This window comes from Falco peregrinus, chromosome Z (assembly GCF_023634155.1).
Source record: "Falco peregrinus isolate bFalPer1 chromosome Z, bFalPer1.pri, whole genome shotgun sequence".
NCBI lineage: Eukaryota > Metazoa > Chordata > Aves > Falconiformes > Falconidae > Falco > Falco peregrinus.
In genome coordinates, this window is record NC_073739.1 from 27,441,432 (window position 1) to 27,729,683 (window position 288,252).

General features: G+C 43.3%; 1 protein-coding gene across 5 annotated transcripts; it reads right to left on the reverse strand.

Annotated features, from left to right (window-relative positions):
* Nucleotides 1–53,173: 53,173 nt before the first annotated feature.
* Nucleotides 53,174–205,852, reverse strand: PAM (peptidylglycine alpha-amidating monooxygenase). 5 transcript variants are annotated; one of them, XM_055790791.1, is made up of 26 exons: nucleotides 205,713–205,852; nucleotides 136,173–136,694; nucleotides 134,978–135,098; nucleotides 124,416–124,473; nucleotides 117,686–117,773; nucleotides 110,239–110,324; nucleotides 108,446–108,529; nucleotides 98,023–98,071; nucleotides 97,475–97,542; nucleotides 95,814–95,894; nucleotides 95,622–95,698; nucleotides 95,190–95,293; nucleotides 90,485–90,672; nucleotides 89,746–89,817; nucleotides 77,089–77,394; nucleotides 71,684–71,813; nucleotides 66,200–66,316; nucleotides 65,622–65,694; nucleotides 64,836–65,043; nucleotides 63,965–64,165; nucleotides 61,121–61,239; nucleotides 60,036–60,135; nucleotides 58,610–58,663; nucleotides 56,098–56,301; nucleotides 54,524–54,580; nucleotides 53,174–53,989 (listed from the first exon to the last, which is right to left on the reverse strand). In XM_055790791.1, the coding sequence occupies exons 2-26, from the start codon at nucleotides 136,262–136,264 to the stop codon at nucleotides 53,814–53,816; spliced, it is 2,913 nt and encodes a 970-aa protein (XP_055646766.1). In that variant the 5' UTR covers nucleotides 136,265–136,694; nucleotides 205,713–205,852; the 3' UTR covers nucleotides 53,174–53,813. The 5 variants fall into 5 exon arrangements, with proteins under 5 accessions (XP_055646766.1, XP_055646765.1, XP_055646767.1 ...); XM_055790790.1 differs by having other exon boundaries at nucleotides 64,830–65,043; nucleotides 205,713–205,851; XM_055790792.1 differs by lacking the exon at nucleotides 58,610–58,663 and having other exon boundaries at nucleotides 64,830–65,043.
* Nucleotides 205,853–288,252: the final 82,400 nt, after the last annotated feature.

The window sequence follows — 288,252 nt, forward strand, 5'->3', positions numbered from 1 at the left end:
GTGCCTGTGCCTGTCCCTGTCCCTGTCCCTGTGCCTTTGCCTGTGCCTGTGCCTGTGCCTGTGCCTGTGCCTGTCCCTGTCCCTGTCCCTGTGCCTGTCCCTGTCCCTGTCCCTGTCCCTGTCCCTGTGCCTGTCCCTGTGCCTGTGCCTGTCCCTGTGCCTGTCCCTGTGCCTGTGCCTGTCCCTGTGCCTGTGCCTGTCCCTGTCCGTGTCCCTGTCCCTGTCCCTGTGCCTGTCCCTGTGCCTGTGCCTGTCCCTGTCCCTGTGCCTGTCCCTGTGCCTGTCCCTGTCCCTGTCCCTGTCCCTGTGCCTGTCCCTGTGCCTGTGCCTGTCCCTGTGCCTGTGCCTGTCCCTGTCCCTGTGCCTGTCCCTGTTCCTGTCCCTGTGCCTGTCCCTGTGCCTGTGCCTGTGCCTGTGCCTGTGCCTGTCCCTGTCCCTGTGCCTGTCCCTGTGCCTGTGCCTGTGCCTGTCCCTGCCCTGTGCCTGTGCCTGTGCCTGTGCCTGTGCCTGTGCCTGTGCCTGTCCCTGTCCCTGTGCCTGTCCCTGTGCCTGTGCCTGTGCCTGTCCCTGTGCCTGTCCCTGTCCCTGTCCCTGTCCCTGTGCCTGTGCCTGTCCCTGTCCCTGTACCTGTGCCTGTGCCTGTCCCTGTGCCTGTGCCTGTCCCTGTGCCTGTCCCTGTCCCTGTGCCTGTGCCTGTGCCTGTGCCTGTGCCTGTCCCTGTGCCTGTCCCTGTGCCTGTCCCTGTCCCGGTCCCTGTGCCTGTCCCTGTGCCTGTCTCTGTCCGTGTCCCTGTCCGTGTCCCTGTGCCTGTGCCTGTGCCTGTGCCTGTGCCTGTGCCTGTCCCTGTGCCTGTCCCTGTCCCTGTGCCTGTCCCTGTGCCTCTGCCTGTGCCTGTGCCTGTCCCTGTCCCTGTCCCTGTCCCTGTGCCTGTGCCTGTCCCTGTCCCTGTGCCTGTCCCTGTCCCTGTCCCTGTGCCTGTCCCTGTGCTTGTGCCTGTGCCTGTGCCTGTCCCTGTCCCTGTCCCTGTGCCTGTCCCTGTCCCTGTCCCTGTCCCTGTCCCTGTGCCTGTCTCTGTGCCTGTGCCTGTCCCTGTGCCTGTCCCTGTGCCTGTGCCTGTCCCTGTGCCTGTGCCTGTCCCTGTCCGTGTCCCTGTCCCTGTCCCTGTGCCTGTCCTTGTGCCTGTGCCTGTCCCTGTCCCTGTGCCTGTCCCTGTCCCTGTCCCTGTCCCTGTGCCTGTGCCTGTGCCTGTGCCTGTGCCTGTCCCTGTCCCTGTCCCTGTCCCTGTGCCTGTGCCTGTGCCTGTGCCTGTCCCTGTGCCTGTCCCTGTCCCTTTGCCTGTGCCTGTCCCTGTCCCTGTGCCTGTCCCTGTTCCTGTCCCTGTGCCTGTCCCTGTGCCTGTGCCTGTGCCTGTGCCTGTGCCTGTCCCTGTCCCTGTGCCTGTCCCTGTGCCTGTGCCTGTGCCTGTCCCTGCCCTGTGCCTGTGCCTGTGCCTGTCCCTGTGCCTGTGCCTGTCCCTGTCCCTGTCCCTGTCCCTGTCCCTGTGCCTGTGCCTGTCCCTGTGCCTGTGCCTGTGCCTGTCCCTGTCCCTGTGCCTGTCCCTGTCCCTGTCCCTGTCCCTGTGCCTGTCCCTGTGCCTATGCCTGTGCCTGTCCCTGTCCCTGTGCCTGTGCCTGTCCCTGTCCCTGTGCCTGTGCCTGTGCCTGTCCCTGTGCCTGTGCCTGTCCCTGTCCCTGTCCCTGTCCCTGTCCCTGTGCCTGTGCCTGTCCCTGTCCCTGTGCCTGTGCCTGTCCCTGTCCCTGTCCCTGTGCCTGTGCCTGTGACTGTCCCTGTGCCTGTCCCTGTGCCTGTGCCTGTCCCTGTCCCTGTCCCTGTCCCTGTGCCTGTCCCTGTCCCTGTCCCTGTGCCTGTCCCTGTCCCTGTCTCTTTCCCTGTCCCTCTGCCTGTGCCTGTCCCTGTCCCTGTCCCTGTCCCTGTGCCTGTGCCTGTCCCTGTGCCTGTGCCTGTCCCTGTCCCTTTCCCTGTCCCTGTGCCTGTCCCTGTGCCTGTGCCTGTCCCTGTCCCTGTGCCTGTCCCTGTGCTTGTGCCTGTGCCTGTGCCTGTGCCTGTCCCTGTCCCTGTCCCTGTCCCTGTCCCTGTGCCTGTCCCTGTCCCTGTGCCTGTGCCTGTGCCTGTCCCTGTCCCTGTCCCTGTGCCTGTGCCTGTCCCTGTCCCTGTGCCTGTGCCTGTCCCTGTGCCTGTCCCTGTCCCTGTCCCTGTCCCTGTCCCTGTGCCTGTGTCTGTCCCTGTCCCTGTGCCTGTGCCTGTGCCTGTCCCTGTGCCTGTACCTGTGCCTGTGCCTGTGCCTGTGCCTGTCCCTGTGCCTGTCCCTGTCCCTGTGCCTGTGCCTTTGCCTGTGCCTGTGCCTGTGCCTGTGCCTGTGCCTGTCCCTGTCCCTGTCCCTGTGCCTGTCCCTGTCCCTGTCCCTGTCCCTGTCCCTGTGCCTGTCCCTGTGCCTGTGCCTGTCCCTGTGCCTGTCCCTGTGCCTGTGCCTGTCCCTGTGCCTGTCCCTGTCCCTGTCCGTGTCCCTGTCCCTGTCCCTGTGCCTGTCCCTGTGCCTGTGCCTGTCCCTGTCCCTGTGCCTGTCCCTGTGCCTGTCCCTGTCCCTGTCCCTGTCCCTGTGCCTGTGCCTGTGCCTGTGCCTGTCCCTGTGCCTGTGCCTGTCCCTGTGCCTGTGCCTGTCCCTGTCCCTGTGCCTGTCCCTGTTCCTGTCCCTGTGCCTGTCCCTGTGCCTGTGCCTGTGCCTGTGCCTGTGCCTGTCCCTGTCCCTGTGCCTGTCCCTGTGCCTGTGCCTGTCCCTGTCCCTGTCCCTGTGCCTGTCCCTGTGCTTGTGCCTGTGCCTGTGCCTGTCCCTGTCCCTGTCCCTGTGCCTGTCCCTGTCCCTGTCCCTGTCCCTGTCCCTGTGCCTGTCTCTGTGCCTGTGCCTGTCCCTGTGCCTGTCCCTGTGCCTGTGCCTGTCCCTGTGCCTGTGCCTGTCCCTGTCCGTGTCCCTGTCCCTGTCCCTGTGCCTGTCCTTGTGCCTGTGCCTGTCCCTGTCCCTGTGCCTGTCCCTGTCCCTGTCCCTGTCCCTGTGCCTGTGCCTGTGCCTGTGCCTGTGCCTGTCCCTGTCCCTGTCCCTGTCCCTGTGCCTGTGCCTGTGCCTGTGCCTGTCCCTGTGCCTGTCCCTGTCCCTTTGCCTGTGCCTGTCCCTGTCCCTGTGCCTGTCCCTGTTCCTGTCCCTGTGCCTGTCCCTGTGCCTGTGCCTGTGCCTGTGCCTGTGCCTGTCCCTGTCCCTGTGCCTGTCCCTGTGCCTGTGCCTGTGCCTGTCCCTGCCCTGTGCCTGTGCCTGTGCCTGTCCCTGTGCCTGTGCCTGTCCCTGTCCCTGTCCCTGTCCCTGTCCCTGTGCCTGTGCCTGTCCCTGTGCCTGTGCCTGTGCCTGTCCCTGTCCCTGTGCCTGTCCCTGTCCCTGTCCCTGTCCCTGTGCCTGTCCCTGTGCCTATGCCTGTGCCTGTCCCTGTCCCTGTGCCTGTGCCTGTCCCTGTCCCTGTGCCTGTGCCTGTGCCTGTCCCTGTGCCTGTGCCTGTCCCTGTCCCTGTCCCTGTCCCTGTCCCTGTGCCTGTGCCTGTCCCTGTCCCTGTGCCTGTGCCTGTCCCTGTCCCTGTCCCTGTGCCTGTGCCTGTGACTGTCCCTGTGCCTGTCCCTGTGCCTGTGCCTGTCCCTGTCCCTGTCCCTGTCCCTGTGCCTGTCCCTGTCCCTGTCCCTGTGCCTGTCCCTGTCCCTGTCTCTTTCCCTGTCCCTCTGCCTGTGCCTGTCCCTGTCCCTGTCCCTGTCCCTGTGCCTGTGCCTGTCCCTGTGCCTGTGCCTGTCCCTGTCCCTTTCCCTGTCCCTGTCCCTGTCCCTGTGCCTGTGCCTGTGCTTGTGCCTGTGCCTGTGCCTGTGCCTGTCCCTGTCCCTGTCCCTGTCCCTGTCCCTGTGCCTGTCCCTGTCCCTGTGCCTGTGCCTGTGCCTGTCCCTGTCCCTGTCCCTGTGCCTGTGCCTGTCCCTGTCCCTGTGCCTGTGCCTGTCCCTGTGCCTGTCCCTGTCCCTGTCCCTGTCCCTGTCCCTGTGCCTGTGTCTGTCCCTGTCCCTGTGCCTGTGCCTGTGCCTGTCCCTGTGCCTGTCCCTGTCCCTGTGCCTGTGCCTTTGCCTGTGCCTGTGCCTGTGCCTGTGCCTGTGCCTGTCCCTGTCCCTGTCCCTGTGCCTGTCCCTGTCCCTGTCCCTGTCCCTGTCCCTGTGCCTGTCCCTGTGCCTGTGCCTGTCCCTGTGCCTGTCCCTGTGCCTGTGCCTGTCCCTGTGCCTGTCCCTGTCCCTGTCCGTGTCCCTGTCCCTGTCCCTGTGCCTGTCCCTGTGCCTGTGCCTGTCCCTGTCCCTGTGCCTGTCCCTGTGCCTGTCCCTGTCCCTGTCCCTGTCCCTGTGCCTGTGCCTGTGCCTGTGCCTGTCCCTGTGCCTGTGCCTGTCCCTGTGCCTGTGCCTGTCCCTGTCCCTGTGCCTGTCCCTGTTCCTGTCCCTGTGCCTGTCCCTGTGCCTGTGCCTGTGCCTGTGCCTGTCCCTGTCCCTGTGCCTGTCCCTGTGCCTGTGCCTGTGCCTGTCCCTGCCCTGTGCCTGTGCCTGTGCCTGTGCCTGTGCCTGTGCCTGTCCCTGTCCCTGTGCCTGTCCCTGTGCCTGTGCCTGTGCCTGTCCCTGTCCCTGTCCCTGTGCCTGTGCCTGTCCCTGTGCCTGTGCCTGTGCCTGTCCCTGTCCCTGTGCCTGTCCCTGTCCCTGTCCCTGTGCCTGTCCCTGTCCCTGTCCCTGTCCCTGTCCCTGTGCCTGTCCCTGTGCCTGTGCCTGTCCCTGTGCCTGTCCCTGTGCCTGTGCCTGTCCCTGTGCCTGTGCCTGTCCCTGTCCGTGTCCCTGTCCCTGTCCCTGTGCCTGTCCCTGTCCCTGTGCCTGTCCCTGTCCCTGTCCCTGTCCCTGTGCCTGTGCCTGTGCCTGTGCCTGTCCCTGTGCCTGTCCCTGTCCCTGTGCCTGTGCCTGTCCCTGTCCCTGTGCCTGTCCCTGTTCCTGTCCCTGTGCCTGTCCCTGTGCCTGTGCCTGTGCCTGTGCCTGTGCCTGTCCCTGTCCCTGTGCCTGTCCCTGTGCCTGTGCCTGTGCCTGTCCCTGCCCTGTGCCTGTGCCTGTGCCTGTGCCTGTGCCTGTGCCTGTCCCTGTCCCTGTCCCTGTGCCTGTCCCTGTCCCTGTGCCTGTGCCTGTCCCTGTCCCTGTCCCTGTGCCTGTGCCTGTCCCTGTGCCTGTGCCTGTGCCTGTCCCTGTCCCTGTGCCTGTCCCTGTCCCTGTCCCTGTCCCTGTGCCTGTCCTTGTGCCTATGCCTGTGCCTGTCCCTGTCCCTGTGCCTGTGCCTGTCCCTGTCCCTGTCCCTGTGCCTGTGCCTGTCCCTGTGCCTGTGCCTGTCCCTGTCCCTGTGCCTGTGCCTGTGCCTGTCCCTGTGCCTGTGCCTGTGCCTGTGCCTGTGTCTGTCCCTGTGCCTGTGCCTGTCCCTGTCCCTGTCCCTGTCCCTGTCCCTGTCCCTGTCCCTGTGCCTGTGCCTGTCCCTGTGCCTGTGCCTGTCCCTGTCCCTGTCCCTGTCCCTGTCCCTGTCCGTGTCCCTGTCCCTGTCCCTGTGCCTGTCCCTGTCCCTGTCCCTGTCCCTGTCCCTGTCCCTGTGCCTGTGCCTGTGCCTGTCCCTGTCCCTGTCCCTGTGCCTGTCCCTGTGCCTGTGCCTGTCCCTGTCCCTGTACCTGTGCCTGTGCCTGTCCCTGTGCCTGTCCCTGTCCCTGTGCCTGTGCCTGTGCCTGTGCCTGTCCCTGTGCCTGTCCCTGTCCCTGTCCCTGTGCCTGTCCCTGTGCCTGTCTCTGTCCGTGTCCCTGTCCGTGTCCCTGTCCCTGTCCCTGTGCCTGTGCCTGTGCCTGTGCCTGTGCCTGTCCCTGTCCCTGTGCCTGTCCCTGTGCCTGTGCCTGTCCCTGTCCCTGTCCCTGTACCTGTCCCTGTGCCTGTCCCTGTCCCTGTCCCTGTCCCTATCCCTGTCCCTGTGCCTGTCCCTGTGCCTGTGCCTGTGCCTGTGCCTGTCCCTGTGCCTGTCCCTGTCCCTGTCCCTGTCCCTGTGCCTGTGCCTGTGCCTGTCCCTGTGCCTGTCCCTGTGCCTGTCCCTGTCCCTGTCCCTGTCCCTGTCCGTGTCCCTGTCCCTGTCCCTGTGCCTGTCCCTGTCCCTGTCCCTGTCCCTGTCCCTGTGCCTGTGCCTGTGCCTGTCCCTGTCCCTGTCCCTGTGCCTGTCCCTGTGCCTGTGCCTGTCCCTGTCCCTGTACCTGTGCCTGTGCCTGTCCCTGTGCCTGTCCCTGTCCCTGTCCCTGTGCCTGTCTCTGTCCGTGTCCCTGTCCGTGTCCCTGTCCCTGTCCCTGTCCCTGTGCCTGTCCCTGTGCCTGTCCCTGTCCCTGTCCCTGTCCCTGTGCCTGTGCCTGTCCCTGTGCCTGTGCCTGTCGCTGTCCCTGTCCCTCTGCCTGTCCCTGTGCCTGTGCCTGTGCCTGTGCCTGTGCCTGTGCCTGTCCCTGTCCCTGTCCCTGTGCCTGTCCCTGTCCCTGTCCCTGTCCCTGTGCCTGTGCCTGTGCCTGTGCCTGTGCCTGTCCCTGTCCCTGTGCCTGTCCCTGTGCCTGTCCCTGTCCCTGTCCCTGTGCCTGTGCCTGTGCCTGTGCCTGTCCCTGTCCCTGTCCCTGTGCCTGTCCCTGTCCCTGTACCTGTCCCTGTCCCTGTGCCTGTGCCTGTCCCTGTGCCTGTCCCTGTCCATGTCCCTGTGCCTGTGCTTGTGCCTGTCCCTGTCCCTGTCCCTGTCCCTGTCCCTGTCCCTGTCCCTGTCCCTGTGCCTGTGCCTGTCCCTGTGCCTGTCCCTGTCCCTGTCCCTGTGCCTGTCCCTGTCCCTGTGCCTGTCCCTGTGCCTGTGCCTGTGCCTGTCCCTGTCCCTGTGCCTGTGCCTGTCCCTGTCCCTGTCCCTGTGCCTGTCCCTGTCCCTGTGCCTGTGCCTGTCCCTGTCCCTGTCCCTGTGCCTGTCCCTGTGCCTGTCCCTGTCCCTGTCCCTGTGCCTGTGCCTGTCCCTGTGCCTGTGCCTGTCCCTGTCCCTGTGCCTGTCCCTGTCCCTGTCCCTGTGCCTGTCCCTGTGCCTGTCCCTGTCCATGTCCCTGTCCCTGTGCTTGTGCCTGTCCCTGTCCCTGTCTCTGTCCCTGTCCCTGTCCCTGTCCCTGTGCCTGTGCCTGTGCCTGTCCCTGTCCCTGTGCCTGTGCCTGTGCCTGTGCCTGTCCCTGTGCCTGTCCCTGTCCCTGTGCCTGTGCCTGTGCCTGTGCCTGTCCCTGTCCCTGTCCCTGTGCCTGTCCCTGTCCCTGTCCCTGTCCCTGTGCCTGTGCCTGTGCCTGTGCCTGTCCCTGTCCCTGTCCCTGTGCCTGTGCCTGTCCCTGTGCCTGTGCCTGTGCCTGTGCCTGTCCGTGTCCCTGTCCCTGTCCCTGTGCCTGTGCCTGTCCCTGTGCCTGTGCCTGTGCCTGTCCCTGTCCCTGTCCCTGTCCCTGTGCCTGTCCCTGTCCGTGTCATTGTCCCTGTCCCTGTGCCTGTCCCTGTCCCTGTCCCTGTCCCTGTCCCTGTGCCTGTGCCTGTGCCTGTGCCTGTCCCTGTCCCTGTGCCTGTGCCTGTGCCTGTGCCTGTCCCTGTCCCTGTCCCTGTGCCTGTCCCTGTGCCTGTCTCTGTCCGTGTCCCTGTCCGTGTCCCTGTCCCTGTCCCTGTGCCTGTGCCTGTGCCTGTGCCTGTGCCTGTCCCTGTCCCTGTGCCTGTCCCTGTGCCTGTCCCTGTCCCTGTCCCTGTCCCTGTACCTGTCCCTGTGCCTGTCCCTGTCCCTGTCCCTGTCCCTATCCCTGTCCCTGTGCCTGTCCCTGTGCCTGTGCCTGTGCCTGTGCCTGTCCCTGTGCCTGTCCCTGTCCCTGTCCCTGTCCCTGTGCCTGTGCCTGTGCCTGTCCCTGTGCCTGTCCCTGTCCCTGTCCCTGTCCCTGTCCCTGTCCCTGTGCCTGTGCCTGTCCCTGTCCCTGTGCCTGTCCCTGTGCCTGTCCCTGTCCCTGTGCCTGTGCCTGTGCCTGTGCCTGTCCCTGTGCCTGTCCCTGTCCCTGTCCCTGTCCCTGTCCGTGTCCCTGTCCCTGTCCCTGTGCCTGTCCCTGTCCCTGTCCCTGTCCCTGTCCCTGTGCCTGTGCCTGTGCCTGTCCCTGTCCCTGTCCCTGTGCCTGTCCCTGTGCCTGTGCCTGTCCCTGTCCCTGTACCTGTGCCTGTGCCTGTCCCTGTGCCTGTCCCTGTCCCTGTCCCTGTGCCTGTCCCTGTGCCTGTCTCTGTCCGTGTCCCTGTCCGTGTCCCTGTCCCTGTCCCTGTCCCTGTGCCTGTCCCTGTGCCTGTCCCTGTCCCTGTCCCTGTCCCTGTCCCTGTGCCTGTGCCTGTCCCTGTGCCTGTGCCTGTCGCTGTCCCTGTCCCTGTCCCTGTCCCTGTGCCTGTGCCTGTGCCTGTGCCTGTGCCTGTGCCTGTCCCTGTCCCTGTCCCTGTGCCTGTCCCTGTCCCTGTCCCTGTCCCTGTGCCTGTGCCTGTGCCTGTGCCTGTGCCTGTCCCTGTCCCTGTGCCTGTCCCTGTGCCTGTCCCTGTCCCTGTCCCTGTGCCTGTGCCTGTGCCTGTGCCTGTCCCTGTCCCTGTCCCTGTGCCTGTCCCTGTCCCTGTACCTGTCCCTGTCCCTGTGCCTGTGCCTGTCCCTGTGCCTGTCCCTGTCCATGTCCCTGTGCCTGTGCTTGTGCCTGTCCCTGTCCCTGTCTCTGTCCCTGTCCCTGTCCCTGTCCCTGTCCCTGTCCCTGTGCCTGTGCCTGTCCCTGTGCCTGTCCCTGTCCCTGTCCCTGTGCCTGTCCCTGTCCCTGTGCCTGTCCCTGTGCCTGTGCCTGTGCCTGTCCCTGTCCCTGTCCCTGTGCCTGTCCCTGTCCCTGTGCCTGTGCCTGTCCCTGTCCCTGTCCCTGTCCCTGTCCCTGTGCCTGTCCCTGTCCCTGTCCCTGTGCCTGTGCCTGTCCCTGTGCCTGTCCCTGTCCCTGTCCCTGTGCCTGTCCCTGTCCCTGTCCCTGTGCCTGTCCCTGTGCCTGTCCCTGTCCATGTCCCTGTCCCTGTGCTTGTGCCTGTCCCTGTCCCTGTCTCTGTCCCTGTCCCTGTCCCTGTCCCTGTGCCTGTGCCTGTCCCTGTGCCTGTGCCTGTCCCTGTGCCTGTCCCTGTCCCTGTGCCTGTGCCTGTGCCTGTCCCTGTCCCTGTGCCTGTGCCTGTGCCTGTGCCTGTCCCTGTGCCTGTCCCTGTCCCTGTGCCTGTGCCTGTCCCTGTGCCTGTCCCTGTCCCTGACCCTGTGCCTGTCCCTGTCCCTGTCCCTGTCCCTGTGCCTGTGCCTGTGCCTGTGCCTGTCCCTGTCCCTGTCCCTGTGCCTGTGCCTGTCCCTGTGCCTGTGCCTGTGCCTGTGCCTGTGCCTGTCCCTGTCCGTGTCCCTGTCCCTGTGCCTGTCCCTGTGCCTGTGCCTGTGCCTGTCCCTGTCCCTGTCCCTGTCCCTGTGCCTGTCCCTGTCCGTGTCATTGTCCCTGTCCCTGTGCCTGTCCCTGTCCCTGTCCCTGTCCCTGTCCCTGTGCCTGTGCCTGTGCCTGTGCCTGTCCCTGTCCCTGTGCCTGTGCCTGTGCCTGTGCCTGTGCCTGTGCCTGTCCCTGTCCCTGTACCTGTGCCTGTCCCTGTGCCGGTGCCTGTCCCTGTCCCTGTGCCTGTGCCTGTCCCTGTGCCTGTCCCTGTGCCTGTCCCGGTCCCTGTCCCTGTGCCTGTCCCTGTGCCTGTCTCTGTCCGTGTCCCTGTCCGTGTCCCTGTCCCTGTGCCTGTGCCTGTGCCTGTGCCTGTGCCTGTCCCTGTGCCTGTCCCTGTCCCTGTGCCTGTGCCTGTGCCTGTGCCTGTGCCTGTGCCTGTGCCTGTGCCTGTGCCTGTCCCTGTCCCTGTCCCTGTGCCTGTGCCTGTCCCTGTCCCTGTCCCTGTCCCTGTGCCTGTCCCTGTGCCTGTGCCTGTCCCTGTGCCTGTGCCTGTGCCTGTCCCAGTCCCTGTGCCTGTGCCTGTCCCTGTCCCTGTCCGTGTCCCTGTGCCTGTCCCTGTCCCTGTGCCTGTCCCTGTGCCTGTGCCTGTCCCTGTCCCTGTGCCTGTCCCTGTCCCTGTCCCTGTCCCTGTGCCTGTGCCTGTGCCTGTGCCTGTCCCTGTCCCTGTCCCTGTGCCTGTGCCTGTCCCTGTGCCTGTGCCTGTGCCTGTGCCTGTCCCTGTCCCTGTCCCTGTGCCTGTCCCTGTCCCAGTCCCTGTGCCTGTGCCTGTCCCTGTCCCTGTCCGTGTCCCTGTGCCTGTGCCTGTCCCTGTGCCTGTCCCTGTCCCTGTCCCTGTGCCTGTCCCTGTGCCTGTCCCTGTCCCTGTGCCTGTCCCTGTGCCTGTCCCTGTGCCTGTGCCTGTCCCTGTGCCTGTGCCTGTGCCTGTCCCTGTGCCTGTCCCTGTGCCTGTGCCTGTCCCTGTGCCTGTGCCTGTCCCTGTGCCTGTCCCTGTCCGTGTCCCTGTCCCTGTCCCTGTCCCTGTCCCTGTCCCTGTGCCTGTCCCTGTCCCTGTGCCTGTCCCTGTCCCTGTCCCTGTGCCTGTGCCTGTGCCTGTGCCTGTCCCTGTGCCTGTCCCTGTCCCTGTGCCTGTCCCTGTCCCTGTCCCTGTGCCTGTGCCTGTCCCTGTCCGTGTCCCTGTCCCTGTCCCTGTCCCTGTGCCTGTCCCTGTCCCTGTCCCTGTCCCTGTGCCTGTGCCTGTGCCTGTGCCTGTGCCTGTCCCTGTGCCTGTCCCTGTGCCTGTGCCTGTCCCTGTCCCTGTCCCTGTGCCTGTCCCTGTCCCTGTCCCTGTCCCTGTGCCTGTGCCTGTGCCTGTCCCTGTGCCTGTCCCTGTCCCTGTCCCTGTCCCTGTCCCTGTCCCTGTCCCTGTGCCTGTGCCTGTCCCTGTGCCTGTCCCTGTCCCTGTCCCTGTCCCTGTCCCTGTCCCTGTGCCTGTGCCTGTCCCTGTGCCTGTGCCTGTGCCTGTGCCTGTGCCTGTGCCTGTGCCTGTCCGTGTCCCTGTCCCTGTCCCTGTGCCTGTGCCTGTCCCTGTCCCTGTCCCTGTGCCTGTCCCTGTCCCTGTGCCTGTCCCTGTGCCTGTCCCTGTCCCTGTGCCTGTGCCTGTCCCTGTGCCTGTCCCTGTCCCTGTTCCTGTCCCTGTCCCTGTCCCTGTGCCTGTCCCTGTGCCTGTGCCTGTCCCTGTCCCTGTGCCTGTGCCTGTCCCTGTGCCTGTCCCTGTCCCTGTGCCTGTGCCTGTGCCTGCGCCTGTCCCTGTCCCTGTCCCTGTCCCTGTGCCTGTGCCTGTCCCTGTGCCTGTGCCTGTGCCTGTGCCTGTCCCTGTCCCTGTCCCTGTGCCTGTCCCTGTGCCTGTCCCTGTCCCTGTCCCTGTCCCTGTGCCTGTGCCTGTGCCTGTGCCTGTCCCTGTCCCTGTCCCTGTCCCTGTCCCTGTGCCTGTCCCTGTCCCTGTCCCTGTGCCTGTCCCTGTCCCTGTCCCTGTCCCTGTGCCTGTGCCTGTGCCTGTCCCTGTGCCTGTCCCTGTGCCTGTGCCTGTGCCTGTGCCTGTCCCTGTCCCTGTCCCTGTCCCTGTCCCTGTGCCTGTGCCTGTGCCTGTGCCTGTCCCTGTCCCTGTCCCTGTCCCTGTGCCTGTCCCTGTCCCTGTCCCTGTGCCTGTGCCTGTCCCTGTGCCTGTCCCTGTCCCTGTTCCTGTCCCTGTCCCTGTCCCTGTGCCTGTCCCTGTGCCTGTGCCTGTCCCTGTCCCTGTCCCTGTGCCTGTGCCTGCGCCTGTCCCTGTCCCTGTCCCTGTCCCTGTGCCTGTGCCTGTCCCTGTGCCTGTGCCTGTGCCTGTCCCTGTCCCTGTGCCTGTCCCTGTGCCTGTCCCTGTCCCTGTCCCTGTGCCTGTGCCTGTCCCTGTCCCTGTGCCTGTCCCTGTCCCTGTCCCTGTCCCTGTCCCTGTGCCTGTCCCTGTGCATGTCCCTGTCCCTGTCCCTGTCCCTGTGCCTGTGCCTGTCCCTGTCCCTGTCCCTGTCCCTGTCCCTGTCCCTGTGTCTGTCCCTGTGCCTGTGCCTGTCCCTGTGCCTGTGCCTGTCGCTGTACCTGTCCCTCTGCCTGTCCCTGTGCCTGTGCCTGTGCCTGTGCCTGTGCCTGTGCCTGTGCCTGTGCCTGTGCCTGTCCCTGTCCCTGTCCCTGAGCCTGTCCCTGTCCCTGTCCCTGTCCCTGTGCCTGTGCCTGTGCCTGTGCCTGTGCCTGTCCCTGTGCCTGTGCCTGTGCCTGTGCCTGTCCCTGTCCCTGTCCCTGTCCCTGTCCCTGTCCCTGTCCCTGTGCCTGTGCCTGTGCCTGTGCCTGTCCCTGTCCGTGTCCCTGTCCCTGTGCCTGTCCCTGTCCCTGTCCCTGTGCCTGTGCCTGTCCCTGTGCCTGTGCCTGTCCCTGTTCCTGTCCCTGTCCCTGTCCCTGTGCCTGTCCCTGTGCCTGTGCCTGTCCCTGTCCCTGTGCCTGTGCCTGTCCCTGTGCCTGTCCCTGTCCCTGTGCCTGTGCCTGTGCCTGTCCCTGTCCCTGTCCCTGTCCCTGTGCCTGTCCCTGTCCCTGTGCCTGTCCCTGTGCCTGTGCCTGTGCCTGTGCCTGTGCCTGTGCCTGTCCCTGTCCCTGTGCCTGTCCCTGTCCCTGTCCCTGTCCCTGTGCCTGTGCCTGTGCCTGTCCCTGTCCCTGTCCCTGTGCCTGTGCCTGTGCCTGTGCCTGTGCCTGTGCCTGTGCCTGTGCCTGTCCCTGTGCCTGTCCCTGTGCCTGTGCCTGTGCCTGTGCCTGTGCCTGTACCTGTGCCTGTGCCTGTCCCTGTGCCTGTGCCTGTCCCTGTGCCTGTCCCTGTCCCTGTGCCTGTGCCTGTGCCTGTGCCTGTGCCTGTCCCTGTGCCTGTCCCTGTGCCTGTCCCTGTCCCGGTCCCTGTGCCTGTCCCTGTGCCTGTCTCTGTCCGTGTCCCTGTCCGTGTCCCTGTGCCTGTGCCTGTGCCTGTGCCTGTGCCTGTGCCTGTCCCTGTGCCTGTCCCTGTCCCTGTGCCTGTCCCTGTGCCTCTGCCTGTGCCTGTGCCTGTCCCTGTCCCTGTCCCTGTCCCTGTGCCTGTGCCTGTCCCTGTCCCTGTGCCTGTCCCTGTCCCTGTCCCTGTGCCTGTCCCTGTGCTTGTGCCTGTGCCTGTGCCTGTCCCTGTCCCTGTCCCTGTGCCTGTCCCTGTCCCTGTCCCTGTCCCTGTCCCTGTGCCTGTCTCTGTGCCTGTGCCTGTCCCTGTGCCTGTCCCTGTGCCTGTGCCTGTCCCTGTGCCTGTGCCTGTCCCTGTCCGTGTCCCTGTCCCTGTCCCTGTGCCTGTCCTTGTGCCTGTGCCTGTCCCTGTCCCTGTGCCTGTCCCTGTCCCTGTCCCTGTCCCTGTGCCTGTGCCTGTGCCTGTGCCTGTGCCTGTCCCTGTCCCTGTGCCTGTCCCTGTGCCTGTGCCTGTGCCTGTGCCTGTCCCTGTGCCTGTCCCTGTCCCTGTGCCTGTGCCTGTCCCTGTCCCTGTGCCTGTCCCTGTTCCTGTCCCTGTGCCTGTCCCTGTGCCTGTGCCTGTGCCTGTGCCTGTGCCTGTCCCTGTCCCTGTGCCTGTCCCTGTGCCTGTGCCTGTGCCTGTCCCTGCCCTGTGCCTGTGCCTGTGCCTGTGCCTGTGCCTGTGCCTGTCCCTGTCCCTGTCCCTGTGCCTTTGCCTGTGCCTGTGCCTGTGCCTGTGCCTGTGCCTGTCCCTGTCCCTGTCCCTGTGCCTGTCCCTGTCCCTGTCCCTGTCCCTGTCCCTGTGCCTGTCCCTGTGCCTGTGCCTGTCCCTGTGCCTGTCCCTGTGCCTGTGCCTGTCCCTGTGCCTGTGCCTGTCCCTGTCCGTGTCCCTGTCCCTGTCCCTGTGCCTGTCCCTGTGCCTGTGCCTGTCCCTGTCCCTGTGCCTGTCCCTGTGCCTGTCCCTGTCCCTGTCCCTGTCCCTGTGCCTGTCCCTGTGCCTGTGCCTGTCCCTGTGCCTGTGCCTGTCCCTGTCCCTGTGCCTGTCCCTGTTCCTGTCCCTGTGCCTGTCCCTGTGCCTGTGCCTGTGCCTGTGCCTGTGCCTGTCCCTGTCCCTGTGCCTGTCCCTGTGCCTGTGCCTGTGCCTGTCCCTGCCCTGTGCCTGTGCCTGTGCCTGTGCCTGTGCCTGTGCCTGTGCCTGTCCCTGTCCCTGTGCCTGTCCCTGTGCCTGTGCCTGTGCCTGTCCCTGTGCCTGTCCCTGTCCCTGTCCCTGTCCCTGTGCCTGTGCCTGTCCCTGTCCCTGTACCTGTGCCTGTGCCTGTCCCTGTGCCTGTGCCTGTCCCTGTGCCTGTCCCTGTCCCTGTGCCTGTGCCTGTGCCTGTGCCTGTGCCTGTCCCTGTGCCTGTCCCTGTGCCTGTCCCTGTCCCGGTCCCTGTGCCTGTCCCTGTGCCTGTCTCTGTCCGTGTCCCTGTCCGTGTCCCTGTGCCTGTGCCTGTGCCTGTGCCTGTGCCTGTGCCTGTCCCTGTGCCTGTCCCTGTCCCTGTGCCTGTCCCTGTGCCTCTGCCTGTGCCTGTGCCTGTCCCTGTCCCTGTCCCTGTCCCTGTGCCTGTGCCTGTCCCTGTCCCTGTGCCTGTCCCTGTCCCTGTCCCTGTGCCTGTCCCTGTGCTTGTGCCTGTGCCTGTGCCTGTCCCTGTCCCTGTCCCTGTGCCTGTCCCTGTCCCTGTCCCTGTCCCTGTCCCTGTGCCTGTCTCTGTGCCTGTGCCTGTCCCTGTGCCTGTCCCTGTGCCTGTGCCTGTCCCTGTGCCTGTGCCTGTCCCTGTCCGTGTCCCTGTCCCTGTCCCTGTGCCTGTCCTTGTGCCTGTGCCTGTCCCTGTCCCTGTGCCTGTCCCTGTCCCTGTCCCTGTCCCTGTGCCTGTGCCTGTGCCTGTGCCTGTGCCTGTCCCTGTCCCTGTCCCTGTCCCTGTGCCTGTGCCTGTGCCTGTGCCTGTCCCTGTGCCTGTCCCTGTCCCTTTGCCTGTGCCTGTCCCTGTCCCTGTGCCTGTCCCTGTTCCTGTCCCTGTGCCTGTCCCTGTGCCTGTGCCTGTGCCTGTGCCTGTGCCTGTCCCTGTCCCTGTGCCTGTCCCTGTGCCTGTGCCTGTGCCTGTCCCTGCCCTGTGCCTGTGCCTGTGCCTGTCCCTGTGCCTGTGCCTGTCCCTGTCCCTGTCCCTGTCCCTGTCCCTGTGCCTGTGCCTGTCCCTGTGCCTGTGCCTGTGCCTGTCCCTGTCCCTGTGCCTGTCCCTGTCCCTGTCCCTGTCCCTGTGCCTGTCCCTGTGCCTATGCCTGTGCCTGTCCCTGTCCCTGTGCCTGTGCCTGTCCCTGTCCCTGTGCCTGTGCCTGTGCCTGTCCCTGTGCCTGTGCCTGTCCCTGTCCCTGTCCCTGTCCCTGTCCCTGTGCCTGTGCCTGTCCCTGTCCCTGTGCCTGTGCCTGTCCCTGTCCCTGTCCCTGTGCCTGTGCCTGTGACTGTCCCTGTGCCTGTCCCTGTGCCTGTGCCTGTCCCTGTCCCTGTCCCTGTCCCTGTGCCTGTCCCTGTCCCTGTCCCTGTGCCTGTCCCTGTCCCTGTCTCTTTCCCTGTCCCTCTGCCTGTGCCTGTCCCTGTCCCTGTCCCTGTCCCTGTGCCTGTGCCTGTCCCTGTGCCTGTGCCTGTCCCTGTCCCTTTCCCTGTCCCTGTGCCTGTCCCTGTGCCTGTGCCTGTCCCTGTCCCTGTGCCTGTCCCTGTGCTTGTGCCTGTGCCTGTGCCTGTGCCTGTCCCTGTCCCTGTCCCTGTCCCTGTCCCTGTGCCTGTCCCTGTCCCTGTGCCTGTGCCTGTGCCTGTCCCTGTCCCTGTCCCTGTGCCTGTGCCTGTCCCTGTCCCTGTGCCTGTGCCTGTCCCTGTGCCTGTCCCTGTCCCTGTCCCTGTCCCTGTCCCTGTGCCTGTGTCTGTCCCTGTCCCTGTGCCTGTGCCTGTGCCTGTCCCTGTGCCTGTACCTGTGCCTGTGCCTGTGCCTGTGCCTGTCCCTGTGCCTGTCCCTGTCCCTGTGCCTGTGCCTTTGCCTGTGCCTGTGCCTGTGCCTGTGCCTGTGCCTGTCCCTGTCCCTGTCCCTGTGCCTGTCCCTGTCCCTGTCCCTGTCCCTGTCCCTGTGCCTGTCCCTGTGCCTGTGCCTGTCCCTGTGCCTGTCCCTGTGCCTGTGCCTGTCCCTGTGCCTGTCCCTGTCCCTGTCCGTGTCCCTGTCCCTGTCCCTGTGCCTGTCCCTGTGCCTGTGCCTGTCCCTGTCCCTGTGCCTGTCCCTGTGCCTGTCCCTGTCCCTGTCCCTGTCCCTGTGCCTGTGCCTGTGCCTGTGCCTGTCCCTGTGCCTGTGCCTGTCCCTGTGCCTGTGCCTGTCCCTGTCCCTGTGCCTGTCCCTGTTCCTGTCCCTGTGCCTGTCCCTGTGCCTGTGCCTGTGCCTGTGCCTGTGCCTGTCCCTGTCCCTGTGCCTGTCCCTGTGCCTGTGCCTGTCCCTGTCCCTGTCCCTGTGCCTGTCCCTGTGCTTGTGCCTGTGCCTGTGCCTGTCCCTGTCCCTGTCCCTGTGCCTGTCCCTGTCCCTGTCCCTGTCCCTGTCCCTGTGCCTGTCTCTGTGCCTGTGCCTGTCCCTGTGCCTGTCCCTGTGCCTGTGCCTGTCCCTGTGCCTGTGCCTGTCCCTGTCCGTGTCCCTGTCCCTGTCCCTGTGCCTGTCCTTGTGCCTGTGCCTGTCCCTGTCCCTGTGCCTGTCCCTGTCCCTGTCCCTGTCCCTGTGCCTGTGCCTGTGCCTGTGCCTGTGCCTGTCCCTGTCCCTGTCCCTGTCCCTGTGCCTGTGCCTGTGCCTGTGCCTGTCCCTGTGCCTGTCCCTGTCCCTTTGCCTGTGCCTGTCCCTGTCCCTGTGCCTGTCCCTGTTCCTGTCCCTGTGCCTGTCCCTGTGCCTGTGCCTGTGCCTGTGCCTGTGCCTGTCCCTGTCCCTGTGCCTGTCCCTGTGCCTGTGCCTGTGCCTGTCCCTGCCCTGTGCCTGTGCCTGTGCCTGTCCCTGTGCCTGTGCCTGTCCCTGTCCCTGTCCCTGTCCCTGTCCCTGTGCCTGTGCCTGTCCCTGTGCCTGTGCCTGTGCCTGTCCCTGTCCCTGTGCCTGTCCCTGTCCCTGTCCCTGTCCCTGTGCCTGTCCCTGTGCCTATGCCTGTGCCTGTCCCTGTCCCTGTGCCTGTGCCTGTCCCTGTCCCTGTGCCTGTGCCTGTGCCTGTCCCTGTGCCTGTGCCTGTCCCTGTCCCTGTCCCTGTCCCTGTCCCTGTGCCTGTGCCTGTCCCTGTCCCTGTGCCTGTGCCTGTCCCTGTCCCTGTCCCTGTGCCTGTGCCTGTGACTGTCCCTGTGCCTGTCCCTGTGCCTGTGCCTGTCCCTGTCCCTGTCCCTGTCCCTGTGCCTGTCCCTGTCCCTGTCCCTGTGCCTGTCCCTGTCCCTGTCTCTTTCCCTGTCCCTCTGCCTGTGCCTGTCCCTGTCCCTGTCCCTGTCCCTGTGCCTGTGCCTGTCCCTGTGCCTGTGCCTGTCCCTGTCCCTTTCCCTGTCCCTGTCCCTGTCCCTGTGCCTGTGCCTGTGCTTGTGCCTGTGCCTGTGCCTGTGCCTGTCCCTGTCCCTGTCCCTGTCCCTGTCCCTGTGCCTGTCCCTGTCCCTGTGCCTGTGCCTGTGCCTGTCCCTGTCCCTGTCCCTGTGCCTGTGCCTGTCCCTGTCCCTGTGCCTGTGCCTGTCCCTGTGCCTGTCCCTGTCCCTGTCCCTGTCCCTGTCCCTGTGCCTGTGTCTGTCCCTGTCCCTGTGCCTGTGCCTGTGCCTGTCCCTGTGCCTGTCCCTGTCCCTGTGCCTGTGCCTTTGCCTGTGCCTGTGCCTGTGCCTGTGCCTGTGCCTGTCCCTGTCCCTGTCCCTGTGCCTGTCCCTGTCCCTGTCCCTGTCCCTGTCCCTGTGCCTGTCCCTGTGCCTGTGCCTGTCCCTGTGCCTGTCCCTGTGCCTGTGCCTGTCCCTGTGCCTGTCCCTGTCCCTGTCCGTGTCCCTGTCCCTGTCCCTGTGCCTGTCCCTGTGCCTGTGCCTGTCCCTGTCCCTGTGCCTGTCCCTGTGCCTGTCCCTGTCCCTGTCCCTGTCCCTGTGCCTGTGCCTGTGCCTGTGCCTGTCCCTGTGCCTGTGCCTGTCCCTGTGCCTGTGCCTGTCCCTGTCCCTGTGCCTGTCCCTGTTCCTGTCCCTGTGCCTGTCCCTGTGCCTGTGCCTGTGCCTGTGCCTGTCCCTGTCCCTGTGCCTGTCCCTGTGCCTGTGCCTGTGCCTGTCCCTGCCCTGTGCCTGTGCCTGTGCCTGTGCCTGTCCCTGTGCCTGTGCCTGTGCCTGTGCCTGTGCCTGTCCCTGTGCCTGTCCCTGTCCCTGTCCCTGTCCCTGTGCCTGTGCCTGTCCCTGTGCCTGTGCCTGTGCCTGTCCCTGTCCCTGTGCCTGTCCCTGTCCCTGTCCCTGTGCCTGTCCCTGTCCCTGTCCCTGTCCCTGTCCCTGTGCCTGTCCCTGTGCCTGTGCCTGTCCCTGTGCCTGTCCCTGTGCCTGTGCCTGTCCCTGTGCCTGTGCCTGTCCCTGTCCGTGTCCCTGTCCCTGTCCCTGTGCCTGTCCCTGTCCCTGTGCCTGTCCCTGTCCCTGTCCCTGTCCCTGTGCCTGTGCCTGTGCCTGTGCCTGTCCCTGTGCCTGTCCCTGTCCCTGTGCCTGTGCCTGTCCCTGTCCCTGTGCCTGTCCCTGTTCCTGTCCCTGTGCCTGTCCCTGTGCCTGTGCCTGTGCCTGTGCCTGTGCCTGTCCCTGTCCCTGTGCCTGTCCCTGTGCCTGTGCCTGTGCCTGTCCCTGCCCTGTGCCTGTGCCTGTGCCTGTGCCTGTGCCTGTGCCTGTCCCTGTCCCTGTCCCTGTGCCTGTCCCTGTGCCTGTGCCTGTGCCTGTCCCTGTCCCTGTCCCTGTGCCTGTGCCTGTCCCTGTGCCTGTGCCTGTGCCTGTCCCTGTCCCTGTGCTTGTCCCTGTCCCTGTCCCTGTCCCTGTGCCTGTCCTTGTGCCTATGCCTGTGCCTGTCCCTGTCCCTGTGCCTGTGCCTGTCCCTGTCCCTGTCCCTGTGCCTGTGCCTGTCCCTGTGCCTGTGCCTGTCCCTGTCCCTGTGCCTGTGCCTGTGCCTGTCCCTGTGCCTGTGCCTGTGCCTGTGCCTGTGTCTGTCCCTGTGCCTGTGCCTGTCCCTGTCCCTGTCCCTGTCCCTGTCCCTGTGCCTGTGCCTGTCCCTGTCCCTGTGCCTGTGCCTGTCCCTGTCCCTGTCCCTGTGCCTGTGCCTGTGACTGTCCCTGTGCCTGTCCCTGTGCCTGTGCCTGTCCCTGTCCCTGTCCCTGTCCCTGTGCCTGTCCCTGTCCCTGTCCCTGTCCCTGTCCCTGTGCCTGTGCCTGTCCCTGTGCCTGTGCCTGTCCCTGTCCCTGTCCCTGTCCCTGTGCCTGTCCCTGTGCCTGTGCCTGTCCCTGTCCCTGTGCCTGTCCCTGTCCCTGTGCCTGTGCCTGTGCTTGTGCCTGTGCCTGTGCCTGTGCCTGTGCCTGTCCCTGTCCCTGTCCCTGTCCCTGTGCCTGTCCCTGTCCCTGTGCCTGTGCCTGTGCCTGTCCCTGTCCCTGTCCCTGTGCCTGTGCCTGTCCCTGTGCCTGTCCCTGTCCCTGTCCCTGTGCCTGTCCCTGTGCCTGTGTCTGTCCCTGTCCCTGTGCCTGTGCCTGTCCCTGTGCCTGTCCCTGTCCCTGTCCCTGTCCCTGTCCCTGTGCCTGTCCCTGTGCCTGTGCCTGTCCCTGTGCCTGTCCCTGTCCCTGTGCCTGTGCCTGTCCCTGTCCCTGTCCGTGTCCCTGTCCCTGTGCCTGTCCCTGTCCCTGTGCCTGTGCCTGTCCCTGTCCCTGTCCCTGTGCCTGTCCCTGTCCCTGTGCCTGTGCCTGTGCCTGTGCCTGTCCCTGTCCGTGTCCCTGTCCCTGTGCCTGTCCCTGTGCCTGTCCCTGTGCCTGTGCCTGTCCCTGTCCCTGTGCCTGTGTCTGTGCCTGTCCCTGTGCCTGTCCCTGTCCCTGTGCCTGTGCCTGTGCCTGTGCCTGTGCCTGTCCCTGTCCCTGTCCCTGTGCATGTGCCTGTGCCTGTCCCTGTGCCTGTGCCTGTGCCTCTGCCTGTGCCTGTGTCTGTCCCTGTCCCTGTCCCTGTGCCTGTGCCTGTCCCTGTCCCTGTGCCTGTCCCTGTCCCTGTCCCTGTCCCTGTCCCTGTGCCTGTGCCTGTCCCTGTCCCTGTCCCTGTCCCTGTCCCTGTCCCTGTGTCTGTCCCTGTGCCTGTGCCTGTCCCTGTGCCTGTGCCTGTCGCTGTACCTGTCCCTGTGCCTGTCCCTGTGCCTGTGCCTGTGCCTGTCCCTGTGCCTGTGCCTGTCCCTGTCCCTGTCCCTGTGCCTGTCCCTGTGCCTGTGCCTGTCCCTGTCCCTGTACCTGTGCCTGTGCCTGTCCCTGTGCCTGTCCCTGTCCCTGTGCCTGTGCCTGTGCCTGTGCCTGTGCCTGTCCCTGTGCCTGTCCCTGTCCCTGTCCCTGTCCCTGTCCCTGTGCCTGTCCCTGTGCCTGTCTCTGTCCCTGTGCCTGTCCCTGTCCCTGTGCCTGTGCCTGTGCCTGTCCCTGTGCCTGTCCCTGTCCCTGTGCCTGTGCCTGTGCCTGTGCCTGTGCCTGTCCCTGTGCCTGTCCCTGTCCCTGTCCCTGTGCCTGTGCCTGTGCCTGTCCCTGTGCCTGTGCCTGTCCCTGTGCCTGTCCCTGTCCCTGTGCCTGTGCCTGTCCCTGTCCCTGTGCCTGTCCCTGTGCCTGTGCCTGTCCCTGTGCCTGTCCCTGTGCCTGTCCCTGTCCCTGTGCCTGTCCCTGTCCCTGTCCCTGTCCCTGTGCCTGTCCCTGTGCCTGTGCCTGTCGCTGTCCCTGTCCCTGTGCCTGTCCCTGTGCCTGTGCCTGTCGCTGTCCCTGTCCCTCTGCCTGTCCCTCTGCCTGTCCCTGTGCCTGTGCCTGTCCCTGTCCCTGTCCCTGTCCCTGTCCCTGTCCCTGTGCCTGTGCCTGTCCCTGTGCCTGTCCCTGTCCCGGTCCCTGTGCCTGTCCCTGTGCCTGTCTCTGTCCGTGTCCCTGTCCGTGTCCCTGTCCCTGTGCCTGTGCCTGTGCCTGTGCCTGTCCCTGTCCCTGTGCCTGTGCCTGTGCCTGTCCCTGTGCCTGTGCCTGTCCCTGTGCCTGTGCCTGTCCCTGTCCCTGTCCCTGTGCCTGTGCCTGTCCCTGTGCCTGTGCCTGTGCCTGTGCCTGTCCCTGTCCCTGTCCCTGTGCCTGTCCCTGTCCCTGTGCCTGTGCCTGTGCCTGTGCCTGTCCCTGTCCCTGTACCTGTGCCTGTGCCTATCCCTGTGCCTGTCCCTGTCCCTGTGCCTGTGCCTGTGCCTGTACCTGTGCCTGTCCCTCTCCCTGTCCCTGTCCCTGTGCCTGTCCCTGTGCCTGTGCCTGTCCCTGTCCCTGTACCTGTGCCTGTGCCTATCCCTGTGCCTGTCCCTGTCCCTGTGCCTGTGCCTGTGCCTGTGCCTGTGCCTGTCCCTGTCCCTGTCCCTGTGCCTGTCCCTGTCCCTGTGCCTGTCCCTGTGCCTGTGCCTGTCCCTGTCCCTGTACCTGTGCCTGTGCCTATCCCTGTGCCTGTCCCTGTCCCTGTGCCTGTGCCTGTGCCTGTACCTGTGCCTGTCCCTGTCCCTGTGCCTGTGCCTGTGCCTGTCCCTGTGCCTGTCCCTGTGCCTGTGCCTGTGCCTGTGCCTGTGCCTGTCCCTGTCCCTGTCCCTGTGCATGTGCCTGTGCCTGTGCCTGTGCCTGTGCCTCTGCCTCTGCCTGTGCCTGTGCCTGTCCCTGTCCCTGTCCCTGTGCCTGTGCCTGTCCCTGTCGCTGTGCCTGTCGCTGTGCCTGTCCCTGTCCCTGTCCCTGTCCGTGTCCCTGTCCCTGTGCCTGTCCCTGTGCCTGTCCCTGTGCCTGTGCCTGTCCCTGTCCCTGTGCCTGTGTCTGTGCCTGTCCCTGTGCCTGTCCCTGTCCCTGTCCCTCTGCCTGTGCCTGTGCCTGTGCCTGTGCCTGTCCCTGTCCCTGTCCCTGTGCATGTGCCTGTGCCTGTCCCTGTGCCTGTGCCTGTGCCTCTGCCTGTGCCTGTGCCTGTCCCTGTCCCTGTCCCTGTGCCTGTGCCTGTCCCTGTCCCTGTGCCTGTCCCTGTCCCTGTCCCTGTCCCTGTCCCTGTGCCTGTCCCTGTGCATGTCCCTGTCCCTGTCCCTGTCCCTGTGCCTGTGCCTGTCCCTGTCCCTGTCCCTGTCCCTGTCCCTGTGTCTGTCCCTGTGCCTGTGCCTGTCCCTGTGCCTGTGCCTGTCGCTGTACCTGTCCCTCTGCCTGTCCCTGTGCCTGTCCCTGTGCCTGTCCCTGTGCCTGTGCCTGTCCCTGTCCCTGTCCCTGTGCCTGTCCCTGTGCCTGTGCCTGTCCCTGTCCCTGTACCTGTGCCTGTGCCTGTCCCTGTGCCTGTCCCTGTCCCTGTGCCTGTGCCTGTGCCTGTGCCTGTGCCTGTCCCTGTGCCTGTCCCTGTCCCTGTGCCTGTGCCTGTGCCTGTGCCTGTGCCTGTCCCTGTCCCTGTCCCTGTGCCTGTCCCTGTCCCTGTGCCTGTCCCTGTGCCTGTGCCTGTCCCTGTCCCTGTACCTGTGCCTATCCCTGTGCCTGTCCCTGTCCCTGTGCCTGTGCCTGTGCCTGTACCTGTGCCTGTCCCTCTCCCTGTCCCTGTCCCTGTGCCTGTCCCTGTGCCTGTGCCTGTCCCTGTCCCTGTACCTGTGCCTGTGCCTATCCCTGTGCCTGTCCCTGTCCCTGACCCTGTGCCTGTCCCTGTCCCTGTCCCTGTCCCTGTCCCTGTGCCTGTGCCTGTGCCTGTCCCTGTGCCTGTCCCTGTGCCTGTCCCTGTGCCTGTGCCTGTGCCTGTGCCTGTGCCTGTCCCTGTCCCTGTCCGTGTGCATGTGCCTGTGCCTGTGCCTGTGCCTGTGCCTCTGCCTCTGCCTGTGCCTGTGCCTGTCCCTGTCCCTGTCCCTGTGCCTGTGCCTGTCCCTGTCGCTGTGCCTGTCGCTGTGCCTGTCCCTGTCCCTGTCCCTGTCCGTGTCCCTGTCCCTGTGCCTGTCCCTGTGCCTGTCCCTGTGCCTGTGCCTGTCCCTGTCCCTGTGCCTGTGTCTGTGCCTGTCCCTGTGCCTGTCCCTGTCCCTGTCCCTCTGCCTGTGCCTGTGCCTGTGCCTGTGCCTGTCCCTGTCCCTGTCCCTGTGCATGTGCCTGTGCCTGTCCCTGTGCCTGTGCCTGTGCCTCTGCCTGTCCCTGTGCCTGTCCCTGTGCCTGTGCCTGTGCCTGTGCCTGTCCGTGTCCCTGTGCCTGTCCCTGTCCCTGTCCCTGTCCCTGTCCCTGTGCCTGTCCCTGTGCATGTCCCTGTCCCTGTCCCTGTCCCTGTGCCTGTGCCTGTCCCTGTCCCTGTCCCTGTCCCTGTCCCTGTGTCTGTCCCTGTGCCTGTGCCTGTCCCTGTGCCTGTGCCTGTCGCTGTACCTGTCCCTCTGCCTGTCCCTGTGCCTGTCCCTGTGCCTGTCCCTGTGCCTGTGCCTGTCCCTGTCCCTGTCCCTGTGCCTGTCCCTGTGCCTGTGCCTGTCCCTGTCCCTGTACCTGTGCCTGTGCCTGTCCCTGTGCCTGTCCCTGTCCCTGTGCCTGTGCCTGTGCCTGTGCCTGTGCCTGTCCCTGTGCCTGTCCCTGTCCCTGTCCCTGTCCCTGTCCCTGTGCCTGTCCCTGTGCCTGTCTCTGTCCTTGTGCCTGTCCCTGTCCCTGTGCCTGTGCCTGTGCCTGTGCCTGTGCCTGTGCCTGTCCCTGTGCCTGTCCCTGTGCCTGTCCCTGTCCCTGTCCCTGTGCCTGTGCCTGTGCCTGTCCCTGTGCCTGTGCCTGTCCCTGTGCCTGTCCCTGTCCCTGTGCCTGTGCCTGTCCCTGTCCCTGTCCCTGTGCCTGTGCCTGTGCCTGTCCCTGTGCCTGTCCCTGTGCCTGTCCCTGTCCCTGTGCCTGTCCCTGTCCCTGTCCCTGTCCCTGTGCCTGTCCCTGTGCCTGTGCCTGTCGCTGTCCCTGTCCCTGTGCCTGTCCCTGTGCCTGTGCCTGTCGCTGTCCCTGTCCCTCTGCCTGTCCCTCTGCCTGTCCCTGTGCCTGTGCCTGTCCCTGTCCCTGTCCCTGTCCCTGTCCCTGACCCTGTGCCTGTGCCTGTCCCTGTGCCTGTCCCTGTCCCGGTCCCTGTGCCTGTCCCTGTGCCTGTCTCTGTCCGTGTCCCTGTCCGTGTCCCTGTCCCTGTGCCTGTGCCTGTGCCTGTGCCTGTGCCTGTCCCTGTCCCTGTGCCTGTGCCTGTGCCTGTCCCTGTGCCTGTGCCTGTCCCTGTGCCTGTGCCTGTCCCTGTCCCTGTCCCTGTGCCTGTGCCTGTCCCTGTGCCTGTGCCTGTGCCTGTGCCTGTGCCTGTCCCTGTCCCTGTCCCTGTCCCTGTCCCTGTGCCTGTCCCTGTGCCTGTGCCTGTGCCTGTGCCTGTCCCTGTCCCTGTCCCTGTGCCTGTCCCTGTCCCTGTGCCTGTCCCTGTGCCTGTGCCTGTCCCTGTCCCTGTACCTGTGCCTGTGCCTATCCCTGTGCCTGTCCCTGTCCCTGTGCCTGTGCCTGTGCCTGTACCTGTGCCTGTCCCTCTCCCTGTCCCTGTCCCTGTGCCTGTCCCTGTGCCTGTGCCTGTCCCTGTCCCTGTACCTGTGCCTGTGCCTATCCCTGTGCCTGTCCCTGTCCCTGTGCCTGTGCCTGTGCCTGTGCCTGTGCCTGTCCCTGTCCCTGTCCCTGTGCCTGTCCCTGTCCCTGTGCCTGTCCCTGTGCCTGTGCCTGTCCCTGTCCCTGTCCCTGTGCCTGTGCCTATCCCTGTGCCTGTCCCTGTCCCTGTGCCTGTGCCTGTGCCTGTACCTGTGCCTGTCCCTCTCCCTGTCCCTGTCCCTGTGCCTGTCCCTGTGCCTGTGCCTGTCCCTGTCCCTGTACCTGTGCCTGTCCCTGTCCCTATCCCTGTGCCTGTCCCTGTCCCTGACCCTGTGCCTGTCCCTGTCCCTGTCCCTGTCCCTGTCCCAGTCCCTGTGCCTGTGCCTGTCCCTGTGCCTGTCCCTGTCCCTGTCCCTGTGCGTGTGCCTGTGCCTGTGCCTGTGCCTGTCCCTGTGCCTGTCTCTGTCCGTGTCCCTGTCCGTGTCCCTGTCCCTGTGCCTGTGCCTGTGCCTGTGCCTGTGCCTGTCCCTGTCCCTGTCCCTGTCCCAGTCCCTGTGCCTGTCCCTGTGCCTGTGCCTGTGCCTGTGCCTGTGCCTGTCCCTGTCCCTGTCCCTGTGCCTGTCCCTGTGCCTGTGCCTATCCCTGTGCCTGTCCCTGTCCCTGTGCCTGTGCCTGTGCCTGTGCCTGTGCCTGTGCCTGTCCCTGTCCCTGTCCCTGTGCCTGTCCCTGTCCCTGTGCCTGTCCCTGTGCCTGTGCCTATCCCTGTGCCTGTCCCTGTCCCTGACCCTGTGCCTGTCCCTGTCCCTGTCCCTGTGCCTGTGCCTGTCCCTGTGCCTGTGCCTGTGCCTGTCCCTGTCCCTGTCCCTGTGCCTGTGCCTGTCCCTGTGCCTGTGCCTGTGCCTGTGCCTGTGCCTGTCCCTGTCCCTGTGCCTGTCCCTGTTCCTGTCCCTGTGCCTGTCCCTGTGCCTGTGCCTGTGCCTGTGCCTGTCCCTGTCCCTGTCCCTGTGCCTGTCCCTGTGCCTGTGCCTGTGCCTGTCCCTGCCCTGTGCCTGTGCCTGTCCCTGTGCCTGTGCCTGTCCCTGTCCCTGTCCCTGTGCCTGTCCCTGTGCCTGTGCCTGTGCCTGTCCCTGTCCCTGTCCCTGTGCCTGTGCCTGTCCCTGTGCCTGTGCCTGTGCCTGTGCCTGTGCCTGTCCCTGTGCCTGTCCCTGTGCCTGTCCCTGTCCGTGTGCCTGTCCCTGTCCCTGTCCCTGTCCCTGTGCCTGTCGCTGTGCCTGTCCCTGTCCCTGTCCCTGTCCGTGTCCCTGTCCCTGTGCCTGTCCCTGTGCCTGTCCCTGTGCCTGTGCCTGTCCCTGTCCCTGTGCCTGTGTCTGTGCCTGTCCCTGTGCCTGTCCCTGTCCCTGTCCCTCTGCCTGTCCCTGTGCCTGTGCCTGTGCCTGTCCCTGTCCCTGTGCCTGTCCCTGTCCCTGTCCCTGTCCCTGTCCCTGTGCCTGTCCCTGTGCCTGTGCCTGTGCCTGTCCCTGTTGCTGTGCCTGTGCCTGTCCCTGTCCCTGTCCCTGTGCCTGTGCCTGTCCCTGTCCCTGTGCCTGTCCCTGTCCCTGTCCCTGTGCCTGTGCCTGTCCCTGTGCCTGTGTTTGTGCCTGTGCCTGTGCCTGTCCCTGTCCCTGTCCCTGTCCCTGTGCCTGTGCCTGTCCCTGTCCCTGTGCCTGTCCCTGTCCCGGTCCCTGTGCCTGTGCCTGTGCCTGTCCCTGTCCCTGTCCCTGTCCCTGTCCCTGTCCCTGTGCCTGTCCCTGTGCCTGTGCCTGTGCCTGTGCCTGTGCCTGTCCCTGTCCCTGTCCCTGTCCCTGTGCCTGTCCCTGTGCCTGTCCCTGTGCCTGTGCCTGTGCCTGTGCCTGTCCCTGTCCCTGTCCCTGTGCCTGTGCCTGTCCCTGTGCCTGTGCCTGTGCCTGTGCCTGTGCCTGTCCCTGTCCCTGTCCCTGTCCCTGTCCCTGTGCCTGTCCCTGTGCCTGTGCCTGTGCCTGTGCCTGTCCCTGTCCCTGTCCCTGTGCCTGTCCCTGACCCTGTGCCTGTCCCTGTCCCTGTCCCTGTGCCTGTCGCTGTCCCTGTGCCTGTCCCTGTGCCTGTGCCTGTCCCTGTGCCTGTGCCTGTGCCTGTGCCTGTGCCTGTGCCTGTCCCTGTCCCTGTGCCTGTCCCTGTGCCTGTGCCTGTCCCTGTGCCTGTGCCTGTCCCTGTCCCTGTGCCTGTCCCTGTGCCTGTCCCTGTCCCTGTCCCTGTGCCTGTGCCTGTGCCTGTCCCTGTGCCTGTCCCTGTGCCTGTGCCTGTCCCTGTGCCTGTCCCTGTCCCTGTCCGTGTCCCTGTCCCTGTCCCTGTGCCTGTCCCTGTGCCTGTGCCTGTGCCTGTGCCTGTCCCTGTCCCTGTGCCTGTCCCTGTGCCTGTGCCTGTGCCTGTCCCTGCCCTGTGCCTGTGCCTGTGCCTGTGCCTGTGCCTGTGCCTGTCCCTGTCCCTGTCCCTGTGCCTGTCCCTGTGCCTGTGCCTGTGCCTGTGCCTGTGCCTGTCCCTGTGCCTGTGCCTGTGCCTGTGCCTGTCCCTGTGCCTGTCCCTGTCCCTGTGCCTGTCCCTGTCCCGGTCCCTGTGCCTGTGCCTGTCCCTGTCCGTGTCCCTGTCCCTGTCCCTGTCCCTGTGCCTGTCCCTGTCCCTGTCCCTGTGCCTGTGCCTGTCCCTGTCCCTGTCCCTGTGCCTGTGCCTGTCCCTGTGCCTGTGCCTGTGCCTGTGCCTGTGCCTGTCACTGTCCCTGTCCCTGTGCCTGTCCCTGTGCCTGTGCCTGTGCCTGTCCCTGTCCCTGTCCCTGTGCCTGTCCCTGTCCCTGTCCCTGTGCCTGTGCCTGTCCCTGTCCCTCTGCCTGTGCCTGTGCCTGTGCCTGTCCCTGTCCCTGTGCCTCTCCCTGTCCCTGTCCCTCTGCCTGTCCCTGTGCCTGTGCCTGTGCCTGTCCCTGTCCCTGTCCCTGTCCCTGTCCCTGTGCCTGTGCCTGTGCCTGTGCCTGTCCCTGTCCCTGTCCCTGTGCCTGTGCCTGTCCCTGTGCCTGTGCCTGTGCCTGTGCCTGTCCGTGTCCCTGTCCCTGTCCCTGTCCCTGTGCCTGTCCCTGTGCCTGTCCCTGTCCCTGTGCCTGTCCCTGTGCCTGTGCCTGTGCCTGTGCCTGTGCCTGTCCGTGTCCCTGTGCCCGTCCCTGTCCCTGTGCCTGTGCCTGTCCCTGTGCCTGTCTCTGTCCCTGTCCCTGTGCCTGTCCCTGTCCCTGTGCCTGTCCCTGTGCCTGTCCCTGTGCCTGTGCCTGTCCCTGTGCCTCTGCCTGTCCCTGTGCCTGTCCCTGTCCCTGTCCCTGTCCCTGTGCCTGTCCCTGTGCCTGTCCCTGTCCCTGTCCCTGTGCCTGTCCCTGTCCCTGTCCCTGTCCCTGTGCCTGTGCCTGTCCCTGTCCCTGTGCCTGTGCCTGTCCCTGTCCCTGTCCCTGTGCCTGTGCCTGTGACTGTCCGTGTGCCTGTCCCTGTGCCTGTGCCTGTCCCTGTCCCTGTCCCTGTCCCTGTGCCTGTCCCTGTCCCTGTCCCTGTGCCTGTCCCTGTCCCTGTCTCTGTCCCTGTCCCTGTGCCTGTCCCTGTCCCTGTCCCTGTCCCTGTCCCTGTGCCTGTGCCTGTCCCTGTCCCTGTCCCTGTCCCTGTGCCTGTCCCTGTGCCTGTGCCTGTCCCTGTCCCTGTGCCTGTCCCTGTGCCTGTGCCTGTCCCTGTCCCTGTGCCTGTCCCTGTCCCTGTGCCTGTGCCTGTGCTTGTGCCTGTGCCTGTGCCTGTGCCTGTCCCTGTCCCTGTCCCTGTCCCTGTGCCTGTCCCTGTCCCTGTGCCTGTGCCTGTCCCTGTCCCTGTCCCTGTGCCTGTGTCTGTCCCTGTCCCTGTGCCTGTGCCTGTGCCTGTGCCTGTGCCTGTCCCTGTGCCTGTGCCTGTGCCTGTCCCTGTCCCTGTCCCTGTGCCTGTGCCTGTCCCTGTGCCTGTGCCTGTGCCTGTGCCTGTGCCTGTGCCTGTCCCTGTCCCTGTGCCTGTGCCTGTCCCTCTCCCTGTCCCTGTCCCTGTGCCTGTCCCTGTGCGTGTGCCTGTCCCTGTCCCTGTACCTGTGCCTGTGCCTATCCCTGTGCCTGTCCCTGTCCCTGACCCTGTGCCTGGCCCTGTCCCTGTCCCTGTCCCTGTGCCTGTCCCTGTGCCTGTGCCTGTCCCTGTCCCTGTCCCTGTGCCTGTGCCTGTCCCTGTGCCTGTGCCTGTCCCTGTGCCTGTCCCTGTCCCTGTCCCTGTGCCTGTGCCTGTCCCTGTGCCTGTCCCTGTGCCTGTCCCTGTGCCTGTCCCTGTCCCTGTGCCTGTCCCTGTGCCTGTGCCTGTGCCTGTCCCTGTCCCTGTCCCTGTCCCTGTCCCTGTGCCTGTCCCTGTCCCTGTCCCTGTCCCTGTCCCTGTGCCTGTCCCTGTCCCTGTCCCTGTGCCTGTCCCTGTCCCTGTGCCTGTCCCTGTGCCTGTGCCTGTGCCTGTCCCTGTCCCTGTCCCTGTGCCTGTGCCTGTGCCTGTCCCTGTGCCTGTGCCTGTGCCTGTGCCTGTCCCTGTCCCTGTCCCTGTGCCTGTGCCTGTCCCTGTGCCTGTGCCTGTGCCTGTGCCTGTGCCTGTCCCTGTCCCTGTCCCTGTCCCTGTGCCTGTCCCTGTGCCTGTGCCTGTGCCTGTCCCTGACCCTGTCCCTGTGCCTGTCCCTGTCCCTGTGTCTGTCCCTGTGCCTGTGCCTGTCCCTGTGCCTGTGCCTGTGCCTGTCCCTGTCCCTGTCCCTGTCCCTGTGCCTGTCCCTGTGCCTGTCCCTGTCCCTGTGCCTGTGCCTGTCCCTGTCCCTGTGCCTGTCCCTGTGCCTGTCCCTGTCCCTGTCCCTGTGCCTGTGCCTGTGCCTGTGCCTGTCCCTGTGCCTGTCCCTGTCCCTGTGCCTGTGCCTGTCCCTGTCCCTGTGCCTGTCCCTGTTCCTGTCCCTGTGCCTGTGCCTGTGCCTGTGCCTGTGCCTGTGCCTGTCCCTGTCCCTGTGCCTGTCCCTGTGCCTGTGCCTGTGCCTGTCCCTGCCCTGTGCCTGTGCCTGTGCCTGTGCCTGTGCCTGTGCCTGTCCCTGTCCCTGTCCCTGTTCCTGTGCCTGTGCCTGTCCCTGTCCCTGTCCCTGTGCCTGTGCCTGTCCCTGTGCCTGTGCCTGTCCCTGTCCCTGTCCCTGTCCCTGTGCCTGTCCCTGTGCCTGTGCCTGTGCCTGTCCCTGTCCCTGTGCCTGTCCCTGTGCCTGTCCCTGTCCCTGTCCCTGTGCCTGTGCCTGTCCCTGTCCCTGTCCCTGTGCCTGTGCCTGTCCCTGTGCCTGTGCCTGTGCCTGTGCCTGTGCCTGTCACTGTCCCTGTCCCTGTCCCTGTGCCTGTCCCTGTGCCTGTGCCTGTGCCTGTGCCTGTGCCTGTCCCTGTCCCTGTCCCTGTCCCTGTCCCTGTCCCTGTGCCTGTGCCTGTCCCTGTCCCTCTGCCTGTGCCTGTGCCTGTGCCTGTCCCTGTCCCTGTGCCTGTCCCTGTCCCTGTGCCTGTGCCTGTCGCTGTCCCTGTCCCTCTGCCTGTCCCTGTGCCTGTGCCTGTGCCTGTCCCTGTCCCTGTCCCTGTCCCTGTCCCTGTGCCTGTGCCTGTGCCTGTCCCTGTCCCTGTCCCTGTGCCTGTCCCTGTGCCTGTGCCTGTGCCTGTCCGTGTCCCTGTCCCTGTGCCTGTCCCTGTGCCTGTCCCTGTGCCTGTCCCTGTGCCTGTCCCTGTCCCTGTCCCTGTGCCTGTCCCTGTGCCTGTGCCTGTGCCTGTGCCTGTGCCTGTCCGTGTCCCTGTGCCCGTCCCTGTCCCTGTGCCTGTGCCTGTCCCTGTGCCTGTCTCTGTCCCTGTCCCTGTCCCTGTCCCTGTGCCTGTCCCTGTCCCTGTCCCTGTCCCTGTGCCCGTGCCTGTCCCTGTCCCTGTGCCTGTGCCTGTCCCTGTCCCTGTCCCTGTGCCTGTGCCTGTGACTGTCCCTGTGCCTGTCCCTGTGCCTGTGCCTGTCCCTGTCCCTGTCCCTGTCCCTGTGCCTGTCCCTGTCCCTGTCTCTGTCCCTGTCCCTGTCCCTGTCCCTGTCCCTGTCCCTGTCCCTGTGCCTGTGCCTGTCCCTGTGCCTGTGCCTGTCCCTGTCCCTGTCCCTGTTCCTGTGCCTGTCCCTGTGCCTGTGCCTGTCCCTGTCCCTGTGCCTGTGCCTGTGCCTGTCCCTGTCCCTGTCCCTGTGCCTGTGCCTGTGCCTTTGTCTGTGCCTGTGCCTGTCCCTGTGCCTGTGCCTGTGCCTGTCCCTGTCCCTGTCCCTGTGCCTGTGTCTGTCCCTGTCCCTGTGCCTGTGCCTGTGCCTGTCCCTGTGCCTGTGCCTGTGCCTGTGCCTGTGCCTGTCACTGTCCCTGTCCCTGTCCCTGTGCCTGTCCCTGTCCCTGTCCCTGTGCCTGTGCCTGTCCCTGTCCCTCTGCCTGTGCCTGTGCCTGTGCCTGTCCCTGTCCCTGTGCCTGTCCCTGTCCCTGTCCCTCTGCCTGTCCCTGTGCCTGTGCCTGTGCCTGTCCCTGTCCCTGTCCCTGTCCCTGTCCCTGTGCCTGTGCCTGTGCCTGTGCCTGTCCCTGTCCCTGTCCCTGTGCCTGTGCCTGTCCCTGTGCCTGTGCCTGTGCCTGTGCCTGTCCGTGTCCCTGTCCCTGTGCCTGTCCCTGTGCCTGTCCCTGTGCCTGTCCCTGTGCCTGTCCCTGTCCCTGTGCCTGTCCCTGTGACTGTGCCTGTGCCTGTGCCTGTGCCTGTCCGTGTCCCTGTTCCCGTCCCTGTCCCTGTGCCTGTGCCTGTCCCTGTGCCTGTCTCTGTCCCTGTCCCTGTGCCTGTCCCTGTCCCTGTGCCTGTCCCTGAGCCTGTCCCTGTGCCTGTGCCTGTCCCTGTGCCTCTGCCTGTCCCTGTGCCTGTCCCTGTCCCTTTCCCTGTCCCTGTGCCTGTCCCTGTGCCTGTCCCTGTCCCTGTCCCTGTGCCTGTCCCTGTCCCTGTCCCTGTCCCTGTGCCTGTGCCTGTCCCTGTCCCTGTGCCTGTGCCTGTCCCTGTCCCTGTCCCTGTCCCTGTCCCTGTGCCTGTCCCTGTCCCTGTCTCTGTCCCTGTCCCTGTGCCTGTCCCTGTCCCTGTCCCTGTCCCTGTCCCTGTGCCTGTGCCTGTCCCTGTCCCTGTCCCTGTCCCTGTGCCTGTCCCTGTGCCTGTGCCTGTCCCTGTCCCTGTGCCTGTCCCTGTCCCTGTGCCTGTGCCTGTGCTTGTGCCTGTGCCTGTGCCTGTGCCTGTCCCTGTCCCTGTCCCTGTCCCTGTGCCTGTCCCTGTCCCTGTGCCTGTGCCTGTCCCTGTCCCTGTGCCTGTCCCTGTCCCTGTCCCTGTCCCTGTCCCTGTGCCTGTGTCTGTCCCTGTCCCTGTGCCTGTGCCTGTGCCTGTCCCTGTGCCTGTCCCTGTGCCTGTGCCTGTGCCTGTCCCTGTCCCTGTCCCTGTGCCTGTGCCTGTCCCTGTGCCTGTGCCTGTGCCTGTGCCTGTGCCTGTCCCTGTCCCTGTCCCTGTGCCTGTGCCTGTGCCTGTCCCTGTCCCTGTCCCTGTGCCTGTCCCTGTGCGTGTGCCTGTCCCTGTCCCTGTACCTGTGCCTGTGCCTATCCCTGTGCCTGTCCCTGTCCCTGACCCTGTGCCTGGCCCTGTCCCTGTCCCTGTCCCTGTGCCTGTCCCTGTGCGTGTGCCTGTCCCTGTCCCTGTCCCTGTGCCTGTGCCTGTCCCTGTGCCTGTGCCTGTCCCTGTGCCTGTCCCTGTCCCTGTCCCTGTGCCTGTGCCTGTCCCTGTGCCTGTCCCTGTGCCTGTCCCTGTGCCTGTCCCTGTCCCTGTGCCTGTCCCTGTGCCTGTGCCTGTGCCTGTCCCTGTCCCTGTCCCTGTCCCTGTCCCTGTGCCTGTCCCTGTGCCTGTGCCTGTGCCTGTGCCTGTGCCTGTCCCTGTCCCTGTCCCTGTGCCTGTCCCTGTCCCTGTGCCTGTCCCTGTGCCTGTGCCTGTGCCTGTGCCTGTCCCTGTCCCTGTCCCTGTGCCTGTGCCTGTGCCTGTCCCTGTGCCTGTGCCTGTGCCTGTGCCTGTCCCTGTCCCTGTCCCTGTGCCTGTGCCTGTCCCTGTGCCTGTGCCTGTGCCTGTGCCTGTGCCTGTCCCTGTCCCTGTCCCTGTGCCTGTGCCTGTGCCTGTGCCTGTGCCTGTGCCTGTCCCTGTGCCTGTCCCTGTCCCTGTGCCTGTGCCTGTGCCTGTCCCTGTGCCTGTGCCTGTGCCTGTCCCTGTCCCTGTCCCTGTCCCTGTGCCTGTCCCTGTGCCTGTCCCTGTCCCTGTGCCTGTGCCTGTCCCTGTCCCTGTGCCTGTCCCTGTGCCTGTCCCTGTGCCTGTGCCTGTGCCTGTGCCTGTCCCTGTGCCTGTCCCTGTCCCTGTGCCTGTGCCTGTCCCTGTCCCTGTGCCTGTCCCTGTTCCTGTCCCTGTGCCTGTGCCTGTGCCTGTGCCTGTGCCTGTGCCTGTCCCTGTCCCTGTGCCTGTCCCTGTGCCTGTGCCTGTGCCTGTCCCTGCCCTGTGCCTGTGCCTGTGCCTGTGCCTGTGCCTGTGCCTGTCCCTGTCCCTGTCCCTGTTCCTGTGCCTGTGCCTGTCCCTGTCCCTGTCCCTGTGCCTGTGCCTGTCCCTGTGCCTGTGCCTGTCCCTGTCCCTGTCCCTGTCCCTGTGCCTGTGCCTGTGCCTGTGCCTGTGCCTGTCCCTGTCCCTGTGCCTGTCCCTGTGCCTGTCCCTGTCCCTGTCCCTGTGCCTGTGCCTGTCCCTGTCCCTGTCCCTGTGCCTGTGCCTGTCCCTGTGCCTGTGCCTGTGCCTGTGCCTGTGCCTGTCACTGTCCCTGTCCCTGTCCCTGTGCCTGTCCCTGTGCCTGTGCCTGTGCCTGTGCCTGTGCCTGTCCCTGTCCCTGTCCCTGTCCCTGTCCCTGTCCCTGTGCCTGTGCCTGTCCCTGTCCCTCTGCCTGTGCCTGTGCCTGTGCCTGTCCCTGTCCCTGTGCCTGTCCCTGTCCCTGTGCCTGTGCCTGTCGCTGTCCCTGTCCCTCTGCCTGTCCCTGTGCCTGTGCCTGTGCCTGTCCCTGTCCCTGTCCCTGTCCCTGTCCCTGTGCCTGTGCCTGTGCCTGTCCCTGTCCCTGTCCCTGTGCCTGTCCCTGTGCCTGTGCCTGTGCCTGTGCCTGTCCGTGTCCCTGTCCCTGTGCCTGTCCCTGTGCCTGTCCCTGTGCCTGTCCCTGTGCCTGTCCCTGTCCCTGTCCCTGTGCCTGTCCCTGTGCCTGTGCCTGTGCCTGTGCCTGTGCCTGTCCGTGTCCCTGTGCCCGTCCCTGTCCCTGTGCCTGTGCCTGTCCCTGTGCCTGTCTCTGTCCCTGTCCCTGTCCCTGTCCCTGTGCCTGTCCCTGTCCCTGTCCCTGTCCCTGTCCCTGTACCTGTCCCTGTCCCTGTGCCTGTGCCTGTCCCTGTCCCTGTCCCTGTGCCTGTGCCTGTGACTGTCCCTGTGCCTGTCCCTGTGCCTGTGCCTGTCCCTGTCCCTGTCCCTGTCCCTGTGCCTGTCCCTGTCCCTGTCTCTGTCCCTGTCCCTGTCCCTGTCCCTGTCCCTGTGCCTGTGCCTGTCCCTGTGCCTGTGCCTGTCCCTGTCCCTGTCCCTGTTCCTGTGCCTGTCCCTGTGCCTGTGCCTGTCCCTGTCCCTGTGCCTGTCCCTGTGCCTGTGCCTGTCCCTGTCCCTGTGCCTGTGCCTGTGCCTGTCCCTGTCCCTGTCCCTGTGCCTGTGCCTGTGCCTTTGTCTGTGCCTGTGCCTGTCCCTGTGCCTGTGCCTGTGCCTGTCCCTGTCCCTGTCCCTGTGCCTGTGTCTGTCCCTGTCCCTGTGCCTGTGCCTGTGCCTGTCCCTGTGCCTTTGTCTGTGCCTGTGCCTGTGCCTGTCCCTGTCCCTGTCCCTGTGCCTGTGCCTGTGCCTGTGCCTGTCCCTGTCCCTGTGCCTGTGCCTTTGCCTGTCCCTGTCCCTGTCCGTGTCCCTGTCCCTGTGCCTGTCCGTGTCCCTGTCCCTGTCCCTGTCCCTGTCCCTGTGCCTGTGCCTGTGCCTGTCCCTGTCCGTGTCCCTGTCCCTGTGCCTGTCCCTGTGCCTGTCCCTGTCCCTGTGCCTGTCCCTGTCCCTGTGCCTGTGCCTGTGCCTGTCCCTGTCCCTGTGCCTGTGCCTGTGCCTGTGCCTGTGCCTGTCCCTGTCCCTGTCCCTGTGCATGTGCCTGTGCCTGTCCCTGTGCCTGTGCCTGTGCCTCTGCCTGTGCCTGTGCCTGTGCCTGTCCCTGTCCCTGTGCCTGTGCCTGTCCCTGTCCCTGTGCCTGTCCCTGTCCCTGTCCCTGTCCCTGTCCCTGTGCCTGTGCCTGTCCCTGTCCCTGTCCCTGTCCCTGTCCCTGTGTCTGTCCCTGTGCCTGTGCCTGTCCCTGTGCCTGTCCCTGTCGCTGTACCTGTCCCTCTGCCTGTCCCTGTGCCTGTGCCTGTGCCTGTGCCTGTGCCTGTGCCTGTGCCTGTCCCTGTCCCTGTCCCTGTGCCTGTCCCTGTGCCTGTGCCTGTCCCTGTCCCTGTACCTGTGCCTGTGCCTGTCCCTGTGCCTGTCCCTGTCCCTGTGCCTGTGCCTGTGCCTGTGCCTGTCCCTGTGCCTGTCCCTGTCCCTGTCCCTGTCCCTGTCCCTGTGCCTGTGCCTGTGCCTGTGCCTGTCCCTGTCCGTGTCCCTGTCCCTGTGCCTGTGCCTGTCCCTGTCCCTGTGCCTGTCCCTGTGCCTGTGCCTGTGCCTGTCCCTGTGCCTGTGCCTGTCCCTGTGCCTGTCCCTGTGCCTGTGCCTGTGCCTGTGCCTGTGCCTGTGCCTGTCCCTGTCCCTGTGCCTGTCCCTGTCCCTGTCCCTGTGCCTGTGCCTGTGCCTGTCCGTGTCCCTGTCCCTGTCCCTGTGCCTGTGCCTGTCCCTGTGCCTGTGCCTGTCGCTGTACCTGTCCCTCTGCCTGTCCCTCTGCCTGTGCCTGTGCCTGTCCCTGTCCCTGTGCCTGTCCCTGTCCCTGTGCCTGTCCCTGTCCCTGTCCCTGTGCCTGTGCCTGTGCCTGTCCGTGTCCCTGTCCCTGTCCCTGTGCCTGTGCCTGTCCCTGTGCCTGTGCCTGTCGCTGTACCTGTCCCTCTGCCTGTCCCTCTGCCTGTGCCTGTGCCTGTCCCTGTGCCTGTCCCTGTCCCTGTCCCTGTGCCTGTCCCTGTGCCTGTCCCTGTCCCTGTGCCTGTCCCTGTCCGTGTCCCTGTCCCTGTGCCTGTGCCTGTCCCTGTGCCTGTCCCTGTCCCTGTGCCTGTCCCTGTCCGTGTCCCTGTCCCTGTGCCTGTGCCTGTGCCTGTGCCTGTCCCTGTGCCTGTCCCTGTGCCTGTCCCTGTCCCTGTGCCTGTGCCTGTCCCTGTCCCTGTACCTGTGCCTGTCCCTGTGCCTGTCCCTTTCCCTGTCCCTGCCCTGTGCCTGTGCCTGTGCCTGTCCCTGTCCCTGTGCCTGTCCCCGTCCCTGTCCCTGTGCGTGTGCCTGTCCCTGTGCCTGTCTCTGTCCCTGTGCCTGTCCCTGTCCCTGTGCCTGTGCCTGTCCCTGTGCCTGTCCCTGTGCCTGTCCCTGTGCCTGTGCCTGTCCCTGTGCCTGTCCCTGTCCCTGTCCCTGTCCCTGTCCCTGTGCCTGTCCCTGTGCCTGTGCCTGTGCCTGTCCCTGTCCCTGTGCCTGTCCCTGTCCCTGTCCCTGTCCCTGTCCCTGTGCCTGTCCCTGTGCCTGTGCCTGTGCCTGTGCCTGTCCCTGTCCCTGTCCCTGTGCCTGTCCCTGTCCCTGTGCCTGTGCCTGTCCCTGTGCCTGTCCCTGTCCCTGTGCCTGTCCCTGTCCCTGTCCCTGTGCCTGTGCCTGTCCCTGTGCCTGTGCCTGTCCCTGTCCCTGTCCCTGTCCCTGTGCCTGTGCCTGTCCCTGTCCCTGTGCCTGTCCCTGTCCCTGTGCCTGTCCCTGTCCCTGTCCCTGTGCCTGTGCCTGTGCCTGTCCCTGTGCCTGTGCCTGTCCCTGTGCCTGTCCCTGTCCCTGTCCCTGTGCCTGTGCCTGTCCTTGTGCCTGTGCCTGTGCCTGTGCCTGTCCCTGTGCCTGTCCCTGTGCCTGTCCCTGTCCCTGTGCCTGTGCCTGTCCCTGTCCCTGTGCCTGTGCCTGTCCCTGTGCCTGTCCCTTTCCCTGTCCCTGCCCTGTGCCTGTGCCTGTGCCTGTGCCTGTCCCTGTCCCTGTGCCTGTCCCCGTCCCTGTCCCTGTGCCTGTGCCTGTCCCTGTGCCTGTCTCTGTCCCTGTGCCTGTCCCTGTCCCTGTGCCTGTGCCTGTCCCTGTGCCTGTCCCTGTGCCTGTCCCTGTGCCTGTGCCTGTGCCTGTGCCTGTCCGTGTCCCTGTGCCCGTCCCTGTCCCTGTGCCTGTGCCTGTCCCTGTGCCTGTCTCTGTCCCTGTCCCTGTCCCTGTCCCTGTGCCTGTCCCTGTCCCTGTCCCTGTCCCTGTGCCCGTGCCTGTCCCTGTCCCTGTGCCTGTGCCTGTCCCTGTCCCTGTCCCTGTGCCTGTGCCTGTGACTGTCCCTGTGCCTGTCCCTGTGCCTGTGCCTGTCCCTGTCCCTGTCTCTGTCCCTGTGCCTGTCCCTGTCCCTGTGCCTGTCCCTGTTCCTGTCCCTGTGCCTGTGCCTGTGCCTGTGCCTGTGCCTGTGCCTGTCCCTGTCCCTGTGCCTGTCCCTGTGCCTGTGCCTGTGCCTGTCCCTGCCCTGTGCCTGTGCCTGTGCCTGTGCCTGTGCCTGTGCCTGTCCCTGTCCCTGTCCCTGTTCCTGTGCCTGTGCCTGTCCCTGTCCCTGTCCCTGTGCCTGTGCCTGTCCCTGTGCCTGTGCCTGTCCCTGTCCCTGTCCCTGTCCCTGTGCCTGTGCCTGTGCCTGTGCCTGTGCCTGTCCCTGTCCCTGTGCCTGTCCCTGTGCCTGTCCCTGTCCCTGTCCCTGTGCCTGTGCCTGTGCCTGTCCCTGTGCCTGTGCCTGTCCCTGTCCCTGTCCCTGTGCCTGTGCCTGTCCCTGTGCCTGTGCCTGTGCCTGTGCCTGTGCCTGTCACTGTCCCTGTCCCTGTCCCTGTGCCTGTCCCTGTGCCTGTGCCTGTGCCTGTGCCTGTGCCTGTCCCTGTCCCTGTCCCTGTCCCTGTCCCTGTCCCTGTGCCTGTGCCTGTCCCTGTCCCTCTGCCTGTGCCTGTGCCTGTGCCTGTCCCTGTCCCTGTGCCTGTCCCTGTCCCTGTGCCTGTGCCTGTCGCTGTCCCTGTCCCTCTGCCTGTCCCTGTGCCTGTGCCTGTGCCTGTCCCTGTCCCTGTCCCTGTCCCTGTCCCTGTGCCTGTGCCTGTGCCTGTCCCTGTCCCTGTCCCTGTGCCTGTCCCTGTGCCTGTGCCTGTGCCTGTGCCTGTCCGTGTCCCTGTCCCTGTGCCTGTCCCTGTGCCTGTCCCTGTGCCTGTCCCTGTGCCTGTCCCTGTCACTGTCCCTGTGCCTGTCCCTGTGCCTGTGCCTGTGCCTGTGCCTGTGCCTGTCCGTGTCCCTGTGCCCGTCCCTGTCCCTGTGCCTGTGCCTGTCCCTGTGCCTGTCTCTGTCCCTGTCCCTGTCCCTGTCCCTGTGCCTGTCCCTGTCCCTGTCCCTGTCCCTGTCCCTGTACCTGTCCCTGTCCCTGTGCCTGTGCCTGTCCCTGTCCCTGTCCCTGTGCCTGTGCCTGTGACTGTCCCTGTGCCTGTCCCTGTGCCTGTGCCTGTCCCTGTCCCTGTCCCTGTCCCTGTGCCTGTCCCTGTCCCTGTCTCTGTCCCTGTCCCTGTCCCTGTCCCTGTCCCTGTGCCTGTGCCTGTCCCTGTGCCTGTGCCTGTCCCTGTCCCTGTCCCTGTTCCTGTGCCTGTCCCTGTGCCTGTGCCTGTCCCTGTCCCTGTGCCTGTCCCTGTGCCTGTGCCTGTCCCTGTCCCTGTGCCTGTGCCTGTGCCTGTCCCTGTCCCTGTCCCTGTGCCTGTGCCTGTGCCTTTGTCTGTGCCTGTGCCTGTCCCTGTGCCTGTGCCTGTGCCTGTCCCTGTCCCTGTCCCTGTGCCTGTGTCTGTCCCTGTCCCTGTGCCTGTGCCTGTGCCTGTCCCTGTGCCTTTGTCTGTGCCTGTGCCTGTGCCTGTCCCTGTCCCTGTCCCTGTGCCTGTGCCTGTGCCTGTGCCTGTCCCTGTCCCTGTGCCTGTGCCTTTGCCTGTCCCTGTCCCTGTCCGTGTCCCTGTCCCTGTGCCTGTCCGTGTCCCTGTCCCTGTCCCTGTCCCTGTCCCTGTGCCTGTGCCTGTGCCTGTCCCTGTCCGTGTCCCTGTCCCTGTGCCTGTCCCTGTGCCTGTCCCTGTCCCTGTGCCTGTCCCTGTCCCTGTGCCTGTGCCTGTGCCTGTCCCTGTCCCTGTGCCTGTGCCTGTGCCTGTGCCTGTGCCTGTCCCTGTCCCTGTCCCTGTGCATGTGCCTGTGCCTGTCCCTGTGCCTGTGCCTGTGCCTCTGCCTGTGCCTGTGCCTGTGCCTGTCCCTGTCCCTGTGCCTGTGCCTGTCCCTGTCCCTGTGCCTGTCCCTGTCCCTGTCCCTGTCCCTGTCCCTGTGCCTGTGCCTGTCCCTGTCCCTGTCCCTGTCCCTGTCCCTGTGTCTGTCCCTGTGCCTGTGCCTGTCCCTGTGCCTGTCCCTGTCGCTGTACCTGTCCCTCTGCCTGTCCCTGTGCCTGTGCCTGTGCCTGTGCCTGTGCCTGTGCCTGTGCCTGTCCCTGTCCCTGTCCCTGTGCCTGTCCCTGTGCCTGTGCCTGTCCCTGTCCCTGTACCTGTGCCTGTGCCTGTCCCTGTGCCTGTCCCTGTCCCTGTGCCTGTGCCTGTGCCTGTGCCTGTCCCTGTGCCTGTCCCTGTCCCTGTCCCTGTCCCTGTCCCTGTGCCTGTGCCTGTGCCTGTGCCTGTCCCTGTCCGTGTCCCTGTCCCTGTGCCTGTGCCTGTCCCTGTCCCTGTGCCTGTCCCTGTGCCTGTGCCTGTGCCTGTCCCTGTGCCTGTGCCTGTCCCTGTGCCTGTCCCTGTGCCTGTGCCTGTGCCTGTGCCTGTGCCTGTGCCTGTCCCTGTCCCTGTGCCTGTCCCTGTCCCTGTCCCTGTGCCTGTGCCTGTGCCTGTCCGTGTCCCTGTCCCTGTCCCTGTGCCTGTGCCTGTCCCTGTGCCTGTGCCTGTCGCTGTACCTGTCCCTCTGCCTGTCCCTCTGCCTGTGCCTGTGCCTGTCCCTGTCCCTGTGCCTGTCCCTGTCCCTGTGCCTGTCCCTGTCCCTGTCCCTGTGCCTGTGCCTGTGCCTGTCCGTGTCCCTGTCCCTGTCCCTGTGCCTGTGCCTGTCCCTGTGCCTGTGCCTGTCGCTGTACCTGTCCCTCTGCCTGTCCCTCTGCCTGTGCCTGTGCCTGTCCCTGTGCCTGTCCCTGTCCCTGTCCCTGTGCCTGTCCCTGTGCCTGTCCCTGTCCCTGTGCCTGTCCCTGTCCGTGTCCCTGTCCCTGTGCCTGTGCCTGTCCCTGTGCCTGTCCCTGTCCCTGTGCCTGTCCCTGTCCGTGTCCCTGTCCCTGTGCCTGTGCCTGTGCCTGTGCCTGTCCCTGTGCCTGTCCCTGTGCCTGTCCCTGTCCCTGTGCCTGTGCCTGTCCCTGTCCCTGTACCTGTGCCTGTCCCTGTGCCTGTCCCTTTCCCTGTCCCTGCCCTGTGCCTGTGCCTGTGCCTGTCCCTGTCCCTGTGCCTGTCCCCGTCCCTGTCCCTGTGCGTGTGCCTGTCCCTGTGCCTGTCTCTGTCCCTGTGCCTGTCCCTGTCCCTGTGCCTGTGCCTGTCCCTGTGCCTGTCCCTGTGCCTGTCCCTGTGCCTGTGCCTGTCCCTGTGCCTGTCCCTGTCCCTGTCCCTGTCCCTGTCCCTGTGCCTGTCCCTGTGCCTGTGCCTGTGCCTGTCCCTGTGCCTGTCCCTGTCCCTGTCCCTGTCCCTGTCCCTGTGCCTGTCCCTGTGCCTGTGCCTGTGCCTGTGCCTGTCCCTGTCCCTGTCCCTGTGCCTGTCCCTGTCCCTGTGCCTGTGCCTGTCCCTGTGCCTGTCCCTGTCCCTGTGCCTGTCCCTGTCCCTGTCCCTGTGCCTGTGCCTGTCCCTGTGCCTGTGCCTGTCCCTGTCCCTGTCCCTGTCCCTGTGCCTGTGCCTGTCCCTGTCCCTGTGCCTGTCCCTGTCCCTGTGCCTGTCCCTGTCCCTGTCCCTGTGCCTGTGCCTGTGCCTGTCCCTGTGCCTGTGCCTGTCCCTGTGCCTGTCCCTGTCCCTGTCCCTGTGCCTGTGCCTGTCCTTGTGCCTGTGCCTGTGCCTGTGCCTGTCCCTGTGCCTGTCCCTGTGCCTGTCCCTGTCCCTGTGCCTGTGCCTGTCCCTGTCCCTGTGCCTGTGCCTGTCCCTGTGCCTGTCCCTTTCCCTGTCCCTGCCCTGTGCCTGTGCCTGTGCCTGTGCCTGTCCCTGTCCCTGTGCCTGTCCCCGTCCCTGTCCCTGTGCCTGTGCCTGTCCCTGTGCCTGTCTCTGTCCCTGTGCCTGTCCCTGTCCCTGTGCCTGTGCCTGTCCCTGTGCCTGTCCCTGTGCCTGTCCCTGTGCCTGTGCCTGTGCCTGTGCCTGTCCGTGTCCCTGTGCCCGTCCCTGTCCCTGTGCCTGTGCCTGTCCCTGTGCCTGTCTCTGTCCCTGTCCCTGTCCCTGTCCCTGTGCCTGTCCCTGTCCCTGTCCCTGTCCCTGTGCCCGTGCCTGTCCCTGTCCCTGTGCCTGTGCCTGTCCCTGTCCCTGTCCCTGTGCCTGTGCCTGTGACTGTCCCTGTGCCTGTCCCTGTGCCTGTGCCTGTCCCTGTCCCTGTCCCTGTCCCTGTGCCTGTCCCTGTCCCTGTCCCTGTGCCTGTCCCTGTGCCTGTGCCTGTGCCTGTCCCTGCCCTGTGCCTGTGCCTGTCCCTGTGCCTGTGCCTGTGCCTGTCCCTGTGCCTGTCCCTGTCCCTGTCCCTGTGCCTGTGCCTGTCCTTGTGCCTGTGCCTGTGCCTGTGCCTGTCCCTGTGCCTGTCCCTGTGCCTGTGCCTGTCCCTGTCCCTGTCCCTGTGCCTGTCCCTGTCCCTGTGCCTGTGCCTGTGCCTTTCCGTGTCCCTGTCCGTGTCCCTGTCCCTGTGCCTGTCCGTGTCCCTGTCCCTGTCCCTGTCCCTGTCCCTGTGCCTGTGCCTGTGCCTGTGCCTGTCCCTGTCCGTGTCCCTGTCCCTGTGCCTGTCCCTGTGCCTGTCCCTGTCCCTGTGCCTGTCCCTGTCCCTGTGCCTGTGCCTGTGCCTGTCCCTGTCCCTGTGCCTGTCCCTGTCCCTGTGCCTGTGCCTGTCCCTGTGCCTGTGCCTGAGCCTGTCCCTGTCCCTGTCCCTGTGCATGTGCCTGTGCCTGTCCCTGTGCCTGTGCCTGTGCCTGTGCCTGTGCCTGTGCCTGTCCCTGTCCCTGTGCCTGTGCCTGTCCCTGTCCCTGTCCCTGTGCCTGTGCCTGTCCCTGTCCCTGTGCCTGTCCCTGTCCCTGTCCCTGTCCCTGTCCCTGTGCCTGTCCCTGTGCCTGTGCCTGTCCCTGTCCCTGTCCCTGTGCCTGTGCCTGTCCCTGTCCCTGTCCCTGTCCCTGTGTCTGTCCCTGTGCCTGTGCCTGTCCCTGTGCCTGTGCCTGTCGCTGTACCTGTCCCTCTGCCTGTCCCTGTGCCTGTGCCTGTCCCTGTCCGTGTCCCTGTCCATGTCCCTGTGCCTGTCCCTGTCCCTGTCCCTGTGCCTGTCCCTGTCCCTGTCCCTGTCCCTGTCCCTGTGCCTGTCTCTGTGCATGTGCCTGTGCCTCTGCCTGTGCCTGTCCCTGTCCCTGTCCCTGTGCCTGTCTCTGTGCCTGTCCCTGTCCCTGTGCCTGTGCCTGTCCCTGTCCCTGTCCCTGTGCCTGTCCCTTTCCCTGTCCCTGCCCTGTGCCTGTGCCTGTGCCTGTGCCTGTCCCTGTGCCTGTCCCTGTGCCTGTCCCTGTCCCTGTGCCTGTGCCTGTCCCTGTCCCTGTGCCTGTGCCTGTCCCTGTGCCTGTGCCTGTCCCTGTCCCTGTGCCTGTCCCTGTCCCTGTCCCTGTCCCTGTGCCTGTGCCTGTGCCTGTGCCTGTGCCTGACCCTGTCCCTGTCCCTGTCCCTGTGCCTGTCCCTGTCCCTGTGCCTGTGCCTGTGCCTGTCCCTGTCCCTGTGCCTGTGCCTGTGCCTGTCCCTGTGCCTTTGTCTGTGCCTGTGCCTGTGCCTGTCCCTGTCCCTGTCCCTGTGCCTGTGCCTGTGCCTGTGCCTGTCCCTGTCCCTGTGCCTGTGCCTTTGCCTGTCCCTGTCCCTGTCCGTGTCCCTGTCCCTGTGCCTGTCCGTGTCCCTGTCCCTGTCCCTGTCCCTGTCCCTGTGCCTGTGCCTGTGCCTGTCCCTGTCCGTGTCCCTGTCCCTGTGCCTGTCCCTGTGCCTGTCCCTGTCCCTGTGCCTGTCCCTGTCCCTGTGCCTGTGCCTGTGCCTGTCCCTGTCCCTGTGCCTGTGCCTGTGCCTGTGCCTGTGCCTGTCCCTGTCCCTGTCCCTGTGCATGTGCCTGTGCCTGTCCCTGTGCCTGTGCCTGTGCCTCTGCCTGTGCCTGTGCCTGTGCCTGTCCCTGTCCCTGTGCCTGTGCCTGTCCCTGTCCCTGTGCCTGTCCCTGTCCCTGTCCCTGTCCCTGTCCCTGTGCCTGTGCCTGTCCCTGTCCCTGTCCCTGTCCCTGTCCCTGTGTCTGTCCCTGTGCCTGTGCCTGTCCCTGTGCCTGTCCCTGTCGCTGTACCTGTCCCTCTGCCTGTCCCTGTGCCTGTGCCTGTGCCTGTGCCTGTGCCTGTGCCTGTGCCTGTCCCTGTCCCTGTCCCTGTGCCTGTCCCTGTGCCTGTGCCTGTCCCTGTCCCTGTACCTGTGCCTGTGCCTGTCCCTGTGCCTGTCCCTGTCCCTGTGCCTGTGCCTGTGCCTGTGCCTGTCCCTGTGCCTGTCCCTGTCCCTGTCCCTGTCCCTGTCCCTGTGCCTGTGCCTGTGCCTGTGCCTGTCCCTGTCCGTGTCCCTGTCCCTGTGCCTGTGCCTGTCCCTGTCCCTGTGCCTGTCCCTGTGCCTGTGCCTGTGCCTGTCCCTGTGCCTGTGCCTGTCCCTGTGCCTGTCCCTGTGCCTGTGCCTGTGCCTGTGCCTGTGCCTGTGCCTGTCCCTGTCCCTGTGCCTGTCCCTGTCCCTGTCCCTGTGCCTGTGCCTGTGCCTGTCCGTGTCCCTGTCCCTGTCCCTGTGCCTGTGCCTGTCCCTGTGCCTGTGCCTGTCGCTGTACCTGTCCCTCTGCCTGTCCCTCTGCCTGTGCCTGTGCCTGTCCCTGTCCCTGTGCCTGTCCCTGTCCCTGTGCCTGTCCCTGTCCCTGTCCCTGTGCCTGTGCCTGTGCCTGTCCGTGTCCCTGTCCCTGTCCCTGTGCCTGTGCCTGTCCCTGTGCCTGTGCCTGTCGCTGTACCTGTCCCTCTGCCTGTCCCTCTGCCTGTGCCTGTGCCTGTCCCTGTGCCTGTCCCTGTCCCTGTCCCTGTGCCTGTCCCTGTGCCTGTCCCTGTCCCTGTGCCTGTCCCTGTCCGTGTCCCTGTCCCTGTGCCTGTGCCTGTCCCTGTGCCTGTCCCTGTCCCTGTGCCTGTCCCTGTCCGTGTCCCTGTCCCTGTGCCTGTGCCTGTGCCTGTGCCTGTCCCTGTGCCTGTCCCTGTGCCTGTCCCTGTCCCTGTGCCTGTGCCTGTCCCTGTCCCTGTACCTGTGCCTGTCCCTGTGCCTGTCCCTTTCCCTGTCCCTGCCCTGTGCCTGTGCCTGTGCCTGTCCCTGTCCCTGTGCCTGTCCCCGTCCCTGTCCCTGTGCGTGTGCCTGTCCCTGTGCCTGTCTCTGTCCCTGTGCCTGTCCCTGTCCCTGTGCCTGTGCCTGTCCCTGTGCCTGTCCCTGTGCCTGTCCCTGTGCCTGTGCCTGTCCCTGTGCCTGTCCCTGTCCCTGTCCCTGTCCCTGTCCCTGTGCCTGTCCCTGTGCCTGTGCCTGTGCCTGTCCCTGTGCCTGTCCCTGTCCCTGTCCCTGTCCCTGTCCCTGTGCCTGTCCCTGTGCCTGTGCCTGTGCCTGTGCCTGTCCCTGTCCCTGTCCCTGTGCCTGTCCCTGTCCCTGTGCCTGTGCCTGTCCCTGTGCCTGTCCCTGTCCCTGTGCCTGTCCCTGTCCCTGTCCCTGTGCCTGTGCCTGTCCCTGTGCCTGTGCCTGTCCCTGTCCCTGTCCCTGTCCCTGTGCCTGTGCCTGTCCCTGTCCCTGTGCCTGTCCCTGTCCCTGTGCCTGTCCCTGTCCCTGTCCCTGTGCCTGTGCCTGTGCCTGTCCCTGTGCCTGTGCCTGTCCCTGTGCCTGTCCCTGTCCCTGTCCCTGTGCCTGTGCCTGTCCTTGTGCCTGTGCCTGTGCCTGTGCCTGTCCCTGTGCCTGTCCCTGTGCCTGTCCCTGTCCCTGTGCCTGTGCCTGTCCCTGTCCCTGTGCCTGTGCCTGTCCCTGTGCCTGTCCCTTTCCCTGTCCCTGCCCTGTGCCTGTGCCTGTGCCTGTGCCTGTCCCTGTCCCTGTGCCTGTCCCCGTCCCTGTCCCTGTGCCTGTGCCTGTCCCTGTGCCTGTCTCTGTCCCTGTGCCTGTCCCTGTCCCTGTGCCTGTGCCTGTCCCTGTGCCTGTCCCTGTGCCTGTCCCTGTGCCTGTGCCTGTGCCTGTGCCTGTCCGTGTCCCTGTGCCCGTCCCTGTCCCTGTGCCTGTGCCTGTCCCTGTGCCTGTCTCTGTCCCTGTCCCTGTCCCTGTCCCTGTGCCTGTCCCTGTCCCTGTCCCTGTCCCTGTGCCCGTGCCTGTCCCTGTCCCTGTGCCTGTGCCTGTCCCTGTCCCTGTCCCTGTGCCTGTGCCTGTGACTGTCCCTGTGCCTGTCCCTGTGCCTGTGCCTGTCCCTGTCCCTGTCCCTGTCCCTGTGCCTGTCCCTGTCCCTGTCCCTGTGCCTGTCCCTGTGCCTGTGCCTGTGCCTGTCCCTGCCCTGTGCCTGTGCCTGTCCCTGTGCCTGTGCCTGTGCCTGTCCCTGTGCCTGTCCCTGTCCCTGTCCCTGTGCCTGTGCCTGTCCTTGTGCCTGTGCCTGTGCCTGTGCCTGTCCCTGTGCCTGTCCCTGTGCCTGTGCCTGTCCCTGTCCCTGTCCCTGTGCCTGTCCCTGTCCCTGTGCCTGTGCCTGTGCCTTTCCGTGTCCCTGTCCGTGTCCCTGTCCCTGTGCCTGTCCGTGTCCCTGTCCCTGTCCCTGTCCCTGTCCCTGTGCCTGTGCCTGTGCCTGTGCCTGTCCCTGTCCGTGTCCCTGTCCCTGTGCCTGTCCCTGTGCCTGTCCCTGTCCCTGTGCCTGTCCCTGTCCCTGTGCCTGTGCCTGTGCCTGTCCCTGTCCCTGTGCCTGTCCCTGTCCCTGTGCCTGTGCCTGTCCCTGTGCCTGTGCCTGAGCCTGTCCCTGTCCCTGTCCCTGTGCATGTGCCTGTGCCTGTCCCTGTGCCTGTGCCTGTGCCTGTGCCTGTGCCTGTGCCTGTCCCTGTCCCTGTGCCTGTGCCTGTCCCTGTCCCTGTCCCTGTGCCTGTGCCTGTCCCTGTCCCTGTGCCTGTCCCTGTCCCTGTCCCTGTCCCTGTCCCTGTGCCTGTCCCTGTGCCTGTGCCTGTCCCTGTCCCTGTCCCTGTGCCTGTGCCTGTCCCTGTCCCTGTCCCTGTCCCTGTGTCTGTCCCTGTGCCTGTGCCTGTCCCTGTGCCTGTGCCTGTCGCTGTACCTGTCCCTCTGCCTGTCCCTGTGCCTGTGCCTGTCCCTGTCCGTGTCCCTGTCCATGTCCCTGTGCCTGTCCCTGTCCCTGTCCCTGTGCCTGTCCCTGTCCCTGTCCCTGTCCCTGTCCCTGTGCCTGTCTCTGTGCATGTGCCTGTGCCTCTGCCTGTGCCTGTCCCTGTCCCTGTCCCTGTGCCTGTCTCTGTGCCTGTCCCTGTCCCTGTGCCTGTGCCTGTCCCTGTCCCTGTCCCTGTGCCTGTCCCTTTCCCTGTCCCTGCCCTGTGCCTGTGCCTGTGCCTGTGCCTGTCCCTGTGCCTGTCCCTGTGCCTGTCCCTGTCCCTGTGCCTGTGCCTGTCCCTGTCCCTGTGCCTGTGCCTGTCCCTGTGCCTGTGCCTGTCCCTGTCCCTGTGCCTGTCCCTGTCCCTGTCCCTGTCCCTGTGCCTGTGCCTGTGCCTGTGCCTGTGCCTGACCCTGTCCCTGTCCCTGTCCCTGTGCCTGTCCCTGTCCCTGTGCCTGTGCCTGTGCCTGTCCCTGTCCCTGTGCCTGTGCCTGTGCCTGTCCCTGTGCCTGTGCCTGTGCCTGTGCCTGTGCCTGTGCCTGTCCCTGTCCCTGTCCCTGTGCCTGTGCCTGTGCCTGTGCCTGTCCCTGTCCCTCTCCCTGTCCCTGTGCCTGTGCCTGTCCCTCTCCCTGTCCCTGTCCCTGTCCCTGTCCCTGTGCCTGTGCCTGTGCCTGTGCCTGTCCCTGTCCCTGTCCCTGTGCATGTGCCTGTCCCTGTCCCTGTGCCTGTGCCTGTGCCTCTGCCTGTGCCTGTGCCTGTCCCTGTCCCTGTGCCTGTGCCTGTCCCTGTCCCTGTCCCTGTCCCTGTGCCTGTGCCTGTGCCTGTGCCTGTGCCTGTGCCTGTCCCTGTCCGTGTCCCTGTCCATGTCCCTGTGCCTGTCCCTGTCCCTGTCCCTGTGCCTGTCCCTTTCCGTGTCCCTGTCCCTGTCCCTGTGCCTGTCCCTGTGCCTGTCCCTGTGCCTCTGCCTGTGCCTGTCCCTGTCCCTGTCCCTGTGCCTGTGCCTGTGCCTGTCCCTGTCCCTGTGCCTGTCCCTGTCCCTGTCCCTGTGCCTGTGCCTGTCCCTGTCCCTGTCCCTGTGCCTGTCCCTGTGCCTGTGCCTGTGCCTGTCCCTGTCCCTGTCCCTGTGCCTGTCCCTGTGTCTGTCCCTGTGTCTGTCCCTGTGTCTGTCCCTGTCCCTGTGCCTGTGCCTGTGCCTGTGCCTGTCCCTGTGCCTGCCCCTGTCCCTGTGCCTGTGCCTGTCCCTGTGCCTGTCCCCGCCGCGGTGGCAGCCTGTCCCCTGTCCCCGCCGCAGCCCGTCCCCGCTGCAGCCTGTCCCCACACCGTGCGTGTGAAAACTGCTGCACAACCGATTGCTCCTCTGAGTCTTCTTTCCTGCATGCTCAGCAAATCTATCATCTGGTTACAGCGAAAACTGTATTTTTTAAGGAGATGGTAATTATGGAAGCATAAATAAATATCTGAGAACAATGTGACCTGCACTGCGTGAAGGCTGCATGACTGACCTTTCATGGAAGTTAGTTAGAGTGGAAGAATAATCTGGTTGTGCAGTGCATTAGGTAAACTGGGAAACGGTCAATAAAATTTTGGGGCTCCCCAAAAACTGGGCACCTTTTGGTACCTGTTAAACCATGGTTGCTGTAAGCAGGATTTCACATACAAAATGCTTGGAAAAAGGCCACCCCTCCAGTTCCTTATGTGTAGCACAGTGTGTGACCTAAAATCTAGCTCAATGACACATAGCAGAATTGTGGGATTCAGTCCTTTTTAATGCAAGTAATCTCTCGAGCTGCAGTTTTAGGATGTGCGGTGACTGAAGAAAGCAGTAACAAACATGGTGGGGAGGGTATGGCAGCACTGAGGAACAGTGCAATGGCCAGGGCAGGGTTCAGCTCTTAAGACCTACATGGCAAGTAGCACCAACTTCAGCCTGTTACAGCTGCATATGTAGGTTGCTTCATCCCCATTCTGACAAAATTCTTAAAATCTAATTAAAAAAAAAAAAAAAGAGTAGAAGATTTAGGTTGCCTATATGTTTCAGTTTGAAAACATAGTTTGTAATTAATAATTTCCCTAGTTTGTTGACCTGTTACCACTGACTATTTGTTAGGAACAGATTGCTCCACTGCATCTTTAAAATGGTACTTTTGGTACAGTTCCCCAGGAAAAAAAAAAATGCCTCTGCATCATCTGCATATTTTTTTAAAAGCTGTACAATAAAATCAGACAGAGCTTCACTTGCAGGTTGTTGTGCTTTACGTGCAACTAATTAATAAGAACCACTAGCAGAAAGGAGCTAAAGAAAGGAGCAGTTCAGCAAATGTGCCTTCATGACCTGCAAAATTTAGAAAATTTAGAAGTCGCTTCCAAGTTGACTCCCATGCAGCTCTCCCTGGGACCTCTCCAAATATGCTGTAACAAAGCCAGCTGGATGTTCCTTTAGGTTTTCCAGCCACCATGTCGAGAAAACAGCAAGAAGTCTGCAGGATTTGCTTGGATAAATAGCTGCCACTGGAGATTTTAAACCCACCTCTACACTTAGTCCCCTCTTTTCTTCTGCCATTAATGTTTAGCTATGCGGATGAATTTAAATTTTTCACAGGTATTGGAGTTCGATGAGCAGTTATAGTGTAGATTTTGCTAACCAATTCTGATAAAATGGAGAAAAAATACTTTCACATTTAAGAATTAAAAGAACAGGTAAAGGCAAACCAAGGTGCTAAAACTTGAGGCTTTACTAGCATCTGGTTTACACAGAAAATACCATGGCCTGATTGCAGCTCTAAATTTTAATTGACCTGGACATTTGGTTCTAGGTTTTTTTTTTATTAGTACATTACATGAATCCACACAAACTGCACTACATTGTAACACAGTCTTTCACATTTAAATATATGTCCTAACATGCAATTAAATCATAAAATTGCTTTTGAATTGCTCAGCAGTGACCTGCTCTCAACTTGTATTGCTAATGCATACACAGTCTTTCAAACAACTTCCCACGTGTATTTCAATGGCAAGATAAAAATCATGTACCATGACCCACACAATCCTAAGCCTCTGCAGCATGACAGACATTACTGACCTAAAAGTTCTGATAAAATACAAATAAATGCTCTGGCAATAAAGAAGCTGTTGCAATTTACTTCATTGATCTATAAATCTTCATTAACAACTACAGTGCACTACTAATTAGCAAACTCTACTTAATCAAGGTGCTTCCCAAGGAATCAATTTACACCTAATGATACTTGTGGCAAGGACAGCTGCTTAATTGGGATGGTAATTTCATTTAACTGGGACACCTTCCAGTGACTTGGCTGACAACCTGCATGTTACAGTTCAGTGCATCCTCCTCATGGCAGCTTGCAGTTGCCCTGTTCTGCCCTCACAGCTGGTTCACAGCGAGCTACTGAAAATCTGATGCTGCTTGCCAGTGGAGAGTGGCCACCTTGCCATCACTGAAGGACTGCCAGTATGTCAGACTATTCAAAACAGGGAGATGCTTGATACTGTACTACCACAGGGAAATGTGATTAGCTACTTCATCAGCCTAATTTTAATGAAAATATTCAGTCTCTACAACAGCTGGGATTCTTCCATCTTAAAAAGGCTTAAGAAAAGATTAATCAGCAAGTCATGATAGTTAGTGTCATGTCTTTGAAGTCTTAAAATGTGCAATTCCATGTTGTTTATTAAAAAGCAGTCTTAACTCAGACAATTGCTGAAACTATTAACAACATAGAGTCCAAATCCACTAGCTGAGATTGAATAACCAGTATTCAATATTTAATATATACCTAGTAATATTAGCACATAGAACCTGCTAGGATGGAGGTCTGCTGGCTTATTAAACGTGAGAGTTATGATTACAGAAAGCATATGTCTTCTTTTCTTTTTACATGAATTTTCTATAACATCTCTGGTACATTGTTTTCATAAGATGCAGTGTTAATAAGAACTAAAGAACATTCCGTGCCTTCAGGCAGGTTCAGATTTTCTGCCAGTGCACCTGTATGAAATTAAAGCATGCAACTTGAGGTGCTGAAGTTTGCTTGCTGCTGTCAAGTAGTTTGTTGCCTGTCAACGCAGGCATCAAAGAATCACAGAATGATTTGAGTTGGAAGTGACTCTGCTCATCTAGTTCCACCCTCCCTGCATGGGCAGGGACACCTTCCACTAGACCAGGTTGCTCAAAGCCCCATCCAGCCTGGCCTCCGACACTTCCAAGGATGGGGCATCCACAGCTGCTCTGGGAAACCTGTTCGAGTCTCACCAACCATAGAGTAAACAAATTCTTCCTAATATCCATTCTAAATGTACCCGCTTCTAGTTTAAAACCATTGTCCCTTGTCCTATCCCTACAGGCCTTGGTAAAAGGTTTGTCTCTTACAAGCCTGCTTTAAGTACTGAAAGGCCGAAATAAGCTCTTCTCGGAACCTTCTCTTCTCCAGGCTGAATAACCCCAACTCTCAGCCTCTCTCCAAAGGAGGGGTGTTCCATCCCTCTGATCATTTTTGTGGCCCTCTTCTGGATCCACAAGAGGTCAATGTCCTTCTTGTGCTGGAGACCCCAGAGCTGTGTGCAAGTGGGACTTCAAGAGAGCAGAGCAGAGGGGAAGAATCTCTTCCCTCAACATACTTCTCCTTATGCAGCCCAGGATTTTTGGTAGAGACCCACCTCTGAATTCCAGAGAGCAGAGAGTATTGCAAATGTTGAATTAATCCGTTTTAGCTGGTACTTGCAATTACTTTTAAAACTTTAAAAAACTTAAAAAAACCCCAACAATTACAGTTCAGCTACTCCCCCTTAACAAAGCATCTTTTTAACGGGAGATAAGGATCAAATAAAGGAAAGGAGCAAGCAGGCAGCTGCATATTATCTGCATCGACCTAACACCATGGAGGCAGAGAACACCCCACATCAGATGGACATAAATGAGCTATCTAAATGTTAGAAAATATACCTTTACTGATCACTTTTGAGAAAAGCCTGTGAACTTTCAGAACTGATGCCACATAATCACCTGTGATAGTGGTGCCCCCACACCTTTCTTAACCGGTCTCCTTAAAAACTTCCTGTAAACTACCTGTTATCTTTGCAGACAGCTTTAGAAGATCCTTCCCAACTACCTTATTTATTTTTAATCATATACAGGGAGATCAAGGCCACAGCTAAAAATAACAGGCAGAAACAGACTGTTTCCTTGTAACATTAGGAAAACAGAAATTAGCAGGAGAGGAAGCAACTTAAGAGGATGCACCAAATACATACAACATGAAACTGAGCCTTGTACTCAGTATTTTAGAAAGCTATCCTGGAGATTTCTCTATACTGGAGAAAAAATGACCTGTCAAGGATTTTAAGTTTTGGTTGCTGAAAAAGGAGATTTATAAAATCTTGCTGAGGGAGGAAATCTTGTCTTCTTCTCCACTATCACCCTTACTCCTGCAAAAAACATCTGGCAAAACCTGTGCCACAAGGAGCCTATTTTTCAAGCTCAGCACCAGCAATAGCTATTACAACACTGCAATGATGATAAAGAAAGCTGTTTCATGAAACCCTGTGGCAATTACAGCTGTGTACACTCTACTTATAATACATGTTTTAAAAGGAGATTAATCACGCTCTGATCCTCAAACTAGACTCATAAATTATGATGACGTCACACAATGATTCACACTTCAGATGACTCATACAGCCAGGATCATCACCTAGCAGGTCTTCTACAGGTCTCATGTTCAAAGAGTAAACACATTATGGGATTGAGGACTCCTGTTGTATGTATGAAAAAGGAAGTGTGGAGAAACAAGAAAATCAGTACTACAAATCAGAATTAGATGCCTACCCTGACTAATTTGCATAGTTAATTTGAGACACAGGTTTCCTCTTAGCTGTGACCATGTTTTATTAAATAGCCTGCAATTTTATTATACAAGTAAAATTCCTCTTCAAATGTTTAAGCTTGACTTTGTACATGTATGTAAATTATTAGTCTTTAAAAAAAAAAGCTTCTGACATAGCAAAATATTTTTCCATCTTCCATACAAAACAGTACTTTCTCTCTGCTGGTAGAAGACATCAAGTTTTTTACTGTATTAAGTGGTCTGTGTAACACTTACAAAAGTTATATACAAAAAACTTAAAAGTATGCAAAAATTCCAAAGTACACTCTGACAGCTAATGCTCTGCGAATACTTTATTACACAAATTACATTCAGCTTCTGAAAATAGTGTTCTAACAGTGACAGCATCTAAAAATAAGACATCCCAGAAACACAGCAAGTTAGGAAGAAGAAAAAAAATTAAATAGAGACTTTTTTATTTCCTTCAATGCAATATAATGTTAGTGATTTTAAAAAAATAGAAGAAGATTTAGCAGCTTCATTTTCTTGTGGCACTGTTTTTTCTCTGTACTGCAACAGGTTAAGGACATTGAAGAGGAAAGGCACACAACAGAAACTGGCAACTGAATAGCTATGGGAAAAATACTTTGATGAAGCAGATAGTAAGACTTATTTACAGGATCCCCAAATTGTGATGAGAAACTACTACTGCTTTAAATCAGTGCTGCAATTATAAGACTGTATGCTTTATTAAGGTGTTCACATAAAAAACAATGGCACTGAAATGGAACTTCCATACACTCCTCCATTTAAAAAACAGAACTCAAAACAAACAAAAGTCAAAGGAACCAGTGTACAGCCCCACACAGACTAGTACAGTTTACTATTAAATACACAAAATCTTCAACGTGCTTAAGGGAAAAGGAATCTGACATTCTGGGTTGAATTGTATAATGGAGAACTCAAAGGCTGGTTTCAGGATGATGAAGGTGCTGGTGGAGGTGCTGAACACTCTTCCTCTGAATCTGTGCCATCATCTTCATCTTTTTCTTGATCACTTCCTTCAGTGCTCAGTCGGTCAAAGCCTTTTCGGCTGTAGCCTTTGTGACTTGCAAAGAAGTTTCCAAGGTTAAGGCCACCGCCGCCTTTCCCTGTGGAAAGGCAAGGCTTGTCATACAGTTTGCTTTACTGTACGGGGGGAATAAAAATCTATCTGCTCATTCAGTGGTACAGTGGAGCTTATTTTGAGTTTCCTTCCAGAAACTGTTCTTAAACATCAGCACATAAGCCACAAAAGCTAAGTTTATAGGAAAGAAGGCAAGTCATCTTTGAAGCTGAAGTCCCAAACTACTTTTTTCAGCACCCACTGTTTCATTAAGTCTTTAGAAAGGCTATCTGTGTGCCTACCCATTTGCCCTTTGTCTCAAAGTGCTTCACTGCATTCACCAGATCCACAGATAACACATTATTACTGCTTTCCCACTGGTAGTGACACATCCTTTTCAGCAGGCAGATAATAATGGATGAAAAGTATCATAAAAGATATTTCCACAAAAAACCTGAGGTATGCCCCCAATCCTTCTTCTGAGAAAGTTCCATCAAATCTGTTACTCAACTAGAAGTGAATACAGAAAAAAGCCTCCAGTTACTGCATTCTTAAAAAACCTCCAGCGACTCAGACTTACCTCTAAGTCTGCCTAAAATTCTCCCTGAACTTGAATCAAGTTTGTGTTCCCCATCAGCTGAAAAATAAGGTAATTTCAGAAATAAGCTAAAAAAATCACATTCCATAATTAAATAATGATCTGTATTTTCTGATACAAAGTACATTCAACAAATTGATCATCAGCTCTAAGAAACAAAACTGGTACTTTTCAGCTTCTTGATTAAAGTGAAATTATACTTCCTAATAAAATTATCATACCATAGATGTTCAGTTCATGACAATTCAGCCATTAAGAAGATTTGAATGTAAGTTATTTCTGAGATTTTCATTCCCTCAACTGTTCACTGATGTTACTGTGAAGAGTTTACAGGAAGGACAAGAACTTCATAATTTATAATGTGCAGAACTTCATTCTAGCACACTGCAAAATATAGCTTGACATTTGAAATGGTATAGATTCCCTTCAGACAAGACTGGCTTTCGGATGAACTTTCCCCCCAGCCCTCACAAACTATATCCTCCTCCCTGGCATCTCTTTCTGTCCTTTGTCCTAAGACAAATTAAATGCCACGACTAAACTGTCTTTTCCTATATACTAGTCAGTTCCCATAAATCCATGCAAGAAGTTTACTTTGCTCTTTGACACAGTAAATTCAAGCGCTGCTTGAATCCAAATGGAACGCACGGATACTATTGTGGAGCATATCCATTAGAAGCAGTACTGCTGTAGTCTACAGTATTAGCACATGTGATGTGCTAAACACGTTTGAACACAAAGAGTCGGGAAGCTGCACACTGAAATCTTCAAATAAAATACATCCAACTAAGTTGCACAGCAATATTAGATCACTGAGTTACCTCCTCTGTCCTAGTATGTCCTAGTCAGTGGCAGAATGTGTTATTCATCTGTTCCATGTAAATTTTCTTCTTTTCATGAGAATATTTTGATGAAAAATATTTATGCAATACAAAATAACAAACTCCTACTGCATGCTACCAGTTTCTCAAAAGTAATGTTATTATATAATAGGAATTAAGAAAAAATATACATAGCATTGTTAAGCACCAATTAAAGCTCTCACAGCAATGGATGGAGGTGCATTATGGAAACATATCTGAGTCACAAAATGCACGAGGTAGTAGTGAAAAGTAACATATAATCTCTTGTAAATGTTATTTGCATTTTGCTTATACCTTCGTAATACCCATAGAGTCTATTGTTCGCAACAATCTAAAGATCCCAAGCTGAAAATCAAACTATGCCCAGAGTATGAAAACTTGTGTATTCTAAAAACTAACATGAATGTATTCTAGTTGTTTCTGAGATACAAATTTTCAGCTTGACACCAATTGAAGTTTTAGATACATGTTCACTTTTCAAAGGCAGCGGCTTTGAGATGCAGTATCAAAAACATTGGGGGATGCAGTTGCTGTGTGCATGCTGATTTGCAGTTTTCATGCAGTGTCACAGTAACTGTTCAGAAAGCTAAAGGGATGGTAAACCTCTCCCTTCATATTCTCATCCCTCACTGTTCAGTGACATTTTGAACTGGAATAATAAAAGCCTGTTCTCTTAGAGTTACTCTCAGTTACCTCCATAGACAGTTGTCTTCCTCCACCGAATAAATACTAAAATTGCCAGCAGGACAACAACAGGGATAATTAGAAGAGTTGTAATAAGAACAAAGGGCACTCCAGTGCTGGCCTGTTGCACCGAATGTTGTTTTTCCTGCTTCTTTACAGGGTCTGTCGATTCCGGTTTGCTTTTCAATCTGGCTTCTACAATTGCTTCTGACTCTTTAAAAAGAAGACAATTTCAGTATGCAATCCATATGCATCAAGCAACACAGAACATGGCATTAAAGAACAAGTTAGAATATGTGAAGCGTTGAGTAGCAAGGAAACAAAAGACAAGCATTTATGGAGAGACATTTTTAGCTCTTGCTGATGCTACCCCAAATGTAAGGCAGAGAGAGTCTGAACGGTATCACTGACTAACAAAGATGCCCTCCCCTTTCCTAGAATGGAGAAAGAAGAGGTGTCAGGCAGTTTTGTCTTGAAAAGTATCTGTAATTTAAAATATAGGAAAATCCTCAAAAGATCTATTTTTGAAACAGGTGTGTGATGTGGTATCAAACAAATATATACTTTTGATAATAACACTTCCAGAAGAATATAGAAATCCAGCATGTGCTGTATTATCATAAACAAAAAGGAAAGCATTTAAAGTTCCTTTTAATAAACTTGTGACAAAGGGTTAAATTTTCAGAACTGCTACATCCTGTGAAGGAACTCTGGCTCTGTAAATCTGGAGAGCTTTTGAAAACTGCATCCAATCATTCCTGACTAATTTGTTACCTCTCCACCTACATGGAGAAAAATAATTTCAGTAAAATTCTCCATGCTGTTCTCTGTGTGGAGAAAGGATCACATGCTTTGTGCTAACTTTTAATGAGTAAAACCATATATATATATAGTCTGACTTAACTGCATGTCTTAAGAAGTAACTGCATCAGAACTACTCTGGATCAACTCTGTTTTGATTCTGTGTCAAACTTAATATGATGTTCTGTTCTGAAAGAACAGCAAATGCTGCAGTTTACACTTAACACTAATACGATGATAACAATGATATCATTGTTATCACTAATACAATGATAAAAATGATACAATGATAACATGCTGTCTGTTCAAGTAGTAGTTATAGCCAAGAGCAATTTTCCTCCACCGTCTTGCCCACCTCTGGGCAAAGCTATAGTTCTCCACATGCTTTCCCTGGCTTCACAGCAGTGTAAGTGATAGTAACAGCTCGTTACCAGGAGGCTGAGGAAGTACAGGCCACTCCTGTCTGTTTATTAAGCAGAAGATGACACAAAGTCCATTGGTTATCTGTTTTCTTCAGGTGGAGTTGAAAGATGTTAATTTCTGCTTACCTACCCTAAGCAGTTTACAGATTGTTACTTAAAAACTGTTTCTTACCCTGCTGATACTATTGCATTTTTCTCTAACATTAGAAGTGTGAGCTAGCATTCTATCTTCCTAAAGAAAATCAAAATGCATTAATATATCCCTAGATTTGTTGCACTGCGGATGCTGTAATGTCACCTCCTCCCTTTTGAGTGCTTCAGAATAAAAGATAAAATAAAAGGGTAACAGTTTCAGCAATAAGGATTTCATTGTTTTATAATGTCAGTCTCCTTTATTCTACTTTATTCTGTATGCCTGGAACTGGCAGTTGGGATCTTTTGGTATTTTCCTTTGTCTGCATATCCATGCCTAAAGCAAACCACACAACCTCTGAATTCAACCAAAGAAAAACAGTTAAGAACATCTGAACATTTTATAAAGGCGTCTTGGTAACGTGGTACTGTTTTTCGGTAAAGGCAACTAACTTTTCCTTTTCAACCTACTTAACTGAATACAAATGGTTAAAATTACTTTTAATCTTCCCAAATTGCTATTTTACCCCTTTAATCTCTCTACATACATTTATCTCCTTATATTAAGTTTCTACATGTTTTCATTTTCTGGTTTTTTTTTTCATTTTCATGCAATAAATTGAAAAAAAAAAAAGCTGTAGAATTAGGGAAATAAATCTAAATAGAAAAAAAGTAATTGTTGCCATATGGTGTGACTGGCAAGGCTATGTACTGAAAGACTATACAGAAAGACAAACCAATTGCCGTTTGAAACACCCCTTTTTTGGTGGTTGAGGGTTGTGGAGCAGGGGGAAGGGTGCTGGGGAGTAACAATCACAGTTGTATTTCAGAGCTATTTCTGCATCCCACAGAGATACCAATCTGGACCATACCAGATAGTGGTACGGAATTAATCCACTAGTTACGTTTTTATCTTAGTGTCTGTGAAGCAGCTGTCATCAGTGCTAATGAAATGTTTAGATTGGCTGCAAAATAGTGTCTACTAAGTAACAGGGTTATAAGCTGCTTTCTAGTGCTTCCTATGCTGGCTCATTCTCTCTCTATGAAATGATGGTGAAAAACAAAACAATCAAATTAGTTAGCATTTTTCCTTCCAACTTTGCAGAAGCAGTCCTAGTCCATGTGAAAATACTGGTTCCTTCATTTCCATTACAAATCGGACTAACCTTTTATTTCCTGTACCTCAATACCAGCCTTTTTAACTGACCGATGTTCCATTTCTGTAAAACAAAATGACCCTTCAGGACAACTGACATTTCAGAAAGACATCTGGTGACATTTTCCTGTTAGCTTTCTCAAGTGTACAGTACAATCCTACAGTAAACAATCCCGTCAGCACCTGAACTTCAACAAGGAGAGTCAATACAAACCATTACAAGCTTACAAGGCCATGGCAAAAAGAAAACTTGATTCATGAAGGGTGTTTGCAATAATTAACTCATGCCGCAGAGATTTTACGGGCATATGTAAAGGCTCAGGGAGTCCCACAAAAAAACCCCTGTTAATTATAATCAAAATCACAACGGATTAAAGGCTGGCTAAATCAGGGCTCCTTAGCTACTGCAGTTTTATACTGCAGCAAAAGCTAAAGAGAAAATTATATGCAAGGGCTTTCCTTAACTAATCTGTAAGTGATCAATAATTCCATTTCCCCCCCCTCATATTTCTTTGAATAAAAGCCTAGGAGTGTTCTTGTTCATGTTACTATATGCAGAAAAATCCATATCCAGTGAGAAGTAAAATTTATCTAGTCCAGTCTCCTGTTAGAGCACCTAATACCAGATGCCCCAAAGGAAAATTCATGAATTATAAACAGACAAATACGGAATAACTAGTTTAGTCAGAAGTTAATTTATAACAGCAGACTCTAACTGGGATGACTAACACGCTGAAGCCTGAGGCTTCATCTGTCTCATACATTTTTTATCCAACATAATGTAACAGTGGATTATATTTTTATTCATGTAAAATATTTAATCTCTTTCTGAATTCTTCTAAATTGATGTCTGAATAATCAGGTCCCTCTCCCTGAAGCCAAGATGCCTGCCTTGGGGGTTACTAGATTAAAATGAGGAAGTGTTTCCACTTCATGGAAATGGGACTTCAAATTATACTAGATTCATTTTCTAATGATAAATATTCCCAATGAAATTAATATAAATTTTAAATTGACTTGTCTTTTTACTTCAGCCCCTGGGGGTTTCCTGTATGATAACCTCAAAAGAAGCAGTTGATTTCTCAGCAAATGATACATTAGAATTAACTAAGATGCTAAAGAGTCATACGTTAGTTTAAGCAGGTACTGACATGACAAGGGATAGATCTACCATGAGGCAAATGCATTTTGATTCCTCCTGTGACAAACGAACTCATGCTTTCAGGACTTTTGTTTGACAAAGCATGTAGCCATGCTAAAGAATGGCCTTTTAATGAAAACTGAGCAGCAGCACACAACTTCTGCAGGCAGAGCTTTTAGTGTATTTAAATCATTGTCATTAAGCTACCAGGTTGCTGGCCAGTGCTACCAGATAAGTGGTACTGATCGAGGATACAAAATGTGAACTTGTGACGTTGAGAACAAAAATAACATACTTTCTGTGGACACAAACTTCCACACTGCTCTTGCAAGTACATCTCCAATGTATACTGTTTTATCTTCAGAGGCGACAACATCATGTGGCATCTCAAAGCTCTGTGAAGATAAGCAGGTACAGGTTACTCTAAAGTCTTGGCACATCCACGAGGCCTCCTTAACCTTGAACTTGAGATTGGTCATATTCAGTCCTTAGAGTGGAAAATGCAGCAGGTGCTGGTGTGAATGCCTAACATGAGTGAAGGGAGAGAAATTCCATTTCTATTGGATGTTTGCCTTCTCCAGGGGTAACAAGGAGACTATTTGACGTATTCATGCTAAACAGGTTTTGCATTTATAACACTTAAATTCCTATTCTTGCATTCAGTTTTATCCAGTGAAATATAAACTAAAATTATCATGAATCTTGGTTTGAGGCCCACATATTTATTTTTCCTGAGTTTATATGCAACACAGCTATTTGCTATACTCAGAAAAAAGTAACCCTTAATATAATTTTAAACTGGACTGCAAATAACAGAGTATATGTGTTACCCAGGAACAGGAATCTTAACATTCATTCTTTAGTCTAATACAATCTATGGAAACTTTTTTTTAAACAAACATAATTTTTATGTACAATACGGTATGAAAAACATTTAGCCTTAACTTCCACACTACTCTTCTGTAAGGAAGGGATGCAACTATATAGTTGAGTATTATTTCTGCTTAGAGATATACTCTATTTTTTGACAAATTTATAACATACAGATATATGAATATTTCAAGTCATTCACTCTTTTACATTAGCTTCTAAGAACTGTCTGTCGGCAAAAAAGTAAGCTTATTCTGACTGAAGGTATTATTGGTAGGAATCATCTTGAAGCTAGTATAATTTTCAAATGTGTTCCACATGTAGAAACTGGGACCCAAAACTGTAGTGTCTTTATTAAGTTAATATTGTAAATAATTCCTTTTGAATACCTTACACTATAAAACATCTTATTTCCTGTAACAGTCTGACAAAAATTGGAGAAGTAGGATGTTACCAACATTCTCATATATATCTAATTATATGCACCAGGCACTCTGTGCAATACTCTACCTTTCTAAGCGGAATAAAAGTAGAAATTATTTCTCCAGTGGAGAAGTTCATCACAAATCCTTGCACTGGTTCTGTCTCTCCAGGATAAGGCATTCCATTAACTGCAAAGAGGAGACCACCTGCAACAACATTAAATATGCTTTAAGAACCTACACATAGCAAACTGCAGTGAAGATGAACTGTAAAGGTTTAGATGAAAAAGGCTGTCTGAAAGAAACAGATGGAGAGAAATGTAACTCAATAGGAACCTAAATCACAACAGGATAGGATAGTTAAGTAATGTAAAACAGGTGAATGTTTGGCATTTAAGAGATGCACACTTTGTCCAAATGAGAACAAGCAAGGCAGTATTTTACAGATTGGTTAAATGCGAAAACAAAAAGCACTAAGAAAAATAAGCTGAAGAATGCTTTGCTAAGGATGCCTTGATCTAATAATGAAAAGTTCTTTAAATGCATCAACAGCAGAAAGTCAGCTAGGGAATCAGTGGGACCACAAGAGGAAAAGGTGCGAAAGGGGGACTCGGAGATCTTCAGTTTTTGTCAGTTTTTTCTGTTGGCTATGTTGCAGATATTCTGACACTCAATTTTTTTCATAGCAAAGAGGTCAGAGGAGCCAGCTCAGCTGGAAGGAGGTACTCTAAACGTGGTAGACAAGTTGGAGGTTAATAATTCACCAGGTTTGGAAGACATTCACCCAAGTTCAGAAGGAATTCAAATGTGAAATTACAGACCTCACGCCAAGCTGAGTAACCTAGCACTGTAAACAGCCACTCCTCCATAAGACTTGCAGGCTGTCAAAGTAATGCCCACCTACAAGAAGGGCTCAAAAGAGTCCTGGGGAACTACAGGTCAACAATTCTGGCTTCCATCCCCAGTGAGATGGTAGAATCCATAATGAAGAGAAATGCATGGGAAGTGTGGCCTGTTGGAAACAAGTTGGTATGGCTTCTTTAAGGTGAAATTGTGCCCTCTCCTCCTGAACAAGGAGAAAAAGCACACAGGTAAAGGAGATTCTGTAGACATGCCTGGATTTTCAGAAAATATTTGACAAGGTTGCGCATCATAGTTTATTAAAGAATGTGAGTTGTCATAGGGCTGAATGAAAGATCCATTAGTGAACAGGAAGCAAAAAGCAGCACTTAAGGGCAGAGCTTATAATTTTTCAGGATAGAGAAGTCTGGGTAGTGCAATGAACTCCTGAACCCTGCAGAGATCACAGCCAGAAACAATTTCATTCAACAGTCTTCATCAGTGACCTGAAAAATGGAGCCAACAGTGAAATCTCCCTGTCTGAGGAAGGCACCGAGTTCTATAGAGTAGTCAAAAGCTTGATGATACTGAGAAAGTCCAGAAAGACTTTTTATAAGAATGAGTTTCAGACAGATGGCAGAACTGCTTCAGCAAAGACAAATATAGATCGATGTTTCTGCAAAAAAATAATCTAGATCATGCCAAAGTGATGTTTAGCTTGGAAGTGGCAGCTACAACTCAGGAGAGACATCTCCAAGCCATTACTGGAAGGTCTCTGAAATCTTTGGCTCCATGTACAGTGACAGCCAAAAGTTCAACAGAATGTTGGGCATCATCAGGAAAAGGATTAGGAATGGAGGGGATAGTTCTGCCACTAGCATGCCCACATCTTGAGTACTGAGTGCTTTTTTACTCTGCATCTCAAGAGGGTCCTAACACAGTTAAAGACGCTAGAGAAGAAAGGCAAGAACTACAACAATCAAGGGGCTGAAGCAATTTAATGGCTTATGGGGAGAGACTAAGGGGGCTGGGGTTCTCCTTGGGGAGGAGAAGGCTAAGAAGGAGCAGATATGGGGAATGTGGAACTATTATTCACCAATTCCCAAAATACTAGGACGAAGAAACACTCGATGAAAGTATGTCACTTTTTTAAATTAAAAAAATAAAGTGGGTAATGTATTTCTGGACCCTGTACCTGCAGGAGGTTAAGGAGACAGACAGTACAAGCCAGTTCAAAATGGGATTAGGAAAACTTATGGTCAACTGGTCTATAGAAAGATACTACAAAGAAGTCAGAAGCTACCTCCTAACACCCTTAAATAAAGTGCATGCGGATGCACACAGAGCAGGAGAGGAACAGACCAGAAAATGCAGCCAGGCTTACACAGTCTCCTTAGAGTGCCTCTTGCTGCCGCTGTCAGAGACAGAGCTATAGGTGTCAAGTAACTCATCCAGTACAGCATTTCTTATGTTCTTGTCAGATGCAAGAGAGAGAACCTTGGTATTAAATCTGGTATAAAATACTGAGTCAGGAGCCTGACATGCCAAAATTCCTTGTCCAGTTCTTGACATTTACATTACCTTTAGTATCAGCACTAAAAATCTAACCCCAGAACTCAATACAGTAATTGTTAACCAGACTGTGATAGTAAAAACCACAACTTTTTCAAAATGTTTGCTTTCAGATTTTTTGTTTTATAAACCCCAAAACTTCTATTTTTTTTCTTGATAGTTTGGAACCTCTTTATTTTGCTCTCTTCAATGGAGCTTGAAATGAGTACTTTAAAATGCTATTAACTAATTACTGACACTGCAGTCACTAGGAAGTAAACAAATTATCCACTTGTTGACATCACATTTAGGGAGTCTAATCAGTCGTTTCTCAGAAAAGAGACTACATGCAAGCTTCTCTCATCCCACAATTAGGGAAACAGGATAGTTCTAAAATTTTCCATTACATCAGCTCTACTTTGCAAGATAATAAATATCTAGCTTAAGATAACACAATAGCATTCTTGAAATAACACTGTTTACTGTGACATACTGGCACAAAACAACTACTTGAAATCTGAAGAACAGGAAAAAAGATTACCTGGAACGTATGAAACTGCAAACAACTCTCTTCCAAATGATTTGTGCTTGATCTCTCTTAGGAACTCCCCAGTCTCTAACCTGAAGCACTGAATTCGACCATTTTCCCTGTCTGCAACACACAGCTGATTGAAGTCAGGGATCAGGGCTAAGCTGTGAGGGATATGAAACTGTCCAGGTCTGGCTCTGCCTGAAGAAGTCTCTGCAATACAAAATATCCCGGTTTGTGTTAAAGTACACACTGAAACTATCAAGTTTTATTTAGAAACAGCAGTATGTCACATAACACAATGTAACACTGGCAAAAGAATAAAGTCAGCTTGCTTGCTTCTCCTAGCAGTTTTACTTGTTTAGGTAGGTAAACTGTGGTAGTCTTCTGCATTGACTTTGTAAATCCTGAACTTATGAATTCGGTATTTCCCTATAATATTTGGCATAGTTTAATGCCTGATACATAAATCTGAGTCAGGCAGAAATCTAATTATTCATAAAACTTAAAATAGATGGGATCATGGCATAAATCTTGCGAAAATGGTAAAGGTTTACACAATTTGATCAAATGTTTAAGAAAAAAACCCAAGATTTTTGTGAAAGTCAGAACATTTTCTGGATGACAGGACACGCCAACACTTGTACTGAAAGCATGCTAAAAAATTCCCATTTTTTATTTTTAGTGAACAGAAAACTACTACAAGTAGCTGTATGAACAGAAGAGAGAAAATTGGAATCCAGTGACAAAGTTGAACTTCAGCTAGGGCCTGGAAGGTATTTCAGTAATAGAAATTTATAAATAAAAGTAATAGTAACATCAGCAATCTCATGGTTCATGATAACAGCAGTATGGGTAAAGTACCAAGAGCTCTGACCTGTACCTTCTCCCCACTGCATCACGTACAATCCATTTGGAGAGAACTGAATGATTCGACTGTTACAGTAGCCATCAGAAACATAAATGCTGCCAGTGATCGGATCCACAGCCACATCAGTTGGTTGACAGAAATGATTTCTGTCACTGCCTGGTTGCAAAGCTACTCCTAAGATCAGTAATGGTTCTTTGTCATCTGCTCCCAGTTTGAAAACCTTTTTTGTCAGTCAACGGGAAAAGAGAAGACGTTTCAGTTATGGAAGGTAAAATATAAAAGGGATGACTGCCTATTGAAAAATACCTATTATTAAAATAGACTTATATGGTGTATAAAACAAATTTATGTACCAAACATAATCTTAATATATTGACTATGACATCTATTATTGGGTTTTTTATAATGTTGATTCTAGGAAATGTCTGCCTAAAATATAAATTTCCTGTGATTACAGCAAATGAATTGGTTTCACATTCTGGACTTAAGTATATAGGAGAATTGAGAAGCAAAGATGTAACAGAAAAAACTGTTCTTTTCAAAAGAATAATTGTTTTAAAACAGATACTTTTATTTCTGAATACTATGTCCACGTAGCAAATTGTTAAACACAACTACATTCCATGATGGCCAACAGGGGTCAATTTCTGTTCTTAATGTTTATCTATGTTTACTTACTCTGTTCTTAATGTTTATCTTAACAGGCCTAGATAAATGATTTATGTCAAATCTCTAGGAAAATAAAAACATTTTTTAGCAAAATATTAAGGTCCTGGTCTTAAAACTTCAAAAACATACCTGATGGAGAGCTACATCAGTGACCCAGTAGTTACCATTTTTATCTATACTCAGACCATGTGGTAAATAAAATCTGCAAGCATAAATGTAGAAGAATCAAGTTAAAAATTTCTTTTTGGAAGAATGATGGAGATGTGAAGTTTCACTTTCTATCTACAGATCAACAAATGCTGTAGATATTAACTACCTGCTGTATTTAATGAAAAAAGTAGCTTTACAGGACAGAATTTTCTTAACAGGTGTGTCTCAGCTCAGAAACCCAGTTGATCTCTGGTATCTCACTCAGGCTAATATTTGGTATCTTTAAGGACAATACACAACACTCATGAGCTCGGCATTTCTGTTGATCTAGCTGGTAGATTAAATTGTACTAATTGCTAGAAAGCAGAGACGATAAAGATGGCAAACTACCTTTAATAGTTGTTGATTTTGTATTTATTCTTTATGTATTAATTTAAATAAACTCAGAAGCTACAATCACACAATGTAATATAAAACACGTGAAAATGGGTTTGGGTTTTTTTTGAGGAAAATATACAGAAATGTTAGTTCAAATAATAAAAGCAAAAATAACTTACAGACTTTTGCCCATGGAATGAAGCAGTTTTGCATTACTTGGATTCAGGACAAGAATTGTGTTCTGTTCAATTGGTCCAAGTCCTCTTTGCTGATAAACAAATTTGCTATCAAAAGAGCTACACAAAAATAATGGAGTAGAAAGCAACCATTAGAACGCTCACCTGATGAACAACACACATGCAACTTTTAGCTGAGTTTTGTAGTTTAACGCCAGTGTGGGGTTATCAGCTTTTCTTTTTCTTTAAATAAGCCTTATTACATTACTATATGACTGCAGGAGTTACAGTGTTGGATGTCTGTATCTCCTACTGAGGTTAAGACTTCCAAACTAAAAGAACACCAAATGAACACAGCAACAATTAATATAATCCTAAAGCAAGCAAGCAAGTAAAATACTCTTCTTTTTTTTTTTTTTGTTTGTTTTCTTTGCCATGGCAAATCAGAAATGGAAAATCAAACAACGAAGCCCAAGTAAAAATACACCTAATCACCAGGGCATAACTGCCTGTAAAAAGTTATACTTTGTACTGTCTAAGGCAGTGTGTGTGTGTGTGTGTTTGAGTGTCTTTCATTTTTGATTTTTTCAAACACAACTCAATGTTTTGCTAGAGCTTACTATTGTAAGGTTCAGGTCTTATGGTTCTTATCCTTTTCAGAGTGTGCTTGCAGGAGACTATAGGATACGATGTGTATTTCTCCTATCCCCACAACTCTACAGTCAATTTTCAGGGTACATGTAATATATTAATCAAGAACATTTTAAAATGTCATTATTTCAGACATTAAGAACATTCCAGAAGACAATTACTAGGCATAAAATTATCATATGCTTAACAAAGCATAAAATATAGTTGTCTGTACCTGTAAAGAGAAGTTGGCCATATTACTCAAACCTGTTGAAATATACGTTCAGCATTTAGTGAACGTAATTAGTGTAAAATTTTTTGAACAAATTTAGAAAATGGTATTTGACTGTGGATGAAAAAAGCGTGAACATAAGACATACTCCCCCACTCCCACCTTGTATTTTTAAATCCATTTGTTAATCCTAAGAGAAACACAGCTATGATTGATGCTACTTTGTAAACAAGAATATACTCTGTAGACACAGAGAAGGCTATGAATAAAGCTATTAAAACTTCATATTGCACAGCCCTAGCAGCATGACCTCTTCATAACATTAAACATTTATATGTCTAGAATTTTCAATGTGGAAAAGCAGTACTGGCTTCATATATAGCCAGAAAAATCTGTGTGACAGGATGTGTTTAAGTTTCTGCATAGGCTATAATTAAAAAATATTTAGATACTACTGCTGTGTATGGTAACTACCTGTGACTATTTATTTGATTTGTCATATAATCAGTAAATAGTTTTCACTACAAATAGTTAAGCACAAGGTGATAGTTACTAAAACTCTATACTGACCCCTTCTAAAACTGTGCTGTGGTGCTATAGGGAGACAGGGTAAACAGTACCGACAGAGAATGGCCCGCTGATGTGTATCTTCTTGTTTAGCCATGGTTCAGCAGGTGTGGTTTTATTCTTTACCATTACTGGCAGCAATCTTCTGTGACAAGTTCTCTTGGCTTTAAACAGTTTTATTTAAAAAGGAGTCTAATACTTCTAGAGGACTTCCTCTAGGTATGGATGACCACAACTGAAGAACCCACACTGGACAGACTGAGCTGATGTTACTAACGTTGTTACTGATCAGCACAGCTGAACATACAACAGAATAGGTATTGTACAAAAAAATCCACAGAAAACAAGGTTGTATCTCTGGAGATCTCACTAACTAGAAAGAAACCTTAAAACATGACTGGCTTTCCTTATGATTTTGGTTCTTAGTAACAGCGCTGTCCAGACTTTGAAGTATTCCCTGCTAGCAACTACCTGGTTCTTCTGGGAACGGAGTGCTTTCAGCGTAAATAAGAGATTATATGGTATTTTATGCAAAGAAAGCCTAGTGAACTTTGAAATGAGTTTATGGCACTGATCTTCCATGCATCTTCTCCCTGTCAAATTTCCTTTTCTAGGAATAAGACTGGCATGCTACAGAATCAGTCACTCTTCCCTTCCCAGTGTTTGAGACCAATTTCCCAGGCAGCCAATGTTCCTTTGTTTCAACTGATAAATGAAGACACAAACAATGCTGACTATTGCTAGCTTAAAAGAAGCAAGACCAAAATCAAGCAGCCAAAATAAATTAATATCTTACTATTATATGTCATATTGCTTTGCAGCATGGTTTTGTAATAAGTTCTGCAGTTTGATATCAAAGGACAACCAAAATATGCTGCATGTCATTATTGCTAATTTCAAACCCCGGTGTGATTCCACAGCTATTTTTCTACTTCTCAGCTGGCCACTTTACACTAATACAAAGAATTTATTTCTAAAGGTAACATCCTTCTGGTGGGCTACATATTAAATTTAGACAGACCACCTGATCTCATAACCCCTGAAGGCATAACCCTGAGTTCTATTCTCGATCAATATCCACCACAACTGTGGTACCGTGCTCAGCCTGAATTAACCTGCCTAGCTTGTTAAGAATGCAGTAACAAGAATACAGTTTATATTCTTTATTATGTCTTTTATAAATTGCATGAATAGTATACATTTTACATCACAAAATGTAAACTGTCAACTGATTCATTCCTTAGCCAGCTGAATAGTTCCAGTTTTTTTCATTCTGAACAGCACATGCTGCATATAGCAAAGACAGTTCTGAAACCGAGGAGACAAGCCTGACTTATTTAAAAGGAATTTTTTCTCTAGTGTTTTTAAATCATGCACAGAAGGAATGCTACAGCCACTGAAAAGCTGCTACTTTATTACAGGGCTTGCATAACTGCTGTTGTGTTCTAAAGCAGACTGAAGCTGCCAGATAAAACAGCACAGACCATTCACCCAGCTGTATTTAGCTGCCTGGGGATCCAGCTTCTACTTCTTATATTATTAATGCATTGGAAACATTTGTCCGTGGCCTAACAACACATATTGTATTTATTTAGTTTGTTTCTATACTGTGCTGTTGAAGCAATGAAACAAGAGAAAATAAATTCTGGGTGTCCAGGCTTGACTGATTCATCACGTTTATGATTTGGTAAGAAATATTATACTCAATATACAATATATTGTGTATTTGCAGCTAATGATAAACATCAACTTACAAGTTTGATAATTTCTTATCCCTTCCCCATACAACAGTCATGATAAACTCCTTTCAAATACTCATTTTTTATTCCTTTTTACTGAAAAATGAGAACACATACACTTCTTTCTCTTCAGCACAACTCATGAAAGGGTCCCCAAGGCTATTTTGTATGCTCATGAGGTACCCAAAGATAAAAAAGGAAGGCTGACTGGCTGAGCACACTTTTGTGTGATGCTTCTCTGTGCCACGAGGCATGGAACAACAGCTTAACCACAGGTATGTTTTCCAAATATATTGTTTTAAAGTTGCAATAGTCTATAACCATTTTAGCCTATCCTATTTAAGGGTTCCTACCAATACCAGCTTTCCTATACATTGATTAACCATGCTCCACAAGAAGAAGAAAAAAAATCACAAAACTTGTGAACAAAACCCCTCTGAAATGAATAAGGATTTAATATGTGGTTATCTTTACGGAAGGCCCATAACCAGGTTCAGTTAACAGCAGCTCATCTTACATCTTGGTTACGTATCTCGGACGGAAATGTTCTGATAATATTTACAAGGCCAGGCAGTTTTACTCTGGTCCAACTTCAATTCCCGATGACGGCAGATAGGGCAATATCCTCACACAGGACTGATATCTGCAGATTAGCACTACTAATACTAAACATAACATAAAGCATTTTTCTGGGAAGTCTGATAAGCACAGGCTAGAAACACTCAGAATATGAACTGCTGTCAAGGACAGGGCTGAGTTAGGTGAACCTGCAGTGTTACCCAGCACAGATGGTAAGTATGTGGATTTCCAGACCCCAGACAACAGCTCCAACCTTTTGGACCCACACAATAAGAAAGCTGAAGTTCAGTATCTCTCTGAACATGGTTGAGTCATTATGCTTGCTTGCTATTTTAGGGAACGTTAATTTTTTTTTGTTTTCTTTTGTTTAAAATCTGTAGGCTCTCCAAATACTTCTTGGCCTCAAACTCCAGTTTTGTGCCCTGGGTTGTGTATATACCTCAGTTGTCAGACACTCAGAAATATACATCAGGAGTAAGAAATGAATACAACTGCCAGCCTATTTCTGAATATTTTTTTCAATTGTTTCTTCAATGACACAAAGAATAGCACTTATGTTTATGCGTAGGATGAAAAAACCCAAATCAACATCAGCTTTTACTTGAAGCTCGAGTAATGCAAATCGCAGCATGCATCATCCTTTCAAATTTTATAGCCTGTACTATGTACACTTGAGCTGGAGAGATCACTGATACAATGCATGCGGTATAAATGATTGCCTTATCTGCTGGATTATGTTATTTCACTAAAAACCCAAAGAACTTACTTTCCTTCATAAAACGGTATTATAAGAATAATTTGTTATTACAAGTTTGAGAAAGCTGCCCCCCGTAATTTTCAGAAGCTATGTTGTCTTAAAATGAATCTACCTGGAGTTGGGAAAAAAATACTGTTTAGTTATACACATGGAAAACCGATGCTTAGAAGTGAAAAAAAAAGCACATTTAAAAAGGGTACTACATCATATTCTGTTACAGGCTAATACTATTTCCTCCCAGTGTTCTGTTACAATTTCATGGATCTTTTTCCCGAAGTGTCCTTTTAAACAGCCATACTATTTTAAAGCTCAAGGACATAAGGACACCGTATAAATAAAGGCACTATACTTTATTTGGAATGTTCTGTTCTTAAAATAATGTAACTTTGAGTATATTACTTTACAAACACTAGAAAAATGGCCATTATAAAGTTTGGACTTTTTTTTTGTTTGTTTTGAGTGACACTAAGTGTAGTAAATTTTACCAAATGAGTAGAACAAAGCCTGTTTTGAGGGAATACCTTGTAACAATCCAACTTTGTTCAGTGGACATAAAACCAAAAAAGAATGAAGATACACTAGAGCTATATTTGCATGTCTTAAATCAAACTGCTAATAGTAATACGCCACACTAAAACATGATTCTCCCAAGCTAATCAGTCTTGCTAAAAACATGGAGAAGCAGGGATAACTAATTTCAGTGACTATTATACTAACATGGTCATGAAGTTTAAGGACCTAATGTACTATGTCCTTTTTCTCTGGAGACACATTCTGACCATCTGAAGACCCAGTAACCCCATCGTCTTGAACTGTCAGTCACCACTTCCATTCTGCATCTCCCAAAGGCACTTTCAGCCAAAGAACTGAGTTTTAAATGGAAAAGGAACTGCAATCTGTCTTGTCTTTTCTTGAGAAGACACGCAAACAGCACACAACAATTTGACCTTCCAAACATGGCACTGGGCAGAGTATCTACTTACTTTTCATCCCAGACATGATCACCTCTGTGGAAGATCACTAGGTTATGTTCAGGGTCCAGAGCCAGCCCAGAAACCTGGCCTAGTTTGAGGTCTAACCCAGGCCACTCCACAGCCTCTTCTATGTGGAAATCTGAACAAAGAAACAAATAAACAAAAGACAGACATTCATGTAGCATATTTATAAAAAAACCCATGGTTAACTGGCATTTGGTACTGTTGGGAATTATATGGACATTTTCTTACATGCAGTATTTCCATTAATGCATTGCAATTAATTCCAAGCACAGTTTTATTACAGTAAAGCATGCACAAGCACTGGCATCCTGCTACATCTAGGATGACAGAAACTTCAAAATTGCCTTTGACTCCATTCTTTACTCCATTTTATAAGGATACAGGTACTCTAGAAGTTTTAGGAGCTCTCTGAATACTTTCTACATTAAAAGATTACAGAAATATACAACTACTATCCAAAATCAGCAGGCAAATTTAAATATTAACCTGTCAGTATTTTATTAAAAAATGCGTAAGTAAGACTATGAATCACTAAACCAACTACATATCAGAAGTGGTTGATTCATGACTTTTCTTCAAAAAAGCTTTTAACACTAAGAAAAAAAGACACAGGGAAGGAAGAAAAAAGCAATGAGAAGCAAATAAAACTAATTCTGTGACGTTTGCCTATGACGTTTCTTACTCCCAACATATGCGTTAGTTCTGGATAGTGTTCGTGTCCGTATCTTAATCCAAATATTATCAGCATGAATGGGAAATAGATGTCTAAATCTGATGAAAGAGATGAAGAAGGGTAGAATATCTGTCATTGTTTATGCTGTAATACACTGTTTTAAAGAATAAATACTGGATAGTTTTTTAATAACACAAGTCTGATTTTCACACTAAATCAACAGCACAGGACTTAGCAAGTGAAACATGGCTAAGAAGTGAGATGCTTCTTGTGTTTGTCTTAAATCATAAAACTCCTCAAGGGAGACAAATTTAATTTCAACTTACAGATTAAAATTAAAAATATAAAAAGATGTTTACTTCAATCTTCTTTGTTTTATGTACTAACAGACTTGCACTGATTAAAGGCACAACAGTACACAGTTTGGAAAAGTTGCAGAGTGTTGGCTACTAGGATTAATTCCTCACAAACTGCTTAAATGCTATTTGGAAGAGGTTAGTCTGGGCTGCTCTGGCAGTACTAAAAGACAACTGAACAATATTCCCCAAAATAAAAAAGTAATGGCAAGGCAAATGTCAGTAACTCTGATAAAAGAAAAAAACCCGCAACCAAATCCTAAAATGCCTTCTGCATATTAGAAAAGCCATCACTCCTTCCTTTCAGAAATTAATTTGTTTGGCATAACTCAGGTATTTCTAATATGTAGACTTTGTATGTAGGTAAGTATAGACAAACTGAAGGTGAATAGAAAGCAATTTCTTTGCAGTTACGTGAAACTGGAGCTGTTTCACTAGTATTCAATGTGTTTGACAGCATCATGCTCTACTTCACAACTTTCAGTTCACCCAAAGCCTGCATGTTTTGCTGTTGATCCTGAACACTGGTCACTGCGCTACCATCTAGGCAGGTGAAACACAGATCCCCATTCACAGAGTGCCAGAGCATCAATGCTCTGAAACAAGGCAGATCACAGAGCTTAAGACACAGCACCCAAGAAGTCTGAGAGGGTTCAGCTGGAAGTGATCTTCTAATGAAAGGAAAAATGAAATGGAAAACAATGTCCGAAATCTTCAGGTCACCTGTGCAATCTAGCTGATCTGATCTAGCTGATCTGATAAGCATATCCCCCATTCCCCGCCCCCCCCCCCCCCCCCCCCCCCGGATTTCACTTGGAAGAGATATAGTCTGAGAGTAACAGCAAGGATGGGGTGGAGAGAAAACCATTCTCTACAATCTACACAGGGGGAAGGAAAACCCAGTGCTGAAAACCTTCCACAGATTAGGAGGTATTTTACCTTTGTAGTTCTAGATAACATTGCTAGAGTAGGTGACAGGGAAACTCTTCAGGCTAACACAAACCTAAGACAGACCTAAGACAATCAGCAACTGCAGTGAATCCAAGACAGTAATCAGAAACTTCTGAAGCAAGAAATTCTTTGCAGTGCAAATTCTGGTCACAGCAGGTGCAGTACCAGATTATTTTCATGGACGTTCAGATTTTGAAAGGCATAAAAGGACAGAAATCCAGTGTCTATTTCCTCACTTGCTCATCCCATGTCAGTGTAAGTTAACTTGCAGAAAGCTTGTGTATGTTCAATGTTACAGTGTCTCTTAGCCTCTGACCCTTTTCCAACAATGCTAGAAAAATCAGAAGGCTAAACACAGAAAGCCTAAATTTTGGCCTCTGTAAAATTCAGTCTCTCAAAAGGCATGTACTATACAAGATGTTTATGCTTACACTTAAAGAACGAAAAGATTTCTGATAGATCAAAACAATAAAATGAATGTACAGTGAAATACACTCTAAACACATGAACTCCAACTTCCACAGAACCCTTAGATAAACTCACACTTTTCCAGAGGTGATTTATTATTGTTATCTTTTCTTTTCCTTTTGCAAGTCCCATACTGAAAGTCTTTTGACACAGATTCATCTTAAGGCAACTACCTTTTTTTTACTCAAACCATACTTAATAAATTTAGATTTCATTTATCTAAGACTTAGTATTATTTTCCTACAAAACTAAGTGGTCCATGGAAAAGTTACACACGAAACCAAAGAAAATTACTTTTCCCCATTAAAATATTTTAAAACTACTTTTAAATTATATAATCACCAGTTTTGTTGTAAATGAGATTTCTAAACTAAATACCAGATTTACCATGCAGTATAGAGTAGCTCTTTTCATCAATGAAACCATAAAGAATTACACAGATTTTGAACATGCAAATCAGCTTCTGATCTCTCTACAAGTAAAAGAATAAATCCTTATTTATCGGCAAAACTGCAATTTACTGTCCAGAAACCCCTGGAAGCTCCTGCTTTTAACATTACAAATTCTAGTCATGTTGCATTTACTCCCTGCCATCAGAGGGATGTAGTCATTTAAATCTTGACAGATATAAGTAAGCACAGCATAAGAGTTTTAAACATTGGAAAATTAGACTGTTTGCCTTTATTAGGAGGTATAATTGTACTGGTTGCAGTGACGTTGAACAACCAGACTAATTAGTGACCAGTCTCAGGGAAGTAAGGTAACAGCAGTAAGAGTAATAGCATAAAGTTATTTATAACAATGTTACTTCACATATCGGTCACTTGCTATTTCAGGCCGGTTACATGTTTAAAATTGGAATATTTGCAAGACAAAATACTAATCTATTTTAACTCCAGTAACTTCTAAACAGTTAAATGAAAGTTAATTTAATTTATTAATTAATTTATTTAAGAACAGTTTCTTAATACAGTTATATTAAATTAATTAAATTAATATAATTCATTTTATTAATCTATTAAATTAATATAAAGTTATATTATAGAGATAAATTAATATAATTTTTTATAAAATTAAATTTAATAAAAATAATTAAAAATAAATTTTAAAAATAATAAATTATTTAATAACAGTTAATTTAAAAGCAACCAGAGTCTTGTCATAAGAAACACTGAATTTTTTTAAAAGTAATACAGCAAATAATTTTATGAAGGGTGCAATTTTTTTTATTAAATCAAGATAAGTTAAAACAGTTTTTCTTCCTCTCCTTCCTCTGAAGAGGAAAATCCTGTTATGGAAAGTTTTTTTCTTCTAATACATAAATACTTCCCAAAACGGAAACTAAACATGTGCTTAAGGATTTTATTGCTATAAACGTGTTCTTTTGCCGAAAGATGGCGCTAATAGCTTCTGCAGTTCAGAACTTCTGTAGTTAAGACTTATCTCAAGCACAAAAAAATATAAAAATAAAATCAATTCTAATTAAGATAATTTCCGTTTTCCTTTTTGCTGTAACTCAAAATTGCATCATTTGAAAGTCCGTTTATTAATTAGTCCTCCACCAACAACTTCCCCCAGAATGAATATACAGCTACTAAAGTAGCCGAGCAAATGCTTTCTGTAGTTAGAATTCATGCCATATGGCGTGCCAGCTAAGCCATTTATTCAGTTCACTGACACTCCCTCTTCTGGATCAGTTAAAACAGAAAGGAAATTTCTTTTTTTCCCTTACACACCACATGCTATTAGTCTGAACAGTACAAACTGCTTTTCCAGAAATGCTACAGACATCACTCTTCCAAGCATTTAATTCCAGTGTCACTTATGGAAGTATTTATGATTTATTTACAGTTATGTCAGGCACACAGTAACATACCACCTGGTTTTTGCCCCTAATTGACCAACTAGACAGGCTCTCATTTAACTGACTGGCATAACCTAACATTGGAAAGTCCTCATCTTTGGTTTTCTGTTAAATACAAACCTAGAATTACACTGAATTTGAATACTGTAACAGAAACTTACATAAGCAGAGACAATACATGTTAACATTTTGAACTGAAATAAAAATCAAATGGATAATGAACGATGTATACTTGTGTACAACAATACTCAGAAACATCAAGCTGGCTGGCTGCAACATAAAAGCAAGCATGTGCTGCTACAGCTTATGCATACAGATGACTTTCATGCATACATACCAGTTTCTTTTATGAGATACTCGTCACATGCTGCATTATCTAGCTTTCCACATTAGCAAGTAAGACTAAGCACAATAAATATCACAGAGACTAAAATGCAAGTAAAACAAACACGATACTTTCATGGTTTCTGCTGTCATAGAAACCTGAAGGGAATGAATTATAATCTTTGCATAATAAAACAGCCTCTTCAATAACGTTTGGATATCCAAGCCCAATTTGAAATAAATATGTGGAAAATTTTACTTCTCAAAAATTTTTCAGGATTAAATACCACTCTTTCTGAATGAGAGAGAAAATGTGCAATAGAATTACTGCAATGAATTTTATAAAATTCTGTATCTGACAAACCAAGGTAATCAGAAAACTCATAAAATGTGTTGATAAGTTATTTGTATTAAGAAAATTCTTCACTTCCCATGACTACCATACCCTGCCTTAACCTTGTTTTAGCATAATTGATATCGAATCATTAAGTAAAAGTCTTCAGAGTAGAAAAAATGCTTTGTGTTCCGAAAAGTACCGGTATTGTACCATTGGTATACGTTCTTTCTTCACACATGGAGAGGGAAAAAACCCCGCTGAAACACTTCTAAAATAAGAGGGAAAACATTTCCATAATTAGGAAAACCGTCACATAAAATACTCCTACACATCAATTGATATTCCCTTCAGATTTTGCTAATGTGGATCACAGCTCTTACATTGCATTTCATTGTATAAAATTAACCCCTAACCCACCTCCTGTATGTTCTTTTTCCCAGCTTCCCTCACCATGTTTAGACTGTTGTAAAGAGAAATGTCTGTTCTCTGGTGGCCTCAAGGTAGACTCTAGTCTGTGAAATTTGTGAATTCTGTCTCTGACAAGAATAGTATTGTCCCTCTCATCATGATTTGTGATCTCTCTGGCAAGATCCTTCTTTTGGACTACATTAGCAATCTCAGCTACAAGATCTGATTCTGCCTTTTCTGTAGGGTTATGCTTATGCACATGTACAACATCTTCCCTTTCTCCTAGCAGCTTGGAAAGGAGTGAATAGAAATCACCTGTACAGAAAAGAGAAAAGATAAGAGGAAAGGAGGGAAAAAACAATTATAACAAATTGTGTAGTTTTAGAAACTTGTCATAAGTTAGAAAGTTCAGCAAAGTATACTGTAACAAAGTTATATAAACAGTCATTGTCAAAAGTAGTGTAAGAGGGAACTGTTTCAGCCTCAGGAATTGAATGAACCAACTCTCTGGTACAAAAAGATAATGTCCAATCTTTATCAACTTCAATTTACATAACAATGTCCACTTTTACCTGACACTCTAGCATCAAAAAATCATCACCTCTGCATAGATGTTCTTGGAAACAAGGAGAAAAATGAAAAAAGTGTGCAAGTTTCAGTAAAAGAATATTTATGATTGAATTACATGGATTTGCCAGACTGCTGCCGACTTAATTTTATTTTTACAGAACAAAGTAAAAATTCTATAGTTTTATAAATTTGTTCACTTACAGAGACAATAGACAGTCATGTTCATTTCAAAATATATTTCTTTGAAATCTGTCATTGTGTAAGAAGCTTAGGCTGTAAGAAAACAAGACTTTCACATTTGCAAACACGGTCCATACAGCATACTGTAGAAAGAAGACACACTAGTAAAACAGAGGGATCCATTAATTTTCACTTATTCTCTCTGGGTCCTGTCCTTCCTCTTCCTCCAAACAGTAACTCCCCTTAGTCCCAAGATCACCTGGCAATGCAAGGAACAGTAGTATATTTTCTCCAGCTACTTGCTAGCAACACAGTTATCACTATAGCTTTCTTAGATACCAAGAAGCATTTCAGTAAATTCCAGAACAATAGCTCATAGTAAACAATCGAAAATTAGGTATGCAAATTCCAGAACCACAACTCTCTTCACAAAATATTCAAACCATTTAACAGGTTTTGATGAAGTCAATGTTAAATTCCTTGGATTATATACAGTGACGGCATGATGACAAGTACATCCCTCTCCTGGAATTCTCTGCTAACCAGCATGTAACCAACTTGTTAGAATTTGTTAACAAAATATCTTGGCTACCTGAAACTACTTTCAGTTCTATTAAATAAAACTGCACATTTGACTGGAAAGAGACATCCAATATGCTTTAAGATTTTATGCAAGTAGGTATACTTCTATTTCATTTTAAGTACAAATCACTCATAATTAAAAAAAAAAATAATAATTTATTACAGGCTACACAAGACATTTTTTAGAAAAGCAAAACAATAACTAATGACGCTTTCAGGAAATAAACCCATCCAGAAGCAGAAACCATCATTTGCAGCCTGGGACAGAGGAAATTAAGTGTTTTGGAAATCACCCAAGAGGATCTGTCATTTTTATAAACAGTCCTAGTTCAATGATTTTGAGCAGGATTCCATTCCTTGCCCTTGGAAATGAAACATCCCAGATGAAATCTCCATTATAAAGTAATCACTGAAGTAAAAGGGCCAATTTCAATGAAACAAACAAAGCAAATTAGATCAGAGAGAAAACTGTTAAACTATATAACTGTATATTATTTGCTTCAAATACAATTTTGAAGCTAGAATGCTTCATAGTCCTAACACTGCCATTCAACTAGTTCAACTATTGACTCAGAATGAATCCAAATATTCCAAAAGTATGATATAATAGAAGTTTTGGATACAAACCATATTTATTCTGAGAAAGGTTTATGATCATGTTAATCAGGTTCAGTAGTCTATACTTAAAGCATCCAGGAACTGGTGCCAATGTAGGAACACGTCTGAAATTTCCTTTGTTTAGGAAACACATGGTATTAAAATACACTCTATTGGCCTTTATTATATTTTTGCACCATTTAAAAAATTGGTTTAAAAAAACAATTTTAAAATTAAACTAATTCATACGTACTAATGTTTTGGGTTTATCCATGGCCAGAGACCCGCAGATGAGCAAAGCTTGCTGATTTCACTACATGCAATCACGTCCAACAGAGAGGTCTCAATGGTAAAAGGTGTTCTGCCTAATGTAACTGGAAAGTCTCCCTAACCCAACAAGCCTGGTGCACTTTCAAACTACAGACTTTTTTAAAGCAAGTTTAATGGCCCTTGCCCAGTTCACTCTTTTCTAGTTTTGTATCATCAGTCTGATCAATTTACTTGTAATTCTTGGTCACAAAAAGAATAACAACATGCTACAGTTCGTAAAAAGGTTTCAGATCCCTAACTGGCAACTCATATGCTCATTGTATTTGAACAAAGAACTTTGCTGACTTCCTGCTTCAGGCAAAGACATTGCATTCTACCTCTGCTGAACAATGGTTGCCACAGAATAATTAACTCACCCTATAAAAAAGATATTGTGTGTTGATTTAGAAAACAAACAAAAAAGTGCTTCCATTTACCTGTCCTGAAATTTGCTTCTCTTACTACAAAATAATCTGCTACGAGATAGGACTCAGTGGAGGACAAGAAGAAAAGAGAGCAGAAGAATTCAACTTAAAAACAACCAAAGCCCAGGGAACAATTTTCAGGAGAAGGTGCTTTCACAGAAAATTCCAGTGGTCTTTATGGGAACTATTAACCAGTGACTCACCTCCAAGGAAGCTGATCAGTTTTGGTTCTCTCCTAGCACTGAGCCTATGATCTTAAGATACAGAAGGAACTTTCAAACAGTGGAGTAGAGAGTAAGGTGGTTATAGTATATAAACGTGTATCAGTGGCTATAGATGAAAAATTTTCCAAATTGAACCTCTCCTATTCGTGCTTTTGTTGGGCAGGGTTGCTGTAATAACAACAGTTAAGAACATTTAGGAACTGTCTGAATGTATGAAGAAGGGTGTGCCTCAGAGTGAAAGTGGCCTGTAGCTGCTCTGAAACTGTGATCTTTACCTTAGGAAAGTGTGTTTGAGAAAATGAATATGAATTCTCTACACCTTAAAGCCCAGCACCTCCATACATGCCCAGCACCTCCACCCATACACAAACAGAAGGCTGAAGTCTTCTATCAATTTCTTGGCACCTTGACACAACTGTAAGTAGAAAGCAGAAAAGATGTGTGCAGATGTGAAAGGGATGAATTGAAGCTTCCTAATTATTCAATATATGCAACTGCTCCCTAAACTCTGCACATTGAATGGAGGTCCCATACTATTTGGGGACAACTTTTTTCAGCTTTGTTTGTGAACCCCAGGCAGATTCCAATAAATCTGTAAGCAGCATATTTTTAAGAAGTAGTTCAGAATTTACTACAGATAACTAGCGAAGTCCAGACTCAAGTTGTTTCTGATTAACAGTTGTGCTCTGCAAACATGAAAGCACAATCTCATGTTGCTGCTTTACAGCTGTCTTGTACTAGCTCGCACAGCTGAAGACTGTAGTTTGCTTGAAGATGCTCAATGGAAAAGGAACACCAGCAAGAGACACAATGTTACTTTTCGGTCTTGTTTGAAATGAGACAGCCTGGCCTTTTGAACGCCTGGGTATGACCAGAATAAAGCATGAGTGAATGAATGACTTGCTCTTGTTGAAATACCTGAAGCCTAGCAGTGCAGTCTCAGGGATGCTGACTGATTATGTTATTTTCACAGAGGATACTTACACACACTTCTTATGTGTAAGCTATCAGGACACTTCCCTCTGTGTAATACAGTAAAAGATGATTGGCAACAAATACCTACAGTTTATTCTATTTTGGAAGAAGTGACAGCTCTCAAGACCAACATCCCCAGAATGAAAAGATGCACAACCATATTCCAGTAAGTTTAAACTTAATTAATCCTGCAGTTCTACACTACAAAATTCTTTTACAGACCAGTGTTTTGGAAAACAGTCATATCAACAAATAAAATAATAACATTGGTGAATTCACTGCATACTGTGAGCTGAACATCACCTGATCTCAATAGAAGACCAGATTAGTCTAAGGTCAATAAAACACTTCTGTTCGTTGATGACCAGCATCTGGGTTGAATCCCAGTGGTGCTGAACTATACATGTCTGAACACCGTCCCTAGTTCCCAGTGCTAGAGCATGAGGTCCTGGCTCTCAGCCGCCATCCATGGTCCCGATGCAGCACACCACTATGTTGCTACACGCGCCGACTTCCAGCCCAGGCAAACTACCCAGCCATGGTGCTGCACGACTGAGCTATGAGACACATGGGAACTTCAGCCCTAGTAAGTCTGTCCAGAGAGCTTGAACATATAGCTGTTAAGAAACGTACGTGAAAACTCATTGTACTGCATTTTAGAAAAAATGCAAGAACACCCTCGTGGTGTCTGAGAATTCTCATCTCCAGAATTTGTATTTGTGTCATAATGCCTGTACAGTTTCACTGAGATAGTTCAGATAGGCTTCCCAATCTGTCACTGGTGTTCCAAACTTCTGTCAGGAATCACACTGAACAGGATTTCTAACACAAAGCCACTACTGCAGCCTTCTAAAAAATAATGTCTTACCAGGAAATAATCAGAACTGAGGGATTAAGAGTAAAAATCTATGAAGCATTCCTCTGTGCTGACAGAGGACTGGTGTTGCAAAGTTTATCTGTGTGTTGCTGCAGCTCCGTTGGTGTGAATGCTTGTATTGGAAGTTTCCTCTTCTTGAGCTTATCTGATCTGACATGGAGCCAGTATGCTGGTCCTTCCAAACTCATGTCTCAGCCTTATCTATCTCATGACCGTAGTAAGAGACAAGTTTTCATAGCTGACTTTGGGTTTCCTAATTATCTCTGAATAAAATGGAGTGTATTCTGAGACTCGTGTTTCTCTCTTACTAGGAAGTACTTCTGTTTAGTATGTTCAGCTGACAAAAATAGTCAGTGCTTTGCCTTTCCTTAAGTGCTGAAATCAGGCTTTAAATGATATAGACCCCAGCCATCACTTCACCTGTTCTTAAATCTCAGGTAATGTTTATGTACTATATCAAGTCATATAACAGAATGTGTATTTCAGCTGAAGAACTATCTTACTGATGAAGATACGGAAATCTGGCTGAAAGTATCACCTTCAAGACTGTACTGTCATGAATAAATGCCTTCTAAATAAGCATCTATCAAAACGAAAAGTTTAGTTTGCTTTCTTTGGCTCCTATATAAAGCTACTAAGCTTATTCTAACAGGCATACATAAGATAACACTGATGGTAGAAAAAGGGAGAAAGGCGAGTAAAGACATTGCAGAAGTGAACAAAATCTAATGTCTATTTATTTGGAGTGACATTGTACAGTTTGATGTAACAGGCCAAAAAAACTTTCAATATAGCTTCTAGTCTGCTATTATTTTTCATGCAAGTCCTACCATACCGATCTAATCTGTTGCTTCAATGAAAGCATTGGAAAGATTCCTGAGAACTAAGAAATATTAAGTAAGGCTGTTTTCTTTTTGAAGGGATTTGAGGAGCTGGAGGAAGGAGCCACAGATATGAGGAAACGAATGGAGTTAAGCTGCTCTAGAGATTCTTGGTCACCATCACTGTGCCATAAGTAATGTGCACTTATAGCATAGCCAAACTGACATGTTTGAAGAACAGGAACAGCTCTCGAGGCATTTCTGATCAGCTTACAGAGCTAAAACAAGATGCAAGAAAAGGTTAAAAGAAAATAAAATCATTAGCTGGTTTGGGTTTTTTTTGTGTTTGCAGGTCCCTAAGAAGGGGACATTTTACTACTATTGCAATGTAAACGCACTTTGTTTGTAATTAATTCTTTTTTTTTTTCTTCAACTGTCAAAATGTTTTAATCTACAAATGTTTTGAGAGTCCAAGAGTACTTTATATAATCACTAGGTTAAAGGAGGTTGTAACTGGGAAGGACAGTGTTAAAAGTAAGAGAAAATACGAAAGAAGATGAAACAATCTTCACCGAGAATTACATTTTGTTAGTCTCAGAACCTGAGACTCAAAACGCAAGCTGGTCATAGCTTGCTAATTGCCCTATTCTTTCCTTTCCTTTCTGATCAGTACTAAGTTCCTGACAATCACCAATCATTTTACTACAATAAAATTCTTAGCAGCTACTGCTAAATAAATACAGGTTTTACTACATAGGACTTTCCTGTGCTCATTCAGGTATATAACACACATTTGTAATTCAGGCACACAGTGTGCCCGTTCCACCTCGAATTTCTATTTCATGTAGTACATACTTGTGAATACATTTCTTCTCACAAAATGATAAATACGAGACCATGTTTATTAAAGAGCAGTTCTTTTAAGCATCATCATGCACTAGTTTAAAAAAAAGACACGAACTTTTTAAGAAATGAAAACATTTTTCCCATAATAATAAAAATAAAAATAAAAATATTTTTTGTGAGTTTCATACTTGTGCTATGACTTCATAATTTCTCTGACCTCTTCCTGTACTAACACAATGTCCACTTTCCATTTCTTCAGACATGCTAATGATATCAAAAGCAGTTTTTGCAGTTGTTGATTGATAAGTACTCTTTCACATTACAGAAAATAACTAGGGGAAATCCCTTTGAAATTTTAAGAATCAGAGAACATAAACCAGGTGTCAAACAGTAAAGATTAAAATATTAAGTTTAAAATGGCTTCTTTCCATGTTCTTATATTCTTTTCTTGCTTAGGTATACAACCTATAACAACTGCAATTTTTTTCTTAGATCTGATGCTCCTTTCTCACTCTGCTGAAGATGCTTCTGTAAAGATTATGAATCACCTTATTCTAACCCAATCAAAGGCTTACCTTTCATTTACGACTTCAAGTAACATCGTTCCTGTGTTGAAACACCAAGCAAATCCTCTGCAATTTTGAATCTTCCTAATTATACTTCTTAAATTGTAAACATTGCTCTTAACACCTTTTACCCTTCAGTAGCACTTTCTTCCAAGGTTTAATTCAGTCACTTTTCTCTCACTTTTGTACTCTTAAGTTTAATGGAGGTTATACCATCTCTGAGCACCAAACATGCCTCCAAGCCTGAAAACATCTGAGGATTTTCTCACGTCTGGCCTTAAACTAAAAAGGCCACGTAACACTTCATTCTAGACATTGCACATCAATACCGGAAAGTCAATTTGTCTTCTGTTTCAAGCCTCATCCTTTCTCCTCAACCTAAGAATTTTAACCACCTACCAAACTGACCTCCTCTTTTCTTACAACCACACACAAACTAGCAAAGGTAAACTATGAAAAATTTGTTTTAGAAAGGAAGGTAACTCATGCCTTCATTTGCTAGCATAAAAATACATCAAGTCTTACTGTCTGACTGCTGCCATAGGTTTGCCATGTAATATTACCACAGAAAGAGACTACTTCGTTACCTAAAAAATCAAGGACCTGCTTGCATGATGATTCTCCTTTCCTCTTCCTTTCAACACCTGTCCCACAAGAAATTGTAGGCCTCCCTTCACATTTCCCCTTTCCTTCTTTTTCTTTAAAGAGGGAAACAAAAGAGAGATAAAGCAGAAAGAGAAGGAGTTACACCCCCTTCTTAAGTCAATCAGAAATGTATATCCCAGATACAAAAGCCTGTTCAGTACATTTGCACAGAAATGCACAAGCAACAAAATATACAACACTGAACAGACATTTCAGTTTCTCAACTCACAGATTCAGCTACAACCTATCAAAATATTTCCAGCAGTGTATCAAACATGTTGTGCAAAAGTATTAATCTGTGTGGGTGCGTGTGTGTGCACACTTACGTGCAAATATAGCATATAACAACTGAAAAGAATTAAAAGATGGGTTAGGCATCCAACAGGTAATAAATAGCAGAATTATGTATGATCTCAATTCATCCCCCATTTGGTATGAAATCTAATGTTAATTTTTTTTTAAAAAACCCCTCCTCAATGGGTCATCACTATATATTTATATTTAACCTCATCCAAAGAATTCCCCTCCAAGCACTCCTGAACAAGTGTTCTAACTGGACGGAAAGACTTCTCTTAATTTCTATTCTGTCATCTCTGTTTATGAAACACAATAAAACACTTCAAAACCACAGCCTGTCATTTAGCATCCATTTGATTTGGATGCCCACCTAGAAACATCCCAAAATGTGATTTTACAGGCTACTTAGCACTGTATTTCACATCTTACATCTAAGCCACACTTCCAGTCAGTTTCAGTAGGAGCTGTGTATATGGAAGACAGCTTCAGTTCTTTGTTTTGTCAGTTCTCAAAGATTAGGAAAACAGATCAGGAAATCAAACTTCACAAAGGTACCCAGCAACATAGAACAATTCAGCAAGACTGCTCAGTGTCTAGAGTAAAACACATTTTCAACTGGAGAGCCTCAGATATCCTTAGATGATGAAGTCATATTCTTCTCTTTATGTTGTTTTCTATTTAACTCACTATATGCATTCTAATCTCTAAAACAATGAGGCTGAAGTCCAGTGAGGTGTTTTCCTGTGCAACCTATCTCACCACCAGGACAGCAATTCTATGATTGCAGACCTAAAGCCCAGCTTTATAAAAGCTAACTTCTAAATGCTGGATTCAAGCTGTAATACTATTTCAATGTAGGAGGTTTAATGGGATTTCAGTAAAGACACTCAGCTGTGAAAAAGGGACCTCATATGAGTCTAGCTGGGACATGCAAGAAGAGAGAGCTTTAATTCACTTGGATTGAGCTTCACTATTCAAGCTCCTGGAATAATTTGTGCTCATCATTACCATGAAATAACGGGGGATGAGAGAATACTGGCAGTACAGCTGATCAATACTGAAAGCAAAAAGGCTCTCACTTCAGATTCTGTCATCAGAGGTAAAAACGCATTACTGTTTTTGTACTAATTTCTGAATTCCCTAAGCAGTAGTTTAGGGAATATGGTTTGTGGTTTTTGTTGTTTGGTTTTTTTTTACTTAAACATTAACACCAGAAGTAAATTGAAAATCTCATGTCTTTTCTCTCCCGTTTATGTGTAAGGAATGTATACACGTGTATACACGTGCTCTTTTAAAACAAAAAAAATCAAATCTAATTTTGGTTTATATGCTGCAAGTGAATTTTCAGTTCAAGCCAGCCTTGAATACTTCTTTTTTAAACCATTTAAACATACTTATATTGACTTTACTAGGAAAAAAATTGCTCCTTCTGCTTCAAAATAAAAATTATGATTATATCTAATGCACAAAAAATGAGATATCAAATTACGAGCCACACATCAACAAATTAAATACTTCATACCTGATTAACCATCGCCTGTATATTCCTTCCTTGTTATTAAGAAACTACTGCTGCTGTATTTATACAGCTTTCAGGTACAGCAGCAGCTGACTTTCTCAATAGTAAAGACTGCTTCACCACTTGCATACCGTAACAAACTTAAACTATATTATATTACAGCACAGACTACAGCCAGGAAAGTGTTGGACAAACAGAATCAAACACATTTAGGCCTTTTTTCCACAAGGAAAGAAGAGACATCTAGCAGACATGGTGAATGCTATGAACAGATACTATTTTTTTCATTACTGTATTTACTGAATAAAACTTAATCAAACTTCTCTTGATGAACAAAAAATAAACATAAATATTTTTTATTTTTGCTAGGGACTTTGTGCTTCAGTAGGAAGAGGAAATTCTCCAATATGCACAAATGTCTAAATCAACTGCATTTCCTACAATAATTAACTTCCTATGAACAGTTTATCTTCACCAAACAGTGACAGTGCTGTTTCAGAAACAATCTAATGAGGTCAGTTTCATTAAGGTAAGTTCAGTTTTATTTTAACGCTACAGGGATTTAGCTTTGTCACCATGTTCACTTTGTGATGTTTACTACTTATTTCAATATATTTACATTGTTTATTAATGTCCTTCTGACAAGTGAGTTGATGAAATTGAAAATTTAATGTAAAAGCAATGGTAAGTCCTTCAGGTGCTGATATAATGAACTGCCTGTGTGTAGTAGGAACTGCACCTTCTAAATCTATGCCCAGGCAATCGTGATACACACATTATTAGCAGGCAGATACTATCACGTGGCAAGTTTCTTTGTTTTCCCCCTTTGAGGCAAATGCTTAGATATAACACTACTCACACCAGAATTTGACTCTGACCATGCCTCCACACCCAGATTTGTAAATATCTCAGGGATAATATAACAATTTAACAATCATTTCAGTTTTAGTGAAGAAGAAGAAGAAAAAACTGTGTTTACTTCAGTTACTTGAAAATAAGGAGGGGAAAATTAAATTACCACAACATAATGAGTCATTGAGAAAAAACTATTCAAGATAAAAGACAGAATTATAGAAAAATTGTTGAAGTACTATCTTCAGAGCAAATCAAAGGCTGAATTTACTGAGCAACAGCTCAGCAGCAACAAAAACTAATCAAACCCTGCGTTTTGGTGCATCTGTGTTTTGTAGATAAACTTAATCATATAAAGTATGTCATGCCAGACCATAAAGGGAAAAAATACATTGTAACTTTTACATCAGTGAAAGTATGTATTTGTTTGGTGCAGTTTGGGAGTCCACTGCCCCCTACCTCCAAACAGTAGCATCTTGCTGTAGTTAAGCCCTTATTCAAATTTGGCTGATCCTGGCTAACTCACTAAAGTTACTGGAGGAGATGGACAAATTGGCAACACATGTACGTAAAACTACTTTGCCCCACAAAACTGGACTCCCAGTCTGTAGTAGTTTTTATAGGCACATTTTAACAGATCATCTTCAGCTGGTGGCTTTCCCAATGCATCTTAATAGGTGTTCATGTGCTTGTAGGACCAAAAACCCACTTCCTAGAACAGCCACCCAACTTGCCCTCTTTGGAGACAAATATAAAATCAAACCTGATCCAATTTTTCCTTTTGCCTTTTTTGCTTACACGTACATAATTCAACTGAAGTTTGAGCTGTATCAGTGTAAAATTGAAGCTAATTTCCTGTAAATGATAGGAGAATTTATCTTAAACTAACAAGTAAGAACATGAAACAAAATTCTCTCATGGCAGCTACTGTGTTTTGATATTTCACATCATGAACCAAACTAATTTCAAATGGACAAACCTGTGCAGTGTGTTTCCATAGAAACATGTTAGATAAGGATGTACGCTAAATAGTGGTCTCAACAAATGAGACTGCATTGCAGAAATGTAGCTTTGAAATACATTTCAAATACAAGTGGAAAAGATTTTTAAAACAGGACCTTTTTTCAACATTTTGTTTCAAACATTAACAAATTCAATAAAACACACAGATAAGATCTTCAACCAAATGCTAATGCACTTCTTAGTAACATAAGGGTGAGGCAGCTTGTCAGCATAAATCTTGATATAAATTTGTAAGCAGCTAGCTCATTCTGCTCTGGAATAGGTTTAAAAAACCTAGAATTGTATTTCTTTGTAAAAAAAAAATCCATCTTGATTTGACTAAATTAAGTTTCAGATACGGAACTGTAAATATTGTCTCCAGTAGTTTAAGGTGCTTCCAGTTAAGACACTCTTACACTCTAGAAGCTAGTTTTTATGTAACTGTAACTTAATTATTTGAGTTAACTCTGCAAAATGGAAGAGTATATAGAAAATCTAACCCCTTTGGGAGATGTTAGCAAAACCTTTAAGCACTGGCCTCATCTTTGCACTCATTAAAGACAAAAGGAAATTTGCTTCTAATTTATTTAGTCCTTGAACCTCACATTGCTCAATGAAGACAATATGAAAATGTAGCTGATGAGGTCTTCTTAGTGTGAAGAAAAGTCTTGAGGCTGAACCAATGTTTATCTAATAGCATATGATCCCCAGGAACTTTAAAAGTACAGTCTTCTTTTAATATATCTCTGAAGCATAAATAACATTCAGCGTATTTCTAGAAGCTTTATAATCGTCAGGGATTTTTTCCTGCAACTAAGTATTGCACACATTTTTGCAAGAGTTCTTATGCAAATATGCACGTATACACAAATATAGTGAAAAATAATTCAGTACTAAATACTAGCTGCACTCAACCCACTGCATGTACAACCAGTGTTGAAGCACAAAAACATATTATTCCCTAATACCTACATAACAATACAAACTGAGAAATACACCAGGACCTAACAGCAGATAGTTACATATAGACTACAGAATAGTTACATGCTATAGGACTATTTCTTTGTGTTGATTCTTTAGGATTGCACTTAAGAGATAAATTACAACCTTTAGCAAATTAAACCAAGAACAGGAAAAACTAATGAGATTAAAATGCACTAATAAATTTTACCTACAAGGCTAGAGAACAGTGGGAGGCTTATTTTTTTACTACTATTTGTTATACAGTATTCAATCGTATTAGCTGTACATTGCAAATTGTATCAATTAAAGATTAACAGATTAAAAGTTTTGTAACTTGTTAACAATCAGGATATAATTTATCGGTATTTTGCATTAGTGAGTCCTTTACTTAGCATAGAAATACGACAAATACATACCCTGACCCAAAATCTCTTCCTCTTCTTTTTTGGCCTGCTGCAGCAAAGAACTTTTATCAGTATCCTTGGTTTCTGAAAAATGGATTTAGGATATGATGTTAACCTCTGCATGTGAACGGAACTGAGTATCTTCCTACTCAAGAAACAAAATATTCTGAAATGAACATTTGGTATTTTTATCTATCTATAGTAGTTGTACCGAACACTGCAGCAGTAAAACAAAGGGAATAAAAAAATTAAGATTTGTACTTTACTACACAGACATATCAGTCAGATTACTTCTGGATAATACTGCTCCTGCAACTTATATGCCTATTAGTGTTCAACAGAAAAATCTAATTCCTTCCATAACAAGGCAGTAGGATCCAGAAAACTACGGAAATGTTATGATTCAACTTTGTAGGAAATAGACAGAAGATAAAGCAAATATTAAGAAACTGTTAATATAAGGTACTTAAATTTGGCTTAGAAATGAGGTCAATTTTTTGGGTACACAGCTCATGTAGCTATAAAAATGAGTTGAAAATTGAATGATGACAATAGGAAGAAATGGACAGAAGACTATGGCAGACATTTCCACCTAAAACAAAAGTGGGATCTCATGATGTTCTATAATTAGTGGTTTGAATTTTGTTCAGAATTGCATTTCCTTTTTCTGAAAAGTTAGCATTTCAAAGCAACACAGACAATCAGTGAGCACAAAAAGACTTGAATAAAATGGATTACAGGTTTTTTTCACCTTCATGATGTCCATGCGTCATCTTTAACATATCAGACTTGACTGGAATAGGAATATTTGCCTCCTGCGGTATATTTCTGAACATCTCAGGGTTTGCATTCTGTGTGCAGGTCATATATGAGACAGCATGCTTGGCTTCCATATAGTACATAATGTAGAAGTTACACATTTCATCATTGGCTGTTCCCCTACACCACACAGAAAAGATGCAGCAATTAGGAAAAAATGAACTGAATATAGCTGTTATTCAATTTGAATATAGCTGTTATTCAATTTATCTAACTTGTTCTACAGAATATTAACAATTTGCAATTAAATGTTTAGAAGTCCCACACTAAACATTAAATAGCTTCGTTGCAGTCAACATCAAAAGTTTCTTTCAGTTTATACCAAAGAACACCAGTTTGCATAAACTCCCCAGGGAAATGCCTAACAATTTGGTTTTGATTCTACAGAAAATTGCATCAATTACTTAAACTGCTTTTCCTTCTCATCTCCCCAGTATATTCCTCACAGTACCCAGTGTGTCATCAACTATGCACATGTTCTGATGAAATATGACAGAACTGCATCATTCATTACATCACCATTTGTATACTTCTCTGTCAACGTGGGGAAACATGATTTAAAATAATTGCAAAGAACGACTATGTTTCACTTCAGCAGCTATCTTTTATGACAGTTTTCCCTCCACCATGTTCAAGTGCACCATTTACTGGGCAATCACACTAGTTCTAATGCAGCAAAACTTAATTTCATTACACATTAAGACACCATAAATATCTCTTAAAAGAGAAGGTAACACTGCCATCTCAAGAATAACTTTATCACAAGCTTCTATAAAGAAACACGAGTGCAAGAGGAAAAACACCAGCAAAATTACGTTCTTTGATAAATGTTGTGCATGTATTTGAAACAGAAAAGGTTCTTCTGTACTGCTACATAATCCTGTTTCCAATAGAAAAAATAGCTGGTACAAGTAATATTTTTTTCTGAAAAATATTACTTTATGAGGCAGACAATAAAGAGCCTGTTTGCAGCTGTGATCTGTTTCTGGTTTTCTCCTCTGCCATATAGGTTGATATCTTTTATTTACAGCTACAATCCTGACAATGAAAGAAGCTAGGACTTATAAAGAAAGGTGCACAATATAAAGGATTTTATGTTAAGATTTTTTAATTAGCTTTCACAATTAACCAGTGAGCCCGCACTCATAAAAAGATATGGGGGTGGCCTATTAGCGGCTTGCAAAAGACATCAGTGCTGACTTTTCCAGCAGCATCCTGCTGCATTCATTTATTCACCATAGCAACAATAAAGACACCCGCCAGAGGGAAGACAGGAGGAACATGGGAGAAGAGACTGTTTCAAAAGGGGAACTGGTATTTTTCCATGCATTGAAAATTTAGCATCCCTTGGAGACCACAAGAATCAGACTCTGACTTGGCAAGCTCTGCTTAAGCTTTTAGAAAACATTAACTTCACTGTTGGACTCCCAGTATTTGTCACTGTAATTGCCTCCTCTTTAAAACCCCAGTAGAGAAGGGGATGTGGAACACACATGAACTCTGGTTCATCTGATAAATTACTATGTCTAAACATTTCAAAGTTGATAATTTAAAATATTTACAGTTTGAAAAAAGAAGAAAAATACTTTGTCAACAGTTCTAGTAAAATCACAGAAACCCCAGAATCCTTTTCCTAGATATCTGAACTCCTGAGAAACCCTGTTTTGTGAATGAGTTTAATGAGTGGCAATGCTGATGCACAAGTTAAAAAGAAATAAAATACAAAAATTTCTGCTAACCACCTTCACACTACTGCCACAGATATCTAGAACCACATCTAGATCTTAGTATATTAACAATACACAGTGAAGCATAATGAAATGGGAGGATTTAGCACCAAAAAGCAAGATAATGCAGTTAAAGAATCTCAAATACTGAATGGGAACATTTTGCTACAGTCACATAAACCTTCTCTTGAATGATCTAATAACTGCTAAACATATTCTGAAACGGAAAGATACAGGTTGCACTTTTTTCTGTCTGTGAAGAGTTTTTAACAATATGTTACATTGCAACTGGAAAAACAAGCAGCCACCATGACCAATGCCACTTTCCTTTACAAGGATATGATCTTCACACTGAATGGGCTCCAGTTTTTTCATATCCCTCAGACTGGTAAGCTATATACTACCTGACACTATATCAACTCTAATGTTTATTCTGAAACATCATTATCTGTTATAAAACTGCAGTAGCTGCTTGCATGGAGTACTTATCAGTCTGCAGCAAAAAGAAGAAAACTTGCTTTATAAATAAAGAATAGTTGATGTCCTTATTTGACAAAGCGTACTTCAACCCTTTAATCTGCATAAGTTTGAGCTTAAGGAGAAATCTAGCTAACTGAAATGGATGATTTATGAAACTTTTGAAGAGATGTCTCCTGCCTTACCTCTTTACACCAGAGACATGAAGTCTGTGGTCCTGTAATTACCCTGAACTTGTACATAGTCAATTGCACAAGCAAAATCAGGTTTCACTTCTGCCAGTCTCTACAAATTTAAAAGGCATGCCTCAATACCTAATTTAATTTCTCAGACTAGGAGAGGAAGCAGGATGAAAAAGGTTACTGTGAACCATGAGGGTCATGAGATCAAGTAAGATAATGAAAAGCAGTTAGGAGTAACTAAAGAAATGCATTAAAAAACCAAGAACAAATGTCTATAAAGAAACCAAACAGCACCCTAAGGAAGGTATAAATACAACACAAGAATATCTGTCCTCCGTCTCCAAGTCTGACACTAAGTAACAGACTTGGCCAAAAACACCACCTCACTCACATGAAAAGGACCAGTTGACTAGTGCAGAAATTACTACACAGTCAGGAATGGACAATATTGGGAATATGTCATGTTTTAACCACATTAGCACATATTATGTATGGTTAAGATTAACCGATCAGCTTTGAAAAGGCAAATGGACAACATGAACTCCGACTTTGTTTTAGCCCTGCTTTCTATATAAAAGATAAATCACATATGGAATTTAAGATGGTGATTTTTTTTAGATAGTTTAAGAAAAAGCAAAAACACAGGCAGAAAACTAAATACAGGGACTGGGAAAGTGAACGTGCAGACTTGACTTGATGCTTTTTGGATTTGTATTATTTCACGGTTTTCCTTTCATGTTTGCATTTCCCATTTTTTCAGTGTTTATATTTGGAACTCAAAAGTGTTTTTTTTTAAATATTTCCTTTGAATCGAGTCATTCTTAATGGGAGCAAGACAACTGCAACATCAGGATAACAATTACAAGATCTAAACAACTTTCACTTTACTTATTTTAGCTGTGTATCTTTCCATATACCCAGCATTGTTGTGAACACATTCCTTTTCATCCATTCATTTATCACGGTGATCATTATTTTTCAGTAATATGTACTTCCATATTATGCATCAGTTTTTGTGAAAAAGTTTAATTATTTTCTTAAAATGCTTATGTGCTGTTTCTCAAAATCCATAGGTAGAAATTATGTAATGAAAATGTGAAGGTCTGCTTCTTTCTTTAATTTCTGTTCCTATTACTTCCCCATTGAAAGCACACCAGTACATTGAAAGAAAAGACCATAACTGTCCTAGGACTGTTTCTTAAACTGTAAGGATTATTCAACAAACAGGAATTACTTTGGGGAAAGTTATGGTAATGTGGCAGAAACTTTCAGAACTTGCGAAAAAAAGATCTACAATTAAATTAACGTTTTGGATATAATTTTGCTAGTGTTCCAACCTTTGTAAAAACCTCTTCCCAAATAATTAATTTTGTTTCAGCTGCTACTAATCAGCAGCTTAACTACTCACAGAAATGTGATAAATTTGTGCCGAATCCTTAACCTTCTACTCAGATGCAATCTTAAGAGTGCTCAGTGCACTAAAAAATTCACCCCTTGGGGTGCTGCAGAAGACACATCCAGAATGACAAGATTTCTGCAGGAATCTTCATAGCTCTACATATGCAGTAAATTACAGTTCAAAGAACTGGAGCCAGTTAAGAGAATATTAATACCGCATCTATTTTTAGTTATATTTGTCAACTTGACCTTATAAAGCTCTGTCTGTCATCTCTGGCTGAATAGGACCACTAACAAACACAGTTCAGATTTTCCCATTTATCATTAATAGTCATTTATCTTTTTATTGTTTTTTATAAAAAACTGTATATTTTTACATTGGAAAAAAAGGTAACTGGTATATTATTCCAAGTTTTTAAGGTTAGATTTTACGATGGGTCAAAATTTATCAAAATTTTATAAGCTGTCATAAATTTTCTTTCTGGAATAATGAATAATTGTGAAGCTTTATTATTTTGTTTTAAACAGTCAATAACTTCAACTTCTTCAAAAAACCTCATTATTTAGAATTGATATTCTGAATCCTCCTCTATGCGCAGAACAGCCCAATATCTGACTGTCTGGCAGCACAGCTTCACCTGAGAAATATTCTGAACACTTCATCCAAGTGATTATTCACATAAGTAAAGGCAATGAACATTGTGTAGAGTTAAATCTTTAGCAGACTAGACAGACAAAGAGACCGCTCTGGCAGGATCTGTTTGTTAGAATTACCTTGGAGAATACATTTCTACACATAACCAATACCTTGGGAAAAAGCGGTTAGGAAAGGGAGCAAATAGAGAAAATTTACCCGATATGTGTCTCTGTAGTTCTGCCTTCACCACTGAACACACATCTAGCTGCTAGGATATCATCATAGCTGATATCTACAGGACGTTCTACTGGATAGAATGCCTGAAAGAGAGGATGATTCAACATTATCGGTGAAAGAGTCTCGTATCATTTACATCAATATACATACACATGAAAATGAAAAGTGCTACACATCTGAAAAGTAATTTCAGAACTGTTTTTGCATCATAATGTAATCATGATTATAATGATTACATTACAATCATAATGTGATCATGATTATACTTCACAGTATTCACCTCCAGTACCACAACATGTACTGGTGGAAAACACATGATGTAAATCTGTGGGTACGTGACTGCCAGTTCAGCTTCTCAAATTTAAATAAAAATAATTAAAATTTACAGTTAGAATTAAAAAACCAACCAACCTGTGGTAGTTGTGGACTCTGTCTACCAATCAATGTCCATTGACCATTTCTCACTCTGTATCCACTCACTACTTTACCTATAACATACCAATATGTATGTGAACATGAGATATACCTCTAAAAAAATACGCTGTAGTGTCAACAGTTTTCTGTTAAGTATTTGATATTCCTATGTTGAAATAAAACTCTTACCTAGTCTGTGTGTATGAACTCTGTAGGCAAAAAGGTGCATTGGAAACCTTTTGTAATGGCAGGCAATGTCTGCATCAACCACTGTTAAAATATGATGGCAATAAACAAAGAAAACCACATTATTTATCTAACAGACAAAAGTTACACCCACTGTACTTCATCAGTATGGTTTACAAAAGGTATGCCTACATCAACAATTTCCAAAGGTACTGGATAAAATCTCACATTTCTGCAGTGTCTATATCAAGACATACGTAAAGAAAAACTAATAAAATACAGTAAAAATCACTTGAAAATTACTTTCTCTGATGATGCAAATATAAAACGGGGCTGAAACTTAGTATTTTTTTCCAGTGTATAATACTGCTATTTAATGAAGTAAAGTAATACATCTGCTTACAGACTTTGATGAGAGACACATATAGCTATGGTAAATAGTCTACTTGGGAGAAAAAAAATTGATACAATTCTAAACTGATACAATTTATAAAGAAGGCTTGATTTTAAGATCTCACAGTTCTAGGCCCAGTCTTAGAGATTTAGGGTTTGGTGCAGACTTTGGCAGAGAAGTGCTGTACAGATCATGTCTGCAGGCCAGTACTTGTGTTAGGTGCAGCAAGAGTGGTGAAGGAAGAGCCTACAGAGAAACACCTCTGCCAATGCCTCTCCAGGAAGTTATCTGGGGATTGGCTGCATCTTTCCTATTACAACAAACTTCACGCTTTACTTAAGAACTGAAAATCTGATTGAACCTAAGAAGGCAGCTACCAGCAGGCACAGAACTTGTTTTATTCACGTTTCCCTCATCCCTCCAGTGAAAGGTGAAAAAGTAAATTTGGGGATGGTGGTATTTGTTTGACAAAAAAAAAAAAAAAAAGACTTCAACTTGCTGTATTCACCAAACAGCTGGAGACAGCTGAGCATTTGACCACCTCACCCCACTCAGGCAGCTAACTGTAATGGGACAAATGGTGTTCGTGGATACCTGACTTAAAATTCTAGTATAGCATAGGGAAATGTAAAGCCAGTGTTCAACTTCCTTAAAACGGAACATTCCACGCTAACTTGAAGAAATTATATTGGGACTACTGAAGCTGAATTTCAGATAAAATCCACTGAGCAGAATTCTGAATAGAAACCTACTGTTTGGAGTAGAAATTTCGTTTAACCATGTTTTTTCAGCATTTTGACCTTTTAACCAACTGGGTAGGAACGAATAAAATTTTTAAAGAGCACATCCTCACTGGTAGGAATGCATTTATTAAAACTGAATTCTTAGTAATTCAAAAATTGCATGAATGACAAATGTAGATGAAGAAGAATAAAAATAAAATAATTGGGTTTTTTTGGGGGAAGGAGAGAATAAGAAAATAGGTAGGGTTTTTTTTGGTAAAATATTAAGAAGAAAATAAATTGAAGAAATACTCTCAAGAATCCTAGAAACTTCAATATTACACAGTTAATTACTTTTTTGTACAACATTGATTGCTTTTGCGAATGCAGTCACCAGGAAATGTGATAGAATTTTAAACTTACAACATTTTTTCATGATTCTCCATCTATTACTCAGCAAGTCTTTGCTACATTTTCTTCCTCAATACCGGTAGTATCAAAATCAGATACTTTAAATTATATAATCACTTTGTAGAATTACAACTCACCTTTTTCGCCTGGTGGTATTACAGTGTTCACAGACATCATAAGATACATTCCAGCAATCAAAGGTTGCCTGCAATTCAAAACCCAAGCTGTGCTAAACAAGTCCTTAGTAAAACCAGACTGCAGGTGACATGATATACAATACCATTCAACACCACTAATTTCTAAGTGTTGGATTATGTCTGAAACTGGTCTACTGACAAAGAAGCTGTTACACAGCACTTCCCTTTCTCTCCATTTTTTTTGTTAGAGCTATGATTTTTAAAGCATCTTCTGCCAAGTATGTGAAATAGGACAAAATGATCATCTACATAATTGCTGTCCTTGTCCCAGATTTCTAAATATTAAGCTTTTAAAGTGGATTAACGCAGCACTGATAGCACTGTTCCATGAAGTTTTTGCCAACAGATGACACAAAGCTTCAAAATTCTTAATATTGTGTAGCATGTGTTATTTTTATTTCACGTTTTCAAAGGAATCTAAAGGAGAGGTTTCCATTCCTTCTGTTTTGATAAAAAAATCATAGTAAGTATTTTAAATGATAACTTACTTCTGATGTGTCAGATGTAAAGTTACACCAGAGCAGTCCTTGTGTTTATCTGTAGGAATCATGAAACAGTTTAATCATTAGCAACTGAGCCCATGTGATATTATTCCATACTAATAAAGTTCTTCTGTGGTATAAAAAAATACCAGAAGACAAAATAAGTTTTAATCTTACTGTTTGCAGTAAAACTTACATGTTATGGAAACATTACTCAAATTTGCATGAAGCTGAATATCAAGTAATGCATTTGTAGCAAAATCCAAATATAGAGCAAAACTCTGGTGCATGAAAAACTACCTGCTTCTTTGGCACTAGAATTTGCAAACCTTTATGAACTATTTTTTTACATTTTTACAGCAGCAGCAGAAGTTGGTTTGCTTCAAATAAATTTGTACTTTGACATAAATTAGAAAAATGGAAGATTTGTGCAAAAGCAATTATTTTAGCCATTAATAATAAAACAGCCAGAAATCCTTGTCATAAAGTCAACAGGTGAACTTGAGATACCAATACAGACAGTGGTTCTGCTTAATATCGGGTATCCTAGAAGGACAGTAAACACAGTTAATTCATTTGTTAATGTGCTGTATCAGTACCACTAAATAGGTTTGACATTTTCATTTAGAATACCATTGTCTGAACAGTTACTCAACTTTAGTGGATGATCTGGGAGTTTAATCTTGGCTCCTTTTCAAGGAAGTTTCCTTTTCTTATGTTTATACCAAAAATAGCTATAGTTAGAAGATGGATGTAACTCCAAAGCAAGTAAACAGAAAATCCTGAATAAAACACCCTCTAACAGTATATGCTTCAGGTAAGAAATAGACCAGATGATCTGCTGACAAGTGGTAACTTGGGAGAGATTTTCCTCCCATCAGTAGCTAGTTTCCAAACTGAAAAAAAAGTGCATTTCAACAGAAGAAAGGATAATGACTAGAGCTGGACAAAACAGGGAGACTTTGCATATTAAAAAGTATCAATCTAGCAAATGTTAGCTATTTTTATCACACCACATTTCATTACTAAGGAATAATATTCAGTTTGGGTTTTATCACCATTGATACTAGAACTTACTTTCAGTATGCTCACAAAGTAGAATATCACTTATTTTTTACAAAATGTATAAATCAGTACATAGATTATGCAAGTGAGTGATAAAGTTGCTAATGCAATTTCACTAGTTTCATATAATGCTCATCACCATGGCATCTGAGTATTCTCCAGCTTTGTGTGTCCCAACAAACACTTCTGTATTTGAAAATATGAATCAGGAAATCACAGTTGTACCTTTACAAGTAATAAAAAAGGAAAGCCTTCACTGTATATGCAAAATAAAAACGAGAACAGTAGCTCTTCCATCAAGACTACCCACTACTGTTCTTGCATTGAATGTTTGGAAAGCAGGGCTCATGAGAATTTTTGAAACAAAGTGTGATGAGTCAGAAGGAAAGCAGCTGTAAATTCAATTGGTAATCCAGAAACAAAAGCACACCAACTCAATGCAGATGTAATTTCTGACTGTTTGTGTCAAGCTACGTATAGTATTGCCTCAATACAGAGTTCAGTAACTATAATCTGCATAAAGGATTGAATATGTGTTTGGCAGAGTACTGACAAAGTTCACTTGCAATTACAGTAGAATAATTTTCAGACTACATACATATGCACAAAACTACAAAGCTAGTCAGCCAGATATTGCTGTTGTATCACCTGCATCTTCTCTGTTCTCCAAAACAGCCAAATAAACAATATATTGTAGAAAACAGAGATTTTCAGTATAACAACATACATTCTTATGCAAACATGCATGTTTGTACAGAAAATAGTAGACACTGAAAAATTAATCTAAAATTTAGGATAAAAATGTAAAGTACAGTATAGTCTTTAAATGGTTTTTTTAAATTTACTTCTTAAATTTGGGGGGAAAAAATCTTTCCATAAATACCTTTAACACATGGTTGCAGTGGTTGGCAGAGAGAGGTAAAGAAAGAGGAGAAAAGGTTGAATGAGAGAGAAGGGACCAGGACCAAATAAAAGACTAAGTTAAAGCAGATAAGGGGAAAAGTCAAGATATGGTCAGCACTGGCAAAAGAAGGACAGAAAAACTGAAGTTATGCCATACCAGAATAAGCACTAATTTTCAATCACAGATAACAAATGTTGCTTCCAAATGGCCACCTCATCAATCCAAGAGCATCAGAAAGACTTAAGCTATTAGGAGAAAAGCAAGGGAATGATAAGACGACATTCAAGAAAAGGAGAAATTAAATTCTTTGACCATGGTTTCAGAAAAAGTTCAAGATATGTATATACTGTTCATCTACTCTGCTGTAAGGAGCTTCACTTACAGTCTCAATACCTCTATGTTTGCTATAAAGGCCTTTGTGAAATCTCTTTGTCCTACCTTCCTCATTTCAAATTAAATTTTTTGACTACATTTTTGTCTATTCAAGTAACACAGCTGATGCTACAGAACTCAGCTTTTGCAAGTTTAACATTGCTAGAAAGTTGCACTACACCAATTTCAATGGAAGCTGGGAAATGACTGCTTCCTCTCAAAATGTTTTACTTTATTACCTGAAGTAATAAAATTAAAAATGCAATTGGTAGCTTTGTGTGTCTCAGTTTTGCAATCTGCAGTTGAAAACCTCACCATCCTGTCCTTTAAATACTGCCAAAAACCTGTATCAAAACAATAAACCCAAACCTGTCATATGCCAGAGGAGTCACGTTTGAAAAATAATAACCCCTACTACATCATAGTGTCTCTTTTAAAAATAGCATGATGGGAGAAGGGAAACAATTTACTTCAGTTTGTCAATATTAAAATTTTTTCACACTACTTAAATTTTCACAGTATTGAAAAAAAATTTCATTCAGTATTTTCATCTAAACTGAGCAATTTCAAAATGAACTGAAGAGAGCGGAAAAGTTACTACTGATACCGTACCAGGCAATCATATTAATCAGTATCAGGAGAAACATAAATTAACTTCTGGCACAAGAAGCTGATTTACAGTGCTGTGTCAAGTGTAAAACAATGGACGGACACATTGGTATAGTCTTTTAAGGAATTCCTACAGCATGTTATGATATGTTCTGTGGTTATATTTAGCCATGCCCGAGTTAAACATTTTTCTAACTACAGAGGCATGCTGGAGATGCTGTTCCCTTGCCTCTCCTCCCCCACAGCTCACCTCCTTGAAACACTCAAAGCTGCTGAACCCTTCACCCAAGAACGCTGACTGTAGTGAGGCCATGCTGACTCCCAGTGCAAACTCTTCTCAAGCTTTGATGTGTGACCTAAGCAAAAATATCCTTAAACAATGAACAAACCAAACAAAATCCTGAATTCACCTTTCCAGCCCATCAGTCCAGCTTATATAACTACTTAGATTTCTTTGTTTCAGCTGTTCAGTAAATATGTAGTACTGTGGGACAAAGTAACTACTAGTTTCTATTTGTCACATGCCAAAGACTGGAAAATACATTTTTAGATACCTCAGAAATAGGTTCAAATGAAAGCCAATTGTCCATGCAGTTTTCAACTCAAATGAAACTAGAAGCTGTACTTACGACTGGGCTCTGTGTGGTGTGCAATTATAACACAATCAAATTAAATATTCCTTGGTTTTATTTACCCATGTCAAACACTGGTGCCTGTTAAAGCCTAAAACTGGCTTCAAATTCCAAATTGTGGTGGGTTTGCCCACTGGCAAGGTTTTGATAGCCAGGAGCTACAGGGGTGGCTTCTGTGAGATGCCAGAAGCTTCCCCCATGTCTGATGGAGCCACCAGTGCCAGCTGGCTCCAAGATGAAACTGCTGCTGGCCAAGGGTGAGCCCATCAGCAATGGTGGTAGCACCTCTGGGATAATGTATTTAAGAAGGGGGAAAAAAAAAATAAATCTGTGCCAGTGGAAGAGAGTGAGACCATGTGAGCGGAGCAGCCCTGCAGCCCCCCAGGCCAGCACTGCAGGAGGGGTGAGGGGGCTCCGGGTGCCAGAGCAGAGATTCCTCTGCAGCCTGTGGTGAAGCCCACGGTGAGGCAGGCCGCGCCCCTCAGCCCATGGAGGTCCATAGTGGGGCAGATATCCACCTGCAGCCCACGGAGGACCCCACACCAGGGCAGGTGGATGCACTTAAAGGAGGCTGTGACCCCATGGAATGCCAGTGCTGGAGCAGGCTCCTGGCAGGACTTGTGACCCCGCAGGGGACCCACACTGGAGCAGTCCATTCCTGAAGGGCTGCACCCTATGGAAGGGACACACTCTGGAGCACTGTGTGAAGAACTGCAGCCTGAGGGAAGGACTCATGCTGGAGATGTGTGTGGAGAACTGTCTCCCATGGGAGGGACCCCACGCTGGAGCAGGGGAAGAGCGTGAGGAAGAAATGGCAGACACCAAGTGTGATGAACTGACTGTAACTCCCATTCCTGGTTCCCCTCTGCTGCTAAGGGGGAGGATGTACAGAAATCAGGAATTAAGACAGGAGTTAAGGAAGAAGGGAAGGGTGGGGGGAAGGTGTTTTTCTGATGTGAATGGTAATAAATTAAACTAATTTCCCCAAATCAAGTCTGGTTTGTCCGTGACAGTAATTGCTGAGTGATGTCTGTGTCCTTACCTCGACCCACAAGCCTTTCCTTGTATTTCATCTCCTCTGTCCAGCTCAGGAAGGGAGCTGGTGGGCACCTGGCATTAAGCCAGAGTCAAACCACCACATAAATACATCATTTCTAAAAACTGGACATGACAACTTTGTAATGTTGTCATTCCAAGCTTAACTGCCAAAAAATGCTTAAATTGGTTAAAAAGAATCACCTATGCTACTGCTGTTAACCATGTTTTCTAAGAGAAATATCTCAAATACCAGAAATACAGTTTGTCAAGCAAAGCATTCATAACTGAGAAGTCAAATTACCCTAAACAGAAATTCTCCCTTTTTGAAGGCTGATTTTGATAAAACTTCCAATGCAAGTCTGACAGGCTTCCTGCTAGTCTGTCTACCCAGATACAGTCCTGAATTCTTTAGTTACATGTATGATAATCTGCCACAGAAGCTGAGACTTCCACGGGTTCCTAGATACTTAAAAATTTGTGGTTCTTTAGTCAGAGTTAGAAAAATAAAAGTCTTCAAAACATGTTTTCTTTGCACTCTGAGTACACGGATTATAAATTATAGAGCACATTGTTCAAACTATTTATTCAGCTTCTTCATTGCTCTATTTCTAATATTTAATAGTAACAGTATAGTACTCATACATGGCTACTAGAATACTCAAAACTTTTCACTGCAACAGAGCAGTACTTTTTATGCAGCTTCAAACCCTTTGTTATTGCAAAATCAGCCCTTTGATTTCTACCAGAAACTCCACATTTAGTCTCAGAATTGGCTTTACTTTATTAAAGATAAGAAGTAATCTCAAAGCTAGAGCACAACCTCTGAGCATGGCAATTCCAAGGCTAATACCCACTGGGAAGTAACTTTGTACAAGTTATATTTAAAAAGACAAAGACATGCAGCACAAAACCGAACTTGAAGTCTTGGTAAAGAAAGAGACAAATCCGGTATGTTGTACTCAATACTGATACCTAATACTTGACACATAAAGAACACTAGCAGAGTTCCTTTTTATTCATGAGAGTCAAGGTGTTCTATCTTGCTGATCTGTTCACTCATCCAAAATTAATACAACAAAATCCTTTTTACAAGTTTAGTAACATGCAGAAAGAAACTCTACTTTATCGAGTCTGTGAGAAACAAAATGCAAGCTCAGACTCCCACAGTGCCATTTTCATAATTTATTTTCCAAATAGAAAAGTGATTGTTGATCCTGGTTCAGTATAAACTTTTATCAAACAAATACCTTGTAAAGGTCACAGATGACTGATTTGCTGGAAGGACATCATATCATAGGTATGAATATTTGGGAATACGTAAAATTAATTTTATACAAGACACCAATGTTAGGCTATCTGGTTATCAAATTGAAGCACACTGAATCCAGTGTTCAAAATAAGACTAGAACTCAAATGACACCACACAGTTCACATGCCTGTGAAGAAAACAGTTACTTTCAAGACATCTACCAGCTTGGTGGCCAAAATTAATTATTCTCCCCAATCAAAAAAGCCCCAAACCAAATCCAACATTAAGAACCCCACATCCCCCTCACAAAAACAGGTATGTGATATTATATGTAATGTGAGTAACATAATTCTTGTAGGGAATGATAGCTGGAAGAAATAAATTATTCTCAGTGAAGAACTGGGTTAGGAGAAGCAGCTGAGAATGCAAATATTATGCATGCCTCGTGCTAGCAAAGAGATGGAACAAGAAAGGGAATAAGAAAAGAGCCGAAGTTGAACAAAAGTTTGCTCCAAACATAGTGAGAAAAATTATTAATTGCTTCAAACAATGCAATAGTTACACACATAGAAAATGATAGAATGTGATTATCTCTCATAAAGAACAAGTTAAAAGAGATCATTATACATAACTTTTAATTACTTTGGTTCTTGGGGATAACTTCTAAATTCTCACATGTGCTGGAAAGGACTAAGATAGCAGCATGGTGGGTTAGAAACATTAGTCTTTATTATAGGGAGGGCAGGCAAAAAGAAATTCTGTGGATTGGAAAAAAGCCCACATTTTTAAAAATCAGATCTGAAGGCACTTATATGGAAGAATAAATCAAGAACAGTTTAACAACTGCATTGCATATCCCTACAGCCCAAACTGATAGTTGACTGCGTGCCTTTATAGATCTAAAGATGGCTAGATTGACTTTTATTTCAATCTGAACCCTAAACATGTATGCATATATAAAAAAGATAAGGCAAATTTCTGAGAACTTTTTGTTATATAACTGTATATATAGTATATATATATACTATCAAGTATAATTCCAAACCAAAACAACCTTTGCTTTTTACAATATAAAAAGTAAATGAAGTCAAACAGAGCAATTACTATTTTTCTAAGATGGCTCTTTGCACATACCTCCAATTTTTTGGTAGAAATTATTTTTGGTTTTCCAGCTAATTTTTTAATTATGTGTATTTTAGACAAGATACAATACACTTTATTTTGATATTTGAGCATAAAGCGCGTATCTAAATATGACCACTTAGCTCTGGGTTATAGCTAAGGAGGGATGGAAAGCAGAATTAATGACTCGTTAGTGAAATGAAGAAATGCTCTTTTTACAAGGAGTTGAAAATGAGACTAGATAAATTATACCTATGACATTTTTCTTCCAAAACTGATAGGAAGTAGAATTGAGTGCTAATACATAATTACTACCCCAAGTCAAATATTTTACATTTCCAACAACTTGTAACACAGAAAATTAAAATCTTAACAGCGCTTCTGAATCTTTGATATGCTACTGAAAGCCTAACAAGTTAACTGAGTATATTTCATCATTCGTCCTCTGTTCTGAACTGTGACTGGATGCGTTTACATGCAAACTGTAATGACTGTATTCTTATACTGTTGACAAGCCACGGTTATCAACAGACATCTCAATTCATAAGGAAAAGCTCCCTTTAAGTCATTCCTGAAGTTTAAAAATACCTGTAAAATTAGTTGAAGGTTATGCATTGAATATCCGTGAACACCACAATCAAGGTTTAGGACATTTGAGTTTTTCTCTACTGGAATTTTCACAGGAAGACTACATTAAAAACACTTTTTTCTCACATAAATGGCAGGAAAGGTATCAGTTCACACTTCTTAAACTTTCCTAATTCTGCAGTCTTACATCTTTAACATTGATTATTCTGAGTCCTGCACAGATATTTTAGACAAAAAATAAAGAAGTCTGCAGTGGGGGTGTGTGTTGGTGTAAACTTAACTTTTAATTTCAGGTGCTAATTTATTTCACTATAGTTTCTCAGATTTCTTGAGTAGAAGCTTTGACTGCCAAGTTAATTTACTAATAAAAATTTCCATACACATCCTCAAATAATGTGCAGTGGCGATTACTGATCTCATTGGTTTCTTCTTTTTTTTTAAGTAACTACATACACATAAATTATATGTAAGAGTGAAAATGAATGGTAACTCTCACTGTCCCCAAGCAATAATGAAGAGCTGGCTCTGAACTAACACACTCTCTTTTGAGGTTTGTAACTTTAATTATTCGTGATTTTAGCAGCAAAGAATCTCATGGGCTGTACACAATGCTGGCACACTCAGTTTATTCCTTCCTCCTCCTGCTCCTCCTCCTAAGTCACCGTTATTGTCATTATGCTACATTGTATCTTCATGTCACATAGAAACCCAACCTTCACCTTCAGACAGTGCTGCTGAAAATTCCAGATGAGTATTGCCCAAAACTTGCCAGGTGTACAGAAGAGAGGCTGCAGGGCGCTGGGAAGCTGTCAGCTACGGGGTAACTCCTCTGTTCAAAACCAAGTACAACTTGTGGATCATTTACCAGATTCAGAGGCCACAGGCACAGCTCAAAACACTGGTGTACTGCATATTCCTCCCTTAATTTTTTGCTATTATTCAGCTTACTTCCCCTTCCTCCTTCCAAGTCCAGCATTTTATCACTTAGCCCATGAGGATCTTCACATCTTTGTTTAAATCCTATGCAGTGATGTGTCGTGGCCAAGATCCAAGAGAATGATGACCCACAGATTTTTTGTTCTTGAAGGCCAGAGAGGCCTTCACCCAAAAATTCCACACAGGACATGATTCTCAGAGCAAAAATAAGAATTCATGCACTTTAAACATGTCAGAACAAGGCATTTCAGGTTTAAAAAACAAACTACAACATGGAATATAAATAAATAAAAAAAATAATTAACCTTGTGCCATAAAATCTCAGATCACCAATATCTCGATGTACATTAATGAGATCCAAATTTCACTAATCCAAGCTTAGAATGTCTGGTCTAGATGAGCAGATGGTGAGGTGGACTGAAAACAGGACGAAATGCCTAGGCCCAGAGAGTGGTGATCAGAGATCTGAAGTCTAGTTGGAAGATGGTAACTAGCAGTGTATCCCAGGGGTCAACACCGGGTCCAGTCCTGTTCAACTTATTCTGTTAATGAGCCGGATGATGGGGCAGAGTGTACCCTCAGCATGTTTGCTGATGACACGAGACAGGACATAGTGGCTAATGGGACAGAGGGCCTTGCTGCCACCCAGAGAGACCTTGACAGGCTGGAGAAATGGGCTGACAGCAACCTCCTGAAGTTCAACAAGGAGGAGAAAGTGCAAAGTCCTGCACCTGAGAAGGAACAACTGCAGCCACCAGTATGTGCTGGAGGAAAGCAGCTGGAAAGCAGCTTGGCAGAAAAGGCCTTGGGGGTCCTTGTAGACACCAAACTGAACATGAGCCATCAATGTGCCCTTGCTGCAAAGAAGGCTAATGGTATCCTTGGCTGCATTAGCCAAAGTATTGCCAGCAGGTCAGGAGGAGAGATGATCCTTCCCCTCTACTCAGCCCTGGTGAGACCACACCTCAAGTCCTGTGTCCAGTGCTGGGCTTCCCAGTACGAGAGAGACATGGACATACTGGCGAGGGTCCAAGGAATAGCCATGAAGGGACTGCAGCACCTCTCCTCTGAGGAAAGGCTGAGAGAGCTGGGATTGTTGAAGCTGGAAAAGAAATGGATCAGGGGGTGGATCTCACCCATGTACAAAAATACCTGAAGGGAGGGTGCAAACAGGACATAGCCAGGCTTTTTTCAGTGGTGCCCAGTGACAGGGCCAGAGGCAAGGGACACAAACTGTAACACAGGAGGCTCCCTCTGAAGACTGGGAAACACTTTTTCACTGTGAAGGTCACTGAGCACTGGCACAGGTTGCCTGGAGAGGTTGTGGAGTCACCAACCTTGGAAATACCCAAAAGCCATCTGGACATGGTCCTGGGAAACCCGTTGTAGCTACCCCTACTTGAGCAGCAGGGGATGGACCAGAGAACCTCCAGAGGCTATTCTGTGAAACACTCACTGACAACAACAGGCATATTGCCATGCTTGAAATGAGTGCTTCACCTTTAAAAAAAGAAAAAGAAAGAAGAAAAGACGGTCCCCACCTGTTAAGTAAGGTGACAGGTTAAGGGTGTTCACAGGTATTTGTTTTAGCTTTCTTCGAGAAAACACTGAATTATACAGGGAAAACAAAGTTTCTCCCTACACTTAAAATTACTAATCTGCCTCTTCATTACTTTAAGTCATTTGTTCTGTATTTTTTTAAGAAAAAAAGATCTGTTCACCTTTCAAAAATTTACAGAGATAAAGCAAGTTTATAAAGAAGTCAAGCTAATATACAAACTTTATTACAAATATGTTGACTGACCTTTACCTTTGTGAGTGACACCAACAGCAAAATTATTTTCTGCAGGTAATGCAAGTATTTTTGATGCTGTAATTGATACAACTTGCAGAAAAAAATTTCAAAATACATACCTCTAAATGCACTAATATCCCCATAGTGTACCTGGAGCACAAAAAATCTGCCACCTGTTTCCCCTCCAACTCTGAATCCAACACCTAGGAGAAGGAAAATGCATTGTTTTCAGAAAAAGTAAAATGTAATATGGCTCAGCATTGCTGACCGTATCTGAAAATACAAATCACTATAATGGCTTGGAGTAAAGGGGTAGGAAATTTCACTGAAACACTAGTGAAGAAAGCAATGTTCTGAAAAATGGGGAAACAACCATCACAACACTTGTTCCCAAATAGACTAAAAAGCTAGGACCATAACCTAGTTATTAATGAACAGATATCTGCTTTAAGAAGAGGATTCTCTCAGTCCAGGAATATGAATGCAGATTTGATATATAGATATGTATAACTAAATTAAAAAAATAATAATCAAGTTTTGCTACCCTTGTAGGATTTGGTAGAACTTTCATTTCTCATAAAACCTGCGAATGATAGAAGCTGATTAACACTGAAGTACTAAATCCATACTGAGAATGAAAAGATAAAAAGATCTGCAGTAAAATATTTTGAGATGTAAATTAATATTGTATGTGGAAAAAATCTTGTGGAAATTATGAAGCTCTGTTACTTGTTGACAGAAGTAAGCACAGGTACAATAAAAAATGGAGGAATTTTAAATAATTTGAAATAATAACAATGCAAAATATCACCATCACCAAAAAGATTTCTCTAAACCAATTCTACAATGAACACTCTTCAAAATAAGCAGAGAAAGCAATTTCTTCCTATTTCGTCAGTGAATCACACTAACCATGGCAAAGCCTACTTATAAAGAGAACTGCAGCCTCTCTGCACAAATGTAGTGTCATTATGAACCTTCTCCACAAATCTTGTATTTATGGACAACCTAGAGACAGGAAAATTACTACTAGCTGGGGCTTAACAGCCAAGCAAATACCAGGCTTCCATAGAATCCTCCAAGCAACCTTTTTTTAACTTGACATTCCGATAGCCAAATCAAATAACATTCCTGATGATTAAGTGTGTAAATGGATTATTAAAAATAAGCCTCTTCATGATACTGTGCACTGCTCCTGGTTATGAAAAAAGGCAGTAAAAGATAAAGTAAAAAATTTTTAGATTTCAAGGTATTTTCAGACTGCGCCTATATAGATGGCAGATATTTCTAGGACCCTTAGTGGTTATTAGAAAACCATCTCTCCTTGTCTTCCAGACACAGGCCAAGTAGCTTAAATTTTTTTGATTTAATTCAGCAAGGTCACTTATCATACAAGAAAATGGGCATATAAACACGTTGCCCTATTGAATCAAAGCATTAACAAATTAAAAGCACACTAAATCGTCAAGTATACTTAAGACACAGAAAAAATTCACTGTTTAGATTGAACTTGCCTGTGCTTTCCCAAACACACAAAAATATTTTAATGCAGTTTACGTGCTACTAGAAGATACAAACAATGCGCTTCCAATAGTGTACAGTAGGAAAGGTAAGATTAATGCTATATAAGAATGAAGCATTATATTATGACTGTAATGTCTCAAGTCTTTTTTCCCCCATTACTGAAACCCATAATGTTAGAGCAAACAGGATAACACCACCACCCCCCCAGTATATAGCTAGCATAATATATTCACAGTTTTTGAGGTTGATGTTTATTTATAAAGTTCCCATCTACTAGACACACAAAAAAATACCATAGGAGGTTCCTATATCGGTCAGGTTCTTACTTCCACATCTTCTTCTCTCCCTTGCCCCTGTACACAAGAACTTCATGTTAAAGGCACAATACCTTTGGGTAGCCTAGTGGGTGGAGCATTTCTTGCCCAAGCATACAGAATGTTAGATTTGTCTTTGCATGTTCCTTCATCGCAGTCCCTAAAAATATGAGGAAAAAAACAAAAGGGAATACAATTTCTTAATTTTGAAATCAGAGAAGGGCAGGTGAATTATATTTTAAACCACTAATTTTAAGATCTATGAAGTTGGAGGTATGTTACTTAAAGACAGTTCTTCTAACGTAGACTACTTTCCCAGATATCATTAGATCCTCCATGTTCTTTTTTTCCTCCCTCTGCCTTAAGATCGGGTTAGACAAACACAATGAAAACCATAGACACTTCTGGTAGTCCCTGCCAGCCTAGAAGCTGGTGATGAAAATAATAAAGGAACCTTCTGTGAGCATGAACTATATGAAAACTTCTAGCACTATTTGCTGAAGTGCCACAAGATGACAATGGCTGCCAAATTTACACAGAGGGCCAAGGGCTCTTGCACACAGCAGACCCCCCCCTCTACATGACAACAGAGCTTTAACTCAAAATTGCTATATCAAATTCATTTCAAAATCATTGACAAAGAAAAGGTGATAGGAAGCTGTATGTGACCCAACAGGTAAGAGGCCCTCATGCTCCTCCCTGTACTTAATGCAAGCTCACTGCTTTAATTTTTATTTCACTGCACAACAAATTGTTCATAGACAGAAAAATCACACACCAGAAAAAAAAAGAAAGAAAGAAAGAAAGAAAGAAAGAAAGAAAGAAAGAAAGAAAGAAAGAAAGAAAGAAAGAAAGAAAAAAGAAGTGTTTGCCAAGTTACAGATCACAAACAGTTCACAAATACAGTAGTAGAGCTCTCCAGTTGCCCGTAGGCTCTGCAGCTAACACGCTGGCAACACTAAGGGTGGAGTGTAAAAGACTCCCAAAGACTAATAAGCTGTAGATACCTTGGATCTGCAAGAACTGACAAACTCAAGGCACAGACACTACCAAATCTGCCAAAGGCCAGCCAGACACAGTTGTATAGACTGCACAATGTGCCTGGACCGTGCCAGTGAGGGTGATCACTGCTATATATAGGTGATATACATGCATAAACAAACAAGGGACGCTGAGAGGCTTTACAAACACCTACCTAGAAGCCACTTTCCCTTCTTGATCCTCTATTAGAGAAAAGGATTATTTACACAACGTATTTGTACCTTCTTGTACTGGGTTTGTGTGGCACAGTTTTGGTAGTGTGGGAGTGGCTTCTATGAGAAGCTGTTAGAAGCTTCCCCCATGTCCGATGGAGCCAATGCCAGCCACCTCCAAGACGAACCTGCTGCTGGCCAAGGCCGAGCCCATCAGCGATGGTGGTGGTGCCTCTGGGCTAACGTATTTAAGAAGGGGAAAAAAACCCCTGTGCAACAAATTGTAGTGGGATAAGGGAGTGAGAATATTTGAGAGAAATAACCCTGCAGACACCCTGGAGCACAGGAGAGGCAGGAGGTGCTCCAGGCACTGGAGCAGATTCCCTGGCATCCCATAGTGAAGACCACAGCGAGGCAGGCTGTCCCTCTGCAGCCCATGGAGGTTAATGGTGGAGCAGATATCCACCTGCAGCCCATGGAGGACCCCACATCGGAGCAGGCAGATGTCCAAACGAGGCTGTGACCCTGTGGGCAGCCCATGCTGGAGCAGGCTCCTAGCAGGGCCTGTGGCCCCGTGGAGAGAGAAGTCTGTTTGCTGGCAGGGCTTGTGGCCCCGCAGGGGACCCATGCTAGAGCAGCCTGTGCCTGAAGGGCTGCACCCCGTGGAAGGGACCCACGTTGGAGCAGTTTGTGAAGTACTGCGGCCGGTGAGAAGGACCCACATTGGAGAAGTTCATGGAGAACTGTCTCCTGTGGGAGGGACCCTGCATAGGAGCAGGGGAGGAATGTGAGGACCCTCCCCCTGAAGAGGAAGGAGCAGCAGAGACAGCATGTGGTGAACTGACCATAACTCCCATTCTCCGGGCCGCGGGGGGCAGGGGGAAGGGGTAGAGAATTTGAGAGTAAAGTTAATCCCAGGAAGCAGGGAGGGGTGAAGGGAAGGTGTTTTTAAGTTTTGCTTTTATTTCTCATTATTCTACTTTGATTTGAATGGTAATAAATTAAATTAATTTCCCCAAGTCAAGTCTGTTTTGCCCATGATGCTAACATCTGAGCGATCTCCCTGTCCTTATCTTAACACACGAATTTTTCATTATATTTTCTTCTACCCTGTCCAGCTGAGGAGGGGAGTGATGGAGCAGCTCTGGTGGGCACCTGGTGTCCAGCCAAAGTCAGCCCCCAACACTTTTTTAGTGGCAAAGCATCACAGCACTGAACACAGAGTGTAGAACTCATTCCACCAGTGCAGCATACATGGGTATGACTTTTAGAAACCCTCAACCTGAAACTATTCAGACTACAGCAACTGATCCAAGCCAGATGCGATGAAGGTTGATACCCATGCCAAAGTTTCAATCCACAAAAAAATGGTACAGCCCCTTTTTTGTTTATTACTGCTGGTAAAATGAGACCTGGGAAAATGTTCGTACACATAAAGCACGATTTCAGCCGCCTTAAGTAGCAGGAGAAATAGTCTCACACAGTGTGAGGAAGAGTATAAAAGCATAAAAGACCAGGACTTTTAGCTCTGTAATGTTTCTGTTCAGGATGCCTGAGCAACTTATGCCACCTTTCAGAACAAATGACAATTACGCTTTCCAGCCTGCTTTCCCAGGGATAACCAGTTCTTCTGGTACCTAGGGAAAACCACCTCAGCAGGACATTACAGGTTTCTGTGATCCCAGAGAGCCATACTGCAACATAGTTGTGTTTTCTTCTGACAGAAAGCATTGCTGTGATCACCAGACTACCAAGAGAAAAGGGAACATACCACTTCCTCCTGTTCATCAATTTTGCTCTTAACACATATTTCTAGACCTTCACACCTACTAGTCTGGTCATGTCCCACTTCCAGCATGTCCTAATGGAAAAGCAAAACTTATCTGGGGATAAGTGTAATGTTTCACAACTAACAATTCATACAGCTGCAGGTAAACCTGCAGAGCTTGCCTTCACTACAATCTAAAAAAACCCACAAGATTTCAGGGATCTGACCAGGTATTGAGTTGCATCATTTGGAAATGCGTTGCAGAGACTGGTCAGGAGGAATAGCAGCAGAAACCACAAGCACAGTTGCAGCTTCACCACCACACTCTGGGCCAGCTAGCCTCTCTTTAAACCACAATACTTTTTAGGACCACATTAGCTCGGTAAAAATGACTACATAGGCTGTTCCAAACTTTTCGCCTGAGACAATGGCCAATTGCCCTGGTTTCAGCTGAGACAGGGTTAACTTTCTTCTCCACAGTGGGTGCAGCTGTGCTGTGGCTGTGCTGTGTGAGCAATGCTGACAGCACACGGGTGGGTTTGGCTGCGCCCGGGTGGTGTCTATCCTCAGTCAGGGACTTCTCAGTGTCTCAGGCCCGGCCAGCGAGAGGGCTGGGGGGGCACGGGGAGCTGGGAGGGGACACAGCCGGGACAGCTGGCCTGGGCTGCCCAAAGGGATATTCCATACCGTGGGATGTCATATGTGGTATATAAACTCAGGGGAATTGGCCAGGGCCTGCTGATCACTGCTTGGAGACTGGCTGGGCACCAGTCAGCAAGTGGTGAGCAACTGTATTGTGCATCACTTGTTCCCTTTTTTCCCTTAATTTTGGATTTCATTCCTCACCCCTTCTCCCTCCTTTTCATTATAACCATTATAATTATTATTAATTTTTTGTTTTATTTTATTTTACTTCAATTATAAAAAGAGGGAGTCAGTGAGTGGCTGTGTGGTACTTAGCTACTGGCTGGGTTTAAACCACAGCACCAATGGAAGGGGAAGTCTGCAGGGGAGAATGACGAAATACACACACTGCTCTTTCATTATGCATAAAAAATGGCCAACCCTCTCATTTAGCTGTCAATGCTGATCTTGAAACATCAAGTTTTCAGAAAAAAACTTCAGATTTCAAAGAAGAGTTAAGATAATTGGTAAACAGATTTTAAAGCAAGAAGCTAATAAAAATTGTAAATTTACAAACAGGTAAAAAAAAGTTAACCCACCACTGAAATTCATAGCTACTTCACATGCAAAAAAATCATGAGATTCTGAACAGAACCAATGTCACAGAATACCTTAAAAATGGACTGTAACTGCACACTATACAGGATTGTAACAACAACTAATTTTGACTGTGGTCAAAAGTTGGGGCTGAGGAGGGTAGGGGAAGGCATGGAAATAGAGCTTACTGACTGCTTCTCAGATCTTTGTTTTTTGCTAACTCTCCTGGACATTCCAAAAGCATTCTCTTCAATCTTGGGTAAGCTCAGGAGATGGGTTTTGACTGATTACGTAGACTGAAAGCAAAATATTTCACTATGTCAGCAAGACCAGTATTTGGCTATCCTTTTAGGATATTTGCAATGTTTACACAAAACCAATAACTCTTTTTATTTCCTTTTCTGTTATACTCTATTCCTTGATTCTAACAAAGATTTCTAAAAAAAGATAATTGACATGACTGACTAAGAAAAATGATCATTTTTAGTTCTTGAGCTGAATGGTGCAGAACATTCTGGGGCAGTGACAATGGCAAGAAACTAGACTCAGAAATAGAAGTCTTTGTATTGTTCCCACTCCACCCTAAGCAGTGAAATACAAATATTTCACTGAATTAGAATGATCTTTTGCAACCTGTACTGAACTACTTATGTCAAAAGCCTCCAAAACCATGTTCTCCTGCCAATAGAAACAGACATTCTGACGGAGGAATTACTGGGTGGTGGATTGATGACCTGTACTTATGCATCTGTTCAGATTAGATAACTATGTAAAGTAGCCCCAGTGACCTCAAAATAAAGGCTATGTCTATGAATCATCTTATTCATGGGAGTTCATTTAAGTGTTAGGTTTGATGCAGCATGAGACCTGTCTTGCCAGGACAGACTCGGAAGTTCTGAATAATTCCACGTTCTTTTGAATCATGCAACTGTATTCTTGGTTATCTCCGGAGAATCTTAACTTTTGAGGAATCAGTGGAGGGATGCTACTTTGATTCCAGCACAGTTTATCAGGCTAGGCAGAACTTCTTGTTATCACAGCTGAAGTGTTTTCAGGGCCAATTGCAATCAAGAAACAGGAGCAGCTACACCTTTTTTTTGGTGCACTGAGCAAAACCTGAGTGAATGAGCCCTGGGAGCCTACTTTATTTCTGTGGAAAGGCTTTGGTATTTCAAGAAGGGAGAAAAACCTGTGCACCCCTTTAGTGTTTGTTCAGATAAAGATTCTACCATGTTGCAGTGAACATGTCACTCTGCAGAACGAGCAGAGGTCCCACACCATAGACAGACTTTCAGAAGCAGGGGCATTTGCATGAATAGCATCAAATCACCAGAAAAGACAGCAGGCCAGAATGGCTCACAGATTTTGGCCCAGCACTGCTATGGCCACAGGGCAGCTAATCCCAACAGTTATATGAATGTTGTATCTTCCCCTCTCCCAAGCCTCCATACTCAAAACTGGCCCAAATAAAACTTCATGCCCCAGGGAAATGGATTTTGTCCTTGCATACTGAAGCTCCTAAAAGACTTAACTTTCCATCATACCCCTAGTCCACATCATGATGGTATGAAAAATAGCTCTTGACTCACTATGTTTTAATGTTCTTACAACTGATTACAAATGATCTATCTAATGTTGGCCCAGAAATTTGATGAAGAAATAAAGCAAAAGATCAATGTGGTATATCTTAATTGAATAAAACCTGGCTATATAAAAACGTTGACCATGTAAACAGTAAGGGAAGGATCCTTGCTAAACAAGTCTTACAGTGGTGTCCTCAAATGTCAGTTCTTAAACAACTGTTCTTTACCCTAATAGATGGAAAAGCAGCAAAATCATCACTTACCAGTCTGCAAGTAATAAAAAGAATAACAAATAACAAACCAAACCAAAAATAACAAGGACATCTCATCATTAATACACAGTCATCACAATTACTTTAACAAAATTAGTTCCAGTGGTTGGGAAGCCTCTAGCAAATTTAAACTAGTAAAGTAGAAAACACTTGCTTTTAAATTATACTTACTTTCTGCAATGACTTACAAAAATTTGCAACAGTTTTTACATATTTGGACATTTAAGTTAACATAACTTACAACAGACATTTATAGATATACACATACATATGTATACACACGTATGTGTCTGTTCATACACTATTACATTAATTATATGCACACATGGATATATACAGCCATTTATACAAGCTTATCTAAGTGTCAAACAGGCACAAAATACAGATGTCTAAAGCTTGTTTTGTGTAGAATAGATGTGATTGTCTTTCTAGCCTTGGAGATAGCCATGGCTAGACATTACCTGCTATACGGGGAAGTGATAAATCTTTTGTTTTCCTTTGTTTCTGTGCATGGCCTTTGTCATTGCTTTATTAAACTGTCTCTGTCTTGACCCATGAGGTTTTTTTCCATCCTATTTTCTCTGCCTACGTCCTGCTGAGGGGAGGAGTGATAGAGCAGCTTGGCGGGCACCTGGCCTCCAGCCAGTATCAACCCACCACAATGAAAGTTTGTTGTACATTCAAAATACTAATCAAATAATCTCCGCAAAATATGCAGAGATTGTTCAAAATGCTAGATCAATATTTTTAGTGAAAAATATATTATACTATACTATTAGCTCCAAATTCCATCTCTAGTTAGCTTTTTGGTAAACGCTTAAAACATAAATTGTGATTACACAACTCTATCAGAAAATCTATACTAAAATTGTTCCACAGATCAGAGTAATTATATATGCTTTGCAGCATCAGCAAATCTACCTCATCTGCTCTCTCTTGAATACCTGGAGAAAACTTGCAAAATTACTGGACAGACCATTAAATTCCACCCACCTTCATTCTCTTCCCTTTGGCTCACTGCACCTGTTTTAGTGGCATTGAAAGCCTTCCTCTGCCATCACTGCTTAGTCATTTTGAAGGGCAAGTTAACTACCAAACCACTTGACAGAGACAATCTTCTTCAGCTCACCCTTCATTTCGTTTCCTTCTGGACATCTGATACATTTATCCATACACAGAGAACTACAAAGGAAGCCTAGATTTCTTGGAATCCAATGGCACCCTGCCCACTATAGCTCCTATCATCTCCTTGGAGACAGTCAGTCAGTCACGAAGAATCAGAAAACAGATCTTTCTTCTCCACCTTATAGAGTAATTAGTTAAAAAAACCGAACACTTCAAGTGTGGAAAGACTGCAATGTTACACATTTCTTCTTCCTTCCAAATTTTTCTACTCTTCCAAGGAATTGCAACACAGTAAAAGGTTTATGTGGAAGCAATTAACAGAACAAAAGTTATGTACAAAAGGAAGTTGCAACTCTTACCAGTAATTTTCAGTAGATGAGGGTTCATTACACCCAAAGAGTAACATGTGATGGACAGTGTCCATGCTGGCATGAGGCTTAAAGTCAACTGAAAAACAAAATGATAAAACAAATAAGCTATCCTTAGTCTCACCATAAGTTACATGAGCAAGAACATTTTGTGCTACGTTTTTTCTCTGTAATACTATAAACAAGGTGCGCATGTTCCCGTTCATTTATTTACTTTCTGCATTCCACTTACAAGCTTTACTTACATCCCCATTCAACAGCGTGTCTCCCAAGCTAAACCACTGTACTTCACTTAGTCATTAACAAAAAGAAATTCCCAGTTCCCACTTAAAACTACTGTTTTTCTCCAAAAGTTAGATATGACACTTAGTAAACATACCAAGATATCCCAAACCACAAAATTTTACTTTAACCAGTCTAATTTCAACCTAGCTTCAAAATTCACACCTGTTACTTAATAATACTTTTCTACTTCTTTTGTACTTTTTAATCAAAAATACGAACAGTAAGTTACTGTTAAGAACAACTAACATATATTAGTGATACTTTTGTCCAGTGTTTCACCTGGTTTACATTTTTGCTGCATCTTTCTTGGTACAACAGTTCCAAGAAAAAATTGTGGTTTATTCTCACTAATATCAAACCTTTGGAATGGAAAATAAGATTGTTTAAGTCAACACAATCTCATTGCCCAAACATTTGTCATCATTAGAAACTCAGACAAAGGTGAATGTTCAGCACTCAATGTCTGTTCTGTATCCCACGCCACAAATAATACACTGTATTAATATTGACCATGAATGTACAACGATGGCATTTCTAGAAATAAAGCAAGCTATGTTATTTAACTTCATTACTACTGAAATGATCTGTCAGATGCAATGGAATTTTTCTTCATGTAGGACACAGTAGGAGCTTGGAGGGTTTTTAATGTTATCCTACAGCAGAAATGCCAAAACCGAGTCACTCCTGCCTATACGTCACTGTGGAGCCTTCAAGTGTCTTTCAGCTCTTCAAAGAGTCTTACCATGGACAGATGGTGAAGCTGCCCTATGAACTGAAACACTATTCTGTTCCCAAAGTTTGTGGACTTATCTGCCCTCTGAACTCAGTATGTTAACATGCAGCTGAGGCAGGGTTTCTGAAGTGAATGATGATGTGGATTATTGTCCCAGTTTCGTGAGGGGAAAAAAAATAATAATCAAGTAGCTTCTAGCCCTGCTCTTGGGAGCTGAGGTCTGCTGTGAAAAGTGAGGAAAAAGAGCCAAAAGTTAAGGCATGCAAGTCAAATTCCAGCTTGAAGACATAAGACATGCAGTCAGATTGTAAGAAAATGAGCACTCCAGAGCTGACAGCTTGATTTGGGAAGAGATGCACTCACATGCCCTGGGAAGGTACTTCAAGTACCGGATACTGATTCAGAAGTGCTAAACTTGCCAGCACGATGAAAGTCTAAAGACATCTTCCTTTTCCTACAAGCAAACAGTACTCATTTCATATCGAAAAACCTAATCTGCATTACAGAAACACCTTTTGTTTTGATTTTTTATCAGTAATAATTCATAGTGAAATTATGGTTAACTCTCACATGGGACAGACAATGTGTCATTTTATGGGGACTTCCTACCTTAGTTTTCAGGTGTTTCAGGTGTTTTAAGACGCTGTTACTAATATAAATGAGAGACTAGATTTCTGGAGGAGTTTATAAGCAGTTCACAAATGTGAAATTTAATGAGCTTTATTGCTGAACCTGACACTTGTACAAAATGCACTATAACACCTAGAAGGACAGCCTTCAATAAAGGTAAAATTAAAGGTTAGGCCTTTTGTCTGCTAAAGCCACCACCTGTCCTACTGGTTAATACTGTCTCACTGTTTCTTTCTACTGTCCTCTACTGCTCTCACATCTTGTGTATTCACTCTAATGTGTGTGTCAGGAAGTCTTGTATTCCCTCTATGTAGTGCCAATTACAATGGTGTTATAGTGCACAGACAGGAGTTTTTAAGCCCTATGATTAAGCTTGTTACAAATAACTTAATAAATACCACTTTTCATAATAGAAAATAATGCAATACAGATAACAAAGTAAAATCAGATTTCTGCATGAGCCACTTGCATACGCTATTTTAGCTGGCATATCTCATTGATTTGTTTCTGAATGAAGAACTGAAAAAACTCTCAGTCTGCTTGTGGGCTTAAGAGAGCTTTGTACAGTTGGTTACTCTGTTCCTGTGTAGTTACTTTCTTAGCAGCACACACAGGCTTACACCCTTCCAAACAGAGGGGTAAAAAACCCTTAATTTAAAAATTCCTATGTTGTAGAAGCCATACAAATTAGCATGAGGTTCAAGCCAAAGGCAGTACCTAAGTAAAGTACCACCAAAAGCTTAACAAATATCAGACAAAAGTCTTATATTGCTAGTTGACAGCCCCCATATTTTACAATAATGAAAAGAAGATTACTCACTAGTTAAATATTTTTTATATGTGGAGAAGTGCTACAAAATGATTACTAAAATAACCGTTAACAGTTTTGGTACATATACTAAATCTGAATAAAGTCTGACTTACTTTCTTGACCAAGTACTACTTTAAATTATGAACTCCAGGAGAAACAGGAATGAAGAGAACACGACATCAGTTTAATCTTAACAGTGTCTAGCTAAGGTATGTATGAAAAAAAATATTTTCTAAGTTCACCTTATAAATAACAATTCAGTGATATGAAGTTGATCTCCTTTTTTAAAAAAATAATTGCTGTCTCCTCTATAATGGAATTACCCTTAAAGAAATGTATCAATTTAACTGTGTTCACAATTTGGCAGATCAGGGAGACATTAGGGGCCTCCAGTAAGTAAAGTCATCATTACTTGGTAATAGGGAAGTTTATATGTGCCATATTAGAATAACAAACCCACAGAGTCTCAGAGTCATGTATGGATGAAAAGTAATAAATTACCTAATTATTTCAATTTGTGTTGCTGAACTTAATAGGCTCCGTCTCATTTCTACAGCACAAACTGACAGAGAGACTTAACATGAGTCAGTAAGAAAAAGACACATTTATTTATTGGTCACCCATGTGAATGAATGTAAGGAGGAGAAGATGACAGTCAAATTTCTCAGCTGAGTCGCTTGCTGGCAGACTCAATTCTTAGGAGTATCTGCAGAGCACCCTTCAGCTATCGCTACAGCTCAGCAGTCAAAAATGATTTTTATCAATGCCTGCATCATTAAAGACTCAATCTAGTTTCTGGTTTGGCTACTTATTCAAAACATTAATCAAACATGAGGCAGAAGAAGAAAACTGCAATATGTTTTTAAAATTTATTTCTTGAAAAATTATATATTAATCTCCCTCATTAATACCTTTTACATATAAACCTTACAGCCATTTCATTTTACAGGAGCAAAAGGTATGTTCCTAACACTAACCTAAATGTAAACCAACGCACCTCACAAACACTCCCCACACTGCAATTTATCATCATTTGCAGCCCTTTGGGACAGAGAAACAACTGGTTTAAACACCTATCTCGGCCTTGACAATCTGACCTTCCACTAAAGAATATCATACAGAAAACTAATAGCACCTGCAAAAATACATGGATGTGAAAAAGACCTCTAGGGCAAAACTTGGGCTCTCCTCCTCCTTCTAGTTGGCAACATTTCATAAGCAAGTTTGATCAGTTCCTTCTTTTGATAACGTCTGAGAACAGACTCCGAAAAGGTTGATAATTCTGGTACAGTATTCTCCCAGCTTTGCAGTACAGAGTTTTACACACTGTCCTTGTGCAAGCATGACTGTCCACTGGTTTTAAATCTTCAGGGGAATAGCAAAGCTGAAGTCTGAATTCAAGGTCTTAAAATACAAATTAAAAAAAAAATACTGAAAAAAGTTACAGAATATTATCTTGTACATACCAACAAATGTACCGTCTGCATACAACACTAAAAACGTTCTCTCTTCTGAGGCCCTTATATTTCACCAACATGCAACAAAACTATCTTGCTGCAGGTCCTGCAACAGAACCTCCTCTCCCCCATGCTGTCTTGGAGGAGGGAAGAAAAGGGGGTATAGGAAAACAAGGCAAAAAGGAATAAAAAGTGATTCTTGGTGTAAGCATAAGGACACTTGGCCGTAACTGTGTCCTTTTGAAGTGTAAAAAAAAAATAATAATCCCACACAAAAGAGAAGGAATTAATTTGGCAGTATTATGTGCAAATAAATTGAACTGGGGGCAGAACATGTAGGTTCTGGCTTCAGCTTTACCACCACGTACCATCTCAGAAACCCAGGTTATTGTTTTAATTCTGTGTATTCACACCTCTTTATGTTGAAGCTCTTCAGAACACACACTGTCTTCTCAATAAAACACTGAAGAGCAACCCTGAGTGACAGTTTCTATGTCAGTTTTTAGATTCTTCTATCACAAAGTAAGAGTAATTAATGAAAGTTAATTACACCACTTATTGTCAATGCAATGAAGGCAGATTCTGCTTAAACCATAAAAATGTAAACACTATCCTTTAAAGATGTATTTCATTCTCTATGTGTCAATCTTCCATGCTTATTTAAGCAACACAAAATAGATGCATCCAAGTAAGTCAATACTTTGCTTCACAACACTTAAGGGTATTAAGAAGTATTTAAGGAAAATTTCACCAAGCATCTTGTTTCTTAGATGGTGATAACCATTGTAAAAATCTCTTTCCTGAGAAGATTTAATTTGCTATCCAGGTATATTATAAGATAAGTCAGTTGGAATTCTTTCTATCCTCCACAATTGGTTATGTTTTGAGTCTACTCTTTCTAATGATTAGGTAACTTCTGTCGATTGTGAAGACTCCAATCAGACAAATCTTTTCCACTGAAACACTTTCCAGTGACTTTACTGTCACTGGATGAACCGAGATGAACTGATGGAACTGATCACATGCTTAAGAGACCACATGCCTATCCATTTTGGTAGAAGGGCCCAAAGAGAAAAAAAAAAAAAGCAAGCAATTTTGTTTCATTTTCAAGGCATTCAAATATAAGAGGATGTAAGGAATGCTATCATGGGAAAACTATGTCGACAGAGCAAGTTGGGGTTTGTTGGGTTTTTTTGTTTTGTTTTTTGTTTTTTGGTTTTTTTTGTTTTTAAATTTGATCAAGTTCCTCTTCCTCTTCAAAGCTCCAACTGACAACTCCAATGGTTTCTTTGTCCAGACCTTATTCTGCTTTGTAATGACATATACTCAAGCACTGTGATGACTAGAAAGGTGACCAAATCCCATAAAAATCTGGCAAAGAACATGTAAACACCTAGAAGTTTCTCAGTCTTCAGAGAAAGAAATGGGTTGCCTTGCATGACTCACATTGAGACTTTGCATAAATGCCACTTTCAAGCAAATTCTTTTAGCTATGTCCTTTTAAACTATACACCACTGAAAGAAGTGTATGTGGCTTTAATACATGTAAACACCAAATGACAAAACTACATGTGCAGCAATCTAAGAATTGAACTAAGCAATTTTACAACTCGGTGTAGCACTAAATAAAAGTTGCTTAAGCAGAAGGTTAGTAGTATGCCTTTCTATGAATCACTTGAAAGTGGAAGACCCTATTGCATGCACTGCACAGCAAGTATAGTTTATCACAGAATGAACACTCACTCCCTTTTACACTCATTTTTCTTTCTGGGGTCAAACCTGCAGTCAAAACGTGAGGTCACACGCTGACTTCTTTACAAAGCACATATGCAGAGAAATCACTGAAGCAAATTTACTCAGTTTTTTTAGTTACTTGCTATAATACAACATGAAAATCTAAACACAATATCCTATTGCTGAAGAATTTCCACAAGAAAATCCACATGGAACAAACAGTCTCATAATATACTACAACAAAACCTACGTATGATTCCCACTGTATTTACTGTAAGTGCAGATATCCTAAAATGCAACAAAAGGATACAGAAAGAAAAATACAGACATTTTAACTTCCTGTTGTTTTCCTTTATATCTGTTTATAGCATGTTCTGATATTGAAACTATCTGCAGACAAACCAGCAAACTTTCTCTCTACCCGAACAACTGTATGTTCATGAGCAAGGCAAAATAAAAGTACCTTAAAGATTTTCCGAACAGATGGTGGTGTTTTGCTGATCGATATGATCACAGAATTTGTACACTATTATAGTACTTCCTTTTATTTGTCTGCCATCTTACTTATGCCATGATATTTTAAAAAATTAAAACAAACAAACAAACAAACAACCCCAAAACAAACAAAAAATATGGGAAGAGTGGTTGGTTGGTTTTGTTTTTTTCCCCAGGAAAAGTAAAATCTTACTGCAGCCAACACTGACTGTAAGTGCAAAGAATTTACAGCCTGTACCAGCAGGTAAATAAACAGTCTGCTCAGTGGAGCAGAGTTAAGTATCCAGCCAGAGACAGAAAGCCAATACTTTACAAATGGGACTCTTTGGTACTGATTGCCAGAGGCATCTGCATGCAGCTCCTTAACTACTATTACTCATGAATCTCTCCAAATACAGTTTGTTATCTTGACTTTAAGTAGCTCTCTCTAGTTTGTTTCTGCATTAGAAATGATGAATGCATTTTGGAAACTCTCACAGCCAAAGATTAAGTCAGTAAGAGTCAAAGAAGAAAACAGAAAATGCTGAGGTTCTTCAAAATGGCTTGCTTAGTTTCTTCCAGTCCAACAGTACTCACCTACATAGGCTTCATCATCCACTGGCAGGGGTACTGACATGCAGAGGTAGGTATCAGACTATTAAAAGACAAAAGAACAGAAATTTCCTTTAAATTGGGAATATTTAGAATGAAATATTGATTGGAATATTTATTTATGATAAATATTTATTATGAATATTTAGAACAAGAACCAGAATAATTATCTAGAATTAAAAGAATAGAAACAAAGCACCAAAATCTGCACTTTCTGAAGATGAATGCGAGAATACTGAACAAAGTAATATATAAAAAATACATACTTATAAGCTTTAGTACTGAATTTACTTGCAGTGGTTAACAAACACCGTCCCCTCCCTGGCCACTTAAAATTTGAAAGGGTATCAGTACCCTTCTGATGTCCACATAAACAGCATGAAGCAGTAAGTGTGCTACATAAAGTGAAGAATTATTGAGCTTCTGATTCACTGTGTTCTTGGTATGCAGTACTTTCTCAGTAATTATAAAGTTAGTATAATCTAAGAATCAGCACTTGAGTGGAGGGGGAGGTGCTGATCTCCCCTCTCTGGTGCCCAGTGATAGGACATGAGGAAACGGTATGAAGCTGTGTCAGAGGAAGTTCAAGTTGGATGTTAGGGAAAGGTTCTTCACTAAGAGGGTGTAGGTCACTGGCACAGGCTCCCCAGGGAAGTGGTCACGGTACCAAGCCTGTCAAGAGTTTAAAGAGCATATGGATGAGGCTCTTTGTCATATGGTTTAGTTTTAGGTAGTCCTGCATGGAGCAGGGAGTTGCACTCAACAATCCTTATGGCTCCCTTCCAACTTGAGATATTCTATGATTCTAAGAATTCATAACTAAATAGATTTCTACCTATAGCAGTAATTCACCCTGTTACAAGATTTATATAACTGGACCACAAGGTGTAAAAATGCAGTGCCACTGGAGAAGCAAGCACAGAAATACATTTACGGTTTATTCATGCAGCTAATTCTATTGTGATCAATGAGAATACTCTTCCCTGGGCATTCTGACAAATAACACATGTCCTTTAAAACAAAGAAAAAGAAGAGAATCAATTTAAAAAGAAACAATCTGATACATGATTTTCTTGCTAAAGCACTGTGAAGACTTCCTGGAGCAACTGGATGAACAATCTGCACAAGACACAGTGTAACGGGCACTCCAGGCAGAAAATTTATCAAAAATGCCCTCTCCATGGTGCTACAGTTGCCATTGTTGCCTGAAAGACTTTTCATTTGAGTTTAAAATGCTCAGTATGTAAGTCTTGGAAGTATTCCTGGATCAAAATATGAACCATTTAAATTGCAAACACAGTAAATTCAGAGCCATGGTCACAAACAAATGCCAGGTTTTCCATTGACAAGCACCTTGGATAACTATGAAAGAACTTGAATATAAAATGAAGTCCTTGAGAACAGGAAAACCTAAATATGGCAATCCTATTGAAAGGAAGGCTATTACTTGTACATCAAAAGACCAGTCAGTAAATTATTTGAACAGAAAAAATTACTTTTTTTAAAGGCATGTGACCTACACAAAAAATGAAGTCAGTCTCATCTTTGTCAGCTAGAGGAAAGGCAGATCCTACAAAAACAGCATCTAAAAACCCCACCATCTGCTTTACTGATATATTTGGCCAACAATGACATAGGACATTTAGATTACTATTGTAAGAAAAAAAATTATTGCCATGGTTTATTTACACGTAACAGAGAGGCTATAAGGTCAGAAATGTGGCTGTTAGGTTGATTAACTATTTTAAACCTTTTTTTTTTTTTTTTAGTTTTTAAGGCTGTTTAAGAAAGGAAAGATGTCAGCTACTGGACTTTCACTGCACCTATGAACTCAAAATCTGACAGGACTTTCATAAGGACTATACTAAACAGAGAAAGATAAAATTCCTGCTATGAAAAGCTTCAAACCTAATTTAAAAGAAGACACTGCAAATAGTTGTAAACAATTAAATGTAACTGAGAAGTAAGGACCAGTACAGTGGTGATAACAGTATGCGGTTACACAAAGCAGTGATATGCACAGGTAAGAAATCATTTGTGGTGGTTTTGCTAGAAGTTGGGAAGGATTAACAGCGGTCACCTGATACAACTGATATGAATGTCTTTGTGTACTTCAGTTACATGCATTTACAGAGTGAACATACTAAAGCCTTCTAGAAATAGAAAAGGAAATATTCTACCTTTTCAATTTAACCTGGGTTCAGAAGTAGATTTTAAAAAAAGAAACCACCCTTCATTTACAACCTTATACCCAAACTTTGAAATCCGATGGCAGCAATGCTTCACACTGTAGTAAAGAGTAGATATTTCGTCTTTAAATACAAATTGAATTTAGAAACAGCATGGACTAAAAATAAGTATGACATGTTTTCTTTGATTTTTTTAATAATTTATAATTACTTTATTAAAAAAGTATCATTTACCCAATGAAGCATTAAATTAGTTAAGAAAAGAATATTAGGACCTATCATGGATGCAATGGCTAAGATTTTGTAACTTCATAACATCTACAAAAATTATTAGAAGTCTACATGTACTAATAATTTTGGCTCTATTTTTAAATTAAGAGTGTTAACTGGAAATTACAGATGTATTAAAATCGTATTATGCTACTCATATAACTGAGCTGTTGCAGAACTCGGTCATGTCTCTCTGAGTCAATGTTATAACACATCTACGAGTAGCAACTGTCCTAGTTAAACATCCCTCTTCCATGTTCTTTGTCATCTCTCTTCAATTCCAATCTACTCTACACTGGACAGTTTAGAGACAGGTTCTTTGGTAATCTGATGTGCCTTCTGGACTTTAATCCCAAGAAAGAGCAAAGTTTTCTTTAAGAGCAAAACAAAAATTAAAAAAAGTAACTAATGAGACCCACTGCTTTGGAGAAGAAACAGGGTAGTGGAGAGCAGGGAGAAGAAAGGGAATATTCAAAGTTTTTTACTTTACATCTGTTCATTAATTGTTTGTATTGCCTTACATTAATCATCTTCAGGTTGTCCTCCAAAGTAATCTGAAGTGACTCCCTTTTATAAATGAAAGATCCTGGCCAGCAGTTACTTTAACATGACATGCTTATAGGTATCAGTACAGGCAAAGCACTGGATTGTAAACACTCCTTATTACTCATGGTGTAGTCTCATACCCCTTAACATTTCCTACTATTCCATCCTATTACACACATTGTCTTAAAAAAGTTTATCCCCCCTTCTTCCTTATCAAAATGTATTTTTCAAAAGCAGAGAAACAAGGGAACAAACCCACAAAATTACCCAAAATACAACCCTTTTCAAAATGCTTCTAATAACTTCTTAAAAGGAACGAAACATATCTGGAAAAAAAATACATATCCAAGATCATCTATGAGTTAGAATCTATTCCACCAATTAATGAAATACAGAACTATCACTATCTGTTTAATATGATAGTCTGGACTAAAACTCCAAGCCAGCAACTTCTCATTCTTACTGTAAACAGGGAGTGTATGTTCTAGTTTCTGCATTACTACTCCGCTATCCTACCTCTTATGGTCTTTCCATAAATAAGTGCTATCAGGTGTAGTCAGAGAAGAGATTGCTTGGCCAAATGGATAATGCAGTCAATCAATGTGGTCGTTCTGAAGTCTTTTCCATTACTGGCATGAAAACTCATCCTGGCATAGTCCCAAGGATGGGACTCTTCAACTTTGTTTCTGACTTACTAGCCAGGCTGTATTTAGCTAATTAGATAAAATGAACAAATGAAAAACAATTATTGGATTCAACAAAACAGATTTTGGTTGCTTATCTGCCATTGGCAATGTTCCAGAGTTCAAACACATGAAGAACAGGAATTTGTGACACTAAAAGCATTACAAAAGGCACATTGCAGAATCCACAATAATTCTGTCCTGTTTGCTCTACTTCATCATAAGAAGGTCTGCAAGCATGAAGGTGAACATTTGATCTTATTCAGAAGAAAATTATTATGTAGACTTCAACTTGAATAAGAAACAAGCAGGGGGGAAAATGTGAGATTGCTCCACTATGCACAAGCCCAACAATTCAGATGTTTCCAAAAAAAGTGAAAAGATGAGATGAATAGAATTCCAAAGTGCAACAGGCTGCCTTTCCAAAGCATACTGGGGATGAGGGAAGAGAAAGCCCCCACACTTTCCCCTCTCATCTCTTGCCCCCTCTTCCTTTTCTTTAAAGGAAGAATCTTTGTTATTAATAAGGGCCATTACTAACTAATAATTGCATCGCTTCTCACAAATCTCTGTCATTAAATTTCACTGATCCAGGGTCCAGATTCATATAAGTAACTAAATTCTACTTTTTACAGAATTTCACACCAAGTAATAAGTCATTCACACAACTTTATCCGGAGTCACACCAAGTCTTGGGGGAACTTAGGTCAAGATCTCAACTTGGTTGTTGTAGCAGTAGTACAGAAGAGGTGCCAGTAATTCATGGGTACCGAAAAATCAAATCTCCTCATTTTATGTATTTTTATCTTTATTTTTAACCCAAACCCCACAAAAATCTTGCAACATCCACTAGACTAGAACCCCTCCACACTAACAATTCCCCGGAAAATAACATCTTTTGCCACTTTTTTGTGTCTTTGTCAATATTTATGAAGTTTCAAGTGTATATTTAAGAACTCTGCCAATGCTGTACCAAAATTAATGTACCAATGAAAGGTTTATTCAGCCTCAAACATAGCAGTAATTAATTAAAAAATCCAAATAAACTATGAAAAAACTTACCCGAGATACAGTTTTAATTGTACTATAATTTTTTATCAATGTTTCTTATTTGATTTGTAGCAACAACAGATATTCACAGCAGGAAAACTGTGTTAAAGGCAGAGTAAACATATTTACCCTATGTTTATAATGCTGTTTTCACAAAATAACCTTCAATTTGCTTAGTAATACTGTGTTTTTATCTGAAATTTAGTTTTCAAAATGAGCTGATCCCAACCCTTCTTGGAAGGTAAAACATACAGCAGTCCTAACATAGTATTAATTTACTGTGCAGAGGGATAGTTTTCTTATAATTATCGTAAGTATAAAGAATGATTATAGAATATTTCCCTCAAAACTGAAGAAGCCCTTCAGTCTTGTCTCCACAGCTCTTAGTGTCCTCCACCCTTCAGCAGCACACCAAAATTATTCTTCACATGATATCTTACTTGCATTTTTCCCTACTGTGTAACTGGAATAACTATTAAGAAAAAAAAAGGAAGTACTGATATTTTTTCCCCCACTTACAAGAGATAGTATTGTTCAAAAGTGTCAACAAATATAAACCACATTTATTAACTGGGCTGGAGAACTATCCTACCACGCCGATTTCCACATTTGTACGCTTGAATATACACTTCAGTGGCCCTGTTCATAAGGAGTGCTTGGAACAGTTTCACATGAATGTTCATGTTCAGTACTTGCGCTGAAAGAATGCACAACCCAGGGGCAGATCTGCACAGTTAGTGCACTCCTAAGCTGTGTAACGGGCTGGTTCTCATGTTCACCCACGGGGCAGCTGCAGCTACAGAATGTAAGGCAACCTGACCCTCTCCCCACCCTGCCAAACCCCCAAAGTCACTATGAGTCTAGTAACTAATTGGAAAAAAAGATGCAAGGTTTTTGGCAAGCACAGTCTTCCCACAGTCTTGACAACACCAGATAGAAAGACTGAATTTTTATGCCACTAAGCTACCAATACAAGGCCAGACATTAAACTTGGCTCCAGCCATTTGCAAATCCTTCCACCAAGAATTATACAGCCTCCACAATTCTAAGGCATTACTTATGCAAATGATACAAAATCGTTTGGGGTTTCTTCTCCCTCCTTATCCTATTTGGAAATGTGTATGTGTTTCCTCCATGAACCAGGCACTTATTTTACAGAGCTTAACCTGTGTGTTAGCTGAATGCCCCTACATTAAGAAAATGCAATGACTCCTACGGTAATTATTCCAAAACAACAATGTGAATGCTCATAATCTAGGTACAACCTTACTGGTAGTACCAAAAATTCATTGCAGTTTCAGGGAATACATGCTGATGGTTAGACTTCTTAGAATCCAAAGACATTAATTCTCAGTATCTGTTTTCAGTAAGAATTATCTGGGAAGCTGGAGTATCAAGAACCTTGGAAAATAAAATTAAATAAAACTGTCTACAGTGATGCTATGGAAAAACTCATCAGCAGTACTATTTCAGAAGTTCCCCTTCTTTTTCCAGCTTGGAGATATTTTTGACTAAATAACCAATGACTCCAGCCCTTCCAAACAATTCTTATGTTACATGAACCTTCTGATTGTACCTTTACTGCAGGTCATGCTGGTCATAAACTGTAAACAAAGAACTGGTTAGTTCCATTAGACACCTTTCTGTTAGTTAGCTGAGACTCCAGATAAAGCTGTCATGTGCATACCACAAAGCAAGAAAGAGGCCAGAAGAATTCAGTTTGCGAAGTCTCCTGAAAGCACTAAGCTGTGGCCAAACAGCGAATTCAGAATTCGTAACAATCCAGCTGAAACAAGATTTTCTCTTCAAAAAAATGCATGACAAAGAAGAGAGAGCACAGAACATAGCAGTGTTGCTCTAAAGGTACTCTTCCGTTCTCTAGTAATTTCTGCTCCTCCTCGGTTTTTTTTTCCTGCCTTTCCCATATAAATTGTTATGCTTGACAACTCAGGAACTGCAATTGGTCATAGGCACAATAGTGATATACCTCCAGAAAGCCCTTAAAGCATTTTAGCAATTGCACTTGTCCTCTTCAGAGAAACTGTCTGAGCAGCCCAGGATCAGTTAGGAAAGCTAAAGCCCTGGTAAAATTAAATCTGGCCAGGGACATCAAGGGCAACAAGAAAAGCTTCTATAGGTAAGACAGTGATAAAAGAAAGACTAGGGAAAACATGGGCCCTCTCTGCAAGGGAACAGGACACCTGGTTAACCAGGACATAGAGAAGGCTGAGGTACTCAATAACTTTTTTGCCTTGGTCTTCACTGACAAGTGCTCCAGGCACACCGCCCAAGCTGCAGAACAAAAAGACAGGGATTGGGCAAATGACGAACTGCTTGCTATAGGCGGCAACTGGGTTCAAGGCCATCGAAGGAACGCGAAGGTGCATAAGTCCATGGGACCCGATGAGATGCATAAGCAAGGCCTGCAGGAACTGGCAAATGAAGTGGCTAAGCCACTATTCATCATATTTCAGCAGTCATGGCAGTCTGGTGAAGTTCTCATGGGCTGGAAAAGGGGAAACATAACCTTCATTTTTAAAAAGGGAAATATGGAAGACCCAGGAAACTACAGGCCCGTTACTCTTGCCTTGGTGCCTGACCAGATCATGGAGTAGATCCTTCTGGAACCTATGGTAAGGGACATGGAAAATAAGGAGGTGATTGCTGAAAATGAACATGGCTTCACTAAGGGCAAATCATGCCTGACAAATCTGCTGGCTTTCTATGACGGTGTTACAGTGTTGATGGATGAGGTAAGAGTGACTGATGCTATCTACCTGGACTTGGGCAAACCTTTTGACATGGTCCCACATGACTTTGTCTTTAACTGGAAAGACATGGATTTGCCAGGTGGACCACTTGCAACGGTTACACTCAGAAAGTTGTGGTCAACACCTTGACGTTCAAGTGGAGACTGGTGATGAGTGGCATTCCTCAGGGGTCCATACTGGGATGGTGCTGTTCAACATCTTTGCCGGCGACACAGACAGCGAGATTGAGTGCACCCTCAGCAAGTTTGCCAATGACACCAAGCTGTGTGATGCGGTTGACATGCTGGAGGGAAGGGATGCCACCAAGACGGACCTTGACAGGCTTCAGAGGTGGGACAGAGTGAGCCTCATGCAGGTCAACAAGGCCAAGCACAAGATCCTGCACCTGGGTTGGTGCAACGCCCAGTATCAGTACAGGCTGGGCAGAGGATGGATTGACAGCAGCCCTGAGGAGAAGGACTTGGGGGTGCTGGTGGACAAAAAGCTCAACACGGCCTGATGATGTGCGCTTGCAGCCCAGAAAGCCAGCCAAATCCTGGGCTGCATCAAAAGAAGTGCGGCCAGCAGGTCAAGGGAGGTGATTCTGCCCCTTACTCTGCTCTCGTGAGACCTCACCCAGAGTACTGCGGTCAAGTCTGGAGCCCCCAGCATAAGAAGGACATGGACCTGTTTGAGCGAGTCCAGAGGGGGGCCACAAAGATGGTCGGAGGGCTGGAACACCTCTCCTATGAGGACAGGCTGAGAAGGTTGGTGGTGTTCAGCCTGAAGAAGAGAAGGCTTCAGGGAGACCTTATAGCAGCCTTTCAATACTTAACATTGGCTTATAAAGAAAGATGGGGACAGACTTGTTTAGCAGCGCCTGTAGCGATCGAACAGCGAGTAATGGTTTTAAACTAAAAGAGGGTATATTTGGAGTACATATTAGGAAGAAATTACTTACTGTGAGGGTGGTGAGACCCTGGGACAGGTTACCCAGAGAAGTTGTGGATGTCCTGTCCCTGGGAGTGTTCAAGGCCAGGTTGGATGGGGCCTTGAGCAACCTGGTCTAGAGGCAGGTGTCCCTGCTCATGGCAGGGGTGTTGAAACTAGATGAAGTTTTAGGTCCCTTCCAACCCAAACCATTCTATGATTCTTGCTCTTTGGTTTATTTTTGCACCTTTCATGAGTAGAGATAAACTTGCAGATAGACCCTGAAAGCAGAAACCTGTATACCATACAATCATAGAATATATCAAGTTGGAAGGGACCCACAAGGATCACTGAGTTCAACTGCCAACTTATGCTCTTATATATAAATCAGCATGGACAACTTCAACTCATAGCAGATCCAGGGTCACTAAAAACATCTGCCCACATTTAGGGCCAAGAGGCACATGAAGAAGATAGTGAGGTACAAGGAAGCCACTACAGAAGAATTTACTTTCTAAAGAGGATCCTTCCATTTCATGTTCTTTCTGCCACAAAAATGAACTAACAGCACTAGAACTATGAACCTGTTGGGTATCTCCTTCTGTGAACTGCAAGAAAATGAAGATTGTCTTTTCTGCCATTGCTTCTTGCTGAGCGTATCGGTGTTTAAGTTGCTCTAAATGGGAACCACATTTCCTGTACAGTTAGTGTGGGACACTGTGGAAGAAGGAAGTGAAATGAGAAGGGTAGGCAAGACTGAGAAAGGAAAATAAAAGCTAGACTTAAAAATACGTAAGGCTAGTTATTGATTATTTTCACTTACCTTTTCAGGAATTAATGTGGTAAGTTGCTTTCTGTTGCTGTTTTCCCCCCATCCTTCCCCCAAATATACACTAGACTGTAGCATTTCAGTTTATTGTGTACATAAAGGCTGTTTGGTATAGGTACACACAAATATGAAAAGTATAATGTCCTCTCTATTAATTGTCACACCTTTTGTTGTTTGTGTTGGGGTTTGGTTGGGGTTTTTTTTTTTAATAGGAATCTGAAGTGACTGACCCCTTCATATGGGTTCCCTAGCTCTTCAACTAATGGCTCCTCAGGTAAAAATCAATGAAACATAATTTCAAATGTGCACCTGGATGAAATGAGACTATTTTTCACTCCTAAAAGAAAAGTTTAACAATTTGTTGCAGACAAATAAGATCTAGCAGAAACTGTATTTGTTTTGCACTCACTGGAATGAAACCACTTGCTCTAAACTACATGTTTGAAAGAGGTGCTCCTCAATAACTGAAAATGTCATTTCCCTTCAGTATTTTTAGAAAGTGCTATCTGCAACAATGAGTCATCATCTACTGCAGCACAACATCCTGCTCTTTCCAAGCATCTGCAGACCTCTAAAAGAGACGTAGGGTCTTTTAATGGCATATATAAATCATGTTGCCTCACTTCAAAAAGACCCCATTAATCATTGTTTATCCTGCTTAATGAAACTACGTGTGAAGATGAATGCAGAATCTCTTCTATGTGAATCTTAAAAATGCTAATGCTAAAAATCTTTACTTTTGTCTTCATTTTTACTCACTTGGCTCAGTAGAAGACAAACAACTTCAAACCTGAAAGAGTATATACCATTGTAACTTGTTTACAGTAGTTCTCCTGTAGTATTTTAAGGGTTTAAAATAATGACTCAAAGGGATTACCCTTATAAAATGCTTTTTGGTTGTTTCCTCTCAACAACTGCTAAACTTGCAGCAATATTCAACTTAAAGTAACTGAAGTCACTGTAGCATCATCTGAGATTTGGTGTAAACTGCAGCTCTAAATAAATGTATGTCTTACTAGCACAGCTGTAAATATTTCACTTTAATACAACTCCTATTTCTCCAACTTCAGCAATTCAGTTTGTGAAACCAAGAATTTACAAACAAAATTAATCGAATGAAAAGATTTTTCTCTCATTTAAGAATATTTTTCTGTTTCCTACTTTTCTTTGGACATACATGTACCTGTTACCCTTTTTTTTTGTTCACTTTATGGGAGTGATATTGTAGGCAAGGCTTTATTTTCCTAGCTTATAAAAAAAAAAGAGTAAGTGGCAAAAAGAAAAACTACATTTCTCTCACCTGCTTAGGTGTCACACCAGGCATGCGAATGTCCAATGCAAAATCTGACAGACCAAGTGAAATCACTGTCTGGTCACTTCCAAGGCATTCACTGGAAAGAGATCTGGTGGTATCTTTATACCTTTAAAAAGAAGGAGAAAGATTTTAAAAAAATCTCATTTTTGTTCTGTCTTTCTAAATAGAAAGGTTTTCAGAACTAGTAAAGACGTTTAACAATGCTGAATAGCTCCAGGATTGATCTGGAAATTTCAGTCCTTCATGAGCCGATGAAAACCTCTTAGTTACCAAGATACTGAAGTAGTTCCTTTGAGCAATCAGGCTGACTGGTTTGGAAAAATATTCCTGAAAACGTAACCTGTCAACTCATCTAAACAATTATCTGAGGTACATGACGTGCAGATAGAAAAATAATTCACTAGAAAATGTCAAGTACTGTTAATCATTCACAATGGTAACGGGGGAACTTTTAATTCCAACATCACAACATTTACAGCAACTCCCATTATAAGTAATGAAGTAAAATGGTTTTACAACTTCATGTAAATATCAAAGTCTGTATTGAATGCAATATATAAGCAAATTGTAAAAAAAAATGTAGAGCACTGTAAAGAACTAAATGATGAGACATCTGAAACATGCTACTACACTGATACAGACTTTGAGTATGTATACTCATGTATATATATAAATATAAAGTGATGTGGTAACAACTCCAGTGCCCAACATACCTGACAAACAATAGAACACTTCTTTTGAGAATTAAGAGGCTACTTCCCTTGTCCACAATAAAGTTTACTTACGCAATTTTGCATCCAAATCCCCTCCAGGTTTCCACAATTGCCCCGTTTCAAGCTAATTGATACTTTCTTGTTAAAACACTATATACTGCAAGCTAACTTGAGCAGCTGAAATATATTTACTCCCTGTGTAGTCTCAAACATATCTGTGGCATTACCTAAAAAAATCTATTAATTTGTTTTATCATTCTAAACTCACATTTTATAGAGCAACCTATGGATAAAACAAGAGTTTCTGTCTTCAACGTGACAAGAGCACCATTTCAAAATTGCAGTAAGATAGTTTAGAGCAAGTGAGCAAAACTGAACAAATACCACACATGTTTTTATCTAGGACATGCTTTTTCATACTTCATACTGCATGCATTCAACACATAAGATCTTCCCACATAACCCACCTCTTAAAGACAGAAAGTGGGCTTCTAAAACCCAAACAGATGTTTTGAAAAACAAGAAATAGTATTAGCAGGTTGTTAATGAGGCCAGCCATGTCCACCCTGCTGTTCCTGGCCTGATTAAGCGAGCAGAAAAAGGGCAGGGCAGTTCTATCGGCTGTGATCCTGACAATTAGGCGGCAGCAGCAGCAGCAGCAGCATCAATTCACGACTTCATTATTATGTGCTCCACAGGCATCCTCCAGCTTCTGACAGACCATCTGTCTTGGAAGGTGATGTGCTGTAAATCAAGAAGGTGGATGATGCTATGTCGTCTTTATTATTAGCTGTAAAAATCTGTTGAAGAATTTTCCCTTGCAGATAGATGACACCGTGCTTCTGTCCACTTAAGGACCTGAAAAGCAGTAGCACTCCTTATGCTTTCTCCCCAGGTTGTGCAGTTAAATCTGCATGTTACTTATCAATCCACAGTGCTGGATACTCCAAGCGGCATCGCTGAAACCAGCGTCAGTCATCCTTCAGAACCTGTAAAAACAGAAGCAGATAAAGGATGACTAACACATTACAGCATTAGTTCTCAGCAAATCCCTGTTGAGGCATTTTAATACATTAGTAAATTCTTTCACAAGCTCTAGCCCAGCCCAGTGAAGATTGCATGAAGTCTGTTGATTCCTCCTTTTCCTCCTCTCCCATCGACACAGGGTCAGAAATCAACACATTTCATATTGATACACAAAACACACCCTCGAACACATTTCACATGATAGGAAGAAATAGAAAAAAACCTTCAATATGGAAAATGTAAAACATGGAGTATTTTACACACAGAAACACTACTGTAATGTGTTCTACAAGCAGCAAAAAAAAGCCAAATGCTGACACGGCAAGAATCAAGGTTTGTAAATTTTAGCAACTATTGTTAAATATTTTTACACATACTGCAGGCTGGGAGAACATTTTACTTCTAATACAACCTGTAATACACCATAATGTCATTAAGGTATTTGTTTCTTATGTACTCTTGCTACTTTTTATATCCATTTCAGAAAACTGATACTTAGAAATTATTTTTGGAAATACTGCATCAAGAACTATTGAGATCAAACTGTATTAGTTGAACAGTTTTCTACCCTTTCATATATCAAGGCTGTATCAGCATAAACCACTACTCTCCTTACTGCTTTAACTGTTCTTACTTTCCCATTTTAGTTGATGCAACATTTTAATTTCAAAATTTTAAGTGTTTTTACAACTATGCTAGAAAATCACACTGTGTATTACTGAAGACATATACTAGTATTTTTATTGAGCATTCCAATTCTGGCAGACAAAAAAATTTCAAGTCATAATAAAAATCAGATCTTTAAAATTAATACTGGAGTAATGCTTTTAAGATAAATATTAATAGGCAAAACCCACCCAAACCAACTATCTCCCAGCCCCTGGAAGATATAGTTAAAATACTGCTATAAGGATGATATAGAAAAGAAGGATTCTAACATGAAACACAATTAAAATTCATGGGTTTTACGAAAAATCACTTCCATCTCAGGGCACATGTATCGAAAAGGCCTCTTATGAAACAAAATGCTTATGCATAGACTAGGAAACCATGTTAGCAACCTGCTTGTTGTTTAGCCATTATGCTAGGTTTGCACTGAACTATTAAAAAAACTGACTATATAAATCATCATTAAACATGCACATTTTATTCATTGAAGGATGAAACAAGTGATTCAGTCACAAACAACTAAAATTAGACTTCATCTTAGTTTTCAGCTTGCCCAAAACATACCTAAGCTGTCCATTCATGCAAGCAATGATACAAGTCTAATTCTTTTTTTTTTTTTTTTTTTTTTAAATATAAAATGGCATGGCTTCACATCTGTGATTTAAATTGTCTTCACTAGTGAACTATGGAAAGCTGCAACACATATGAAAGACTGTACTATGATGAAAACTAAAAATCATTAAAAAACCCCCCCACAAGTGTAATATGATTCATGAAAAAGTTGAGACAACTACAAAACCAGAAAGCTTCATTACTTTTACTCTTTAAGGTACAATTATGTGACAGTAACTGTTCAGCATCTTTGTAAGCCACCTGAAGTCTGAGGTTAGTTACACAAAGCCTGTTAAAAATATCTACCTGGTATACAAATTAATAAAAGAAAGCCACTGAGAAACCCCATCATTAGTAGTCCCTCCTAATTTGAAATATAACGGTTTATTTACAGCAGCTTTCAGTTCTCACTGTCGAGTTAAGCACGGTGATAGTAAAAATCACCAGGACACCTCCTAATGTTACTGACAACTGCCTGAAGATTCATGGCTTTTAGAATGCTGACCAGAAAAAAAGAGGAAAAAACCCAAAGAATAATAAACTGAAATTATCTAAAAAAGCAAAGAAATCAAATTTGTAGTAAGATCAATACATGTATGCCTAACATCTGTACATTCTACTGAAAAAATGGGCCAATTTCATCCACAAGCTTTTTTTTTACTACAGTTTTACCAGACGGGTGGATATGAAACGGATAAAAGTTTAATTCACCTGGTACTTAAGATTAGATCGCTGCACCAAATTTTACACATGGGAGAGAAGAAGGAAAACAAACAAGGGCAGCACTATCCTGAAGAGATTTCAATGTAATTTTAGATGTGATGCAATATACAAGAATACCAGATAACAAGGGAAAAATGTGAGCATGGGAGATTCAATAATAAGATTACACAGTTACTTAGTTCATTATGTGGACATCTTGATACTACTGTTTTGCTTTCAATTTGGGGTAGGAGATCCCAAGGGAACAGAAGAAGTGAAGTGAAAAAGATGTAATTAATGGCAAAGACTAGAGTAAAAGGTGAGAAAGGGAGATGAAAATTACATTGGGCAACGTAAACATGTTAGTTTATATCACATGCCCCACCCAGACACAGGAGAAAACAAATATATAAAACAAGGGAGTAAAGAAAAACAAAACAGCCAACAACAACTAGCACAAAGATTCTTACTGAACAGGCCAAGAGGAAAAAAAAAAAAAAAAAAGAAAAAAAGTGGCCAAGAAGCTGAAATTCAAAATACAGTTCAAAGTGGCATGCAACATAAAGTAAAAAATATTTCAATATGATGTGATACAAATTAAACAGTGAGTCTTTTAAAAGAATAGCAATTAAATGATCATTTTCCAAACTACTTGTATTAACCACAAGTTCATAAAGTAATAATTGTAATATTTTCAGTTTAGTCACTAGAACATTTTATATACATTACCAAGTGAACAAGCCAGAAGCATGTACCTCACCTTCAACCACTACTACCTTCAAAGAAAAAACAAATAAGATGGTCAAAGCTTACAGACTCATATGAAAGTCTATCACAAATTATAATTTATCATAGTTTAATCTCTTTTTTGTTGTTTCTCATACATTGAAATCAAGGATTACTTGAGCTCTGTCTTCAGCTAGAGCAGAGAGTCCACAGGTCATCTTGGACAAAACTTTAAGCTTAAGCAACGATCAGGTATATAAACAATAGCCAGTTCAACATATGAACTGCAGCTAGGCCTCCAAGTTGAAGCACTTTGCTTCTTAATAACACAGGAAAATCAATATGTTGTGGGATCAGCTTAGGGATTCATTAACACGCTAAATATAGCTACTTATGACACTTTGGTCAAAGATAAACACAAAAAGCTTTTGGCAAGAAGCTGTCAAACTAGACAACCTCTTGAGTCTCAACATCAATAAAAAACATCTCACAAAACAGCTAGGTATCTAAAGGTTGGGAGAACAGTTATCAGAAACACAGATGTATAACGGTGATGCTACTGGACTGGAAGGAATAGCTGATAGGACATGTGGGCTTGCTGCCACCCAGAGAGACCTTGACAGGCTGGAGAAATGGGCTGACAGCAACCTCCTGAAGTTCAACAAGGAGGAGAAAGTGCAAAGTCCTGCACCTGAGAAGGAACAACTGCAGCCACCAGTACGTGCTGGAGGAAAGCAGCTGGAAAGCAGCTTGGCAGAAAAGGCCTTGGGGGTCCTTGTAGACACCAAACTGAACATGAGCCATCAATGTGCCCTTGCTGCAAAGAAGGCTAATGGTATCCTTGGCTGCATTAGCCAAAGTATTGCCAGCAGGTCAGGAGAGATGATCCTTCCCCTCTACTCAGCCCTGGTGAGACCACACCTCAAGTCCTGTGTCCAGTGCTGGGCTTCCCAGTACGAGAGAGACATGGACATACTGGTGAGGGTCCAAGGAATAGCCATGAAGGGACTGCAGCACCTCTCCTCTGAGGAAAGGCTGAATAAGCTTGGACAGTTGAGCCTAGAGAAGGAAAAGCTCAACATATATAAATACTTGAAGGTAGTGTGCAAAAGGTATGAAGCCAGTTGACAGCTCGTTCAATATCTTTGTCAACAATCTGGCTGAGGAAATTGAGGCCACCCAGATGACACCAAGCTGGGGGGGGGGGGGGGGGGGGCGGGCAGGGAGTGTTGATCTGCTTGAGGACAGGAAGGCTCTGCAGAGGGACCTGGGCAGGCTGGAGCGATGAGCCAAGGCCAACTGTATGAGGTTCAACAAGGAGAAGTGCTGGGTCCTGCCCTTGGGTCACACCAGCCCCACGCAGCGCTACAGGCTGGGGCAGAGCGGCTGGAAAGGGCCTGGTGGGAAAGGGCCTGGGGGTGCTGGGTGACGGCCGGCTGGGCAGGAGCCAGCAGTGTGCCCAGGGGGCCCAGGTGGCCAGCAGCACCCTGGCCTGTATCAGAAACAGTGTGGCCAGCAGGACCATGGAAGTGGTTGTTCCCCTGTTCGCCTGTACTTGGCCCTGGTGATTCAGTTTTGGGCTCCTCGCTTCAAGAGGGACACAGAGGTGATGGAGTGCCCAAAGAAGGGCAACAAAGCTGGTAAGAGGTCTAGAGAAAAGTCCTGTAGGGAGCAGCTGAGGGAACTGGGGTTGTTTAGCCTGAAGAAAATGAGGCTGAGGGGAGATGTTATCGCTTTCCACAATGACCTGAGAGGAAGCTGTAGGCAGGTGGGGGTCGGTCTCTTCTCTTACACAACAAGCGCCAAACAAGATGAAACAGCCTCAAGTTGTACCAGGGGAGATTTAGATTGGATATTAAGAAAAATTTTTTCACTGAAAGGGTGGTGAAGCATTGGAACCAGCTGCCCAGAGAAGTAGTTGAGTTACCATCCCTAGAGGGATATACGTAGATATGGTTCTGAGGGCCATGGCTTAGCGGTGGCCTTGGTAGTGTTAGGTTAACACTTGGACTCAATGATCTTACAGGTTTTCTTTTTCCAACCTGAATGATTCTGTGATTCTCTTCTATACTATAATAGGACCAGAGTCAATGGGCACAAATTGAAATACTGGAGGCTTCCTCCAGGCACCAGGAAAGACTTTTTCATTTTGATGGTGACTGAGCACTGGCATGGGTTGACCAGAGAGGTCACAGAGTCTCCATCCTTAGAAGTACTCAGGACCCACCTGGCCATGGTCATGGGCCCTTGGCTTTAGGTGGCCTTGTCTGAACAGTGTGTTGGACCAGAAGACCTCCAGAGGTCCCCTTCCAACCTCAAGCATTCTCTAAGTCTGTGGCAACAAAATCTTTCAACCTTTAGAAGTTATCTATATATGACCGCTTCAGTATGTCATTTAAAAGTAGCAAACCAATCTCAGAGAAACTGATGCCAGATGATGTGGATCAGGGGTTACAGCCATGCAAGTTCTAGCATTCCCCATGATATGGAGAAGCTAAAAGGCACCAAGGACAGATGATACAAAGGATTTTCCCTTTGTATTGTGTGAGCAGATGATGAAAACTTTGTTTCCCAAGTTAGGTTTGTTGGCTACTTTTACAACTCCACTACCCATGCAGGACAATGAATGGATAAGAAAATGCCAGGAAAGCCAAGAAAATTCTCCTCCGGTAAGCTCCTTTACAGCTTAACATCGTTTGGACACCAATGAAACCATGATCACAGAAAACACAGGGCTTACACAACTTTTAATGCAACGTATGGTCAAACAAATGCAACCCAGTATTTAGAGATCTGGTTTTTATTTTTAACTAAGTATCATAAAAACATCCTGACTTCTGTGTCATGTTTTTACCAAACTTTTTGTATTAAATAATAGATTTATCATTTTAGAAAATTCTTCCTTAAAGCTTTGTTACATTGTTTGTGGAGAACTCTTTACTTTACTTGAAGCAATTTTTTTTTTTTTTTTTGCATAGTTTTACAGAAAAACACTTAGAACATGATTATAAGTCACCCCAGAACTAATGAGGTTTTTTTTAGAGTAGAAGAAGTTGCCTTGAACTAGACTTCCGTGGACTGTTACTCCAAAATGAAAAATTTTCTCCATATACCAAACCCACTGTAAATTGTAGGCTGTCTTGTATTTTCCTCCTTTTGCTCTGTGAAGTGACACCCTCCTCCCTGCTCACTGCAGCAATGTGTTAAATTTCCATCAGATCAACTGGTCAGTATGCCAGCAGGCAGCTGCTGTACTTCTATCACAACAGAAGTGGTGTGAGCATCCACCTGGGGCTGAAAGGAATCCCCTGTTTTGGTAGCAATCCACAGTGGATATGGTGTAATAGTAAAGGATACTATTTTAAAATGAGAATTTTAAGTTGTCAAATATAGTTTGCCTCTTGGTTTAATTTAGATTTCACAAATTTTTATCTTCTGCTACTCTTCCAGATATGGATACCAAAGGAAAAAAATAAAAATAAGATTGCTCTTGTTGCTGTTTTCATGAACAACCTTCTCTAGAATTTGATCTGCTGAGCATAAGTACACTGCATATTTTTAAAAGAAATATTTCATGACAAGAAACCTATTGTCCACTCCATCAGAGGAAGCACAGTATTTATGCACTGAATTACAAACTTCTTTAATTTTCTTGTGTGTATTACAGCAGTGAAATTGAATACTTTCTAAATGGATTTACTCTTTGCATGCTTTCCAAATATATTCAAGTTGGACAATGTGTACTTATTTCCTATTTGACTAGAAGTAGTAAATGAAAATTCACATTAAGCAGTGCTTAAAAGGATGGTTTATAAGGGCAACACAATTTATGAAAAAAGCTGCACAGCTGAATATCTAAACTTACTTTGAAGGACTTTGCTGACCTGTTAACAATGTATGTGCTCCTTGTTAGATGAAGCAGTTTTTATGGGTGTCCTACCGGGAAAGTGAATTCTGCTTCCTATGTGAAGACAGACTATCTGTACCTAGAAAAATCAATAAAGCAAAATCCTTCAAACACTCTGCCAGTTCAGCAGGTACGGAGAGTTTTACCTACTAGACAGCTTTCTTTTGAATTCAACTCAAGTTTTATACAGCAAAGACAAAGAGGATGAAGAGCTGTCATTTACACTCTGCCTTTTCCTCTTTGAGATCAACAGGTTCACAACATGACTTGCAGGTTCCTAACTGCGATAAGGAGTGAGAATTGCAAAGAGATCATAAACCCTATCACCCCAAGCCATAAACAAACCCTGTTCACTGAACAGTAAAGGAAACATCTGAATCATACTTAGTAGGCAACTCATACAGCAATAGCAGTCATGGAAATCAGAAACAAAAGGATGCAAGAAAACAGATTATGACGTGTTTATGCAAAGACAGAACAAAGATATTATTTATAGAGGAATTACACAAAAAAGAATTTTATTATCCTCTCCTAATTTATAGAATAAATAGAAATTAAAATCAGCCTCAGAGTTCTTTTGTGCACATCAGGAAATGCATAAGGAAAACAGAAGAACCAACAGAAGCACAAAAAGCACAACTCAAGGTGCCAGAATCACTGTCACCCCAGGCTCCAATCTCTGCCCATAGCTGTTGTCCTCAGCGCCTCCAAGATGACTGAAGGGGGCAAACTTCAAAGCCTAAGCAGACCTGATTTTGTCAGATCAACTTCTAGGACAGTTAATTTTCTAACCAGTGAAAAGAGAAGAAAACGTACAAGAAAAATGATGCAAAAAGTTTTAACTGCTGCCTTGCACTGCGATCTTACCAAGTAGCCTATGTTAAGACTGGCTTATTTAACAAGTAGAGCTGTCCTAGGACTATCTCTTCAGTTGTATTTTCTCCCCTTTACTAAAGGAAGTATTACAAATACCACTCTCAAAATAATGCACACTCAGCTGTGAGACAAAGAAGTATCTGAAAAAGATGGAAATTGAATACTACATAAACTAGAGATACATGCTGGTATGATTCAGACCAAATTAAAACTAATCTTGGAAATTCTGGAAGTTAAATAAATTTCTGAATTCTAAGCTAAGATTTTCAATATTCAAATTTTTACAATTCCAGGTAAGAATTTTATTCATTTTCTCCATCATTGTACTGTAAACTACTAGGTATAAACTTGTTTAAGAATGAGGATTGTACTTCTTTTGACAGAACAGAAATATGCAGGCTACCACAAAAAATCATTTCCTGCTCCCGTATCAATGTGCTTGTGTTACTAAAACATCTGAATATTTCAAGCAGAAAATCACTTTTATAACCTGATTTTTCATTTGTGTACATCCAATCTTTTATAATTATGAAACAAACTCATGAAACTGCTTGAAAACACTCCCTATTAAAACAGTAAAGTGTCAAATCTCTTTTTCTTCTTGTGGGAGTCACAGAGTTTTCAGAAGTCTGAAGACCAGAGAGAGCATGTGTTAGTTCTTGCATTCTGCATTTTAATAGCATTTGAAAAACATTTTATTCACATCACCTTGTTATCCTTCTGCTTTGACCAGGTATCAAAACAGGTAAAATTCTCTTGTCAGGGAAGATCAACACTTTTCACTGAAGACAACATCTTACCAAACTGCTAATTTGTATTCTGAGAAAATGAACAAGTTGGATGGTACCAATTACTTGCTTAAAAGGGAAAACACATGAGAAGCCTCCACTTTCATTTTAATATCCAGATCACTATCTGGTAATTAGTAATCTGGCACAAGGTAATAAGGATGCCCTTTGTTTTTCCCTTTGTTATGCAAAAGCAGAAAATAATAAAGGGAAGCTGTATTATAGAGTGAGGATTAGTCTCCAAGGATAAAGCAAATGCGAGATAATTTAAAACATTTAAGTTCAATTACACATTACATATGATCTATGAATTAAATTCATCACATGTTCCTTCACTGAGAAGGACTTTTGAATCAGGCTCACTGAATTCCTTATGCACCAAGGTACATACACATACAAGAGCAAAGCACTTTTTTTTTTTCCAGTCACAATGTGTAGAACTTTAATATGGTGTACTGCCTTCACATGGCAAGGTTTTGGTAGCAAGGGTCCTGCTGCAGGGGTGGCTTCCTTATGAAGACACCAGAAGCTGCCCCCATGTGGGAGAGAGCCAGTTTCAGCTGGCTCCAAGATGGATCTACTGCTGCCCAAAGCTGAGCCCATCAGCAACACTGGTGGTGCCTCCATGACTAAGGTATTTAAGAAATGACAAAACACTAACAGCAGCTGGAAGCCATGCGTGAGAAAAACATGACAGAAACAACTCTGCAGACACCAAAGTCAGAGAAGGAGGGAGAGGAGATGCTCCACGTGCTGGGAGAAGAGATACATCTGCAGCCCATGGAGAAGACCACGGTGAAGCAGTTTGTCCCCCTGCAGCCCCTGGAGGACCACAGTGGAGCAAACATCCACCCTGCAGCCTGTGGAGGACACCAAACTGGAGCAGGTGGATGTACCCTGAAGGAAGCTGCAGTTTGTGCGGAGCCCACACTGGAGCAAGTTCCTATGAGGAGCTGCAGCCCATGAAGAGGAGCCCATGCTGGAGCACTCCATTCCTGAAGGACTGAACCCTGGAAGAGGACCCATGCTGGAGCACTCCATTCCTGAAGGACTGAACCCTGGAAGAGGACCCATGCTGGAGCAGTTTGTGAAGAACTGTCTCCCACGGATGGGATCCCATGATACAGCAGGGACCTGAGGAGGAAGGAGCAGCAGATAAAGTGTTATGAAGTGACTGCAACCTCCATTCCCCATCCCTCTGCACTGCTCAGAGGGATGATAAAGGAGTTGGGACTGAAGTTGAGCCTGGGAAGAAGGGGCAGAGGGATAGGTATTTGTAGATTTGTTCTTATTTCTCATTATCCTACTCTGTTTAATTGGCAATAAACTGATTTCCCTAAAGCTAGTGACAGTAGCTGGCAAGTAATGTCCCTGTCCTTACCTTGACCCATGTCCTTGTTGATGGAGGAGGAGTGATAGAGGAGCTTGGTGGGCTCTTGGTGGCCTGTCAAGGTCAACCCACCACATATGGCTATTTTAGACTGGTTAATTCAAAAGAAAATGCATCTGGGAGTGACTGGGTGAGCAGCCGAATTCACAGAGCACAGGCAACAGGAGATGTAGCACAGCTACTGCTCAGAGTACCTGTGAGCACAGCCCTACTACACTGCTGGTGAGACTGTGGAGCCATGCAAGTTGCTCACTTTCATCAAACAGGACATTCCTTTCTTTTCTTTTTTCCTGTCCCTGGCCACCACAGGGGGGTTAAACCTAGGCTAGTTTTCTGTCAGATTAGTGAGCTGGTTCACAAAGGTACTGGATGAACGTAAGCGCTGGAAAAAAGAAACAGCAATATGTAGCTAGGAGTGAGGACAGCAGCAGGTGTGGGAACAACTTCTAATGCTAGCAAGCTTCTAGCTCTGCTTGGTCATGTGATTGTAATGCACCTTTAAGCATGGTGCAAGATTCCTGGTTTAGAACAACTTATTTCTGAGTACACTGCTGTAATTACTTCCACAGTTCCTATTTGCTTAACACCTGAATAGGATGCTGGAATGTCCTGTCAATCCAAACACTATCCAAGACACACGCATCCCACATACACACCCTGGAAAAAACCACCTAAACACATTTTCTTCAAGAGGAGCATACCATTAGATGAATGAGATAAAGGGAACTATTGTCAGTAAACAGGATTACTATTATCTGGGAATATACTTTGAAAATAACTTAACCTTATCAAATAAAAAAAGGTATGGGTGCTAGAAAAAAAAAATAAGAAAAATGCTTATGTTACAATTTTGTTACAAGTGGTCAATCTTCTAGCAGAAGATTTTGAGAGAAAGGTAAAGGAGAGGATTGTTGGTATTCTACCTCACATGCACACACAGAAAAAAACTCCACAAACCCGAACTTTTTTTTTCCTTGAGTTGTATGTATGTAGTACAACACTCTTAACTGGGACACTCTTAAGAGCCATTCCAGATTAAAATTGGAAATATCCTCCCACAGATTCAGCCTAAGTGATGTAGTTCAACTGAGATTTACAGTATTGTAGCTTCATAAAATCACAAGCAACTTCACTAGATGAAAATAATTCAACAGGTTTGTCAGTTCATTACAAAATTTATGTTGCAGTCTTTTCTTGTTCTAAATGTTTCAGACAACACTTCTCAATTAAAGATAATGAGTTGATGAAAACTAAGTCATTGATTCTAATTGAATTTAGTGTTAGTTAACAATTGAGCCATATAAAACCCATACTAAAAGCAGATAAATGAATTCAGCTATTATAGCTCTTTTTATGAAAAACTTTCTTCTAGTTGAATATTGTACTTTTTCAAAACTAGTATCCATGAAAGTAATGATTCTATAAACATAAAAAAAAATATGCTAGAAGTCTAACATCTCTAGAAAGAGATCCATATGTTCAAATCACAAAATGCAACAATGCTAATACTCAAGTAGCCAAACACAACATAACAGACCAGTATTTCAGCAGAACAAGTCTTAAGTGGAATTTTTACAAAGTAAAAGGATAAGTACAACACAATTGCCTGTGATTACACTGGCACTAGGTTTTCTAGAAAAGTGTTTACATATATGGAGTATATAGGACATAGATAGATAATCGAGAAGCAGCTGAAGTTTCTTTCCTAGAAGTCTGTTACATACGGAAAAATAAGAGTAGTTTACAGGAGAAAATGGAAGAAAACCAGAGCACACTGGAAAAGGAAGAGTAGGGGAAAAAAAGCAGAAACCAAAACCAATACAAGAAACAAATGCTAAGAACACACTACAACCTACTACTTTGTACAAAACGTGCAACCCCATGTCAGAAGTCAGTAGGAAGAACCCCACACCAGAGCAGGTCAATGTGCTGGAAGGAAGCTGCAGCCCTTGGAGATCCTACAGCAGCCCAGGCTCCTGGTAGGAGCTGTGGCCTGTGGAGAGGTACCCATTGTGATGGATACACTCAACCCCTTAAGCAAACTAGTGATAGTTTGGTAGAGGCTTCAAAGGAGTTAAAGACCTGAGCCATTAATCGACCAAGAACACCATTTTCAATCTGCTCTCTGCACAAAGGAGCAGAGTGACACAGTAAGCATTGATACATGAGCTTGGAACACTGATTATGCAATTAACACATGATTAGCTGGTGGCTTTTCCAATACTCATTTACCTATGAAGTTGTGGGTACAAGGAGTCTCCTGCATACCTTTCCCATCCCATGTAGTCTGACTAAAAGTCAACCACTTTATTTCATAAATATGACAGCTTAAGTGAGCCGCCTTTGAGCAATCCCTGCTATGCAGCATCGTTATGCGTTATCTCCAGGAGCCCTGCCTTCCTGGAGATGGCTGAACACCCTCCTGCAGATCGGAAGGAGTGAATAAACTCCTTATCTTGCTTTGTTTGTGCATGCAGCTTTCGCTTTACCTGTTAACTGGTTTTTATCTCAACCCACAACTTTTCTCATCTTCAGCCTCACAACTGTCTTCTCCATCCCCCTGGGGGGTGGTAGGAGAGGGGCTGTGTGGCACTGCACTGCCCACCTGCACTCCACAATTAGTTCTGTTACATTTGCAATGTCTGTAAAGCAAAGCAAGCCAGAAAAGAAATAAGCATGACAGGGAAAACAAATAATCAGGATTAGTATCTAAACTACTCTGGACATGTCCCCTCCCTTCTACAACTGCCAGCTCCAGTCTCCAAATAAAACTTCCTTGTAGAAATGTGCCTTACCCTGGTCCCTGGAGTTATGATGGGTGATTCTGGGACACGTCTGTAAAGCATTTCCAATTCACTTAAGCTTGTTCATTTCCAGAGTAGAGCTAATCAAACATTCTTGCCTGGAAAATGCTACTCAACTATACACCAGTAGGCCTAGAAGGATGATATATGAAAATAGGGTTTCCAGCTCCACCCCCACATATGAATTTTAGACTCAGTGCCCAAATAAATGGTATTACTGACAAAAAATACAATATTTGTAGGGAAAAGGATATGAAATTGGATCTATCCAAGGTTGGCAAAGTTGTTTTCCAAATTTAGGCAGTTCAAATGATGATTAACCTCCTTCTCCACAAACTGCAGGGGCAGAAAAACCTTTAAATCCAAGACTTCCAGTAACTCTACTGTCTGTTTTGGCTCCCGCAGGCAAACATAACCCATGTTTGACTTATGAAGAAGGACATCTTAACTTCACATTTCTTTTATTTCCTTTACCCATTCAGACAAAAAGATATATGAGTAACAGGGGAGATATGTATAAAATCTACAATACCTTCTTCCTCAGCACAATAAAACTATTTAAACAATTAGTTATCATACACTTGTGAGATATATGGCACATTTTAAAATACCAAAATCCTGGTTGCTCTTGTTCATCACTAATGTTAGGTTTTATTCATTCTGAAAATCTTGGCTGACATTAAAAAGTTAGAACTTTGGCCAACAGCCATGGGTCACAGGTGACAAATTTTGGTGCCCAAGTTAGGGAATTTTTCCATTTTACCAGTAAGAGGAGAGGCAGCCAGAAATGGACATGTAATGTACATCAACTTCCAGCTTTGCAGGTGGTGCCATTGTGAGGGGTTTGGCTTCCCCTCACAATGGGACATTCTTTGACTATAGCCTGTAAGGGATAGATGGGAACCATCTGTCTAGAAAAGGGAATCTCTGGCAGTGGGCTGGCCAGCTTGGTGAGGTGACCTTTAAACTGAAGGACTTGGGGGGGAGGGTCCAATGTGGCAATGCCCATGCCATCAAATCCAACTGGGGAATAAGTCAGGCCAACCAGAGCAACGATACATGTCCCAAGACAAGTACCAGAAGGCCAGCCACCTCAAGGGTGTGCATTACCATGGTGGATCCTCTTGCATCCCTCCCGGGAAACATCTGCATGCAGCCACCTCTCTGAAATGCTGGTAGCCCAGCACATGTAGCATGGGGAATAAACAGGAAGAATCAGAGATCTGTGTGCCATGATCTCATTGTAATTAGAGACACACAATGGGACAGCTCACATGTCCCGAATGCTGTCATGGATGGCTACGTACATTTTATGAGAGGCAGGCCAGCAAGGAGAGGTGGTGGATGTGCTCTTTATGTGAGGGAGCAGCTGGAACGTATTGAGTTCTCCCTACTCACCTGAAGGTGGACGCAGAAGGAGTCAAGAGTTTATGGGCAAGAATTAAGGGGCAGGCCAACATGGGGGACACTGTTGTGGGTCCTTGCTACAGGCCACCTGATCAGGAAGAGGAAGTTGATGAGGCCTTCTACAGACAGCTGGAGGCAGCCTCACAATCACAGGCCCTGGTTTTCATCGAGGACTTCAACCTCCCTGGTATCTGCTGAAAAGACAATACAGCTAGGCTCACACAGTCCAGGAGGTTCCTGAAAAGCACTGATGATAACTTTTTGATGCAGGTGGTGGAGGGACCAACAAGGTGAGGCATGCTGCTAGACCTTGTACTCACAATGAAGGACTAGTTGGGGGTTTGAAGGCTGGGGGAAGCCTTGGCTGCAGTAACCATGAGATGGTGGAGTTCAGGGCCTCATGTGGAAGGAGCAGGGCAATAAGTAGGATTGCAACCCTGGACTTCAGGAGAGCTAACCTGGCCCTTTCAAGAACCTACCAGGAGGAATCCCATGGGTTAGGGCTCTAGAACGGGGGTGGGGGTGTCCAACAGAGCTGGCTAATGTTCAAGCATCACTTCCTACAAGCTCAAGATCAATGCATTAAGATTGATTTCCATTAAGAAATCAAGTGGTGGGAGCAGGAGAACTGCACAGATAACCAATGAGCTTCTGGCAAACCTCAAACAGAAGGAAATTTATGGGATATGAAAAAGGAATAGGCCACTTGGGAAGAATATAGGAATGTTGTCAGAACACACAGGGAAGCAACAAGGAAGGCTAAGGTCCACTTGGAATTAAATCTGGCGAGGGAGCTCAAGGACAACAAGAAGAGCTTCTTCAAGTACATCAGTACAAAAAGAATGACCGGGGAAAATGTGGGCCCACTGCTGAATGGGGTGGGTGCCCTGGTGACAAAGGATACAGAGAAGATGTAGGAGACTAACTGGAAAAACAACCAATCTAACACCAAGGAAAGCTTGGCAGCTGCAAACAAAAGCACATGAAACTCATAACCGGGACAGGGGGTGGAGATCCCCTGAGCCTGTCTGAGTAAGGTCTCAAACACTTACAAGACCAAACAAAACATTAATTTGTATAAACTAAAGACTGGTAAGAGGGAACAACCTGCCAATGGGTGAATAAGGGCCCAAGAAGCAGCAGAGTCAGCCGGAATCTGCAGTAACTGGGGGAAAGGTAAATGTGGCAGGGGGACATTGCAAGTGCAGACTCAATTCAAGACCAAGAAGACTTGCCCCCCTATGCTTGTAAGGAGCACGCATGCTAATGTACAGGGCAAGCAAGGCTGATTTTAATAAGAGGTGGTCCATACTGAAGGATAAGAATAAAAGAGGAACGCAAATGCCATTTTAGGGGGGGAACAAGAATAAAAGAAGAATGGACTTCTGGATGAGCGCTCCTACAAGCAACCCCCGCGTCAGCAGGCCCAATGCTGGGATCCAGAACTGGTGATCTCTCTTTTTTTTTCTCTTCCCGCCCCTCACTGTTTTTTGCTTACTCTTTTACCTTTTTCTAGCAAGTAATCCAAGGCATAAAATCGTATACACATGGCAAGTAATAAGCATTTCTGCTACCCAATTATTACCAATGAGCGTAACTATGAAATAAAAGTCTTTGTTTACCTATGGACCTCTGGTCTTGTGTATACCCTATTCCAACCAAGAAAGTTAGCAAATCTGAGTCAGTCCTCCCTCACTCCTGCTGGGAAGCGGCAGGAGGCAGTCTTTACTGTCAAGACTGGCCCTCCAGTTTCCCAGACCCTGGAGGCAAGAGAGGAGGTCTGAAGGAAGGAAGACCTTAGTTCTACGAGGATCATGTTGGAGATCATTTAAGCAAGCCTGACAGCCACAAATCCATGGGACCCTACAGGATGCACCCCAGAGTGCCGAAGGAGCTGGCAGATGTTATTGCTAAGCCATTCTGCCTCATCTTTGAAAGGTCATGGAGGACAGGAGAGGTGCCCGAGGACTCCAGAGAAAAGCCAGTGTCACTCCAATCATCAAAAAGGGCAAACAAGGACTCAGGAAACCACAATCTGGTCAGCCTCACCTCCATCCCTGGAAAGGTGGTGGAACAGGTCATCCTGGAGGTCATCTCAAAGCATGTGGAAGAAAAGGTTATTGGGAGTAGTCAACATGGATTCACCAATGGGAAATCATGCCAATCCAATAGCCCTCTGTGATGGAATGACTGGCTGGGTAGAAAAAGGGAGAGCAGTGGATGTGTCTACCTTGACCTCAGCAAGGCTGTTGACACTATCTCCTGTAACACCCTCACAGGTGAGCTCAGGCAGTGTGGGTCAGGTGAGTGGATGGGGGGTGGACTGAGAACTGGCTGGTGGCAGAGCTCAGAGGGTTGTGATCAGCGCTGCAGAGCCTGGCTGGAGGCCTGTGGCTCACGGTGCTCCCCAGGGGTCAGTGCTGGGCCCAGTCCTGTTCAGCTTGTTCACCAGTGACCTGGGTGAAGGGGCAGGGTGTCCCCTCAGCACGTTGCTGATGGTGCAGAACCGGGAGGAGCGGCTGATGCACCAGAGGCTGCGCTGCCATTCAGCAAGACCTGGACAGGAGAGCTGGGGGAGAGGGACCTCACGGAGCTCAACAAAGGCAAGTGCAGGGTCCTGCCCCTGGGGAGGGACAGCCCCAGGCACCAGCACAGGCTGGGGTGACCTGCTGGAAGGCAGCTCTGCGGAGAAGGACCTGGGAGTGCTGGTGGGCAGCAAGTTGCCCATGGGCCAGCAGTGTGCCCTGGTGGCCACGAAGACCAGTGGGATCCTGGGGGGCATTAGGAGGAGCGTGGCCACCAGGTCGAGGGAGGTGATCCTCCCCCTCTGCTCTGCCCTGGTGGGGCACATCTGGAGTGCTGTGTCCATGCTGGGCTCCCCAGTTCAGGAGAGACAGGGAACTGCTGGAGAGGGTCCAGCTGAGGGCTACAAAAATGTTGAGGGAACTGGAGCATCTCCCTGATGAGGAAAGACTGAGAGAGCTGGGGCTGTTTGGCCTGGAGAACAGACAACTGAGAAGGGACCTTATCAATGTCTACAAGTATCTTAAGGGCAAGTGTCAAGGATGGGGCCAGGCTCTTTTCAGTGGTGCCCAGAGAAAGGACAAGGGGCAACAGGCACAAACTGCAACACAGGGTGTTCTGCCTGAACATGAGGAAAAACTTCTCTCCTTTGAGAGTGAGAGAGCGCTGGAACAGGCTGCCCAGGTTGCGGAGTCTCCTTCTCTGGAGACATTCAAAACCTGCCTGGATGCAACTCTGTGTAACCTGCTGTAGGTGACCCTGCTTTAGCAGGGGGTTGGACTGGATGGTTTCCAGAAGTCCCTTCCAGCCCTGACCATTCTGTGATACACATTTTTTCCTCTTCCAGACTTTGTTCAGTAGTTTCAAAGTTTACAAGTTACCTTAATTTTAGGTTACCTTAAGTAAATTCATTATTGTCAGCAATACTCAAGAGCACACAGTTTAAAATCTGACCTATCCATGAATGAAATGAACAGAAATCAGGTAACTTTGAACAGAAGAGAAGGAATGAGAGGTTATCACTGAAGTAACAATTTTATGCTACAAAAGGAGGTCTTTACAAGTGCCAACGTTAAATATGTACTCTGTCTTTTAAAGATCTGACCTGTATTAGACAGATAAACTGTGGAAGCGCTATGTAAGAAAATACCCTAAGTTTAAAAGCTGTACTACTTTCCTTATTGCAAAATTAAAACATTTTTTATAAGAAACCTGTTGATACACATTCATTCTGTTAAATTATAAACCATAAAAAAATTATCATGGCTATCCAAATTCAACTCCCAATGGATAAATGCTAAGAGTATGTGACAGACAACTACACATGTTTGAGAACACAGAAACTGCAGTAAAGAGGGAACAATGCAGATTGCACACACCCAGCTGTATCGTGCACTCCTGTTTGAAATGTTCAAGACTGATTTAATTTCACATACACTTACAATTCAACTTTAATATATTTATACACACAAAAGTTAAGAGCACCAACAAAACCAATGAAACAACAATGAAGTTTTGTGTGCAGTGAAACTTGTTAAAAAAGTTTTTCAGGACTAGGTAGAATCAGATCTCATGTCAGCTCTATAATGATATAATTTAAAGCATACACATACAAAACATAGCTTGTATGTGGCTACTACATCAGGTCATAAAGATACGCAAGCTCACCTGTTCCCATTCCTAGCACAGCAGTATACTTCAACCACTCACTTCTGTACTGAACTTGGGAATAGCATTCACCGAGACTACTTTTTTATCTTGCTTTGAATACAAATATGAATAGGCACCTGCATGCCTCATAACAGCTGCGCTCGATGAAAAGAACATCTTTTCAGGCAAATATTTCCTACATCTTAGTTTTTTTAAAAAAAATTGCAAAGTAACTGAAAAAGTATATATGTATGTGATATCCCAACTATGTCTGCTAAGGGTTGGGGTTTTTTTTTTGCTTTATAGAGAACCTTGCACAAAATGTATGAGAACCTTAATACATGAAGCAACAACAACAGCTGTGCTTGATACTGGTTTATCACTATTTTCCACAAAACGCTGACAGATATGGATATAAAACTGGTCATCATACTGCCCTTCCTACACCACTCTACAAAATTCCCAAACTTTATGTTTTCTGATTCCTGCATGATCCTGCATGATGGCTGTGATTTAAGAATAAGGAAGAACCTTAATCTCCTCTGATAAAATGAAAACTAAGGACAGGACTTAGCCTGTCCTTAGGTTAACTAAATTCAACAAATTAGTTGAAAAGCATTTGTGGAATACTTAGTTTGGACAGAACCTAAGAATTCTGATCTAATCCCTTCCCTGTATATCTGAAAGCAAAAAATGTAAGCTTTACATTTTACTACAGAAGCTCCCTTGCTAAGATCTGCAGACACCTGGCAAGAGAAAATGAAATATGGTGGGACACAGTCAGGCTTTCTTCGCTGTCAAAGTACAATCACTGCTTACTGAAAATTAAAATAAATTAAGATGTACCAGAAACATCCCTTAGGAAACAGCAAAAATTGGTTACTTTTCCTAATCTGAGTACACTGAGTCCCACTGACCTCTGGACCTTCAAATTCTACTACGGGGACGGAAATGGAAGGTAACTCAAGAGCTGTTATGCGATCTCTTCAGTTTTAAAGAAAGGACTCAGTTCTTTGGTTCCGTATTTGACTCATTGCTTATGACCACTGTTACAGAGTACTTGGTATTGCAAGTGATTTTCCCCCACCTCCCCACACTCAATGCAACAGTGGTAAAAGCGTAGGTAGGTATTTTAGTGCAAAGTTTAATCAATTGGGTGTGTGTGTGTCTGTAATTAAGTAAAAGATGTAAGTGCTAATTATTTTACGTATTTTGCATTGTTTGCCTTTTTTTTCGTAACACAGTCTCTCTCCTGTCCTAGTCCATCTGTCAGGTGACTACTTTGATTCTCTGAAAGGGCAACAATTAAAAAGGCTGTTTTTATCAGTGACTTGTCATGCCAAAACAGTCTTCTGTTAAGCACCATGTAACAGATTTATACTGCTCTGAATGGTGTTTGTTAAGTAACAGCTCCTATGAAAGATGCAAATGACCCAAAACTGACTTTGAAACACAGAATTTATCAGAAATCAATCCACTATTGGAGCAGGGGACAGGGTGGTTGGACGGACAATGGCAACAAACTAAACATCACAGGAAGCAAGTCTTTAAAGTTTCAAAGGTCATTTTAACTACAGGCCACGTCTTAAACAGAAACCCTACAACGTTTTCTCTGATAGCATTCTATTTAGAAAATTGATTTTAGGGAAAAAAGTTAAGAACAGCCCAGACAATACAGCTTACAGGCTACAATAAATTTTTATGATGCACCTTCACTTGTCCATTTTACCTTTCCCCAGAATAGTCTACTCTTCTAACTGGACATATTTTATTGTCCTTTGTCAGTAATCAAATCCAGAATAAAAGTAGCAAGACAGAAATCTATACTTTCAGGATCTTTTCCCAATCTTTCTATTAGTTTACTTAACAGTATTCTAGTATTTATTTAACAATAATAACTTAATCCAAACAGATACACCATATACTAACCTCTTAGAAAAATGACACTAAGAGAAAACTCACCTCTCCAAAATAGCACTAATTTAAAAAAATAATATCTTTTGAGCTCCAAATTTTCAAGATCTTTTATTGTACCCAAGTTATTTTGCTACTCCCAACAAATTCTAGAAGTAGTAACAAAAAGCTTGTTGAGACAGATGACAAAGTATACTTGAATCCCCTACCTGAAGCAGGGCAGGGACAGACCAAGAAACTTTTAACTCTCAACTCTCTCTCCAAAACAGATTCCAGAGAATCAAGAGCAACTGCAAGCCATCAGACACTGAAGAGTAAAATTTCCCTGTTTGTATCTAATTAGAAAGGTCACAATGTAAGAAAGCCAATATTGGTGTTGAGTCAGGCTTTTAGTAAAATATTAAGATTACAAGGTCAAATACTTCAAAAAAGTAGGGTGTGAGGGGAAGAACATTTGCTTGCAGACTTAGTGTAACTCATTTTTCCACATATGCTTTAAAACACACCCTTTTTCCAGTTTACTGAAGTAACAAAACCACAGAATAATCTCATAAATGCAAACAAATTATTCCTGGTTTTGTAGTGCAGAGCAGACTTCACAGTACAAACCCCCGCAAAAAACACACCTCAGGGAAACAGCTTTGTACTTTTAAACAAAAGCCTACCCTGTTCCTCATCCATCCTTCATCAATTCCTTCAAATCCCATAGATGATTTCCTGAGCCACGCTCTCCAAAGCCACACTTATTGCTGTTCCACATGTTACGGCTTTATTTTTCTAATGATCCAAATAAAGTGTCAATTAATACACAACTAGAACAAAACTTCAAATGCAGTGCCTTTTGTAAAACAGAGTAAGAGTCTAGAAATGAACAACTCATTTTAATAAGAGGCATTTAATATTTACTCTGATAATTGAACAAGATAGATGTGATTCATAAAATCTCTAAAATTAATAAATACTTATGTGTATAAAAATCTCACAACAGTTAAGTTAGTCTTTACCCTTAAGGAGAATGAATGACAGAGTAATTACAAATTGTTTAATGAGTCTATCTTGCAGCAACATATTTAGGTTGAAATTGTTCAGCACACAATAAATTGCCAGTGCACAGAGCAACAGATCAAAACAGTAACTATTAATATACCAACTCAACCACAAGACATATGTCGGAGCTGTAATAATACTACTCTACTAATTTGAAGTAAACAATTCTACATGATGAAAAGGCGGCTGATAAAAACGTGCCAAACCTCTTCCCAAATATAATTAATTCTGAATATTTACCACCTGTCAATCAGGAACACCATGCTCTAAAAGCAGAGGTGGGAATAAAAAAGAACAGATGATTTTCACACCACACCTCCCCCCCCCCCCCCCCCCGACTCCCCCCCCCCCCCCCCCCCCTTTTAGAATATTGTATGAATTTAAAGCATAGTTTCTTAGGACTAAAAATGGTGTTCAGCACTTCCAAATATCAGAACATAATGTTTGCAGCTAGGAAAAGCTCATTAGAGACAACAAAGACTGTTTGATCAGGTAATTGTCCAGCATTACAAAAGAACTCTAGAGTAAAAGTTCAACTCTGACTCAGACACAGAGCAATAATAAAACTAGGGCAAGAACAGCAGTTAATTGAAAATTGAAAAGGAGTGCAATGGATAGAAAGAACCAATTTACGTATTTTATTTCAGCATTTTCCCCATTTTGAAGGCTAAATTTTACAGCCTCAGTGATACTGCCAACACTCCAAGAAGCTAAACTTAGAACCTGCTAACAACTCATACCTGAAGTCAGACAAGTTACCCATACATAGCCACAGATGACTCTTTCCCCTTAGAGGAATTCTGCCTGCTGAAAACTAATATAAAGCTAGAATTTTAAATACAGGAACTGAAACCATATAATTCTTATGCTTACTACCATGAGATTGCAACAGTGAAGATTTTTAACCTGGTTAAGAGAAAGGTTGATGCAGTGGCATTGTGCATCATTTTATCAACCCACTCCAAGTTTGTCTGAAATTAAGACAAACTGTAAGTAGCTTCAAAATTCTCCAGTATGGCCAATGACCAGGAGAGGACAACTCGGTCCTTTGCCCCACCGAGAGATGGGCTGCAGAACTGCTCTGCCTGGCCTCCAGCTCAAACCCTTCTGCCAGTTGAGCCCTGTGATTACCAGGTCCTGACTCTCACACAGGCAGCGGTGAGGGGACAGTCTCATGAGCTCTGGGACACTGACGGGAAGTTTTTTGGGGCAAGGAAAATGAAGGCCCTGAGCAGGCAGGTGATCAAGGTCTGTCTAGTGTTAGGTAAGGACAGATACAAAGTCAGAGGAAGCGAGGGCATGTTATTCTGATGTTCACAGCTATAGACCTGGCTTCAAAGTTCTGGACACATACTAACAGGAAACAAGAGGCATTCACAAAACAGGGACATGAAAGCTGGTGAACAAGCCACGTGCAAGCTTTTCCAAAGACTGTCTGAAAAATGTTCCAACAGTTCTCAAGTTTTCCGTTGAGCAGCACTGCTGCTTAGTTAAAATCATCATTTTTTCCTGAAGAAGAAGGTAATCTGCCTAGAAAGTAGTAATGAAATACCATAATTTTTGTTTTGGTTTGGTTTTTTTCTGGTTTTGCTTCCATTAGTTAGCTCTAACAGAATCCTGAGGACAGTGTCAGAGTCTGACAAGTGTCAGAAGGAAAGGTAGCACTCCTTTACCTGGACATCCACTTGCACTATTTTGCAGGTCTTACCTGTTCAAGTTTTAAATAAAACTAATCATGAGAGGAAAACCATTCAGCCTATTTTTTTCTTCACCATTTACAGGGTTATTTCTAATCAGAATGTCTTCAGTCCTATTGATTTTTAATCTCCTATATACAAAACAGTTTACCCTGACACGCAAGACATTTTTAGACGTGGCAGAAATGCCTGGCCTTATGGCCAGAACATAAATTCCTAGCCAAAACAGAACAGAGGGAACCAACGGGTACTACTGGTCATAAGTCCTACGTAAGAAGCAATCAGATCCACCATGTTTCTGGGCTTGTCAAGAGATGACAGGGACAAACTAACAAGATTAAGACCAACTGAGTGCCTTCTAAAAAATAAAAAACCCAACAATGTAATCACAACCCATGAAAGGGTATCAGAGCTACTGCAGCACATAGACTCATTGCTCCGATGTAAAAAACCCATGAAGTATCACAAACATCTCTTATTTACAGATGAGATGCTTTGTTCTTTGTGCAAGTTTTTCAGTTAGCCAAAAAAGGAAACATAAGATTGACAGTCTGCTTGTTGTTCAAACTAACCAGTATGCAGAAGGAGATTTAAGCTGTCTGCACAAATATTGACACGCCAAGTTTCAGGAAGGCTCACAATTCCTTTATGCCAGATTCTCCAAGGCAATCATCATATTGAATACTGAATATTCTTAAAAATATAGCCTGTTGAGACTAAAACAGCAGAGACATGGTTTGTCCACATGAGTGCAAGTCTAATCCCATGAACTCAGCTGGATTACTCATGAGAAGGCTCACTCATTGTAGGAATGTTGGCATGACTTCATGACTCTTCCAGAAGAAGCGCTGCAGGTCTGATGACGTGCAGCTCTTTTCAAATACGTCTGTTTGCTCTCATCAAAGATGACAGCCTTAGTGACTCCAATGCTCTAACTTTGTATTTCTGTCTTCCCTTATTCTCCAGAAGTGGGCTTCTATCTTCCAATTCAAACTTTAGCAGTGGAAAAGGATAAAAGCAATACTTTTGTTATTCAGAGCACTTTTGGTAGGGTTTTGGTAGCACCTGTAAAGTTGTTACATTTTCTACTTTGCATCAAAAGCAGAATTATCTTTTTTACTTTTTAATCAAATCAGTAAAGCCTTACTGTCACAAAAAGCCAGATGACAAACCTGGCTTTTAGGCTGCCTTTCAAAAATCTTCTCAGCAGATTTTTTTGTAATACCAGGGGCATCTCTGCATAAAGATGTAACCTGGCACGGCATCCATAAAGTGCCAGTGTACACCGGCAACATGCCTGTTCAAGAGGGTTGCACGCACAGCATCATGAGGATTGAGGTTCACATTCTTCTGTCTCAACGATTCACTGATGTCAAGAAAAACACAGATTTGGATGTTATAAGCTAAGAAAAAGAAAGTTGGAGCGGTAATTGCTGTGTGATGACAAACTACAAATATGTGTCCGAAATACTAGAGGGGAAGCTGGCAAGTGGGGCACAGGAGACTTCACCACTGAAACTCTGTGGTCTAAACTGCACTTTGTATCCAATGATTGGGCCATTGCAAACTGTTTGTGAATTAAGACTATTGATTTTAGATATACACAGTCTTTTGAAATTAGGCTTCAGAACTCAATGTCAATTTTCTCTACTCAAAACTTGATTATGGTAACAGCTACTCATGCTAGCCCAGTAAGCACTCCGTTTCCTTTAGTAATACATTTTTTACAACCAACTTTGTTGGGCTGTGTAATGGTTTATTGAAATTCAAATTGTTTGTGATGAATACAGATTTATCACAGAACACTGACTCTCCACAGTGAATAAATGCAAATTCTAGCTAACGCCTTCAAGGGAAAAATAGTTTGCTGTTTGATGAGCAAAGAGCTCACATCTACCACCTGAAGTAAGAATTAAGTAGAGGTGACTCAACCATTTTGTAAAAGCTTGGCATCTCATCAGAAAACCTGATAGTTGACTTCTTTTGTGAACTTGTAGAACAAAGAAGTTTAGGAGATGCTTATGTATGAGTTTTATTTCATTATATAAACATATTAATTAGCAAGAAAATACTGAAAGGAGTGGGAAAAACCAGCCCTGTAATGGACCTAGTAACTTTCTTCAATGTTATGCCTCTTCCTTCCCACATTCAGTCTAAGTTACTGCCATAACTATCTCCCAACGCAGGTATTACCAACCCCCTCAACTTAAAGAGTCATGTGCAGGCACCAGACAGAAACAGACATTAGGGAGTGGCAAACAAAATCATAGAATCACAGAATCATTCAGGTTGGAAAAACACCCCTGTAAGATCATTGAGTCCAAGTGTTAACCTAACACTACCAAGGCCACCGCTAAGCCATGGCCCTCAGAACCATATCTACGTATATCTTAAATACCTCCAGGGATGGTAACTCAACTGCTTCTCTGGGCAGCTGGTTCCAATGCTTCACCACCCTTTCAGTGAAGAAAATTTTCTTAATATCCAATCTAAATCTCCCCTGGTACAACTTGAGGCTGTTTCATCTTGTTTGGCGCTTGTTGTGTAAGAGAAGAGACCGACCCCCACCTGCCTACAGCTTCCTCTCAGGTCATTGTGGAAAGCGATAACATCTCCCCTCAGCCTCATTTTCTTCAGGCTAAACAACCCCAGTTCCCTCAGCTGCTCCCTACAGGACTTTTCTCTAGACCTCTTACCAGCTTTGTTGCCCTTCTTTGGGCACTCCATCACCTCTGTGTCCCTCTTGAAGCGAGGAGCCCAAAACTGAATCACCAGGGCCAAGTACAGGCGAACAGGGGAACAACCACTTCCATGGTCCTGCTGGCCACACTGTTTCTGATACAGGCCAGGGTGCTGCTGGCCACCTGGGCCCCCTGGGCACACTGCTGGCTCCTGCCCAGCCGGCCGTCACCCAGCACCCCCAGGCCCTTTCCCACCAGGCCCTTTCCAGCCGCTCTGCCCCAGCCTGTAGCGCTGCGTGGGGCTGGTGTGACCCAAGGGCAGGACCCGGCACTGAGCCCTGCTGAACCTCATACAACTGGCCTGGGCCCATCGCTCCAGCCTGCCCAGGTCCCTCTGCAGAGCCTCCTGCCCTCAGGCAGATCAACACTCTTGCCCAACTTGGTGTGGTCTGCAAACTCACCGAGAGCACAGTCAATCCCGTCATCCAGACCACTGATTAAAGGCATTAAACAGAACTGGCCCCAGTACCGAGCCCTGGGGAACACCACTTGTGACCAGCCACCAACCAGATTTAACTCCGCTCACCACCTCTCTTAGGACTCGGCCAACCAGCCAGTTTTTTATCCTGCAAAGAGTATGGCCGTCCAAGCCATGAGCAGCCAATTTCTCCAGGAGAAGGCTGTGGGAGACTGTCCAAGGTCAGGTAGACAACAGCCACAGCTCCACTAAGTGGGTCACCCTGTCACAGAAGATCACATTAGTCAAGCAGAACCTGCCTTTCATCAGCCCATGGTGACCGGGCCTGATCGCCTGGTTGTCAGCCAGGACTGCTGACAAACGATGGAGAGTGGCCTGGTGAGAGCACTTCCACCAGCTCCCTCAGTACCCTCGGGTGGATCCCATCTGGCCCCATAAACTTGTGCCCGTCTAAGTAGTGTAGCAGGTCACTGACCATTTCTCCTTGGATTACGGGGGCGTTGTTCTGCTCCCTGTCCCTGTCTTCCAGCTCAGGGCACTGGGTACCTTGAGAACAACTGGTTTTACCATTAAAGACCAAGGCAAAGAAAGCACAAAGTACCTCAGTCTATTCCTCATCCTTTGTCACTAGGTTTTCCCTCCACAGCCAATAGAGGATGGAGATTCTCCTTAGCCCTCCTTTTGTTGGGAATGCATTTACAGAACCATTTTGAATTGTCTTGTTATGGCAGTGGCTACGTGAAGGTCTAGCAGGGCTTTGCCCCTACTAATTTTCTCTCTGCATAACCTCACAACATCCTTGTAGTCCTCCAGAGTTGCCTGACACTTCTTCCAAAAGTGCTAAGCTCTGTCTTACCCCCTCCACAAGTTCCAGCAAAAGCTCTCTGTTTAGCCAGGCCAGTCTTCCTCCCACCAGCTGATCTTTCAGCATTTGGGCACAAACTGCTCCTGCAACTTTAAGATTTCTTTCTTTAAGAATGTGCAACTTCCTGAATTCCTTGGCCCTTCACTACTGACTCCCAAGTACTCTGTCAGCCTGTGTCCTAAACAGGCTAAAGTAAGTTGTACTAGCAAGTACAAGGTAGCCGTTCTGCTAACTGCCCCTCATTACTTCTCCAAGAATCAAAAACTCTATCGATAATTCATGATTGCTGTGTTCAAGACAGCCTCCCACCATCCCATCATCTCACAAGTCTTTGGAAACCTGTGACATATTGCATCAAATGGTTACCTGGTGCAATCTGTTTGGGTTTTTCAGTTTCCCAGCATGTAGCAACTGAATGTTCTTATATTGCTAGCAGTCCCTTGCTAACGAATAACCTAAGCTTTTCTTTTTGTATGGTACTATCCTTAAAACTTTATTGCATTCTGCAACAACTACATGTCACTACCAAACAAAGAAAGACTAAAAGTTTTTAGTCAGATTTATAGAGTTTTATGTAGATGATTCCATTATTGTGAAGGTAAAAGCCACCTTAAACATATGAAGCTGAAACTGCCATTTTAAAATATTAATTAGAAACAAACAAAACCAAACACCAAGAAAACCCACTACAGACATGTTTGGTACCCTAACCTGAAAATAAGCAAGATGAACTGCAACATCATTAAAGATGAAACTATATGGTGGTTTGAGTATCAACCGGGTCATTGCTTTACAAAGAGTAATCTAATGCATGCTAGTTTTTCTCTGAGGTGGTAGATGCACTGTGTAGATAAGTTAACAGTTCCAAAATCTTCTTCCTTCCCAGGACAATAAAAGTAATTGCTTTAACAAAAACAGTGATGTTACTCTTCTCTTGAAGACAGCTATACAAATGAGTAAAGCTCCTGCTGGAAATTAATTGCCTTAAAGTCTGCACATCTTATTTATTCCTTGAGGAAGTCTGCAGAAATAGTAAATGAATTGAATACTCACTCACGGAAAAACACAACTGTCTTTACCACTCAAGTGCATAGTGCCACACCCTGAGTAGGCCCATCATAGCATACCTAGAAGTTTAACTCTCAGGTTGGGACTGTTATGCAGGCAGTGCTTGCCTCTTCCGCTTAAGCTACCTGAAGCAACAGGAATGATAAAGTTTGTTTTCTAACAGCAGTGTGCATGCAAGCTACACAAGCACCATGAGACAAACTGCAGTAGGCTGCCAGGAAGCCCAAGCTAGACAGTTGCGCTGTATTTGCATGGATTTCAATCACAGCTAAAGACTTTATTTATTAGTGCTGTAACTGTATAAAATAGATCAACAAAATCTCACAATATGTCACCCAGCTATAGCTTCCCACAGGCAACCTGCTGAAGTATAACAAACTACCCCGACCAAGTGGAAAAAAGCAATTTTGAAGCAGCAGGCACCAGCATCACTATTACATCTGCAACCAGAGTCCTCACAAAGGCCACAGACTGCTTTGACTGCTTTATTATTTACTCAGCCTCCATCTCCTTTTAAAGGCAGTTAAACAAGGAGGCAGCTGCAAACAGAACTTAGCTTCTACAGAAGTGAAGGAGATGAGCAGTGCAGAGGAAGAACATGTAGGCAGAATAAATGTGGCACAGCAAAAAAAACCCAAACCTAATGCTATTTAGTTTACACATACTCTTCACACTTCTTTAGCATCACTGCTAGATGGAAGGTGATCCTCGTTTCCTTGCCACATTCCCACCACATGGAAAAACTTTACAGAACAAATTTGTTTTCAGTTTTAACAGATTTTAATACTTTTGAAGAAATTGCCATTTTAAAGGTGAAGACAGAAACAGGATGCTGCAAACATTCTCTAGTAAGAACAGGTACAATTGGTTCCGATGTTGGTTCTTGCTTTCCCACAGGTTTGTATTTTCCTGTTCATCCCTTTCCCAAAACACGCAATTCCATTTAATCTCTAATTATTTATCAAGTACTTCTATAGGTGTTTTGTATCAGATGACTAAACAGCTGCATCATTTATCAGTCTTGGTGCTGTACTTTGACTTAAGAGAATAAAATCAGATTCTGCATCAGGCTGCAAAGAAAAGCATTTTCTGTATTTTTAAGTTATTTAGCAGTTAGAGGCCTGACAATTTGATGATCTTTGTGCTGCTTTTGGGGAGGAAAAAAGCCAAAAACCCCAAACCCCAAAACTTACAGCTGTGTTAATACAAGCTATATTTAGCACTGCACAAATAAAACCCAGTACTGCTCTCTTTCACCACAACACTGGCAGTACCAAACAGAAAGCCTGACAGCTCTCTCCAGGAGGCTTCAGCAGCTATTGCTGACATGCTGCAGACAACAGATTTACATTGAAGAATACCTGTACCATGTGCTTTCCTACCATGCAGTTTTAGAGTTAAGCAAAAAGCCATCAACTACCACTGCCCTTCCAAGATACTGCTCTGAAAATAGATGCAGTCTGTATCTGAAGCTTGCTTTCCTGTTAACAGCACTTGTTGGTTTTAAAGACAGGAAATAAAGTAGTCCTAAAAATCCATTATTAAACACAGTGGGAAACCAGGTATTCATAGCAGACATAACTCCAGTTTTGTCAGTGATAATGCTGTACAAACTAAGAATCAGAAAATAAATACTAAAGCCCATAAAAGTAAATTGACAAATTAAAAACTGACAACTCTTTTCCTTTTAAAGCACAGATTTATAATGCAAATCTGCCAGTTATTCATAAAAGTTTACCTATTTAAACAAGTGATGCAAAGACCTCTTTCTAAAATATAAAGGGCAAAGTTCTTTCCTTGTTCAAAACAATCTTACCAGAATAAACTTTTTCAAAAGTGTATTTCACTGATAGCCATAACTATTCCCACTAGAAGTCAGAGAACACAGAAATCTCACATTTCCATACCCTGTAGTATTTCACCAATAACAAATTAAATGTTTGTGTATGGCACCTCTGAGATAATGCATAACGAGAACATCTTCATCTTTGTTAAAGCCTGTTGCATTCACTGAAGCGGTTATTTGGTTGTTTTCATTTGTCTGTTTTTAAGCAGTAGTTTGTTCAGACTCTGGCAAGTTTTTTCGCAGTTCTACAGAGCTCTTAATCTACCTTGGCAGCACAGGAAAGAGGTAAATTCCAATAAAGCAGTGACTGAAATGAGAAAACATAGATTGCATCTAAATGCAATCTGTCAGCAGACTCAACAAGCCCAAACTAAAACTTGCCAAAAACTGCAAGTAGCAATTTTAAGAAGTCACCTGATCTTTATAGCACAGAGTGAAGGATTTTTCTAGTTAAGTACATCACTACTTTAAGTTCAGCCCATTTTGAAAACTGTACTACACTGTAAGAATGAAGACTAGTAACAGTAAAAGCTGCTTTAATTTCCACAGCTTGTGATGGTAATGAACATTCTTTGAATTAAGAAAATCCAGCTGCCTGAGCAGACAGGTCTGGCTTCTCAGCCCGTACAGCAGACAACTCTTACAAGCTAAAAACCATACAACGAACTGCATTTCAGATGGGAAACTGCAGCCCAACTGTTTGAAACTTTGTCTACAGCAACTAGTTTGCATCTGCTTTGATCGGCAAGGACATTGTTACTTTTGAAGTTTGAAACACTGTACTTCAGAGTTAATTCAGCATTTCCTTGAACTGAAAGGCATGAACACTTCACTGTTGTCTTTGATCTTTTGTCTCAGGCTGTCAGCTCTAGTAGATGACTGAACTGTTTCTACTTGACACCTGTTCTTAAGGATGCCCAGAAAAACACAAGAGGGGCAGAAAGGTTTTATATTACAAAATAAAACAAAACTTGAGATTTGACTACATGAGAAATTAAGAAAAAAACCTGTCAAGGGGTAAGTTTAAATAAAACTAACAGTTCCCTACCGGGAGGGGGGGGACACAACACCAACAAAAACCAAATAAATTTTTTTCATCAGTCTTCACTTGATCTTAAATTATCTCAAAAACCCAGAAAAGTTTCTCTTCTGCAGATAGATTCTGAATGTTACGATATATTATCTGCAAAACAAAAAAAGCTGTTAAAGAAAAGTCTACAAGAAGTGGTCCACGGTGTTGTTTAAAACTGGTAACACTCTTGTTGCTAATTTATCGTATTACAAACTCTCCATTTACTAGATGGAACAGTGGACACTAAATGCTCAAAACAAGTTACTGATCACTGACATCAATTAATAATTGTCACTTTAGTAAATATTACAAACCTAAAATTTCTGTCTTACTCAACAGCGTAGGTTTATTTTCCAAATATCTTTAGTATCTTCAGGCAGGACACAGACATTTTGCTAAGCACAGAAGTTAAAATTACCTCATGATAATCACAAAAAGATTCTCATAGGCACACCGTTCAAGCACCAAGTAATGCTGACTGCCACTCAAACACACCGCCAATGAACTCCATCTGTGTTTCAATTCATGCAGCAAGAATATACATTACATCTCCAACAGCTTCACAGTTTGGTAACATTAGACGATAAACCCTTTTAACTAAAGGACGTTACCCATGAGTAGCCACTGCACACTATTTGCAGAGAAAAAAGGTTAAAATATTGTAATATACCTAAAGCTTAACAACTTCCTGAAAATAGTTTTCTGTTAAAGTGTATGTTGAAAATATGTACTTAAATAAACTCTCATTCACTCACAAAATAAAAATGCAAGTTTTACACTTTAGTTTGCACTGAAGTACAGAAGAAAATAACATGTTTGGGTATTTGCTTTCCTTTTCATTTTTGCAATATTCTTATCTAAAATCCACCATAAAGCTTTTAAGACTACATTAACACCGAAGAATTTCATACTCTGTTGTTCCACATAAACAGAACAAAAAAGTAAAACATAGAAGATGTAGCCTATGTCTGTTAAATTCATTTTGGAGAAGTAAAGCACATATACTATGGAACACTGAAACAGCAAATAATGCCAAGAAAAAAATATTATACTACTGAGTCACAAAATCATTCTTAAAGAATACTGAGGATGAAGAGTATGAAATGGTCACAAAAACTATTTCTTTTGGTACTTCTGTATGTGTGTGGATATCTCAACAGGTTTACCTAAGAGACTAATACACGAGTGTTACTAAATTCTGCTCCTAGTACTTCCATAATATGAGGAAGTAGCTAATTCACTACGCAGACTGGGAACTGAAGCATAAATTCATGCAAGGCATCTTGGGACCAAGCCAAGAGCTAAAATCAAGTCCACCCATGCCAGAACACTGTTCACAACAAATCATGACACCAGTTCTTGTTAAGTCAGGCTGCCCTCATTAAAACTCACCAAAGCTAGTGTATGGCACAATTAAATGGGACATTTTTAAAAGCTTATATTGGAGTTGAGTGGCAGGTACAGCATTTTCCTATTACAGTGTCACATTTTCATTACAAACAAACAGAAATAAAATACTTACCATTCATAATTTTTACATGGGAACTTCTATTACTGGTGAGCTACTGTAATCAACAAATAAAATAAAATGCACACTGCATGCTTAATTCCTTGAAAGAGTATAGATTTAGAAAACCTCATTAGATCTCATAAAAGAAATCTTAAAGCGATTCTGCTTTTTAGGTTGATGAATTGAAAAACAAAGACAGTTTTGCATCAAATCAAATTCAAGTTTTTTTCCAAAGAAAGGAAATTGCCAAGTATCCCCATCTTGGGGTGAAAAAAGCAGACTCAAATTCTTCTACGAACAAGTTTGTGACCTTGCAACTCTCATCTTCCAGGACACAGAATTTTCTGTTTGACACAAACACACATGAAATTCTCTTGTTTGACAAAACCAATCATCTTCTTATGACAGATGACCTGCTCAGCAGATGAGGGAAAGGCTGAACTTTACTAAGCTTTTGACACAGTCTCCCACAGCCTTCTCCTGGAGAGATTGGCTGCTCATGGCTTGGACGGCCATACTCTTTGCAGGATAAAAAACTGGCTGGTTGGCCGAGTCCTAAGAGAGGTGGTGAGCGGAGTTAAATCTGGTTGGTGGCTGGTCACAAGTGGTGTTCCCCAGGGCTCGGTACTGGGGCCAGTTCTGTTTAATGTCTTTAATCAGTGGTCTGGATGACGTGTCTTTAATCAGTGGTCTGGATGACGGGATTGACTGTGCTCTCGGTGAGTTTGCAGACCACACCAAGTTGGGCAAGAGTGTTGATCTGCCTGAGGGCAAGACAGCTCTGCAGAGGGACCTGGGCAGGCTGGAGCGATGGGCCCAGGCCAGTTGTATGAGGTTCAGCAGGGCTCAGTGCCGGGTCCTGCCCTTGGGTCACACCAGCCCCACGCAGCGCTACAGGCTGGGGCAGAGCGGCTGGAAAGGGCCTGGTGGGAAAGGGCCTGGGGGTGCTGGGTGACGGCCGGCTGGGCAGGAGCCAGCAGTGTGCCCAGGGGGCCAAGACAGCTAAATAACATCCTGGCCTGTATCAGAAACAGTGTGGCCAGCCAGACCATGGAAGTGATTGTCCCCCTGTACTCAGCACTGGTGAGGCTGCACCTTAAACAGTGTCTTCAATTTTGGACCCCTCACTTCAAGAGGGATGTAGAGGTGCTGGAGCATGTCCAGAGAAAGGCAACGACAGTGGTGAAGGGTCTGGAGCACTAGTCTTATGAGAAGCAGCTGAGGGAGCTGGGGTTGCTTTGTCTGGAGAAAAGAAAACTCAGGGGGGAATCTTACTGCTCTCTACAACTGCTTGAAAAGAGGTTATGGCTGGTGAGGGTAGGTCTCTTCCCCAAGATAACAGGTGACAGGACAAGAGGAAATCCCCTCAAGTTGCACCAGGGGAGGTTTAGATTAGACATTAGGAAAAATTTCTTCACTGAAAAGGTTGTGAAGCATTGGAACAGGCTGCCCAGGGAGGCGGTGGAATCGCCATCCCTGGAGGTATTTAAGAAATGCATAGATGTGGTGCCTAGGAACATGGTTTAGTGATGGATTTGACAATCCTGGGTTAACAGTTGGACTCTATGATCTCAAAGGTCTTTTCCAACCTAAATGATTCTATGATACGAGACAGTCATCTTCCCAAGATTTCCTGACATCACAAGTTAGGGACAAACTGTCTTTCTCCCGTTGTGTCTGTTACAGAACTGATGGCATGCTTTGCTGTTTGGGTTCCCATTTTTCTTCGAGGATGCCAGATGACCTTCAGACAGAAGAGGGAACTGAGTCAGCCTTCTACCTCCTCTGTAAGGCCAATGCTCCTTAAGAAACTGGTCAATTTAGAAGAGTGAACCAGGTACGGTTATTATCAGTTTTGCAAATCTGCACTGATATACCTTCATACTCAGCCAAATGAGTTGTTTCAAGATTATTTAGTAAATTCAGCTGCAAGGGGAGCCAGGGAGCGTAAAATAGCAGCCCATCCCACTCTGGTCATTCACTAAACAGTCATCATATCCAAAATGTCTATAGCAGTGATTACTCTGAGATGGCAGTGAGGCCAATCTCAAAGTTGTCAGCCAATGAACCCAAGTGTCCCTGTTTCCAAGTAGGAAACAGAGGGATGGCATACCTCTAACAGAGTACTTCACAACTCTTCAGATCTGGGTTAGGATACTCTAGGGGAACCTCAAGGAAACTTTGAATGGTCGCATTTGTTCTGATGGACTATAAAGCCCACTTTAAAAGACTTCACCTACTCACCAGCTAGTCTGGCTTTACCTTCATTAGCCACTTGCATACCCATACTTGCTCCAGTTGCTGGTGCCACAGACATACAGGCCCCCATGACCCAAGGTCCCGCGCCAGTTACTGCCACTTAAATCCACTCACTCTGGTGTCTGCAGTCACTGCACCATTAACACAGGGTAACTCCAACCCACAGTGAGACCCTCCCAATGGCTGCACTTGGACTCCATGCACACAGAACAGAGCCCACACTGGGGAAAGTGCTAGAAAGGAATTTAACAAGTAGACAGGGCAGAGTGCACTGACCAGGTGGGGGTCATGGCCAGACAAGCATACTGACCAGCACGCTATCTGCACGTGACTGGCCCTTTTTTAACTACTCACCCCTCTATTTTCCCACTCTTGTTCATCCTCAGATCACCTCACTCCATCAGTTTCCCTGCCTTCAGTTCCTCCCACACACATCCCATAAGCAGTCTTGTGCAAACCCAAAATGCCTGCGTCCCATACTGTGTCCCATACCACTGGGCAGCAACTCCCCTCAGTCTAAAAGGTGTTCCCATGTCCATTCACCTTGATGGGCTTCATGTCTGGGCACAAGCTGAGACCGCCAGGACAATCCTGGGAGGGTCCCAGACAGGTTGTAACCCTCCTGTGAATTCCTAATTTGAGGTCCCCCCCAGGGGCTACCTTTGTGCTCTTCTGGTTTGTGGAGACGAGGCCTTCAATGTGCTAATGGCTCCTTCAAAGGGCCTGGGCACAGCCAGGGCAGAATGTTATTTGGGTTCCCCCACCTAGCACTGTCTCTCTGCTCCTTTGCGGGTCTGCAGACCAGCTTTTATCACATTACCTAACACTTCAGATTTTAAATTTAATTTAACAGACATTACATATTAGTGTTAATCTTGCTACAGTGATCTTCTACCTCACCCTTGCTTGAATTGTTGGTGGGGTGTGTGTGTTACCGTTTAAAAATGGCACACTCCTCCTGTCAGAGCTTGAAATGAAATCTCTTGCTCAAACAAGGTCAAAAATGTCTCTAAGATTTCTATCTGAACAGTAACCTTCCTAAATTTTAGGGAAAACATTCAGAAACTGTCAATTTAAATTAACTAAGTCAACTGAAATCTCCTGTGCCAAACAGCTCTTCTATTTCACAGTTGCATTTACAGAGAGATTTTCAAACCATAAAACCTGACTGTAATTTTAGATTATGGTTCTACTTTATGGCTAAGGTAATAAAGCAGGGTGTGCTCAAAGCTCATGCTGCATGGGGCAGTTATTCATGTCTTCTATACTGTGACAGACTTTGTGAGTCCATAGCTTCAAGTGGAATAGGTTCATGTAACTAATTTGGTGGAAAATCCATTTGTTTTGTTACAGATTAGGTTTCTGTCGCCTCAGCCAGCTTGATGAACACATCCTACAACTGCTGTAGGGAGAGAAGAGCACCAGGAGAGTGAGGCCAAGGAAAATAAGAGCTAAACTACTCTTCTCAGCGGTAGCCAGACACTGAATTGACTTAACATCATCAGAATTTATTAGCATCAGTTTAAATAATCTTGTTCTCTTATTATGTAACAGACACACAAAGGGTTCCCAACTTACCCTGTTCAAGCCTTTTTTTTTCTTTACGAATGTCTCCTTCAGTCCATTTTTAAGGTAATTACACCCACCCCTTCATTCTCAATATCCTTTTGAAACTCCCTCTAATTCTGTACTGTCCATCTGTATGGCCAGTACTACAGATTTGAAAAAAAAGTTTCTTAAAGTAGTCTTTATTCTTTCTCTCAGTCCTGCTATAATCCCACTTGTTTCCTGCTCAGACTGCAGAAAACATGCCAATGATTAATGACACCACTGTAACAGAAGATCTCAAGTACTTCTACAAGTATTACAACACAATCAGAGTATGCCAAAACATGCACCCCTATAAATGACCTAACAGAATTGTAGTGGAAGAACAAACAGAAGTCTTTTTTCTGTAATGAACTCTTAGAATGTGACATCTGAACATAGGGTCAAAAAACTCTGGTGGGAGAAAACACCACCTGTAAACAAAGAAGAAAAAGCCCCCAACGCCAAACTACGGCTATATCATTACACAGAAAGAGTCACTAAAGAAACCTTGGACAAATGCTTTTCCTTTGCTATGTGTATTACTTACTGGATGGTTGTGTCTGACCCGCCAAAGTAACAACAAAAAAATAATATTCTTACAACTGCTCCCCCAAACCAATACTAAATAGATTTCACTGGATACAGAATTTCATTCTTCTTCATATGCCAGGATACAAAGCAGGAAGAACTGCTGAAGAGAAAAATAATTACTTAAAAAAACCCAAAAAAACAACAAACCCTGGCTTCCTCCCATACAGGAACTGCAAGGTGTCTGCCACCAGTTGAACACAGCTTACTTTTCCTTGTTTTTTTAAAGTTACTTAAAGAACTGCTCAGTACACAATTATGCAGAACTAAAATGAACTAGAACTGAAACTTAATCTCCATCTATATATGCAAATCATCAGCAAACTGTCAACATGATCTGCGGTCAGATCATTAGCCTTCAGGATAACATACTTAACCAATTTCTCTACGATGCCCAAATTAGTACTTTTTTTTTTTTTTTTTTTTTTAATAAAACCACCACATTTGTTTCCCTTCAGTGATAACCATGTAACATTGTTTGCATCCACAAAATAACAACAAAACCAGTTTAAAAGCAAACTTAGGAGGCAGAAATCAATAGCTAACTGTCATTTTAACAACTTTTAAGAAGATTTGTAGTATGCTGCTTTTAACTGTGACAATAGCTAAAATCAAATGCACATGCTTGATAGAAGACAACATTGTATTAACTTACCTTTTTTATGATTGTATTTTCTAGGACAAGAAATACAATCCTAAAGTTTATTAAAAAGTCATTGCTGCTAGCACATACTACAAGAAAAAACACCCACAACACCTGAAACTGCTAATTGCATTTCAGGGGTTAAATATGCTACAACAGTAATTATTAATATCTGGATTCAATAGGGTAGAATTAAAAATTCCATTTATATCAGAGTAAGTTATTTTGAAATAATAACTCATTCTAATAACTTTCCAAAATGTTATTATATTCAACTTCCACTTCTGGCTGGAACAGGACCCATTTACATTTAAATATAGCTAGTATTCAATGTTAGTAACTGCACTACCAATGATCAAGTATTTATGTTTGTATGTAAAGCTTTTCTTTCTTTTTGCAAATTTAAAGTGCTTATTCAAGAAAGATGAATGAGTTATACTTCCTATGATAAAAGACCATATTAATTTTTACCTTCAAAGTGACAATTATACTGCCTTACAATAAATTTAGAATATGATTTTGTTTTGAAGAATAAGAATTTAATCTTCTCAAAGCATTTCATTTGTCCATATATGTAAGCTCACTTGCAAATCACCTCTGTATGTATAGGTTCACTTTGGCTCATTGGAAAAAACAAGCTAGAAGTACACAGATAATTGTTTAACAATTTACAAATACATGAAAACCATACACCTGTATACACAGTCTGCACCATTTACATATTCTAGATATGCGGGTTTTTTCCTAACTGAAATCTTCACCTGTTGTCTTCAACAGTTTCTGGCTTAAAAAAATACTGTTCCTAATATTTGGGATCATACTCTTATTTGTATTTACACCCAGCATCAACCTTCTCAACTTCATGAGAAGCTACATGAGACAACCAACATATATATGCAACTTGAAACGCGTTTCCTTACTCACATAATATAGAACTGCTCAAATGAAGTTCAATAGAAAGATGACAAGAATCCCCAGAATCAGCTCTTTTTCCAGAGATTTCAGGAGGGGAAATTACGAATGAATCTTTAGTCTTAATTTCTTCTGCACAATTACATAAAACTTTTGACATTTAACCAAAGCAGTTTCAAAGCTCTGATATAGAACCCTCCTGGCGTTATTTTCCTCAAAAATCTTGGAAATCAACTTTAAAATAATTCAAATTCTAATAGTTTAATAGGGTTATTATAGCTAAATACTCTATTCCTGAAGACTGTATGCATCTTGTTGTCTTTGCTTACTACGTAACCTTACAGATTAAACTAGAAAAGATGCATAACACCTAAAGCCATAAAATAACGAGTACACTGATTGCTTTTAATATACAAATACATTTTTTCTTTTTAAATATCAAATATGAAAGTTGATAGTTATCAGCATTTGAAGGGGAGCTGACTTCTTCGGTTTACCTAAAATAATCTTCTCTATATTCATATTGAAACCAAGAGCTGGGCAGTCAAGTAGAGGAAAAAAAATAGCACATATCTTTGTGCTAGAAAGCAAAAAATCCTCAGTCTACATGCACTTAAAAATATCCACAAAACTCTGTAATACTGCCACTGCACTATCTTTCTCTTTCTTCTAATGCACCACATCTATTGTGATTAATAGTATTTCCACATTTAATCTTTTGTGTAGCATTAGATTGGCTGTCCCATTAGTTTATGCATTGTAAGCACTTTGTTTAAGAAATGTCAGTAGATGACCCCATTCTCAAAAAAGACTTATTGTCTGAATAAATCAATGGATGCTATAATTATAAAACATAAAACAAAACAGGTAGAGGGGAAAGAAAAATACACATATTGTAAACTTAATAGGAGGGGGGAGGGGTAAATTGGTAGGCTTGCATTAAACATATAAACTTAATGTATAACTTCCTGCAACACCAAACTCCATTTTTACAAGATCCTTTCCACTTTCCTTCCCCACACCCCACCCTCGTCCCAAAATTCTTCTGCTTTTAAGTATTGAATACATACACTGTTTCATAAGTAAAACCCCACAGTTTTCAGGGCACAGAAATAAAAATACAATAAATCCAAAACAAAGTTCGAAGGTATTAAAAGAAGAGTTTTTTAAAAAAAAAACAACTACATTTACTATAACTCTGCAGCTTAGCTCCTGCAGGGTTGGGGTTTTTGTTTTGAGGTAGGGTACTGGTTTTTGGTAAAAGACAGAATCAGACAATTTACATAGTGGGCATGGCCGTTTGCAATCACGATAATCTAAAGCAATGCAGAAAGTGGACTGGGAGACAGAAAAAATTCCAACTATGAAACCAAACAGTTAACAGCTTAGCATCTCATGTTTACAAATAACTTAGCTTGCAAGTCCAAATGTGCAGAAGTCCTCTCAGTTTTTCAAAAAATCAACTCCTTCAGTGTTTTATTATATTTTTCCACTGTTCAAGATAAAACAACAGAACCTCTGCTTTCCTGAAGATTAACAGTAGGTTTCAGTAACAATTCACATTCCCTTATACAAACAAAATTGCACGCAGAATAGTTGCATGAGACTCTGTTCATCACTGTTAGAATATTTGCATAAATGACAAGAAAAAAAGAAAAGGTAATGTGACTTGGGAGTTGGTTTTTGTTGGTGGTAGTTTATTTTAATAAAAAAAGCTTGAACATTTTTTAGGTTATGCTCCCATTGCATTATTTGTGTTCTCTTCTTATGATTAAAATAAAACTCTGGCAATTTTAATTGTTAAAAACCCTCTAATTACTTAATAAACCAGTTTTTAACTTCAGAAATGTTTAATTTGCCTTTTTTTTTTTCATATTTATGAAGATTAGCTAGACTTTGCCAAGTTTAAATTACACAAGCTATTCAACTGGTTCAGCTAAAACACACTTTGCGCATTTAGTGAACAATGCAACAGAGAATACTGACACCTCACTGTGTAAGGATACATAAAAATTATGCAATATGAAGTAAAAGCCACTTACCTTCCAGTACCATGAATTCCTAAAATTACACTACATAACAGAGCATATAGAGAAATGCTTAAGATCTTTAGCAAGGGCTGAATCATCTTCATGTAGATGCTGTGAATAGCCCCCTGTATGCATACTGACATCATCAGTGAAGACTTGGAGGCAAAGGATACTATGGTAACCATGCAATGTGATGAAAAAGAGAAGCCTTTAATTGCTTTAACGATTTCCTGAGGCTCATGCTACTGGGTTTCCATTTGCTCAGAAGGAAATGAAGGTTGTCACAGAGGCAATGAGTGTGACACTGCACAGAAAAAAACCCCCACTGAATCCTGAATCTATGAATTGTGATGTGACTTTTTAAATGACAAGTGTCATAGCCTGAATCCATCACTGAAATTTTCTGATGTCTGCAAGATCTGCCAGGAGTCACAGGTCAAGTAATACTGTCAGGTAGCAATTTTACAAGCATTTGTGTTTTTTTCTCTATATGCACACATTGATAGCATCACATTGAGACATTCTCTTCTTCAAGTCCCAGCATAGTGTTCTTCTGTACCAGAGGGTCAAAGACTAATCACAGAACTTAAAGTTCTAATACTAAGGCTCAGGTACAGACAGATATGCCGTCAAATGAAGTATTTACCCTGCTATCACGTCTCTCAACTTCAGTGACCATCTGCCAATCTATCATCTATGAAGGACAAAGCTCTAGTAAATATTACCAGCGGTGACATGATACAGCCAACAGAGAGCTGAATAAGAAGTTTTGGCTAAGCTTTCCAGAAAACTACAGTATTACCTCTTCATTTTGCATACAAATAGCTCAGTGAGGTTTTACCCAGTTTTTCAAAATTAAAAGAATTACTATGTGACTAATGATTACACAAAACCAAAATGGAAGCATAGGGGATGGAGGGAAAAAAAGGACAAAAGAAACTTCCAAGTCACATTGGTGTTAGTTTTTAGATCCAAAATCTGGTTCTCAATTCTTAAGGGTATGTGGGGGAGGAAACTGCTGTCTGTACGTCTGGCTTAACTATGACAGGGTTATTGTGAAATCAGGTTCACTGCTTTAATACGAATACGGTACAAGTTAGAGAACAATGATGCAAACACTCCAGTTTTGAATTCTCTAGGCACTCAGGTTCCCCTTACTGGTCATTCCCCCAGCTCCTGCTCTGTCTGAGCAGTACAATATGTTAACAGTTCTTCCTTTAGAAAGCGTACTATTCCCCAGAAAAGACAGAATCGATCTCTTTATCTGTCAGGTTTGGCTCAAAGCTGCAAGTTGGAATCCTGAAATTAATTTTATTTTTCCTTTAAAGATCAGATTATTGGGTAATCTTTGACAGTTTCTATTCCAATCTCATCCTAACACCCCCCCCAACTGTTACTTAAAAAAACCCAACAAAAATAAACAACAAACCAACCAAAAAAACCCCAAGCCAACTAAAAACCAAAGGTGTTTGTCAATGTATCACTAGATTAAATTTTACAAGAGTAACGCTACAGTGCTTTCATTAATTTCTATGATACTTAGAAGTCTAAAAAGTCATCAGAAAACCCATTCCAAAGAAAAAAGATAGTCCATAGGATGATTCATTATACAAGTTCTTTAACATCATAGCTGAGACAGTCAGTTCATACTCTATCTGTGGGACAAGAACACAGTGTATTATGCTGAACTGCACAGCCTGCAACCTGACCTCCTTGTGTGCACAGTTGTGTGCAACCTGACTAAAGTGTGCATAGTTGTGTTTGAACTGCAGCCTGCCAATGCAAAAACATCTATTTCTTTCTAAGGACATCAACACACCTATGCAGGAGGCTGACGTCAGCTTCCTACCAACGCACAGGGATTCTCAACACATAATAGGACTCTCCCACTCTGAGTATCTGGAAGAGCTGCTGTAAACTGGTTTTTATATGTATATCATTGTTCCAATTCTAACATCAATCAAATCCTTGCAAAGAAGCTGTGCCTCAAACAATTAGATTAAAATTCTGATCAGGAGGTTATAGATTAAGAATGCTACTGGGCTAACCACTTCCACGTTAGTTGTCATTCAACATGACAAATCTTGCAGACTAAATTTTGCATCTTTTTTTTTTTTTTTTTAAAGCACACTTTGTGGACCCATTTTCAAATACAAGTGCAAAATGCTTCAGACAGTTCACATATATAGAATGCTTTTCATAGCAAACTTTCTGCACACACTCCTCGTTTCAAAAGCATCGATCTAAGTAAGGTACAAAGAAGTATACTGGTCTCCCACCAGAGTTTCTTTCGCTTTATGCATGTAACACTATGGACACTTCAGCAAAAAGGTAGAGAACGTAAGTCAAAAACAGTTGGAGAATTGTATTTATCCTAAGTTGCATACACAACAAAGTAAGTTCCCTCTAACAGCAGCAATGAAAAAACCACAACTAACATTTTTTTGTTGATGCTCTGTTGAGACATGTATTAATTCCCTAAAGGATACTAACAGCACTCATCTATGCAAATTCATAGATACAGAGACAAACAGCAGCTCAAAATAGTAGCTCAACAAAAGCAGAAAAGTTTACCCACTCTATTCCCTCCAACTCCACCTTCAGAGATGGACACAAGCTAGTTAGCACTTGTTAGGAAGCCCAAAAGCCAGAAGGACCATAGCAATATGAACAATAATACTTCTAAAGCAATCTTTTCCAAAAGATACAAACGTGTTTAAGCATCTCCAATTAATTCTCAAGTGAATAATTAAAAACAAAACAAACCAAAAACCCCTAAACCTAAATAGAGCAGTCTGAAGCCAAATATAAAAGCTTCATTTAGAATTGAAGCACTAAATCTCTTGACCACAAAATTGAAAATGTAGTTACAAAGGGTAAAAATGAAAATGTAAAGAATCTTAAGTTACTAGGTGACACATACAGCTTTTAAAGTGGCATTTATCCAAAACACCTTTTCCACAATCTCCTTTCTGTTTTGGGATGAGGAGGAACAGACAGTATTCTGGCCCATCTAGTAAATTACATCCAGCCCTTCAGAGGATGTAATAATAAATAAATCCAATAAATCCATCACCACAGAGATGTAGATTTAGTAGCTAAGTGACTGTCTCAGTTTTTTTCAAACTAGAATATCATGTGGAAGTATTTCTCTGGGCAAATTATACAACTTCCTCTTCCATCTCAAGCTCCCTCAACTGCTTTAAAAACTAAGTAAAAATAAAAGACTACCTTGTTCATTCCTTGAACAGTAACTTAATTTGGTATGGAAAGTTAATACTGTCAGCCAAGAGGGTCCGTATATACCATGCCCCTTTGGGAATCCCTCACAGAAACCCAACCAATTTAGGTGTGATACAAGCATCAATGAAAAAGGCAGGGTGGTGGGTGGGAATGACAAATGGCAGTTTTGCATTCTTCTTAGGGTTTCCATTTGAGCTGAATAAAGTGTGGGTTCCAAGAGGCGGAAAAAACCCAGTGATGTTATTGTTTAATGACTGTAGACAAGCACAAGGTTAGGATATCAGCATAGATTGGAATGGGATTGCAAATAAAGATGCAAACAGTGCACAAAGTTCGTCTTAAGGTCAAAAAGTCAACTACTGAAAATATTAATTTGGGTATGGAGAAGAACAATATCGAATTTGTTTTTGCAGGCACATGTAACGGTTGCCTCATATGCCTAAGCTTCTAAGGCTATTAGACTAAGACTCCGTAATCTTCTGAGAATCTAACTCCTACAGCAACAGAAAGAATGAGAGTAGCTCAAGCAATCATGACAGCATGTTTTGAAGTTCTGTTCTTAATAAGAGACATTCCAAACTACTTATTCACATTTCTTTCGCAGATCTCTTTCACAGAAATTCTGGGTGGGGAAGAGATCAAGAATACACACACAAATTTTACCGCTGCTTCCCAGCACATTTTCAGCAACTTTTATCCCTCATTCATATTGAAATTTGGGCATAAATCAGTAACTGTTAAACAGGTAGATACAGGACAAGCTATAAGAGTACCACCTTATAAAGTGGTGAACATTTACCACATGTTAGAATATAGCTGAAAATAATCAGATGATTAATTATCAAAGCAGGAAATAGTAGCTGGTATTACACACAAAAAATATACTGTTAGTATGATGGAATGTAAGGGATTATGAGTACCAAATTCAATTAGAAAACATTTTGAATTAGGAGATCACTGTGTTTTATTTCATATATGTACATCTCCAGCTGAAGAGTTTCTCCAATTTTCTACGTACTATGTTGCCAAAACAGAGCTACAATTCTTATGCCACCAACTCTAGCGGCAAAAAAAAAGGAAAGTACTCTTAAGTATCAGCTCCTTACTCTATAGCATCAATTCCTGAACTTGGTCATATCACAGAGCACACACACATAAATATACAGCTGTTACAGGCCAAGCAAAGTATTTTAAATACTTCATGCGGTTCTATTACCAAACCTATGCAGATCTGGCTCTTACTTGGCACCAGTCCCCACTGCAAGCGTATCATAGACCAGACAGTCCTAGAAGGCTTTCACAGAAGCAGCATTAACACAACTTTCTTTTTGCAGATGTTGTTTATTCCTGCACATATCTTCACAACAAACATCTTTTCCAGTGCTGTAATGCTGGTGGAGGGGACCAACATGTGCACATACTTCTGGAAAGATCACCACAACCAATCTCTTCAAGGACACTCTTCGAGGGAAGGGCTGGGAGGAGGCAGCAGCACAACTGTTCTAAACAGGTGATTCTGTCTGTCTCTATCTAAACATCACTTTTCCACTTAAGCGCATGAAACACATCCTCTTTCTCTAAGTCTATACACCCCTTTAATCAGAGTTCTGAACAGAAAATCTGAGCAAGTTTTACCATATATGATACACAGGCACTATGCTACCATTTCTGAAATGCTTACAGTGTAATGTATTTACAAACAGCATGTACCTAGGCACTTGTATTGATATGTTCACATTTGAAAAAAATGTAAAAAGGCTCTGCAGGTCTTTCCTACAGTTCAAGCATAGCTCTGAAGGTTAACGTCTACACATAACAATGTACCACAATGCACCCACATGCAATTAATGCTTATAAACATGTATCCTTGAAACACGCAAGCAGGTTTTTTTTGTAGAAAACAAAACTTCTCATAACTCTTGACACATTTCTTTAAAAGGAATATCTACGCACAATAGTTGGTACTTTTATTTATAAGGGCAGAGCATTTCACATCCTGTTTGAGAGCAAAAAATGAGGCACTTGCCAAGACTCCTGTCTCTATGGTTCAAACTTCATTTCATGCCACATTTCAGCACTGCAGACAGTAATTCTGAAGTAAAACTCAACTTCCCATCATCGAAAAATACATTAGCCTTACTCTGTCCAGCTGCTCATCACAGAGACACTGAAAAAGAAATAGACATTAACCTCCTTCCACCCCCTTTGCTTTTAGACGAACATTAAATTACCAGATACCTTCTGCAGCTCTGCCAATGGAACAACCACACAGGTTTTCGTTCAGTTCTTACAGGAAAATTTCCTGCTTTGCCATAAAACAGGGTTATCCTTCAGTCATTGACTGCCACTATTTCTCTACTGACTAAAGAGAGAGCTTTTGCTGGAACTCAGGGCGGGGGGTGGGGGCAGGGATAGAACATAGCACTTTTGGAAGAAGTGTCCAAAGACTTGTGGGATGATGGGATGGTGGGAGGCTGTCTTGAACACAGCAATCATGAATTACCGATAAGAGTTTTTGATTCTTGGAGAAGTAATGAGGGGCAGTTAGCAGAACGGCTACCTTGTACTTGCTAGTACAACTTACTTTAGCCTGTTTAGGACACAGGCTGACAGAGTACTTGGGAGTCAGTAGTGAAGGGCCAAGGAATTCAGGAAGTTGCACATTCTTAAAGAAAGAAATCTTAAAGTTGCAGGAGCAGTTTGTGCCCAAATGCTGAAAGATCAACTGGTGGGAGGAAGACTGGCCTGGCTAAACAGAGAGCTTTTGCTGGAACTTGTGGAGGGGGTAAGACAGAGCTTAGCACTTTTGGAAGAAGTGTCAGGCAACTCTGGAGGACTACAAGGATGTTGTGAGGTTATGCAGAGAGAAAATTAGTAGGGGCAAAGCCCTGCTAGACCTTCACGTAGCCACTGCCATAACAAGACAATTCAAAATGGTTCTGTAAATGCATTCCCAACAAAAGGAGGGCTAAGGAGAATCTCCATCCTCTATTGGCTGTGGAGGGAAAACCTAGTGACAAAGGATGAGGAATAGACTGAGGTACTTTGTGCTTTCTTTGCCTTGGTCTTTAATGGTAAAACCAGTTGTTCTCAAGGTACCCAGTGCCCTGAGCTGGAAGACAGGGACAGGGAGCAGAACAACGCCCCCGTAATCCAAGGAGAAATGGTCAGTGACCTGCTACACTACTTAGACGGGCACAAGTTTATGGGGCCAGATGGGATCCACCCGAGGGTACTGAGGGAGCTGGTGGAAGTGCTCTCACCAGGCCACTCTCCATCGTTTGTCAGCAGTCCTGGCTGACAACCAGGCGATCAGGCCCGGTCACCATGGGCTGATGAAAGGCAGGTTCTGCTTGACTAATGTGATCTTCTGTGACAGGGTGACCCACTTAGTGGAGCTGTGGCTGTTGTCTACCTGACCTTGGACAGTCTCCCACAGCCTTCTCCTGGAGAAATTGGCTGCTCATGGCTTGGACGGCCATACTCTTTGCAGGATAAAAAACTGGCTGGTTGGCCGAGTCCTAAGAGAGGTGGTGAGCGGAGTTAAATCTGGTTGGTGGCTGGTCACAAGTGGTGTTCCCCAGGGCTCGGTACTGGGGCCAGTTCTGTTTAATGTCTTTAATCAGTGGTCTGGATGACGGGATTGACTGTGCTCTCGGTGAGTTTGCAGACCACACCAAGTTGGGCAAGAGTGTTGATCTGCCTGAGGGCAAGACAGCTCTGCAGAGGGACCTGGGCAGGCTGGAGCGATGGGCCCAAGCCAGTTGTATGAGGTTCAGCAGGGCTCAGTGCCGGGTCCTGCCCTTGGGTCACACCAGCCCCACGCAGCGCTACAGGCTGGGGCAGAGCGGCTGGAAAGGGCCTGGTGGGAAAGGGCCTGGGGGTGCTGGGTGACGGCCGGCTGGGCAGGAGCCAGCAGTGTGCCCAGGGGACCAAGGTGGCCAGCAGCACCCTGGCCTGTGTCCCCAGCAGTGTGGCCAGCAGGACCATGGAAGTGGTTGTTCCCCTGTTTGCCTGTACTTGGCCCTGGTGATTCAGTTTTGGGCTTCTCACTTCAAGAGGGACACAGAGGTGATGGAGTGCCCAAAGAAGGGCAACAAAGCTGGTAAGGTGTTTACACTGCTTCCAGATCTCCAAAAGTTCTCAGGGATACGTGGATACCTTGTTTTCCCCAGTCAGAAATTCATCTCTAGAAGGAGTTTACCACAGTACCACACTTTATGATGCCCCTAGCTTTTATTATAGCAAAATGAGTAATGAAAAGACCTGACCTTCCTTATGGCACAAAAGTAAATTACTTGCCATATATGTTTCAAGCCTTTAAATCTACCACTATTAGATGAATAAAAGACCCACCGCCCCCAGATAAGCAACTTCCATCTGAACAGAAAAATGATGTAATTTAACATTGTGGCTACAATCCCTCTCCTGTAACCATGAAAAAGTCCAAGAGTGGAACGTTCCAGAAGGATTAGATTATCACACTTTGTTTTCATGCTGAAGTGATTTACAGTTTCATATTGCTTTACAACACATAATCTCTACACTGGATATTTTTCATACAATGTGTCTTCTGTTTCTTCCAGTAGCTCCTGTTTAGCTTTTATACAGAAATATAAAAGGTAAATTTTGGTCAAGGAACCTTTAATATTTAACTGGGACAAGAGAATGCCTTGCAGAACATCTGGTAAGCAAGCGGAGTAAGGCAAACCACACTCACTGAATTAGCTCAGCTGAGACAGCCTTTACAGTGAAATGAGCACCTTACACTGCTAGTTTTTGGTTTTTTTATCTTGGCCCTACAGATGAGCAAATACAAATTTTGATGGAAAGCTTTTTTTTTTTTATTTAGAGATGACTCAATGTGGCCATATTTATTGCAAGAAACAGACATGCCCGATTTAGTCAAGTACAATAAAGGATTTTTACCATGGATAGTGAAATGTGACTTACGGTGATAATTTCCACAAAACAGTCACAACAATATCTAGAGTTATAATGTTTTCTCCAAGAAGGTTTCACATATAAACAAGAAAAGCACAGATATAGAAAGAAAACAGAATGCATGGCTACTGCATCATGTTTTATTACTGATTTATTTCTTTGTCCTATGCATAATACTCCTACAAAGGCATAAAGAATGCAAATTTCTAATTCCTTGTCAGAGTACAAAATGTGCAGAAAATTGTTTTTGATGAGGATTTGTTATTTAACTGGAACTTGCTTTGGCAATGTGCAGGAAACTAAGTAAACAGAGAAAACATTTTCTTTAAAGTAAATTGGAAAGACAGAGCAGGCTAAGAGTGACTTTAAAAGACCTTCAAACAAAGCACCTTTTCGTTGACTTGCATGTAAGCAAGTCTGTTAAAAGATCCCTCCAATGTATTAGCTCTCCTTCAAACACAACAAAACCCACACACTATTATAATTCTAAACCCATATCGACTGGTAACATACGCAAATCTTGTCCTTAACAACAATTAAAAAAAAATACAAATACTTCCTGTAACAATCAGTTTGAATTTCAACAAAGGCCAAACAGCTCTAACAAAAATAGAAACAAAGGATATGATGCTAACACTCCTAAAAATTATCAGGAATCACAGACTGTTTGGAAAGCAACACAATGAGCTAACAAAACATACAACATAAGCCAGCAGAGCTAATCAAGTAAATGATATTTTGGTTTTGTTTTAGAGAAGAGTAGTACTGTCAGGTAGTACCACGAACTACTGCCAGCAGCAGAGACAGAACTTCACAAAACGTGCTCTCACTAGCTCCCAGAATGAAAAGGAGGAGGATGCTTGAGGCATTCCTTCAAGCAGCATGCACCACACCAACACCCAAAATCTCACCCCCCGAAGTCTCCGCATTTGTATTTATGACTTACGCTGCCATGTCAACACAGCACTTAAGGGAGGCCCAAAACCATAGGATACCTCCCATGCAGCTGCTGTACAAAACATCTACAAAATGAACCTCAAAAAAGACTAGATAGATAGATAGATAAAATCAAAGAAAAGACAGTTTGACACAGCTCACAAGAACTTCCAGAGGACAAACTGACTTAAGAATTTGACAGAAATGAAAGATTCATGTCAAAATACCATCACAGTATTCACCTACTAGGTGTGTCATTCTTCATCCACAACGCAGCATAATTGTTTTGTATTTTACATAACTGTTGAAGTTTCATTGTATTACCAATCAATAAGTTATTTTTCTAAATGTGGATCCATGATAGGCATAACTTCTGAAAGAAAGTTGTGCCAAATGAGTTAGGAGTCACATACCTGGATATGCCAGACCTAATTTCACCTGATATTGTGCAACCAAGCTGAAACAATCTAATTTTCCCTAATTCTCCCTTCAAAGAAGGAAATAACCAGGGTATAGTTCATTGAAAGTTAGGACCATGTATATTCAAGATCTGCTACAGACACCTCAAAGATTAACAGTAAGAAAAAAAAAAAAAAAAACCACCCAAAACATCTACCTGATAGCTCACACATAGCAAGGGAAACTACCTTAGAATATTCAGATTTGCAAGATACTAGAATTGCTTTTAAGATGAGAACTAGTTTGCTCTTTACAAAGTCTGTGGTACCTCCTTTTTTGGGCAGCTATGTTACATCAAAGACAAAAATCCTGACTGTAATAATATTTGTTCTTATTGGCCCCAGAAGACATTCTGTGAGTACACAAAACCAAAGCTCATGTTTGAAATCAAAGAGCAGGCAAGGAGCACCTCAGTTACCTGTGTAAAAGTGCAGCTGACAAGAACTGCAGGGGTTGAAGTAAGTGCCCATTCACCTGTCTAATGCATGTGCCTTGGCCTAAGTAACTACATTTTCATTAAGAGCACATCCTTTGCTTTCAACACCGGGCTGACAGACAGACAAGACTGCTCCAAGGCAGAGAGCTGACTGCAGCTATATTCTCTCACATACTAGATGAAAGCTAACCCAGAGCAGGAGCGGATACTGCTAACAGCAGGAACAACCACCACCAAAATAAAAAAACCCTATTGAATTACTGCATAAAATGTCCACATAGAGATGAATAATGGACCTTACTTGAATCAGTCTCTTGGCCTCTTTTAATGTTAGAAAATGAGGGGAAATGTCATACACATCACCTCATTATCTCATCCCAGTCAAGGACACCACAAGGAAACTCTAGAGCAAGGAAGACCACATCAGGGAACACTTAAGCCAATTGGACATATATAAGTCCATGGGCCCTTACGGGATGCCCTTATGAGGGCTGAAGGAGCTGGCTGATGTCACTGCAAGACCACTCTTGATAATCTTTCATCAATCACGGGAGAGATGCTCAAGGACTTAAGGAATGAAGATTTAAAAGAAACAGGCCAGACTCACAATAAGTGATGGACACAACTGTTCAGACTGATTTCACTGAAGTAGTAATGCAGCTGTGAAACAAAGCAAGTCACTTTTAGATGTGACTATGCCAATCTAGCCCCAAGTAAAATTTCAACTTGCAGTGCTGAATAAAGTCAGCAAGCGATAATTTCTGCCCTTGACAACTACTACCCATTCATTTAAAACAAAAAAAACCAAACCAAAACACCACCAACAAAACACCCCCTCAACTTCAAATAAAGCTAATATCCAGATATTGAAATGCTTGACAAAGACCTTACTTCAAAGATAAATTTCAAGGACATGGTCTAAGTGTCAGTTCATTATTAATAACTTAATATATGTTATTACAATTGAAAAGAGATTATATATTCAATTAATATATGATCACATACACTGTAACTCAAAAACTTTTCCTAAGCAAACTGCTGTAGTTGTATGTAGGACAAGTTGTCTTGACAGGGATGAAAGATTAAATAAGACACAGGAGACATTCATGATTTGAACATCATCCAAAGAAAAACTAGTGCTTACTGAAAACCACAGTAACTACAGGGAGACAGAGCCCTGTTGCAAACATACAGGTTTTTAACACTGACCGACAGAAAAAAAATCTCACATATTGCTAGAAAACATATTCCATTCTTTGGAAATATTTGCTCCTGAAAGTACCTAATAAGAACACAAGTTCAAAAGTTAAGGTCAGTCTGAATAAAGAAGTTTTCAACAGTGGCCTTCTAAATTTCAATGAAGTAGTAACTCTGTATTGGTTTCCTCAGGTCAGCTGTTCAAGGAAAAAGGCACTCAGTGTTAGATGAAAATCCCACATGACAGAAGTAAATCAAATTCCAAAGAGAGCACAAAACTAATGAAATATAAACAGAACAGATATACAAAACAACTACAGAAAATCAGTCTAATTTTGAAAAGCCAATTATAGGTAAAAAACTGTTTGGAATTCATATTTTGAAGACATAACTATAGAGCTGAGAGTCTCAAAAAATAAATGCTGGTGGAACAAAAAAAGAGGGAAAGAGAAAGCTCTCAGAAATGTGGCAAATGCATGAGATTATCCTCCACTAATAGTATTTGTTGATAAGCACATGTTCTAAATGGGACTGGTAGAAAGAGGCAAAACAAGCCAAGAAGACTGCAAGCACCAACCATAACAGCTCTAACATTTTCATAGTTGTGGACAATATTGTCAAAATAGCACTCCTCCCCGGCCCAGACATAAAGGGTTTTGACAAGACAAGGCCAGGTTACAGATCCAGTTACCAGAACTAAAAGCAGGAAAACTACCTTTCCATGAATTTCCCCTCTTTCCCAACTTCCTTGCTATTGTAACAAATGATAAATGCAAAAATTTCAAATCAGAGACTGCCTGACCAGAGCAAGGGACAAAGAAATTAATGGGAACAGTGGGGATCTGCCTGTTACTTCCTGTCCCCATGGCTTCAGGAGTGGCAAGCAGATCTGCCCACAGCCAGAAGTGTCCATTAACTTGTGTACAGAAAATCTTGGCAGCATCAAGAAATACAATTACAAAGGTGGCTTTAATCCATGGTTACCCCTTTTTCTGGCACATATTTACCCATAAAGATTACTGGCAAGCCTCATTCACTACAGATGGTATCTCATAGCTGAAACTGCCAACATCTCAAGAAACATGAACCTTGAAAAATTTTTGTATGTTATTTCACAGCGAATACAAATTCTTCAAAAAAGCACTTAAGTATAACAAGATCATAAATTATAGTCTATTTTGCAAATGTATTTAGTACAAACATGTCCACTAAATGGATAGTCAAACAGAATCTGAATAGAAGAGGTCAAATAGAGTAATTAAATAATGAGAACACTTCAGCAGTGAAAACCTGTGAATTGCCTGAAGACGACAGGAAACTGCACTTATGCAAATAAAGACAGTTGGGTTTGAGATTAATTAAATCATTAATCCTTTGTGTTTCCAAGTTATTTTCAGAAAACACTTCAGCTTGACATTAGGATAGTACTGTATGTGCAATATTTTATACAAGCCATCTTCAAAACTTTGACATTGTTTCTGTATTCAGAAGAAAAATACTTAGTTTGCAGTTTCTGAAGCTTTTTTTTGATTTTTTTTTGTAAAAGCTTACTTTCCAATGTGAACTCATTTTAAAACCTTGACATCACCTTTAACTCCTTACTTTCATACAGGATCCTGAAAAAAGCAAAAGGTGTTAGCCTACAAAGCACTAGGAGGAAGGTCTCCCAAAACTAATAACCAATGGAGTATGCTTGCCCAAGGCCAGCGGCTTTTGATTCAGACTGTTAGTCTGTAACACTAGATGCTACAAACTACTGCTAACCTCACCTAGAGGTACTTTCCTCATGCAAAAACAATCTTCCAGTTCTCAGCGGGGAGTGTTGACATGGCGACTGTAAAAGGCCCAGTGCAGATTTTCTAAGACGTCTTCAGCACCAATGTTGACCTGAGGGCACTTGCTTAATATTGCTACACTATGCTGAAGCTTTATTTCACTTTATCTTTGAGATGGAACACCAGTGCCACTGTTCTTAGTGGTATATGTTTCCAATTTTAATTTTATATAATTCAAGTATCAGAGATGGCAACAAAGGAATCACTTCTAATTGAAAATTGACTTCCCTAAAGGACAGTCATACTTGGTCTGTTAATCCATTTCCAGAAACCGTGGCTATGTAGGATCTAGAGCAAGGCCACTTCAAAAATATATTAAAATTGGGGGACAGGGGGAAGGGCAGGACAGTGCTGGACAACTACAACAACACTACCCTGAAACAAGAAAAAAAAAAAGTTGCAAACAAAAAACCCCCTTATATTTACACGAACTTTTAGTTCAATTTAAATACATTTTAAACAGAACTTACAGACTGACAGTTCTACATGTTATAACATACAGATATGCTTCTTTTTAAGCCCTGATAATCATTTAAATCCCATGTGAGCTTAAAAAAAACCAGTTCACACAGCCTTGATGACATACTTGCTCAAAATACACTACCAAACCTCCCAACAACAATGCACTCTAACACTACAGTTATGAGCTCACCTCCAAGTGTTGCACAGTTAGTAAGTTTTACATCACCAGCAATGCAAAGAAATCCGCTCTTAAAGTAAAAGGGTATTTCCAGTAAAGCCAAAGATTAGTTACATAGAAATATTTATTTGTATTTAGACACTTATGGAAAAGCAGCAAATGAAAGTCAACGTTTTAGGCATCTTCCTGAGCCTCAAGGCCACAAAACACAATATGGTAAGAATAAAACATTTGCATAATGAATCCACTAAGAATACCAGCAAGTTTTCTACTACTTTATTATCTAAAAAGTAAGAGAACTGGTGCTAGAAGCTAATTATTTAGTCCCAAGCAGCAAAACCTGGATAAAGACAAACCTCAGTACAAGCCAGAGTATAGCCCTGGGAAAACAAAAAAGATCAACATCTCTGCAGATCAAAGATCCTTTCCCACGATGAAGCAGTTGTCTGACACTAAGCACAGACATCTGAAGAAAGCTACATCACTTCAAAACAAGTTTTCCAAAATAGATTGCTTCTGATCAATCAAAAGCATGCTTGCAATTCATTTCTGAACCAGCAGCTACTGCAAGAAATAGTCATAAGTAATCAAACGAACAGACAACTCCATGCTAATTAGCTTACTATGAAATAATTTACCATGAGAAAAGACAGTAAACACACAGTATCAAAAAGGATCATTGTTACAATAAACAAACAAGACCCACAAGGTTATCACAATGGTAGAAGTATATCCAACAAGCTGATGTAACTACTGCAAGTGGCCAAACCCCACTCCAACTCAACATGTTGCTAGCTCTGATGTCCATTAAAAAAAAAAAAAAAGTACACAATTTTGCTCACAGTCCGACTGGATTCAAAAGCCAACTAAGGCAAGTGGAAGAACTGCAGTCGCCACCAATTCTCTATGCATGCCCAACATTTCTACTGATAAGTATCCTGAGTGCAACAACAGTACATTAACACAATACTATGTTATCTATATTATTGTATCTGTTTTCTATCTGTATTATCCTCACACCCCCTCAGGAATAAAAAGCCAAGTATCACATGACACTGCATCTCTGCCAGAAAACCAAACTCCAAATCAGAGATGTCTTTTGAAGACCACATAAAACCAGTAATGAGTCTCTAAATGCAGCTCTGAATATTATTTTTTTTTCTTTGCCACAAGCAAAACACAAGATGTGGTAGTTATTCTTTTTGTTCAATTCTATTTCTTCTGAAGATGAAATGGATCACATTAGATAAACGCAGTTAAAAAGAAGCAACGAGCACTCTATATTCCCTGGGGGAAAAAAGCCACTATCAAACTTTCCGGAATTGAAGCAGAACATGGTCCAAACCCGAGACAGACAAATACAGTGTCCTTTGGTTTGATCAACTCTTTTCAGAAAGAAAGGTGAGATAGTTTCACTGCAACATGCTCTTTTTCACGATATTTCTTCATTCCTGATTTTGTTTCAGGTCAGATATAGTCTCAGCTTTATCACCATGGAACATCAATGTACAAACACTCGTTATGTGCACTTCTGCTTTCAAAAGCGATATGGCTATATGCCTGAAAAAGACTTTTTTTTTTTTTTTTTTTTACACTAAAAAGAAGCCTGCTCTGAAATGTTCTGTTCATTACCCCCTCTCCAAATTCTGGCCCAATCATTTCAAATTCAACAAACCATGAGGTGTATTTGTAGCCCTGTGGAAGACACTGCATTTGAGTTAGTCATCTTGGGCAAACCACATCTGCTCTATCAGGCCCTGTACTTAAGGCATGGGAAGCCTGTATGTTGGTATGGGCTGCTGCTGAAGGAAAACTGCTGGAATGCCCCGTGCTGGCCTGTCCTGCACACTGGTGGGTATCACCAACAACACAACCTGCTTGTCAGTGGAAGGTATACGGTATACATTCCATGGATATATCCTCTGCAATAAAAAAAAGTTACCCAAAAGAAGACATTTTTACTTTTACTGTGGTCCAGAGTCCTAAAAAACAAAACTAATAGGAAACCACCATCTATTTAAGGGAAGAATATAAACAAGTGAAAGGAAAAAATAGACCACAAAAAAAATAAAAAAATCAAGACAGTGGGTAGACTCGTTACATGCTCTGCTCCCCCATTCAACCGGTGAAAGGGAGAGTATACCAGGACCAATTAGTTACCCCAGTCTGGTGGCTCACATACAAAACCCCTATCAATTGACTAGATTTGGATCTTCCCCCCTCAAGACACATCAGGGACTGGGTCCCATAGGGAGGTAACAAACCTTATTATCTTCCACCGACAAAACACTGGAGCAGTCATAAACAGCAGCAGTTGACCGCTCTAATGGTTACAGGCCTGAGATCACAGTGACCTATCCTTATATCTGAAAAATAAACTGATTAAAATTAATCTTTGGGGGGGGGGGGTGGGAGGTAGAACCACCTGCTTGTTAAATCTCTTTGCTTATTACAACTGAGCTCCTACCTGCTTTTATGGCAAAAGTGCAGGTAGTTACAGTACATGACTACATCTCTGGGTATGACTTATTGACAAGCAAAACTCTGATGATAACACGGGAAAAATATTCTTTTGGGGTTCATACTATCACTGCTTCAAAATGAGTTGCATGCAAACAGTACAGGCTGCCTAGAGGTGACATAGAGATCACCCAGATGATTACAGCTTTTAGAGGCTGGAGTTATTCAGAGAACCCATTCCCCCCTTCAACAGCCCCATCTGGTCAGTGAAAATGCCTGACAGGTCCCAGGGAATGACAGCTGGTTAATGATTACTGAACAAGGCTGCCCCACAGTCAGAGCTGCAGTACCCAGTATTATGACTCCTCCAGCAAGATGTATGTGGAGCTGCGGCATGTTGCATGGGATCCAGTGAAGGCTTTCTTTGGCATTCCAGCTGCTTATGAACCACAGAAGCAACCTGCATGCTCATGCTGGGGTCAGCAGTACACCTTCACAGTACTGCCTCAGATGTATCCACACAGCCCCATGATTTGCCATGGGCTGTTCCATGCGGTATTTTTAGGCTAAAAGCTACTTGTAAGCCTTTCAAGCTCAAAGCCCTAGTATTGGATGAGGAAATGGCTTATGTTACTTCCCCACACTGTAAATCACTCAGCTACGCGGATGACGTTATCCATATCACTGAGGGGACCGCCGGTCCCATTGATCAAGAAGTGGGAAAAGCGTCAAGTAATGTTACCGAGGCAATGCAAAATCACGGTCGGGAAACTAATCCCAAGAAAATTAGAGAGCTGCCACAGAAGTAAAATTTGGCAGAAAAACTTGGCAGGGACTTCACAAAGCGATGCCTGAATCAGCTAAACAAATCATACTTTATATGGTAGAAATGCAGAGCAAAGTAGAAACACAGAAGATTATTGGTCTTTATGGGTTTCAAAGACAATTTATACTATATCTGGCCCAGATACCGAGTTCATTATATAATACAGTAAGAAGGGGGTGGGGCGGCAAAAAAAGATACCTGTTCTTTCCAGAAGAAAAGATAAGAGCCATTTCTGAACAAGCAAAAAAAGTAGTTTCCCATGCAGCAGTTTTAGGCTAAAACTACTAATAAGCCTTTCAAGCATAAAGCCCTAGTATTGGATGAGGACATGGCTTACTGAAGTCTCTGGCAGCATGGGGACAGGTGACACATACTGCCAGGCTTTTTGTCTCAGAGGTTGCCCCCATCTGTGCAAAACTACAACTTTGGGCTGCTTGTTCAGCACCAGCTGGAACAGAAACAATCACCCAAGAGACAAAGGTTACTGACAGCAGGGCTCCCTATTTTACAGTGGATACTGTAAAATTACTCCAGTCAGTAAAGCGGGAAGACACAACAGACTAGCATTGTGAAATGGAAGTGATCCATTTCTACACTTAACTTTGTTTGGGCTGGGAGAGGTAAGTGCCTTACAGGAGAAAACGACACAAATTAGCATGGACAATGATGGTGTGCCTCTACCACATGGACTGCCTCTTATCTTGGGCACAGAAGGCCCCACCAGAGAAGCAATTAACCCAAGAGCAGAATATATGGCTCACCAATGGATCAGCAAGATACAAGAAAGACAATGCAGTGGAAAGCAGCAGCCTTTGAAATGGCCGGGCAAACCTTCCTAATCCATCAAGGGAAGGGGGCAGCAGCCAGCAGGTTGAACTGATGGGTGCAACTATGGCGCTGGAAGAACCACCAGGTTCAGAAACATTTATACTGACTCAGGCAGTACGTAAAGGTCTCAAACTGTGGGCTAGTAAATGACAACCAGATGACTGGATGATACACAGTAAACTTCCTTGGTGGCAGAATTTCGTTAAGACTAGAGAGCAATGCAAAACCATTGCTCTCTGGGTAAGACATGTAGATGCCTACACTTCACATCATGGTGAGCCAGAGTAGAAACACAGTGCTGTTGCTGATCAGGCATCTAAGGTACATACTTCTGCAATATCCCCCCAATGAGGAAGCACTAGCTGAGCAGGCTCATAAAAAGTCAGGTCATTAAGGGATAGCTGCTACCTACAAATGGGGACAAAACATAGGCTTTCCTTGCACCAGAGAGGCCATTCAAAATGCCTTTCAAGAATAGCAGGTGGGCATATTAATAGAAGCAAGAAAACCACCACAACAGCCTTATGGAAAGACAGAGCACTGAGTGACCCCAGGCCACACCTAAAGGACATTACATTGGGCCATGTCCAAAAGGCCAGGCTTTGTAATCAAGTGGTGATGGCTGATACATGTACAATCACCTGGCTGTACTGCCTTCTTCCCAGGCCAACCAGAAGGCCACTATGAAAGGCCTTCACTTTTTAAGCCAATGGTCAGGTATTCCTACTTGTATTAAATCATAATGGTTGTCATTTCCAGAACCAATGGTCCAGCAGTGGGGTGGTGAAAACGAGGTAGCATGGTCTATCACAGGGGTCCTCACACTTTTTAACCAGGGGCCGGCGCGGATGCAGTGGCAGGCAGCCATCTGCGGCTGCTTGGTTTCCCCCCCCAACCCCCGGTGGTGGGAGCGGGGGGGTCTGTAAATACCAGGGGCCGGATTGAGGACGCTGGGGGGCCGTATCCAGCCCACGGGCCGTAGTCTGAGGACCCCTGGTCTATCAGATATCCCGTCAACCTTGTGAAGCCAGTTTAGTAAAGCATACTAATGCCTTACAAAAAAAAAACCCAATAACTGACTCCTTCCACCCACCCACCCACACTCTGGCGGAATTAGCCAAGAGTGTTAGCACAAGCATTAATAAATCCAAGTAACAGGGCAGGAGTCCCAGGCTACAACACTTACAAACTATCATTAGGCCATCACCATGCAGCAATGCACATCAGGTTCCTGTCCGAAACTGAAGAGGGCTGTATCTTGGCACTAGATAGACAATCCTGCTTATAGTGATCCCTGCCAAGACACCAGCCCGGGTGCTGGGGGCTACATTCTCAATGTCAGAACACTCAACCTATACTCCTTTAATATGATCTGCAACATACATCTCATAAAAAAGTTGTACATCCCTTGTGTTTTGCAGAAAGCAGATACAGATATGCCTCCCAGGAAGTTTCAGCACTGCACTAGCCTGCAGCACTACCTGTTGGCACCCTGTGGGTTACAGGGATGATGCAAGTCCCACCTGCCCAGTGTATTTCTGGGCACAATGGACACTCTGCTGGGAACCAAAAGGCCCATTTTATGAAATGTCTGTGCTGGTCAACATCCAAGGATGCCAAGAAAGGGAGCCTTGGAAATGTGTGTGTTCGTGAAAACCCCACGCCTTGATGATCCTTGCAGATCACTTTATTAACTAATGCTACGTACTGCTACCTCTTACAGAGAGAAATACAGATTATTCTCACCAGTAAGAGCAACTATCTTTCTTTCATACAAACTACTATGTTAAAACATCTTTGGCGTGATAGAGTTATTAAGGTCCATTCCACAAAAGAAAGACCATAATAATTCACTGTCACTACCATCACAGCTTGTGACACATGGAAAATATGAAAGATAATTGTCCTTCCCAAGTAAATTATAAAGGCAATTTCTTATGGGAATTAAAAGGTATTTTCAAACAAATCACTCCGTCTTATTAACTAAGAATTTAAGCCTACTCTAGATTTTGAGATCACATCCTGAAGAAACACATTTTCAGGCCTGCAATGCTACTGTCAGCAAAAACAGCCTCAAGCCATTGCTAGAGTTGGACCCTTACCATGTATCAACAGGTTGACTCAGAACCCCCAGAGGAGCTTTTCTCTTCTCTTCTCTGTGAATCTCCAGAACACTCATTTAACACAAGTTTGGAGAACTGTTACTTTAACTAAACAGACTTAGTGATCCAAGTATGTGTATTTTACAGTCTCTTGTAACATCCTTACAGAGAAACTGGTGAAATACGGTCTAGAAAAACAATCAGGTGGACTGGCTGAACTGTAGCAAGCAGTGGCACAAAGTCCACGTGGAGGCCAGTCACTAGTAGTGTATCCCAGGAGTAAATGCTGGCTTCAATCCTGTTCAACATTTCCATTAATGATCTGGGTGGTGGGGTAAAGTCCACCCTCAGCAAGTTTGCAGATAACTCCAAGTGGGGAGGAGTGGCCAATACAGCAGAGGGTCATGCAGCCATTCAGAAGGGCCTGGACAGGCTGGAGAAAGGGGCCAACATGAACCTCATGAAATTCAAGCAAGGAAAACGTGAAGTTCTGCATATGGCAGGGGCAAGCCCATGCACTAGTACAGGCTGGAGGGTGACCAGCTGGCAAGCGGTTTTGCAGTAAAGGCCATGCAAGACAAGGTGAATAGGAGCCAGCAATACGCACTCATGGAAAAGGCAGCCAGGGGCATCCTGGGCAGCTCGATTAACAGCATCACCAGCAGGTTGAGACAGGCGATCCCTCAGCCTTCAGTCAGCAATGGCGAGGCCACACCTGAGGTGCTGTGTCCAGTTGTGGACAACCAACACAAAAGAGACATAGACATACTGACACAAGTCCAGAAAAGGGCCACAAAGATGACTGTGGGATTAGAGCATCTGCCGTGTGAGGAGAGGTGGGACTGTTCATAGCCTGAAGAGAAAGAGGCTTGCTGGGGAGGGGCTGAAACTTTATCATTACATATAAATACCAGATTTATCAGCATGGGGTGAAAGCAAGAAAAGAGTGCCAGACTTTTCTCAGTGGTGCCCACTGACACGACGAGGCAATGGCCATAAACTGAATCGCAAGAAATTCTGTCTGAACAAAAGAAAACACCTGCTTACTACAAGGGTGGTCAAACATAGGGAAAAGCTGCCCAGAAAAGCTGTGGAGCTTCCATTCATGGCTCAAAACCTGGCTGAACACAGTCCTGGGCAACCTGATCTAGCTGACCCTGCCTAACTGGGGGTGGGTGGGGTTGTGTGTTACACTGTGTGATCGCCAAAGGCTCCTTCCCACCTCAACCATCCTGTGATTCTGTATTAATCTCACAGGAAGAAAGACAAGAGAGACAGTCAAAGAAAAAAAATATTAAAAAAGGGTTAGCAAGGGCATTTTCGCTGTCAAAAAGAAACAAAACTAGAAATCACTTTCACATGTAATAAATAAAATAAATAAAAGTTGTTATATACAAATAGCTTTTATAGGAACGGCTATGTATCACAGAAAGTTCTTCTGAAAGAACTACATTAATTTAACATACTTAAACTAATAATTTTGTGATCAAAATGCATTAACACTGTTTCAATACAAACACCAGTAAACAAGCAGAAAGCAAAAGCTGTTTTAAGTCAGGATAAAAAAGATACATTAAAATCCACCAGAAATCCTTAATCTCTTCTATAACGAGATCTGTATTCTTAGTACCATGCAATCCAGCTCCTTAACTTGAGTACAGGGTACAACATGCTTGTGAAAGGAATTACAACCAACCGAATGTAGTCAGTCTGAATATAAATAATCCATGGAAAACTAAAGAATATAGATAGAAGACTACAAAGGAGCACTGCTAACTTAAAACGAACAGTAGTTTTCATAATTTTTTTTCTCCTCTTTAAATGGACTGCTGTAAGCATGCATGGCTAACTTCATCAGTTTTCAAGTTCCTTTTCTTCGCTGCTGAAAATACCCACCTTAAAGGCCCACAAATGAGGTTCAAGGAGAAAAGAACTCCATTAAAAGAAGATGACTTGTAAAGCAAAATAAACACTGGCATTCCAGAATCAAAAATAGTCCCAAAGCAATAAGCACTGTTGTTGTGGACAAAACACTGGATTATAACCAACCTCAGTACCTGAACAGATGTAAAAGTGTGGTTTCACAAAGAGTTGACTTAACTGGCAAGGGGTACAGGGAGGAATCATAGATGACACACACAGTTATCTGCTTCTAAAAAAAAAAAGGCTATAGCTTCCTAGAAAGATGTGGATGAAGAAGGTAAGTATAACTGTATCACTGATGCTGGATTATGAACGCACATTAATGAACCTCACAGAACAAAGCACCCAGCTATATTCAATAATTACTGATGTAATCTTTTAAATGCCTGTTAACAAAGACATGAGGAGTAACACATTTGCTGCAACACAGGCTATAGAGATGACCCAGTTCAGTCCATCTTTCCTGTCTCCTCTCTTCTCCTTCTCTACCCCGCTTCACATTACCCTAATCTTCAATCTTCCAATTTTTCACCTCAATTGTTTTGGTCAATAGTTCATATAAGCTCTCCTCCTATTCCAGCCTTCCAGTTCCTCACCTGATGCACATCCTTGTTAGCCCATCCCCAGACTTCACAGGATTTCTCTTTCTCCTGGCTGTACATCCCCACTGGGTCACGGGCCCAACAGTATCTACAGATGCTACTTTTCTCTCCACACGGGCTTGCTTCAACAGACTTACCTTCCTCTCAACTCCTCCTCTTCTCCTCAGTCCACCTACTTCTCCTCAAGCTCTCTTCTAATACCAGCTTCTTGATTCTCTATTCTCTTCACAGCAAAGCAACACCTCAACCCTGACATTGAAGACTTCACCACCAATACTTAAGTTGTCAATATTATAAGATACAGACCTCAGAAACTTGTGGGAAGCATCAGACAGCCTTTTTAAGTATACAAGGCTGACCATCATCCTGCAGTTTAGAAATGCACCTTGAAGCTACTTCTATTTAACATCTATGTACCTGTAGATGAATTAGTTTCACTAAAAGTGCTCTTAATAAAACAGAATCAGAGAGGTGGCGAAATGGAACAGATTCTGACATAAAGAACAGAGACAGAGGGAAATGAAAAATGGAGTGTCAGAAGAAATGAAATATGAACTTACTCACATTATCTTGGCAGATTATACCATCTCTCTGATGAAATACAAGATCCTTCCCCCAGATAAAAGAAAATGCAGTAGAGCTGGTCTGAGGGACAGGGGGGAATTCAGAATATTTTCATCCATACCACAACATGGAAAATTAGTAAACACGAAGAAACTGGATTAGAAGATGTAATAATAAAATAAAATAAATAGATTAAAAATCAGTATGACTAGTTAAACAAAGACAACTGAAACTAGCATCAGAACAAGCGTGAAGTGATAGCGTTTCATTAACTAGAAGTGTTTCTAAACTATAGCCTTAGTATTTGCATAAAGGAAACTGGCACAAAATATAGGAGAGAACATAGAGGACCTGCTGAAGCAGGGCTGAGGAGGTACTACTCATTCACAGGGAGATCAGAGTACCGTAAAAAAATAAATGGGTAATTTTGAGAATGAAAACAACAAAAGTATCTTTTTTTTAACATCTGCTTTTATGTCAAACACTTCAGGACTGTCTACTCTTACCCACCAGTTTATCAGCTGGAAAGAACAGGTGTACCAGGTGATTAATGATCACAGCTACTATGATGTTCTCACAAGTAATGAACAGCAACAATAAAAAGCAACTTTAAGGGGTATTTTGTAATTTAAACTTCTCTCCATTGCAGATCTGCTTATACTAGAGTTACTGTCTTAATCAAGTGCAGTCCCAGTCAATACACACAAGAAAGATGTATTCAAATTGTAGGCAGTAGGAAAAAGGGATACTGGAATCACAGAATTACAGAATACCTTCAAGTTGGAAGGGACCTATAAGAATCACTAAGTCCAACTCCCTGCTCCTCATAGGACTACCTAAAACTAAGACCATACAACTAAGAGAGTCACCCAGATGCTCCTTGAACTCTGACAGGCTTGGTGCCATATCCAGTTCCCTGGGGAGCCTGTTCCAGGGACCAACCACCCACTCAGTGAAGAACCTTTTCCTAATGTCCAGTCTGAGCTTCCCCCAACACAGCTTCATTCTATTTCTCTGTGTCCTGTTGCTGGTCACTGGAAAGAGATCAGCACCTCCTCCTCCTCCACTTCCCCTCCTGAAGAAGCTGTAGACTGCAATGAGGTCACCCTGTAGCCTTCTCTTCTCTAAGCTAAGCCCAACAAGCTCTTAATTTTCCCAGTATGTAATGAAACAAAGCCAGCCTGGATTGTTCAGCCTAGCAACGTAAAGTAAACATGATTGCTCGCTATAAATAAACCCAAGTATATACCAACCACAGGAAAAGAACTAAGAATTAAGCTACTGAATGATACTAAATGAGAACAAATGAGTATATGAAGGCTGTGTATAATTTAGGCTGGAAATTAGAAGGACATTTTTGAAACAAGCCAGAGAGGGTATGCTGTGGATCACCAATTTTAAGATGAATAATTGTTTTGTCACATGGATTGAAAGACATTATTTATAAGCCTGCAACAGAAAGCAAACATACAGCCAATAAAGTTCAACGTGAACATTTCTTCATAATCCCCTTTTGTTCCCAAGTATGAAAGACTAATAATCCCTTTTTGTTCCTCAGTATGAAAGACCTGAGGCATACACTACCACAGAAGACTGAAAAGGAGTAGGCTACCTGCAACATCCAATGGGAGTGTTAGAAGCAAGCTTTTTTTTTTTTTAGAAGTTATTTAAGCCTCAATTAAACCTACACACTAGGGACCATGACAGAGAAAGAGATGATTAAAAAAAAAAAATTATAAACTTTTGAGATACCCTTCCTCTGCAGAGATTTATAGACTAAATATTGTATTAGTACACCAGGACAACGAATGTACAACAGCACAGATTAAAACAGCAGAGCAGGAGTGGGAACAATGGCACACCTGCTGCAAATAAAGAGATCAAGTGGAATCAAGTGGAATCATGAAACATGAAAGAAAGAATACTGGTAACAGAAAGGAACTGGCAGGCACTGGTGGTGTGTGAGACTGTATCACATACATGGAACCACAAATATGCTGTAAGACTCAACATGACTCTTGGCACTCTTTGCCAAAAGGGAACATAAACACAGCAAAGATCATGCAACATCATTAATACTCAAGAATAACCCAAAAGACATGATGAGGACTTGATAGCCAGCATCCCTTGCTCTACTTGTAACTGCACGTAAACCTGGCCAGACTGATGAGATACACATCTGTCCTGGTCTTCATCAACGTAGGACTGCAAAAGCATGGATATGAAGGATGAACGAAATCTGTGAGATAACAAGTTACTGAAACTTGTTCTGTCCAAAATAAAAGTAGTTTTTCCTTTTATCCAGTGATCCATTGTGAGCTGCTGCACTTTAAACTCTTTCAGTTCATCTGTTTACACATCCTGTTTGGCTGTTGCAGAACCACAGTATCTTAAAACAGACCATTTGCCAAGTGACATCTGTTGCATAAAATATAGCTAGTTCATCACTGCAGCGGTAACAGCCTAGGTTATTGTTTACGGTCTTTCAGTTTCAGCAAAAGACTTTTTTTTTTCCTTTGTGTAAAATTACGGATTCCTCTAATTTCAGTGGTTTCATTAAAAATAATACAACACATTGATGGGTAGAAGAAAGCAAGAAAACCTGTTACTTACAAAGTACGGTAAGCGTTCACAGTGCATGGAGTGCTGCTACAACAGAACTCTTCCAACTCACGACTGCAAAGTGTCTTCCTTAGAGGTCGGGTAGCTTGTTTCTATTAACTAAATCAGAAAAGCTTGCTTGCTTTCTTTTGGCATTTCTTCATATATAATCTGCATGTATCCTTTCAAAAGCTACTTTTACATTTCATTTACATTCTCACATAGAGATGAATAAAATTCTCTATGCAACCTGTTTCTCAAATATAGTAATAAAAGCAAAAATTGAAATGCACATCCGAGGAGCAGTAAGTTTCAAAAGCCAGCACTAACCATGAATTTTCTTTTCCCCTGCTTGCCCCCACCCTTTGGTATGTTAAGATTATGCTAGTACTGACAAAGAAAAGTAGTGTAGATATAAACGGGAAGCAAAATTCATGGCTTGTGCTGGCTTTTGAAACTTACTGTTCTTTGGCAGGGAGGTAGTAAAGCTACCATGCAGTATCCTTCAAATATTGCATGTCTCAATGTTTCCACCTCCTTCCAAACTACAGTTTTATCTAGTCAGAAAATATTTAGTTGTGCCTTGGGAAAAAAACCCACCCTGTATCCAAGTTCTGCAGCATGAACAACTAGAACTTCAACTAGGCTTACTAGTCAGAGAACATCCAACAAAAGATAATTTTTCTAGCTTGTTTGGCTTGATTTGTGATACTTTTCAAATCTTTGTTTGCACTAATAGCTGTAATTTTGGATAGTACTATTACATGTATAAGCACCCCAGGAGATTTATTCATCTCAAACATCATCAGTAATGGTGAAATCCAGCTGTGTTAAATGGAAAGTTATAAAGTGACTTTTAAATATACTTTTCATTTCATTGTTCGTGATGTCGTTCTTGAGTAAGCAACACTGATACTTCTGTAAAATGAGGATGGCAGAACAAATCCCAAGCTCTTGGCTGCCTTTGAGCCATGACTACACGTAAAACGGAGTAAGTTTGTCTTCAACATGTATGCATTTTGCACCACAGTTCCTTAGGATTTGTATGTAAGGAATAAAGAAGAAAACTCCTCTCAAAGCAAGTATTTTGTGGTATCAGCTACATGGAGGGAAGTAACTTCCAGAAGAGCAAATTCAATTATATCTTTTTTTATTTGACACCCAGCAGCCTGAAGGTTATCTCACTTGACATGGAAGCAGGAATTGAAATGGTGGGTTTGTATTTTGGATTAGATCTCCGAGATAATTTTGAGCCTGCTTGCATACATGCCTGTGCAGACCTCTACCTCCATTTGTTAAAGGAAGGGTTGTGCGTTCTGTATCTGCTTCTGGCTAACTTGCTAGCTCTTACTTCCTACACTTCTTATTTTCACCTGCACCAGTGATGGCATCACTATAAAAAAGATACCAGCTGAGGACATAAGGATTAAATTCAACCTCCTTTCCATTTTTTCTATCAGCACTAGCTGGCAAACATGCATCACTCTTCCCATAAGGTTATTTTTAAAAACTATCTCCTGGTTTCAGATCTACAGTACAAGACAGACTCCTGGTTTCAGACCTACAGTACAAGACAGAAACATAAGAGTCTAACACATAAATCATCTAAAAAAAATTAAGTTTGGTTAAGATTTTGGGATTAAACTGTAATTTTCTGAAAGCTAGAATTATTACTGATGCTTTTAATGCTGGAACCTGTAAAGACAGAGAAGGAGCACCTCAAATCAAAAAGGAAACGAAAGGCCTTATTCATATCAAGGGGCATATCACAAAGAGACTCTGAATATTAAAATGCCTGTCTTTTTCTGTGCAAACATTTAGTCTTTAATAAGTAACTTAAAAATTCTAATTAATGACAGCGATTCTTCTTTTTTATTGGAACCTGTTAAGAACACGCATCTGCAAGCCTACAGTAGGGAATTAGAAAACAGTCTATGGTAAAACATACCAACTTGCCAATGCCACACCTCCCTGCTGGTGGTCCACAACAAAGTCTGAAAACTGACAGTCAGTTTACAGTCCCAGAAGGGCCTGGGATCCACTCGTTCGTACACCACTTCTCACAGCACAGCCTGTGGCAAGCAGGCTGGCAAGTGAACAGTTATCAGATACTCAAAAGACGAGTAAATCGAAACTGTGAGATACTGACACACAACACTTGCACCTTTCAAAACTATGCATAAGCAGCGGAGGCTTACAAAGAAAAAAAAAAAAAAAGCCACTCCCAGGGACTAATGGAAACCACACCACCGCAGCTCCAACCAGCTGGACATCGAGACTTAAAACGCCAACACCTGACTGCCTTCCACGGCGGGACACCTACAGGTGAGGAAATGACGGCGCCAACAGAACCGCGCCGAAGTCCGAGGGAGCTCCGGCTCTCCCGCGTTCAGCCATCTTCCCCATCACCGCGGCAGGCGGCCGGGATGCCACCCCGGCGCACCGCTCCCGAGCTGCGCTGTCCCTTTAAGCCGCAGCCCATGACCAGCGGGAGGAACCGGCCCCCGGGCGGCCGCCCCGCTCCCCCCGCCCGGCGCTGCAAGGGCCGGCGGCGCCCAGCGCCGCAGGAAACTTTGGCGGGAGGGGAGCGCGCCGCGCGCCGGCCGCCCCCTCCGGTGGGCTCCCCCCGCCCGCCTCACAGGCGGCACGGCGCCCCGGCGGGGGGCGGGGGGGGCGCCCGGAGACCTCGACGCGCCCACCCTGTCAGGCACCAGCGGAGCCCCGCCGCCCCCGAGCCCGCAGCGGGCAGGACCGTGCTCCCCCCGCCGCAGGCCCGCAGCCCGCCGCGGGAGAGCCGCACCCGGCAGCGCGACAGCCGCGGGCCCCGGCGGGTTCCAGCGGCCCCCGGGCCGCCCCCCCCGCGCCGCGGCCAGGTGCCCTCCCTCAGGCGCCCGCGGGGAGGCGCCCTCCCGCGAGCAGGGCGGGCCGCCCGGAGCAGCGCGGTGCCGCCACACGTGTGCCCGGGAAGGGGCATCGCAGCCCGGGGAGGCGAGCAGCAGGGCGCCAGCCGGAGCGCAGGGCCCCTCCACCCGAGAAGAGACCGGCTCCGGGTACGGGGCTACGGCAAAGCACCACAACTCCAACTCCCTCTCCCCCCGCCCCCGGGCTACCGCGGAGCGCGTGAAACTCACGGGAGAAAGGCGAGCCGCCCCGCGCCACCAGCTCCCGGCCGAGCCGCCTCCGCACTGCCAGCACCGGCGGCACCGCCAGCACCGGGGGCTGCCAAGCGCCGTCGCCGCGACCCCCCTTCCTGCCGCCTCGCCTGCCCCGCCCCCACGGGACCGCCCGCCCCTGGCGCCCCGCCCCTCGGCCGCGGCCCCGCCCCACCCCGCCCGGCGCGGGGGACGCGGCGCCGCTCACGTCTGCCTGCGCATTTCTCCGGGGAAGCGGCGCGGGGGGCGCTGCGCGTCCCCTCAGCGGCTCCGTTCGGCGCGGGCGGGGGCGACGGCGCGCTCCCGTCCGACGGCGCGGCGGGGTGACGCCGGGAAGGGTCTTGGGGTCAGCCTGGCAGGGTCCTCGCTGTGCGAGCCCAGGGCGGAGGGAACGAACCGCACCGTCCCCTGGCGGTGCGGGAGGCTCGGCTGGCCGCCCGACTTGGCGGCGGCGCCGACCCCGCTTGGCCGCCGGTCTGGGCTCAGACGACCGGGGAAGAGTCGCGGCTCTTGCCGGAAAGCCACTGGTTTCCCTGCGGGTGGGTCGCAGGGGCGAGCGGGGATCCCTCTGCGGGCCGGGGCAGCCCGGGGCGTTCGGGGCTGGCCGCGCTCGCAGGGGCCGCGCCTGTGGGTCAGGGGCCCGTGGGCCCACCAGCCGTCGGTCCCGGAGCAGCGCCGTCCCGTCGCGCCGGGCCGAGGAGGCGGGGGCCGCGGGGCCGCAGGCCGTGTCAGGCGCGGCGGGGGGAGCGCTCAGCAAACGCCCACTGCCACACCGGAGGGGTTCAAAGGCGACCCGCAAGGCCCCGGGACGCGGGGCTTGTGCGCCGGGTGCCTTCGGCGGGCAGTAACGGAGCCCGGCGGGAGCAGCGGCAGGAACCGGGGCGAGCTCGGGCCTTTGCTTCGGGTGAGAAAGTTCGCCCCGTCTAGAGCCGAGGCGGTTTCGGCAGCGGAGCTGCGACAGCCCCCGGCTGACCCCCGGGAGTCACTGACTCAGGGCGACCGGGAGCCAGAAGAAGGGCAGCCTCCGAGGGTGGGTGCCGGGAGCGGCACAGCCAGTTACTGTAACGAAAGGCAGACATGCTGGTTGTTGTTAGAAGCTTGTTGAACTCTACTGTACTTGAGTGAGATGATGATTTCCGTGGAATTCGTAACATAATAGCAAGCTGAAGCTTGGGCATGTCTGACACTGAGCTGTACCTTACAGCACATACCCACCGCGTGAGAGCATGGCTCGGCATCTCCGGCTGAACTGGTTGTGCAGGAGGCGTTCAGGACATCCATCTGCATAGGTCAGCTGGAAGAATTGGGACCCAGATCTGTACTGTATTTCAGGGGTGTTGTAATTAAGCATTCCTTTGTTAAATGGGGCTGTCTTGACGCTGCTCTAAAATACAAAAACATGTATGGTAAGACACGATTGTGCCACCTTCAGGTTGAAGTAATACCTTGTTTTACATGTAGATCTACAGACTTCTTTATGAAAACAAATTCGGGTAATTGGACCTTTGCTGGATGTTTCAGTGTTTCTGCAAAGACTAGATGTATTATCATGATGAAGGATTTTCCTTGTTCATATAAAATGCAAGATACACAGACTTGATGAATTAATTCTTTGGAAGCCAATTAACGTTTCCCAATTAAAACACATCAGTGGATTTTTGGTTTGGTTTTAAATGCCTGGTCCATTTTCCTCAGAAAGTGAAAACCTGGTTTTGTGGGGGTATAGCGCATAGCAAGCGATTAGTGATTAATGTGTCCCAAAGATGTTTTCGTTCTTTGATGACAGGAAATATTAGCTGTTGAACAGAAATGGTGACTTACCGGCTCCAGTTGATTTGCAGAGTCACGCCAGCATTTCTTTCTAGAGCTCTTTGTCCTACCAAGCACTCATGCAACTTTGTGCCAGGCTTCCCTTACATTATTGATCTGTCTCGTGAAACTGAACAGAGTAATTGCAAAGGCCTGGCCTAAGGATTTCAGACCTTACCCTGAGCAAAGCGATTCAGTGGTGCTTTTGTGAAAGGACAAGCTGATGTCCCTAGGCAGAAGCATCCCAAAGGACTGCCCTCACCTTTCATTCTAGCTGGGGTGGTGTGGCATACAGAAGCGTGCAACTTCACAGTTTCTTACTTGCTACATGCTAGCTAGGCTACATCTAGCTGCTTTTATGCAAATTCTTTAACTGGTGTAGGTTAATTTATAGTCTGAAAGCAATCTTTGTAAAGGAACCTATGGAAAAGAATTTGGAGAAGGAGCTCAAAATATTCCTCAGCATGTGAATGTTCCCTGAATTAGAAGGTCCTGTTCTATGAGAATAGGGGAGTCTTACAAAGACAGTCTTTTTTGTAAGTGTACAACATCTGGCTTACAGGTATTAATAAAACAAATCAAAGTATTAAAAAAAAAGAGAAAAGCATTGAGGAATTATTAACTCTTTGAAAAGTAATTGGGAAATACAGCAAACGGGGCCTACTAAGAGAATACTCTTTAAAGTGGTGTTTCTGATTTTTAGAAGTTTTTTCTTCAAAATTAAATAAAAGGTATTTTCATCATTCTCCAAGTACTTTGTATTGAAGTCATTAACCTGAGTAAAATCTTATTTTTCATTATCATAAACATAAGGCAATCTACTTTGGACTTCACATTTAATGGCTCTCTAAATAATTCTACTTTATTTTCCTCCATTTGCTCATACTGCTTTCATTACTTTCAGTGTTGTTTGAATGCTTTTTAACTTTAATTTCATTTATATTACCCACCTGCTCATCTCTGTGCCAAGTGATTTCATATTGCTTCACGAACGCAAATGAATACATTAAAATGTGGTGTTTAACTTTTGCCTCCTCCTCTTCTGAAATCTGAGGCTAGACTTACATTGTCCTTTTTTTCCAATATGAGCTTTATTATCATAGGAAAATGAAATTACTTTTAAACTTTATTTTGTGACTTATGTTGTAGCCTCCTAGTGTGAAGTGCAGAAAAATAAACAACACAGTAGATCCTCCAAAGCACTAACTAGGCTTTCCTGTAAGACTGACTTCACTGAGCTGAAAAAGTATTTCTCATCTTGCGTGATTGGGTGTCTACTTTTGGTTTAATGACTTCCTGATTAAAGCAAAGATATTCTGAATGTTCTTTTTTAATGAAAGATCACTGTAATTTTGACATTTTTGTGGGAAATAAAACTGTGGCATTTTCTTTGCCTTGAAAATCCTTTCTTTGAATCTACAGATTTGTGCATTTGGTCCCAATTCAGCAAGGACTTTAAGCATTTGGAAATCACGTACATGATAAAGCAACTAAATTTAGACCTTTGACATAAAAGTTGCATCAAAAGATTTGTTTGATCTGTGGTTATGATCTCATGATAATGTACTTGGGTTTCCTTGTGTGCAGGAATAAACTTATTTTAATGTCCTGAGTTCTTGCATTGTGGCAAACATATCTTGAAGATTTTCACTATCTGTGCCTCAGCTATGCAGGCAATTATTACCTGCCATTTATAGATACATGAGAAAGTACGGTTTAAATGTGTCCAGAAAGCTTTTGAGTCATGCAGTCCGCTTGCTTATACTTCCATAACACAGTAATATTGTTACTGGAAAACAGCTATAATAAATATTAAATCATAAAGTTCAGTAGCACGATGAAGTATTTTAGATAGATTGATTAATGCCAGGTTTTGAGCTCCTTGCTTTGAGCACCATTTACTCTCTTTTTGCCACAGATACTTACTTCCTTTTTTCTGTTAGTCAAAACAAAATATCGCTCGTCCTTCTATTGTCTAGCACAAGACTGCATCAGACACTGGAGAGCTGTATGGAGATTTTGCTTTGCAAATGGAGCAGCATGCTGGCAGCGTAAAGGATGAAAGTCTTTGAAGAGCTCTTTTGAGGATAGAAATCAGCCCATGATCCCCTTCAGGCTGGAATCTCGTATTTCCAAGATTTTTTTGTCAAATACTCACAAAGATGAATTCCAATTTGAAAGAGAGTGCCAGTTAGCTGGATATATATGATATAGATATGTAACATAGCTATAGTTGATGCACTTTTTATACCTCAGTATAATGCAAAAATACTAGAGAACTTCAACCTTTATGTTGAAGGCTTAATTTTATCCATATGAACAGAAATATGCCACAGAACCTGTTATTTCAGCTACCACACTTAAAATTTTAACTCCTGTGTGCAATAAATGATCCCTGCAGACTGCAGGTAAGGTAAGCTTTTTGGGGCACTGCTGCTTATATAATGCCTTTTCCATGAACAAAAGATGTTAATCTTGAGCTCTGCTACTTAAAGAATAAACCAATAAATCATATCAATGTTTTGAAGACTAATTATTCATAACACTGTATTACCTAGAGTGTTGCTATATTTTACATACCATTAAGAATGGTTTCTAATAAGATACAGTTTCAGAACAGAGAATATTTATTGTTGTACCTATATCTCATCTATTTGTGTGTTGTGATCCTACGTATACACTAGCTTTTAGATCGTTAAGAGAAGTCTGATATGGCTGAATACATGTACGAGTCATTACTGGTGCTCTGGTGCAAGTAATTCAGTCAGTTGTCATTAATCTGCATATGCCAACTTAAATAACCATCCTTGGAAAATTATCTGTGTTTCTCCTAGGGCCTTTTGTTTGTCTTTAAATAACACTACTCTTGCCCCTTTGCCTCTGGGATGTCTGTGTAGGTCTCACCAAAAGGTTGGGTTTTTTCATGTACTTGCCATTTTTTATTTGTTCTGAGAAAAAAATTGTCAGATGTCCATGGTAATAATGAAAGGAGACTTGCAAAAAATGTTAAGTAGATTTGAACTAGAGCATAGACTTAATTTTTAAATTGTCTTCTAAAAATTTGGTGTAGGAAAACAGTGGTTTGACATTCACTGTTTGAACTTAATTGTATTAGCAGTGACTGAGGGTATGTCCTGGTTCACCACTAAATTCTGCTATATTTACTGAGAGACCTGATGAGTAAGCTTCATATGTGGTCTCTAGTCAGATACATCACTCTAAAAGGTTATTTTTTCCCTAGGGCAAGAATACTTGTTTACAGAAAAATAACTCAGTTTTAAAATGTTTTGGGAAAGTCTACAGTAGTTCTTTCAGCTTTGTGGAGGGGTGGGCTGTTGCTGCATTGCATTATAAGTATTTAAGAAGTACTTCCATGACTCGATTTCAAAACAAAACTACAAAATAATCCCAGATTTCAGAAAACTAACCATAGGCACACTGAAAAGAAGGGAAAGCAGGTGTTTTTTTGCATTATGAAACCTTTAAAGAAGAATAGCTGTAGACAGCGGAGATGAAAGAAGAGAAAGGGAGAAGAGTAGCAATGCCAAATTGTCCTTTGCATATACATCCCTAATTGACTATACATATAAATGATTGTTTGCCTAGAACAAGACAAAATCTGCCAGGAAATTCTACTGAACAAAGAACAATTGTTTAACTAACTTTTAGAGGCCATTTGTTCTATGCTAACATTGACTTTTAAGGGTAAATGCATCAAGTAACATTTTGAGCCGGAGCAAATCATGCTGTAGCAGCTGTGTATAAATAAGCAGATTTATGTTTTAAAGTGTGGGAAACAAACACTGAAAAATAACTAGTTGAAAAAGTGGCAACATTTAGCCATCATTTATCGAGAGGTAAATTTGCCAGTGTTGTGCCCTGCTTAAAGCACTTTTTTAAAGGTTGAGTCATGTATCCACACCTTTTGAAAATCCAGATAGCTGGATTTGTCATGGGCTAACTCATGGTGGGTTCCTTACAAGATGATTATTACACACAGGCAGTGCAAAATATCACAAAATTTAATATTCTGGACAAGACTGTAGCCTTAGAATGAACATTGGTGGAGATTATTCAGCCACAAATATATAGCATGACCAAGAGTGTGTGTGCCGCAACAAACAGCTCTTGCTTTGCTTCACTCAGTAAAATCAATCATCTGTTCAAAATTAATGAAAAAGAATGAAGTTACAGAACTGGTAAGAGAGTCAGTGAGAGAAATGAAATGGTTCTATTTAATATTTACTTAGTACTTTAGGTTTATTACAAAGTATTTAAATACTAACTAACTGAGCTTTGCAACAGCAGTGTAAAGAAGATAAGGCATTTCCCCCCTATTTCTACCATGTTCCATGGAATCTGGTAAACTCTTTATTTCTCTAAGACTAAAAATAAAGATATCCAATTGTGGATATAGAACTAATTAGATAATCTGCCAAATTCACCATAGTATTGCACATTTATTGAATTATCACTCAATAAGACGCTGAATTTTAGAGGAGTGAACTTTCAGTTCTTCAAGGAATTAGTGGATGAGACCCCTGGGAAATTGCCTTCAGGGATACAAGAGCAGGACAGAGCTGGCAGCTATGTCTTTCTTAGAGCACAAGTGGTTTTGATTTCCATGTGTAAGACATCAGGCAAGGAAAGCAGTAAACCAGCATGGCTGAGTGAGAACCTCCTGGTCAAAGTGTAAGAATGAAATGCTTGAGCAGTGGAACCAGGGACATGTAACCTGGGAATAATGTAGGAACATTGCATGGAAGTGTGTGGGCGGGATCGGGAACACTATTTGGCAAGGAATATGATGAACAATAAGAAGGACTTCTATAGGTACATTGTTCAGAAAGAATATAAAGAAACTACCCACCCCCCCACTGTGCAAAATAAGACAGGAGAACAAGTGACAGGTGACAGGGAGAAGGCTGAGGTATTCAGATTTTTTGCCTCATTTTTCACTGACAATCATTATTCCTACATCTCTTAAGTCCCTGAACCTCAAAGTTCGCAGGGACTGGGCGAACAAAGTCCTTCCCATCTTAAGAGAAGATCAGGTTTGAAACCACCTGAGGAACCTGAAGATATACAAGTCTATGGGATTCAATGAAATGCATCCTAGGGTCCTTAGAAAATTTGCAGACATAGTTGCTAAGCCAGTCTCCATCATATTTGAACAGTCATGGCAGCCAGGTGAAGTCCCCAGTGACTGGAGAAAAGGAAATGTCACATCCATTTTTAAAAAGGGTGAAAAGGAGGACCCTGGGAACTACCAACCAGTCAGCCTCACCTCAGTGCCCAGTAAGACAAGGAACAGATCCTCCTGAAAATTATGTTGAAGCATACGGAAGACAGGGGTTGATGCTGAGACAATCAACATGGCTTCACCAAGGGCAAATCATGTCAGACTAATCTGGTAGCCTTCTGCAATGGAGTGACTGCATCAGTGAGCAAGGGAAGAGCCCACGTATCCATGTATCTACCTGGACTTCTCTAAGGCTTTTGATACTGTCCCCAACAACATTCTTACCTCTAAACTGGAGATACAGATTTTATGGATAAGGAATTGGCTGTATGGCTGCATCTGAAGAGTTACAATCAATAGCTCAATGCCCAAGTGGAAACCCATAGGGAATGGTGTCACTCAAGGGTCTGTACTGGGACCAATAGTTTTTAATATCTTCATCAACAACATAGTGGGATTGAATGTACCCTCAGCAGGTTTGCGGCTGACAGAAAGCTGAGTGGTGCAGTTGACATGTCTGAGGGATGGGAGGCCATCCAGCACCTTGACTGACTTGAGAAGTGGGCCTATGTGAACCTCATGAAGTTCAACAAGACCAATTGCAAGGTCCTGCAGGTGGTTCACGGCAACCCCCAATATTGATACAGACTAGGGAATGAATGGATTGAGAGCATCCTTGCAGAGAAGGACTTGGGGATACTGATGGATGAAAAACTGGACAAGAGCTGATGATGTGCGCTTGCAGCCCAGAAAGCCAACTGAATCCTGGGCTGTATAAGAGAAGTGTGGCTGGCAGATCAAGGGAGGTGATTCTCCCCCTCTATGAGACCCCACCTGGAATGCTAAGCCCAGCTCTGTGGTCCCCAGTACAAGAAAGACATGGAGGTTGTTGAATAGGTCCAGAGCAAGGCCATGAAAAATAGTCAGAGGGCTGGAACACCTCTCCTACAAAGAAAGGCTGGGAAAGTTGTGTTTGTTCAGCCTGGAGGAAGAAAAGGCTCCAAGCAGACTTTATTGTGGCCTTTCAGTATTTAAAGGGGGCTTATAAGAAAGACAAAGGCCTTTTTTACCAGGGCCTGTAGTGACAGGTCAAGGGGAAACTGTTTTAAACTGAAAGAGAGACAAGTTAGATCAGATACAAGGACAAAATTCTTTATGATGAGGGTGGTGAGACAATGGAACAGGTTTCCCAGGGAAGTTGTGGATGTTTTAACGCAGGAAAGTGTTAAAAGTTAAGATGGATTGGTCTTTGAGCAACCTGATCTAGTGGAACATGTCCCTGCCCATGACAGGATGGTGGTGGTAGTTGACTAGATGACCTTTAAAGGTTCCTTCCAACCCAAACCATTTTGTGATTCTATGATTCCAGGATTTTATGATTTGATTATTTTAAGACTTTATTAACTTACTTGTCTTATTCCTCATTAACCCACAATTTATTTGTCCCTTAGAGATCAAAAGAGTCACTATGAAACATGTCAGAAAGCACAGGTCTCAAATTAAATTATCACCTTTTTCCAGAATGAAGGAGGCAGGATCCCACCAACATGAAATGTTTGAAGATGATGTGAAATTGCTCTTTCTTGAAAGAGAGCAACCAGTTTAGACATCCATTTTCACTCTGAAATCTAACGAGGAAACACATCCATTGGTTGTTTGAGGTTGAGGTCTCTAAAGAAAGATAACTAACCATTTTTTCAGATGGATTTACTCCATTCTCTCTAAACAGAGCCTTAGAAATGCATTTATTCCTTAAAACATGAACCATCTTTCACTTTCTTGTAATCTATTTGCTCTTTTTTCAGTTCACTTCATTTATATCTGATTGCTATTTACTTGCCATAGGATTCCTCCTGGAAGTCCTCCAACCAGCTTAAGAAAGCAGCAGCAGAAAGTGCTGAGATCTGGCAGATGGCATTTAGGTTAATGATTAGATATTTCTTTGCAGAGGTCATTGTCCCTCAAGTGAACAATGATCACCTACAGAGAGAGACAGCAAGCCACTGAGTGAATCTGGAATATGCCAGGGATATGACTCCAACAGCATGCCACCAAACCCATTTTTTTACTGCTGGCTCACATGCAGAAAGTTAAGCAAGGGAGGTGAGATTACTTGAGATTCCCTCATGCATGGTGTGCTTGTTTCTGTGGTCAGTGAACCCAGGTTTCCAGAAATGGAATCCTTTCTCTTGATCCTGCAACAGAGCAGATAATAACATATGAGACTACATTTTTACCTTGATACATGATTCTTCCGAAATAATTGAACATAGGATTGCTAAAGCCAACTAAGTTGTTTTTCATCAGTTTTAGTTTCTAACATTGTGGCAGATGTAGCCATTCATATTATGTATCTGGAGTCCTCTAACCATAAACAAAGAGGTTTAACTCCATTTTGCAATCCATTTTAACTCTAATGTAAACATAAACCTGATTATAAATTGCCTGTTTCCATTGGGAAATACTAGACTAAATATCAACAAAAATGCAGTTAGTGCTTTTAATGCCTGTCATGGTCAAACATACAATATCATTTTTCAACCATAATCAAACTGAGGTTTTGGTTTTGGTGTTTTGTTGTTTTTTTTAATGACATGAAATCAAGATACCTATCCCTTGACCCTATCCTTGTCTTGTAGATTTCAGTATTTTCGTCTCTGTTTTTTTCTAGTCATCTTGGAAATAGTACTGTTTCTTTTTTGCAAGATTTGCTATCAAATTACCTTCCTTACATTTTATAAATTGAGAAATTATATCCAATTCATTAACAGACTGGTGAAAAATCTGCTGTATTGTATGAGCATATTCACATGGCAATGAAGACCTGGAACATCTATCCAAACAAAACTGCTATTTGAAGTACCATATTATGTCAGTTACTTGAATTTCCTTGTGCATTTGGTACAAATTCCTAAAAGTGAACAAACAATGTAAATGTGGGAATGTTTAAGCAGTGCTTTTATATGTAAATATTCTGTGCATTCAGAGCAGATGTTTGTATAAATGTTTGTACTAAGTTCTTCAGTCTCCGTGTCAAAATGGTATTGGCTTGCTTTCAAACAAAACACATCTTAAGTCAACCTAATGCAGCAGAGATTTCAAAACTTCCATCATGGCAGCTAATTATTATGGATGTAAAGTTCAAGCAAGAGCCACAGTCATCAAGTGGAGGTAGACCGCTGATGACAGGCTATAATTGCCTGAGCTGTCAGAACAACTAAGTAATTCTTGTAGCTTTGTCTTTTTTTTCAAAGGTAGGTGAGAAATACTTGTCACAGTCCTATTAAATCTCTTCCATGTCATGAACTGTTTTAGAAGGAACCTAGATAGTTCCTCTGCAGCCATCCAAGTCAGTCCTCTTTTGCTGATTGTAGTGTTTTTACTGAGGCATTGGAAAGTGTGCTGGGGGATGAGTCTGCCATGGTTCTGGACTGCTCTGGGTATAGAAGGTACAGTGATACTTGCTCAGACACCCCAGAAAAATAACAGAGGAGACAGAGCAAGGCCAATAGCACTAAGTGCAAGGTTAGTGAATCATGCAAGTTGATCAGTGGAAGAATTACATGTGCTTAAGAAGATCTTTTGGTTCTTATGGAAGCAAGTGAGGGGGAGAAAAAAATGCCTGTGGATGAAAACTGCTGTTCTACTATTTTTCTTCCATTCAGGAGCTGACAGTTAAAGTAGAAGTTCAGTGAAACGCTTATGTAGCATCTGTCTTCTGATCAAAGTATGGTACAATTGAAGCTTCTCTATGTCCAGGTGATGCTGTAGTAATGATCTCCAGGTCAGAGGTCTTTTGGGAAGTTGTATTACCACTGAATATGACAACAACATCCCAGCATGTATGTTTGATAGAAAGTTGTGTCATGATTTATTAATTAAAGAAAAAAAAAGAAAAAAAAAAAAAGATACACTATCCTTTTGAGAAGATTCCCACCTCTGTATCCTTAAGTATAAAGATGGGCCTTCAGCCCTGATTCTGGTATATAAGCCTTGAAGAACTTCAAGGTTCAAGATGTCTGCCCTTCTCTCCTCCTTTCCTTGTATTTCCTGTAGGTTAAATTTAGAGAATTTTGTGTTCAGTATGTATATGTTTCAGGTCATTATTTCACTATAGTTTTTTTAGGACACTTGACTCTTTCACCACGTTATATATGGAGCTCAGGAAGCTAACCCTAATCCTGAGTTTTTAATTCCATTAAGTGAAGTGCTGCACTTAACTGCTTGATCTAGTCCTAAACCTGTAAAATACTACATTTGTACAGGCTATTTTCAGCCAGCCTTCCCTTACTTGAACTTCCCTTTATACTACAGGTGTAATCACATTTTTAGGAAAGAAAATATTAGTTCTATTAAACCACAGTTTCTAATAGTGGACCTCTTGTTTAGGATGGCAGAGTGACAAAACACTAACACAGTCTCTGTGAACTTTATACTGTAGGTCATAAAATGAAGTAGCTACATTATCATTAAACTCTTATCAACAGCAGGGGTTGGGTTGTGTAATTCAGACAACCTACCATTAAATACTTCATTTTAAACATAGGGGAGAGGGCAGTGGAAATAACACTGTAGAAAGTTATTTTATTCCTAACTGTGAATTAGTGTGGCTATTAGTATGGCCTTTGTATAAGGAATAAAAGTGTCACAAGAGAAGTGTATAGTATAGTATAGTATATATAGTATATAACGTGCAGGCTTCATTGAATAAGAAAGCAAATACTCATTTTCTGAAGCAGCATTCCTATTGATAAAATTGCTGATTGATTTCTCAAAAACATCAACCCAAACAAGCCAAACACAGATGAAACTCTGTAAGAACTCAGAAATGCTTTAACATTTCATCAAATACTCTGAAAATGCATTTGAAGACTTCTAAGTGTTCCCTAATGGGTGGCCACTTATTTTTTCCCCACTGTTCTGGAAGAGAAAAACTCCTGAAGAATTTATGTCTTTCTGTTTTATTGTAATGGATTTTCCTTAAGGTGAAATAAGTAGTTCTGTTCACACATTAAAAAGATTTGAAGTAAACCTAGTCTTACTCCCTGAAAACACACAAGCATTGCACTTGACGTGTTATGAACCCGGACTTATTTCTGCCAACAAGCCTTCTGTGGTAAAGACTCTTGAAACAGAGAAAAAGAGTTTGTGATAACATATCTGATTTCAACACTATGAATGCCAATGAATGCCATGATTTTGCTGATAACTGTCCATTCACTTCCATGTCTGTGTCTCCTAGACTGTACTAACACTGTCAGTGCTGGCTTCTATTAATTTTTGCAAAAAAAAATTTGTTGATATTTGCTTTTATGAAATTAAAAGTTGTTAGAAATGTGTCTCATTTCAATGGCATTGCTCTTCCTTAGAAGTTCCTTGGAGCACTGTAGCATTACCTTGTTAAAGATAAGTGGGATGTCTCGTATTTGTTCATAGCCAGGTCCTTTCATGAAAGTAAATTGAAACTCTTTTAATTAAGTAACATTAATGGACTAATGAATGTGCAGGATAAACAGCCAGGTTTTCTTTAAGCTTAGAAGGGGCTGAAGGGTGGCTGAGGCCAGCTCAGACCATTAGTGAGTTATCCACAAGGTCAGCTACACTTAGCTGGAGCAAACTGTCTTGAGAGGAAATATTGCTGGGACAAGAGGATTCACTAGTACAGGCTTTGGATCAAACTTATAAGGTTACCGACATATCTAAAATACGTATGCCCATTGTCACTCAGTTTTTGCTATGTCGTCACAGGTATAACCCATGCTGGAGTATTTGATTCCAGAATCCTATCACAAAATTCTGTGTGAACCTATGTGGTTATACTGCTGTGCTATATGGATTTTAAATTATACTTTTTACTTTCTCTGGATATCAGCTGGACAGATTTCTTCAAGCATCCCTCTGATATCATGGGATGAAGACAGTCAACAAAAAGAAAATCCATCAGATTCCAAATGTATTTTTAAACCATCTTCTTTCCATATTTTTTGGCATTTGTAGCTGAAATATTGAGCAGAGGGTCCTGAGTTTATGTATATCCTAGAGACACATCTGTCAGTACAGACATAAGGTAGTACAAAGATAACAAAATTAGTAGCAGGAATAGTAATTCCTCAGTAAAATCTTAATGTCTTGGTTGTGAAACCTTTATTCATGTAGAATTGTGGAGTGAAAGACAGCCCAGAAAGTCACCTGTTCCATTACACTGCCTCAGGGTGGGGTGACTATGCCTGAAATGAATACTTTTTCATTTCAATACTTCTGAAGATTTTAACTGGTAGTTAAGTAAATAGTCAATATTATTTATAAATTGTAAGTAAATAGTGTTCAAACATCCTGCTTTAATGCTCTGAACTTCACAAAAGAATTTGCAACTGATAAAACTTTCATGATTTAGGATAATCCTCACCAGATATAAAATGGCATATTAATAAGTGATCTTAACAGATGTACATCACAATCTATCAGAAGATACTTTGTTTTGCCATAGACAAAGAAAGAAAAACAAATACAAAATTTCAATACTTAGAAACAGCAGCTGGCAGGGGCCTAGACAAACAAAAATATAATTTTCAGTTCATTAGATTGGCTTCTCTTCACTGATGGGAAAGAATGAAACCACCAATTATGCCTTGAATGAATGTTCATACCTGAAATAGTGCAGAACACTGGTGTCCAGATAACCTGCTGAGGAGCCTTGTGGTGCATCCCAAGATTCGCCTGTGATCGCCTAGACTGGAGACCTGTCTGCAGCGCCACATTCCCAGTGGTAGATCTTATATCAAAACAAACATAATGTGTGGGAAGTTGTGCACAAAGCTAAGCTTCTAGATCAAAAATCAGGAAGCAATTCCAGGCTGCTTAATGTGTGGATTGCTGTAGAAACATACAGCAATGAAAAATTAGGATTATTTAAAAAGTTTAATTAGGTGATGAAATCCCTAGTAAATTCATTAAAAGTGATAAAAATCTCAAAACCACATGATTTTTCAAAAGAAAAAAAGGAGACCTCTGCCATAATCTTTGTTAGCACAGAAAAATGAACCTTTTGGAGGTACTTTGTATCTGCTTCTTATTTTCCAAGGTGTTTTCTTTTTAAATATGATTTTTTCTGTCGGTTCTTTCGGGTATCATCAGCCTTAGCCTGAGGTCCTACTCTGAGACAATTTAGGAGACATATAGGAGAATTTCAGGCAGTTTTGTCTGCTAGTTACAACTTTATTTATTTATTTTAATTCATAAGAGGAAAGACTGACTGAAACAGATTTTGTCATCCCTGTCTACTGACAGGCTGCAACACTAACACAATTCCTAATATGTAGGTGTAGGAAGTCAGAGGCTTGACTGCCTGAAAAGAGGAAAAACTTAAACAATTGCCAGGTCGCAGTAGCTGACAGGGACAGAAAAGGGCAGTAACTGTTCTTAGGGGAAAGAAACAAGCTACAGCAAATGAGCTGCAGCAAACCTGGACCTCCCTTCTACCTTGTCCCAAAGGCTTTGAAGTCTGGCTTGATCAGCTGAAGTGTGAAAGCAACATTAGTGATAAAGACCACTGCACAAAGACAGACCACTGCATGAAGAAAGACCACCATTTCCAATCCTGTTTGCACAGCTAGAAATTATTATCTATTATCTACTGTTCAATATACATATATATTTATATTTGGGAAGCTGAGTTTGCTAGAAAAGTCAAAAAAAGACCAAATCATTAAAAAGAACATAGCTGGAAGCTTCAGTGGCTGGTTAGATTCACTGCAGCATTTAAGAAAAGGAATGTACCTTGATTCAGGCAGAATATTTAAAGTACAAGACCAAAATTTAAACTAGTTGGGAATATGAACTATGCAACTTAAAAACTGCAAATGTTTCTGCTTTTAAGTGCTCTGCCAGTTTCACACAAACAGCTCTGTTAGCCAAGAAGTAATTTCTACTATGCAGGGTGTTAGTGGGTGAGTAGCTGTACAAAACTTTTTGTAGTTTTTTTAGTGATTTTCCAGCTTACAGCAGTTGTAGTTGACATGTATATCTATTGGAAATCATGCACATTTATTTTTGAAAGGCCCATGTTTATCTTCTGTAACCTACATCTAGCAACTATCAGAATATCAAAATAGCCATTATCATCTTCCTTCAAAATAAGTGATTTTGGAAAAAAGCCATTTTTGTAAATTACTATGACTGTAATACACATTTATTAATCATTCCATTAACTTTTTTGTTGACAGTGTACCAACAGGCAATATGAAAATGTTCCATTTTTTTTTATTATTATTTTTTTTACATCTCAGCGGCTAGAAGTATACCGCTGTATTCTATATTGGTGTAGAACTGCAATGTTGAAGCCTGAACATTATATATACTTTTCTTATTTTTTTTCACTGATAGGTGATAGCAAATGAGGCACTAAGACAGCCCTTTGCACTTTTTTGACTTTGATTAGGATACTGAAAATCACATACCATGTTTCTAAATGCAGGTTAACTGGATTTGTTTACTAATGATCCACATGATAAGGTTCCTGTGTTTATCTCTGATGCCTGATACGGTTCCAGCTCCTGTTCCAAGTGTAAGGACCACAGTTAGATGTGGCCTTCCCTTTAGCAAAGGGCATATAGCTGAAATTGAAACATCCTAATTGTGCAGCCACCAGTAGTGATTTTTCCTTAATGTAAAATATTTGTTGGAAGTACAGTTTTACTGGAACTGTAGTACTCAGTTATGGTAACTTACATGGGCAAAACAGAGAAGGGTGTTCTTCCTTCATAACCTGATGCAGAATAGCGGGACATGTTTGAAGAGCTATAAAATTACTTAATGCCACAGCTGTCTATCCACTGTACTCAAAATATACTACATCTTTTTGAACTTCATAAACTGAATCATAACCAGTGTTTTGTAGTTTTGAAGAGTAGTAACTGAGTCTTCATCACATTTCATGTTATATTATAGATTATTTAGACATATTTGGAAAATTCAGAGATTTTAGTACCCCCAGAAATGTCCTGTGTTTATACGGGCAGCAGCATAGTGCTTGTATGAATCCTTCTTCTTCCACAATGAAGACTGAGGGAAGTGAGTTACCTGACTTACAAAGTGTGCCAGATTTCCCAGGGAAAGCTGACAGGAAAGCTATATTCCATAGCTACCTCTCTGAGCACTTGTAGCTTGTTTCATGGTGTGGTTAGGCAGACTGCATCAAATCAACAGAATTTTGCCATAGCTGTTTACATCCTTGATGTATAGCACACAATTTCCAGCTCAGGAGAAAATGGCAGGTCAGGAACAACACTACCATTGTTCGTCTGTCTTGCAGATGTGCATGCCGTGGGTTTCCTGATGATGTAAGGCAGAAGAGAACATGAGGATGCATTTAAAATTGACACTGGCATAGTAATGTGATTCTTGATGCCTTGGAAATTTGTAGTGCAACTTAACAAACATTCTGTTAACACCAATTTAAGGACAATGTATTCTCAACTTTAATGATATAATCACAAGTTATTTGCCTTGGAATATATAAATACCCAGCAGATTTACTCATTTAGGATTTTGGTTCATTTAACAGATTAGGCACTAGTTCAGTAATTATATTACATAATTTACTACATGAGGCTTCTAGTTATATAAAAATTTAATTGTTTTTATTTCATATTTGTTTAAGAGACTTTTGTAGTGGGAATATAACTAATAGTCTAGAAAAGTGTCTTGTGTAACAAACACTTCCATGTAATTATGTCTGTTATATTGCTGGCATGCTTATGCATGAAAAACGACTGAACATCATAAAAATCTCTGATACCCTCTCAGTCTCTGTGATTGAGAGCTAAATTCAACCTTGCCGTTAAACTCACCCTGTATAGGCTGATGCTGAAGAGCAAACTAATTCCTCGCTTCATCCGTCAAATAGACTTACTCTTGGAGGGGCATAGCCCACGATGGCAACAAAGCTAGAGCTTATGGCCAAAATGAGAAAGTGTGCCCTCAAGAGCATTGCAAATATCCCTCCACCGAGCAATAAGGCATCCTTCTTCCTTTTGGAAACTGTCGGTGAGACTCATACTGGTACATTGCTTCCAGGGATCAGGCTTAACCACATGCTGTTATGAACAAAGCACAGATTCTTCAAAAGGGAAGCAAGGAGGGGAAGTAAAGGACATAAAGCATGAAGAATAATAACACAGAAGTGAAGCTTTGATAAAAGGAATGAGAATTAGGTAGGAGTGCTTATGGTACAGGGATGAAATGGAGAGTACAGCGTCAGCTGGCAGTCATGTCATGAGTTTGTTCTCAAGGTTGTGGAGTTGGTGCTGTTTTGCTTTTTGCCACTCCCTGCACATAAACTGGTGTAGTGCAGTGTCTCTGCTGTGACTAGACTGCAGTGCAGGACTGTGTCATGCCAACAGGAGCTGAGGAAGATGCCCTATCACTGATGCCTGATGATTGCCCATACCCCGGGGAGATGCAGCTGGAATGGTGAACCTGCCCAGTCACTGGGGACAGGGGCAGGGCCCACCTCTGACCTCTGCAGGGCACTGCATGCCTGGTTCGTGCCATGGGGATTCTGACTTGCAGCAGTGCTTTCAAGAGGGGAGAGCAATGTTCTAGGGAGACCACATTCATATTTCTATCTCTTTCTTTCCTTCTTCCTCCTCATCTCAACCTGTTTCAAAATAAATGACCTAAGAGAAGAAAACATCCTAAATCCCATTCTTTTAAGTGCAAGGGGTTTGTGCGAGCTGGTTTGTTCATGTATTAGATCCTAGGTGGGTTGATGTTGGCATATTGGGGATATTCCTGGATAAATGGTGGACACAGAAAATCAGGTGGATGAGATTTTCTACGGAAATACTTCTGATGCTCTGCATCTCATTGTATGTGTATGCATCTCTGTGTATGTGTGTGTATGAATAAAATGTACCTAAATTAAAAACTTAAAAAAAATCTGTTCAGTTGTGTCAATAATTCCAGGGTTGAAGAAGGTTTCTCCTAGCAACCTGCAATTGTGTGTGCTGCCAGGTATAGCAAGCAAAACATACATTCAGAGAATAAATTATATTCCTGTGTGTAGATTGAGCATTAACTCTAAAACTAGTTAGCTGGCCAACAAAGTGTGGATTTCATTGTCTCAAAAATGGAGTTACTTTGTTCAAGCATTTCATACAAATCTGCCTGCAGGCTTCATAAATTGGCATCAAAAAACTCCCTTTTGGTCAAACCCCTTATGTAGCTGTCCTCCCCAGTTATTTTTGCCCAGCCTATACGCAAGCATGTACTGCTGAGCGTTCTCACATCTTAGGTGTTTGGGGCAGAGGAGGCAAGCAATTCTAGCATCTTAATTTTCTAGCTTTGTATTCAGTCCTGTCCTGTCCTGTCCTGTCCTAATTTGAACATTTTTTGAAATACAGCTGTGGATAAGGCAGATAAATTAACCTTACAGTTATCCCCTCCATTTTAATAATAATAACAACAGTAAAATCTTGCTTGGTTTGCAAAATTGAAGTTAAAGGAAAATTCCACAAGTAGGAAAAAATTAGACCATCAACTACCATTGTGAAAAAAATTCAAGGATAATACAGCTGGACATCATGCTAGTTATACACGCAATGTGTATGATATTTCACCAAAACTAAAAGTGCTGCAAGATCAGAGATAAGACAGATTTTCCCTTTTATGACTTAGAATATTTTTAATTGGTCACTTCCAGAACAGGATTTTGCCCAGTCTTCAGCTCATTCTCTCTCTTTCCCTGAGATGCTGTAAGCACTGTGTCTACTCCCATATCCGTATTTAAAATGAATTATTTTCTGAGAGAGTAAATGGAACTAATACAGAGGCCTGTAGAAAGCCCATGTCACCACAGATGAACTAAAATATTTTAGCAGAAGGCCAGGTCTACAAATGAAAGGTCTCCCCAGGGGGTCTTGCTTTGTTCACAGCTTGAGTGACCTAAAAATAACATATTGCTGCATAGAATCACAGTTACATTATTCTCCATGCAGTTTTACCAACATTTCAAACTAAATTAAGGAAACCATTCCAAGTTTAGTTTTTTGAGCTTGTTTTCCAGCTCATCCTCCCTGACTTCTGCTTTATAATCTACCCTCATTTTTTCTGTTTAATTAAGGAGGTACTGCTTTATTCCCCACATATGTCTTGATAGTGAATATCAGCATTTTCCCCTACTTCCAAAACAGAAAGCCACTCTTCCATGCACACCCTCTCCTGTAGCTCTGTTTCCAGAAATCCACAAGATTTGTCTAGGATCCACATAAGAGTTCAGTATTTTTCTCATGTCTGAGCACTAACGGAAGACTGTAGCTTGAAACATATGAAAAGCATTTCCAAGAATCATTGAGATTTATTATAGCGTAGATTAGGTTTTTCTGGCCAGACACATTTTCTTCTATTTTGATTCTTAGGATTGTTTCAGTTACTGAAAAGAACACAGCAAACAACACTGTGCATCCTTTTGTTAAAGGTCAAAATTATTTTACAGTAAATTCATCTCATGTAGACTTTTGTGCGAGTCAGTTCTTTCTGTTTTATTTACTGCTACAATGCTGATGTAGGCAGAAAGACGTATGTGTATGTGAATTAATCTTCACTGGATTGTTTTTGACAATAGCCTCTTGTTTCCAGTTTGCATTTAATAATGCTCGTTGGTCAGTGTCAGGAACTGTATGTGTGGTGGCAGCATCTTCTGGAACATCAGTTACCATATTTAGTTGTTGTACAGTGGAAATACCAAGGAAATTGCAAGGCTGTGTCATGAGGTTGCAATAACATCTCACTTATGCTAAGGTGTTGGCTATAAAGGGTTCTTAACAACATGTGTTAACTAATGAAAAATATACTTTTTTCCAGATGGCCAGAGTTAAACAATGAGTAAGAGCTTTCAAATTGTTTGCAGTGCTCACAGCTTTTCTCTCAATGCAGTTTGTCTATATGTATTTACTTCCTCTAAAAAGGGCTTGTAAGAGCTTAAAGAAGACCCTTGAAGAGGAAGGGTATAGACTTTTCCCAAAGACAGCAAAAAACTCATCAGTTTCTATCCAAATTCAAACTGCTTCTACAGAAGAAATGGAAAGAGGTTTGGGTGAGACTGGTGGGGAAAGTGTAGAACTTTTTCAGGTTCTGCACAGTAATCTGTCTGAATGAGTTGCCAAAAATAAGAAAATGCTTGAACTTGGAGGATATAGGGCAGCTATAGCTGTTTGTGTACTATGGACTTCGTGCACTACATCAACTTGCTTTTCCTTCAAGTTACTTCTATTCCTATGTCCAGTGTTGCAAAGTGCTTCTTTTTGTGTAGGGAGTGGAAACATGATAGCATTCCTCCCCAAAACCCAGCTACTTCCACCAGAGTGAAGCATCGGTCACCAGGAAAAAACCCACAGTGCAATAGCTGGTAATGATGATGTTTAAATAATCATCACTAAGCATTGCAGTAATTCCTCATGGCAATAAAGGAATACATTGCCCCATTTCCTGCTGGTGTTCCACATTCATCCCTTATTTGGTCTCATTTGCAATCTGAATTGCTGCAATTTAGGAGGAAGAGAGAGAAAGAATTAAGATGGGACTGGAGACTGCAACAGTGACTTCTTATAAAATGCCTGTATAGCATTTATTAACTGTATTAAAACAGCTTATTTTAAGGCTGAAATATGAGCTGAGACCTTGCATGATTGATATGCCATTTGAGCTCAACATTTCTAGCACTGCTTGGAGTCGGGATTAATTTGTGACTTGACACTCTGATTGGGTTGTGTGGGTTAAAGGAAAGGAAGAGCATGTAAAAAGAAAAAGGAGGACTGTAGGTAGTTACAGCACATCAAACTGATCAGCTTTTTCTTCATGTGCTAAGTGTGCAGAATTTGCTAGAACCAATTCATTGTACTGGTGTATGTGGACATGAGGGAGAAGAATTTTGAGAGGCAGACTTTCAGTCTTGTGAAATTCTTTCTACCAATCCCTTTCTAATTTACATTACTCAGTTACTTTGTGTTATGACTCCAGAGGACAGAGCTGCAGTTTTTCCTCTTTGAAACAAGAATCCACAAGCACCTTAATCATCCTGCTGTTATTTAACTTACTTAATTTATAGTGTTCCCATTGCTGGTTCTTTTCTGCAGCAGAAATGTACCTCTTACCTCTGCCTCAGCATGTAAGAGTTTCTGCATGCTATTCAAGAAACTGAGCTCATTTGTTCTAGAATCTTTCCCCATAATCACAATTTGTTTCTATTAGTCTGCTTTTTTTTTTTCCTAAGCAGTTTAGTAGTTTATTCCACAGGTTGTCTTTAAATGGGTTTTCTTCATTTAAAGATGCTTCAAAAACAACTGCTATCAAAAGCAACCACATCACCTTATCCTTTCATAAACTTCCTCATGTAAGCTGAATCATGTTCCTTCATAGTCCACTTCTAGGACACTCCATGAAGGTTCAGGTTTGACTCACCCTCAGTATTATGTTGAATGTGGGTCTTCATTTGTTGGCAGATACAAAGAATCTTTTTTACCTTCTGTTCTCAAACATTCAAACATCCATCCTAAACACATGCCTTTTGGACTGCTTTACAAGGGTAGACATTTGACTTGAAGCAGACTAGACTAGATAAAGAGAATCTGAATCCTTGAAAGCTGATTTTCTTCTACCACTCTTGCTATATTTCGCATAGGATGTCATAATGGAGCACAGAACCTGGATGAGACAAGACATGTAGAAACCTCATGTAAACTTGAGAAACATAGGACTGTTACCTGTAAATGCTAGTAAGAGTTGTTTCAGTAAAGTGACACAGTGGTTTATAAGACAATATTAAATACTACTCACTCTACTAAATTATAACACAATGAAATATTTCCTGTATTTTGACACATGGTTTACAGGGGAACATGCTATATGATACAGAAGCAAATACGAGATCTCAGCTTTATAATATGCAGAAAGCAAATCTGGCATGTATTAGAAATAATATACAAAAGTATAGCAAGAACAGCAGAAGTGTAGAACTTAAACATTAAATTAGTTGTTTGCAATACAAGAAGATAACATTTTACTAAAACCACTCTACATGCCAATTTCAAGACATAAAGCCAGTGACCAGCAAGGAATTTAACAGCTATCTACAACAATGTCACTCTGCTTTAGAAAAAAATATTATAACACAAATATTCCAGTTTTTCCTTCTCAGTGGCAGAGCTATCGAAGAAACTTGTAAAATACCAGGCACCCAGTAGGCACAAAATAGCTGATGAAGAAGAACAGAAAGCATGTACTTTTTAAAAACCCAAGGAAAAGACTTAAAAATCAGAAAAGCATATTAAATACCAACTGGAATTAAACACGATCAGGTTTTGAAACCGCTTCATAGCTATGCTCATTGAGAAGACTTAGGGATTCAGACACTTTCCAGCAGACAGGTTTTCTATTGAAAACTCATACATGTTCATTTTAGTCCAAGAGAAGCTTCTAAACAGAGAAGAGAAACATTTGATCCAGCTTACTCCATAGTGAAGGTAGTGAATGAAGAAAACGAGTCTCTTTCACAAGCATATGACTCAGTGAAAATTCCATGTCTAAAGCAGCTTGATCCTCTTGTTCTCACAGTATATTTACTCTTGTGCATGTCATCTATATATTACCTTTTTGAGATCTTGGTGTTTGTTTCATACAAGCTCAGAGAAAATTGCTGCTACTTAGTTAATAAAAAACATTAAAAAATGAAGTACTCTGACTTTTATGATTACCTCTTAAGCAGTATCAATTCTGTTTGAGAAATAAATGGAAAGTTTGATATTTCTTTCCTTCATTCTTTCAGAGCTTTGGTTACAGTCACTGTGATTTTCTTGGCAGGACAATCAAGTCATCTGCAGGTCAAGCACAGCAAGTCAAATCCCTCTTAAAAACACAGACATCAGTCTGAATCTCTTCTCTACCCCCTGTACAACCAAAAGGGCATGAAGAACAAGCAGAACTAGATTTATCCAAGGTATTAATGATGCTATTGTTTTGTCTGCCCTGCCTCCTGGTGCACTAAGTGTACCCGATTACACCTCAGCAGAGCAGCTGTGCAGCCTCTCCCATCCATGTGAGACAACCCTGTATGACAAGTACGTAATGTGTTGTAGTAGCATTTTTTAAAATTTTAAATTTGAATCCAATATTCCTTTTCAAAAAAATCCGTGATGTATGCATACAACTAAAGCAGTAGTTTTTAAGAAAAAAAGGTTTTGAGATGTTGCCTGTTGCAGCTCTCAAATACTCTCATAATATTTCAAAATGGATGTCTGAGGCTTACACAGCAGTAAAATCAATGTGCAGGAAAACAGCAATCAGTTCTGCGGAACAAGGTATTTTGCATGCATCCATTTGTACATGAAGCTGCCTGCTTTTTATGTTGGGCTGGAGCAAGAACAAACATTGCACAGCACATGTACCTCTAAGTAAATGATATGACCTTTGCTACCTTTTGAAATGTTATCCTGGAAAGATCTAATGAAAGGATTAAACAAAACGCTGGGCCACTTCAAATTGATACTGGACAGTTTATAAGCAGGAGAAACTGTAACAGTGGCAGCATTGTTAAACACTTACTCAGCATCTCTCTTTACAGAGAAACACAGAGATCAGTTCAAGCCAGAGATCAGTTTACAAGTAAGGACAGAGAATGAACTAGATCATGTACAGATTAGAGAATAAGAAAAAGCTTAAATCCACTTAATGCGGACAAAGCATGCTGCCCTGATGGCATGATTCCGTAAGTCTTAGTGGCTATAAGCGAGGAAATGAGAAAAGCTGTAGCTGACTTGTTTCTTTTGCTTTGGGATTTGTTTTAGGGTATTGAAAGGTGGAACAACAGATCTAATTGTTTTAATTGTTTGAAAAGAATGCAAAACGTAAGAATTAACTTAAGAGTGATTTGTTTCCTTTTTGGGGAGTTCTGGGTACTATCTTAAGGAATCCAAAGAAAAGACAGGAGGTAAGAAGGGGAAACAACCATCAAAAATTATGGAGAGAAGTTTAACTTAAATACTGACTACACTACTTTGAATGTGATAAAATACCTGCCAAGTATTTCAGCTTCAATGAGCATGATAGACCGCAGATAAATAAAAGGAAATCTGACTTTTCAAGTTTCCTACTTACTCTGTGTAAATAGATGTCCACCCTCTGTGCAGCATCAGTGGACCCATTACCTGATGTGCCAGCTGCCAGTCCTTTTTTGAGAGGCCATCCTGGTGTCCATCATATGAGATCAGGTGTTTATGACATTACGCTGGCAGTGATGGGGAGGAAGTCTCCTGCAGAAAGGATAATCCGTTTTTAACATTTTCAAAAATTGATTACAATGTAAAATTAAGAACCTTAGTGCTGGCTTCCTTTGCATCAGAAAGGAGCAGATATTTGAATCTGTGGATGAAGAAGTCTGGTGCAGGCATACATCTCCCTGCAATCACAACAGATTTGCAGCTAGTCTGCTGGTCCTACAAGATGTGTGGTACAAAGCACAGAGCTAACTAGCCCATCTATTTCAAAGTCATTTGGAGACACAGGTGAATGAGTCATGAGGGAAAGCACATTTCTCGTTAAATGACCAGGCTGCATGTGTGCATTCTTACCTGCTGTTATGTTCTCATTTTAATTTTATTGTCACAGTTGCATTCTGTATGTTTTGTTCTGATGCCCTGATGCTTTTCTGAAATTGAGGGGGAAATGACTCAGGAGTGCTATGAATGCATGAGTTGGTCTGTTCCTATCCAGTATGTGATTCACTTCCAAGTTGTTCTGTTCAGTTTCAGAACAGCAGGGAAAAAGTGGACCATTTCACCCACTTCCAGAATTTACTTATTTTTAAACAATCTAGGGAAATATCTAAAGGCCATTATCTCTGGGTTGATGAAACGTGATATTTGACTGAATCGTTAGGTCATCCATTTAGTCTAGTCAAAAAGGCTAATGCAAAAATCCCTCATGATGGATGCTGAAGGAGGAGCCTATTTTATATTTACATCACAGTCCTAGGTTTGTTCTGCATGGAGGCACCTCACATAAACACATGGGTGAAGAGACACACTGGGCCAAAACCAGCAAGATTACATTTTTTTGTTCACTTTCAGCCTTGCTTACTTCTCTGGAGCCCTTCCTCTCTCCTCATCCTTCCTCAGTCACGTCTACTCCCTTTCCCATGTGTAGTGCAGGTCATGAGCAGAATGAGTTCACACTTCCCCCAAGTCCACATGGCTCTTGCTAGTGTATGCCAGCATGGATGTCTTGAATGGTATCATCTGGTACCACATTAGATACATGCTGGAGGTCTTTCATAGACTTGCAGTTCTGTCCTACCACTTTGACTACAACGGTACAACAGCCATGTTACTGAAACTGTTGCATAGTTGTATATTAATTACATGATTCAGGATGCTGAATAAGAGTCCTAAGAAGGAGATGCAGTAAGTTAGCAATATATTCTGCTATGTCCTGTTTCACTTCTTATTTTCTTCCTTTCCTTGCATTGCTTTCCCTCCTCTACTGCAATGTCATCGTAAAGTGCTCACTGCAGTATGATGGATTGAAATAGGCATGTATGTCCACAGCCCTTTAAGCTTTCCTCTGCAAGTGGATGCTATGCAAATGCAAAAAACTGACTCCTGTTGATCTAGCTCCCTTCACCAGATGGTTGTTGAATACATGAAAATTGTTTTAATAATACACTGATGCAGAATGCAGTATCTTACTCCATGATCTTGAAAAAAAATGGTGTCTATGCAGCCATGTCTTACTAAAGACAATTTATGCTATGGTATAAAGGGTGAAAATAAAGGGTAAAACACTTTTTTTGGGGGAAGGGGGATAATTATTTATTCTGTGGTTTATGATGTCGTTACTAATATGGGGAACATTCTCATCCATTGTCTTTTCATTGTTGCAACTCCTCATCAAATACATAGTAGGAGTTTGTTGCAGACAAATGCTACATCAGTGGAGACAGACCTCTTCTTTTTTTTGTGGGGTTTTTTTTTGTTTGTTTTTTGCTTTCTTGCCTCTACGAGCAGGAGACTGACTGCTTATGTTAAGGCACAATTTAGCTTTGGACAGCAACACGAGTGTCATCGTATATTACAGACTAAAGAAATGATCCACAGGGGCACAGATTAATAAAAATTCTGTGTTAGATTTTCAACCATGTTTGAAAACTATTATTTTACATGTGAAACCTAGCTCTTTTTTAAACCTTATGCCTCAAGTAGAAAACACTAAAGAATAAAAGAGCATACTCCCAATTTTTTCAAGAATTTTTAGAGCAGTAAAAATAAGTAGACCAAATTTAGTTACCACTAAGAATAATGTTTTGAGTTATTTGCCTGCCTTCTTGTTGTTACTTTGTATGTGCTGAAAAAAAATTAGGAAAGGGTGATGTTGGTACCTACAGTCTATAATTAATTTAGTAATATTCAGAAAACCAAAAAAAATTTGATATATATTGTTATATAATTCACTCATCTGTATTTTCCATCTGAGCAAGTAATATGACAGCTGGCTAAAGCGGTTTATACCTCAATAGAATAAACGGAAAGTTAAAATTGCATTCACAAGGAAAAAGGCATGAAAGCAGGCATATGTGCACAAGCATACAGACACACGTATCAGATGTATTACATTATTACCTGAAGAAATGAGGCAAAATTGCAAAGCTTTCTTGAAGAGCAGCTTCTGACTGGGTTAAGGTATTTGATCTGGCTTTGCTGTCTTTATCGTAAGGTAACATGGATAAAGACCTGTTAAGCTGCTGACTCCTGGCTTAATGAGATCTGTGTTCTAGGAGCAAGCCCAAAACACCATCTGGCTGTCTCTGCAGTGTAGAAAAAATCGGCGATGGTACCAGAGGATACAGAGGATTGAATTTAAAGAGCTGAGATGAAAGGAAAGGAGGAAAAGACATGAGTCTTGCAGATGAATATATCAGCAGGACACTGACTGCAAATTCAAGTATTTTGCAAAGTACTTTCAAAGAAATAATGAAAAATTAAGTAATAGTATTGCAGCAGACAGACACTGTAGTCACATTCCTATTTCAGTGAAATAAATATTTTAAAGCAGATCATTGAAAACAACCTTCAGGAGCTCAGCTGCCCTGGAAACACCTCTTTTTGTTTGCTATTCCTGGCAGCCTCTGGCAGGCAAGTGCAGAAAATGCTGAGTTCTAGCTACCCTGCACAGAACCTTGCTTTCCAGTACACATTGCACTCATAAAAGCATCTATGTTGAAATAAAAGCTGTTAGATGGAAGTTAAGACCTCATCTGCGGTTTCTTTCCACAGTTTTTCTTCTGCTCAGGAAAAGGGATTACAAAATGTCGATATTTATGTAATGCAAAATTGGACTTCTGCTTTTTAAAGCAGATAAAGTAGAATAAAAAAAATACAGCTATACACTGAGATGGAGATAAAGGAGAAGGTTGGAGATATGTGAATGACTGTATGTTTTTCCAGTTTTAGGGGTTTGGAACAGGTATTGCTGCAAGGCTGTGCCAGGCTTCACTGGTGCCCAAACCAGCCACAGCAGCCCAGTGCTCCCAGGAGATGGTAGAGCTCCAGGCTCACAAGCAGTCACATCCCTACATCAGAACACCCGAGCAAATGCAAACAGCCCCAGGCTCACTCAGACAATGGTGTGAGTGGGTTTGTGCCTTTTTGGGGGGAGAAGCCACAGAAATGAGCCACGCTGGAAGGCAGAATTAATGAGAATGTGTGAAATATGATCATGTTTCCACTTCTGTAGAAATGATACAATTCTATTTTTTTCTTATTAAATTCACACAACACATTAATTATTTAATTCACAGTTTCTGAAATGCCATTATCTTGGTGACCAACATGGCAATTTGTAATGTGGTGAACTTAGGCAATATGTTTAAGGAAGGAAGCATTGTTTTGTGGTAAAGGCACTGGACTTTCTCTTTCTAGATCTACTAAATAACTGTGTGACCCTGAGCAGGAATTTTAGTCCTCCAGTAAGACTTGTCCTATGTCTTCAGGGCTATACTTTTATTTTGCAATACCAGAAGCAGAACTTTGTGAAAGGCAATGTAAATGCAGTGGTCAGCAATTTATATTAATCCAGAATATCAGGTAGGTGATTTTATACAACCAAGGGGAGAAATTATCACTATTTTTAACAATTACTATTTTTCTTGTTGAAATTAGGAAAGTTCTGTCAGGAACTGCTTTCCAGTCCATGGAATTGCTCCTTTCTCTTGCATTTGCTTTTTATGTCTCCAGGGGAAGAGAAGCTGCTTTCTCATACAGTCTGCACTCAACAAACCTGCCTAGTTTAATTCCTACAATGAGCTTACTTAGTAGTAGCAAGTGAAGAAAAAGAGCTATTTTTCTTTTCAGTTCAATACAAAAAATATCAGAGAATACTGCTCCTGTATGTAAGCCATATACTGCAGCTGTTACCCAAGCCACTGCTTCACATTATAGAACGCACTTGAACTCATTGAGCCATATGAAGCAAATTTTTAAAATGCCAAATCTACTACAGGATTGTCCCTGGAGACAGAGGGGATGGCATGTGACATTTGTGCTGCTGCGCTAATGTTATCTGCCTAGGAAGAGGAAAATATCTGGCATCACATTTAGACTGATAAATATGATGATAACAGGAAAAAAAATCCTTAAGCATTGATAGCATGTATTTACTACTCCAAACCCATTATGGCTGTCATGTCACATAAAGGAGGCAGAAACAGAAGAATCACAGTGAATAGGCTCTGTAAGAAGATTAGACAAATGAAAGTCTGGCATTCAACTATGTGCTTCAGGATTACAAGTTGTCTCCTTACCCGTAAGAGTCCCCAACCCACCCCCACCCCCCATTTAAATACATACTATATCACCTACAGCTACTGTAAAAGCCATCTGTACACAAGGATAAATCACAGCAGTCCCAGGCTCTGCAGCACAAATCACAGGGGATTTCTTGAGGTAAATCTGCAAATAAAATAGGACTGTGCTCATGTTTCTCCTTCCTGGCATTTACAGAAACCAGTAGCACAAATACGAACATCTAATGTTTGAAACAGAAGATCACTCAGCTGATGGAGGGATTGGGATGTAATGAAGCAGCAAAACTACTGAGTGCAAATGAGTAGAGGTCCAGTGGCATTGGTTTGATAATTTCACCCAACAGAGGCTATTCTACAGATACCTAGTAGCAGATCTCTGCTTAGGGGGATATGTTATGAAATCTATTATCCACCACGTTTTTCAGGGATCAACACTTTAAGGCAGGGACCTGGTTTTGATACTTCCATTTCAGGAGAGTGTTTTTGTTAGAGGTTAGAAAATATAAAGGACCAGCAACCTTTGACAACATCTGGTTCAAAAAAACAAACAACCAACCTTGGTTCAAATACTGTGCAGGTAAGCACTTAGACAGTAAGTACTTGTGTCCAAAATATGGAATTATTTCACAAAGATTAAGGGCAACGTTTTCAAAAGCTTATCTGAAGATAAATAATCAGGTAGAGAGCTGGCTGGGGACACAGACAGGGATTTTCAAAACAGGTGAATAGGTACACTTTTACTGTGCACATGCTTATCTTTGGGTATTCAGTCTCAAGGAAGGATGAGATGACTATGGGGTAATGGGGTAAGCAGGCAGAGAAATTTATGTTTATATCTCTGTTCTCCTAATTGTGGTCAAAGGTGTGGTGTGTAAGCCTTGTTAAAACATCTCTTCCCCACCCCCCACCTTTTTTTTTTGTCTTCTTTTTTCTGAATGTCACAGGATCCTGGGTAAAGGAAGGTTGAGGTGTTTGGGGTATTTTCCCCTCATAACTGATCATTCCTCTGCATGGTGATTTGTTTACAGCCTTCTCGGTCATCTGCATCGAAGAGTTTGGAATCCTGATGCTGTGGCTGGGCAGCTTCCTTCTCCTGCCTTGAGCTGAAGTTTGTTGTCTAGCAACAAACAGTTTTGCCACACTAGAAGAAACACAAGTTATCTCACTTGTTGTCTGTTCTCCATTTTTCTACCTGCCAAAAAGAAAACAAAGTGTAGGAAAGTTTAGTGGAGACTGCTTTATGTACTGAATCACAGACACTGATGCAAGAATTTTAGCTGCATCGAGACGACACACTCATGCAGTAACAATGTAGGTCAATCTGAATGAAATGCTTTTTTAAAGATGAAACCTTAGAAGGGAGTAGTCTGTGACATAATTTAAACAAAACTCTTTTCATTCTATAATTAGGATTTCTTTTCAAGAGCAATACAAGTTTTGGTGGTAGTTGTCTAGGATAAGAACATACAAACAATGTGAGAAAAACCTTTTTATGGCAGCTAGTCAGGCAGCAGAAAGTGTCTCCATACAGAGTGAATGCATCTCCCCCACACACCTCTCCACACCCAGCCCTCCAGATTTTATATCTAAATATTACAAATGTTTCTGTGTTCTGAGAAACCCACGTTTACACACTGACGAGCGAGGGGAAGCACGCGGCCGACTCAATATGAGTGATAAAGCAAGCTTCGATCTATTATGGAGCGATTATGTCTTATATACAGTTCCAGTTAATTATGCCTACTAGTCATCTGCTGATTGGCTAAGCTCTAAAGGGTTACATTTTCATACGTCCTCCTACTTGCGGTTTCTGCGGATAGCTAGCTACATATTTTTTTTTCCTCTCTTGTCTACGCGAATTCCTCAAAGTTATTTACAACATTAGGCACAAGGTCAGTGTTTTTCTCAGTTTCCTTATCAGCATGCCTCAGCACAGCTGCAAGGCCTGCTTCAGCTAACTTACGCTAACTTTGTTTCACAAAGATCTTTAAGGGAGTCGTGGCCATGATCACACAGCCATTCTGCAACAACACACTATGGTTAAAAAGGTATCTTTAAAAATATAGTTATAAATAATTATACTTTGCAACAGTTCTTTGTGGTTGACAAAATAATATTATGTTGTATCCACACCTGACTAAAACGGCTGGCTACATTACTGAGTATGGCATAAAGAGAACTGTGATGAGAAGTCTGTCCTCTGACACAGTGGTAGCAGTAACCATAATTCAATACTTCCTCAGGCCAGCAAATGAAATAAATGAGCATTTTAATTTAATACCTAATGGAGACTTGTCAGTAAAAGAAAACCACTATGTAGGCTAGCATGACTGCTAATCCTTTCTCAAGCCTAGGGCAGCAGTGAGCATAAATCATCCCTAAGATGCTTTGACATACATCTGCAAGATAACTGGAAGATCACATGTAATATCAGCTTCATCTAACCTCACTGCTTCCTCTCCTTCATGAGCAACAAAAGAAAAAGGCTAAGATAGCATTAAGGATTTAATCACTTCTTAACATTTAAATTAGAAATGAAAAAAACACTGATTTCAGGATTTATTTTACAAATAATTAAAAATGAATTCTTCCTGTCTTTAGAACTCAATGCAGATATTTTTAGGCCACTATGCTGCAAATTGGTCATCACATGACATTTAAAGGTAAATTCAATGCCTAATTTAAAGGTAAATTAATGCTAATGTTTTGCAGGACTGCATACTTGAGAATTACCATTTTCATTAAATCTGTAAGCTCACTATTTCAAATATACTTGAATTTGAGTGCTATGCATATGTAGTACACAATACATATTTTTGACATCTGTATATTTTTAGCATCACAGTGATTCTACTTCATAAACTGCATATGTTGCAGTGGATGCCTAATCTGGTAGAAGAGTTTAAATATTACTTAGATAAGGACAATTTTGTCCTTGGTTACAACTGTATAATTCTGAAGTGGTTTTGTTTACTTTGATAGCATTTAAATGCTAATTTCAAAATCTTTTTCCAAGAGCTACTGTCTCAACAAATACAGTAACATGACTAGGTCTATGTACAAAAACTCCCACAGTGATAGTGAAAGAGCAAAAAAGTAATGATGTAAAAAAGGGCTGAGCAGGATTTTAAAACATCAGCTCTGGACTCTATTTAATGAATTTCAGTGAAACAGACAGGTTCAGAAGGCTAGTACATTCATTAGAAACATCTCTGAAGTGTAATGCTAGGCAGAATACATAAATGGGTCTCCTCTGTACTGTCCTAGCTTCCATCACAAATACATGCCAGGAGCATATCAAGCCATTGTAAAAGCTTGATGATTTATAAAAGGGTATGTTCGTGTAAGTGCTCTTCCAGCTCTGGATACTCGGAGTCTCTCCCAGGGTAACATTTTCTTTTGATAGTCTAGATTAAACTCAGAGCAAGGCAGGCCTATGCATAAGCCCAATATTTGAAATATCTTCGTCCCAATGCCCTACTCAGGAGAGTGAGGTCAGCCTGAGGAATTTATTTCCTTAATATATCATGTTCTTGAAATGTGCTAGAAGAGTAACTATAGGGATTACAGATAAAAGCACATGCTAAATTACACAGAACTAAAAATTTGACTGTCGAATTCTTTGAAATTCTGTATTTCTGTCTGTGATGTTTATGCTTTAATGTGATAGTGTTGTAAGGAGAAAGACAACATCCACACTAAATAAATGAAGCCAAATACATAGCATCCAGCCACACTGAGTGGCAAAGTGCCTACTGGCATAACATTCAGTTTGCACAGCTAACTGTATCACAGACAGCAAATAAGAAACATATGCATTTTCATGCAGCTCCCGACTAAAACTTCATCCAGAAGAGCAAGCCTTAAAGTAAATAGGCAAAGGCAAATCAAACAGAAGAAAAAACAATATGTTTCTTTGGCTCAAAAACAAGTTCACGCAAAAGCCAAGAACAGCTTGAGAACCAATTTCATGCTAATAGGCAAATGCTAGTGAAGTATGATTTTGCATAAATAATTTCCAGTAAAGGTACTTTAATATACCTCAGTGGCTTTGTAAAGTAAGTATTATTTATCCCCATTTCACAGGCAATGCAAATGGAGGTCATTAAACTGTTTGTCCCAGGATATGTGGGATTAAAATAATATTGTTCTAATCTTCTTCTCTCCAAGGCTGATATATTAGCTGTCCATATTCTCTAGCTTACAAAGTTCTGGTCAGAACTAAGATATTTTTTCCCTTGGGCATTACTGAAAATTTGATGAGTTCTGTGTTGAATTCTGTATTTTTTATTAAAGGCAATTCATGTCAGAAGTCTATTACCATGCCAGCTACTGCAGGCAGCTGTAAACCACTCATCTGCATATGAGAATAATGATTCTGATACATGTTCAGTGTATTTCACTGAGTTCTCTAGAAATCAGATGCACTTCAGGAGTAAATTGGGATGTAAGAGCAATTTGGGAACACAGCTATCTGGGGCAGTATCCTGCCTTAAGTCTTTGCAGGAGCCGTGAAGCATAAGGAGATAGATGATAAGCCAGTCACTAGTGCCTTCTGAGTATCCCTTCTCTCCTTTGCAGATCTCCCTGCAGTGATTCAGAGGAAGGAACAAAAGGACCATATCTGTCACAAAGAACAGACCAGGTCCACTCTTGAAAAAAACATGCAACTTATCTTCTGTTTTACCCAAGATGGGCATATTTGAAATTCTGGTTACTACATGAAAAAAAGTTTCTGGCAGTTGCATCAGTTAAGCTGAAACTCATCCTTCCTGCCCTTTTTCAGTCAATTCTAATACAAAAGAGGAAGTAAGTCCTAATGTGCTCTTTTTTTTCCCTTGGCTTGAACATTAAACACCTGTTGAAATGAAGACATAACTGCTAAATACTTACTTTGCAAAGCAAACAGAAAAAAATGTTACTCAGCTAGCAGGTCTCTACTCTACAGCAGGTAAGGCCTGACACTCTGAAGCCACAAAACAGATTGCACACCATAAACCTGTGCAAAATAATTCATGTCTCCTCACGCAATTCTTGATTAATGTCCATAATTGTTCATTAGCCTACTGTTGCACTAGTGACTGCCTCAAGGGCTCTTGACCTAGAAATAAAGCAGATGGCAGGAAGAAGCCCACCAGCTCTTCAGAATCAGTCAGGAACATCATGTGTTGCTTCTATAAGGACTCTTTCAAACAGATAGAAATAATTCATAGTCATTTGTCAATCCTTTTTGAGTGCCTGCTCTACATCTTTTAAAGGCTGCAAATCATTGCCATACAAATAATTTCCTTCCCTTTCTATGCTAAGATTGCAACAAGCAAGGTGATCAAAGAACAAGAATACATCTGGGCTGATGTCATAGTTTCAGAGTGAGCGTCTGATACGTAAACCTCATTTTATGTGTTCAGAAAGGGCATCCATCATAAGGGCTACAGTTGTTTGCAAGGAAAGTATTTTGAACTTGAAAATAAACTTCCCTGCAGAGAATCAAAAGTGGTCCTAGCAGATAATTAATTTTTCCTCAAATATATGAATATTTAAAATGCTAATGTCTATTATACTAAACAATTATTGAAAAAAACCCAGTATAGAAAAAGGTGATTCATTTAACAGGAATGAGTTTTCACTTGAATCACTGAAAATGTAGGAAATATCAGAATTAGATTATTTTTGGTATATTCACTGTGATACTGTTTTTACTGACATGACCAGTTTTACTTACGCACATGGAAAAATGTTGGAAAACAACAGAGATACTCTTACTTAGAGTGGTAGGAACACAGCTATTTTGCACTTATATGGATCTTTCTTTTCTTTGAAGAGTGGGAGAGCTCTTAGAATCATCATATCATGGAATGTCCTGAATTGGAACGAACTCATAAAGATCATCAAGTCCAACTCCTGATGCCACACATGGTAACCTAAAAATTAAACCATGTGGTGTCCAAATGATTCTTGAACAACAGTCTTGGGGCCACGATCACTTTCCTGGGGAGCTTGTTTGAGTGCTTGGCCACCCTCTCAGTAAAGAACTTTTTCCATAATACCCAATCTGAACCTTCCCTGACACAGCTTTAAATCATTCTTTTGTGTCCTGTCATCGGACACCAGAAAGAAAAGATCATCTCCCTTCCCACTCCCCCTCATGAGGAAGGTATGATTAGCAATAGGTGATCCCTCAGTCTCCTCTAAGCTGAACAAACCTAGTACACTCAGCCGATTCTCATAAGCCATGCTCTCTAGACCTTTCACCATCTTTGTTGCACTCCTTTAAAGGGACACATTCTAATATTTTTATATCCTTCTTATTTTGTGGTGCCCAAAACTGCACACAGTACTTGAGGTGAGACCATGACCGCAGCGGGTGTAGTGGGACAATCACTTGTGACTGTGCTTACATGCACATTAAGCTACACTGTGCTTAATGCACCCCAGAGTATGGTTGGCCCTTTTGTAGAAATATGTTTTTTACCACTTCTCTCCACTAACCTCAGGAATTGCTGATTCTCTTTGGGGAATAAATGAAAATTATGATAAGATGCCACACTAGAAGGTGCCACGATGGTTGTGCTCAACTTCTGTTCCAGCAGGCATTGTCCTTCACATCAGTTCAGAGGTTAGTCTGAAAATATCTTGTCATTCATTCACAAATCAGACATAAAGTGCTTCAGGCCAGATGTTTTTGTAGTGTCCAGTGGCAATGAAGTTGAAAGCTTCCAGAAACCTGCTTCAATGATTCTCTCATCAGTGCTAATCTTCAGAATAAATCCAGCCTTTCCAGGAGCCCAGAGACTGCTGTGAATATGTGAGTGATATGTTGCTCCCAGGGGAACATTTGTCACTTGAGAGATAGCAAAATGCAGGATTTGGCAAAGTTACCTTGTTGCATCCTAGCCCAGGTGACTGAGTTGAACATGGTATTACATTTACAGCTACTCCCAGACTATCAGATAAACCTACCGTAGAAACTTCCTGCTGTTTTTCCTCTCTCTGTTAGGAGGAATTAGGAGGCCAAACTTCTGCAGATAGAAATCAGACTGTGTTCTTGGGAGTTCCTCTTACAATTTTCCTGTTTGTTCATGAATATAATTTCCTCTTTACCTCCACTCATTAATAGCATCTCCCACCTTCAGAATGTTGATGCCAGATTGCAAGGGAAGAAATGGATGCTTATATCTGGTCATTTTCCATTACTGGTGAGGGTGGCTATTCAGAAAGGTGAAGGAAACAAGTAACTTCATTTTCTTCAGAGGCCAAGCACAGTATTTTTTTTTAACATTACTAATGACAGGACTGACTGAGACCTATTTTAAGCAGGCATACAGTGGAAATCCTCTCAGATGCTAAGTTAAAACTATGCAAGGATAACAGTCGTTTTACAGCTAGTGGTCTGGGAAAAGGCACGTAAGGTCTTCTTGCAATGACAGGCATCTCTGAGACAGGGCTTTGTATAAAAAAAATGATCCCAATATTGTGAAGGGGAATTTCTACTTGACCAGTTTGAAGGCCAGCCTTCCCACAGTTTGGGCTGTGTTGGAACTATTTGGTGACAGAAAAGGGGAATTTACAAGCATCTTTCAGTAATGTAGGGCCAAACTCCATATATCTAGGGCTCACTTTCTTTTAATACTTTGGGAAGAAAATTCTGTGGTACTTTGTGGACTGATATGTAAACTGCTGTCATGACAACAGCTTTTAAAGGAATTTTTAATTTATGAAATCTAGCCTAATAAAAAGTATAATAATCCTACTAATTAGTTTAATTTTGATTGACCATAAGTAATTTCTCATTTAATTTGTCAAGAATGTATTGTGTTTTATACTTTTGCTTATATATTTAGTTAAGTTAATAAACTAATGAAAGCAGCAAATGTGTAAACTTTTGGCTATTTGGGCTCTGTAGGAAAGGTCACTCTATTCTGGCAGACTATAGGTCTGTTCTTATAGATCTTCCTGTAAATGGTCCAAAACAGGAAAAATTATTAACTTTTGAATACATGGTCAAAACTTATTAACCCTCTGGGTGCCTACCGTTCAAAAGCTCATCACTTTTCACTAAGTAATTTGTATTCTTCAAACATTTCCAAAGCCTTTCTAAATCTCTCTGTTGTTCTATTCCTATAAACATGATCAGTCCTATTGGATTTCTCCAGTTACATCCTAAACATAGTCCTACTAGCTCAGTGGAGGTGAATCTTTCTTACTGAACTGATCTGCCTGCCTTTCTTTTGGAGTTAATTTATTCATTAGAAATCCAGGACATCCACTAAAGAAGGTAGGAGTTGTTGCAAAAGTAACATTGGATTATGCCTTTGATACCTTATAAAATTCAGTGAAATGATTTGCTGAAAGCAAAATATTGGAACAATATTTTTTCAAACTTGAAATAGCCTCAGTGATCCTGTGGCCCAAAGTAATGTGTTTATGTATTACATGCAGAGTAAAGCTTAGCTCTACAAACAGTGCCAATAAAAGAAAATCCTGCTAAAATTAAACAATCAAAGAAGATAGGCGAGGTGTGACTGTATGTAGTAAACAGTGATTGAGGAAAGAAGAGAAAACAGCAGGACTCTGCATGAAGCAAATTAATTCATGCTGGAGTTTCATGCTTCTGAAGAAATTAAATTGCCCACTTCCTAATCAGCACAGCCCCCTGCCATGACAGTTCTTCATTTTTCCTCTCCCATATTCAACATAATTTGTTCTGTATGAAAGTCCCCTAAGTAACGTTTTTACTGTATTTAAAGTATTTTTTTCCAATTGTTCTACAGAAGTGTATGTCCTTGTATTACTTTGAAGAAATCATATACAGCCATGACCATGCCTTTTCCTTGCTGTTAAAAATATAACTTACTCTTGGCCCCTGCTTTCTCTATTTCTTCTTTCTTTACTTTCCATAGAAGTGAGGTATGAGACTTTGTTGCTACTGCATCTATGAAACACAAGAATAATTAATCTCTTTCGCAGGATAAACTTATAGAGCATACTGTACAGTATATATACATATATATATACTCTCTCTCTCTCTCTCTCTCTCTCTATCTATATATATACCCCAAACAAGAAGATGACTGACTTTTAAACTAGAGAAGAAACTAAAATTTAATCAAGGACAGATCTTCAACAGTAAAGACACAAATACAAATAGATAATGAGCTAATCTAAAGCACTAGATCTAAACACTCCTTGGTTTTGAATAAGTTTGGAACTGAAATATGAGTTCTAGATGTTAAATTAGCAAATCATTAATACACAAATATTGTGACTGGAGTCATGGAGTATTATTTTCCCTCATCCAGCTGAGTCTTTAAATCTGGTGGCATGAGTGTTACCCATTCTTCTGAAATGGTAGCAGCAACTTCAGAGAAAATGTAAATAGCCATCATATGCTGTAAAGAGCATACACCATATGCTAAGAGATTATATTGGAAATAATATCAGTATTAGCCACAAGCTAAAATACAAGCTTTATACTGTACACAGTTCTTTCAGTTTGCTTTGTTGTTAGATATTGTTAAAATAAACCTGTTATACATGCACTCAATTTCCTTGCATAAATTGTTGTGATAATTATTTGTTGTTCATAATCCAAATCCTCTGTTAAAAAAGCAATATTTTGACTGAAATAGACAAAGCAAATGAAGTGGTTCTGCCAGAACCTTATTTCCCAGAATCAGGCCCTGGTTCAGGAAAGTACTTTAGAAATGTCTAAGTATAAACATGTGCTTCAGTTTATGCTTTTTTGATTAGGGATAGCCTGTACTAAATGTATTTTGCTGAGCTGGGGCCAAAGTTCTATCCATGAGCTTCAACCTCTGTGTTGTTCTGAGGGTAGGTATATAACCCACATGCAGCAGAACTGGCAGATACTGTGAGTTTTCCATTATTTCAAATGGATGTCATTCTTAGCTGATACCTCAGGAGAAGAGCTCATCAGATTCCTGTCTCTGAATATGAACCATAGCATGATCTGTCCTTAAGCCCATACACTAAGCTTCAGCTTAAAACCTGATCCAGATCTGACTTTGAACAACTTGTCAGCTTCTTTTTGATAATACAGTATGGAAAGTGAATTATCTTTTAGCCTGGAGAGGTGGTTCATCAGTACAAGGATGACATACATCGTGGACCATCGCTGGACTGTCTGATAAGGAAAAAAGAGGAACTGGTCTTAGGGATTTCCATGCCTACATCTATCCCTACCACTACATTTCTTTTAGCATTTGGTGTTTCTGTATTAAGGATCAACATTGTCATTGTTACGTGTATCTGAAAAGATTTAAAACTACCAGTAAGATTCTGATTCTAGTGTCTAGCTGTAGCTGAGGTTTCTAGAGATCTGTTCAAATTAGTGCTAATATATATAAATTGCTAAAGGCTGCCACTACACCAGTGGAACAGTAATTTCATATTTTCTGTCTGCATTGTAATATTATGAAAACTAACCACCTCAAGCCTTCTACCCAGCTAAGGTATTTTTAAAGAAAAACATCCTTAGCTAGGAGAATTGCCTTCACCATTTTTTTTCTCTTTCTGCAGAAGAACAAATGAAAAATTTACATTCTAGCCTCTGCTTTCTATTTTTTTCTTCTTTTGACAAGTTAATCTGTGGACAGCTCCAAATTGCTGCATTCCTATTACTCATGGCATGCTGAGAGTAACTTCAGCTAGTGTCTCTTTCTATTCTGACAAGTAAAAATCCAAAAAGGCTAGGTGATAAAATTAGTATTTAACATAGTCACAATGAATTGACAGTGATTATGGAAGAATTCTAGTCTTATTTCTGTTTCCAAGGTAAGACACATGGCTCTTTCATTCACTCACTGTCGCACATTCAAAACTTGTGTATAGTATTTTGTAGCTTGTGGCCAAAATTCTGGACTATGTCTTTAAAACACAGATCCTGCCCATTCTGTGAGGTCCTGTGACATTCTATGGTGCTATCTCATGTTAGCTCAAGTGGTAGAAGCCTTGATTCATGTTGAATGTGCTTGTGATGCCCCCTGCATCAAAAGGTGCTTCTCTGGTGTGTCAGGCCATGTGCTCTCCTCTGGAACACAGTGCCTTCATATAAATTAATCAAAATTTCCAAACTTGTTATGCCAGTGAGATTTATAATGCTAAGTTACTATAGTAGAGAACTTGAAGATGTATACATGAAATGCTGCCTCTCTGTGGTAGAGTAATAGATGTTGTTTTAGTTCACTTTGGCATTGGTTTTCTGTCTGCTGTGTTCTACAGGCATGCATGCCTAAAACGCAGTGGATGAACATATATTGTCAGATGCATATTGGATAAGTCAGGAATTTTATGAGGTTGGCTAGCACCACTTATTTAATTTAACAGTCTGGTGTCCTGTTCACACCATTTATTTCAGGTTTAGCACCCTATCATAACTTATCTATACTATAATAGAAATACACATTAAAAAGAAAATCAGAGTGATCCCACAATGAGCACAGTTTACAAAATGACAAGAATATATTTAGTTTCTACATGGTTTACAAAGATTTAGATCAACACTATGACTATTAAATTCTGCATGGATCCCCATAATAAATGTTCATTTCAGCAAGTACAAAGAAATGCATGTTCTACCTCCATGATCCAAAAATGCAATTGAAAATTGTCATACCCTCAGTGTCTGCAGCTTAGACAGCAGCATCTTGACTTGCCTTCCTACAAACATTGCTCAGAAATACTTTGAATCATCCTGTGAAAACAGTCTATGCCAATAGCCATTTTTAACAGTATAGAAGAAAACTGTGTGAGCTGCAGATTGGTAGTTCATCAGATGCAGTGCATACAGCCCTAGGAAAAGCAGGGGAGGGAGTGTCATTCTTGGGTTAATTGCAAGCTTTCTGGCTGATTAAGAAACATTATTGTCTGAGGCATTTGCTCTCAGTCATAGGTCAAAGTGCAATGCTGCATATAGAAAGACATGAATACAAAGGAAGCCTCTGTTGGTGAGGTATTTTAGTATAAGGGTCACAAAATTTGACACTGGTTTTTGATGCCATCTTCCATGTCTTAATAAAAGAATTTCTGAAGGCCATCTTAGATATCTCTGCAGCTGTCCACAGTATTGGCAGGATGGCATTAGGCAAAAGTATAAAATAGAGAAAAATATCAAACTTTGATTTTATATAGAAATTGAGTCGTTTCCCCAAAAATCTACATAAATGTAGATTACATTTGATTTTGAGAAAATATATGACTTCACCTTCCACTACACCAGTGGAGCAGTAATTTCATATTTTCTGTCTGCATTGTAATATTATGAAAATGATGAGGGGACTGGAGCATCACCCTTATGAGGGAAGGCTGAGTGAGTTGGGCCTGTTTAGCCTGGAGAAGAGATGACTGAGAGGGGATCTTATCAGTGCCTACAAATATATTAAGGGCAAGTGTCAAGAGGATGGGGCCAGGCTCTTTTCAGTGGTGCCCAGAGAAAGGACAAGGGGCAACAGGCACAAACTGCAACACAGGGAGTCCCATCTGAACATGAGGAAAAACTCTCCTTTGAGGGTGAGAGAGTGCTGGAACAGGCTGCCCAGGGAGGTTGTGGGGTCTCCTTCTCTGGAGACATTCAAAACCTGCCTGGATGTGACTCTGTGCAACCTGCTGTAGGTGAACCTGCTTTAGCATGGGGTTGGACTGGATGATCTCCAGAAGTCCCTTCCAGCCCTGACTATTCTGTGATTCTGTGATTCTGTGATTTTTCACTATTTTATTTTTGTTTCATTGAAAGCACTTTTACTTTTGAAAAACTTTTTACTTTTGCTGTTGCACCAAGGGACATTGCAATAATATGTTATGTCCCTGAAGCAGCTACGTTTCAGTAGAGAGTAAGTAATCCCTGAAAAATGCACATTACTTTAGTCATAGGAAAGGTAAAAAATAGGCAATGCTGTTATTACTTGTGCTTTGACGCAGGCCTATCCTGAGTGACATGCTTTTGTTGCTATAAAGTAGATCTCCAGAAATCTGTACTGAGAAAATGCTCTATTTTTGTTGTTGTTTTCGTTTGCTCATGCTTATTCTGGAGCTAGAATGAATCACCAAAGCTGGTGTTTCATCTCTTAGTCATCGGATGGATTCATTCCTTTGTAATGCAGAAAATACGGAACTCTTCCACGAAATCAGAAGAAAAAATATATTCAATTTTAAAACTATTGGGTTAATTTTACAGTTACTGGAATTCATGAATTTGGACCGTTTTATGTTGAAGACTCTTAAAAATCTAACTTCAGGAAAAGCGTTTTATCAATGTGTACTTTGCTGTATTACTCAGCAGTTCTGAAAGATTGTGCCAGCTTCGGAACAGGAAATAATCCAAAACTTTGCTGGTTAAAGTAGCCAATAAGGGTCCCAAAATCTCCTGAAGTCTTTAAGGTTAATGTACTTACTGTAAGAGAGAATTTATTTAACTTAGTATTCCTACAACAGCCTTGAAAACTTACAGCAACACTGGCTGACGGATGTTTAATTTCTGAGATACAACTTTTATTACCGCATTACACAACTCATCTTTTTATCTTAATTAAAAGTCATCCCTGCTGTTCTTTGTGTGCCATCCAATGTTATTATGAGATATTTCATGGCATAAGTAACTGTCATGGTAAATGGCAGCCTTGTTCATCATCTGAAAGCAAAGGAAGAATATCGATGTTGATTTACTGGCTTAGTAAACAGGTTTTTTAAAGACATAAGAATGTGCGAGCTTGCTAAAGAACTTGATTTCACTACACTATTAAGAGAGTTATATAGCAATGTTTGTAGGGTAATTAAAAAATAAAAAGCATTGGCAGACTAGATTTTTGCCACAGTAAACCCTGAATGAAATTTCAGTCATGACCCATATGAAAAGAAGGCTTGTATTTGTCAGTCATTATACCTTTGATGAGCAGTCTAGAAAAGGAGCAGCAGGACTGGTGTTTTTTGCTGAGGACACTATAACTTTAAGATTTTTTGAATGGCACGAATTGTCTTCAGGAAAATTTGAACTGTTAATGACAAAAAATGTTGTGTCTAAATATAAGTAGGAAACTGGTGTAAAATTCATTGGACAACCTTGCTTTTCCTCGGCAAGAACGTATAGCAGACAAGTTTGTTCAGAAATGGCAGGCTATGCTAGTCACTGCTGCCACGGCCCTGAGGGCACTGACAGCCCTGACTGTCCTTACCCAGCGCCCCTGGGACATCCCTCACTTGCCCACAGCCCAGGACCCCATCTGAGCCCCGCGGAGGGTGTCAGCCCCTGCTCCAGCAACGCCCCAGCCGGGCCCATCCCCAGCTCCCTGCAGCCCTGCCCTGATGGCCCATGCACCCCACCGAGCTGGGTCCGTCCGCCCATGGGCCTACCCTGGCCCAGCCTCGGCCTGTTCCCAGGGAGGTGCTCGGCGCCCAGGGCTGGGGCTGCCCCTGCGGGCCGCCCGCCCCACCGCTGGCGGGGGCCATGGCACCGGCCCTGGCTGCCAGGGCAGCCCCCGGTGCTCCCGGCCCCAGCCTCCCGGGAGCCACCCATCCATGTGCTGCTCCAGCAGGTCAAACAGATATATTGGCAGGGTCTGTATTTTAAGGTGTCTTTCGTTTTCGGGAAAAAAGGGAGAGTCATTTGATAAGGTTAAGTCGGAACACCCTGTGTTGTCAATTTCCTCTCCACAGCAGGTCAGAGGAGGTGAAGACAGGTCCTTATCTTCTGAAGGCTCTGCCTGCTGAAGGCTTCTCAATGGTGCATTTCTGTCCTGGAGGTGGGGCAGGAGACAGTAGTTAGAAGAGGTGGAACTGGCCAGCAGAATGGTAGGAAATGGAACTTAATTTCACTGCCATTTCTGAAGTAGTTTCTAAAGAACAATCAGAGTGTCTGTTTCTGAGAATGGGCGCTCTAGCTCCTGTTTCATATCCCCATGGGTACCCTACCAGTCTTGACCTCTCCTTTGGCAGGAGCACCGAAGGGCACCAGATGTTTTCCTACGCCAGGCGATCTGCTGCCTTACTTTGCTTCTGCACAGAGCTGCACCGTTTTGCTGCTAAAATGCTTCCATTTTCTCATCTGCTCAATGTGTTCCCAAAAGGTCACCACTAACACATAGTGGTTCTGCACAGGCATATCTCTCTCTTCAAGTTCTGTTTGCTGAAAGCCCTGAAGAGGTAGTTGGCTACCACCTTGTCCATGCTGCATAACTAGGGATGAATTATTGGAAAAAACCCCACTATATTGTATCAGCAGCAGCACAGCAAGGTAACAAAGATGGCCTTTCCTCAAAGACCTTGCTCACACCATCCAGGAAAGCAGTCCACAAGGCAATCAGAAGTTTGACTGACTTGTGAAAGAAGCTGCAAACCCCAAATCTCTGTTACAACTGGGAAAGCATATTATTCTGGATTTTTCATAGCAGTGAAGTGGTGTTACTGTGTCGTTACTGGGCACAGCACCCAGAGTCCTTCATGAGCATTAGGAAGACACCTCGGCTAAGCATGTGCTGGCATGTGCAAGATTCAGCTGGATAACTGAATCTAGTAACTGTGCAATGTTTTTGTTCATGCTTCATTTCTTCCTTGTGCTCCTACAGAAGCCCATGTCAATAAAAACCAGTGTTTTCTTCTTTAAGCAACGCAAGAAACTTAAGCAGCAAAAGCTCAGTTCAGCAGTTATAAGGGTGTTATAAGGGAGAAGTAGGAGGGGGTGGCTGTACAAGGGCTGGAGAGCCTGGTGCTGAGGGTGGCTGTAGAGGAATGAAGGCAGTGGGTTGATTGGCATTGATAACATGCAGCTGTGGCCTTGCTTAGACGGCAGTGGGTTGATTGACATGGACAATGTGCAGCTCTAGCTCGTTCCTGCTAAGTGGTTAAATAGCCCTGAGGAGTGTAGGAGAGGGGGTTGGATGCAGGGGGAGCAGTGTGGTCTGATTTCTGGAGGAAGGAGGAACAGCACAGACAGTAGAATCTGACCAACGGTAAAGCCTAGTTGCAGCTTACTAGTTTGTTTGTGCCATAACAGGTGGCAGTGAAGCAGGCAGGGGGCTGGGCACATCCCCATGGTGCCGGGGGTAGGGGAAAGCAAGGTGCTGTGACAGTAGCTGGTGACAGCCAGGAAGTCTGATAGTCACATGGTGATGAGGCAGGTCCCAGGTGAAGCTGGGAAGTTAAACTGGTGGGTCAGGGTTGGGTACAGGAGCACAGGGATATCTGTGTGGCATAGCTCAAGCCAGGGCCAGGGTCTTGAGCTAGAGCTTGATGCAGCTCCCAGGGGAAGCAGGGACAGTCCCCCATGAGGCTTCCTCAAGCTCCTCATGCTGAGAGCAGAGCTGCATGAGCAAACTGCACAATGTCAGAGCTGGTCTTAGCAGACATGGAGGACAGGAGATGGATGGGTAAAAGGAGGTTGCAGACCCTGTTGGTGCACTGGAGGCCAACAAGTGAGCATTAGTGTTTCTCCACATGTTGTGCTTCAGCAATGACGAAGGTAGTATGCAAGGAGTCCATTTATGAATGACTTAATACATTGATATTTAGAAGGATTACATCATCATTTTCATAAATGTTTGGAATTCTCTAAGATGGATTTATCAAAGGTCTGAACGTCCTGTCCAGTCTCACAGATGGCAGAAGACTGGGAGTGTCATGAACTAAAAAGGACTATTTGAGGAATGCTAAGAACGAAATTAAAAATCAGACATAAATAATGCAAACGTTTTCATAGCATTAATGTATGAAGTAAATACACCACGAAGCAGGAACAGTTAATAAAATCCTTTTAGGTTAGAGCTACTTCCAATTTGGTTTTTTTTACAAAAACAGATGCAGCTCTGATAGTGACCTGCACTAATGTGATTCTTTTAAGGACAGCCACTTAAAGGAAGATGTCATACTCTGGGAGGGGTTCTACCCACCAGCTCAGAAGCAGCCTCTTCTGCTCCATATACTGTCAAATTGTGATTTTTTCAGAGTTTAAATTGTAGTGTTTTCATGTTGTGCTTTTTTTCCTGGATCATTTTATTAGAAAGTTTGGTAGATAGTAAAATGCTTTCCCCTCCATTTAGCTTATACCTATGGCTTGAAACTTTCTGCTCAGATATAAAAAATTTTGCTGCATTTAGAATACATGAGCCTGGTTAATATAAAAACTCTAGTGGGTGTAAGTAGAGCATATTCACTCTCAAATCCAGCAATTTTATAACTTGTTAAAGAACCTTCTGAGAAATAGCTATGCATTATCGGGCTTCCAAGTGCTGTACATACAGTGAATATGCAAAGTACAGCCTGCTGTATGTATAGGCTTCATTTTGTGTGTAGAATGAGATATATTGCAGAGATGATTTAATCAAATGTATATGACAGACAGATAAAGGAATTGCATTCCTAAAAAAAAAAAAAAAATTGTCTTCCTTCAAGGGTCTTCATTAATCAGCTACTTGATCTTTTTACCTACTGGTCTTCAGGTCACTATTTAAATCTTAGAGAAATTTAAGCTGAAATAATAAACTTAGTGTCTGAATAACTATTTTTTATAACCTATAATCAAACTGTCTGCTTAAAATAAATAGTTTGCATGTAGATCTGTTTAATGTTTCACTAGGATAACATTTTAATGCAGAATAGCTTCTTTGCAGGGAATTCAGCCTGTCACTGGATGTTTAAATTTTCAGTGTCTGTTGCCATGGCAACAGGAATTGGCTCTGGTACCCACTGTGTTCAACATAAATTAATTTAAAGTCATAGCATCTTGAAACATTTTATTCTCTTTAAAAAAATCTTTCTTTTCCTTGGATTTATTGTGGTAAAAAAAAAGCTATATTTGAAATAGCATTAAAAATGCATTGATATTCAACTAATTACTAGTTTTACTTGCAGAATTCAATAAATTGAACTTAAATAATATATGTATGGAAAATTGTTCCTCCATTTCTTGTGGAACTATACTTTCCAAATAATATAAGTGACCCATTTTAACCATTCTATGCTTTGAATTCTTGTGCTTTCAGGTTATAGTTTCAATGCTTTCAAATCTGCATGTTGGGCTAACCGAGTGAAATGTTAGTATTCATGATTTCTTCAGATTTCCTAGTTCTTTTGCAGTGTTGTCACGCTTCCATGAAAACGGCTAACTTAGGTCTAATTTTATTCCATTATCCTTTATGAAAAAAATCTGTAAAACACAGCTATGTATATATTTAAGGGAAAAAGAGCATATCATGTGTGAGAACCCTTGGGATACCCGTGGTCCTAAAGAGAGGTAAGAAAAGAGGTTAAGCGCATGTGGTAAGAGAAGTATGGATTGTTCCAGCAGGTATAACAAAATTATTTTTTCTCTTGATATTTGTAAATTCAGTCTCTCACAGCCTAATCTATCCTCTTATATGTCTAATGAAAAAGAATAGCTTGTGTTGTACAGCATTGTGTAGGGTTCCTCAGAGCAGGAGAATGTCAATGACTGTTTTGCATAACACTATTGACATTTTTAAAAAATTCCATCGTTTAACCTTCTGATACAGGTAGTTCTTTCATATTTCATTCCTTATGGTTTCTGTAGTACAGTACACTTCTCATAGGACTAATGCTGAAACGGTACTTTGAAAGAGCTACATTTCAGTTTTATTTTATGTTGAAAAGATTATTTAATGATTTCATAATGCATGTGAACAAAATGTGACCCTTTATGAAAATGCAAGTATCTTAAAAAACAACATTTTGAAAGCAGTAAAGTGAGTGCTTTTCTAGGCACTCAAAGCCTTAGTTGTTATTATTTATTCTGGAAATCTTAAAAAAATCCCAGTTCAATTTGAACAACTGTCTTCTAAATATTGAATCTTACATAGTGAAACACTTTACACTGCAATAAAGCATGCTGCTCAGATTCTGTTTCATTTCTGTGTGGAAAACACTGATTAATATTTAGGGCTTTAAAAATTACTGCTGAAATTCAGATGTTACTGTCTGTCGGTGTCTCTGTGTGCCTAGCAGTTGTAACCTTGCTGTTGACACATACTGTAATGAGATATTTTAGAAAACAGGAATCTTGCTGCAGCTCTGCATGACTCATTTGCACCAGTCACACACATTCATTAATAACCCAGCAGAGACAACAAATCTGAATCTAAGGCTCCTGTGGGGATTTGCATTGCAACATTTTGTACAAGAATGTTAATGGCTGCAGACTTTCCTCATCTGGACTAAGTCTTCCCAACACCTCTACTTCTTAATGAGTATGCTGCCACTCATTATGTTAAATCTTGTGTAACGAGCTTCAAAGAAGAAAGGCTGTTATAGGAAAAGCTATTGTCATCTGTCACTGATGGAACAATTACAGTCTTATAAGTGACTTCATTTTGTAGACTGCTTGATTCAAACCAGAAGTGAAATAGAGTCTTCTCATCCTGGATTACTGAGAGGATTTTTCTTTTCACTTCAGTAAGCAGTAAGTATCACAGAGCTCACAGCAAAGCTGTAGAGTCATAAGGGTGTGTTCCTACACAAACACGGATTTAGTTATCACAGCAATTAACACCTTCCATAGCACAGAACTTTATTTTGAACTTCACAATAGCTGACTGCTCAATTGATGAACTCTATTTGTTGGGTCCCTCCTCTCCTTGAGAGAACCAGTTCCTTAATATTAGCCCGGTCTTGTAGTAAATACTGACAGGGTCCCCCACAAAATGCCGTATAATATTGTATCTTTTTGTACTGTATTACTACTTAAATCATCTGTCTGATCAGGGAACTTTCAGGTGATTATTCTGAGATTTCTCTTTAAACTTTAATCTTAAATTCTCTTTTCCTGTTACAAATACATACACAGGTGGCGCCCCTTTAAGACAGGCAGATTGTAATACTGAAACATGCCTTTCATTTCAGCTCTGATATTACTAAACTACTATTTTTATACCATCAAAATTAATTTTGAGAGCATGAATGATTTATTTAACTCCTGGCAAGTACTGAATAGCTTATTACATAGCTTAGCATCACCAAGGAGGTGGTAAAAACAAATTAGTAATAAAATCCTGTTACCTGTTTGAGAATGCATACCATAGGCCTCAAAAAGGACTCCTGCTCTGATTTCCTAAGTGGGGAGCAGAGTCCACGATGTTTCCAGAAATACAGAATGTATTCCTAGCTGTTGCTAGGAATATGAAGTACTTTTTGAAATGGTTGGAAAAATTTCCTTGAATAAACGGTTCTGAATGTCTTTGCTATTACTCTTGGTAGACCTTTCCCAGCCACGCATCTATATGAATGTATGCAGTTAAATCACACAGCAGAAATCAAACTTCCAATGATAATGCTCTAATTGTTGTTTATTTGGAAAGCTAAGGTCTGCCAAAGTATAGTTCAGTGATTTTTTGGGTCTATTTCCAGGGGCTTTATAGAGGTTTAAGTTATATTTGTATATATAACTTTTATAAAGGAGAAAAAAAAAAAGTATGTTAATAAATCTTGATGGTTTGGTTTTAGGTCAAGCTTACTGAGTTTTTTAATATTTTTAGTTTCTCCCACAGTTATTGATAATATTTTACTTTTAATTACTATCTAATATTTCTTCCTTCTGATACTTGAAGCATATCAGCTTAAGTGAAAAGGGCAGTCCAAATTCAGAGGTAAGACAGTCAATTTATTTGCAACAAATAATATGCCTGTCAACCTCTGTAACATTTCCTTAAGAAATTCTTGAAAATTGTGTCTGTTTTTGTACTGTGTTTCTTGGACACTTGCTGATTATTATTTGGTCTAGTGGTAAAGTTCTCAATAAATTCTCCATAATCCTGGACTGTATTTCTTCCCCAAGAGTCAATGAACACTCAGAGAACTAATAACACTTACCACTTGCACTTTCACAGAAAGAAAAAAGAAGTGTCATCTTGAACTTAGTGTATGCTTCCCCTGTTAGATTGTCTGGTAAGGTTACAATTTTCTGAACAATGCAGTCAGGAATGCATTTAATGCCTCAGTGAGTTGAATACTCTTAGGATAGTAGATAGGATTCAGAAGAAAATTTTGATAATTTCTATGAAATGAAAAAAGCACCAAAATATGGTACAACAACAACCAAAAATCTGTTGCAGTAAAATCAATAGACATAGCTAGGGGACTGGGGACTGCTTGTCTGTTTTAGAGTAACCTCTATGTTGCAGTGATACTTGCCTGTGCCCGTGTTTGGCTTCCTGTGCATTGAAATCAGGGTCTCATTTAAACCTTCTCTCCTCTGTGTAATTACCATTTATTCCAGGAGAATGCATTTAGCTTTTTTTATTCCAGGGTTAATTTTCCTCAGCTTTCTTTGAACTTAGTAAACCTGATTTTCATTTACATCAAGAACCTTTTGAGCCAGTCTGTTAACTTATTTCCATTTTAAAGGGCTTGTGCACTGTCAGTATGATGGAAAAGGTCGTATGCAATTGAAAACTCAAAGCCAGTGGGGTTTCTAGACATCTTGTTTGTATCTTTCAAAGCAATCATAAATAAGAAGGGGAAAATGTTCTCATCAGTTACTTTTTCTTTCCAAATATCAAATCTCATATTTTATAAGAATTCTAAAAGAAGGCTATAAAAATGTGTTTTCAAAGCTATTAAAAACACTTTCAGTGTTTTCAAACTGAATGACATCCTTTAAAAAGCATCTGTAATTATGTCAAGTAAAAATTTCATAGTTCAGCTTTCCACTTTACTCATGTTGCACATGAATTTCTGGCACTAGGAACAGTTTATGCAGTGAAAATGGGTACAAAAAGGAAATCCCTTGTTTTAGTGTATAAAAATAACCTCTTATCCTTACAATTGTGATTGGTAAGTTGACTACACTAAAGATGTGAACCTGGGTCCACTGAAAACTGTGCAAATCTTCCACTGAATTCATAACCAGATTACAAGCACTTCTTCCAAACAAAGCTTGTTTCATGTAGTTATATTTATCAGACATCTGTTCAGTTTAACTGGAGGCATCTAACATAAAATAATGTTGCATCACTTTCATATGGAGATATTGTTCCACAGTCTTGCAAGTCTTCTGACAAGGAAATTTTTTCCAATGAGACAGCCTATGTTTTACTTACAGCCACATTAAAATATTTAACTTCCAGTCCTTTTAAGGGATTGTTTAATGCCAGGCTATTGTTACTGATTATTTACAGAAATATGAAGTCTCAGAGATTTTTTGAAGAAAGCCTGAAAGATCTAGATACCCACTTCCTATTTATATGCTTTGAAACAAACATTTTTATTGCTTCTTCATATGCCTATGAAGAAGTATGTCTTCAGCTCTATAGTTTGCTTTCATGGCAGTTTTCAAAATTCATTATTCAAGCAAGGAGATTTAGTAATGTAATTCATAACTAATGCCCAGATTCTTGAATATCAGGCTTACCTATTTATAAATTTGAGATCTAGGTTTCAGTAGAGACATAGCAATACAAACTATAAATCATATGGAAACGTACAGACATTTAGCAAACAGTTACGTTACATAGAGAACAAACTCTGGAAACTTACTGCAATGTAATTGTAATGCAGTTGGGCTCCTGTTTACACTGGAGCCTAAGTGTCAGAGCGACGTAAATAATCAAGCAGGCCCGTGTGGTGTCATTTTAAATGGTTAAAGCCGACGGAGAGATGCAGTATGCAGCTATGTTGTGAGGCTGTAGATCAGAGCTGCAAATAGCCCTAAGAAAATGACAGAAGCTTTTGTCAAAGCAAGGCAGTCTTCAGGACATCTGGAGGCCTAGGGTCAGAACCTGTTAGCTCTATTTGAAGAAGAAAAGCCTCTCTCTGCAACAAATAATATGGAGGAATCTCCTTTCTGTGGGCATAGTCTGGTTAGCAGTAAACAATTGTCATTCTGATGTAGTCATGTTCACTGATCTATTTCATTTTTTAACCACCTGCTATAACAGAAATAGTTGAAATGAAATGATATCCCAAGGATAAATGTCTACCCTTTAGAAATATTTCCATCTCAATGTTTATGTTCAGTAACTGTCTTGGTTTCTTGGCTTCCATCCAGCAACAGGAGACTGTTATCCTGGGACCGAATTGTATGCAAATTACATTATCCCTTAATTAAAATATTGCATGGACTCTAATGGTAAATGTCTGTCCTATTTTCAAGCTAAACTGCATGAATGACCCTGTAATTCAAAGTGGCAGCCTCTGCATGTCAAAACTATCTGCTTTTCTCTTGGCATGTTGTCATTGACTATCACTGTGGACCCAGTCCTGGTTTTACCAAAAGCAGTGGAAATACTTCTTCCAGCTTTACAAGGAAAAGAGCCAAATCCAATATACAGGAACTGAATTCTCTGTACAAATAGAGTGACCATGTTTTGCGCTTGTTTTTCATTTTATATTGCTTTTGATAATACATTTTGCCAGAACAATAGCAATCTATTGATCTCACTCATCTATAAAGAACAAAGGCATTGCATTCTGCCAACGATTTGATTAAAAGAATTGCAGTTAGCTTTTCTATTTTCATTGGGACTTTAACTGACAGTTATGTTCTTGTCATATTAAACAAACCAGGTAACACAATATTTATTACACATTCGGTGATATGGGAGTTCGCATGATCTAACTAGCTGCATCATTTACTTTGACCCATGAGATAAAAATGGTCTTTATTTGTAGTATAGATTTCCCTACTTGTTCTAAATCTAAGGCTAGTTATGCAACATGTTACCATCCAAGAGCAAGGGAAAATATTTTCAGAATATTCTGAAATTTTCAGAAAAACATTTTACAGAATCTTTAACACTGATTAACTTCAGAATAGACCTACAGCTGAAGGTGATTTTCATTCAAAAGTTAGGTATAAATGTCAGACATTAATTTCCCTCTCTCGTTCTGTCTCTGTTTCCCACTTAGAATCCCTTCTTCCTTGCTGAAAGAAATGTAAATTCCAGTGGTGAAATGCTGTAGTTATATTTCTCCAAAGATTTAAGCAATTTTGAGAAAGACATTTGCTTAGTCATGCAGAGATACTTGTAAGTGCACTGATAGTCAGTAAATAAATGTAATTCTGTGATGCCATTTAGTATATAAGGCTGTCTAAAAATAGAAGATATGTGCATTAGTTCAACTGAAAATTACACAGTTATGTTAGTCACAGGCATCAGAAGCCTCCTGAATCTTCTGTCAGTCTCCTGGATTTTCTTCTTTTCTCCTACTTCTCATGCTGAGCCTTTTGTTCTTCAGTAGATATCCAAAGAATCAGCCAGAAATATTTTTTGCAGCATGAGCCATTTCATTCTCTAATCCAAGATACCAATTTTGAGGGCTTCTTCTGAGATACTGTGCAGCAGATGGATCTGTTATTTGAAGCCTTTCCTGTCCTTAATCTGTAATATTCAATAGAAGAGGTGGTGCTGGATTTCAGAACTACAGGCAGGCTTCTCAAACTGGAGCCACTTTACAGCAGTTGGTGCTGTCCAAAGGTTTAACCTGAGATTAAACAAAGTTCTCTTATTCCCAAAATAATAATAATACTTCTAAGTCTTCATAAAGATTATACTCATAAAGTATGGAAGCATCTAAAATAATCATGGGGCAATTATTGGTAAATCCTTGTTTTGTCTAAGAAGAGGTACTGAAGAGCTCTCAGATACTGGCTGTTAATAGTCCAAAGTTTCCTTTCACTTCTGTATCACTACAACAATACTGACTTCAAGTGAGATATTCACATTTTTCATTAATGCAGTTGACAAGACAAAGAGACCAGAATCACTGTCTCACACAGTTAAGGAGAAGCACAGCATCCCAATATTGTACAATTATAGTAGCTCTAGCAGTTGTAAAAGATATGAGATGATAAAGCCTGTTCCAGGACCAGCTAATGCAGCTTACAATGTCCAGATATCTGCTTTTAGATGCCTGATTTATTAATAACTGTCCTTCCCCCTCCAAAAGAACCCTGCTATTTAAAGTTTATAAAGATATTTCTAGAGGAGTTCCCTTATCATTCCCTTTTATAATGGGAGTAACGATTCCACATGTTACTTCTGTGTTAACAGAATAGTTTCTTCACCTCTGTTACATGTTTGTAGGCAGAGTAAAAACCAAGAGTTTCGTTGATGGTCAGTCCCTGCTAACATTTTGCAACAGTTTGGACAATACAATTTGAGTGTTATATGGGGGCAGTCCCAAGTCTTGAGGTTTGGATAAACTATGAAATTTCAATACAGTTACTTAAACCAACTGAAATAGTTTCTGTTGCTCAGAGACTCCTTTCACTTCTCCTTTCTTTGTTTGCATTTCCTTCCTGCTCCTTGACTTCTAATAGTTTTCTTGCTATTTATTTCTTTTATGCTTACATCAAGATTTATGCTTTCCTAATACAGCCCTCAAAGAAATGACCTTTCAGGTAGATATTACTCTGAAAATCTTTCCTCTATATCCATTGCTCGTGGTCTGTGAGAGTTCGTTAAGTTATAGGTGTGTACCTCTAGGCTAAGCAAGGTGTACTGAAATAAATTTACACTTTTAAATGAAAACTACAGTGAAGATAAGCCAGAGAAATACATATATATATATATACACATACATACACACATGCATACACATAATATGTCTAAAATTTTGGTCACCTTGTTGTGAAGCAAGATAATATAACACCTTTTGCTCCTGAGTGTCATTTAAAAGTTTAGCCATATCCAGTAACGTAACACTTAAGGCAGTACTGATACCTGAAGCAGTACAAACCTGAAAACCTTTAACATCAGGGTTCTTGTACTCACATTTTTGGAACCAGTTTACATACAAGAGCTTTCAAAGTAGTTTGTTTAATAATTTTCTTCATATTACATTGTTAAATATAAAATATATTTTGGGAGTTTTTGCACTTTATCAGGAAAACACACACAACTTCCCCCTTTTAATACATTCCCCAAACCTGTGAACCGCAAAATTCTTTGTTGAGTTTCTAGCTAGTAAAAACTACTTGATGCCATCTTGTGGTAAGTGAAGAAAATACAAAACCAACCCGCATTCTTTGTCACATCCTGTATAATCGTGCGTCAGATATTCCTTTTTTCTTCTCTTGCTTTTTCTCTACCTCTCCGTGTATGCCATTTTGCTACAGTTCAAAGTCTACTTCAGTTCTCAAGAAATACTGATACAGTTGAAAAACGTTACATAAAACCATAATTTAAGCAAATACAGAAAAAGAACAATCTGCAATATCTATAATGATAAAATTAAAATCAGGGAAATATAGAGAAAACAGTTAAGTTTATGAAACTAGGCTGAGCTGTAGCTTGCTTCGTTGACACTTGTAAGCTAAAAGCAAAATTATGCAAAGGTTCCGTTTGATGTAGGCATCACTGTGCTAACACACTTGGCCCAGAGACACATGCTAGATTTTCAGTGGAAGTACTTTGATATTAATTGGCATTTCTAGTGATCTTTGACTTCCAGCTTCATATCAAGATGAGGTTGAGAACTTTTTTCCTTAGAATTCTTATGTCACTGGCCATCCCAGCTATGACATGGTTTCATCACTGCAGTTTGCAGTGCTCCCCAACTGCCACCCTGAACTGATTAGAAACATTTCTAGAATGCAGTGAAATCTACTTTTCATCTGTGATTCACAGGCATTCCAAAATGGAGTTGAGTGCCCCTGTGTCATCACATTGTCAGAATTCCACCCTGATGCTTTCCATTGTCCATCCTTTTGGTGATATTCTTGTAATGAGGTAACTAGTAAAATAATAAATAGGTAGTAAAAGAATTTATGTTTCTTTTAAGGAATTTCTGGGAGCTTGCAAGACTCAGAAATGTCATGAAGACCCTTATCCTAGGCTACACTATTTCTTTCCATAGTAAATCTATGGGACAATATCGTATTGAGGATTATCTATGGGATAGTTGCAAGTAAAATTCCCACACCCGAATATCTGTATGTAATACAGAAAGCCTGGACCTTCTGGGGGCAGGCTTGTGACACTCTTTGGTTATGTATTTTCAGCTTTTTAATCTTGAGTGTTTCCCTTTAATCGAATTTCAGTATCAAATAATCGCCTAGCTGTTCCCAGGAACTCCCTTTAAAGATGCACCCTGCTATTCCAGAGTAGCAGTAGAAAAGACAAGCTCTGCATCATGCTCTTTCTTTTATAAACTCTTGTAGGGGTGTTGTGACATGGGGGTAATATACAGGCCTCCGGCTGCTCTCAATATTTTTCTAATACCAGCACCTCCACAGAGAAAATCAGTGGAAAAGCTTTTCTTCAGTCAAGGGTCCAAGGCAGGGGCACGGGGAATAACACAGAATCCTCCCCACTGCCAAGCTCAGCATGCTCTGCGTCTCATGAGGCTCCGTAAGGCACAAGATCTCTTCCTTCTGTAATTCTGTGGACCATTCTGTCTCTGTGAAAGTAACTGCTCCTCTTGGTTTCCACTCTCTGTAAAGACAGACAAGCGGCACAGTGTGAATCTATGATCTGAAATTGCATGCAACACACAACAGCTAATTGGAAAAATATTTCAGGCCTTTGTGTGCAGTGAACTGTGTACTGTAAATGCCTTCTAAATAGCTGATTATATGCCTGAGAATGTCAATAAACAATTTTCTCATCAGGTCCTGCACCTGAAAACATACTGTACTATCCCATTTTGCTTTCAAGAATTTTAAAACAGATTATGACAGAGCCTTAGATTGCTGAAACACATCTGAACACTCTTTTTTTTTTTTGTTCCTAGTATATGTATTCCTACTCCAAATTTACCCTCAATATCTTAATCATGCAGGTGGAGACTGAATCTTAATGGCTAGAGTATCTGCTTAGTGGTACTACAGTCATCATGGAGAAGGAAAGACAAGAATGTACGTCAGCTGTTTTTTCAAACTCAAGGTCAAACTTGCAGCCATACTGAATAGTTTTGCCTTCCTTTGTCTATGCTGAAGAGAAAAATACCATGTCTCAAATGGCTGAAATAATCATGAAATGAGATTTGGTGTAGCAAGGAGCTGGATGAAAAAAATAGGGACGATTATGAAAATGTTAGGATTATTTGTTCTGAAAGTTTCTTGGTAAAATCCTTCAATTTTTCATTTCAAACAGCACTTTTAATTTAAATTAATCAACATTTCACAGAACCATATAGAGCCCTGGACTCAAAGTACTTTGAGATGTCACCTGATCTAACTCAGTGCCTTAAGTCATGTTAACTATACCTTAAGCATGTCTAACTAAGATTTGTTTAACTTGGTCCTAAGGACCTCCAGTGATGGAAACACTACAGTAACACCAGGAAATCTGTTCCAGTTCCTTACCATCCTTATTGTTGACCCATTTATCCCACAGTTTAATCCAAATCTTCCCTGCAGCAAATATGCTATTCAGCTTGGACATGCAGAACAGTTTTTTGCTTCCGTTCTGGCAAAAGCCTTCACAAATTTTGGCATTTATATTTCTCTTCATTTTTCTTTTCCTGCAGCTGATCAAGCTTCCCCTGCAGATCATGCTACCTAGGCCTTTGAACATCTCTGGAGCTCTCATCCTTATTGATCCACATGTTCCCTCAAGCATGGTGCCAAAATGCCCTATCAATATGGTGCCAAAATGCCCAAATACCTTAATATTGCAGTATAGAAGAAGACTATTTCATGTTCCGTAAGGTTCTGCTTCTTTCTATTGAACTTGTATTATTTCTGTTTTTCAACTATATGGCACTATTCACATGGTCAGCTTTGCAAACCACTATGAACTCACACAGTGTTCTAGGAAACTGTTGCCCAAGCAGTTGGCTCACATTCTGTATTTGTGCAGCTGCCAATTTCAGCCTACACACAGGCTGGTAAGTTTGAAGGTGCGAGTTTTGTGTTTGGCTTTAGAATGTCAACATTTTTGTTTTTCAAATCAGTTCTCCAATATTTCAAGATTATGGTTTTATATGTGCATTCTTGCACAGTTTTCCTGTATACTAGAAGATTTAGATTCTAACTTTGTTATATGTAATTATAGTTATCATATTCTCTGCCAATATAAGAGAGCAGAGTATTTTCAGAAAGTTTACGAAACCTGAAATACTACCTTGTCATAGAAAATAACAAATTTTTCCCCAGTTTTTCAGGTGCTGCAAAAGGAACCCTCGATTTAGAGGAGTCTCCATACACAAATTTACAAAACTTCCTTCCTGACAGTTATTTCTTATCAACTAAACCTTGTTAGCAAGAGCAAGCAGGGACTCTCTGAGATCTCTTTAACTTCCCCAAACTGAGTCGTCTTTGCACTGCAGGGTTTCACTCTAATGATTCTGAGCATCTCTGAATGTGTTCCCTATGAACTGAAAATGGGACACTATATTGTTAAAGGGGTAGATAATGCAGGAAGTTTCTGGTGTACTGCAAGTATGTCTGCAAGAGACCTGTTTCATTGTTTCCTCATATTTGCTATGACAGGGTTCAGGGTTACAAAACTGAACACTCATCTCACACACCATGACTCAGTAGTCCATAATTGCTTTCAGCTGTATTTTGTAGGGCTGAAGTTACTTTTTTCAATAAAAATATGTGACATATCCAGCCTTAACTATAGAGACTGTTCTTGAATTTGGCTCTTCATTCCATTAGATGGACTAAACTAAACTCTTGCTGTTTTTTCAGTAGGGTAGATTGCATCTGTACTGCTTAGTTTTCTTTTTTTTTGGCCTTGTTATCTGTCTTAGTGTCGATCTTGGCTATGTGCTATAATTAAGAATGATATATCATTGCATTGTAGGTGGTAGGAAGGTAGGGTTTAGTGATGGCAGAATACTTTTCATGCAGTTTCCTTGCCTGGTTAGCCTCCTCATTCATTGTCTGCCACCATGTCACGAACTACAAAGATTGTTTGATATGTTCAAATATTCCTAAGGAGGAAATACCTTACAGCAGCATATAAATAAATGAAAAGTTTCTTTCATATTGCACAGAACTTCCAATCCAGCCAGCTGGAATTGGCCAAGTATCCGTCAGCCTAGGAAAACATTCGTTTTCCAGTGTGTACATATATGTGTGAGTATAAGCATGTGTCTGTTCTATGCTTTTATTGTATGTATGTGCCTCAAGAAATATTACCTATAGCATAGAGGCCATTTTGGTGTAAAAACAATGGAAATGGAATATTATTTCTTTGATACCTGTTTTGGGAAGTAATGAAAATAGTATAAAAATATGTGTCTGAAATTTTCTTCATTTGCTTTTGTATTTCGTTTCATATAGATGCTTCTAGGATGAGCTCAAAGTTTATGTGCTTTGTAGTTAATTTTTGTCTGGTTCTGAAATACTCAATCAGAAGCTAAATAAGCAAAATTTCATTTCTATTTATAAACATTATTGCTAGGTAGAGAATAGGAGATGGCCTGTGGAAACATCTACTTACGCTTGCAGTGTGAATCATCACACCAAGGTTTTCTGCATAGCCACTTCTTTCAGTAATAAAAAAAAAAGTATGTTTGATAATAGATGGTTCAAAGAAAGACCAGTGAAAAGCATGCCCTTGTAAAGAAATGTTTCATGTCATATTCAACTGTTGCTGAAGGATTTTCACAATATACACAATATACACAATATACAATGTTTTATTGGGTACAGAACCAGTTAAAGCTTGAATCTCTTTTTTATCTTGTAACACAGGATAAAAAAAGGGAAATCTGACAAGAAAAGTAATAGGAAAATGGAATTATCTACCTGAAAGGCTGTTTTCTTTTGTGGCTCCCATTCATATTTTTAAATGAAATAAGATCTTTGTATTGTCTTATGAAATATAGATGAAACAGTTGAAGAAATAACATATCTCATCGAAGCACTGTCAAAAGAGTTCATGATCCTAGAAATGATTAGTGGTTTCAGAGCTTAGTCTGTCACATAGGGATATTTTCTTCTACAATCTCTCAGTTTGCATCTCTGTCTCTCTCAATCTCCACACCCTACAACCCCCCCCCCCCCCAAAAAAAAAAAGAATTAACACCACAAACCAGAAACAAATAAGTTCCTACAATATGCAAACATAATAACATTATGACTGACAGAAATTATGTACCACATACCACTGATTTTATAGGCAGCATTCATTTATACTTACATATGAAAATTCAATGCAAACTTCTCTGCATGTTTTTTTTTTCATCGTCTAGAAAGAATTCTCACCAAGCAGAAGCAGAAAACAACCTCTGACAAAATTGTTCTATAGGTGTGTGATGTACCTTTAAATTTTACCAAAGGAAACTGATGTGTCAGCCTTGCTTTACTGAAGCTCATATTTAGCAGAGGTTGCATAGAGGAAAACATGATTTGATATTTTTTATTGGACAGGACTGACACAACAGGATTTGGGCAACCTGGTCCAATGGAATGTGTCCCTGCCCATGGCAGGGGTGTTGGAACTAGGTGATCTTTAAGATTGCTTCCAACCCAAACCATTCTATGATTCTACAAAATATCCTCTGTGAACAAAAACAATCTAAGGACACCTTGAGAACATCATAGAGGTTTTAAGATTATAATATTATTTATTCTTCTTATATGTTATTATATAAGATGATATATTCTTCTAATTGTAGTGTACTTAAAATTAAGCATTATAATATTACATAAGAATATATATTCTTCTAATTGTGGTATATTTAAAAATTAAGCATTCAGTTACACATATCTAAAGGCATTATATTAAACAAAACCCAAACCAAAATAAAAATGCTAGAATAATGCAGTAGCTTGCTGACATAATTTAGGAAACAATGAATTCTGGGCAATTCCAAAACAATGGCATTGTCTCCTGTGAGACAGAAGATATCCCTCAGCAGAAGACAGGATTGAATTTGCTCTGCTATGGCAGGCAATGGGTGTTTATATAGGCAAGTAAATCACTTAATTATCCTGGTGGTGGTAATCTATGATAGTATTTCAAAAGGAAATAATCCTAGCAATTTTACAACTATGTTCCTTTTTGTCATTCTAACTTTGTAAACATAGTCTATATTCATTAAACACAGTAGGTAAAATTCATCACAGATCCCTTCTGTGCATTGGTCCACACAGTACCTTGTATGAAAAGATCAGGCAGCTGGAAGGTAGGAGGCTGGCAGACCCAAACTTCCTGACTATTTTATGAAGAATACAATTATTATCAAATGCTAAGTAAGTGGTTTTGTAAGTATTATGAACTCATATGTACTAAAGTCTAAAGCATAAAATAACGAGACACACTAAACTGACATGGATTATGCACTATAATTGATCATTTCAATACAAAAAGTCAGTTAAATGAAAAGCTTTTGCTGTTTACATTACTATTTTATGTAATCTTTTAGTTTTTCCATTTTTAAGCATAAAGACAGACTCCGCCATTAACAGTATCAAAAGGAAAAATAAACAGTTCTGAAGAAGAAAAACAATTTCCCATTAAAGTCAGTAATGGATTGAGGACTAGCTAAGTTTTCTACCAAAACTCTTCTAACAGAAATATGAAGCTGTGATTAAATATTTTTTGTTGTAATAAGTATTTTTTTTTTTTGCTAAGATATCTTTAAATAGATTTTGGCCTAAGAAGCAAATACCCATTAGTATTTTTCTTTTTTGTTCAGTAAAATCTGAAAAAAAGATTTGCCTATATATTTTACATACATAGAAGTCTAGGTTTAAAACTTAATTTCATCCCAGCTAAAGCAAAGAGGAAGGTTTAACTGCTAAAATCCATTCCAGAAATGTATCGTGACTTCTTCCTTTTAATTAACAAAAAAAAACCCACCAAACTTGAAGATATTTTGCTTTTTGACAAATTTATCTCTTTAAACAGCATAAACAGCATAAAGTACTTGATTTGCAGCTTACTGCAAATCTTTTTTCTGGGAAAAATACACAACTTCATTGATTACCTCAGAAATGTACCATTTTGTCCAAAAGACTGTCTCTCTTGTTAAAAAACAGGACTTTTTTTTTTACTTTACACTGCTGGTTTTGCTATAGTGTCACCGCAATCAAAATAAATTTCATATCTAGATAATAAGAAGGTATCTTCACAGATAATTGTACAGTGGCTGTAAAAATCTCTGCAAAGATCTGATGATACTTTTCATAAGAGATGACCAACAGCCAGTTCTTTCCTTCAATGTGCAGGCAAAGCACCTTGGCCATTTGTGTTAGTTATGGCTTTGCAAGAACTGTGTATTGAGTTTCTGCCTAACGTAGTAAGATTCAAAACAACCAGGTGCTATCTGGATCAATACGCTTACCATAAATTTTATCCAAGACCCAACTAGAGTCATGGAGTTTACAGAAAACTTTTATATTTTTTCTTGATGTTGTGGTTTAACCCCAGCTAGAAACTAAGTACCATGAAGCTGCTTGCTCAACTCCTGCACACTCCCTGGTGGCCCTGTGGGGTGGGGAGGAGAACTGGGAAAACCTGTGGGCTGAGATAAGACGTTTCATAACTGAAATAAAGTAAAAAAAGAAATACTAACAACAACAATAATAATTGTAATGAAGGGGGAGATAACAAAGAGAGAAGAATAATACTCAAGAACAAGTGATGCACAATACAATTGTTCACCACAGATGCCCAGCCAGTCCCTGAGCAGTGACTGACCCCTTGCAGCCAGGTCCCTCCAGTTTATATCCTGAACATGATGTTCAGTGGTATGCAATATACCTTCGGCTAGTTCAGGTCAGCTGTCCTGGCTCTGCTCCCTTCTGGCTTTTTGTGCTCACTGGCAGAGCATGGGAAACCAAAAAGTCCTTAGGGTAAGCACTGCTTAGCAAAAATTAAAACATCAGTGTGTTATCAACTTTACTCTCATACTAAATCCAAAATACAGCACTGTACCAGCTAATAGGAAGAAAAGTTAACTCTATCCCAGCTGAAACCAGGACATTTTGATGTGGTGGGTTAACCTCATCCAGAAGCCAAGCACGCACGCAGCTATTCTCTTACTCCTCCTCTTGCCTACTGGGACAGGGGAGGGAATAGGAAGAACAAGAGGAAGTAAACCATGGATCAAGACAGAGACAATTTAATAGATGCAGGAAAAAGGGAAAAAAAAAAAAAGAAGTGTTGGAAAGGCAATCACTCACCACGTCCCACAAGTACACTGATGCTCAGTCACTCTCTGAGTGATGGATACCTTGGAAGCCAAAATCACCCTCCTCCTTCTACCTCCAGCTTTCATTGCTGAGCCTGACATAGTATAGTATGGAATATTCCTTTGGCCAGCTGTCCTCAGCTCCCCTGGCTGTGTCCCTTCCCAGCCTCTCGCCCACCCCAGCCTGGGGGGAGTGCAGAGTGGGAAAAAGAGAAATCCTTGACACTCTGCAAGCACTGTTTAGAAACAGCCAGAACATTGGTTATTACCAACTCTGTTTTAACCATAAATCCAAAACACCTTATGTGAATAATGATTTAATAAAAGGAGAAGCAAATTCTTTGTAATAACATAATGCTGCATGTAGCATGTAGGTCGGTAATTAATACCTTAGATAATTCTTCATAATAACAAAATGTTGCATTTAGCATGTAGGTCTATAATTTATACCTTAGATAATGACGACACTGACAGACACAAGATTATTTTTTTTTTAAAGTAAAGAGAAAGGCATCTTTTTCATCAGGTCTTCCTGTCTGTAGTAGCTACCTGTAAATAATTTTTGTATGTTACAAGACCTATGTGCAAACATGAAAAACAGCTTGTGGGTATTCTTCCTCTAGTAAAGAGGGTGTTGTTTCTGTTGATGATTCAACTAGCTTATCACTACTTGTCTGGGCTGAGGTCTTCGAGCACTAGTCTTTGCTAGACAATGCTGTAGAGAAACAGCCGATACATAGAGATGTAGAGCTAAACAACATTATGTCCTGAGAGTATCAAAATATCTGTCCAAGTTTCCCTATTAGGCCTTTAACAAATTAATGTTTGTATTTACTAAGAATGACATGATGGAGCCTTGTAAAATCCTGAACAGCCTACTAATACTTTTTATCAGTTTCTCAGAACAGAAGCATATTGTCTCAGGATTAGCAAAGGAACCAACATCTCATGACCGGTACTAAATATCCAATAGATAGATATACATATCTGATATGAGATTTTAATTCCTTACACAGATCAAAGCACCCAGACAGGAAAGCAGTCAGCTAGGGTAAATGTGAAACTAGAGACCTCTACCATGACTTCATCATATTTTCCTGTGATGAAGTCTGGAAGAATTGAAGTAGATAGGCAGCTGGGAAAGGTGTCTAGAAAAGGAGGTACTTTCTCTGCTTGTGATACCATTGCTGCTGTATACTGACCTTTACAAGGCAGAAGATCAGTTCCCTAACTTTGGAGAAGGTCGAACTGTGACATACATAGACTTTGCCAATATTAGAATATTTCCATTGTCTAAACACACAGCATAGAATTTATTCCAACCATTAATGGCCACCTTTTTATAACGCAATCAAGTTCTGAAGGAATGAGTGACTCCTAGTGCTCACAGTTAGAGAGTTACTCCCTCTAAGAATTGATTTCCTACAATAGAGCATCCTCAGCAGCCTGTTCAGTAGCATGCCCATAATTTTGTACTTGATGATCCACTGCTTTCTCTAATAGTATCTTTATTTAAATGTAAATAAAAAAAAAAGTTAATCTGTGAGTCATCAAGATTAGGTTACTTTCCTTTACAGCAACATTGCAAGGCATACATTCTGAAACGTTCACCTTTGTATTCTCTAAAAAATGACCCTGGTTTTGGTTTGGACTATCAGATAGCAAATGGTAAATGTGGTATCTGTGGGACACTCTTGCTTCTATTTGCAGGAGTTAATTCATATGAAAGGAAGAGCAGAATTAATCTGAATGTAATGTAAATATATTGGATTCTGTATTTCTCACTTCAGTTCTGAAATTATGAATGATGTGGGTAACAGCAGACATTCATCCAACAATTAGTATTCCTAACAATTCGATTTTCATTGCTTTCTAAGAATCAGAAACAATCTCTTAAATATAAAACTAGTATTTACAAGGCATTTTCCTTGGTACATTTTTATATTGGCTCACCAATATTTAAACTATGAAATTTGCCAACTTCTGCGATCTCAAATGCAGAGGTATGGGACAAAAGCAAAATTTTCTGCATCTCTTTAACCAGACTATTCCAGCATTTTGTTTTTAGCCTGTTACCACACTCTATATACACTTAGTCATGTGAGGACTAAGAAAAATGAACAGGGATTGTCTATACAGTCTTCACATACTAATTAAAAAATTCACTCATGTCCTACCTTTCTTAATTTAGAAGCCATAGATCCAATTTATGTACTTGAAGAATATAAATTATTAGGGGGGAAAAAAAGGTATGTTCTTTCCATTTCATAGCAGCTGGGTTCCCAGAGGAACAGCCAAGGCTGAGAATGTGACTTCATCATTAATGTAGTCATTTGTTCAAATCACCATGCAAAAAATTTGAGGATACAGTAAGGAACTCCTTTTTTGTGGAAGAACTGTGTAATATATTCTTTATGAAATTTATGTATTGCTTAAATATAAGGACATGAAGAAGAAGGACTGAGGTATAATATAGATCAGAACAAATAAACAGAAAAGAAAAAAATATAAAGCAGATACCCAGTTTCGTAGAGAAGAGAAGAATCATGAACTGCTATTCAGATGAAGGTGACATTCTAACTGACAGGCCAGAAAGTGATCTCAGCATTTCCTAAGAAATACAGTCAATGGTCCCATAAATGTGAGAAAGGATAGGAGATGAATTAACAAGCCTTTTCTCTAGCAGTTTTGGGTGAAAGTGAGAATGACAGTATAAGCTGGAGTGGGAACAGAGAAGATTTTAGAGAAAAGATGGAGCATTTGCTTTTCTCCATGCTATATGGACATACAGGAGGGAGTGTTAGAGAGGCAAAATGAAGTACAAAAATATAGTTTCTTTTTGGACTGAAATCCCGTTTTAAGTGCAACCAATGTAGCAGTTGGACTGCTTTTACAGTTTCCTTTTATCTGAAAAGTAACTTGTCCATCTAAATGGCTTCATTCCTAATCCTGCTAGCAACAAGGAGCAGTTTATGATGTCAATAAAGCTTCCTCAATGAATCACTGCTTAACAAAACATTTAACATCTTATTTGCTAAAAGATTTGTAAGAAAAAGTCACAGCTAGGTAGAAGACTTCAGATTGTGAAATTTGGGAAACTTTTAGAACATCTAGTATTTAATTTCTCCATTTTCATCTTTTTCCTTGGTTGGTACTGAAATCACTGAGGATAGATTTTCTGTTTGTGAATGGAAACTTCATTATACTCACAAAAAAAAGCTTCCATCCATGCAAATGCCAACATAAAAAAAGCAAGGTTTCCCTTGCTATTAGGCCATCTGAAGTCAGCTGTCACTGCTGTTTTAATGTTCTAGTTCTTGTGCAATTACTAATTCCTGAAAACAGAAAATAGGGAGGCCCACACAGAAACCTGAATTTAACTCCAGTTCAGTTCACTGAGGGCAGCACTGAGGGCACTGCCAACCCTGACTGTCCCTGCCTGGCCTCCCTGAAGCTCCCCTCACCTTCCCAGGACCCCCTATCTCAGCCCCCTGGGACCATCAGCCCCTGCCCCAGTGATGCCCCAGCAGGGAGCTTCTCCAGCTCCCCACAGCCCTGCCCTGCCCATCCATGGTCCCTGCCAACCCAGGCCCCACTGCAGCCGTCCCCATCGCCAGGGAGGTGCCCGATGCCCAGGGCTGGGGTTGCGCATGGTGCCCCCACCTCCTGACTGGGGTGGTGAGACAGACCGTGGCTGCTAGACTCTCTGGTATTATTCTCAACTCCTGTCCCATGGGAAAGGCTGGCCTTCACTGGGCCCTGGCATGGCAGAAGAATTGTAGGAGCAGGGAGGCGGAAGAGGCTGCAGGTGAGCCTGGATCCTGTGGATGAGTTACTTTCTGCTGCTGGCAGAGCCTTGCCAGATCTTTTCTTCCCACGGCCAGTGCAACTGTCCCACACCGCACCATTCCCTCCCTGGAAGTGTTTCCATGAAGAAATTAGTTTCAAAATCCAAGCAGAAGGAGAAAAAGAAAAAAGCAGCAGAAAGCAGCAGTAGAAGAGAAAATGCTTTTGTTAAGCTGCTGTGCTTTGTTTCAAATAAACATATTTGGGTCATGCCCAAAGTTCTCATGCCCTTTCGTTTACTTTTAATTGTGGCATTATAACATGTTGCACAGTTGTCCTTTGTGGTGTTTAGAAAAACCCTCTTAATAGAAACTGCCAGTTAATCACTTTTTGTGTACCCTTACAGAATATACAATAGTGGCAAAGTAGCACCTGTCAATTGAAACAATGACAATAATAAATGTGAAGTGTCAAATGAAACAATGGCAATAATAAATGTAAAATATTTGTTACAGCTGTACAGTTTATGTCAAACTCCTAAACAAAACCTTCTAGAACTTTCATTTGCATGCTGTGGCAGAAAGGTATGTATTTTAATAAATGTGTTCCCTAGAGACAGAAGAGAAAATTATTGCCAGTCTCACTGTACCAGCTATCCTGGGAACTTCCAAACTTTACAGGAACCTATGCCAAAGATGACATTTCTGTTAGTTAGATCCAGTTAAGTAAATGTGATGCCTAAAGCACACTGGGAAACCAGCACAGGAGCTCTAATTGCTGTGCTTTCAGATCCAAGGAGAAATTATTTCAGAAACTTAGCTAAACTCAAGCTTCTACATGTGTTTCCATAGAACCCTACCTTTGCTAACAATTAATTCTGGTAATACAAAGTCTGCCTGTCTTTTTTGAACTCGGAGTGTTAGTAACGTAAACTCATGAACAAACAACTAACATCCAGTCCAGCAACACTATTTCATTATAAAGTAATACATTAGATACGCAAATTATACACCTATATTAATTTTCCTCTGTCTTGAATTTGAGTCAGCTTATTGTCTGTCTTGACAATGCCATCAGCCAGAGTGTCAGAGGGTACAAATGAAGATAGTGCCATTGAGATACTCTATTTACCCTAGCTTTACTATGGTTTACTGCCTTTAAATCTTCAGGTAATTGTTTTAACGAGACACCAACATAATAACTTTTTTCTAAAACAGTGTTCCAAGCAGTGGTATTGATCTTTTTGTATTTACATTCTCCACTTCTGGCTGCTACCCCAGTACCTCTTGTGAAATTGCACTGGCTAAGTTGGAACAAAACTACTCAGCCTTACGTTCAGTTTCAAGCCAACTGAAACGCAAAGAGATTTCTGAGAACAGGCATAGAATGTTGAAACAGGAGAAAATTACTTCCTTGTGGCTAAAAAATTTGGCCGAGCCAAGTCTAGTATAAAGGAAGAAATTAAGATAAATGCATCACTATTCATAATTTGGGAAATTCAAAGACACTGGCGTGAATAGCATGAATTGCATTTAAAAACCACTGTTGAAGATTTCATAGAATGTGTAAGGACTGGGTTTTAGTATTGGTGTAAAAAAGTAGGTTTTATTCAAGCAACAACATCATGTACATTTTCCACAATGTTTTGCTGACTTCATTGCTTATACACACTTAAAAAGAGAATCCAATAAAAACAATACAATCAATGTTTCTGTAAGTGTTAGCCAGTGATGACAAGATCCAGCTCAAAACTTATCTGCAGCAAAACTCTGAAGAGTAAAGAGCCAAGAAACTGGCAGAACAGAGATGGAAAGCCTTAAGGAGTCAGGCCACTAGGAAGGTGGGGGACATGATGGCCTGTCTGCTGCTGATGGGAAGATTTGGTGCTACTGCAATAGTTGCCCTTCCTGACATCTCAGCTGCTCTCTTGGCAGGAAGAACTGCAGCCAGACTGTGTTATTGAGGGTTTTTCCCTGATTAAAGTAGTTATGGATAGTTTGCTGATTAAGTCTACTTTTCCTGTTTCTACAGTTCTATCTATATATATCTATACAGAACTAGGAAGCTTTGTGTGTTTATTGTATTTTCAGAGATAAAAATAAAGATTCTGCCAAACGCTGGAAGAAGAAATGTGATGTAGGGGAGCCTAGACAGAAATGGAAGACGTAGAGATAAGGAACTTCCCCAACAGCCTCCCTCCCCAGCTGTCCCTGGCTGATTTATCACTGGTCAAAGCTTCTCCTAGAGGGGCATGCAATGACAGATAAAGAAATGATCTCTGCTTTTCCGTATCTGCTAGCGCAAACAGCTTTTGAAATATTCATGCAGTGCTTATAAAATCAGTGCTCATACAATCAGTGCAACAGATTATTGCTGGTAATGGCCCATGCCTGAGCAAAATAATAGGCTAGTTTGGTATGTATAAGTGATTGTAAAATAAACAGCAGCAGCAGTGTCCCATAGCTTCTTCTCTGTGATTCCATTAGCAAATCAGGAAATTGCCCTCTTTCCAGAACTATCACTGGGACTGGACACCTCCATTTTGCTCCAGCATGACTTCTGTCATAGAGGCACAGCACAGTTAGACCTAAGAATGAAATGTTGCCAGAAAGAAACAATGCCAGAAAGTCATAGTTGGATGAAAAGCATTCTTTCTTGCCAATGAATTCCTTTGTGTTTCTTGCTAGTGAGTTCCTCTGTGTTCTCCCCAAATGCAGCTGAGGGCTAGGTATCTGCTAGTGTCTGTTGAACAATATGAATATAGGAATTTTACAAGTATTCTGCTATGCAAAAGGTTTCAGTCAAACCATTGATTTTACAGTGCAATGTAAGTCCAGAAATAATACCTTTAGGAGTGGCATTCTTAAAGTCAGTCGAGATATATCCCCCCAACCCACCCACCCCTCCCACCCCTCAAAAAAAAGCCCAAACCAAACTGAATCAAACCCAAACTTCTAGCATTAAGGTAAGATACCACTAGGACAGCAAAATAGATGACTGATTTTACTGCAGACACCAAGTGTGAAACACAGTAATAAAGTACTTACCATAATACCGACTATCACAATGTCTAGCAGACCCTGAGGTTCCAAAGAGGAGCTGCAATACTTGCTGAAAGTGAAGCCATAAACATTGCTGGAACTTCTAGCCACTGTGCATATTGCTGTAGGTTTTCAGCATTTTGGCAGTTCACCCATTTCTCAAAGATACTCACTTATTGTAAAAACATAAATGTCAAAGCTAAGCAAAAATAAATTTCATTCCTTTATGTCCAAACCAAATTAATTTGTTATGTGGATGAGAATACATTATGCAGTTCTCTCTTCACTTATATGACCACAGATACATAAATTTGCTCACATGCATTGCTTGTTGCTTTCTTTTCTTCACCGAGGACTAAAGGTATGTTCTAATACCATTAACAGCAATTTTTTGAGATTTTTAGCATAAGTTCCAATACCAAACTCCTGACTGATCAATAAGCAAACAACTAAACTCCTTGTTCTCCCCAGTGACTTGATACAGCAACATACTCAAGCTTCTCTTTGGCCTGTGCCTTAGAACTGAACCTCCCGAACTGCTCTGTCACTGGCAGGTGCTAGACAACTTACCTAGCTTGCTACCCCTTCTTATTGTCACAAGTTTCTTGAAGCTGTGGTGAATTTGTCTTCTCTAGAGACATGCACTGAAAAAGCCTGTTTCTCCTGTTGCTTTCATCGCTCAGATTTCTGGGGCCAAGGCAAGATCTTAACACACTACTGCAAGTTTAACAGGGCAATTGCTTTGCAGCTGGCAAAGAAAACACAGATACTGATCTAAGACCTACTGACTCATAGCACAGACTAGACCTGATGCCTGTGCTTTCAATTATGTTGAAATCATGGGGTAATTACCACTGCTATAACTGAGTGCATTATTCACTTTAGCCATAAAGTGTTCTTAGGCCTTTAAAAGCTAGAAATTAAATTCAAATAATAGATAACTGAGAGACAGTTTATGCATTAAGCTCCTTCCTTATGTTTGTAAGACAAACTTACACTTTCAATTCTGTTACTGAAAACAAATACTGTTAAATAAACAAGACAGGGAAAAAAGAAACATAGATTATGAAGTATTTGTTTTATGAAATAAGTAAACAATTTCCTAAATGCATTACTAAGAAAAATTTTGCGGTCTAAATCAACTAAACTGGCTAATCAAGTGCTAGCCAGCAATCAGATGGAGACTAAAGTAGCAGCAGCAAGTTAGGTTATTTCCACAGTACAGCAATGCTTGGGAATACAAGGCTAAACAAAATAGTAGCAAAATAAATCAATTATTTCAAAGTCTGGATTCATCCTATCACACAGAATGTGAAAAGGATAATAAATCCCTGCAAAAGGTTGCTTTGGTTTATTTTCTTTTTCTCATCTTAGCAGTCCAATTTAGAGACCTCTCACTGAACTTTCAAGTATCAGGACATGAAGGCCAAGTGAAATTCCAGTTAACTTGGCACATTTGAGACCTCATGCAGCTACTGTTGTGTCTCAGATCAGTGTGTTTCTTTAGTTTTTTTACAATACATGAGTCACATTTTTACACCAGCCCTTCTATTTCAAACAGTCAGACATACAATAGTTGTATTACCTGAAACAGGAACTTAGAAAATTGTCCAGTTATTATCAGTTTTAGAAAGATAGAAAATGGGCAGCTTGTGACCTGCTACTAATCTATATTTCCTAAAATGTTATACTGTTAATATTAACATGAATATAATTTTACTTTTTTCATCAAAAATGGGACTATGGAAAAGTAGCAGACTGCTTTCTCACATTCCCAAAGGATTTTTAAATATCAGAATTGTGAAGTGATATACATGTATTTAATTAATCAAAGATAAAATCTTATTGCTTCAACATTTGAATTGAATTTAATACTTACAACAGGGAGTCCAAACTTACTGTTACAGAAATTTTTGGGAAACTTCTCATTCAGATACATTGATTTGAAATAAAGCTGCTTTTCTAATTTTTCCTTAAGAAATTAAAAGTGACTTAAAGTGAGTTTGAAGTATTACACCGGAAAACGTTATGTGAATTATGTCAATAACATATACCTTAAAAAATTAAAGTGTTTAACAGGTGTAAGGGGCTGGACTTATTTTCACAACCATCTCGAAATAAAGGGTTAATTGAGAAAGTTAACAGTAGTACAAGTATGGGATGGGATATGAAAAAAACATCCATTTAAAACTGCTTCTTTTCCTCTCCCCTTCTCCTTCCTCATCCTCTCCACATATCTGCAAGCAGATATGTATCCTGCAGGTTTGACTGATCAGGTTATTTCTGAAAGTTAAAGCCAGAATTTTGGAATGCTTAATCTGCTTCTGAAAGGGAGCCAGAGTCACAAATAACATAGGCTTACAGTGATGCATGGGTGAACACTGCCTTCAAATTTTATTCAGACTATATGTTAGTAGATGGGGTGACTGAATGGGTAGAAGTTTATTTTTCATAACTACTAATGTGTTTAGTTATTACTTTCTCACAAACATTTTAAATATTCACTGCATCACTGAGTTTAGTGCTGTGGATTTAACTTAATGTTTATATTTAAATCAATTACATGTGATGTAAGATTACAATTTACATACTGCCACATAACTCATAAACTGGGCAGACTATATTTGTGAACTGAATTTTGAAAAATTTCATATATAACATAGCTAATTGTAATGCTGCCTCTGAAAAATAAATATCATAATGAGTTTTATAAAAATACCCAGCACTTTTTTTTGTTTCATCCTATTAAAAAATTTAGATGATGAAACTGGTTTAAGGAAAATAATTTTATATTATTTTTAATATTTGTATATAATTCTATACTTTGTAATATGTTATACTTATATTTTTATATTAAATTATTATGTATTTTACCTGGCTTTAACTATGAAATCCTGAAAATTACCCAATTTTTAGGACTATCTTACTTTCCTGTTTCCACATAATGCATTTATTCCTCACTCACATCATCTGCTACTAGAGGCGCACAGGTATTTTATTAATATCCATGGATATCGTCGCTTTAAATCCTCTGGAGAGTAATTCCTCAGCAGTTTCACCTACATTTATGAAAGAATACTGCTGTCATTGAGAGTTCATACATTCTTGATGGTGAATACATATTCTTACTCACACAGGTGTCCCCTTAATGCCAAGGTGTTTATTAGGGTAGATAAAGTTTATGAAATGGATATAGTCAAAGGAAAAAAAATCCTTGCTTATGTAAATGTCAGGATAACCTGCAGCTTCTACAGTGTCAGGTTTTCATTCCCATTATATCCTTACATCAGGCTTTCAAAATAACTCATCAGCAGGAATACCTTCTTCTGGCATACTTGAACTGAGAATCAGCGTTTGTAATTCTACCCTAAAAACATTTTTGAAAACTTCTTTTTCTCTCCTTCTGGACAATTTAAACTTCTCTTTGAGATTTACACATTTATACGTATATTTCAAATGCACAGCTATATCATAGTTGTAGTCTGTTTTTCATATGCTTTTGAATGCTCTTCATATAAACTGTCGTGTTAAGCTGTACGCATAGTTCCCCAAGGGAACACATCTCTCAACATGATTTGATTTAAAATCCTTTGTTTATTAAGAGGTAGGTAATTGTTTTGTGAAAAATGTTTGGTGTCACACCAGTTCCAAATGTCAGCTCAGGCATGTGTTAAAGTAACTTGTAATTGTGACAGCTAACATCAGTAGCAAAAATAATGGAATTGTAGCAAGGACAAGTTAAGGTGGCACCAGATTTGCCAGAAAATTCCTGATGTACTGTCTCCATAAAGCAGTTTGAGGTGCTATATTTAAACAAGCTTGGTTTGTCTTCTGTCCCTTCCACCCAGGCTGTGACATCTACCTCTTGGATTACTCGCCAGTCTTCATTTATTTAGAATGCTTTCCATTCTGTTTAATTCCTTCTCAAAGTTTCCCTCAGATGACTAGCACTCTTCCAAAAAGTGTATACTTTAAGTGGAATCAGTTTGTCACTTTGCCCTTGATATTGTTCTAGTATTCTGAAATATTTTTAAAGTCAGAGTGAATTTTAGCAACTACTTAAAACTTCTACATCTGCATGGGTGTGACCTGCATGCTTGGAACAACAGAAAGACTATTGAGCTTTCAATTAAGATTGCTAGTAGCTTATAGTTGGAGGTAAAATAATGGGACATGAAACAGAGAGTTAAAAAATTGTGTCCCCAAAGCTGTTTGTCACTTTTGTCTATGCCATGGTGTGAAATGAAAAGAAGAAAAGCACATAACAGTAAGTAAAGAAATAACAGGTGGAAGAGATGCATATCTATGTAACACGATGTAATCCAAGAAAATTTGAACAAATATAACATGAGTTATTTCTTAATGAGATCAGTCAGGGTCTCAGATCGGTCAGGGCCTCTAGTGCACCAGCCTCTCCTCCCACATGTCTCTCACTGTGGTTTCCCTGCCTGTGCGCATGCTAGCTCTGACATGGCGCAGATGTGCTGCCCTGGATCAGGTCTTTGGGAGCAGAGCTGCAGGAGCAGGAGCTGGTGAGGGCCTGTCACTGCTTCAACTGGGAGCTGCACCAGGCTCAGGTCCCCCTGCCTGCCTTGCCGCTGCCCTCAGCACCTGGCTGCCCAGCCCTTTCACAGCAGCAAGTGCTGCTGCTCTTTGACAAGACCAATCATGAATGTCCTTCCAACACTATCACAAGCCTAACAATGATGTATCTGTACCATCTCCAAGCCTTGGCCACTGCTCACTCTCTTGCCCTCTGTAACAACTTGTATTACTTTCCCCATTCTTTTTCTTATGACAGTCCCACAGCCATGTTACGAAAGTCCATCCTGTGTTTCTGATGCCAGAAAGCACTAGGGATATTCTCTCAGTGTTAAGACATCCACAGTTACTCCTGGGAGTTTGACTTTCTTCTGGTGATGCGCCCTAAGGCATCTCAGGGCACTAACAGGCCCTGACCAGCCTCATGTGGGGTGCCCACCCACACCTTGCCCACGGGCCTGGGGCTGCAGGGGAGGGTGCAGAGGGACGCTGCTGCAGCTGAGGATGCCCCTGCCTTGCTGGCCAAGTTGCTGCTCTTAGCTCCTGTCTCCCTATCCCTCACGCAGGCACTGGCCCTTGCTGCTCCCTGACCTCAGGGTTAAGAGTTACGCTACCTGGTCTCTCAAACAACTGTTGCCCCTTAACAGTCCTGTCTAGTGCCATTGATTCCTTCAAGGCTTTCTGCTAGTCTGGACATGATTTTACTCAGTCAGGCCTTCTGAGGTTTCACAACCTCAATGTGTCAGGGCTGACGTCTCCACCTGGGGTATTCAGGCTTTTTATGGGGAAACCTAAGTGTGCCAGAAACAGACTGCTAGCTCATTCCTCAGCTCTCGCTTGTTGAGAGGTGCTGACTACTAGTAGATAGGTTCTTAGGCTGTCTTGCTCTCCTGGGCTTCCCTTTACAATATCCTTTTCTGTGCTGCACAGGTGAAAAGAGCATAGCAGCCTTCTAGCCAAGTAGATATGGCTCCCATTGCTTGTAACAAGCCACATGCTTTGTGTCTATCTGGTGAGAGAGGCCTCGGGGCTTGCTACACTTTGTGTGGACTTCACTGGACCTGCCTGGAGACTCAGGATGCTAATGGCTTGCTACACTCTTCCCCACAATCCAAACTGAAGCAATCAACCTTCAGACCTAGAGGGACTATGGAGGTGTAAATACAACACCAAAGAAAGGGGTGGACACCAGAAATTTGTGCATGTCATTTTGATTGTATACAACTTGAAGTACAAATGTTAAAACCATGGTAACTGGACTAACAATCATTCCTTGATTAGACTGCTAAAACAGTGTTTTTGTTCTGCCCAGAACAGGATTGAGCTTAACAAACTATTGGGGATTCAGGCAAACTAATCTGGTTCCCATAAGCTGGTGACAGCATGAGGTGCCCCTGGATCTGTCAAAAGCTTCCCCACTGCTGTTGGTGTCATGTCTCCTGCCACATCTGATGGGTATGCTATACCCTCTGCTGTTGTATTTAGTGATTTATTAATGGCTGGAAATCCCCTGATCCTTTTTCACTCTATTGCTTTCCTGTCACTGTGGTTTAGCTGTTAAATAGATGTAGTATAAGATGTGGGTGGGGGGGTTGGGTTGGGTTATCTTGTGCTGAACACAACCCTTTTTTTCTGCAAAGCTTCTTTAACATCACCTACTTTAGTAACTCAGTGAATGATGTAAAAATGTGAATGTGATTTAGCTGATGGAAGGCCATCACTCTGACTTCTGTTTTCTCAGAGCTTCAGCTTCCCTATCATGTCATCTTCAGTAAAATAGGTAATGATAACCTATTTATGACATATTTTAGTTATGTGCCCCAAAGTAGAAATCTTCTTGTTCCATTACATAACTTTTTAAGAAAGTCCAACCAAAAATCTAGGACAAAACTAAACTGTATATGAAGCAACTTTTAAAACCTGGTAGATACAATCTTTCAATCAGAAATTAAGAAATGGAAATGTATTATTAAGGTTTCTTCTGAACAACTCCTATTTTATGATTCTATGTATAAACTACAGTGTGATTTATTGTGCTATGTATAGCTTCTATAACTTCTCCTTAAAAATAAACCATTTCATGAAGATCAACATTTCTTTTCCAGTCATTTAAATCACTTAATCACTAGAGAATCTTTGCAAACCACACCCCCACACCCCCCACACCCCCCACCCCCCCCCCCGTGTTATGGCTGAACTTCATAATTTGGCTACTGCTTTAGGTAAAAGTGAGCATACAAAGGGTTTGGGTTTTTTTTTCCTTACATCTATTTTTATATAACCTGTCAATTAAATCTGCTTGATCAACCTGATATTCAGAGGACTATTGAGCAGGAAAATTGCTTAATTTGCAGCTAAAAATATTTTAAACTCCAGTGCAACTGAGTTTAATTTTTCAATTTTTCTTTTTGCAATTACAGTTTTTAATTTTTACATTTGCTTTTTAAAGTTAATACCAATATTTTGTTGTTTTTCTAGTTTAGGAGAAATAAAACAAGCAATCATCAACTGCAAAGTTGATTTTTAGAGTTTTGTCTGTGCAAGGCAATTTTTTAAAGCTTAATTTGTTAATAGATTGGTTTTTTTTTAATAGAGATATTCCATGGAGTTCATCAACTTAACAATTTTTACGTACATATTCTCTATTTTGTAATACATAGTAATACTTTCCAGCTTTTATATTTCTTGATGTCATATATCATGACTCAGCACATCAGTTAAAAAAGAACCTGTCCAAGAACCAGTCACAGAAATACTTTTTTTGGCTAGTAGGATAATAGTTGGTGAATGAAATCAGACTTAAGCCTCCTAAACAAACAGAAGCTTGATATATTTAGAAAGAGGGAAAATCCTTGAAAAACCCTGGGCAAAATTATGCTGCCTCAGTAAAAACATGGAGCAGAATTGTGCAATTTTGTCTTTATTACACTTAATAGTAAAAATTTCCTGTGACAGGCTAGAACAGTTTCAAGTATTTGACATTAAGACACTTGTGAATATCAAAGCAGCAAATCCAGGATTTATAAATTTATCTACATATATACCTAACATCTAGACAGAAGTATCTAGCTGATAAGAAGCCTTGTTCATGCACTGTGTGGCTATAATTTGCAATTTTGTTACAAAATCCATATAATCTTGATCCCTTGAATTGCAAAGAATGTTATATGAATTGATCTATTCCTTAAAACACAATGGATTTTCCAAAACTGAAAACATCCTTTTCTCAGAAAAATCTGAGAATCCTAAAAAATTCAGGTATCTCTTCTGTCATTTTTTAAGACAGGAGACATCTCCTATTGCCATAAATATAATAAATAAATAAATATTATTAATAAAATAATACAGATATAACAATCACGATTTTTTCACTTATTTTTGGAAACTTAGTTATACAGACTGTAGAGCTCTAATATTGATTGGACTTCTTTTGCGGTGGCATCTCAAATACTAGCAAGTTTCTTTCTGTACATATTTCTTTTAGGGATTTTTAAAGGCCCAAATGGAGAGACTTGATATACTCTCTCTCTAAATGCACATTCATAGCAGTGTTCTCTGTTAGTAAAGAGGCAAAGTCAATAGTAACTGAAAGGATGACACAAGAGAATTATACCATCCCACCCCCAAAAAGACACTTTTTTCTGCTGCTGAAATTTTTTTGTGACAGATCACAGAATCACAGAGTGGTCAAGGTGGGCAGGGACCTCTGGAAGTCATCTGGCCTAACTGCCTGCTCAGGCACCACCTACAGCCAGGTGCCCAAGACCATATCCAGGCGGCTTTTGAATATGTCCAAGGACGGAGACTCTACAACATCTCTGGGCAACCTGTCCCAGTGCTTGGTCACCTTCACAGTGAACAAGTGTCTCCTGATGTTCTGACAGCACCTCCTATGTTTCAGTCTGTGTCCATTGCCTCTGGTCCCTTCACTGGGCACCACTGAAAAGAACCTGGCTCTGTCCTCTCCACATCATCCCTTCAGGTATTTCTAGACATTGATCGGCTCTGCCCCGAGAGCCTGCTCTTCTCCAGGCTGAACAGTCCCAGCTCTCTCAGCCTTTCCTCATGGCAGAGATATTCCAGTTCCTTCACCATTGTAGAGGCCCTTTGCTGGACTCTGCATTTAGCTCCATTTGTCTGTTGCTCTAGGCAGAACTGGACACGCTACTCCAGCTGTGGCTGAGTAGAAGTGACCTGAGGATGAAGCCAGAGAAGCAGAATGAGCAGAGGGTGTATACATACTTGCCTGCCATGCGATAAGCATAGCATATCAGAGAGAATTTTTGTACATTTACCTGTTTCTGCTCTGTATATATAGAATTAACGTCATAAATCATTACTAACTGCCTGCCACTAGAGGTCATGTATTTGCCGATGAAACAAACTACAAGGCAGAACAAATTTATTTTGTTTTTGTTCAAACTGGAAACCAGGCGGAAAGAAAACAGAAGAGACTGCCCAGTTCTAGAAAAGACAGAAAGTAGTGTTCCTGAGAAGAAAAGAATTAGTTAGTTCTCTATTCATCTACTCATTAGATTCCAAGGGCAGAAAACAATCCATGGAACTTGGAACTTCCTATGTGAAAAATCAATGACTGTGGTAAGTTATTGGCTCTGAAAATGAAAAAGGTCAAGGTCAAAGAACGTGAAGTTTACAGAAAACAGGCAAGGTTTGGTTAGAAGTGAAACAAAACCAGGAGATGCCTTGAGTTTTCACACAGGTATATGCACTAGACAGTTTAACAAATGATGGAAATAACTATAGGAATTAGTCATAGGATATCAGTTTAACTGATTTACTGTCACCAGGTAAACAAATGTATTTCACATCAGGATAAGTTGGTTGGACTTCCCAAAGATGAAAATGGCACAAAAGTTAGGAATTGAAGATCCATTACTAATGTCTGAATAAAGATAATCATTCAAGAAAATGTCTTCTTTGCCATATATTCAAAACAGAGGAAAAGTTGGTATTGCTTCTTTGGGCCTATACTCGTGGCAAAATTAGACACAGGGTAGATTAAGAACTACATTATCTTAATTAACATAGATACAAGACTTTAAAAAAGCGGAGAGGTTAATGTTGTGTTGCTAGAAGCACATGACTGCCCTGAGGCACAATGCAATTTAGAGATACCTTGAGCTAGTTCAGATCCTACAGCAGAAGAGTACACAGCTGTAAGCTTGCCTTGTTCACTTTCAAAAGAATGTGTTCAAAAAACCCCCAAACCAGATGATTTTTTTGCATAATTAATTAGAAAACTACATACAGACAACCAAAAAGCTGGGTTTACACTGATTCCAAAACAAATACATCATCAGGAATTAAGTAGAATTAATATTTTACTAGAAATATGAAACTGAAGACAGTCAAGAGAAAAGGTAACTAAAGTATTAAATTCCTGGTTCTGCAAGCCAAGTAAGCAGGCTAATTTCTGCTGTCTCTGGGTGCTAAGATATCCCAGTCCATGTGCCGTTTGAAAACAGGGAAATATGCCTGGTAGAGGCGTTAATTGCATCTTTAAATACCATAAAGTAGATAAAAATTCAAGACCCAAGGCTTTTCTTCACTGGGGAAAAAAGCAGACATAAAGGAAGATTCTTGATTAAAAAAGGTAGCGCTGTTTTTTCACAACTTCCTTTGAATGAGTTCTGACCTAGACCAAATAACAGAAAATGATGTGGAGAGAGCTACCACAGTAGAGATAAAATAATCCACAAAGGACATGGATTTTATTCAGAGTGCCAAAGTATCAGAAATAAAATTGTGGAAGAATCTGGCATCTGAAACATTTAGTAAACACTTGAAAAGCTGCCTGGAAAATGCCTTGTAAGGATCCCAGGTTATCTACTTTGCATCTCATTTTATAGCTGATAGAGTCAAAGGGAGTATTGTAGTGACAAAATGTAATGCCATGTTTCTGAGAGATAATCTTTCAAGGTGAGAGGGGGTCTGTGCACGCCTTGGCCTTTAAATGAGAGGGGATGGCTTTCAGATGCTTGAAAAAATTGTTTTAAATATTTATTTTTTTGCCTTACCTGCCTTATCTGATGGCAAAAACTAAATCACTTTTGCAGTTAGAGATGGCCGTTCTCAGACTTTTTAAAATGTAACTCTATTTCTTAAACATATTCACAGGTTTTATCTAGCATTCTTGCAGTGGGTTTATGATCAAAAACATGACACACCATGATACCATGCAACAGAACTCCTATGACTTGTGAGAATGCAGAAGCAGCAGCTGATCAAATACAATAGCTGTGAAATTAGAAGGCTATATTTTATAGTCCTTCCACAAATTTAGCAATTTTTTCTGTAAAATACTCGTTTGTCTCTCTGCAAGGTATTCCAGTGTGTCTTTTATGATATTCTTCTGAGTTAACAGTCAGTGTTTTCCTAGAACATACTTTCCCACCCCCACTTCACAGGAACTTTGAATCTGGAAAAGGTCTCTTGGTTAATTAGTTCTCATGTCCTTATCCTAGTCATAATTTGATCAAGCTCCATCTGATTTTAGATTTTTAGAATTCTAGAATTCACTAAAACAATTGGAAGTTTGTTCCAAACTTCTCCTCTGATGAAGGTTAAAAGCCTTCTAATTTCTGAAAGAAAATTAATCATGGTCAGTTTGCTCATCTGTTCTAAAACTGTCTGCTAGCTTTTGTCCTTCCTCTTATGGTAGCCTATTATTTCATGGAGCACTTCATTTTGCTAGAGTGAACAAGCCTGTTTCTTTCAATTCTTTGTTGGAAAATAAATGTCTCTAGTAACCTTTATGCATATTTTCTCCTTTAAAAGTGGTTTCTGGGAAGTTGAGGATCCAAGTGGTACACGTGTGGCAGATAGCAGCTTTGTAGAACAACTTTTGCAGGTCTCCATTTGCTCTGATAGCAATACACATATAAATTGTAGGTCATATTTGCCTTTTCCATGAGCAACCTCCATCTGGTCCAACAGATTATACACCTCACAGTCTATTATCATTTTTATCTGAGCATTCTAGATACTTTCCTAGAAACCAGTTGTATTTTGCCATTTTCAGGTAGGTTGTGTATTCAGTCTTAAATGTCAGGTATTTAAACTTCTTTAATAGCTTTAAGTAATGTCACATGTTAAAGTGATCTATAAAAGCTGGTTTGATCTACTGCAAATATCTGTAAATTGCTTCTTGAGGCACAACAGTATCACTCCAGCAATATAACCAGTGCAAAATTCCCTTGTATTTTACTCCCCTCCCCCCCATCCCTGTGCCTTCCTCCTAAAATCTATATTCTAATAGCATGGTATAAACTCTGGAAAGTTCACTCCTATTTAATTCCCTGGATTATTCAATTCCCTATTTAATTACCAGACTAGGCCTAGACTGGATACCACAATGCTACCCTTCCCAGTTTTCTTAGAAATGTTGTTGGCTTCAGCTGAACACAGTATTTTACATAGCAAGCTCAACTCACTTATCTTTTTTCCTTCCCTTCTGTCACCTTCCTGTAATGATAAAAACAAAACCATCAGCTGGGATGGTGACAACTAGATGAAGATAACAACAAACCTAGCTGACCTGGCAGATCAAGGGAGGTTTTTACATCTCATTAGCAGTATAATGATTCAGAAATGTCATGTATTATTCTTACTCCAGCATGTAGGCACTCTAGTGAAGATCAGGATGTTATTTCAAATGACATGTCCTACTTCATTTTAATTAGGGGGAAGAAAACAAAAATCAATACAATGCGAACAAACACAGGCAAAAGAGGATTTTTAATGCTGATTTTACATGCTGTTTCTGAAACGGGTTAGTGTGCCAGCTGGTTTAGGCACATACTTAGGCCTCTCAAGAGTTAACTAGGATATTTCTTGATAAACTGTTGAGGAAAAAGAATTCCAGACTATAGCCTAAAATGACAAGCTAAAATTTCAGGGTTTGGGGGCTTTCAGTGACCAGCAAAGGAATGCTTCATTGGGGAGGGGTTATATGAGATCCTGCAGGCTCGGGAAGGTCACTGATGGCTGTGGTGCTAGGGCAGCACCTGGGAGGGATCCTGAGGCATCCAAGGTAGAGAGTGGGGAAGACCCAGTAGCCAGGGAAGGCCACAGCCCTCCAGCTCCAGCCACCAGCCACTGCCCCTGCAAGCTGCAGCAGCAGCAGCCAATTTCTCATTTGCTATTTATCTATACAACTACATATACATATCTCTA

Coding starts and splice junctions, on each gene's coding strand:
- PAM (XM_055790790.1), bottom strand. CDS start 136,264: ATGGCTGGCCTCATTAACAACCTGCTAATACTATTTCTTGTTTTTCAA. Junction 117,774..124,415: donor GGATGATGAAGCCTATGTAG/GTGAGTACTGTT, acceptor TTTGTTTTTCAG/TTGACTTTAAGCCTCATGCC. Junction 66,317..71,683: donor GATCATGTCTGGGATGAAAA/GTAAGTAGATAC, acceptor ATTTTTGTGTAG/CTCTTTTGATAGCAAATTTG.